At 35.4% G+C, this 288358-nt stretch overlaps 1 protein-coding gene across 1 annotated transcript; it reads left to right on the top strand.

Moving 5' to 3' along the window:
• Positions 1 to 129041: 129041 nt before the first annotated feature.
• Positions 129042 to 287932, top strand: HDX (highly divergent homeobox). Its single transcript, XM_059910977.1, has 10 exons — positions 129042 to 129091; positions 154017 to 154163; positions 159393 to 160511; positions 196720 to 196773; positions 231813 to 231959; positions 262089 to 262296; positions 274465 to 274544; positions 277400 to 277483; positions 282852 to 282974; positions 287664 to 287932. The coding sequence occupies exons 2-10, from the start codon at positions 154017 to 154019 to the stop codon at positions 287787 to 287789; spliced, it is 2088 nt and encodes a 695-aa protein (XP_059766960.1). The 5' UTR covers positions 129042 to 129091; the 3' UTR covers positions 287790 to 287932.
• The last annotated feature ends 426 nt before the right edge of the window (positions 287933 to 288358 follow it).

The raw sequence follows: 288358 nt of genomic DNA, 5'->3' as shown, positions 1-288358 counted from the left end.
ATGTCTGAATATTTAAGGTCAATAGATAATGTTATTTGTGTTGAGTTGAAGAGAGTCAGGATTAAACTATTTATATTTATTTATATATACATATAAAATCTAACTTTTGTTTTTAAAAATCATATATAACTATGTTTAAAATACACATAGTCAATGAAAAGTATGGAGGAATATAGTAAAAGTCAACAGCTATTTCTATCTCAACAGCTATTTCTATCTCTGGGTTGTGAGATATGACTCTTTTTCTTCGTGTGTTTACAAAATTTTAATAAGAAGGCTTTCCATTCGGAATCAGAGTCACCCATCCACAGGCATCAGGCATTAGTTTTAGACAAGCCAAATGCTATCCCTTTACAGCCACAAACACAGGCTCAACAGCCAGACCATTTTTAAGCTACTTAATTTTTCAAAGTTATCCTCTTTCAAATCTATTCAATTTTATTTTAATGAAAATTAATAGGATGAAACAAATTAATTAGAATGAGAAAAAGAAACTCCAAATGTACTTAACACATGAAATATAAAGAAATCAGCAGAATGGCAAAAAATGTTATATTGAAAAGCATATACAACTAACGTTCAGAAAGCTTGAGTTCTGGGCCATTAACTTCCTTTCTATAGACCTTATAGTCTTCAAAGGCTAAACAAGAGGACTGAATTAAACGGTCTGTAAGGTTCATCCCAACTCTACAATTGAATGAATCTAATGTAAAGTACTTCAAATATTTTTCTTTCTGTCAGTTTTCCCCCAACATCACTTACATATTTTCTAAAGGGGAAAATCAAAACTAGATTTTGCTTTTGAATCGTGACTATTTAAATAATAACATATTCTTACAACTCAGCCTAATAAAGAAAATTTTGTATGCCAAATTTCTTGTTATCCTGCAAAAATCTAAGTGCTATACTATGAAATTATGGTCAGTTTTATTGATTCTTTACCTAAAGACAGATTCAGTGATTCCACATCATTATCTAATTCTCCTTTAAGCCCCACTATAATCATGCTTTATTAGGAAAAAGAATTCTAATGCTGGATTTTAATGTAATCAATTGAATCTGACAAGTAAAAAAAAGGCATAATTAAGTAATCTGTAGGTTTTGAAATTCTCTAAATTGATACTGCAGTCTTCTCTCATAGTTTCTTCACACAAATTGAGATATTTTATATTTATTTCTTTACATTTATTTGATAAGTATTAATTTTGTGGGTATAATTGCCACGACAAGGACAAGTCTCAAAAAGAACCAGAAAAATAAAGAATAAATACATCATGAAACCTAACAAGAAAAGTATTATTTAAAATTCAAAGGGTCAACCTTTTAGCATAGCCTGAGATCAGGGTCTTATTTTAAAATTCTGACCTCAGAGAAAGCCAATATCTGGATTTAGACACAAATAGAAGCAATGCAAAGGCAAAAATTTAAGTCATTTTCTGTTGTCAACCACTCATCGCCAACACACCCCCTCCTTTCATTCCTTCAAATACTCATCCTATCTTCCAATCTAAATGGGTCTTATTCAGGAAAATGAATTTCCAGTAAACTCTCATTTGATAATGGTTTGCTTTAAGGTGTTCCCCTGACTCTTGGATATTTAAGATGTAGTAAGGGAGTCGAAGACACTAAATTTGTTCAAGGTTCAAAGGAAGTAGTCTTTCATGGATGAATTTTAGGCAGTTACCAGAGATATTTTGATAAGTCCTCCCCACCTCCAAATCACTCCATACTGTTTATTCCTAAAGCAGATCTGGTCACAATGCTAACACACAACATGAAAAATATTTCTCTGCAAAACCAAAAGTAGGTATATCAATGTTGTTACTTATATCAGTAAATTACCTACAGATTTGTTTAAACAAATGGTTGCTCAAAATTGAGGCACAATATTATAACCCATTTTAGAAATTACGTTTTGTGATATTTTCCAGTTAAACATGCCAAAAGATAGTTGGGTATTGGGTAAACTGTCTAATGAGCTCTGGTCTCAGAATCATTTGGGAAACAAGAAAGGTCAGGCTGTTTGTATTGACAGTATTAAAAGGAAAGTATTTTGTTCATTTAAATAGCAGCTATGGACATTTTAAGATTTCTCTATATACCTCTCCCCAAAATTATAAAGGACATTTAGAATTTCTTTCCATAATTATGAACTACCCAAAAGTAAATAGAAACTTTACAATAACTGAAAGAAATCATTAATATACAAGAGAGAAAATCGTATTACCAGAGAGATTTGAAGATCCATTACTGACATCTTATAGCAATGAAACATTAACAGAGATTTTTATTTGGATATCATTTTTAAAGAATAGAATTATTCTATTAATTCTTCACTTTAGTTGTTACACACCAAGCAAAATTCCCACATCATCAGTAAAAATAAACCTTCTCTTTTCAGATTTGTCATTTAAAAAATGAAACATTTAATTGTTTAATGTTTAATGAACTTTAAACTGTTCAATTATTAAAATATTTAATAAACAATTTCAGAAGATTCCTTGTCTATCCTTTCATAGCCCTCTGAAATTCTCCCTTAATTCTTTTTTCCTTTTTAGCTGTGTCTCTGAGGCACTCAGTTGCTGCATTTATAACCACATCAAGAATATAAATGGACAGAAGCTGCACTTTAGTTAACCTACAGTCACCAAGTAAGTTTACAGTCTTGGTGACTTCATTCCTTTTATGCATTACAAAAGAGACCCCCTGCTGTAGCAGAGAGCAATTGGGCTTTTATTATTTTATTATGTGTATATTAATTAGTTGGCAAAGTTTTAGGTTAATTACTGACATGACTGTGCCTGTCAGAATTGCAGTGCTTGACTGTTAAACGGAACTAAAGCATAAAATAACCAACAAAAATAAATAAATAGAATGATCAGAAATGGCCTCAGCCAGAATTGGTGAGTTCTCAGAAAGGCTAAACATGAAGAGTGGTGATGCAAATACAGTGAAATCCCTACTTGCACTAGCCGGACACAATCCCTGACTCTAAGAAAACAGGGATTTTACTCAAGATGGAGTCATGGACAAATACGTTCATAGATGGTGTCCAAAATATGTTTGGAGTGTAAGTCACACAGATAAACACCTTCATGAGTGGAGAGAAAATATATCTGTGTGTACCACCCCTCCTCCAACAATACCCCCTGCCCAACTACCACTCCTGCCTCCTTAAGGACTCCAGAATTTTCATGACTAACATGAATTCTGGCAAATTAATCCTGTTTTCTGTGACTGTAATGCATATTGATATATTCATAAAAACCTTACACCTTTAGAAACCTAGGTCATTTATGTTCTTTCAGTGTGTTAAAATTGTACCCTCTGGTGATATCTGCATAAGCTACAAATATAAAAGAAAGCAGCGTTTTCAATGATTATGCAACAGAACATCAAGCAAAATGTCAAAATAAACAGCTAAGTCTCAATTAACTGCATATGTATTATACATAGCATTTTTTATCCCAATCTGGTTTTCCCCTGCCTTTTATCCTCTTTCCCTTGCCCTTGTAAGCTTAATATAATATGCAATTAGGAAGTTAAATTCACCATGCCCCACTCCAAAAATAGTTTTGTAATATATAAAAAATTTTGTTTAAATATACACAATTTCCAAATATCCATACCACTGTAAACCCCCATTCATATAGAACATCAAGAAATGCCTATATTTTAAGAGTCATCCCTAGGATGTCATTCAGTAAAGTGAAGTTTGATTCATTTAAAAAGAGGAATCTCCCACCATCGGCAAAAATTTCATCCACATTGATGGTGTTTCTCAGGATCTGACTGTGATATTCTTGCTATTTTCTTTACCTACATGTTTCTTATATTTTTCATAATTTATTATCTTCTGTAAAATTGAATCCTCAGTAATGACCATATCTCAGCATCTGAAATTAGCAATTTATTTTTTCACTTTTGATATTTACATGTAGATTTAAAAAGGGGAGGGGAGATTCAAATCCACCTGCTGGTGGCAGTTCTGTATCATCTTATACATAGCCAAAACTGGTTTACAGTTCAGCAGAGTAAACACCATTGATAGTATCTGGAAACTTAGTTAATAATCTCTTCACTTATTACTAAGTGAATGTACTAGAGGCTCTGTCTTAAATGGTAATGTCTATTTTATTTGTGTTCTACTAACATTCCCCAGCTGCTAATTAATGTGTTTCAAATCCTTGTGTTAGTTGTAAAATTCAATAAGGGCTTTATATGGTAGCAAAATTCTCCATGCTATCTGCTTTTCTTTTTGATTCTGTGTTTATGAAAGGTCTACTCACTTTTGAAATTATAACTAAAATATTGATGCCTTCTTTGATGTAACTGGCATGCTTCAGTTATATTTTGATATTATATTCAGCTTCTACTTAGCCATGATACCAGTGTATAAAATAGAATGGATAATTGAAATCAATTCACAGATTATCTTAAACACCATATTCAACTTCTTCTCCCATTAAATCTTTTCCCATAGGAACTAATAAGTAGCAAAATGGAATGTATAATATAAAGTGTTACCTGTCCTGGCTTCATGGAGGGAAAAAAGGAGCAAAACACAGGATAAGAAAGAAGAAAAGTAATAATTTGTATAATTCAGAAACTGTACAATCAATCCCTAACCAAAGTTGACTGTTGTTAGCAACATTTTAAAAAATCCTGTAACTGCTTATTAAATGCATTTCTTTTATAATAGGTACTTTATAATTAGTATGTAAAAATTGCCTTGACCACACATAGCCAATGTTTCTTAGAGTAAATGCACCATCTAAATAGACTTAGCATTTAGCTGAAGCCTTTACTTAAACAATTAATTAACAGTTGAACAGAATATAGTACATGCAGCTTTATTCTACTTTTCCTACATGTACCCGGCACACAAAAAAATGCTTAATAAATACCTGGTGATGTGTTGAGTTGTCACTGAATTAGCAATGGAACATGATGTATTCTGCTAAAACCCTTTGGAACAGCCCTCTCTAAAGAAGTGTTCCCTCATCACTTTAGCTCTTTAGGATTGTCATTACACAGGGATGTATGTATTTGAGACTCTGATCAAATGTTCTTTAACTGCCTAAAATTTCTATATCCAAATTATAATTTTATTCACAGGAAATAAAGAACAGAAACCTCACTACCATCAGTGCTAGGACAACTTGATTATAATAATCAAATACCTGAATGCCAGACTTCACTAGTCTTAAATCCAGAATTGCATTTCTTGTTATACACCTATGTTATTCTGGAAATGGCTGACTTCTCATAGTTGCACTGTAGATCTTTAAAAAAAATAAATATTACATAATTAACCCAAAAAGTAGCCAGGATATGTCAGGAGACCGAACCAGGGTTTCTATTCAGTCTTTGACATTGCAATACATTTAAAAGGTAAATCCCAGCCAGGGGATGAGTCTGAGGCAATTCTTATGGAGTTGGTAAATATCACTTGAATATCAGTAATACTCTAGAATTTCATCTTGATTAGTAATGAAATATCCATCTGCCAAAAGCAGGCAGGAAAATGGCACTAATCAGGAAAATTACAGGAAAGTTACTTTGGAACGAATTGTCCTTCTGCTAAGTGAAAGACTAAAGCACCATTGTATTGCTTAAGCCTTTAAATGGCATTCTATGCAATGAAAATGCACAGTAAAGACTCAGTGACATAAAATGTAAATATTTTAAAGCATAGTTTTGTAATTTTTTTCAGAGTCAGAAAATATATCCTGAGCTTCATGTAGAGCCTGGAACCAGTACCTCTGAGATAGTTATGTCTCAAAAACAAAACATACACATTAAGTAACAAAATATTGTCGGTTTATGTATGCTTTCCCTTATATTTGCAAACCTACTGGGTACTATAGAAAGATAATCTCAAATTGTCTTATTTACCAAGAGACTTGCAGAGGGCATGTTAGAACATTGGAAAACCCAGGAGTCTTAAAGTGATAAATACTTTTGCTGTTATTTATATTAAAAAGAAAACCCTGAAGAATAGTTGGATAAAAAGTTTAATTACATATTAAGAAACAAAATTTATTATGTAGAGATGATTGCATACTAAACACAGAGAAATATATAGATAGTTCCCAATAACAGACAAATACCTTAGCCAAGATTAAATTTGCTTCAAAGGTGTCATTGCAGGTTTGAAAGGTAGCAACAAATGCTATTCAATTTGTCAACTGAATTTTATCATTCTAGGCTTTGACTCATCCTTTATTGTCATCATAAATTCTCTTTTTGCTCACTTCCCCTATACAATTTTGAAACTGACTTATATTGACGACATTTTTGGCATTTGACACATCTCATCTTTCAACAGAGGGCTTGTTTCTCTCTGCGTGTGCATGTGCAGGTATCCATCAACTATCTAGTCACACTTGAAATCAGTTTGGATGGAGCACTTGGTAATTAGCATTTCTACTAGTCTGAGTTGACAGCCACAGTACTCTGGAAGCAAACTCTTAACACTTTCATTTCGCTAGATAATCTGCGCATTGATATTAGTCATATATGGACTTTGCAAAGGAAAGTGTTAATAAACAAAACCAATCTCTTTCTGCACTCATATTTCATCACAATAAACAAGATCAACATTAAAATGACTGATTTTGTGATGCATCATGAACTCTGAGAAGCCACAGTCCCTATGAGTGAAAGTTGAATTATTTTCTTCCACACAGTGCAAATGCCTCTGACAAAATCTCCTTGTGTAACAGGTATGTAAGCAGTCTATTTGTGTCTTGTTCCAAAAATCAAACAACTCGAGTCTCCGCGGCAGAAATAATATATATGTGCTTAATTACATTAGAATAGTATAAAATCATGCAAAAGAAAATAGATCTTTCTCCAATGTCATTTTCTGCCTCTAATTTTTAAACACTGACTTCATTCATGTCCAGTAAGAGACTATAAACAATTTTACCCACCTTAAAAACCTTGCATCTAATGCAACTATCCATAAAAAGAAATATTTTCTATCTTTCTACCTACATATTATGAGCTACTGATATACAGCCAGATAACTGTTTCTAAGTTTTCCTAAGGAGTTTCCCTAGTGACTGTATACCCACAGAAAAGACAGCCTCTGTCATTTTCTATCACAGTCCCTACACTGAGGAGACTGTGCTTTCCACCGTACTAGTGATTGTCCTAAAACATAGGCATTTTCAAAACAAATACACACTAAAAATGAAGAAACTGGACAACTTCACCGGCACTAGCAAAATATTTTATTTGTCTCATCGACATTCCCGTGATCCTGCCTGAAAACTCTCCACAAGTGCTGCATACACGCATGACTTCCGACTACACGACGTCATCTAATTTTAAAGGAGAAAAAAAGCAACTAATATGAGAGATTAAAAGCCAAGCAAATATAAACCGATATATCAGCCAGCACATAAAGAAGTATATAGACTTGGCTGTGTTTTTCTACCGAAGCATTCGATTCCAACTGCACTTCTTGCTAAGCAGATTCTGACAGCATGCTTGCTGTGAAGCTCAATCAGCCCCATTTAATCGGGCTTAAGAGAAACTACTGCATGACATAGCATATGAATACACTCAAAGTGAACTCACAAGTGACTAAAACCAACAGGATGCACCATCCCAAACACAAAACCAGAGCAAAATATTACATTAGAAGCAGAGAATTCAAGCCAAATGTGTAGAAAACATTACCTTCTGTCCAAGATATGCTGAGGTATCTTGCTTGCCTAACAGTTCCGTTGATAATACTTTCTTACTGCTACTAAAGAATTAGGAGGGAACAGAAGAGGAGAGAAGAATAGAAGAGAGAAAAAGGGAGGAGAGGGGAGGGAAAGGGTGAGAAGGAAAATAATGTTTCCCTCTCAGAGTATTGCAGGGAAGGGAGTGCTCTATCAGTTTAAAATGTAGCCCCCAAATAAGCCATGATCAGATATGTGTGTGTGTGTTTGAATTATTTTTGCACTAAATCAATAATGAGCACAATTAGCCCTACTAGCCTATCACACTTCCCCCACTACATAACAGCCTCAACCAACTTAGAGCAGCAATATATTGGATCGGAAACAAGTCTAATTTATATGCCTTTACAATTTGTTTCTACCCCAAGATCTACTTATTAGACTCCTAGAAGTATCAAAGTATAGGTCCCTTGGAACAATTCAGGCTTATGGGTCTCTAGGTTCAAAGTTGTCTGAAGCTTTCTTATCTCAATGAATTTTAGAATATGAAAATAGCAGAACTATAACTTTCTAACTGACTATCTTATATTTGTTAGAAATAGGCTGTCATTCAAATTTAAAGAAATATATAAATGTAATCATTTAGTTAACATCAGCCGTAAAGCTCACAGTTCAACCTTTATAATTCAGAAAAGATGCATGAAGCTTAGGATACATGGTCCTAATTTGAATTTCAGAATATTATTTTCAGAATTTAGGGACAGAGAGAGCTAAAATACACCATTTGAAGAATCATAGTATTGCCAGTGTTGAATAAATGTCTTTCTCCCTCCCAAATACTTTATTGCACCTTGGTCCTGCATGGAAGATTCTGTGTCTCTCTCAAAGGTAATTATTAAGTATACTAAGGAATTTATTTAAAAAATACTGAATTTATATCTCTCTTCTACTCATCCTAGTATCATTTGTCACAGGTAGATAAGAGTACACACCCAGAATAACAGGAAGATGGATTAAAGCATTCTCAGCTACCTTGCTATGGGATGAAAGGATAAACAGGTTTTTGTAATATATTAGGGCATAAATGTTTGGAAAGAGGTCACATACTATAAAAACAAATCCCCTTTTCTATATCTACAAGATATACATACAATTTAGGCAGAAAACATTGCTTCTAGGAATATACTGGTGTCTTTTGCACCTTTGCTTTTGTGATCCAAAACATTCTCTTTTGCTCAGAGTGATTTGCAGCCAGCTCAGCATTTGGTATTTCATTGCCTAAAGTGATGTTACCATGCCCAGAAAGGAATTAATCTAGGGCAAATTTAGCAGATATTTCAGTGTAGGCAATTTTCTGTCTGTGATGGCCAAGTTAAGGAAAAATCACTCATGCTGACTAATTTGCTATATAACTGCAGTAAACTTCAGCTATGAAGAACCTTCAGGAATGAGTCATTCCAATCAGCACAGTTTTCCAAATAGCTGAGGTGTTTTTCTTAACCACTCTTCTTAAAGATAAAATAATCTTGCCCCCATCTTCATTTTGATTAAGGCTAATTTATACTGAAGTAAAAAGAAATAAAAAATAAAAATAAAACCTAATTAATAGGTGTCTTCCTTTATTTTCATGTTTCAGCCAAGTTAAAATTTAGCACTTGAGAACATTGTCCCTCCTTAGAATTCTTTTCCCTGTCTTTTTAAGCAGAGAACAAAATCTAACAAAATCTATAATTTTTATAACCTTTTATTTTTGGCTAATATTTTAATGAGTTAGGGACATCATTCAGAATCTGAATAGTGTACTATGTTATTATGCAACAATGCGCTCAGGGTCTGATTCCTCCCTCGGTAAATTAACCTAGATGGCGGTTCTTTGTGAGTTCTGGTTTCTGGGCTTTATTGCTTTTCTGTCTTTTCCCCATCTTTTGTCAGACTATCAGCTGTCAGTTTGACTGTCAGTGTGCCTGTCTCTTGTAGCCCCTGTTCTCACTTGTAATATGCTGAGGATTTAGACACCAGATAACCAGTGTCCTGAGAAGTGAGGGGAAGCATCAAAGGAATTCTGCTTTGAACAATGTGCCTTGGCTTTTAACAATCATTTTTATTGCTCAGATGATACATATTTTTACTACTTTCTTGGTTCCAAATGATATTCTAAAAAGATGAGGTTGCTGAATTGCTAAATCCAGTTAAATAGATAATAGTTATTGTAGATAATTCTAGACACACTCGTCTAGGAGGCACCTCCATTTAAAGGTCTCCGTCTCCTTAAATGACTTGCATAAATTTGGTAAGAGGAAGATATTTTCGCAGCATGGGTATTATGAAGTAACATTACTAAAATATTCACCCAGCCCTTGGGGGCTTATTATCCATTATAATGGTTACCAGATGATTCTTTTTGGTCTATGTGGTATATAAGAAGTTTTGTGCTCAGGAAAAAATAAAGAAAGTGACAGCTCTATTCTCTTAAAAATAATGAAGATAAATCACCTTAAAAAATAATGAAGTTACAGGTGATACGATTTTTTAAGTGGAGTTTCTTCCAGCACACAGCCATATTATAGTAACTCATCTTTCTGTGTGGTTACACTAGACTAGGAGTCAGGGGAACTGAGGTCTCATCCTGGTTTTATCACTAATATGTTGTATGGCCATAGGCAAGTCATTTAACCTCTATATGCTATGTTCAAGTTTCTTGGTCCTATATACTTTACAGGATAATTGAGAATATTGTGAGATTATGTGTGCAGAAAGTCTTTTATTTAAAAAAAAAGGCAAAATACCTTTGCAAATGTGAGGTATTATCACTGTCATATCAATTGAGTAGGAAAAAACAAACTCACTTCATAAAGAATCATAAATATTAAGACTGTAAATGATCCAAGAGATCCCCTCATTTCATAGCTGGAGAAACTGAGACCTGGAAATTAACAATGACATACCTACAGTAATCTAAAAACAAAACAAGCAGAAATGAAGCAAGCTACTCATTCTATGGCAGCCTTTGTGTCTCCTTCTCTATTCAGTCAGTGGACACCAGAACACAACTGTTGGCAGCTAAATAGTGTGCTATTAAAGCTCAAATTGAAGGGACTGGTTAAAGGCTGATATGCAGGCTCATTTACATCAAGTCACGAGGCATAGTTAATTGTTTCTCATAAAGGAAAATACACAAAGGACTGACTAGCTCAGAAGATCTTTCTTTCTTCCTTTCTTTCTTTCTTTCTTTCTTTCTTCTTTCTTTCTTTCTTTCTTTCTTTCTTTCTTTCTTTCTTTCTTTCTTTCCTTTTAAATTGTTTTAAAGTAATAGCCTATATCTTTCTTTTTTTTTAAATTTTGGCTGCTCTGGGTCTTAGTTGCAGCATGCAGGCTCTTGTTGCAGCATGCAGACTTCACAGTTGCAGCATGCGGACTTCTTAGTTGCAGCATACAGACTCTTAGTTGTGCCATGCATGCAGGATCTAGTTCCCCAACCAGTGATCAAACCCATATCCCCTGCATTGGGAGCATGGAGTCTTACCCACTGGACCACCAGGGAAGTCACTCAGAGGATTTATCTTTCATCACCAAGTCCCTATGTATGATGAAGCCCAGATCTGCAGTGAGTAAACATTTTAATTAGCCTCCGGTTCAGCAGTGGTCTGTGAAAAATCCCCTGAAAACTAAAATCTTGGGGGAGGCTTGTGGGTCTCACAGAACAGACACTGACTAGGAACCTAACACAGGGTGGAGGGAGATGTGGAGGATGAGCTATTGTCAACCTTCCTGAGCTGATTTATCCCAACTCTGCATTTGAGCACTTGGGCTATGAGGGGAGTTGGAGGAGAATGGGAGGAGGATAGGTGCAGGAAAGGAAGAAAGGAGAGAGTAGGTGGAGGAGGTCCAGCTGTATGCCTGTCAATTTACATGCATCATTGCATTCATACCTCCCAACCACCCTATGAGATACTTACTATATCCGTTTGAGAGATATAATAATAACACTATATGCCAGGCACTGCGGTAAGAACTTTACGTGCACCATACATTTGCCCTAGACTTGTTTTACCAATCTCATGTTATTATGCTATTATATATTATTATTATATATTTTTATACCATTATCTCATACTATATGATTATTCCCATTTTAAAGATGAAGAAACAAGCTAAGTAACATGCCCAAGCCCACACAGCTAGAAAATAATATCCTGGATTCAAAGCCGGGTTCAACTCCAAATTCCAGTAACTAACCACTATAATTTGCTGCATCTCGAGCTAACTTTAAAAGGGAATACTGGGGATGGGATAGCTTCAAGATGGCTGAGGAGTAAGACGTGGAGATCACCTTCCTCCCCACAAATACATCACAAATACATCTACATGTGGGAAAGCTCCTACAGAACACCTACTGAACACTGGCAGAAGACCTCAGACTTTCCCAAAGGCAAGAAACTCCCTACGTACTCGGGTAGGGCAAAAGAAAAAAGAAAAAAACAGAGACAAAAGAATAGGGATGGGACCTGCACCTCTGGAAGGGAGCTGTGAAGGAGGAAAAGTTTCCACACACAAGAAAGCCCCTTCACTGGTGGAGACAGCAGGTGGGTGGGTGGGAAGCTTCAGAGCCACAGAGGAGAGCAGAGCAACAGGGGTGCAGAGGGCAAAGCAGAGAGACTCCCGCACAGAGGATCAGTACCAACCAGCTCTCACCAGCTTAAGAGGCTTCTCTGCTCACCCGCTGGGGTTGGTGGGGGCTGGGAGCTGAGGCTCGGGCTTCGGAAGTCAGATCCCAGGGAGAGGACAGAGGTTGGCTGTGTGAACACAGCCTGAAGGGGGCTAGTGTGCCACAGCTACCCAGGAAGGAGTCTGGGAAAATGTGTGGACCTGCCTAAGAAACAAGAGACCATTGTTTCAAGGTGTATGAGGAGAGGGGATTCAGAGCACCACCTAAAAGAGGTTCAGAGACGGGGGCAAGCTGCGGCTATCAGGGCGGACACGAGAGATGGGCATGAGATGCTAAGGCTGCTGCTGCAGCCACCAAGAAGCCTGTGTGCAAGCACAGGCCACTATCCACACCTCCTATCCCGGGAGCCTGTGGAGCCCACCATTGCCAGGGTCCCATGATCCAGGGACAGCTTCCTCGGGAGAACACACGGCACGCCTCAGGCTGTTACAACATTATTTTGGCCTCTGCCATGGCGGGCTCACCCCACATTCCGTACCCCTCCCTCCCCCTGGCCTGAGTGAGCCAGAGTCCCCTAATCAGCTGCTACTTTAACCCTGCCCTGTCTGGGTGGGGAACAGGCACCCTCAGGCGACCTACACACAGAGACGGGGCCAAATCCAAAGCTGAACACCAGGAGCTGTGCAAACAAAGAAGAGAAAGGGAAATCTCTCCATGAACCCTCAGGAGTAGCAGATTAAATCTCCACAATCAAACTGATGCACCCTGAATCTGTGGAATACCTGAATAGACAGCAAAACATCCCAAAATTGAGGCGGTGGACTTTGAGATCAACTGTAGACTTGGGGTTGGCTTTCTGCATCTAATTTGTTTCTGGTTTTATGTTTAACTTAGTTAAGTATTCAGAGCTTATTATCATTGGTAGATTTGTTTATTGATTTGGTTGCTCTCTTCATATATATATATATATATATATATATATATATATATATATATATATATATATATTATTTTTTTCCTTTTTCTCCTCCTGTGAGTGGGTATGTGTATGCTCTTTGTGTGATTTTGTCTGTATAGCTTTGCTTTTACCATTTGTCCTAGGGTTCTGTCTGTCCATTTTTTTATTTTCTTTTTTTAGAATAGTTTTTAGCACTTGTTATCATTGGTGGATTTGTTTTCTGATTTGGTTTCTCTCTCTTTCTTTTTATTTTACTACTTTTTAATATTTTTAATATTTTTTATTGTTTATATTAATAACTTTATTTTACTTTTCTTTCTCTCTTTCTTTTATTTTTTCTCCCTTATCTTCTGAGACGTGTGGCTGACAGAGTCTTGGTGCTCCAGCCGGGTGTCAGACCTGAGCCTTGGAGGTGGGAGAGCTGAGTTCAGAACATTGTTCCACCAGAGACCTCCCGGCAGCATGTAATATCGAACGAAAAAAGCCTCTCAGAAATCTCCATTGCAAGGCTAAAAGACCCAGCTCCACTCAACAACAAGCAAGCTACAGTGTTGGACACCCTATGCCAAACAACTAGCAAGACAAGAACACAAACCTGCCAATTAGAAAAGAAGTTGCTTAAAATCATAAGAAGTTCACAGACACCCCAAAAGACACCACCAGACGTGGTCCTGCCAACTAGAAAGACAAGATCCATCATCATCCATCAGAACACAGGCACCAGTGTCCTCCACCAGGGAACCTACACAACCCACTGAACCAACCTTAGCCACTGGGGGGAGACATCACAAGCAATGGGAAATATGAACCTGCAGCCTGCAAAAAGGACACCCCAAACACAGTAAGTTAAGCAAAATGAGAAGACAGAAAAACACACAGCAGATGAAGGAACAAGGTAAAAATCCACCAGACCAAACAAATGAAGAGGAAATAGGCAGTCTACCTGAAAAAGAATTCAGAGTAATGATAGTAAAGATGATCCAAAATCGTGGAAATAGAATGGAGAAAATACTAGAAACGTTTTACAAAGACCTAGAAGAACTAAAGAGCAAACAACGATGAACAACACAATAAAGGAAATTAAAAATTTCCTAGAAGTAATCAGAGACAGAAGAACAGATAAGTGACCTGGAAGAAAAAATAATGGAAATAACTACTGCAGAGCAGAATAAAAAAAAAAAGATTGCAAAGAATTGAGGACAGTCTCAGAGACCTCTGGAAAAACATTAAACACACCAACATTCGAATTATAGGGGTCCCAGAAGAAGAAGAGAAAAAGAAAGGGACTGAGAAAATATTTGAAGAGATTATAGTTGAAAACTTCCTTAATAGGGGAAAGGAAATAGTTAATCAAGTCCAGGAAGCACAGAGAGTCCCATACAGGATAAATCCAAGGAGAAAAATGTCAAGACATATATTAATCAAACTATCAAAAATTAAATACCGAGGAAAAATATTAAAAGGTGCCAGGGAAAAGCAACAAATAACATATAAGAGAACCCCATAAGGTTAACAGCTGATCTTTCAGCAGAAACTCTGCAAGCCAGAAGGGAGTGGCAAGAAATATTTAATGTGATGAAAGAAAACAACCTACAACCAAGATTACCGTACCCAGCAAGGATCTCATTCAGATTCGATGGAGAAATTAAAAACGTTACAGACAAGCAAAAGCTAAGAGAATTCAGCACCACCAAACCAGCTTTACAACAAATCCTTAAGGAACCTCTCTAGGCAGGAAACACAAGAGAAGGAAAAGACCTACAATAACAAACCCAAAACAATTAAGAAAATGGTAAGAGGAACACACGTATCAATAACTACCTTAAATGTAAATGGATTAAATGCTCCAACCAAAAGACATAGACTGGCTGAATGGATACAAAAACAAAATCATATATATGCTGTCTTCAAGAGACCCACTTCAGACCTAGGGACACATACAGATTGAATGAGAGGGAATGCAAAAAGATATTCCATGCAAATGAAAATCAAAAGAAAGCTGGAGTAGAAATTCTCATATCAGACAAAATAGACTTTAAAATAAAGACTATTACAAGAGACAAAGAAGGACACTACATACTGATCAAGGGCTCAGTCCAAGAAGAAGATATAACAATTGTAAATATTTATGCCCACAACATAGGAGTACCTCAGTACTTAAGGCAAATGCTAACAGCCATAAAAAGTGAATTCAACAGTAACACAATCATAGTAGGGGACTTTAACACCCCACTTTCACCATAGGACAAATCATCCAAAATGAAAATAAATAAGGAAACACAAGCTTTAAATGACATTAAAAAAGGTGGATTTAATTGATATTTATAGGACATTCCATTTAAAAACAACAGAATACATTTTCTTCTCAAGTGCTATCCTGGAACATTCTCCAGGATAGATCATATCTTGGGTAGCAAATCAAGCCTTGGTAAATTTAAGAAAATTGAAATTGTACCAAGTAACTTTTCCAATCACAATGCTATGAGACTAGATATCAACTACAGGTAAACTCTGTAAAAAATATAAACACATGGAGCCTAAACGATATACTACTAAATAGCCAAGAGATCACTGAAGAAATCAAAGAGGAAATACCTAGAAACAAATGACAATGAAAACACGATGACCCAAAACCTATGGGAGGCAGCAAAAGCAGTTCTAAGAGGGAAGTTTATAGCAATACAACCCTACCTCAAGAAACAAGAAACAACTCAAATAAACAACCTAACCTTACACCTAAAGCAGTGAGAGAAAGGAGAACAAAAAATACAAACAGTTACCAGAAGGAAAGAAATCATAAAGATCAGATAAGAAATAAATGAAAAAGAAATGAAGGAAACAAGAGCAAAGATCAATAAAACCAAAAGCTGGTTCCTTGAGAAGATAAACAAAATTGATAAACCACTTGCCAGACTCATAAAGAAAAAAAGGGAGAAGACCCAAAACAATAGAATTAGAAATAAAAAAAGAGAGCTAACAAACTGACAATGTAGACATACAAACGATCATGAGAGATTACTACAAGCAACTCTATGCCAATAAAATGGACAACCTGGAAGAAATGGACAAATTCTTAGAAAAGCACAACCTTCTGAGACTGAACCAGGAAGAAATAGAAAATATGAACAGGTCAATCACAAGCACTGAAATTGAAACTGTGATTAAAAATCTTCCAGCAAACAAATGCTCAGGACCAGATGGCTTCACAGGCGAATTCTATCAAACATTTAGAGAAGAGTGAACACGTATCCTTCTCAAACTCTTCCAAAATATAGCAGAGGGAGGAACCCTCCTAAACTCATTCTATGACGCCACCATCACCCTGATACCAAAACCAGACAAAGATGTCACATAGAAAGAAAACTACAGGCCAATATCACTGATGAACATACATGCAAAAATACTCAACAAAATACTAGCAAACAGAATCCAACAGCACATTAAAAGGATCATACACCATGATCAAGTGGGATTTATCCCAGGAATGCCAGGATTCTACAATATACACAAATCAATCAATGTGATAAATTATATTAACAAATTGAAGGAGAAAATCCATATGATCATCTCAATAGATGCAGAAAAAGCTTTCGACAAAATTCAACACTCATTTATGATTAAAAAAAACCTCCAGAAAGTAGGCATAGAGGGAACTTACCTCAACATAATAAAGGCCATATATGACAAAACCAGAGCCAACATCATTCTTGATGGTGAAAAACTGAAAGCATTTCCTCTAAGATCAGGAACAAGACAAAGTTGTCCACTCTCACCACTATTATTAAACATAGATTTGAAAGTTTTAGTCACAGCAATCAGAGAAAAAAAAGAAATAAAAGGAATCCAAATCAGAAAAGAGGAAGTAAAACTGTCACTGTTTGCAGATGACATGATACTATTCCTAGAGAATCCCAAATATGCTACCAAAAAACTACTAGAGCTAATGAATGAATTTGTTAAATTAGCAAGGTATAAAATTAATGCACAGAAATCTCTAGCATTCCTATACACTAATGATGAAAAATCTGAAAGTGAAATTAAGAAAACACTCCCATTTACCAATGAAACAAAAAGAATAAAATATCTAGTTATAAACCTACCTAAGGAGACAAAAGACCTGTATGCAGAAAATTATAAGACACTGATGAAAGAAATTAAAGATGATACAAATAGATGGAAAGATATACCATGTTCCTGGATTGGAAGAATCAACATTGTGAAAATGACTCTACTACCCAAAGCAATCTACAGATTCAATGCAATCCCCATCAAACTACCACTGGCATTTTTCACAGAACTAGAACAAAAAATTTCACAATTTGTATGGAAACACAAAAGACCCCGAATAGCCAAAGCAATCTTGAGAACGAAAAATGGAGCTGGGGGAATCAGGCTCCCTGACTTCAGACTATATTACAAAGCTACAGTAATCAAGATAGTTTGGTACTGGCACAAAAACAGAAATATAGATCAATGGAACAGGATAGAAAGCCCAGAGATAAACCCACGTACATATGGTCTCCTTATCTTTGATAAAGGAGGCAAGCATATACAGTGGAGAAAAGACAGCCTCTTCAATAAGTGGTGTTGGGAAAATTGGACAGATACATGTAAAAGTATGAAATTAGAACACTCCCTGACACCATGCACAAAAATAAACTCAAAATGGATTAAAGACCTAAGTGTAAGACCAGACACTATCAAACTCTTAGAGGAAAACATAGGCAGAACACTCTATGACATACATCACAGCAAGATTCTTTTTGACCCAGCTCCCAGAGAAATGGAAATAAGAACACAAATAAACAAATGGGACCTAATGAAACTTAAAAGCTTTTGCACAGCAAAGGAAACCATAAACAAGACCAAAAGACAACCCTCAGAATGGGAGAAAATATTTGCAAATGAAGCAACTGACAAAGGATTAATCTCCAAGATTTACAAGCAGCTCATGCAGCTCAATAACAAAAAAACGAACAACCCAATCCAAAAATGGGCAGAAGACCTAAATAGACATTTCTCCAAAGAAGATATACAGATGGCCTACAGACACATGAAAGAATGCTCAACATCATTAATCATTAGAGAAATGCAAATCAAAACTACAATGAGATATCATCTCACACCAGTCAGAATGGCCATCATCAAAAAATCTAGAAACAATAAATGCTGGAGAGGGTGTGGAGGAAAGGGAACTCTCTTGCACTGTTGGTGGGAATGTAAATTGATACAGCCACTATGGAGAACAGTATGGAGGTTCCTTAAAAAACTACAAATAGAACTACCATACGATCCAGCAATCCCACTACTGGGCATATACCCTGAGAAAACCATAGTTCAAAAAGAGTCATGTACCAAAATGTTCATTGCAGCTCTATTTACAATAGCCAGGACATGGAAACAACCTAAATGTCCATCGACAGATGAATGGATAAAGAAGACGTGGCACATATATACAATGGAATATTACTCAGCCATAAAAAGAAATGAAATGGAGGTATTTGTAATGAGGTGGATGGAGTTAGAGTCTGTCATACAGAGTGAAGTAAGTCAGAAAGAGAAAAACAAATACAGTATGCTAACACATATATACGGAATCTAAGGGAAAAAAAAAAGGCCATGAAGAACCTAGTGGCAAGACGGGAATAAAGACACAGACCTACTAGAGAATGGACTTGAGGATATGGGGAGGGGGTGGGGTGAGATGTGACAGAGTGAGAGAGTGGCATGGACATATATACACTACCAAATGTAAAATAGATAGCTAGTGGGAAGCAGCCGCATAGCACAGGGAGATCAGCTCGGTGCTTTGTGACCACCTAGAGGGGTGGGATGGGGAGGGTGGGAGGGAGGGAGATGCAAGAGGGAAGAGATATGGGAACATATTGTATATGTATAACTGATTCACTTTGTTATAAAGCAGAAGCTAACACACCATTGTAAGGCAATTATACTTCAATAAAGATGTTTAAAAAAATAAAAAATAAAATAAAGTTATTAAAATAAAAAATTAATTATTAAATAAAATCTTTTTAAAAGTAATAAAAAATAAAACGAAAGAAAGAAAGAAGATAGCAACCAAACAAAAAAAGAAATCCACCAATGATAAGAAACGTTAAAAACTATACTAAAGAAAAAAACAAAAAACAAAAAATGGACAGACAGAGCCCTAGGACAAATGGTAAAAACAAAGCTGTACAGACAAAATCACACTCAGAAGCATATACATACACACTCACAAAAACAGAAAAAGGGAAAAAAATATATATATCGTTGCTCCCAAGTCCACCTCCTCAATTTGGGATGATTCCTTGTCTATTCAGGTATTCCACAGATGCAGGTACATCAAGTTGATTATGGAGATCTAATCCGCTGCTCCTGAGGCTGCTGGGAGAGGTTTCCCTTTCTCTTCTTTGTTCACACAGCTCCTGGGTTTCAGCTTTGGATTTGGCCCTGCCTCTTCGTGTAGGTCGCCTGAGGGTGTCTGTTCTTTGCTCAGACAGGACTGGGTTAAAGGAGCAGCTGATTAGGGGGCTCTGGCTCGCTCAGCCCAGGAGGAGGGTGGGGTATGGATTTCAGGGCAAGCCTGCAGTGGCAGAGGCTGGCGTGAAGTTGCAAGAGCCTGAGGCGCGCCATGTGTTCTGTCGGGGAAGTTGTCCCTGGATCACAAGACCCTGGCAGTGGCGGGCTGCACAGTATCCCAGGAGGGGAGGTGTGGATAGTGATCTGTGCTTGCACACAGGCTTCTTGGTGGCTGTAGCAGCAGTCTTAGCGTCTCACGCCCGTCTCTGGGGTCCCCGCTGATAGCTCTGGCTTTCTCCCATCTCTGGAGCTCCTTTAAGCAGCGCTGTTAATTCCCTCTCCTCGCGCACCAGGAAACAAAGAGGCAAGAAAGTCTCTTGCCTCTTCGGCAGCTCCAGACTTTTTCCCGGACTCCCTTCCGGCTAGCTGTGGTGCACTAGCCCCCTTCAGGCTGTGTTCACGCAGCCAACCCCGGTTCTTTCCCTGGGATCTGACCTCCGAAGCCCGAGCCTCAGCTCCCAGCCCACACCCATCCCGGCGGGTGAGCAGACAAGCCTCTCGGGTTGGTGAATGCTGGTTGGCACTGATCCACTGTGCAGGAATCTCTCTACTTTGCCCTCCGCACCCCTGTTGCTGCACTCTCCTCGGTGGCTCCGAAGCTTCCCCCCTCCGCCACCTGCAGTCTCTGCCCACGAAGGGGCTTCCTAGTGTGTGGAATCCTTTCCTCCTTCACAGCTCCCTCCCATTGGTGCAGGTCCCATCCCTATTCTTTTGTCTCTGTTTTTTCTATTTTCTTTTGGCCTATCCCGGTACGTGGGGAGGTTCTTGCCTTTTGGGAGATCTGAGGTCTTCTGCCAGCGTTCAGTAGGTGTTCTGTATGAGTTGTTCCACATGTAGATGTATTTCTGATGTATTTGTGGGGAGGAAGGTGATCTCCATGTCTTACTCTTCTGCCATATTGAAGCTCCTCCTCTTGGGATTTTTTAATTGACATTTTCTTTTAGCCTATGAGAGTTTAAGTTTTACAGGTTTGGTTATTAGGCTTCTTAATTGAACAACAATTCAACCAGGCTAAAGTCAAACTTGGAGAAGTTCCTACTTCAGCCTAACAGGAAACTTGGTTGAATACTACTGTCATCTTGGGTCAAAAACTGTCTTCTGGGCCATGTTAGAGCCTTGCCAGGAATACAGGTTATGTTCAAAATAGTATATTTTGTATTCCATTCGGTTCACATGGTGCAGTAGTTGGATATTAGATGAGCACTGGATTCTGTTATTCCTAGCTTTATTCAAGGACCCATTCAACTGATAAAACAAGGATGCCTACTCTTTTTATTTTCTGAGGACTAGCTTCCAGAAACCATCCCACCCAGAGGCTCTTGGCAAATCTGCTTGATGATAGTGAAACAGCGAAATCAATTCTACCAATCAGAGTGATGTTTCCCTAACAGTTTCTATCAGCAGGACTCTCTAGGGTGTCAGCCACAGATATTTCTATTTGGTAATGATTCTTTATATCTCTGACTCAAGTCAACTAATTGTGTTTCAATGCCAACTCTGAAGTTCCCAACAGGGTTCTTCTACCTAAACCTTCTAGGACTATATAGGTATTTCAAAGTATTTACTGAAAGATCATGGAAGTCTCATTCAAGAAAGAAATATGTGTGATATTGCCCAGTCTTATAATCTTAGCTGTCCCTATAACCCTCTAGATAATTCCCAGAAACATGGATGTCTACATATGCTCAGAAACCTTGATCTGATATGGCTCAGAAATAACTCTCATTCACTTTATTGATATTTTCCTCTAAAAATTTCAGTGAATTCCAGTTTCTCCTCATGTCTCCCTTTGAAAAACAGGAGTAAGTGTGTTCTCTAACTCCATACAAATTATGTATGAAAACAAGATTCAAGCAGTGGCCTTAGTTTGGGATTGTATGTGCATCTGAACTGTGAATGCCTGAGTTCTAGGGTAAGTTGAGGTCTTTTAGACCCAGCTTTAGTCTGCCTAATACATTTTTTGTTTTACTTAAAAAAGCATCACTTACAGTTATCAGTCATGATAGTAAGAGACCCATCTTTTAAGTTCTCAGAATGTATAATTGAAGTTTGACTATATTTTGTAGGATTTCCCTGCTACTCTACCTCATTAATTGGGCCTAAATCTCTCACAATAATAAATTGGCTCGTTTTGAATGCCAGACTTGTTTTGTTGGTGATAACAGTTGTTCTTTTTATCATATTTTAGTCATGTACAGATGCCAATACCTCAGCTGTTTCTTGATTCTGACCCAAGTTTTCCTCAGAATGTTTTATAGTATATGACTTTCTAATTAAAAATGCCATTGCATTCTTTTTTTTTTTTTTGGTGGAAAGGAAACTTTAATTTATTTTGGATGCCGGCAACTGGGTAGAGAGGGGGAGGGCGGGCGCCTGTCTAAAGGCTGAATCCCCCCACTGACAATCAGTGGGCAAGAGCTTTTATAGACAGAGGGAGGGGGCTACATGCAGAAACAGTACAGTCAGCTCTGGCAGTCATCAAAAAATGAGACGCCATTGCATCCTAATAAAGGACCACAATTTTAATGATTCGTGTAACCAAGTGACTTGAGCAAGCCACTAACTTCTGTGGGTCCCAGTTGCCTCATCTGTAAAAGGAAAGATAGTATCTTATCTGTTTAAAGGACCAGATGATTTAAAAAATCATTTCCTACCTTACCTATTTATATGACAGCAGAATAAAATCAATTTTACTCTACCCATTCCTTTAAAACCCAACAACATCAACCATAAGAATGAAAAATGAGGAAAATAACCTCTAGCTTCAATAAAATAAGTAAATGCCTACAGTCACAAATCACAAACCAAGAAGCACAACTGTTAGGCATCATGTAATTGAGATTAGACTGAGGGAGGTATCTGGGAGTCTCAACCTGCTTCTACAGTCCTTTCGTAGATTTTCACAATAAGTTGTCAGTGTTTCTGAGCTCTGCCGGCTTCCATTTCAACTCCGTTTTTTTACTTTACTTTCTCTTTCTAGAATATTTCATTAATCTGTCTTAAAAGGAGTTAACGTTGTCTATGGTTTGTTTGAGGAACTAGAGGACTATTTCTCTGAATTCTTCAACTGTGTTTTCCTTTTGGTGTTTGCTTATGTTCTTTTACTCCTTTTTATTTTGCAGTATCTATGTGAATGTCCAATGCAGGCCCTTTTCCAGTGATTCCTCATGTTTAAATGGGAATGATCTTTTTGCTGAATAATAAAATGAAAAAACAGGGAGAGACACAGGAATGTCTACAACTTATTTTGGGTGTTGTTATTTAGGAACCCCTCTCACCAGGTCTGTTATTTTACTTTTCCTTGAAAAAGTTAATTTTCTATGTTCTCAAGGTAGGTGGGGCTCACTGCAAGTCCACTTAATTCACAGGATTTCCATAGCCTTTCAGTGCTGTGATATGACAATTGCTCTTTTCCTCTCCCTTCTCCATCCCAGTCTTTCTCAGGAAGCCTCCTTTGGCTAAGAGGTTAGTGGTGAACAGTAAAATGAAAAATCATCATGATGGTTTTGACTTCAGCTCCATTTTCCTTGCAGTCTCTAAAAAGATGTTCTTATTATGGAAATGTTCAAACACACAAAAACATATAGATGATAGTATATCCATAATACCATTATCATATCCAACAAAATTAAAAATAATGCCTTAATGCCTTCTAACACTTGGTCTGTATTCCATTGTCGCAGATTGTCTTAAGAATGTTTTCTTTCTAAAATCATTTTGTTTGAATAAGGATCTAAACCAAATCCACACATTGCTTTTGGTTGATACATCTCCTAAATATCTTTAAATCTATGACAGATCACCTTTTCCTTTTCCCATGCCATTTGCTGTTTGAAGAAATTGAGTCCTTTGTCCTGTAGAATTTCCCACACTCTGGATTCAGCTGATTGTTCCTCATGTGTCTTTAATGTCTGTCTTTTCTTCTCTTATTTCTTTTATATTGGTAGTTAGATAAATAGACTTGATTAGGTTTGGTGTTCAATTATTTTCTCTGCAGTTCTGAGGTATCCCACTGGGTCTTTCCAAGGTAATTCCACATTATCCCTGTGTCTTATCCATACTCCACATTTCATAACTGTAATCAAACAATTTATTATGAAGTAAAGGCTGAAAAGATAAAGTTTCTCAGAAAGTAGAAAAGAAGATGAAGAATAGAAAATAAAGGAGAAAAGATAATAACATTTGACAATTAGTCCAGGGTGTCTTACATCTAACCAACAGGAGTTCCAAAAAGAGACCAGATAGAAAAATGGAGAGGAAATTATCAAGGAATTTATTCAGCACATTGAATTTAAAAAATCCCACACAATGGCTTATCACAGTGAAATTATAGACACAAAGGACTGCCAATGCCCTTCAACTAAAGACTACCAGGAACACTCCTGTAGTTGAACAGTTGGGTTTATTATTCATTGCAAGAAGGGAGAACAGACACCATAGGGAACTCTGCAAATATTATCTTTATACAGAGCAGCCTAATTTTTCCCATTTCTTTTTTTGCCTAATTGGGATTATCTCTGACAGCTAATGATAGCCTCTTTGAATTTCTCCAAGGCTTATTCTATGGCACATTATTCATATAACAATTTGTAGTAAATTATTTATCATGTACATTTATGCATACAGTATATGCAATTAGGCATAGACAAAAGTAAAAGTGTACAAAAAGTAATAATTGAAGATGTTCAATTATAGCTTGAAAATACAATTAACTTATTAGGATATTAAATAAAACAATATGTCTTGGTAAATTTACCAGTCTTTTTATCTGATCTAGATATTCCTAGAGTGTGCACATAACAACCGAATGATTTTTTGATCATTTAATCTTTGAAGTTTCTCAAAAGAAGGAAAAAGAGAGGAAGTGAAACAAAAAATGAGAGGGAGCCAACTTCAGGCAAATAGCTAGTTATTTCCTCTCTGTAAATAGAAAGAAGAAACTTTAAATATAGGATAAGAGATTTTGATATATGCACACACAAAGGAGAATGTCATACGCTAATTTGACATAACATGGGCCTTTGACAATTTTCTCAAGCTGAAAAGTAAAAAGCCAACACTTATTAATTCCTGAAATGTAGAAACAAAGGAGGTGATGTTTCCTACATTAAACAAAGTTATCTCTTCTAGACAAATTTCTCATGAGGTATTTCCTCATTTTTGGTATCAAAAAATCTCTTCAAAATGTTCAGCTAAATATTGCAGTTCATGATTTGCCAAACATTTTGTTGTTGTTGTTTACATGTCACAACTGTGACTTCAGGCTTTAAATAATCAACAGTAAAGTGGAAAGGACATTGGAAATATCAACATCAGGGTGTAATTCTGAATGCTGTCTAAAGGTGTGGATTAGGGAGAGAGTTTTTTAAGTTTCTCCCACTTTCCACTATCTTTAGCTAAATAATCTTTTTAGAAAGGCCATTTTTGAGTCAAGATTGCATTTACCAATTAAAGAAAGCAGATCATTGGTAAGTTGGAATTGGGGGAGAGAGGCTGGTGGTAAGGTACTTGTCAAATTAATGATTTTGCCTTTATTAAAACTTCCTCAAAGTTGCCACTGTAATTCCAAATTGTCCATGGTGAAATTGTGCTGGTTAGAAAGATAGGCACAAGGGTAAGCGTTCTAGTGAGAAAACACAAAGCAAGCAGGTGCTTGGCTCGGAAGAGCCACAGCTTGAGATTGAAAAGGCCTCATAAGGAGTGCAACATGTCTGCAGGGACAGTGCTTGTGTGATTTTTGTGTCTCTGGAGCTTGGCCAAAGACCAACTGTCACCAACAAGGGGTCACACAAAAACGTCTGATTCTGGGAAGAAAAAAACTAAAATAAAAACTCTTCAGTGATACAAAAATGAGACTGAGGAAGGTTTTGAAATGGTGACCCAGGGAAAAGTTTGTTCAAAGGGCAAACTGAAACTAAACCTAAACTTCTCAGTCCCCAGGCTGGCTTGAGGATAGTAAATAACTGAATAGACTGCGAGAAGATTTGAGAGTGAATGCCTTTGTGGAACAAGACTTGGTGGCGTGAAGGGGAGGCAGGGGACTGCTATTTTCATTATAAGCCTTTCAGTGTTTTTGTTTTTTTCTTTTCACTCTTATAACTGACTTTGATACAAATTTTCAAATAAAATTTTAAAAAATGAGAAAACTTTCTTGAAGTTAAGAGAGTCTTGAATTTGCAGAACAAAAAGGCACAAAATAGTCCTAGAAAAATTGACTGACCAATCAACACCAAGACATATCCTGATGAAGTTACAGATCTTCGAGAGGGGAAGTAACACTGCACTGGCCTCAAGTTTATCTGAAGCAATGCCTGATATCAGAGGTCATTGGAGCAAAATCTACAAACTCTAAGGGAAAGAAAATATGACCCAAAAACTTAACACAAGCTAAGTTATCTTTCAGGTTGAAAAACAAGAGTTAGTCATTTGCAAACATGCAGCAACTCAGAGAACACAACAACCATAAACCCTTTCTAAAAACATAACTACCTGATAATCACATCCAGAAAAGAAATTTAAAATAAAATATTAAAAAAGAGAATGGAGAAGCTGTTGTAAAAAGAATAGTAACAAGTATCAACTCATTTTACACATAGAACTAATATTAAATAATTATGGGAATTATGATTACAGAAGATAATATAAATGTCATATACCACTGATATGGTAAAATTAATAATGCAAAATCAGGAGGTGAAAGGACAGAAGGAAGCCAGTGTAAGAGTGAAGATTTCCTCATCTTTCATAGCAAGGAGTTAATACAGAGTGTCAAAAATTGAATGTAACTTACAAAAAACATGACTCCAACTTCAGTGTTTTTATAATCATTTTTATTAAAAATTTAAAGAGCATTTTTTTAAGAAAAAAATAGCAAATATATGCTGTGGTAGAAAAATATTTACTTGACATTAACCAATTCCTTTAGTTCAGTTTCTTTTTCTTCTGTCAAATTCAAGTAACATTTAATTTTATGCTTTCATTTAAAAAATAGAATTGTATAGTTAGATTATATTTTTGTATAGTTCTACCAGATGATCAGACTGTCTCCATCTTCCATTCATCCATATGTGATAGATTGAATTATTGTTTCCAATTATTCACTTTCGTATAAATAGAGTTATATATCCACACCTTTGCCTTGGCCTCAGGATAAGTAAAGTGTACTTCTCTGATCCTTGACTTTGGATTTAGCCATATGACTTGCTTTGCCCAATGAGATGTTAGTAGACAAGATATAAGCAAAGGCTTGAAATGTGTCTGCACAGTTTGGCTTGGCTCTTTTGTACTTCTGCCGTTACCATGAGAGAAACACACTTGTAGCCACTGCCCCTCCAGTCTTGGCACCAAAATAGAACATAAGAAGCAAAATCAACAGACATACCTGCAGGCTGTAGAAGGACTTCCCCAGACAACCCACAGAAGTGTGAATGAGAAATAAAAGCTTATTTTTGAATACTACTGATTTTTTGCGGCTATTTGTTATATGCCAATAGATGTCTGATACAGTGTCCATATATCCATCCCTTCATCCATTCTTTTATCAGTATATGCACACAGTAAGATATCTGGAGTGGTGTCTATCAAATGTTAACAAGGGTTGTTTCTAAGTGGTGTAATTCAATTTAAAAAAATTATTTTTTTCCTTTTTGCATTATTTGACTGTTTATAAAGGGAAAGTCTCATTGCTACAAAAATATAGTCATTATTCCTTTGAAAAATAAGAACAATGTTAGGAAAAATAAACAAGAATGATAGGAAATACTCTATTTCTGAGCAAAATTAAGTTATTATCTCTGGTTTATTGGTATGTGTATAAGAGCTTTGTGCACATACATAAACTTTCATTAGGTTAAATTATGTGGAGCAACTTTCACTTTGCTATCAAATTCTATATATGTAAGTACAATGCACATCAAGAGCCAGCACACTAGGATTAGCTGCTGAAATTGGTAATATGCTAATCTGTAAATTATTAAATATTTTATTTGATGCACCTTTTCAGTATGCTGTACTTGTTATTACAACTGCCCTAAAAAGGTGACACATTCCATTTCACATATATAATACAATAACTATTCAATGAAAGGAAAAAGTGAGGTGAATTTTAAACAATGAGGCAAATTTAATTTTCCCCCACTATCTTCCCATCTGGACAGCCTTTGTGAATTAAATAAAAGATTCACAAGTGGGAAGCATTGACCTGATTTTTATTCCATTGAAAACTAAGTTGCTTACCTCTTCATAATCACACCCTTAACAGTAACTGTCAAAAAGTTTATCCTATACTAACAACTACCTTTAAGTTGGAAAAAAGAAAGCTAAGGAGAAGAATGAGATCTGCCTTGAAGTATCTGAAGAGCTGTCTTGTGGAAAAGAAAGAATTGTTTTGTGTTTATCTTAAAGAGAGAACCAAAGCAACAGATGGAAATCATAAATTGATAGATTTTAGCTCAATATCAGAAAGAACTTTATAACTAAAACTGTCAAAAGTAATACATTCAACGTCATGAGGTAAAGAACTCTCATAATTGGAAATATTCAAGCAGAGCATGGATGATCATCTCTCAAGAAATTTATAGAAGGAAATTCTGGTTTTATGCCTGAGTTTGGTAAAGAGATGAATGCGTGGTTGGGCTATGAGAATTGAAGTGCATTCCAACTCTAAGATTTGAAGATTTTTTTTGCTTTGGAGGAAATTATGTTAGAAAGAACTACTACTAAGATACCTCTAAAAATTATCTGGCCTCAAATAAAGCTAAAAGGCAAAAGGTAAGCTTGGGGGGAAATGTCTGCAACATTTAAAGATGTGTAAAGAAATCACACAGGTCAATCAGAAGAAAATGTCCCTCAGGAAGAAAAATGAGCAATTCACAAAAGAGGAAATATAGATGGCCAATAAACATAATTAAATATGTTTTTTTCACATTAATAAATATAAATAGTAGCGACAAGGTGTCATTTTTTTCACCTATAAAGATGCAAAAAGATTGATAATCCCAGTGTTGGAAAGGGAGTGGGAAATAAGCACTCTAATTAACTGTTGTAAAAGCAGTTAACAACTGAACTACATTCTTTTATAATAATAGCATTTATTTAGCACTTGCCTTGTGCCAAGTAGTCTTTAAGAGTTTTTCATGAATTGTCTCATTCAGTTCATCTTATTTGAAAGGAAGTTAGTATATTTCGTTTACAGATGAAAAACCTGATATTTAGAAAGTTTGGCTCTCTGCGAAAAGTCACATATTTGCTGATTGAGAGAGTCAGCAATCAAACCAAAGTTAGCCTGACTCAAAGGATGAAGCTTCTAACCATTTTCTCTCTATTTCTCACCCCCAACACATTCCATCCCTCAGCCACTTCAAATGTCTTGCCATTTTCTGAACATACCTTGCAGATTTTAAAATGTTCTAACATTATTTTTTAAATATTCCACATTTTTTCAGATTTAGTGAAATGTCACACTAAGCTTATAGTATGTTCCCATGAGTATAATTCCTGGAGTTTATTCTCTGTCTTTGATCTATTTGTGTCTTCCTGATCTAGCACTAAAGTTTTAATCACTAAACTATAATTACTAGTAGAAATCTTCCACTGTAGCCTAGCTTCTTTTTAAAAAGTAATTAGGGACTTCCCTAGTGGCAAAGCAGTTAAGAATCCACCTGCCAATGCAGGGAACACGAGTTCGAGCCCTGGTCTGGGAAGATCCCACATGCCGCAGAGCAACTAAGCCCGTGCACCACAACTACTGAGCCTGCAGTCTAGAGCCCACAAGCCACAACTAGTGAAGCCTGCACACCTAGAGCCTGCACTCCACAATGAGAAGCCCACACACTGCAATGAAGAGTAGCCCCCGCTCGCCACAACTAGAGAAAGCCTGCACGCAGAAGTGAAGACCCAATGCAGCCAAAAAGAAAAAATAAAATAAAAACAAGTAATTAATACTTAAAAAATATTTTAGAATAGTTTTAGATTTAAAGAAAAGCTGAAAGTATATTACAGTTGCATAAACCCCACATTCAGTTTTCCTTATTGTTAACATTATTATAGTATATTCTTCACAACTAATGAACCAATATTGATACATTCTTATTATATAAAGACCATGCTTTATTCTTATTTGATTATCTGTACCTAATATTCTTTTTCTGATCCAGGATCCCATTTAGGATACCATGTTACATTTAGTTGTCATTGTTTCATGAGGATCCTCTGGGTTGTGATGGTTTCTTATGCTAATCTTGTTTTAATGACTTTGAGAATTTTGAGGCATACTGGTTGGGTATTTTGTAGAATGTCCTTCAATCTGAGTTTGTCTTAAGGCTTTCTCACGTTTAGACTGGGATTATGGCTTTTGGAGACGTAAAGTGCTATTCTCATCACATCATACCAAGTGTATATACTATCAACATGAGTTATCACTGAAGCAGTGTTTGTTGGGTTTCTCCACTGTAAAGTTACTGTTTTTCCTCTTTTTCACACTGCACTTTATTGAAGAAAGTAGCTATATGTAGGCCTCACATATAGTAGAGAGCTATACTCTACTTCCTTGAAGGTGGAATATCCACATAAATTATTTGGAATTCTTCTGAATGGAGCTTTTGTCTATTGTTCCATTTACTTATTTAATCATTTATTTAAAAATAATATGAACTCATGGGTATTCATTTTATACTTTGGGTTATAATCCAATACCACTTTATTTATTTTGTTGCTCAAATTGTAAGCTTTGTCCATTGGGAACTCTTTCATGTGGCTCTTATGATCCTTTGACCTGTCTTCATCTCTGTGTGTGTGTGTGTGTGTGTGTGTGTGTGTGTGTGTGTGTTTGAGCATTTATTTTCAGGCACTAAAAGATGTTCCACATTCATGTTTTATACTTGTATATTCCTTGGTCCAGCTCTCTAATCTGTCATATCTCCAAGGAGACCAGGTCCCTTTTATTGGATAATAGCATCAAAAGTCAAATGGGGGTCTTGGGGGTGCTAGTTGCTACTGCTGCTATTGTTTCTAGGCCCTCTCATCTGACAGAAAGAGGAAATATATGTGTGTATACTAACACATGTATACACACATATCTATAATATTTCTATATGTATCCATCTATATGTATATTAAGCTAAACATGAATTCATATTGATATCTCCAATACTAATCTATTAATGATCCACATGGATCATTCTAGCCTTCTCCCTTGCTTGACTTTAACTTCCCACTCCAACTTCCCACTAGGCTCCCACTATCTGCCATCATTTATTTAAGCATTCAATTTAAGTATACATTTATAGTGATTTCAGAATTGTTAAACCATACCCTGTGGGAAACAACTATCAACAAAGGTACAGTATTTATGTACAGTCTCTACTGTCTTTAGTCTCTCAGACTTTACTCACTTCCAAAGTTAATTATGTCAGTATCTTAACCCTCATCCCCTGCAGTGAGGTTCTTTCATATATTTGTATACAGTTAGAATATTTTGTCACAATTTGCATTCCATCCTGAGATTGTCTTACCTACTAATTAATTGGGTATGCTCTTTGTGCTATAAACTTTTATGGGTTTTGACAAATGCGTAGTATAATGTCCACCACTACAATATTATATAAAATAGTCATCACTCTAAAAAATCCTTGTGTGTCAACCTTCCCCAAATCCTTGGAAACTATTTACCTGTTTACTATTTACTGTTTCTATAGTTTTCCTTTTCCAGGATGTCATATAAATGGGAATTATACAGAATATAACCTTTTCAGAATGACTTCTTTCACTTAGATGTATACATTTAAGATTCATCCATGTTGTGGATTGATAATTCATTCATTTTTATCAGTGAGCAATACTACAATGTGTCACTGTACCAGTTTGTTTATCCATTCACTGATTGAAGGACATCTTGGTTGCTTCTGGTTTTTGACAATTATGAATAAAGTTGTTATAAACAATAGTGTGCAGGTTTTTGTGTGATCATAAGGTTTCAAATCAGTTGGAAAAACACATAGGAGTGTTACTGCTGGATTGTATTGTTAAAACTATGTTTAACATTATAAGAAACTGTTGAACTTGCTTCCAATGTAACTGGGCCATTTTATAGTCTCATCAGTAATGAATGATTGTTCCCATTGCTCCAGACATTCTCTCGAGTAATTGTTATTGCTTGTTATTTGCCAGGTTTGTTTGGATATTGGCATTACATGTAAGACTACAGTAGTATCTCATTGTTTTAATTTGCATCTTTCTAATGACAACTGATGTTGAGCATCTTTTAAATGCTTGACAACTGTGTATCTTCTTTGGTAAGGTGTCTGTTCAGCACTTTTCCCCATTTTTAATTGGGTTGGTTTATTATTGTTGAGTTTTAAGGATTCTTTGTATGTTTTGAATTTGAAAATATTCTCTCCTGTCTCTGGCTTATTTCCTTCTATTAGCAGTGTCTTTCACAAAGCAAAAGTTTATAATTTTAATGAAGTCCAATTTATCATCATTTTCTTTTTTTAATAAATTTATTTATCTATTTATTTTTATTTTTGGCTGCGTTGGGTCTTCGTTGCTGCGCTCAGGCTTTCTCTAGCTGCGGCAAGTGGGGGCTACTCTTCATTGCGGTGCGTGAGCATCTCATTGCGGTGGCTTCTCTTGTTGTGGAGCACGGGCTCTAGGCATGTGGGCTTCAGTAGTTGAGGCACGCGGGCTCAGTAGCTGTGGCTTATGGGCTCTAGAGTGCAGGCTCAGTAGTTGTGGCACACAGGCTTAGTTGCTCTGCAGCATGTGGGATCTTCCCGGACCAGGGCTCGAACCCATGTCCCCTGCATTGGCAGGAGGATTCTTAACCACTGTGCCACCAGGGAAGTCCTTATCGTCATTTTTTTTTCATGGGTTGTGCTTTTGATATTGTATCTAAAACTCATTACCAAACCAATAGGATTTTTTCCTATGTTTTCTTCTACAAGTCTTATTATACTTTCGCATTTTATATTCAGGGCTATGATCCATTTTCAGTTAAAGTTTTTGTAAAGTGTAAGATCTGTTACTATATTCATCTTTTTGCATATATATGTCCAATTTTTCAAACACCATTTGTTGAAAAGATTATAATTTCTTTATTGAATACTATCTGCGTTTCTGTTAAAAATCAATTGATCATATTTGTGTGAATCTATTTCTAGGTTCTTTACTCTGTTCCACTCATCAATATGTCTATTATTTCACCAATATAACACTGTTTTGATTATGGTAAATTTGAGTATGATAAGTCTTGAAATCAGGTAATAGAACCTTCCAACTTTTAGTTCTTATTTCTCAGAGTTGTGTTGGCTATTATAGGCTCTATGCCTTTCCATATAAACTTTAGAGTGCATTTCTCTATATTTACAAAAAGCTTGCTTGGATTTTGATGGGGATTATGTTGAATCTGGATATCAAGTTGGGGAGAATTGACATCTTAACAATATTAAGTCTTCCAATCCATCAAAACAGAATATTTATCCATTTATATCTTCTTTTATTTCATTCATCAGTGTTTTATAGAATTTTATGCAAGCATGCAGATCCTGTACAGATTTTGTTAGATTTATACTTAAATATTTCATTTTTTTTTAAACATCTTTATTGAAGTATAATTGCCTTACAATGGTGTGTTAGCTTCTGCTTTATAACAAAGTTAATCAGTTATACGTATACAATATGTTCCCATATCTCTTCCCTCTTGCATCTCCCTCCCTCCCACCCTCCCCATCCCACCCCTCTAGGTGGTCACAAAGCACCAAGCTGATCTCCCTGTGCTATGCGGCTGCTTCCCACTAGCTATCTATTTTACATTTGGTAGTGTATATATGTCCATGACACTCTTTCACTCTGTCACATCTCACCCCACCCCCTCCCCATATCCTCAAGTCCATTCTCTAGTAGGTCTGTGTCTTTATTCCCGTCTTGCCACTAGGTACTTCATGGCCTTTTTTTTTTTTCCCTTAGATTCCGTATATATGTGTTAGCATACTGTATTTGTTTTTCTCTTTTTGACTTACTTCACTCTGTATGACAGACTCTAACTCCATGCACCTCATTACAAATACCTCCATTTCATTTCTTTTTATGGCTGAGTAATATTCCATTGTATATATGTGCCACGTCTTCTTTATCCATTCATCTGTCGATGGACATTTAGGTTGCTTCCATGTCCTGGCTATTGTAAATAGAGCTGCAATGAACATTTTGGTACATGACTCTTTTTGAACTATGGTTTTCTCAGGGTATATGCCCAGTAGTGGGATTGCTGGATCATATGGTAGTTCTATTTGTAGTTTTTTAAGGAACCTCCATACTGTTCTCCATAGTGGCTGTATCAATTTACATTCCCACCAACAGTGCAAGAGTGTTCCCTTTCCTCCACACCCTCTCCAGTATTTACTGTTTCTAGATTTTTTGATGATGGCCATTCTGACTGGTGTGAGATGATATCTCATTGTAGTTTTGATTTCTCTAATAATTAAGGATGTTGAGCATTCTTTAATGTGTCTGTTGGCAATCTGTATATCTTCTTTGGAGAAATGTCTATTTAGGTCTTCTGCCCATTTTTGGATTGGGTTGTTCGTTTTTTTGTTATTGAGCTGCATGAACTGCTTGTAAATCTTGGAGATTAATCCTTTGTCAGTTGCTTCATTTGCAAATATTTTCTCCCATTCTGAGGGTTGTCTTTTGGTCTTGTTTATGGTTTCCTTTGCTGTGCAAAAGCTTTTAAGTTTCATTAGGTCCCATTTGTTTATTTGTGTTCTTATTTCCATTTCTCTGGGAGCTGGGTCAAAAAGAATCTTGCTGTGATGTATGTCATAGAGTGTTCTGCCTATGTTTTCCTCTAAGAGTTTGATAGTGTCTGGTCTTACACTTAGGTCTTTAATCCATTTTGAGTTTATTTTTGTGCATGGTGTCAGGGAGTGTTCTAATTTCATACTTTTACATGTATCTGTCCAATTTTCCCAACACCACTTATTGAAGAGGCTGTCTTTTCTCCACTGTATATGCTTGCCTCCTTTATCAAAGATAAGGTGACCATATGTGCGTGGGTTTATCTCTGGGCTTTCTATCCTGTTCCATTGATCTATATTTCTGTTTTTGTGCCAGTACCAAACTGTCTTGATTACTGTAGCTCTGTAATATAGTCTGAAGTCAGGGAGCCTGATTCCCCCAGCTCCATTTTTCGTTCTCAAGATTGCTTTGGCTATTCGGGGTCTTTTGTGTTTCCATACAAATTGTGAAATTTTATGTTCTAGATCTGTGAAAAATGCCAGTGGTAGTTTGATAGGGATTGCATTGCATCTGTAGATTGCTTTGGGTAGTAGAGTCATTTTCACAATGTTGATTCTTCCAATCCAGGAACATGGTATATCTTTCCATCTATTTGTATCATCTTTAATTTCTTTCATCAGTGTCTTATAATTTTCTGCATACAGGTCTTTTGTCTCCTTAGGTAGGTTTATTCCTAGATATTTTATTCTTTTTGTTGCAATGGTAAACGGGAGTGTTTTCTTAATTTCACTTTCAGATTTTTCGTCATTAGTGTATAGAAATGCAAGAGATTTCTCTGCATTAATTTTGTATCCTGCTACTTTACCAAATTCATTGATTAGCTCTAGGAGTTTTCTGGTAGCATCTTTAGGATTCTCTATGTATAGTATCATGTCATCTGCAAACAGTGACAGCTTTACTTCTTCTTTTCCGATTTGGATTCCTTTTATTTCTTTGTCTTCTCTGATTGCTGTGGCTAACACTTCCAAAACTATGTTGAATAATAGTGGTGAGAGTGGGCAACCTTGTCTTGTTCCTGATCTTAGTGGAAATGGTTTCAGTTTTTCACCATTGAGGACAATGTTGGCTGTGGGTTTGTCATATATGGCCTTTATTATGTTGAAGTAAGTTCCCTCTATGCCTACTTTCTGCAGGGCATTTATCATAAATGGGTGTTGAATTTTGTCGAAAGCTTTCTCTGCATCTATTGAGATGATCATATGGTTTTTCTCCTTCAATTTGTTAATATGGTGTATCACATTGATTGATTTGCGTATATTAAAGAATCCTTGCATTCCTGGGATAAACCCCACTTGATCATGGTGTATGATCCTTTTAATGTGCTGTTGGATTCTGTTTGCTAGTATTTTGTTGAGGATTTTTGCATCTATGTTCATCAGTGATATTGGCCTGTAGTTTTCTTTCTTTGTGACATCTTTGTCTGGTTTTGGTATCAGGGTGATGGTGGCCTCATAGAATGAGTTTGGGAGTGTTCCTCCCTCTGCAATATTTTGGAAGAGTTTGAGAAGGATAGGTGTTAGCTCTTCCCTAAATGTTTGATAGAATTCCCCTGTGAAGCCATCTGGTCCTGGGCTTTTGTTTGTTGGAAGGTTTTTAACCACAGTTTCAATTTCAGTGCTTGTGGTTGGTCTGCTCATATTTTCTATTTCTTCCTGGTTCAGTCTCGGCAGTTTGTGCATTTCTAAGAATCTGTCCATTTCTTCCAGGTTGTCCATTTTATTGGCATAGAGTTGCTTGTAGTAATCTCTCATGATCTTTTGTATTTCTGCAGTGTCAGTGGTTACTTCTCCTTTTTCATTTCTAATTCTATTGATTTGAGTCTTCTCCCTTTTTCTCTTGATGAGTCTGGCTAATGGTTTATCAAATTTTGTTTATCTTCTCAAAGAACCAGCTTTTAGTTTTATTGATTTTTGCTATTGTTTCCTTCATTTCTTTTTCATTTATTTCTGACCTGATCTTTATGATTTCTTTCCTTCTGCTAGCTTTGGGGTTTTTTGTTCTTCTTTCTCTAATTGCTTTAGGTGCAAGGTTAGGTTGTTTATTCGAGATGTTTCCTGTTTCTTGAGGTAGGCTTGTATTGCTATAAACTTCCCTCTTAGCACTGCTTTTGCTGCGTCCCATAGGTTTTGGGTCGTCGTATCTCCATTGTCATTTGTTTCTAGGTATTTTTTGATTTCCCCTTTGATTTCTTCAGTGATCACTTCGTTATGAAGTAGTGTATTATGTAACCTCCATGTGTTTGTATTTTTTACACATCTTTTCCTGTAATTGATATCTAGTCTCATAGCGTTGTGGTCGGAAAAGATACTTGATACGATTTCCATTTTCTTAAATTTACCAAAGCTTGATCTGTGACCCAAGATATGATCTATCCTGGAGAATGTTCCATGAGCACTTGAGAAAAATGTGTATTTTGTTGTTTTTGGGTAGAATGTCCTATAAATATCAATTAAGTCCATCTTGTTTAATGTATCATTTAAAGCTTGTGTTTCCTTATTTATTTTCATTTTGGATGATCTGTCCATTGGTGAAAGTGGGGTGTTAAAATCCCCTACTATGATTGTGTTGCTGTCGATTTCCCCTTTTATGGCTGTTAGTTTTTGCCTTATGTATTGACGCGCTCCTATGTTGGGTGCATAAATATTTACAATTGTTATACCTTCCTCTTGGATCGATCCCTTGATCATTATATAGTGTCCTTCTTTGTCTCTTATAATATTCTTTATTTTAAAGTCTATTTTGTCTGATATGAGAATTGCTACTCCAGCTTTCTTTTGATTTCCATTTGCATGGAATATCTTTTTCCATCCCCTCACTTTCAGTCTGTATGTGTCTCTAGGTCTGAAGTGGGTCTCTTGTAGACAGCATATATATGGGTCTTGTTTTTGTATCCATTCAGCCAGTCTGTGTCTTTTGGTGGGAGCATTTAATCCATTTACATTCAAGGTAATTATCGATATGTATGTTCCTATTCCCATTTTCTTAAATGTTTTGGGTTTGTTATTGTAGGTGTTTTCCTTCTCTTGTGTTTGTTGCCTAGAGAAATTCCTTTAGCATTTGTTGTAAAGCTGGTTTGGTGGTGCTGAACTCTCTCAGCTTTTGCTTGTCTGTAAAGGTTTTAATTTCTCCATCACATCTGAATGAGATCCTTGCTGGGTAGAGTAATCTTGGTTGTAGGTTTTTCTCCTTCATCACTTTAAGTATATCCTGCCACTCCCTTCTGGCTTGCAGAGTTTCTGCTGAAAGATCAGCTGTTACCCTTATGGGGATTCCCTTGTGTGTTATTTGTTGTTTTTCCCTTGCTGCTTTTAATATGTTTTCTTTATATTTAATTTTTGACATTTTGATTAATATGTGTCTTGGCGTGTTTCTCCTTGGATTCCTCCTGTATGGGACTCTCTGTGCTTCCAGGACTTGATTAACTATTTCCTTTCCCATATTAGGGAAGTTTTCAACTATAATCTCTTCAAATATTTTCTCAGTCCCTTTCTTTTTCTCTTCTTCTTCTGGGACCCCTATAATTCGAATGTTGGTGCGTTTAATGTTGTCCCAGAGGTCTCTGAGACTGTCCTCAGTTCTTTTCATTCTTTTTTCTTTATCCTGCTCTGCAGTAGTTATTTCCACCATTTTATCTTCCAGGTCACTTATCCTTTCTTCTGCCTCAGTTATTCTGCTATTGATCCCATCTAGAGTATTTTAATTTCATTTATTGTGTTTTTCATCGTTGCTTGGTTCCTCTTTAGTTCTTCTACGTCCTTGTTAAATGTTTCTTGCATTTTGTCTATTCCATTTCCAAGATTTTGGATCATCCTTACTATCATTATTCTGAATTCTTTTTCAGGTAGACTACCTATTTCCTCTTCATTTGTTAGGTCTGGTGTGTTTTGACCCTGCTCCTTCATCTGCTGTGTGTTTTTCTGTCTTCTCATTTTGCTTATCTTACTGTGTTTGGGGTCTCCTTTTCACAGGCTGCAGGTTCGTAGTTCCCGTTGTTTTTGGTATCTGTCCCCAGTGGGTAAGGTTGGTTCAGTGGGTTGTGTAGGCTTCCTGGTGGAGGGGACTATTGCCTGTGTTCTGTTGGATGAGGTTGGATCTTGTCTTTCTGGTGGGCACGTCCACGTCTGGTGGTGTGTTTTTGGGTGTCTGTGGCCTTATGATTTTAGGCAGCCTCCCTGCTAATGGATGGGGCTGTGTTCCTGTCTTGCTAGTTGTTTGGCATAGGGTGTCCAGCACTGTAGCTTGCTGGTCGTTGAGTGAAGCTGGGTCTTTATGTTGAGATGGAGACCTCTGAGAGATTTTCGCCGTTTGGTATTACGTGGAGCTGGTAGGTCTCTTGTGGACCAGTATCCTGAAGTTGGCTCTCCCACCTAAGAGGCACAGCCCTGATGCCTGGCTGGAGCACCAAGAGCCTTTCATCCACACCACTCAGAATATAAGGGAGAAAAAAATAGAAAGAAAGAAAGAGGATAAAATAAAATAAAATAAAGCTATTATAATAAAAAATAAGAAAAAATATTATTAAGAGTAAAGGTATTCAGAAAAATTTTTTTTTTAATTTTTAAAAATAGATTTATTAATTTTTTATAGTAAAAAATAAGAAAACAATTTTTAAGAAAGAAATTTATTTAAAAAAATTTTAATTTTTTTTAAAATAAAAAATATGAAAACACTTATTAAATTTTTTTTAATTTTTAAAAATAGAAAATACGGAAAAAATTATTAAGAAAACATATATTTGGAAAAAAAATTTTTTTTAAGTAAAAAAAAAAACAAAAAAACAAAAACGGATGGACCTCACCCTAGGACTAATGGTGAAAGCAAATCTATACAGACAAAATCTCACCCAGAAGCATACACATGTACACTCACAAAAAAAGGAAAAGGGGAAAAATTAATATATTCTGCTCCTAAAGTCCACCTCTTGAATTTGGGATGATTCGTTGTCTATTCAGGTATTCAATAGATGCAGGCACATCAAGTTGTTTGTGGAGCTTTAATCTGCTGCTTCTGAGGTTGCTAGGAGAGATTTCCCTTTCTCTTCTTTGTTCTACAGCTCCCAGGGTTCAGCTTTGGATTTGGACCCTCCTCTGCATGTGCGTCGCCTGAGGGCATCCGTTCCCCACCCAGACAGAACGGGGTTAAAGGAGCAGCTGCTTCGGGGGCTCTGGCTCACTCAGCCCGCGGGGAGGGAGGGGTATGGAGGAGGAGGGGCGAGCCTGCGGCGGCAGAGGCCAGCATGACGTTGCAGCAGTCTGAGGCCCGCCGTGCGTTTTCCCTGGGAAGTTGTCCCCGGATCACGGGAGACTGGCAGTGGCGAGCTGCAGCGGCTCTTGGGAGGGGCGGTGTGGAGAGTGACCTGTGCTCGCACACAGGCTTCTTGGTGGCAGCAGCAGCAGCCTTAGCGTCTCCTACCAGTCTCTGGGGTCCGTGCTGTTAGCCGCGGCTCGCGCCCGCCTCTGGGGTCCGCGCTGATAGCCATGGCTCGCGCCCGCCTCTGGAGTTCGTCTAGGTGGCGCTCTGAATCCCTTCTCCTTGTGCGCCGCGAAACAAAGAGGCAAGAAAAAGTCTCTTGCCTCTTCGGCGGCTGCAGACCTCCTCTCCGGCTCCTTCCCGGCTAGCCGCGGCGCGCCAACCCCTTCAGGCTGTGTTCTCGCCACCAGCCCCAGTCCTCTCCCTGCTATCTGACTGAAGCCCGCGCCTCAGCTCCCAGCCCCCGCCCGCCCCGGCGGGTGAGCAGACAAGCCTCTCGGGCTGGTGAGTGCTGCTCGGCGCCGAGCCTCCGTGCGGGAATCTGTCCGTTTTTCCCTCTGCGCCCCTGTTGCTGTGGGATCCGCGCTGATAGCCGCGGCTCGCGCCCGTCTCTGGAGTTCGTTTAGGCGGCGCTCTGAATCCCCTCTCCTTGCGCACCGCGAAACAAAGAGGCAAGAAAAAGTCTCTTGCCTCTATGGCAGCCGCAGACCTTTTCCCGGACTCCCTCCCGGCTAGCACCGAAGCCTGAGCCTCAGCTCCCAGCCCCGCCCGCCCCGGCGGCTGAGCAGACAAGCCTCTCGGGCTGGTGAGTGCTGCTCGGTGCCGAGCCTCTGTGCAGGAGTCTCTCCGCTTTGCCCTCCGCACCCCTGTGGCTGCGCTCTCCTCCGTGGCTCCGAAGCTCCCCCCTCTGCCACCGCAGTCTCTGCCCGCAAAGGGGCTTCCTAGTGCCTGGAAACCTTTTCTCCTTCATGGCTCCCTCCCACTGGCACAGGTCCCGTCCCTATTCTTTTGTCTCTGTTATTTCTTTTTTCTTTTACCCTACCCAAGTACGTGGGGATTTTCTTGCCTTTTGGGAGGTCTGACGTCTTCTGCCAGCGTTCAGTGGGTGTTCTGTAGGAGCAGTTCCACGTGTAGATGTATTTCTACTGTATCTGTGGGAAGGAAGGTGATCTCCGCGTCTTACTCTTCCGCCATCTTGCCCCTCTCAGTATTTCATTTTTTATGCTACTGTAATATTTTAAAATTCCAAACTCCAGTTGGTCATTGCTGGTATATAGGGAAGCAACTGACTATTGTATACTGATCTTGTATCCTATAAACTTGCTGATCTCAACTAGTAGTTTTTTGTTTTGCTTTGTTTGGTTTTAATTTTTATTTTATACTGGGCTATATTTGACTTACAATGTTGTGCTAATTTCAAGGGGAACAGCAAAGTGATTCAGTTATACATATACATATATCTCTTCTTTTTCAAATTCTTCTCCCATTTAGGTTATTACAGAATATTTAGCAGAGTTCCCTGTGCTATATAGGAGGTCTCTGTTGGTTATCTATTTTATATTTAGCAGTGTGTGTATGTTAATCCCAAACTCCCAGTTTATCCCTCCCCCCAACCTTTCCCCTTTGGTAACCATAAGTTTGTTTTCCGAGTCTGTGAGTCTGTTTCTATTTTGTAAATAAGTTCATTTGTATTATTTTTTTTAGATTACACATATAAGCAATATTATATGATATTTGTCTTTCTCTGTCTGACTTACTTTGCTTAGTATTATAATCTCCAGGTCCATCCATGTTGCTGCAAATGGCATTATTTCATACTTTTTTATGGCTGAGTAATTTCCCATTGTATATATGTACCACATCTTCTTTATCCATTCCTCTGTTGATGGACATTTAGGTTGCTCCCATGTCTTGGTGGTTGTAAACTTTGCTGCAATGAACATTTGGGTGCATGTATCCTTTTGAAGTATGGTTTTCTCCAGATATACGCCTAGGAGTGTGATTGCTGGATCATATGGTAGCTCTGTTTTTAGTTTTACTTTTAAGGAACATACATAATGTTCTCCATAGTGGCTATATCAACTTATATTCCCACCAACAGTGTAGGAGGGCTCCATTTTCTCCACAGCTTCTTCAGCATTTATTGTTTGTAGACTTTATGAAGATGGCCATTCTGACTGCTGTGAGGTGATATCTCATTGTAGTTTTGATTTGCACTTCCCTAAATAATTAGCGATATTGAGCATCTTTTCACGTGCCTCTTGGCCATCTGTATGTTTCCTTTGGAGAAATATCTATTTAGGTCTTCTGCTCATTTTTTGATTGGGTTGTTTGGTTTTTTGATACTGACCTGCATGAGCTGTTTGTAAATTTTGGAGATTAAACCCCTGTCAGTTGCATCGTTTGCAAATATTTTCTTCCATTCTGTGGGTTGCCTTTTCATTTGTTTATGGTTTCTTTTGCTGTGCAAAAGCTTTTAAGTTTAATTAGGTCCCATTTGTTTATGTTTGCTTTTATTTTCATTACTGCAGTGGATTGAAAAAGATCTTGCTGCGATTTATGTCAAAGAGTGTCCTGTGTATGTTTTCCTCTAAGAGTTTTATACTATCCGGTCTTATATGTAGGTCTTTAATCCATTTTGAATTTACATTTGTGTATGGTGTTAGAGAATGTTCTAATTTCATTCTTTCACATGTAGCTGTCCAGTTTTCCCAGCACTATTATTTGAAGAGACTGTCTTCTCTCCATTGTATAGTCTTGCCTCCTTTGTCATAGATTAATTGACCATAGTGCGTGGGTTTATCTCTGGACTTTCTAGTCTGTTCCATTGATCTATATTTCTATTTTTGTGCCAGTGCTGTACTGTTTAATTACCGTAGCTTTGTAGTATAATCTGAAGTCAGGGAACCTGATTCCTCAGCTCCATTTTTCTTTCTCAAGATTGCTATGGCTATTCGTGGTCTTTCATGTTTCTATACAAATTGTAAATTTTTTTGTTCTGATTCTGTGAAAAATACCATTGCTAATTTGATAGGGATTGCACTGAATCTGTACATTGCCCTGGGAAGTATAGTCATTTTGACAATATTGAGTCTTCCAATCCAAGGACATGGTCTGTCTTTCCATTTGTTTGTGTCATCTTTGATTTCTTTCATCAGTATCTTATAGTTTTCTGAGTACAGGTCTTCTGTCTCCTTAGGTAGGTTTATTCCTAGGTATTTTATTCTTTTTGATGTGATTGTAGATGGGATTGTTTCTTTAATTTCTCTTTCTGATCTTTCGTTGTTAGTGTATGGAAATGAAACAGATTTCTGTGTATTAATTTTGTATCCTGCAACTTTACCAAATTCATTGATGAGCTCTAGTAGTTTTCTGGTAGCATCTTTAGGATTTTCTATGTATACCGTCATGCCATATGCAAAGAGTGACTGTTTTACTTTTTCTTTTCCAATTTGGATTCCTTTTATTTCTTTTTCTCCTAGGATTTCCATGGCTAGGACTTCCAAAACTATGTTGAATAAAAGTGGCAAGAATGGACATCCTTTTCTTGTTCCTGATCTTAGAGAAAATGTTTTCAGCTTTTCATCATTAAGTATGCTGTTGCCTGTAGGTTTATCATATATGGCCTTCATTATGTTGAGGTGTTTTCCCTCTATGCCCACTTTCTGGAGAGTTTTCATCATAAATTGGTGTTGAATTTTGTCAAAAGCTTTGTCTACATCTATTGAGATGTTCATATGGTTTTTATTCTTCAGTTTGTTAATGTGGTATATCACACTGATTGATTTCTGGATGTTGAAAAATCCTGCATCCTTGGGACAAATCTCACTTGATAGTGGGGTATGATCCTTTTAACGTACTGTTGGATTGGTTTGCTAGTGTTTTGTTGAGGATCTTTGCGTCTATGTTCATTAGTGATATTGGCCTGTAATTTTCTTTCTTTGTGGTGTCTTCGTCTGGTTTTGGTATCAGGTTGATGGTGAGCTCATAAAATGAGTTTGGGAGTGTTCCTTCCTCTGCAATTTTTTGGAACAGTTTCAGAAGTATAGGTATTAACTCTTCTCTAAATGTTTGATAGAATTTGCTTGTGAAGCCATCTCATCTTAGACTTTAGTTTTTTGGGAGTTCTTTTTAACCACGATTTCTTCTTTTGTTTCTTTTTTTTTTAATGTTTAAATTTTATTTCAGTTATTTTTTATATGGCAGGTTCTTACTATTTATCTATTTTAAACATATAAGTGTATATATGTCAATCCCAATCTCCCAATTCATCCCACCACAACCACACCCCCTGGCACTTTCCCACCTTGGTGTCCATATGTTTGTTCTCTACATCTGTGTCTCTATTTCTAACCTGCAAACCAGTTCATCTGTTTCTAGGTTCCACATATATGCGCAAATATACGATATTTGTTTTTCTCTTTCTGACTTACTTCGCTCTGTATAACAGTCTCTAGATCCAACCACGTCCCTACAAATGACCCCATTTCGTTCTGTTTTAGGGCTAATATTCCATTGTATATATGGACCACATCTTCTTTATCTCTTCGTCTGTGGATGGGCGTTTAGGTTGCTTCCATGACCTCGCTATTGTAAATTATGCTGCAATGAACATTGGGGTGCATGTGTCTTTTTGAATTATAGTTTTCTCTGTGTATATGCCCAGTAGTGGGATTGCTGGGTCATATGGTATTTCTATTTTTTGTTTTTTAAGGAACCTCCACACTGTTCTCCATAGTGGCTTTATCAATTTACATTCCCACCAACAGTGCAAGAGGATTCCCTTTTCTCCACACCCTCTCCAGCATTTGTTGTTTATAGATTTTCTGATGAGATTATGCCCATTCTATCTGGTGTGAGGTGATACCTCATTGTAATTTTGATTTACATTTCTCTAATAATTAGTGATGTTGAGCACTTTTTCACATGCATCTTGGCCATCAGTATGTCTTCTTTGGAGAAATGTCTATTTAGGTCTTCTGCTCATTTTGTGATTGGGTTGTTTGTTTTTTTTAATATTGAGCTGCATGAGCTGTTTATATATTTTGGAGATTAATCCTTTTCTGTTGATTCGTTTACAAATATTTTCTCCCATTCTGAGGGTTGTCCTTTTGTCTTGTTTGTAATCTCCTTTGCTGTGCAAAAGCTTTTAAGTTTCATTAGTTCCCATTTGTTTATTTTTGTTTTTATTTCCATTACTTTAAGAGGTGGATCCAAAAAATCTTCTGGTGATTTATGTCAAAGAGTGTTCTACCTATGTTTTCCTCTAAGAGTTTTATAGTGTCCGGGCTTACATTTAGGTCTCTAATCCATTTTGAGTTTATTTTTGTGTATGGTGTTAGAGAGTGTTCTAATTTCATTCTTTTGCATGTAGCTGTCCAATTTCCCAGCACCACTTATTGAAGAGACTGTCTTTACTCCATTGTATATCCTTGCCTCCTTTGTCATAGATTTGTTGACCATAGGTGTGTGTGTTTATCTCTGGGCTTTCTATCCTGTTCCATTGATCTGTATATCTGTTTATGTGCCAGTACCATATTGTCTTGATTACTGTAGCTTTGTAGTATAGTCTTGTAGTAAGTCAGGGAGTCTGATTCCACCAGCTCCGTATTTTGCCCTCAAGAGTGCTTTGGCTATTCGGGGTCTTTTGTGCCTCCATACATATTTTAAGATTTTTGTTCTAGTTCTGTACAATATGCCACTGGTAATTTGATAGGGATTGCATTGAATCTGTAGATTGCTTTAGGTAGTATAGTCATTTTCACAAAATTGATTCTTCCAATCCAAGAACATGGTATATCTCCCCATCTATTTGGGTCATATTTGATTACTTTCATCAGTGTCTTATAGTTTTCTGAGTACAGCTCTTTTACCTCCTTAGGTAGATTTATTCCTAGGTATTTTATTCTTTTGGTTTCAGTGGTGACAGGGATTGTTTCCTTAATTCCTCTTTCTGAACTTTCATTGTTAGTGTATAAGAATGCAAGAGATTTCTGTGCATTAATTTTGTATCCTTCAACATTACCAAATTCATTGATTAGCTCTAGTAGTTTTCTGGTGTCATCTTTAGGATTCTCTATGTATAGTATCATGTCATCTGCAAACAGTGACAGTGTACTTCTTCTTTTCCAATTTGTATTACTTTTATTTTTTTCTTCTCCGATTGCCATTGCTAGGACTTCCAAAACTATGTTGAATAATAAACATGAGAGTGGACATCCTTGTCTTGTTCCTGATATTAGGGGAAATGCTTTCAGTCTTTCAACATTGAGAATGATGTTTGCTGTGGGTTTGTCATATATGGCCTTTATTATTGAGGTTGGTTCCCTCTATGCCCACTTTTTGGAGAGTTTTTATCATAAACGGATGTTGAATTTTGTCAGAAGTTTTTTCTGTGTCTACTGAGATGATCATATGTTTTTTTATTTTTCAGTTTGTTAATATGGTGTATCACACTGTTTGATTTCCTTATACTGAAGAATCCTTGCATCCCTGGGATAAATCCCACTTGATCATGGTGTACGATCCTTTTAATGTGTTGTTGGATTCTGTTTGCTAATATTTTGTTGAGGATATTTGCATCTATATTCATCAGTGATATTGGTCTGTAATTTTCTTTTTTTGTAGTATTTTTATCTGGTTTTGTTATCAGGGTGATGGTGGCCTCATAGAATTAGTTTGGGAGTGTTCCTGCCTCTGCAAATTTTTGGAAGAGTTTGAGAAGGTTAAGTGTTAGCTGTTTGATAGAATTCACCTGTGAGGCCATCTGGTTCTGGACATTTATTTGTTGGAAGATTTTAAATCACAGTTTCAATTTTACTACTTGTGATTTGTCTGTTCATATTTTCTATTTCTTCCTGGTTCAGTCTTGGAAGATTATACCTTTCTAAGAATTTGTCCATTTCTTCCAGGTTGTCCATTTTATTGGCATAGAGTTGCTTGTAGTAGTTTCTTATGATGCTTTGTATTTCTGCGCTGTCCGTTGTATGTTCTCCTTTTTCATTTCTAATTTTATTAATTTGAGTCCTCTCCCTCTTTTTCTTGATGAGTGTGGCTAAAGGTTTATCAATTTTTGTTTATCTTCTCGAAGAACAAGCTTTTGGTTTTATTGATCTTTGCTATTGTTTTCTTTTTTTCTATTTCATTTATTTCTCCTCTGGTCTTTATGATTTCTTTCCTTCTGCTAACTTTGGGTTTTGTTTGTTCTTGCTTCTCTAGTTCCTTTAGGTATAAGGTTAGATTGTTTATTTGAGATTTTTCTTGTTTCTTGAGGTAGGCTTTATTGCTATAAACTTCCCTCTTAGAACTGTGTTTGCTGCATCCCATAGGTTTTGGATCATTGTGTTTTCACTGTCATTTTTCTCTAGGTATGTTTTCACTTCCTCTTTGATTTCTTCAGTGATCTCTTGGTTTTTTAGTAACGTATATTTTAGCCTCCATGTGTTTGTTTTTTTTTTTCGGTTTTTTCCCTGTAATTATTTCTAATCTCATAGCGTTGTGGTCGGAAAAGATGCTTGATATTATTTCAATTTTCTTAAATTTATCAATGCTTGATTTGTGACCTAAGATGTGATCTATCCTGCAGAATGTTCCGTGTGCACTTGAGAAGAAAGTGTAGTCTGCTGTTTTGGGATGGAATGTCCTATAAATATCAATTAAATCTATCTGGTCTATTGTGTCATTTAAATCTTGTGTTTCCTTATTAACTTTCTTTCTGGATGATCTGTCCCTTGGTGTAAGTGAGGTGTTAAAGTCCCCCACTATTATTGTGTTACTGTCGATTTCCTCTTTTATAGCTGTTAGCAGTTGCCTTACGTATTGAGGTACTCCTATGTTGTGTGCATATATATTTATAATTGTTATATCTTCTTCTTGGATTGATCCCTTGATCATTATGTAGTGTCCTTCCTTGTCTCTTCTAACATTCTTCATGTTAAAGTCTATATTATCTGATATGAGTATTGCTACTCCAGCTATCTTTTGATTTCCATTTGCATGGAATATCTTTTTCCACCCACATATTTTCAGTCTGTATGTTTCCCCAGGTCCAAAGTGGGTCTCTTGTAGCCAGCATATATATATGGGTCTTGTTTTTGTATCCATTCAGCAAGCCTGTGTCTTTTGGTTGGAGCATTTAATCCATTCACGTTTAAGGTAATTATCGATATGTATGTTCCTATGACCATTTTCGTAATTGTTTTTGGTTTGTTTTTGTAGGTCCTTTTCTTCTCTTGTGTTTCCCACTTAGAGAAGTTCCTTTAGCATTTGTTGTAGAGTTGGTTTGGTGGTGCTGAATTCTCTTAGCTTTTGTTTGTCTGTAAAGCTTTTTATTTATCCATCGAATCTGAATGAGATCCATGCTGGGTAGAGTAATCTTGGTTGTAGTTTCTTCCCTTTCATCACTTTAAATATATTGTGCCACTCCCTTCTGGATTGTAGAGTTTCTGCTGAGAAATCAGTTGTTAACCTTATGGGAGTTCCCTTGTGTGTTATTTTTCGTTTTTCCCTTGCTGCTTTCAATAATTTTTCTTTGTCTTTAATTTTTACCAATTTGATTACTATGTGTCCCAGCGTGTTTCTCCTTGGGTTTATCCTGTATTGGACTCGCTGTGCTTCCTGGACTTGGGTGGCTATTTCCTTTCCCATGTTAGGGAAGTTTTAGACTATAATCTCTTCAAATATTTTCTCTGGTCCTTTCTCTCTCTCTTCTCCTCCTGGGACCCCTATAATGCGAATGTTGTTGCATTTAATGTTGTCCCAGAGGTCTCTTAGGCTGTCTTCATTTCTTTTCAATCTTTTTTCTTTATTCTGTTCTGCAGCAGTGAATTCCACCATTCTGTCTTCCAGGTCACTTATCCGTTCTTCTGCCTCAGTTATTCTGCTATTGATTCCTTCTAGTGTATTTTTCATTTCAGTTATTGTATTGTTCATCTCTGTTTGTTTGTTCTTTAATTCTTCTAGGTCTTTGTTAAATGTTTTGTGCATCTTCTCGATCTTTGCCTCCATTCTTTTTCCAAGGTCCTGGATCATCTTCACTATCATTATTCTGAAATCTTTTCCTGGAAGGTTATCTATGTCCACTTCTTTTAATTGTTTTTCTGGGTTTTATCCTGTTCCTTCATCTGGTACATAGCCCTCTGCCTTTTCATCTTGTCTGTCTTTCTGTGAATGTGGTTTTTGTTCCACAGGCTGCAGGATTGTAGTTATTCTTGCTTCTGCTCTCTCCCCTCTGGTGAATGAGGCTATCTAAGAGGCTTGATGGGAGCGACTGCTATTTCAACTCTTACTCTCTGGATTTTCCTGTCTCTACAGATTTCCTGGTGGAGGTTTGCCCTGTGACCTCAGTTCTCTCATGGGGACAAGAAAAATGGTTTTTTTCATTGTGTTCAGGTTTCATTGTCAAAAAGGCAGGAGTGACAACTCCCAAGTTTTTACACGTCTGAGAACTGGAAGTCAACATTAAAAAAAAAAACCACAAAAACCAGAAATTTATTAGCATGTATACTTCATGTATATGTGGAAGATACCCAGGGAGAATGAGTAACTCTTTAGATGGTCCATGCCACTACCTTAAATACCATCTTCTGCTAAAGACAGGGAGAGACCAGTTACGGGAACTTACCAGGAAAAGCATGGTAAACAAGGGTGAAATTTGTTATGTAGATTGTAGTCTGTGCATTCTCTATGAGTAAGATTCTCTCGTGATTTAATCAACCTGAGGTTCTTGGTAATGAGAGGCACAGAGATTTCCTTTGTAAATATATATGTCCCTTACAAAAGGTTAACTTCTCTGTTTTAGAGCTTTTGTTGTGTCTGCAGGCTCTCAAAATATTCAACTTAAGCATAATAATCCTTATGCCAAAGAGGCATATTTTAGGGTGGCATATATTGCTACCCTTCACAAGGGTGGAAGTCAACATTTTAAAAACTCACACTCTTTGACTAAGAAAGTTCTCATAGGAATTTACTTCAAGGAAAAATGGAGCAAGTGTACAAAGATGTTCATTGAAGTTTAGTTTAAATTACTGAAAAATTGGAAACAACTTGTGCCCATCAATGGAAGATTGGTTAAATAAATAGTGGAGCATCCATAAAATGGACTATTCTGCAGCCATTAAAATAAGTGTATAGATCTGTTTTTCAGTCTAGGAAAATGTTCATCATTATAGTATGAGGTGAACAAAGCAGGTTAAAAACAGTATACTAGACTATAAGGTTTAAGTCAAACAGATGTGTCCTCTTTCTTCATGGAGAAATGGGGAAAATAGATATAAAGTAACACATAAAACAGTGGTGTCATTTATGGCAAAGAAGAGCAGGCTGCTTCCAGATCATATAACACGGAAGCAAATGTTGAAGAAAATGATGCAGGTAGAAGGAATAACATGTGTGAAGACCTTGAAATAGAAAATAACATGGTGCATTCCAGGAACAGATAATTTCAATATGACCAAAACACACAGAATAATTGATAGAATGATGTAAGAAGAGGTTGACTAAATAGGCAGGTACTAGATCATGAAAGGTCTTTTAGACTTTGTGAAGTATCTACCAGGTGCCAAGGGTAGGTGACATTAAACCCCATTCACTAAGAATTTACAATCGAGTAGGGAAACATGAAAATCATATCATTATCTATAATACAAAGAAAAATACATAGTGATATATATCGTATGTAGATTCAGGAGAAAAATATATCATTCCTCCTGGCTGGGGGATGAAGGTGATGAAATATATCCTAGATATATTTGGCATTTGAGATAGAGTTGGCATTTGAGACAAATCTCAAGAACTGAGAAGAATTTGGCAGAGGTAAAAATTGAAGAAAGGATTTATCAGGGGAAGGGAGATTTATGAGTATAAACATAATTATAAAGAAGGAAAAAGGGGGTGCTTTTTTTCAGGAAATGATGAGATATATAGTTGGACTAGTATAGTGTATTTTTAATAACTCCCGTTTATTGGGTTTCAGGCATTGTTCTAAGTATCTTATATGTATTAATTAAATTAATCCTAACAAAGACCTTAAAAGGTAGGTACTATTATGCTCACTTTAGAAATGAGGAAACTGAGGACACTTCTACAACTCCCCACTCTTTTAAGTGGTGAAGATAGGATTCAAATCCAAGCCTATATAATTCCAGAGCTCTTTTCTTTAACCTATTATGTAACCTACCATCTTAGAGAATAAAGGTAGAAGATAAGGCAGGAAAAAGAGGTAGAGCTAGAAGACAGAGGAAAGCTTTAATGTCAGATTTATTTGTTAGGGAAAGGAGAGACACTGAAATTTTATAAACAAAGAAGGGACATAATCGAGCTCTGCTTTAAGAAGGTGGGCTTGACAACAATGAATAGGAAAAAGGATGGATTAGAGTGGGACTAATCAAAGTCTGATCCCAGAACAGGCAGCATTAACATTATTGATTTGCTAGTTACAAATAAATTCTTGTCCCCCTCCAGACCTACTTAATCAGAAACTCTGGACAGAAAACCAAAATCTGTGTTTTAATAAGTTTTCATGTCATTCTGATCCACACAAAAGTTTGTGAACCACTAGTTAAGAGAGAGGAAAGGCCAGCCTTGAGAAAACAATTTTGAGACAACTGTAATGAAATGAAGGGTATTGAAGGTTTGGGTTAAGATAATTGCAAGGAAAGGATGGAATTGAGACTTCCCATGGCTCTAGAATTTACAGAACTCAGTCACTTCTTGGATGTGGAAAGTAGGGAGATGGAGAAATAAAATAGAAATAGAAAAGTCAGGATTTGCAAGTTTGAGAGAAAGGATAATTTTGGTTTTGAATAGGTTCCCTGGTTAATGTCACCAAAAGGAATTTTTCAAAGCTGATAGCTTACTTCCCAAGCCTAATTTAAACAAACAAACAAACAGATAAAACATATTTCTGCTTGTGGCATGTGACAATTTGTTTGAAGGAAGTTTCTTTTAGCTATTATTTTGATTTTGTGCATTTCAAACACGTACAGAATTCATGTTAAATCTCCAATAATGATAGCTGTAATCACTCACATAAAACCACCAAGGAGCACAGAAACAGCTCATCAACTTTCATTGTATAGCTATTAAAAAAATGGACCCTATCCAACATTTAACTACTCTCTTACCCTATGTTCTCAGAAATGCCATTATTTATAGATCAGAAAGACACATTTATAGCCTTTACCTTAACCACCAGTGGTCTTATTCTACAAATAATTAAATTCTTCCTCTTCCCTTTCTGGGTCTCCTTGCTACTGAATTTCAAACTATTACAAAAATTCCAGAGAGAAACACCTTACATAGTGCCTTCCACATACTAAGCAAGTGCTATAAATGTTGATTTGATTTAAAAGTGTTTTCTAGCTACATTATTTCAAGACCACTCTCTCCAAGGAGAGAACTCTGTGCAATTAAGATCCCCTAGAATTATCTGTTAACAAATGACAATATACAAGTAACAAATAACAGTGGAGTCCTTACCATAGGATTGAACCTTACTAAACAGAGGCTATTCTATTACAACAAACAGACATTTGGAATAGGAATAAAATGCTGCAAAGTGTTGTTAGCAGCAGAATATGAAGCCTGCTCATCTTTCCTCATCTAAACTTTTTACATCAGTTTCTGATTTAGATGCATTTATGACATCTGTGGTGGCATTTCCAGACACTCTCTTACTGATTGATTATGATAAATCAGGTTTCTATTCCTCTTCCTTCAGTCAATTCAAAACTGAAGTAGAAAAAGCCTCTATATAGACCCTGAATTAATCATCCCCTCTTACATTTTGTTGTTGGTCTACCAAAATAGGTTTACCCTTCTCCCACTCTCTCTCCCTACTCCATAGCCTCCTTATAAACAAGTAACAATACCCTTGTGAATTTAGGAAGGATGACATACACATGAGTCTGGATAAGATATGGTCTAGAATGAGTTTCTGAGGTAATACTAGCATCTCAAGATACAGAAAACTTTTGCAGGTTTCAATGTATGACCAAATATTGCTTAGAGCCTGCATGTGAGTCCTAGCTCAACCACTAAATAACAATGACTTTACATATAACTCTTTTCCTCTTTGGCCTCAATCTCTTAGAAAAAGCAGATGATTGGACTAAACAATCTCTAAAGTCTCTTGCAGCTCTAAAGATCTATTATACAAAACTCACTTTTAGTAGTCTGTACATTCATTTAAATCAGCTGGTAACTATGCATTATTTATATTGTGTTAGAAAGCAAAGTATGTGGAAGCTATGTAATAGAGTAGTTAAAAAATGAGGTTTGAAATCATGCTACTGCTTCCAGACTTGATCCATTACTTACTAGTTGTGTAAACTTGAGCAAATTATTCAATCTCTCAGAGCCTCGGTTTCCTCATCTGTTGAACTGAGACAATAACTGAACCTGTCTGAAAGTGTTGTTGTGAAAATGAAAATGATGCTTAGTGATTCTCAATGCATGTTAGATATCATTGCTATTGTAAAACTTAATGTAATCTTAGAAAATATTCAATTTCCAGTTCTGTCTATTACTACTACCTTACTTAAACACTGTGTTAAAATTTTCTTAAAATTGAAGGTGCTAATAAAAATAGTGCCTACTATAGTAGACATTACTAATATTCCCCCTAAATTTAGCTCTCTTTCTACTTACAGATATGTGGAGGATTAAGCTTCCCCACCCTCTTTAACATAGACATGATCACAGGAGTAGTTCTGGCCAATGAAATCGGAGGAGAATTGTTTCAATTCCAAACTGAAACATTTAATCACCATGATTTAACTCTTGCTCTCTCTCCCTCTGACACAGTAAACTCTACAATCTCATACTGAGAACATGGCATAAGAAGATGCTAAAACCTTAGTCAGTCTGGATACCTGGGTGAATACAGTGAGAGCAAAAGCGTCTCCCTACCCTGCTGGCCCACAATAGACATGTTGCATGAGCAAGATATAAACCCTTGTTGTTATAAGCCATTGAGATCTGGCAGTTTTTTTTTTCCAATGTAACCTAACCTAATCTGACTGATGTCATCCACCTGTAACAGTGGTTCCCTGCAGATTAAGAAAGGTTATATTACAACAGTCAGCTCTACCCATCACCAGAGCCTCCCATCGAGCCTCTTAGATAGCCTCAAACACCAGAGGGTAGACAGCAGAAGCAAGAAAAACTACAATCCTGAAGCCTGTGGAACAAAAACGACATTCACAGAAAGATAGGCAAGATGAAAAGGCAGACGGCTATATACCAGATGAAGGAACAAGATAAAACCCCAGAAAAACAACTAAATGAAGTGGAGATAGGCAACCTTCCAGAAAAAGAATTCAGAATAATGATAGTGAAGATGATCCAGGACCTCGGAATAAGAATGGAGGCAAACATCAAGAAGATGCAAGAAATGTTTAACAAAGACCTAGAAGAATTAAAGAACAAACAAACAGAGATGAACAATACAATAACTGAAATGAAAACTACCCTAGAAGGAATCAATAGCAGAATAACTGAGGCAGAAGAACGGATAAGTGACCTGGAAGACAGAATGGTGGAATTCACTGCTGCAGAATAGAATAAAGAAAAAAGAATGAAAAGAAATGAAGACAGCCTAAGAGACCTCTGGGACAACATTAAATGCAACAACATTCGCATTATAGGGGTCCCAGGAGGAGAAGAGAGAGAGAAAGGACCAGAGAAAATATTTGAAGAGATTATAGTCTAAAACTTCCCTAACATGGGAAAGGAAATAGCCACCCAAGTCCAGGAAGCACAGAGAGTCCCATACAGGATAAACCCAAGGAGAAACACGCTGGGACACATAGTAATCAAATTGGCAAAAATTAAAGACAAAGAAAAATTATTGAAAGTGGCAAGGGAAAAACGACAAATAATATACAAGGGAACTCCCATAAGGTTAACAGCTGATTTCTCAGCAGAAACTCTACAAGCCAGAAGGGAGTAGCATGATATATTTAAAGTGATGAAAGGGAAGAACGTACAACCAAGATTACTCTACCCAGCAGGATCTCATTTAGATTTGATAGAGAAATCAAAAGCTTTACAGACAAGCAAAAGCTAAGAGAATTCAGCACCACCAAACCACCTTTACAACAAATGCTAAAGGAACTTCTCTAAGTGGGAAACACAAGAGAAGAAAAGGACCTACAAAAACAAACCAAAAACAATTACGAAAATGGTCATAGGAACATACATATCGATAATTACCTTAAACGTGAATGGATTAAATGCTCCAACCAAAAGACACAGGCTTGCTGAATGGATACAAAAACAAGACCCATATATATGCTGTGCACAAGAGACCCACTTCAGACCTAGGGACACATACAGACTGAAGGTGAGGGGATGGAAAAAGATATTCTATGCAAATGGAAATCATAAGAAAGCTGGAGTAGCTATACTCATATCAGATAAAATAGACTTTAAAATAAAGAATGTTACAAGAGACAAGGAAGGACACTATGTAATGATCAAGGGATCAATCCAAGAAGAAGATATAACAATTATAAATATATATGCACCCAACAATGGAGCACCTCAATATATAAGGCAACTGCTAACAGCTATAAAAGAGGAAATTGACAGTAACACAATAATAGTGGGAGACTTTAACACCTCACTTACACCAATGGACAGATCATCCAAAATGAAAATAAATAAGGAAACAGAAGCTTTAAATGACACAATAGACCAGATAGATTTAATTGACATTTATAGGACATTCCATCCAAAAACAGCAGATTGCACTTTCTTCTCAAGTGCGCATGGAACATTCTACAGGATAGATCACATCTTGGGTCACAAATCAAGCCTCAGTAAATTTAAGAAAGTTGAAATCATATCAAGCATCTTTTCGGACCACAACGCTATGAGATTAGAAATGAATTACAGGGAAAAAAACGTGAAAAGCACAAACACATGGAGGCTAAACAATATGTTACTACATAACCAAGAGATCACTGAAGAAGTCAAAGATGAAATCAAAAAATACCTAGAGACAAATGACAATGAAAACACGACAATCCCAAACCTATGGGATGCAGCAAAAGCAGTTCTAAGAGGGAAGTTTATAGCTATACAAGCCTACCTCAAGAAACAAGAAAAATCTCAAGTAAACAATCTAACCTTATACCAAAAGGAACTAGAGAAAGAAGAACAAACGAAACCCAAACTTAGCAGAAGGAAAGAAATCATAAAGGTCAGGGCGGAAATAAATGAAATAGAAACAAAGAAAACAATAGCAAAGATCAATAAAACTAAAAGCTGGTTCTTTGAGAAGATAAACAAAATTGATAAGCCATTAGCCAGACTCATCAAGAAAAAGAGGGAGGGGAATGAAATCAATAAAATTCGAAATGAAAAAGGAGAAGTTACAACAGACACCACAGAAATACAAGGCATCCTAAGAGACTACTACAAGCAACTCTATGCCAATAAAATGGACAACCTGGAAGAAATGGACAAATTCTTAGAAAGGTATAACCTTCCAAGACTGAACCAGGAAGAAACAGAAAATATGAACAGACCAATCACAAGTAATGAAATTGAAACTGTGATTAAAAATCTTCCAACAAACAAAAGTCCAGGACCAGATGGCTTCACAGGGGAATTCTATCAAACATTTAGATAAGAGCTAACACCCATCCTTCTCAAACTCTTCCCAAACATTGCAGAGGAAAGAACACTCCCAAACTCATTCTATGAGACCACCATCACCCTGATACCAAAACCAGATAAAGATACTACATAAAAGGAAAATTACAGACCAATATCACTGATGAATATAGATGCAAAAATTCTCAACAAAATACTAGCAAACAGAATCCAACAACACATTAAAAGGATCATACACCACAACCAAGTGGGATTTATCCTAGGGATGCAAGGATTCTTCAATATACGCAAATCAATGAATGTGATACACAATTTTAGCAAATTGAAGAATAAAAACCATATGATCATCTCAATAGATGAAGAAAAAGCTTTTGACAAAATTCAACACCCATTTATGATAAAAACTCTCCAGAATGTGGGCATAGAGGGAACCTACCTCCACATAATAAAGGCCATTTACGACAAACCCACAGCAAACATCATTCTCAATGGTGAAAAACTGAAAGCATTTCCTCTAAGACCAGGGATGAGACAAGGATGTCCACTCTCACCACTATTATTCAACATAGTTTTGGAAGTCCTAGCCACGGCAATCAGAGAAGAAAAAGAAATAAAAGGAGTACAAATTGGAAAAGAAGAAGTAAAACTGTCACTGTTTGCAGATGACATGATACTATACATAGAGAATCCTAAAAATGCCACCAGAAATCTACTAGAGCTAATCAATGAATTTGGTAAAGTAGCAGGATACAAAATTAATGCACAGAAATCTCTTGCATTCCTATACACTAATGATGAAAAATCTGAAAGAGAAATTATGGAAGCACTCCCATTTACCATTGCAACTAAAAGAATAAAATACCTAGGAATAAACCTACCTAGGGAGACAAAAGACCTGTATGCAGAAAACTATAAGACACTGATGAAAGAAATTAAAGATGACACAAACAGATGGAGAGATATACCATGTTCTTGGATTGGAAGAATCAATATTGTGAAAATGACTATACTACCGAAAGCAATCTACAGATTCAATGCAATCCCTATCAAATTACCAATGGCATTTTTTATGGAACTAGAACAAATCATCTTAAAATTTGTATGGAGACACGAAAGAGCCCGAATAGCCAAAGCAGTCTTGAGGAAAAAAAACGGAGCTGGAGGAATCAGACTCCCTGACTTCAGACTATACTACAAAGCTACAGTAATCAAGACAATATTGTACTGGCACAAAAACAGAAACATAGATCAATGGATCAAGACAGAAAGCCCAGAGATAAACCCACGCACCTATGGTCAACTAATCTATGACAAAGGAGGCAAAGATATACAATGGAGAAATGACAGTCTCTTCAATAAGTGGTGCTGGGAAAACTGGACAGCTACATGTAAAAGAATGAAATTAGAATACTCCCTAACACCATACACAAAAATAAACTCAAAATGGATTCGAGATCTAAATGTAAGACTGGACACTATAAAACTCTTAGAGGAAAACATAGGAAGAACACTCTTTAACATAAATCACAGCAAGATCTTTTTTGATCCACCTCTTAGAGTAATGGAAATAAAAACAAAAATAAACAAATGGGACCTAATGAAACTTCAAAGCTTTTGCACAGCAAAGGAAACCATAAAGAAGATGAAAAGACAACCCTCAGAATGGGAGAAAATATTTGCCAACGAATCAACGGACAAAGGATTAATCTCCGAAATATATAATCAGCTCATGTAGCTCAATATTAAAGAAACAAACAACCCAATCCAAAAATGGGCAGAGGACCTAAATAGACATTTCTCCAAAGAAGACATACAGATGGCCAAGAAGCAAATGAAAAGCTGCTCAACATCACTAATTATTAGAGAAATGCAAATCAAAACTACAATGAGGTATCACCTCACACCAGTTAGAATGGGCATCATCAGAAAATCTACAAACAACAAATGCTGGAGAGGGTGTGGAGAAAAAGCAACCCTCTTGTCCTGTTGGTGGGAATGTAAATTGATGCAGCCACTATGGAGAACAATATGGAGGTTCCTTAAAAAACTAAAAATATAATTACCATATGACCCAGCTATCCCACTACTGGGCATATACCCAGAGAAATCCATAATTCAAAAAGACACACGAACCCCAATGTTCATTGCAGCACTATTTACAATAGCCAGGTCATGGAAGCAACCTAAATGCCCATCGACAGATGAATGGATAAAGAAGATGTGGTACATATATACAATGGAATATTACTCAGCCATAAAAAGGAACGAAATTGAGTCATTTGTTGAGACGTGGATGGATCTAGAGACTGTCATACAGAGTGAAGTAAGTCAGAAAGAGAAAAACAAATATTGTATATTAACGCATGTATGAGGAACCTAGAAAAATGGTACAGATGAACTGGTTTGCAGGGCAGAAGTTGAGACACAGATGTAGAGAACAAACGTATGGACACCAAGGGGGGAAAACCACGGTGGGTTTGGGATGGTGGTGTGCTGAATTGGGCGATTGGGGTTGACATGTATACACTGATGTGTATAAAATTGATGACTGATTAAAAAAAAAAAAAAGAAAGGTTATATTAATCACTCAGTACAGTATCCAACCATTATGGATATTTGTAATTATTTGTATCTACCAAGCATCTTGAACATCTGCTTATGTTTTTGGCAATCCTTCACTTTATGAGGCATATACCACCTCCTACCACAGAAGCTGAAAATACCAGAGTCTCCCTTTTCTAATTTGCCTGGCAAGTAAGGTAAGAGAATATTAAACCTCTGAAAATTAGAATCACCCACCGCAGACTTTGAATGGAAGCTAAAAATTAGAGGACATTGGGGTCATCCAGAAATAATTCTGCTGGTGGGCAATAGCAGTAGCAGTAACTATGTCCAATTACTGAAGTGGTAGTAAAAGTTCTGGTGGTAGTTTCCAGCACAACCTGTGAAAACTTCAAGTTTGGTTCTCTGGTCCCATTCGACTGAGAGTATATAAACTACCCTTTTATGCTTAATTTAGCCAGAGTCAATTTTTGTTTCTTGCAACCAAGAACCCTAATATATATATATACTAAACCTTCAAGAGAGATTATCCATTATTTATATTTACTGCTGTTATTCTCCATTCGATAAGGTCAGACAACTTGGCTTATTTTTCTTCGTCTCCACAGAGCTTAGCACAGTGCCAATAATAGAGTAGGTGGCTAAAGTATCAATGTAAAGTTTAATAAGTCATAGCACAAATGTTTTCCAGGAATTCAATAGACTTCTCCTTACCCTCACCTCAATTATAAAGTTGTCTGCCTTTTATGATCTTCTATACTTCATTCTATACAAAATTTTTCACGATGGAGAATTGCTATCAAGACTGTTTTGAAAATATGTTATTTGTCTATATTCTGCACTTTAATATTTCCTTTTGCATTAAAGTATAATTTGGGGGATACCTTTTCATATTAGAAAATAGTAGTGAGATTAAAATATAGTTATAGTTATAGAGCAAACTTTGATGCTGATCACTACAAATTTTTATACTTTTAATCTATTCATCTAGATTCGTTTTTATTTGGAGACATGGCTTTGCTACATCCCCCAAATAGTATTTTATTGAATATCCCAGTCTCCAGCGATCAATTTTCTGGCAGTGCTTGAACGTAGGGCCTCTGTTTTTCTATTTATGACTTTGCACCAATCTCCCCCACCCCATTCATATGCAAATGCAGAATATTTATCACAATACCTGTTCAAAGTAGACACTTGTTATAGGCCTTTTGAAAGACCCTTGCCATTTTGACCCCACTATGTTTTCACTTATGTTGTATGTCCAGGGTACACCTCTGAAAATGCTCAGCTTTACTGATGGAAAATCAATTGGTGATTTTTCCATTCTCATTTGGGGATATCTGAGTTCAGGTGGAAGTTACTGGGTACTGTTCTGAATTTAATGAAAAATAAGTGTGTGCAACATCGATTTGACACACAAATAATAGCCAGATAGATATAAATGTATACTTAAGTGCAAATGGTTCATTATGTGAAAAAAAAATAATAGCTAGTATAAATATTTGAATATATGTGTAGCTGTTTCTTCATGTAAGAAAAAAACTGGTAGGTTCTCTTTCTACAACAATATAATATAAACATATAATGTAAACATGATAAGGTCAGCTATAGTTTGGCAACAAACTAAGTCTTAAAATATGCATGACCTTTCATCTAGCAATTCCTCTCCTAGGGATTTATTCTAAGGAGATTATCAAAGATACATGCAAAAATTAATACATAAGGATTTTCATCAAGATATTATTTATAATAGTGGAAAATTAGAAACAATCGAAATGTCCAGCAATGGAAAATTAAGTTAATTATAGAAAGTTCATACGGAGGTAAGGTGTACTGCCATTAAAAATCATGTTGTTGGAGAATATTTATTGATATGGGAAAATACAATCCAATGCTAAGATAAAATATAAGTTTCAAAAAAGTATTACAATATAATACCACTTTGAAATATACAAAGAAATGTAATAATAAATGTAACTAGAGATATATAGATATATGCAAAAACATTAACAATGATTATCTCTGGATGGTGGTATTACAAATGATATTTTGGTCATTGTATTCCTTTTTCTTACTTTTTGTACTTAATTTTCTGCATTTGGCATATACTTACTTTTGTAAATAGAAAAAAAATTGTGCTAAAAAGATCAGTTATGATAAGGTTGCAAAGGAGTTTACTGTTATAGCAATTCGTCTGCTCATACATTGTCTATTGAAAAATATGGTAGCCCTTTTGAAAGTGGTTGGTGAAATATAACTTCCATTTGTTTGGATATATGGAATCAGCCTGTAATATATTTGAGAATGAAGGGAGTGATATTGTGTTGTTTAAACTGTGATTGAAACTAATTCCTGGAAGTGGAATAAATAATTTAGAAACAGCATTGTTGATACTCAATCCCGATTAATTCTATTCTGTCTGAGTCTTTGAACTTATAGATTGTGAGCTGTTGTGAACCTACAGAGAGTTTCTGTGATGAATGGAGATTGTGTGCTTCCTTAGAAATTCTCTGAAAATCAGATAAGACTCAACAGTCAGCTGCATGCCTTACTTTTGTATGTCTCAGAGACTACTTAATAGGTGCCAAGGTCAGTGACTATGTGTAGCCCTGGCTGCAGAAAGAATCAGCTCAGGAGCTGATTAGAATTAGAGTCAGAAGCAGGATCCAGGACAGATTTATGAAAAAGCCTGTTTTCCCCAGTGCAATCAGACCAAACACACATGTTGCCTAGACACCTGAGAGGCTAAGGCTAATGGTGTCACATTATATGTAGATTAGAATATACAGATGATGAAGTTCATGCTCTCAGGAACTTACAGTCTTAATTAAATCCAAAGAAAATGATGGCTGTCAAAAATTCCCTCAACTATGCATACCAGATTGGTCCAGAAAACAAGTGAAGCAGATATGTGTTTATCTAATATAAACATATATATATATTTTTTCTGGTCCAAATGCATTCAGAAAATTTCCATCATTGAAAAGTCAAAAGAACTTGTTTAGAAGACACTAGTAACGATGTACAAACCATTTGCAGAGAAAAAAGAGGACATATTTATAAAATAACAGAGAATCAAAAGACTACCTGGAGTAAAGATGCAGACGTAGAGAGTGGACTTGAGGACACGAGGAGGGGGAAGAGTAAGCTGGGATGAAGTGAGAAAGTAGCATTGACATATATACACTAACAAATACAAAATAGATAGCTAGTGGGAAGCAGCTGCATTGCACGGGGAGATCAGCTTGGTGCTTTGTGACCACCTAGAGGGGTGGGATACAGAGGGTGGGAGGGAGATGCAAGAGGGAGGAGATATGGGGAGATATACATACATATATATATATAGCTGATTCACTTTGTTATACAGCAGAAACTAACACACCACTGTAAAGCAATTATACTCCAATAAAGATATTAATAAAAAAAGACTACCTGGAGCTTTGTACAGGCTTAGAATTTTCTACACAGTTTTACCTAAAACACCTCATTCTTATTCTCATTATTTTTCTGTTTGATGGTAAACTAAATTTATCACTTTCACTCTCCAGATGCCTTTAGTTTTTCTTCCTACTCCTCTCTTTCCCTAAGTTGCAACACAACTCCTATTCACTTGGAAAAGATGAAAAAAATCTTAAGAATGAGAAACTAAGTACACCTCACCTCTACTTGAGAGAAGATGCACAAACATGTGTAACTAGTCAAATAATTGATTCAGATATCTCAAAAGCACTCATTGTACTTTAAAGAAACATTGGCAGCTATGGTAACTTCCACTGTTGAGACAACCTCTTGTTACTTAAATTACAAATTCATTTTTTAAAAAGCCAAATAAAACAAAAATAGACCTAAAAACAGATGTTTAAGTGTATGGTGTAGAGAGAAAACACAGTTGTAATGGCGATATGAGTATGAATTACCTCAATGCTGGATGTTCTGTCTACAATGCCAGTCTTCTATATCTTTTTCAGTATGTAAAGTGGGTAGTTTGCATTTTATTAGCTGTTGGTTAGGTATTAATGAAAGGCTGCTTTTTAAAAAAATAAAGGCCAATCAACCAACACTTAACAAATATATCTGAGAAATCTCTTTTTTGTTAAGGCCATATTTAGAGAATATCCGTATATTCAATTCATTTCTTTGTATTTTTTTTTAAACATCTTTATTGGAGTATAATTTCTGTGCAATGGTGTGTTAGTTTCTGCTTTATAACAAAGTGAATCAGTTATACATATACATATGTTCGCATATCTCTTCCCTCTTGCATCTCCCTCCCTCCCACCCTCCCTTTCCCACCCCTCTAGGTGGTCACAAAGCACCGAGCTGATCTCCCTCTGCTATGCGGCTGCTTCCCACTAGCTACCTACTTTACATTTGGTAGTGTATATATGTCCATGACACTCTCTCACCCTGTCACATCTCACCCCTCCCCCTCCCCATATCCTCCAGTCCATTCTCTAGTAGGTCTGTGTCTTTATTCCCGTCTTGCCACTAGGTTCTTCATGACCGTTTTTTTTTTTTCCCTTAGATTCCATATATATGTGTTAGCATACGGTATTTGTTTTTCTCTTTCTGACTTACTTCACTCTGTATGAAAGACTCTGACTCCATCCACCTCATTACAAATACCTCCATTTCATTTATTTTTGTGGCTGAGTAATATTCCATTGTATATATGTGCCACATCTTCTTTATCCATTCATCCGATGATGGACACTTAGGTTGCTTCCATGTCCTGGCTATTGTAAATACAGCTGCAATGAACATTTTGGTACATGACTCTTTTTGAATTATGGTTTTCTCAGGGTATATGCCCAGTAGTGGGATTGCTGGGTCATATGGTAGTTCTACTTTTAGTTTTTTAAGGAACCTCCATACTGTTCTCCATAGTGGCTCTATCAATTTACATTCCCACCAACAGTGCAAGAGGGTTCCCTTTTCTCCACACCCTCTCCAGAAATTACTGTTTGTAGATTTTTTGATGATGGCCATTCTGACCAGTGTGAGGTGATACCTCATTGTAGTTTTGATTTGCATTTCTCTAATAATTAAGGATGTTGAGCATTCTTTCATGTGTCTGTTGGCAATCTGTATATCTTCTTTGGAGAAATGTCTATTTAGGTCTTCTGCCCATTTTTGGATTGGGTTGTTCGTTTTTTTGTTATTGAGCTGCATGAGCTGCTTGTAAATCTTGGAGATTAATCCTTTGTCAATTGCTTCATTTGCAAATATTTTCTCCCATTCTGAGGGTTGTCTTTTGGTCTTGTTTATGGTTTCCTTTGCTGTGCAAAAGCTTTTAAGTTTCATTAGGTCCCATTTGTTTATTTTTGTTTTTATTTCCATTTCTCTAGGAGCTGAGTCAAAAAGGATCTTGCTGTGATTTATGTCATAGAGTGTTCTGCTAATGTTTTCCTCTAAGAGTTAGATAGTGTCTGGCCTTACACTTAGGTCTTTAATCCATTTTGAGTTTATTTTTGTGTATGGTGTCAGAGAGTGTTCTAATTTCATACTTTTACATGTACCTGTCCAATTTTCCCAGCACCACTTATTGAAGAGGCTGTCTTTTCTCCACTGCATATGCTTGCCTCCTTTATCAAAGATAAGGTGACCATATGTGCGTGGGTTTATCTATGGGCTTTCTATCCTGTTCCATTGATCTGTACTTCTGTTTATGTGCCAGTACCAAGCTGTTTTGATTACTGTAGCTTTGTAATATAGTCTGAAGTCAGGGAGCCTGATTCTTCCAGCTCCATTTTGTGTTCTCAAGATTGCTTTGGCTATTCGGGGTCTTTTGTGTTTCCATACAAATTGTGAAATTTTTTGTTCTAGTTCTGTGAAAAATGCCAGTGGTAGTTTGATAGGGATTGCATTGCATCTGTAGATTGCTTTGGGTAGTAGAGTCATTTTCACAATGTTGATTCTTCCAATCCAAGAACATGGTATATCTCTCCATCTATTTGTATCATCTTTGATTTCTTTCATCAGTGTCTTATAATTTTCTGCCTACAGGTCTTTTGTCTCCTTAGGTAGGTTTATTCCTAGATATTTTATTCTTTTTGTTGCAATGGTAAACGGGAGTGTTTTCTTAATTTCACTTTCAGATTTTTCATCATTAGTGTATAGGAATGCAAGAGATTTCTGTGCATTAATTTTGTATCCTGCTACTTTACCAAATTCATTGATTAGCTCTAGTAGTTTTCTGGTGGCATTTTTAGGATTCTCTATGTATAGTATCATGTCATCTGCAATGAGTGACAGCTTTACTACTTCTTTTCCTATTTAGATTCCTTTTATTTCTTTTTCTTCTCTGATTGCTGTGTCTAACACTTCCAAAACTATGTTGAATAATAGTGGTGAGAGTGGGCAACCTTGTCTTGTTCCTGATCTTAGTGGAAATGGTTTCAGTTTTTCACCATTGAGGAGAATGTTGGCTGTGGGTTTGTCATATATGGCCTTTATTATGTTGAGGAAAGTTCCCTCTATGCCTACATTCTGCAGGGCTTTTATCATAAATGGGTGTTGAATTTTGTCGAAAGCTTTCTCTGCATCTATTGAGATGATCATATGGTTTTTCTATTTCAATTTGTTAATATGGTGTATCACGTTGATTGATTTGCGTATATTGAAGAATCCTTGCATTCCTGGGATAAACCCCACTTGATCATGGTGTATGATCCTTTTAATGTGCTGTTGGATTCTGTTTACTAGTATTTTGTTGAGGATTTTTGCATCTATGTTCATCAGTGATACTGGCCTGTAGTTTTCTTTCTTTGTGAAATCTTTGTTTGGTTTTGGTATCAGGGTGATGGTGGCCTCGTAGAATGAGTTGGGGAGTGTTCCTCCCTCTGCAATATTTTGGAAGAGTTTGAGAAGGATAGGTGTTAGCTCTTCTCTAAATGTTTGATAGAATTCGCCTGTGAAGCCATCTGGTCCTGGGCTTTTGTTTGTTGGAAGATTTTTAATCGCAGTTTCAAATTCAGTGCTTGTGATTAGTCTGCTCATATTTTCTATTTCTTCCTGGTTCAGTCTCGGCAGGTTGTGCATTTCTAAGAATCTGTCCATTTCTTCCAGGTTGTCCATTTTATTGGCGTAGAGTTGCTTGTAGTAATCTCTCATGATCTTTTGTATTTCTGCAGTGTCAGTGGTTACTTCTCCTTTTTCATTTCTAATTCTATTGATTTGAGTCTTCTCCCTTTTTCTCTTGATGAGTCTGGCTGATGGTTTATCAATTTTGTTTATCTTCTCAAAGAACCAGCTTTTAGTTTCATTGATTTTTGCTATTGTTTCCTTCATTTCTTTTTCATTTATTTCTGATCTGATCTTTATGATTTCTTTCCTTCTGCTAGCTTTGGGGTATTTTTTTTCTTCTTTCTCTAATTGCTTTAGGTGCAAGGTTAGGTTGTTTATTCGAGATGTTTCCTGTTTCTTGAGGTAGGCTTGCATTGCTATAAACTTCCCTCTTAGAACTGCTTTTGCTGCATCCCATAGGTTTTGGGTCGTCGTGTTTTCATTGTCATTTTTTTCTAGGTATTTTTTGATTTCTTCAGTCAGCATTTCGTTATTAAGTAGTGTATTGTGTAGCCTCCATGTGTTTGTATTTTTTACAGATCTTTTCCTGTAATTGATATCTAGTCTCATAGCGTTGTGGTCCGAAAAGATACTTGATACGATTTCCATTTTCTTAAATTTACCAAGGCTTGATTTGTGACCCAAGATATGATCTATCCTGGAGAATGTTCCATGAGCACTTGAGAAAAATGTGTATTCTGTTGTTTTTGGGTGGAATGTCCTATAAATATCAATTAAGTCAATCTTGTTTAATGTATCATTTAAAGCTTGTGTTTCCTTATTTATTTTCATTTTGGATGATCTGTCCATTGGTGAAAGTGGGGTGTTAAAGTCCCCTACTATGATTGTGTTGCTGTCGATTTCCCCTTTTATGGCTGTTAGTATTTGCCTTATGTATTGAGGTGCTCCTATGTTGGGTGCATAAATATTTACAACTGTTATACCTTCCTCTTGGATCGATCCCTTGATCATTATATGGTGTCCTTCTTTGTCTCTTGTAATAGTCTTTATTTTAAAGTCTATTTTGTCTGATATGAGAATTGCTACTCCAGCTTTCTTTTGATTTCCATTTGCATGGAATATCTTTTTCCATCCCCTCACTTTCAGTCTGTATGTGTCTCTAGGTCTGAAGTGGGTCTCTTGTAGACAGCATATATATTGGTCTTGTTTTGTATCCGTTCAGCCAGTCTGTGTCTTTTGGTGGGAGCATTTAATCCATTTACAGTTAAGGTAATTATTGATATGTATGTTCCTATTCCCATTTTCTTAAATGTTTTCGGGTTGTTATTGTAGGTGTTTTCCTTCTCTTGTGTTTCTTGCCTAGAGAAGTTCCTTTAGCATTTGTTGTAAAGCTGGTTTGGTGGTGCTGAACTCTCTCAGCTTTTGCTTGTCTGTAAAGGTTTTAATTTCTCCATCAAATCTGAATGAGACCCTTGCTGGGTAGAGTAATCTTGGTTGTAGGTTTTTCTCCTTCATCACTTTAAGTATATCCTGCCACTCCCTTCTGGCTTGCAGAGTTTCTGCTGAAAGATCAGCTGTTACCCTTATGGGGATTCCCTTGTGTGTTATTTGTTGTTTTTCCCTTGCTGCTTTTAATATGTTTTCTTTATATTTAATTTTGGATAGTTTGATTAATATGTGTCTTGGCGTGTTTCTCCTTGGATTCCTCCTGTATGGGACTCTCTGTGCTTCCAGGACTTGATTAACTATTTCCTTTCCCATATTAGGGAACTTTTCAACTATAATCTCTTCAAATATTTTCTCAGTCCCTTTCTTTTTCTCTTCTTCTTCTGGGACCCCTATAATTCGAATGTTGGTGCGTTTAATGTTGTCCCAGAGGTCTCTGAGACTGTCCTCAGTTCTTTTCATTCTTTTTTCTTTATCCTGCTCTGCAGTAGTTATTTCCACCATTTTATCTTCCAGGTCACTTATCCTTTCTTCTGCCTCAGTTATTCTGCTATTGATCCCATCTAGAGTATTTTTAATTTCATTTATTGTGTTTTTCATCGTTGCTTGGTTCCTCTTTAGTTCTTCTACGTCCTTGTTAAATGTTTCTTTCATTTTGTCTATTCTATTTCCAAGATTTTGGATCATCCTTACTATCATTATTCTGAATTCTTTTTCAGGTAGACTACCTATTTCCTCTTCATTTGTTAGGTCTGGTGTGTTTTGACCCTGCTCCTTCATCTGCTGTTTGTTTTTCTGTCTTCGCATTTTGCTTATCTTACTGTGTTTGGGGTGTCCTTTTCACAGGCTGCAGGTTCGTAGTTCCTGTTGTTTTTGGTATCTGTTCCCAGTGGCTAAGGTTGGTTCAGTGGGTTGTGTAGGCTTCCTGGTGGAGGGAACTAGTGCCTGTGTTCTGATGGATGAGGCTGGATCTTGTCTTTCTGGTGGGCACGTCCACGTCTTGTGGTGTGTTTTGGGGTGTCTGTGGCATTATTATGATTTTAGGCAGCCTCTCTGCTAATGGATGGGGCTGTGTTCCTGTCTTGCTAGTTGTTTGGCATAGCGTGTCCAGCACTGTAGCTTGCTGGTCGTTGAGTGAAGCTGGGTCTTTATGTTGAGATGGAGATCTCTGAAAGATTTTCGCCGTTTGGTATTACATGGAGCTGGGAGGTCTCTTGTGGACCAGTGTCCTGAAGTTGGCTCTCCCACCTCAGAGGCACAGCCCTGATGCCTGGCTGGAGCACCAAGAGCCTTTCGTCCACACGGCTCAGAGTAAAAGGGAGAAAAAATAGAAAGAAAAAAAGAAAGAGGATAAAATAAAATGAAATAAAATAAAGCTATTATAAAGCAAAGCTATACAGACAAAATTTCACCCAGAAGCATACACATATACACTCACAAAAAAAAGGAAAAGGGGGAAAATTAATATATCCTGCTCCCAAAGCCCACCTCCTGAGTTTGGGATGATTCTTTGTCTATTCATGTATTCAACAGATGCAGGCACGTCAAGTTGTTTGTGGAGTTTTAATCCGCTGCTTCTGAGGCTGCTGGGAGAGATTTCCCTTTCTCTTCTTTGTTCGCCCAGCTCCTGGGGTTCAGCTTTGGATTTGGACCTGCCTCTGCATGTACGTCGCCTGAGGGCATCTATTCCCCACCCAGACAGAACAGGGTTAAAGGATCAGCTGCTTCGGGGGCTCTGGCTCACTCAGGCTGGGGGGAGGGAAGGATACAGATGCGGGGCGAGCCTGCAGCAGCAGAGGCCGGCGTGATGTTGCAGCAGCCTGAGGCGCGCCATGCGTTCTCCTGGGGAAGTTGTCCTGGGATCACGGGAGCCTGGCCTTGGTGGGCTGCACCGGCTCCCGGGAGGGGTGGTGTGGAGAGTGACCTGTGCCCACACACAGGCTTTTTGGTGGAGGCAGCAGCAGCCTTAGCGTCTCATGCCCATATCTGGGGTCTGCGCTGATAGCCGCGGCTCGTGCCCGTCTCTGGAGTTCGTTTAGGCAGCGCTCTGAATCCCCTCTCCTTGCGTGCCGCGAAACAAAGAGGGAAGAAAAAGTCTCTTGCCTCTTGGGCAGCTGCAGACTTTTTCCCGGACTCCCTCCCGGCTAGCTGTGGTGCTCTAACCCCTTCAGGCTGTGTTCACGCCACCAACCAACCCCAGTCCTCTCCCTGGGATCCGACCGAAGCCCGAGCCTCAGCTCCCAGCCCCCACCCGCCCTGGCGGGTGAGCAGACAAGCCTCTCGGGCTGGTGAGTGCTGGTCGGCACTGATTCTCTGTGCTGGTATCTCTCCGCTTTTCCCTCTGCGCCCCTGTTGCTGTGGGGTCCGCGCTGATAGCCGCGGCTCGCGCCCGTCTCTGGAGTTCGTTTAGGTGGTGCTCTGAATACCCTCTCCTCGCGCGCAAGGAAACAAAGAGGCAAGAAAAAGTCTCTTGCCTCTTCGGCAGCTGCAGACTTTTTCCTGGACCCCCTCCCGGCTAGCTGTGGTGCGCTAACCCCTTCAGGCTGTGTTCATGCCGCCAACCCCAGTCCTCTCCCTTCGATCCGACCGAAGCCCGAGCCTCAGCTCCCAGCCCCCGCCCGCCACAGCGGGTGAGCTGACAGGCGTCTCAGACTGGTGAGTGCTGCTGGGCGCTGATCCTCTGTGCGGGAATCTCTCCACTTTGCCCTCCGCACTCCTATGGCTGTGCTCTCCTCCGTGGCTCCGAAGCTTCCCCCCTCTGCCACCCGCAGTCTCTGCCCGCGAAGGGGCTTCCTAGTGTGTGGAAACCTTTCCTCCTTCATGGCTCTCTCCCACTGGTGCAGGTCCTGTCCCTATTCTTTTGTCTCTGTTATTTCTTTTTTCTTTTGCCCTACCCAAGTACGTGGGTAGTTTCTTGCCTTTTGGGAGGTCTGACGTCTTCTGCCAGCATTCAGTGGGTGTTCTGTAGGAGCAGTTCCACGTGTAGATGTATTTCTAATGTATCTGTGGGAAGGAAGGTGATCTCCGCGTCTTACTCTTCTGCCATCTTGCCCTCCTCCTCCCATTTCTTTGTATTTTTAATGATGGCAGTTCTCATGTGTAGCTCTGAACACCTGGTGCTCTTTAAAAAGCAAACAGATTTTCAAATGTATTAGGCAACTTTTCAATACGTTACAAGTTGTTCAGAAAGGTACACAAAACATCCTCTTGCAGTTTTGCAAAAAACTCTTTTCTTGTGAGAGAAACGAGCAGTGGTTGCAATTCAGATAAAGTGGTGACCACTTTATCTGAATTGGGTAAAGTACAAACAAACAACAGATGAGTAAACAAAAACTCATATTAAAATAAATGAATTATTTAAAATTTTGAGAAAGGTATTTCATTCTTGTGGTATTGTCGTTGAGAGGTGTCCTAGAATGAGCAATTCTGCCAGGACAAATTATCTGTTAGCATACTCTCAAGACACTGCTGGAGAAATGGGGCCAAATTTGCCTGCACTGGGTAGACATGACCTAAAGTTTCAAAAGCAACAATAGCATACAGGTCTAGTATAAATTCAAGCCTACTTTTCTTTTCTTTTTTTTTAAACTTAATTTTATTATTATTATTATTTTTAACATCTTTATTGGAGTATAATTGTTTTACAATGGTGTGTTAGTTTCTGCTTTATAACAAAGTGAATCAGTTATACATATACATATGTCCCAATAGCAAAGATCAATAAAACTAAAAGCTGATTCTTTGAGAAGATAAACGAAATTGATAAACCATTAGCCAGACTCATCAAGAAAAAAAGGGAGGAGACTCAAATCAATGGAATTGGAAATGAAAAAGGAGAAGTAACAACTGACACTGCAGAGATACAAACGATCATGAGAGATTACTACAAGCAACTATATGTCAATAAAGTGGACAACCTGGAAGAAATGGACAAATTCTTAGAAATGCACAACCTTCTGAGACTGAAACAGGAAGAAATAGAAAATATGAACAGACCAATCACAAGCACTGACATTGAAACTGTGATTAAAAATCTTCCAACAAACAAAAGCCCAGGACCAGATGGCTTCACAGGCGAATTCTGTCAAACATTTAGAGAAGAGCTAACACCTATCCTTCTCAAACTCTTCCAAAATATAGCAGAGAGAGGAACACTTCTAAACTCATTCTATGAGGCCACCATCACTCTGATACCAAAACCAGACAAAGATTTCACAAAGAAAGAAAACTACAGGCCAATATCACTGATGAACATAGATGCAAAAATCCTCAACAAAATACTAGTAAACAGAATCCAACAGCACATTAAAAGGATCATGCACTATGATCAAGTGGGGTTTATCCCAGGAATGCAAGGATTCTTCAATATACACAAATCAATCAACGTGATACACCATATTAACTAATTGAAGGAGAAAAACCATATGATCATCTCAATAGATGCAGAGAAAGCTTTCAACAAAATTCAACACCTATTTATGATAAAAACCCTCCAGAAAGTAGCCATAGAGGGAACTTTCCTCAACATAATAAAGCCTACTTTTCTTATCTGGATACAGTAAAAACCTAGATTTGTCATCTTCTCTTTCTACCATACCGTATTCTCTATACACTACCAATAAAAGAATCTTGAAAACAGATTTATACAGTCTCAGCTTGTACAAGGCTCATATCTGAATTATGTTCATTGTTCCTCTGTGTTCCCATGACACATATATCTTATTATTAGCACTTCTTATATGGTTTTGTTATTAGATTATGCGTTCCTGTCTCATAAGGTTGCTGTGAAAATTAGATGAAATAATATGCATACCGTGCATGGCATAAAGTAGGCATTCAGTAACTGGTATCTCCTATTATATTGATGAAGGAGGCTTCTGTCTATATGAATAATTTGAGTGATCTCAAAAAAGTCCCCTTATTCTCCAAAATATCTCCACCATGTCCTTTTCACTGATTAATGCCACCATTAGATTTTAAAATATTTCCTTTGTCTTTCCTTTCTCTCTTTCCTCCCTTCCTCCCTCCCTCCCTCCCTCCCACCCTTCCTTCCTTCCTTCCTTTCTTTTTCTTCCTTCCTTATTTCTCATATACTGTTAAAATACCCATTGTGGCAGATATTTCTTGTTGCTTACTTATTGCATGCCCACTACATGTCTTTCTTTTTCCTTAATAACAAAAAGCTTACTTTGTTCATGGTAGTAGTGCCAGCTAAAAACAACTCTATTTCCCAATTTCCCAGTAGCTGTGTTAAATAGTTAGGAGTAGCCATGAGACATAACTCTGATCAGTGAGATGTATGAGGAAGTCTCTGGAAAGGGCATCTCTTTCTGATTTTAAAGGTGAAACCTTGCTAAAAGAAAGTCTTTCACCTTTTTTGCCCCTTTTTGCACTCCTCTCTTTTTCCTGCCAGGATCTCAGGTGTTAGGCTCAGAGATACAACAGTTATTTCACAATCATGAGGCAACAAGTATGAAAGCAAAAGTTTATACTGCTAAATATGGTAAAGGATGATATTAGAAAGAATATAGGTCTTTGATAGTATCATTAAGCTACAGTAGTAGCCTTAGATTGCTTACCCCCAAATTTATCTCTTTAAGCACTTATAGTAAGATTTTTTGTTATTTGCAGCAGAATGCATTCTTAACTGCTACATCAATCTTTTTAGATGGAGTAACATATTATTAGTCATCTACTCTATCCAATCAATTTCAATATGAAATATCCGCAGAGAATTTTATAATACAGTGAAGGGAAAAGCTCAGAACATTGTTTAGGCAGAACAGCCCTATAAGAATGCTAGGAGATGGTATGAGAATATTCGGTCCTTTCTGAAGGAAGGAGATATTTCATTTCAGATAGAAGGCATATAAGACAGGCATAGGCCACCTAGCAATTTGTTCAGGGGCCACAAGGTTAAGAGTTTCAGAACTATTCAAAATTTTTGTTAGCACATTTTGCTATGACTCCAGGTCTGATTTTATAATAACTTTCATAGCATATTCAATGGAATAAAACCAGCAAGAGTTACAATTTTATACAGTAGCCAAAGGGTTAGTTGACACAATTATCTTCCTGGGATTATTATCAGTTCTGATTTTTTTTTTTCTTTCACCGTGGACCAATATCTGCTTCTTTATTTTTTCTAATAAATACTAAAAGTAAGGTGGTCCCAATTTCACCTCCAGATAGTTCTGAGTTTTATAACGCACTTGTCACTTAACCTTGCACCAAGTAGACAACTTATTTAGAAATGGGATAATCTACTAGAAGTAAGAGACATAAGTCATCCTTAAAATAAAAAGAGCTTTTCTGTTTAATCAGGGATGACTACATTAGAAAGAGCTATCTTGGACTGATCTCCTATGATCAACAAATTGTTTTACTTGGCTGAGTGAATTAATCCACTTTCTATTATTATTATTACTATTATTTCAAAATTTTAGTGAACTGACAGCTTATGGTCAAATTAATTTAGAAAATTTATGTTGAAATGCTTTGAAAAACTGAGAAGTACTCTATAAATGTAAGTCCTCTATTACGTACTGTAGTATAGCATATTTTCTATCAATGATGCACCAATGGAGTAAAAACGTGTATACACAGGCTGAATAAAGTTTGATTTTTATACTTTTGTTCATAGGTAGGGAAAGACAAAAAATTAAAAATTTCATCAAGTCCTTAGATTTCTGAGAGATAGCATGCTATAGTGGGATCAAACACACTTAGATACACTACTTATTAGCTAAATGACCTTGAACAAGTGAGTCAACCTTACTGATCTTCCAATCTCTCTTCTGTAAAATGGGAAAAATACTTCGTGTTAGGATTGAATGATTGACATAATGAATATAAAACAGCAAACACCGGCCTGGTAATTAATAACACTAATGAAATATTTGAGGCATGTGGGTGTTTTGTGTTGAATTGTGTTCCTTCCCTCCCCTCAGAAAAAGAGATATGTTGAAGTTCTAACCCCTAGTGCCTTAGAATTTATTAGTATCTTATTTGGAAATAAGGTCACTGCAGGTGTTATTAGTTAAGATGTTGTCATACTGGGGTAGAGTGAGCTCCTAGTCCAATATGACTGCTATACTAATAAGAAGACAACCATGTAGAGACACATAGGGAGAATGCCATGTGATATCAAAGGCAGAGAGTAGAGTTATGCAGCTGCAAGCCAAAAATACCAAAGATTGCCAGCAAACCATCAGAAGCTAAGAAGAGGCTAGGAAGTATTCCCTTATAGATTTAAGAGGGAGCATGGTCCTACAATACCTTTGTTTCAGAATTATAGCTTCCAGAACTGTGAGACAATAAATTTTGGTTGATACAAGCTACCCAGGTTGTAGTACTTCATTACAGCAGCCATAGAAAACTAATACAATGTGTTTCTTTTTAAAATAGTAGACCATATATCAATGCAATTTTGGACAAATTATGCACTTATAAAATAAACATAGTGCTTACTATGTACCAGGGACTGTACTAGTTGTTGGGAATATACTGGTGAACAAAAATAAGAGCAGTCTCTATTCCCATGAAGATATTAATCTTGTGCAGTAAATATCAAATAATTACACACAAAATAATGGATAATGTGTATTCAGTGTGTACAGAGTACAGATTTCAATCTCAAAACACAAGAAATAAAACTTCTTTTATTTTTTAATAACTGAGCTTAATTTCTACTCTGAACCCTCTTTCTACCAAGTGTTTCCTCATCTTCCCCCAGGACTGAGTCTGAGGTTGGGTTGGGGGCTATGTGGTATGTAGGCGTCAATGATAGAGGAGGATTTCTGGGTGGGTCCTCATTTATCCAGGCTGGAATCTGCTAAGACATAGTTCATTTCTAAGTCATTTTTTTTTCGCAACCCCAAATATCCATCAGATCCAGTTTTATCTCATCTATCCATGACCCTCTGAGGTACACAGACCCCCTACAGGGCTCCCTCAAGTCTAAATCTTTGCCTAAACTATTAATCAGCTTTTGCTACATTAGAATTTTGCCGTCTTCCTGGATTCTACCAGGGAAGGGGGACACCAGTTTCCTTTTCAATGAGACACCCCCAACCAATATTCCAGGCAAAGGAAACAATATATGCAAAGGTCCCATGAAGGAAGTAACAGCAAATAGGGAATTGAAAGAAAGCCAACCTGTCTGAAGCACCCTGGAGAGTGAGAAGAAGACTTGATTAAAATAAAGTTCTAGAGGTAGACTCTAATAGACAATGCAATGATTTGGAGGCTATAATAAGGATTAACTTTTAATCCTAAATGCAGTAGAAAGGTATGAAATGATTTTAAGAGGGACACAACTGATTAACAATTTAAAACTATGACTTCAGCTGCTGAATGGAGAGAAAATGGTCTAGGGAAGAGGGGAGAGAAGAAACAAGGAGATAGATTAGGAGGCTATCTTGCCTATTCCAGGTAAGATATAGTGGTAGCTTTGGATAGTGTGTTAGGAATAGAACTGGTTACACATGAATATATTCCAATAAATTTAGGAGGTAAACCTAAGGATTTGGTGATGGATAGGATAAGAGAAATAGGGGTGGGGAAGGTGTCAAGGATGACACTTAGGTGGCTTGCTTGCAAAACTGGATAGAAAACATTAAATAATGGAATGCTTCCCTCCAGGTGTGTTTGTTTGTTTGGTGGTAAAGGTAGTAGAGAGATGATCATTATTTCAGCCTTAGACGTCTTGAGTTTCAGGTACAATTGAGATCTGGATTAAGTACATGGAATATGAGTCTGACACTCAGATGTGTGCTCTCTGTCTTTCTAAATATTATGTAGATGAAAGTAAATCTCATTTTACAAGGAAAAAACTGAAAAATTCACAAATATGGGGAGAATAAAAATCCTGCTACTGAGCAACCAATGGGTCAATAAAAAAAATTAAAAGAGAAATTAAAAATACCTTGAGACAAATGAAAATGAAAATGGAAATACAATATACCAAAATTTATGGGATGCAGCAAAAACAGTTCTTAGAGGGAAGTTCATAGTGATAAATGCTTTCTCAAGAAATAAGACAAATCTCAAATAAAAAAACCTAACTTTAAACCTCAAGGAACAAGAAAAATAAGAACGAACAAAGCCCAAAATGAGTACAAGGGAGGAAATAAAGATCAGAGAAGAAATAAATGAAATAGAGCCTAAAAACAAAATATAAAAAATCAATAAAACTAAGAGCAGTTTTTTAAAAGAGAAATAAATTAGACAAACTTTTATCTAGATTCACCAAGAAAAAAAGAGGGCTCAAATAAATAAAATCAGAAATGAAACAAGAGATATTACTACTGATACCATAGAAATATAAAGGATCATAAGAGACTACTATGAACAATTATATGCCAACAAATTGAACAACCTAGTAGAAACTGGTCAATTCCTAGAAACATACAATCTTCCAAGGCCAAATCATGAAGAAATAAAATCTGAATAGGCTAATTACTAGTAATGAGATTGAATCAGTAATCAAAAAAGTACAAACAAACAAAAGTCCAGGACCAGATAAATTCTAATAAACATTAAAATTCTAATAATTCTTATGTTTATTAGAATTCTAATGTTATTAATAATTCTAATATTTATTAGAATTCTGGTGAATTTTAATAAACATTCAAAGAAAAATTAATACCTACCCTTCTCAAACCCTTCCAAAAAATGGAAGAGAGAACACTTCCAAACTCATTTTATGAGACCATCATTACTCTGATACTGAAACTAGACAAGGACACCACAAGAAAAGAAAATTACAGGCCTATGTCACTGATGAAGATAGATACAAAAATCTTCAACAAATTATTAGCAAACTGTATTCAACAATACATTAAAACACTTATGCACCATGATCAAGTGGGATTTATTCCAGGGAAACACAGATGGTTCAACATCCACAAATCAATCAACATGTACATTAATCTAGCAAAATAAAGGATAGAAATCTTATGATCATTCCAATAGATGCAGAAAAAAACATGTGACAAAAATTCAACAGCCATTTATGATAAAAACTCTATACAAAATGGGTATAGAGGGAAACAACCTCAACATAATGAAGGCCATATATGACAAGCCCACAGCTAACATCATACTCAGTGGTGAAAGGCTAAGAGCTTTTCCTCTAAGATCAGGAACAAGACAAGGATGCCCACTCTCGCTGTTTTTATTCAACATATTATTGCAATTAGGCAACAGGTAATTGCAGTTTGTCAACTAGGCAAGAAAGGAAATAAAAGGTATTCAAATTGTAAAAGAAGAAGTAAAACCATCCCTATTTGGAAATGACATAATATTATATATAGAAAACCCTGAAGACTCTACCAAAAAACTGTTAGAACTAATCAACCAATTCAATAAAGTTGTAGGAAAAAAATCAATATACAAAACTCTGTTACATTTCTATGTAATAATAACAAACTATCAGAAAGACAAATTAAGAAAGTGATTGCTTTACAATTACATCAAAATAATGAGATACCTAGGAATAAATTTAATCAAGAAGGTGAATGACCTGTACACTGAAAACTATAAGACACTGATGAAAGAAATTGAAGACACAAATAAATGGAAAGATATTCCATGCTCTTGGATTGCAATAATTAAAACTGTTAAACTGTCCATATTACCCAAAGTAATGTACAGATTCCACGAAATCTTTATCAAAATTACAATGGCATTTTTCACAGAACTAGAACAAATGAACCACAAAGGACCCCAAAGAGCCAAAACAATCTTGAGAAAGAAGAACAAAGCTGGAGGCACCATGCTCCTTGATTTCAAACTATTTTACAAAGCAATAGTGATCAAAACAGTATGGTATTGGCATAAAAAACAGGTATATAGATCAATGGAACAGAATCAAGAGCCCACAAATAAACCCACGCATATATAAACACTTTAATTTATGACAAAGAAGCCAAGAATATACATTGGAGAAAGGACAGTCTCTTCAGTAAATTGTGTTGGGAAAAATGGACAGCCACATGCAGAATTAAACTGTACTACTATCTTACAACATACATAAAAATTAACTTGAAATGGATTAAAGACTTGAGTGTAAGACCTGAAACCATAAAACTTATAGAACCATAATATATATATATATATATATATATATATGGATAAGGATATAATGTTCAGCATGATAACTATAGTTAATTTAAAAATAAGGTAAATCTGAGTTCTTTGCCTCTTGGAAGAATTACTTAACTTATGAGTAAGCAACTATTGGATGCTGGTTTGGGAAGTATCAGGGCCCGACAGATTTGGCTTTGAATCACTTCCACTTACTGAGTGAGTGGTCTTGGTTTAAGTCCTTGAACATTCTGAGGTTAAATTTTTTCATATTTAAAGTGGGGTTGATAAAATCTGCCTAACTCTGGGTTTTTATGAGCATCAAATAAGATAAGGTTTAAGAATGTGTGAAACATTACGCTGAGATTTAGTAACAGGAAAGTTCTGGTGCCTGTTGACTTTTAAATTAAAACTATAGATTGTGAGAATTTTAAGGGATGCAAGAAATTATATAGTTCAATATCCAGGTTTAACTTATAAATGACTGAGGCACAGAGAAATCATATGATTTGTCCGAGGTCACAAAACTGGTTTGTGGCAAAGTTGGGATTTTAATGTTTCCAACTCGCAACAAACTATTCAGTTTGTTGCATGGACTTGTTTACCACTTTGTGCAGCTGAATCCTAGTGCACAAAGAGTATCTGGAAATTATATGCCTATTAATGACATTTCATGGAGGAATATTTCATGTCAGAGAGAGAGAGAGAGAATAATAGAAAAAATGGGGTGATTAAGTATTTTAAGAAGTCAAGGAGAATAGTAAAACTTTCAATCTTGCCAAGCACATGTTCCCTCACAAATATTTGCCTTATGTAACTAACACATTTATAACCCAAATTTCTAGACTAAAATTTGATTTACTCCCAAGTGAGTTAATGGGAATTGAATACAACGACGAGGTTTTTCTCTTTCCTGCACCTAACATTTCCTTTGAAAATATTTTTTTTAGGTTAAGGTTTTTTGTCTCCTTTGTGGACCCTTATGAAAAATGTCAAGAAGCTTTAGAATAAATTTCTTCAAATCACTGCCATCTGGATTTTTTCTTACTTTATATTTATCTGATATGTTGAAATATTGAGATGAGCCTTTAGTATCAGAAAAGAGGGGTCAGAATTTGCAGAGAATATTTGAAGACATTGCTCAAAGTTCAGAGAAAACTATTATGCTGTGGGTCTTTTACCTGAAATAAAGTAGCTAAGTAATTGTAATTGATAGTATCATCTACTGGGTCTAAAGTATAAATAAGGGTGACATTTTCCTACTATTTGCTTTCCCGTTCTTTATAAAAGTTGTTTTAAATTCTAAAGGGATCTTTAATGTGTTTTCTTCTCAACATATTGAAAGTATTTTGAGGTTGGAAGAAACTTGTTTATTTTGTCCTTGAACAACCTCCCCACCCCCATGTTCCTTCCTTCCACACATACAAGTACACAATGTCAGTACATTGCTTAGTACATTTAAAATATTTGATACAAAATAGTTGAGTTTGTTTCCACAAGGTATCTAATACAGAATTCTCTGTTCTGAGAATAACAATTGCTATAAGGGTGGGTCAACAAAGCAGAATCCATTTCCAAAATAATTTAATGGGTTGGGCTAAAGCTGCTATTTAAGCAATCATCTGTACAGCTTAGAAGAGCTGCTCTCAACTAGAAGAGACTGGGACAGCTGGGACTTCATGATTTCAGGTCAGTATAGGAAGGGAAATTATTACAAAGTGAAAGCGGAAAAGAGGGAGGGCAAATGTGGAATTAAGAAGGAGCTATGTCTTGGGGATTATATATTTACAAACTGGTTTCATATGTATGATTTCAGGTGGAGTTTTCTAGGACCCAAGATACTTTCTTTTCCTCTTCTAGGTTTATCCCTATCTCTAAAACAATTTCTGACACTAGTAAAGAAAATTGCGTCAGGTCAAGGCAAAGTAAAGGGTATGTATAATTATTTCAATTTGCCAAACTCAGGATATGGGTCTTGTTTGGAGGTTTTACCGTGTGTGTGTGTGTGAGAGAGTGAGAGAGAGAGAGAGAGAGAGACAGAAAGACAGACAGACAGGCAGAGACAGAGGTGGAACTACTCCTTTTTCCCCTAAACAACTCCAGCCCCTGCATAAGCAGACAGACCCATCCTTACTTGGACATGCGTTGATCAGTCATTGTGAAGGTGTATGTAGGAAAAGGAACTTGGCCGCTGGCCTGGGTCTTGGAGTGAGATGCCTAGTGTTAAAAGGTGAACACTCTAGTTAATAACTTGGACTTAGATTTGGCAAGGGATAAATCCATAAAGTGCCTTTGACTATTTTTGTTAAGCCTCGCTGGAGAAATCCTCCCTCTGCCAGAGATTATAATTTGATACATGTGCCCCATGGGAGGAAGTGAGTATATCCCTCCACCCACTCCCTCTGCCTTGCTCCTTCTTTGGCACAGGAAAAGCACTGTTTCTGGCAACACATGAGCTGCATTTCAGCAACTGCTACCATTTTTGTTCTCTGGGTAAACTTAGGTTCACAACATTTCAAATTTTGCCTATGGTCTTTGCCCTCAAGCATTTATCCCTGCCCATCTAAATATGGGGAATTTTTTACAACCAAGTGGTTCTATTATGATGTTACATGTAAAAAACATGGGAAAAACATCTTTTCCCATTTCTTTTAAAGCTAAGGTCCTGAAGTTCAAATGTGACTTTGAGAGTGCTATTTAATTGCAGGGGGGAGTGTATTAGGTTAAAACTGGGACTATGGAACCAGAGGACTTTAAATTTTATGTCTAAGTTTCTCACAGGAGTGCTAGTACATTTTGATTAACATTAGCAAATATGTCAGTGCTTGACTATGCTTATGAGAAGGGATATACCAGGTTAACAGATGAGGTTTTTCTTGTTTTTTTTTTTTTTACATCTTTATTGGAGTATAATTGCTTTAAAATGTTGTGTTAGTTTCTGCTGTACAACAAAGTGAATCAGCTATATGTATACATATATGCCCATATCCCCTCCCTCTTGAGCCTCCCTATTCCACCCCTCTAGGTCATCACAAAGCATGGAGCTGATCTCCCTGTGCTATGAAGCAGCTTCCCACTAGCCATCCATTTTATATTTGGTAGTGTATATATGTCAATGCTCCTCTCTCACTTCGTCCCAGCTTCCCCTTCCCACTGTGACCTCAAGTCCATTCTCTACGTCTGCGTGTTTATTCCTGTCCTGCCACTAGGTTCATCAGTACTGTTTTTTTAGATTCCATATATATGAGTTAACATACGGTATTTCTTTTTCTCTTTCTGACTTACTTCACTCTGTATGACAGACTCTAGGTCCATCCATCAGATGAGGTTTTTTTTCAAGGGTAGAGACAGGGGCAATAAAAATGGTTGGCAAAGACAAAATTGTGCAATTATGTCAGGAGTCTACATAGTGTAGCAGAAAAGTGTTGTGAAATTCCAGTTCATGTGTCCAACACACAGTGAGGCCAAAGAAACCTGAATGTTGGAGTTTAGAGCAGAGAAAAGTTTATTGCAGGGCCAAGCAAGGAGAGCAGGTGGCTCATGCTCAAAAGACCTGAACTCCCTGATGATTTTTGGGGAAGAGTTTTTATAGGCAAAATTTGGGAGGAGGTCTGCAGGGTGTGCGACCCTCCTCTGATTGGTTGGTAGTGAGGTAACAGGATGATGTTCCAGGAATCTCAATCATCAGCCTTCTGGTTCCAACCAGTCTGGGGTTCATGTGCTTGTGCTCCTCCTAAAGTTACCATCCTCCTCCTGGGTGGAGGACTTAGTTCCTGTAGAACTCAGAGATATGTATCAAATTATTATGCACATGCTCGGAGGAAGAACCAGGACAAAACCCCATGTTTCACTATTGTTTCTTTCTGCATTCCTTCACTCCCCTAATTAGTAACTGTTTGAATCTGCCCTTCAGAACTCAGGGAAGATTTAGGACACTTAAATCTTTTTCCAACAAACGAGAAATGGGGAACATGGAAAGGCTTTTGTACTTTGGAGGGCCACACAGTTTCCTGCTGGGTTTCAAAAGGACTAAGACTGGGAATCAGAGCTCTTATTCAACTTCAGACTCTGACCTTTGCTTATTGGCTAATGCAGATCTAGTTGCTTAACTTCTGTAGACTTCAAATTCCTTATTGATAAAGTAAGATAATGGGACTAGGTAATCACCATGGTCCCCTTCAGCTCTAACATTAAACAATTATCTAAATACAGTGAAGATTTTCTCTCATCAGATTACTGCACCCTAAACCTATTGGATAATGCTCCCTCAGAGCTCTGTTCTCAGGGTTTCATAACTCAAAAACAGGTCAAGTGAATAAAGGCTCTTTTTTTTCTTTGTTTGGCATTTAAAGAGAACAAATTTTGCTTGTTTTTAAACAATTTACAATATACAGGCCAAATGTTCAAAAAGAACCAATCCTTAAATATGGCAAATCATGTCATCATATGTCTGAAAGAGCTAAATGCCCTAATACAGAAAGCCTGTCCTCTAATCAAAGAATAAACACCTCATCTATTAAGAGAGAATAAGGAGAATAGTTTTTTTAAACATTCAATTTTTTAAAAAAATTCATTCACTATTCCTAACCCTCATTCAATACAAGTTTCGTAGCCATCACTGCAGTTCAGAACCTCATCAAATTATATCTGTATTACTCCACCAGCCTTCTAGCTATTCTCTCTTTTTTTTTAACATCTTTATTGGAGTATAATTGCTTTACAATGGTGTGTTAATTTCTGCTTTATAACAAAGTGTATCAGCTATACATATACATATATCCCCATATCTCCTCCCTCTTGTGTCTCCCTTCCACCCTCCCTATCACACCCCTCTAGGTGGTCACAAAGCACCCAGCTGATCTCCCTGTGCTATGCGGCTGCTTCCCACTAGCTATCTATTTTACATTTGGTAGTATATATAAGTCCATGCCACTCTCTCACTTTGTCCCAGCTTACCCTTCCCACTCCCCATGTCCTCAAGTCCATTCTCTATGTCTGCGTCTTTATTCCTGTCCTGCCCCTAGGTTCTTCAGAACATTTTTTTTTAGATTCCATACATATGTGTTTAGCTATTCTCTTTTATTCCAGTCTTTTTCTTTTCTCCCCAGCCTGCATAACATGCTTCGTTTAGCTTGATTTGCATAATTCCTTCCACCCCTGGTCAAGGAAATCCATTGATTGACTAGAATCAAATCAAAACACCTCAGCTTGATAAACAAGACCTTTCATTGATATGTTTCCATTAACCTCATCACATTCCTCCCTAACATAACTCTGTGCTCTGGCTAGATTTGCTTCATTAACCCCCTGATCATATTTTGTTTACTCTTGTCTCCATGTTCCCTTAACAGAGTTTGTACTCCATTTTGGAATATTTTCTTGGTTAGTCCACTGGCATCACATGTTTCAAAGCTCATGGATTAGGTTGAATTTTCTTAAATAGCTTTAATAAGTATTTTCCTTACGTATTGCATATGCACTGAAGACACTGTAGAAAATGCAAATACACAAAGAGCCAAATGTAAAACTAGCCCACACCCTAGAACAGAAATTCTCAAAAAAGTGCATAGAAGAATCATCTGCTGTGCTTGTTAAAACTCGAGAGTCCCAGGCCCCACCCCCACATATTTTTGCTCAAAAAGTTTATGATGGAGCCTGAGAATCTGAATTTTTCAAGTGCCTATGTGGTTCTGATACAAGCAATCTCCATACCACACTTTAAGAAATACTTCTTGAATAGTTCAGATGTTCTTGTTATACTTCTTCAAGGAAACTATCAGTATGTTAAGGTCCTTGAGAGCAAGAGCCATATCTGTCTTGTTCACCGCTGTATCCTACAGAGATTTGCATGTACTAAGTGCTTGATAAATAGTTCTTGAATGAATGGATGCATTTTTTAATTTAGTTTCTTTATTTTTTTTTCAAATTACAACAGCAACTCATGCTTGTGGTTATGAAAAAATAGAGTACAAAGATACATAAAAGCAAAGTCTACCCTCTGCTTCACACCTCTCAACTTCCCTCCCATGCTTCTGAAGTAATTTGTGAGAGGCTTGTTTGTGTCGTAGCCCACATTATCCTTACTATATGAATTTGTTGAATTATGGAATAATGGAAGTATGTTATTATACCACCATAAATAGGAAGTATTAACATTTCCATGTATTTCTTTGAATCCTTGAGTGTTTGCGCTAGTAGAGAATTCAAAAAAGCTAAGTTTAACCCCCACTCTCATTTCATAAATGAAAAACTTGAATTCCATGAGGACAAATGGTGACTTTGATATATATGTGGAAGAAGACTCATCAGATTAGATATGGCAGACAGGAGCAGTGAAAGACAGGAATAAAAAAATAATTTTAAGGCTGTCATTCTAGACGAATAGGTGAATGATGGTGTCAATGGTGGTAAAAGCCAAAGTGGTGTCTGGGGGATGAACTGAATTTCTTTTTGACAGATTAAATCTCAAATGTCAGGAATTCATAAAAAGGGATTTATTAAGAATTTAACTGAAGTTAGTATTGTAAGGTGGAGAACAGGGACTGGTCTGGGGTTATAAATCAAACATTTTAGTTCCGACTCTGTCAGTAACTGTGTGATCTTGGAAGGTCATAATTTCTGTGAGCCTCAAGTTTCGCCATTTGCAAAATCTGAATAAGTCCATTCTGCTAATTTATAAAATGTTGTAAGGAACACAAAATGTACATAAAAGCACCTATGATGTAATAGGTTTTCTTAATTGAATTATGGGCTCAGCTGAATCTGAACATATGTGAAAGTGCTTTGTAAATTATAAAGAACTCTGTAAATATAAATGATGATTATGGTGATGGTTACCATCATTATTGAATGTTCATACTGTGCTATGCTAATAGCCATATGAAATGACCCAAAGAGACATAATTAGAGCCTGTCAAGATATTTACAAGTAGTCATCCTCCAAGTCTAAGTACATAGGCAATTGCCAAGAAATGTCTACAATTAACACCTGGGAATACTTTGACAATTCCTGTGAATATATGTGTATGTGTGTTTTCTAATACCTGAGCAAATGGAAATTCAACTTAATTAATCCTCATTGCTGTACATGACAACCTCCCTCTTCCTGTTTCCTTACTCCTCTCCCAACACCACCTTGCACTGTAATATTTCAGAAGAGTATCCTCAGTTTCTTCTTTCTTCTTTGCCCTCCTCCCTTCTATCAAACATGTCCACAATTACACCCATCTACCACCACCAACACTACAACTAACAATATTAAGGAAATGTTTTGTGTGTGGTTTTGTGTTCAGTTCACTCAGAACTTTCTGAGTACCTAATATGTGCAAGGCCCTATGCTAGACTCTATAAGCGACACACAAAAAATTGGACTAGCATTTGTGAGCATCTATTATGTGCTAGACACTCTGCTATGAATTTTCCTAACAACAACTCTTGTGATTTAAGTACAATTAACTTCATTTTATTGATGAGTAAACTGAGACTCATAGAAGACAAGAAACCTGTCCAAGGTTCCTGTCCTCAAGACATCAGTTGAGGTTGGCAGACAAAGCTTATAACCATAAAACAGTTTACATACATGACATGTTGATAGGAGCCCCTTATGAACTTCAGTAATTGGGAAAGGCTCCAAGGAGGAGTTAAGACCTGAGCTGAGTGTTGAAGAAGGTGTGGAATTTGGATAGACATAATTGCAAGCGAAGATACTACAAAAGAGGAGAAAAGAACTGTGGGAGGTGATGTGTGTTTAATGAGAAAACCAACGTAACTATAACAGAAATAGTCTTCTTGGTGAGAAATTGAAAGGGGTCACACTTCATAGTGCTTTAAAATTATGCTGGCAATGGGGAGGGCAAAAAATGTAGGGTTTTAATCAGGTATAATAAGTACTTATTATTCAATAATTATTCCTTTAGAGCCACCTATATGTAAGGCACCGTGACATAATAATGAAAGCAGGCAGATAAATCTGATAGAAGTGTGTTGGATAAAGAGGTAATAAAGAGACCAGTTAGAAAACCATTGCCGTAATCCAGTCATTAATTGATTTAAAATAGGACTGGGTCATTTTATATGCTGCAGGAAGGATTGTGGCAGGAAAGGAATAAGGTTGTGTCAAAAGCATCTCCCAGTTTTCACATTTGAGTGACTAGAAAATGTCATTGATAAAAATAGATAACTTTAGAATAGGTACTACTTTAAAGGTAAGGTATAAGGGGGTGAAAAATTGAATTCCAGATATATTGTTTGAGTTGACAGTGGATCCTCTCAGTGGTGATGTCTGGTAGGTAGATTATGCAGAGTGCTAGAATAGATTGGGGCATTATGCCTAGCTCAGGCTATGGACTCCTAAAGAACAAAGTCACTAATCATCTGAAAAAATGTGATTACCACATAACACTACAATGCTTCCAGGTGAGAATGTCTCCAGTGACTTTTAAGTATAGGTTTCTTGCCTTAACTTTGTGATCAGGATTCTTTTGCAACTACAGCATCATTCTGCAATTCATACTCATTTGTCCCTGATCCTTACCTCCCTTCTCTCTACTTTGTGCACTACTAGTTCAAGAGCACACAAAGCATTACACTCATATTCATGCATCATGTTTCTTTTTTAATGGCACCTACACTATGTCTCAATGCATAACTGACAACTTAGATTACCACCCACTATACCTTTTGCATGTATTTTGATAAGTAGAGTACATTATACACTCTATGAGGCAAAATGCCATCTGTTGAACAATCATTGTTAGTAAGAATTGAGCATTTGTTTTCTATAACTAAGAAATTAAATTTTCTAGTGTTTGCAAGAATAAAGTCCTGCAAGCTCATCATGAAGAGTAATTTTCTTAGTTTGTTTCTTAGAGGAGAGGCAGCATTGTGTAGTAGAAAGAGCATGGTATAGAGTCCAGAGATCTGAAATATATACCCTGATCTGCTATTAAAAAGGTATATGACCTTGGAGAAGACTTTCTTACCCAGGGGACTAGTTCCGTGATCCCTTCCAGCTCTAACACTAAAATTTAATAAAAGTTATTTCTGAAGAATACTGTCAGTTCACTGTGGTATGTTTGTATACTTGAGAAGAAAAGAACTTTCTGTGGAACTCCCATTAGTGTAGATTTCAATAATTTTGACTATGGTTGCTTCAAAATTTTTGTTCATACATGCACATATAATGCTCCTAGCTTAATTTTACTAAATGGGTCAACTACTCTGATGATTTACTATTCTATTTAATAAGACAGAATTAGGGTTGGAATAGGACCCAGTAGTTCTTACATACCTATCTTCTACTCAAACATGAGAGTACAATGTTACGTATCAGCCTGACAACCGTTATCAATGAAATATTTTTTGCACTTGGGATTCTTTTTTTCCTTGATATTATGTAGCTCAGCTAATGGGCTTGAAATGACCACCTCTAAGTTGCCTGATAAGATGTGTCATTGGGAAGGAAAAGATAAAAAGCATTGTTATATGGCAATTTTGTACTTTTGTGGATATGGTATAGCCTCAGTAATATGGAAAACTGATGGATGGTAATGTGGGTGGCAGCCTACATTCACAGTGCACATTGGAAGTTTATTGTCCATCTGAATATTTAATTCATATTATATGAACCAAATCAGAAGGTATTCATAAAAGATGAAGCTTTGGGATGATTTTTTAAAAGTTCCCAGTAATTATCAAACATAATTAAAATAATGCTATTGCTCTGAGGCAAGTCCAGCAATCAAGAGACTTGGTAGAAAGTGTGACCACCTGTTGCCGTAGCCTTGTGTTTCATTTATTCATGTTTTCATTCAGTAAATATTTCTTGAAAGTCTATTGGGGATAAGGCAGTGGAGTAAAAAAAAAAAAAAAAAGTGTAACCCGATGGTGTGTACATGTTTAACAGGGGGAGACAGACAATAATGAACAACATAAACAAAATAAACAAGTAGGTCATATAATATATTCATGATTTAGATAAAAATCACACAGGAAAGGAGGACAGGACAAAGAATGCTGGAGCTAGAAGTTTGTAGTTTTGAATAAGGTATTCAGGAAATGCCTCACCAAAAATGTGAGTTTGAGCAAATACTTGTAAAAATCTGAGGAAAGAAACTTCTTGGTGGAAGAAATAGTAAGTTTAAAACCTCTGAGGCAGTATTATTCTGGCTGTTATGACCTCTTTGTTCTTCCTCAGCATACTAGGCATTCTCCTGTCCTAAGGGCTTTTGAATTTACTTTTCCACAGGAGTAGTAGATGAGGTCAGAGAAGCAACAAGAAGCCAAACCCTACACAACAGAGCAGTGGAAGTGATGAGAAGGCTCTAAATTCTGGAAAAATTTTAAGGAGAGCCAATAGTATTTGCTGACTGATTGGATGTAGGGTGTGAGAGAAAGAGTGGAGTGAAGGATGCCTCTAAGGTTTCTGGCCTAGCAACTGGAAGGTTGGAGTCGCCTTTAACTGAAATAAGGAAGCCTATGGGTGAAGGAAGTTAAGAAGTCATTGGGTAATCTGCATTTCAGTTTGGGACACATATGTTTCATTTAATCTATTAGACAGCATCTTTTACATTTAGATATCTATAAAAGAGGCAGTTTACAATCATAACTGCCATTTCTCTACCCTCCCTGAAGCCAACCCAACTCATTACAGAAAATAAAACAGGGCTAATACCAGTAATTGTGTTCTTTAATTGCACTTTCAAACTTTTAGTTCTGTAGCTCAATGCTGTAAGTAGAGTGAATCTCTATGCATGTTGATGTTGGAAGTACATATCACTCTAGGAACTATTCTGATTTCCTTAGCCCTTCATTGTTTTTATTATTATTTTTTCTATCATAAGTTTGTCTAAGTCTAAGCAAGCAAATTATCCAGCAATTCAATTATCAACACTGGTGCTTTTAAAGAGAGAAAGCATGAGTGGAAAAGGTGAATTTGTTCAGATGTGAGCATGATGTAGAGGAAAGTGTGCTGGACTTGGAGCCAGATAACATGGAAATTAGTAGAGTTAAGTAATTTGCCCATGTAAACAGAGCTAATCTCAGTTTCTTTATCTATAAAATATAGCTTCATTCTGCCAATCACATTAAAGATGAAATATTGGAAAGCATTTTATCTGGAAATAATATATATATATATATATATACAGTATAATATGTAAGATGACATTATTTGTGTTACTTTTGGACAATGAGGAAATACTATCAAACAAAATGATAAATCATTAGTTATGATACCTTTCTTTTCCTTACAGAGAATTTTAAGTCCTGGCACTTTTAAATCTTTCCTGTTTGGCCATGCATTTCTGGCCATACATTTTATATTCTTATAAACAAGCTCAAAGCATAGTCCAACCTAGTAATAATTATTGTATACTGCCAAAATCATCACTTCCAGTGGAAAAGTAGATTAAATTTTAAATTTCTGTTTTGTTTTGTTATGTTTACTTTGACCTTTCCACCACAATAATTACGATAAAAATTGATGTTAATGTAGCAATGAGGAAAGCACAACAATGAATGACATCAGGCAATTCAGTTTGGTACCAGACCACTGGGCAGATTTGTCAGGAGGCCAGGCCCCTAGAGTTTAAGAAAAGCTTCATTTCAAATAAGCCTGACATAAAGACTATCATTTCCCTGATGGCTAAGGGAGTAAAGTCGAGGACTCTCTATGACATTTCTGGAAGAGATGGAGGAGGTGACCTTCAATTTCCTGAAACACCCTGGAGTCAGCACATGCTTTTTAACTTCGTATTACCTTTTTTGCTATGTGAATTGGAAATCCTATTGTAGAGCTTATGCAGCTCATTCTAAATGCGAAAGAGGTGGTTGGGAGCAGGGAAACCATTTGTAGAAAGCATCTGAGTTAGCCCACAACTTAGTGCTTCACTAGGTAGTTCTGTCTGAGTCAGGATTCACGGTAGTAGTCCAAGCTCAGTGGGGAAATTTGGGAGAGGTAACTTTGGTGTCAGAGTGTCAGGCAGTGGAATTCTGACATGGGTGAGCCAGAAACAGGAGGTTGGAAATCTTGTGAAAAGTAGGGCAGTAACAACTAAAGTGTTAGAATAAAATTAGACCTTTCTAGGTCATCACATACAGTCCCATGGCTTTAAATATCATTTGTACCCTGATGATTACCAAGTTAATATATCCAGTCTCTATCTCTCCTCTGGTCTTCAAACTCATATATTCAACTGTCTGATTTATATTTCCAAACTTAACATGGGCAAAATGGAACTCTTGATTTCCACCCCTCTATCCTGTCCCTTCCTCAGTCTTCTCCATCTCAATAAATGGTACCACCACTCACCCAGTTCTTCAAACAAAAATCTAGAAAACATTCCTTATTCCTCTTTTTTTTCATCACCAGTATCTATCCCCTCCCCATACTGAGCCCATTAGCAAGTCCTATGAGTTATATTTTCAAAATATGTCCTAACTCTGTCTTTCTCTCTGTATCTCCACTACCAGCAGCTAGTCAAATCCAGTATCAACTCTCATCAGGAGTACAGGAATTATCTCCTATCTGATTTCCTTGATTCTATTTGTCCCTTCCCTTTCTCCAGTTCTCTACACAGCAGCCATAGTGATCTTAAAGTGTAAATTGGATCAAGCCATTGCCCAACTTAAAACCCTCCAATTGACTTTCCATTACACTTAGAATAAAATCCATATCAATGCAAATAAAACCTACCATGAGATACCACTTCATACACACTAGGATGGCTGTAATAAAAAAGAGAGTTAATAAAAAGTATCAACAAAGAGTAGAGGAATTGGAGTCCTCATTGTGGAGTGGTGCAGCTGCTTTGTTGGATGGTCTGGTAGTTTCTCAGACAGTTATACGTGGAGTTGCCATATTATCTAAGAGAAGTAAAACATGTCTTCACAAAGATCTGTATATGAATATTCATGGTAACGTTATTCAGAATATCCCAGAAGTGAAAATAACCCAAATGCCCATAAACTGGTGAGTGGATAAATAAAATATCATATATTCATATAAGGGAATATTATTCTCCAATAAAAAGAAATAAAATACTGATACCAGCTGCAATGTGGATGATTCTCAAAAACATATGCTAAGTGAAAGAATCCAGTTCCAAAAGACCACAGATTATATGATTCCATTTATATAAAATGTCCAGAATAGGCAAATCTATAGAGACATAAAGTAGATTGGTGGTTGCCTGGAACTTGAGGGGATGGGAAGATTATGAGATGATGGTTAAGGGGTGGGAGGTTTCTTTTGGGGATAATGAATGTGTTCTAAAATTGATTATGGTCATTGATGCATGACTCTGAGTATTCTAAAAGCCATTGAAGTTTACACTTTAAATGGGTGAGTTGTACGGTATGTGAATTATATCTCAAGTAAACTGTTTTAAAAATAAATAAAATAAAATCCATATCCCTTACCATAGCCTAAAAAAAATCTGATCCCTATTTCCTCTGTGACCTACTTACTTATCACTTTCCTTTGCTCATTATACTCTACTCAAACTGGCCTTTTTTCTATCCTTTGAACCTATCGACCTTGCTATTTCTACTCCATGAAATTATCTGCCCCCAGATTCTCATATGACTCGCACCTTCTGGACATTCTTTTCTTAGCTGAAATGAAACCTCCTCAGAGAGGTCTTCCCTGCCCACACGTTCTAAAGTAGTCCCCCTCCAACCCCCCAGTCAGTATCTATCATTTTTTTCTCTATTTTACAATTCCCATTATAGTACTTAATCATATATCAAAATTATTTTATTCATGTGTTCTCTTGCTCACTTTTTTTCTGCCTCTACTTGAATGTAATCTCCATAAGAGCAGGAATGTTGTCTGTCATGTATATCACTATATCTTTAGCACCCAGAACAATGCCTGTCACATAATAGAAGCTCAATACAATAATTATTGACTGATCAATGAAAGAATAAATTTATGAACCAGGGAAATTTTCTGTCTCAGCTCTAGCTGCCCCTATTCCTTCTTGTTCCAATGAGAAAAAATGCTCTGCAGGTACCAGATTAGAGGGCTGAGATACTATCATTTTTCTAATAAGGGAATAATAAAGATACTACAGTTATTATTATCTATTCAGAAGCTTAGTTAGAGGGATTTTCAGGACCACTGTGTAAATGTAAAAAATCTTTAAAATCCAACAAGCAGCTATGCTAGGTTTCTGCCCAGACATCAATCCCAGAATATGAGTAGTTGTGTGATATTTGTAATCACATGAGGAATGACATTCTAAAATAATTAGGCTAAAAGTTGGTACCTTTCTCTGATGAGGTTAGGGTAGTGGAATGCCTAGAAATCAGTGAGCATTGTTCCAGAAATCTAGATTTTTTCCCAGATTTCTATATGCAGCTATGTCTTAGCTGGCTAACCTCAGTTGGAATAGATGTAGAAATGGCAGTTTACTAATTGGCTTTCCTAAGGCTCTAGGGGTGAATTAGAGGAGGAACCTGCTGTCCTAAAAGCTATGATGAGGAACTTCACTCAGATCACAGAAAATCACCATTCTTGTTAAACTCCCATGAGATTCAAACATCTTTGAAAATGTACAAGAAAATGGATCATGATACTGTGATGTTAGGGCAGGAATTTATGTTCAGGGCTTTTAAGCAATTTTGAGGTTATCATGCTTTTTTGGTAAAACAAAAAATGGGGACATCAATTCTGTGCCTAACTATTTAAATATGTGCTAAAACAGCTCCTATATCTCTATGGTTTTCAAATATAGCCACACTTCTTTTTCTAATTTCTTATTCTTCACACAAATATTTTAATGTCTATTTTATTCTTTCTAATTATGGTTAGTTCTACCACTACATATATGGCATTACAAAGTAAAAATTAAATGGACAAGTTTGAGGCTTTTTAAGATGTTGAAAAACCTTTTGACTTCTGTGAGATTGATATAAAACTCAAATAATTCAAATTTTGACAGGTTTAGACTCGCCAATTATTTTCTTGCTTGGTTTCAATTATTTTATTCTAATTTCCAAGTGGTTTTATAGTTGACACCTCAGTCTTTAACCACTTCCAAAGCACTAATATAATTTATGACTTCTTGCTTTCTCTCATATTGGTAAAAGAGCAGTGGGCAATCAAAAGGTTTGATCATTTGGAAATTCTTGAGATTCAGAGAAACTAGTTAATATGAAAGTTCTGGCCAAAGACTAAAGATAATTTTATTGATTATGCTGAAATATCCTTTCACAGTGGCCAATTCTTTCTTAGTAATTGATTAGCATTTTTATCTCTGGGTACAGGATGACAGCAATATTACCTCTGATTTATTTTATTACCTCAGGATTGTTTCCAAAAATTATTTTTTTCATGGTGTCTAGAGAGAACCATTTCTTGTGGTATGGAGGGGAAATGAGAAATGTGTTTTTCTCTTTAAAAATGGCTATAATGTTTACCTCACTTATTAACAAAGTCCATCATGATACAATCCATCAGTGGCCTAATCCTGTGGAGAAGAGTTAAAACTTTGAAAAGGAAAATAATGTCTCAGATAAATCATTTTAATGACTCTACCTTTGGGAAATTCTGAATCTACACTTTACACAACCCATTTACTTAAAAATAGCTAAATTTGGAATGAACATAACTGTAGTGTGGCACTTAGAGGTGTATATGTTGTAGACCTTTTTCCATCTCCATTTAAGTATGCAAAATACCAAAACTGCAGTCCCCTAGAAACAAATTGTTGTATGAACCTTATTAACATCAAATGAAAAAATAGATACTACTAAATTTCAAGACAGTGTACCCCGCAAATTTATTTTCAACATCCATGCAACCTGCTTTATAAGAATGATATACCTAATTTCATACTCATTAGTAATGGAAACTACAAACACATCTATCACACTATGCTTTCCTGGTAATTCATATGTTCACTAACTAAGCCAGAGGTTAGGGCTAATTGTGCCAAACCCCTCTAGTGTCATCAATATTTCAAAGGCATATTTCAAAGTTTTCCCTCCGACTTCCCCTTGTGTTCCTTGAATTTCAATACTAAGGTTATTTTAGCATCATTGAAAGTCCCCACGAATTTGCAGAGATGTTATTTGCATTGATTTTTATACTTAGGGAGCCTAAACTAGCCACTTCACATTTGTCCATAGTCAAAGGATCTAAGTAGACCAATGGCTATTACAGTTCTCCTAAACATTACTGACACATTAATTAGCTGTTGGTATGGGTCCTTGATAAAAGATTTAGAAAAGCATCAGTCCTGGAATAAGTATTTACTGTGCATTTATTCAAAATATGACTGACACTGCACTGGGAGCTATACTTTCAAAGAAATACATATATTCTTACCTTCAAGGATATTATGGTCTATTTATATAGAGACAGACACTAGTGAAAAGTTAAAATACAAAATAACCATATAAATGATATCATTAAGCAATAAATGAACAGTATACATAATGAGGGCTGCAGCAGCTCATTGGAGGAAGTGATCACCATTGCTTGAAGTCAGAGAAGGCTTTTGGAGGAGGTAGGACGTGCACTGGATAGGTGACCAATAGGACATATTTTTCCATCACCATTAAACAATTGTGAATATGAATTCAGAATTACTATACTATTTTTCTCAGCTGCCTTAAAAATAAATCTTACAATTTTTTCAAACTATGTGTAAACCTATGAATCTTCAAGAATTATGCATTCAATATTACATTGTTTTCTACTTCTTGATATATCACTTCACAGATGTTTCCAAGTTTCATTATATGTGGTTTGTTACCCAGGCTCACCATCACCCTGAGCCAAGACTGTGAAGGTTTCAGTAGCAAACACTGGCAATAGTATACTCTATTCTTTCTTCTCCTTTCCCTCAACAGCCAGGTAAGATTTATAAAATAGTTAATAATATCATAAAAAGTCACATTTTAATTGTAGCAGGTAAATTACACAAAATATGACTTAGAGTGCGATTTTCTTATCCATATGTGAATCTAAGTTAATAATACTCGTTTCATGCCTCAGTATAATGTAATCTCCTTGAGAACTGGGACCACGTTTAATTCATGTTTGCATAATCTCTTTTCCACTATACACATTTTGCATGATGGCCACTCAATAAATGTTTATTGAACTGAATCACTTTGCTGTACACTTAAAAATTTTAAAAAAAGACCTGACACCAATGTTGAAGGTATGGATGTGGGAAAGAGCAATGGAAAAATTCAAGAGAAATTAACAAGTAAGAAATTTAAATTCAATATCCTATTTGGAAATAATTTTATATACTGAACGTATTTGGACAATACATATTCAATTTACTGATCACACTTTCTATTACATCCCCATTTGTCTTCTTCTTTTCCAGCCAGAAGGTGTGGTATTTTAAATAGTTTATTAAAAATACATGTCTACATTTGAGTTTTGATTTGCATTTCTCTAATAATTAGTGATGTCGAGTATCTTTTTATGTGTTTCTTGGCCATCTTTATGTCTTCTTTGGAAAAATGTTTATTTAGATCTTCTTCCCATTTTTTGATTGGGTTGTTTGTTTTTTTGATATTCAGCTGCATGGGCTGTTTGTATATTTCAGAGATTAATTCCTTGTCCATTGTTTCATTTGCAAATATTTTCTCCCATTCTGAGGGTTGTTTTTTCGTTTTGTTTATGGTTTCCTCTGCTGTGAAAAAACTTTCAAGTTTAATTAGGTCCCATTTGTTTATTTTGATTTTATGTACATTACTCTAAGAGATGGATCAAAAAAGATATTGCTGTAATTTAGGTCAAACCAGCTTGATGACAAATCCTTAAGGAACTTCTCTAGGCAGGAAACACAACAGAAGGAAAAGACATACAATAACAAACCCCCCAAAATAAAGAAAATGGTAATAGGAACATACCTATCAATAATCACGTTAAATGTAAATAGATTAAATGCTCCAACCAAAAGACATAGACTGGCGGAATGGATAAAAAAACAAGAACCGTATATATGCTGTCTAGAAGAGACCCACTTCAGACGTAGGGACACATACAGACTAAAAGTGAGGGGATGGAAAAAGATATTCCATGCAAATGGAAATCAAAAGAAATCTGGAGTAGCAATTCTCATATCAGAAAAAATAGACTTTAAAATAAAGACTATTACAAGAGACAAAGAAAGACACTACATAATGATCAAGGGATCAATCCAAGAAGAAGACATAACAATTATAAATATTTATGCACCCAACATAGGAGCACCTCAATATATAAGGCAAATGCTAACAGCCATAAAAGGAGAAATCGACAATAACACGATCAGAGTAGGGGACTTTAACACCGCACTTTCACCAATGGACAAATCACCCAAAATGAAAATAAATAAGGAAACACAAGCTTTAAAAGACACATTGGGCCAGATAGACTTCATTGATATTTATAGGACATTCCATCCAAGAGCAACAGAATACAGTGTGTTCTCAAGTGCTCATGGAACATTCTCCAAGATAGATCATATCTTGGGTCACAAATCAAGCCTTGGTAAATTTAAGAAAGTTGAAATTGTATCAAGTATGTTTTCTAACCACAACACTATGAGACTAGATTTCAATTACAGGGAAAAAGCTATAAAAAATACAAACATATGGAGGCTAAACCATATGCTACTAAATAAACAAGAGATCACTGAAGAAATCAGAGGAAGTCAAAAAACACATAAAAACAAATGACAATGAAAACAAGATGGACCAAAACCTATGGGATACAACAAAAGAAGTTCTGAGAGGGAAGTTTATAGCAATACAATCCTACCTCAAGGAACAAGAAAAATCTCAAATAAACAACCTAAACTTACACCCAAAGCAATTAGAGAAAGAAGAACAAAAAAACCCCAAAGTTAGCATAAGGAAATAAATTGGAAAGATCAGAAATAAATGAAAAAGAAATGAAGGAAACAAGAGCAAAGATCAATAAAACTAAAAGCTGGTTCTTTGAGAAGATAAACAAAATTGATAAACCATTAGCCAGACTCATCAAGAAAAAAAGGGAGAAGTCTCAAATCAACAGAATTAAAAATGAAAAAGGAGAAGTAACAACTGACACTGCAGAACTGCAAGGGATCATGATAGATTACTAAAAGGGAGTATATGCCAATAAAATGGACAACCTGGAAGAAATGGACAAATTCTTAGAAAAGCACAGCATTCTGAGACTTAACCAGGAAGAAATAGAAAATATAACAGACCAATCACAAGCACTGAAATTGAAACTGTGATTAAAACTCTTCCAACAAACAAAAGTTCATGACTAGATGGCTTCACATGCAAATTCTAAAAATTATTTAGAGAAGAGCTAACACCTATCCTTCTCAAACTCTTCCAAAATACAGCAGAGGGAGGAACACTCCCAAACTCATTCTACAAGGCCACAATCACCCTGATACCAAAACCAGACAAAGATGTCACAAAGAAAGAAAACTACAGGCCAATGTCACTGACGAACATAGATGCAAAAACCCTCAACAAAATACTAGCAAACAGAATCCAACAGCACATTAAAAGGATCATACAGAATGATCAAGTGGGGTTTATCCCAGTAATGCAAGGATTCTTCAATATACACAAATCAATCAATGTGATACACCATATTAACAAATTGAAGGAGAAAAACCATATGATCATCTCAATAGATGCAGAGAAAGCTTTCGACAAAATTCAACACCCATTTATGATAAAAGCCCTGCAGAAAGTAGGCATAGAGGGAACTTTCCTCAACATAATAAAGGCCATATATGACAAACCCACAGCCTACATCATTCTCAATGGTGAAAAACTAAAACCATTTCCACTAAGATCAGGAACAAGACAGGGTTGCCCACTCTCACCAGTATTATTCAATATAGTTTTGGAAGTTTTAGCCATAGCAATCAGAGTAGAAAAAGAAAAAAAAAAGAATGCAAATCGGAAAAGCAGAAGTAAAACTGTCACTGTTTGCTGATGACATGATACTATACGTAAAGAATCCTGAAGATCCTACCAGAGAACTACTAGAGCTAATCAATGAATTTGGTAAAGTAGCAGGATACAAAATTAATGTACAGAAGTCTCTTGCATTCCTATACACTAATGATGAAAAATCTGAAAGAGAAATTAAGGAAACACTCCCATTTACCATTGCAACAAATAGAACAAAATACCTAGGAATAAACCTACCTAAGGGACAAAAGACCTGTATGCAGAAAATTATAAGACACTGATGAAAGAAATTAAAGATGTTACAAACAGATGGAAAGATATACCATGTTCTTGGATTGGAAGAATCACTATTGTGAAAATGACTCTACTACCCTAAGCAATCTACAGATTCAATGCAATCCCTATCAAACTACCACTGGCATTTTTCACAGAACTAGAATCAAAAATCTCAGAATTTGTATGGAAACACAAAAGACCCCGAATAACTAAAGCAATCTTGAGAAAGAAAGACCGAGCTGGTGGAATCAGGCTCCATGTCTTCAGACTATATTACAAACATACAGTAATCAAGGCAGTATGGTACTGGCACAAAAACAGAAATATAGATCAATGGAACAGGATAGCCCAGAGGTAAACCCACACACATATGGTCACCTTACCATCTTTGATAAATGAGGCAAGAATATACAATGGAGAAAAGACAGCCTCTTCAATAAGAGATGCTGGGAAAACTGGACAGCTCCATGTAAAAGAATGTAATTAGAGCCCTCCCAACACCATACACAAAAATAAACTCAAAATGGATTAAAGACCTAAATGTAAGGGCAAACACTATAAAACACTTAGAGGAAATCATAGGCAGAACACTCTATGACATAAATCACAGCAAGATCCTTTTTGACCCACCTCCTAGAGAAATGGAAATAAAAACAAAAATAAACAAATGGGACCTAATGAAACTTAAAAGCTTTTGCACAGCAAAGGAAACCATAAACAAGACCAAAAAACAACTCTCAGAGTGGGAGAAAATATTTGCAAATGAAGCAACTGGCAAAGGATTAATCCCCAAAGTATATAAGCAGCTCATGCAGCTCAATAAAAAAAAAACAAAAACAGCCCAATCCAAAAATGGGCAGAAGACCTAAATAGACATTTCTCCAAAGAAGATATACAGATTGCCAACAAACACATGAGGTGATGCTCAACATCATTAATCATTAGAGAAATACAAATCAAAACTACAATGAGACATCACCTCACACCGGTCAGAATGGGCATCATCAAAAATCTACAAACTGTAGGTGCTGGAGAGGGTGTGGACAGTGGGGGTGGCCCTCTTGCACTGTTGGTGGAAATGTAGATTGATATAGCCACTATGGAAAACAATATGTAGGTTCCTTAAAAAACTAGAAATAGAACTACCATATGACCCAGCAATCCCACTACCTGGCATATACCCTGAGAAAACCATAATTCAATAAGAGTCATGTACCACGGTGTTCATTGCAGCACTATTTACAATAGCCAAGACATGGAAGCAACGTAAGTGTCCATCGACAGATGGATGGATAAAGAAGATGTGGCACATATATACAATGGAATATTACTCAGCCATAAAAAGAAATGAAATTGAGTTATTTGTAGTGAGGTGGATGGACCTAGAGTGTGTCATACAGATTGAAGTAAGTCAGAAAGAGAAAAACAAATACCGTATGTTAACACATATATATGGAATCTTAATAAAAAATATTTCTGATGAAACTAGTGGCAAGACAGGAATAAAGACATAGGTGTAGAGAATGGACTTGAGGACACGGGGAGCGGAAGGTTAAACTAGGACGAAGTGAGAGAGTGGCATGGACATATATACACTACCAAACGTAAAATAGATAGCTAGTGGGAAACAGCCGCATAGCACAGGGAGATCAGCTCGGTACTTTGTGACCACCTAGAGGGTTGGGACAAGGAGGGTGGGAGGGAGACGCAGGAGGGATGGGATATGGGGATATATGTATACGTATAGCTAATTCACTTTGTTATACAGCAGAAACTAACACAACATTGTACAGCAATTATACTACAATAAAGATGTTAAAAAAAAAAAGAAACTAAAAATAGAGGTAAGATATGATCCAGCAATCCCACCCCTGGGCATATATCCAGAGAAAGCCATAAGTCGAAAGGATGCATGCACCCCAATATTCATTGCAGCACTATTTACAATAGCCAGGACATGGAAGTAACCAAAATGTCCATCGACAGTGGAATGGATCAAGAAGATGTGGTACATATATACAATGGAATAATACTCAGCCATAAAAAGGAATGAAATATTGCCATTTGCTGTGCAATGGACGGACCTAGATATTGGCATGCAGAGTGAAGTAAGTCAGACAGAGAAAGACAAATATCGTATAATATTGCTTATATATGTGGAATCTAGAAAAATGATACAGATGAACTTATTTGCAAAGCAGAAATAGAGCTATAGATATAGAAAACAAACTTATGGTTACCAAGCGGGGGAGGAGGGGATGGGATGAATTGGGAGACTGGGATTGACATATATACCCTACTATGTATAGAATAGATAACTAATGAGAACCTACTGTATAGCACAGGGAACTCTACTCAGCCCTATATGGTGACCTAGATGGGAAGGGAATCTATGTTTTTTTTGAGTGGATATATATATATATGTATAACTGATTCACTTTGTTGTACAGGAGAAACTAACACAACATTGTAAAGCAACTATAATCCAGTAAAAATTAATAAAAATACATGTCTATACACGTACATACAATAATGGGACTTTCTTGGGAGAAGAGACCTGGTCTTCTAATGTTTGCTTATTAGTAATTAAAAGGCTAACTTAAATCAGTTCTAGTTCTCACCATCTTTACTACATCACTTTAGTAAGATGATGCACAAAGAAACTTTTAGATACTTTTAGAACTTATCAATACCTCTTTGCACTAAGATTTCCAATACTTTAGATTTAATTTATTCATTTTATGTGTCAATATTATCAGAGTAAGTAATGCCTTTGTTTTTTGTAGATAATTGCATGAAAAATTTTTTACCAAGTCTCTTCAGTCTGGGAATAACAATCTTTTGAAAGAACAAAAGTGAGGGCAGACCTCAAAATGAATTTTGGTGGCACTCTAATTACCTTTACCTTACAACATAAAGCTTTAAAAGTGATATTATTATTTTGTATAATCCTCAAGTTAATAAGGAAGCAATTTGGACCCTTAAAATATGTTTCAGGATATAATTAGAGCCACATCTCCTATGCCACCTAGCTGGGTCACATAAATGTTACATTTTTACAAATAGGTTTCATGTTTCACAACTCTAATGATGCAAATCTGCTCAAATTCATTTTGGAAACTAGCTTATCAATTTTAATATTGATATTATAAATCTGTACTTATTTCATTATCTTATCCTCAATTCTAGGTATAACTAATGAGCCAGAATTATGTAGAAGGGAGAATGTTCCTTCAAGTTGACTTGGGACAAGCCCACTAATTACAAGACATATTTTTCCAAGTAGTGAAAAAGAAACTTGCTCATCTCCATATTTAAAGTGTTTATAGTTTATAAAAGAGAAAACACATGTATTTGTTTTGTTTTTTTAACTTTTTATTTTATATTGTAGTATAGTTGATTAACAATGTTGTGATAGTTTCGGATGTATTGCAAAGTGATTCATTTATATATATACATGTATCTATTCTTTTTCAAATTCTTTCCCATTTAGATTGTTACATAATGTTGAACAGAGTTCCCTATGCTATACAGGAGGTCCTTGTTGGTTATCTATTTTAAATACAGCTGTGTGTACATGTCAATCCCAAACTCCCTAACTATCCCTTCCCCCCACCATTCCCCTCCCCACCCCTGTAACCATAAGTTTGTTCTCTAAGTCTGTGAGGCTGTTTCTGTTTTGTAAATAAGTTCATTTGTATCATTTCTTTTTAGATTCTGCATATAAGCAATAACATACTATATTTCTCTTTCTCTGTCTGACTTATTTCACTCTGCATGACAATCTCTAGGTCCATCCATGTTGCTGCAACTGGAATTATTTCATTCTTTTTAATTGCTGAGTAATATTCCATTGTATATAGGTACCACATCTTCTTTATCCATTCCTCTGTTGATGGACATTTAAGTAGCTTCCGTGTCTTGGCTATTGTAAACAGTGCTGCAATGAACATTTGGGTGCATGTATCCTTTTGGACCATGTTTTTCTCCGGATATATGCCCAGGAGTGAGATTGCAGGGTCATATGGTAGCTCCATTTTCAGGTTTTTAAGGAACCTCTGTACTGTTCTCCACAGTGGCTGTATCAATTTACATTCCCACCAACAGAGTAGGAGGGTTCCCTTCTTTCCACACCCTCTCCAGCATTTATTGTTTGTGGATTTTTTGATGATAGCCATTTTGTCAGGTGTGAGGTGATATCTCATTGTAGTTTTGATTTGCATTTCTCTAATAATTAGCGATGTTGAATATCTTTTCATGTGCCTCCTGGCCATCTTATGTCTTCTTTGGGGAAATATCTATTTAGGTCTTCTGCCCATTTTTTTATTAGGTTGTTTGTTTTGATGACATTAAGCTGCATGAGCAGTTTGTAAATTTTGGATATCAATCCCACATCGTTTGCAAATATTTTCTCCCAATCTGTGGGTTGTCTTTTCGTTTTGTTTATGGTTTCCTTTGCTGTGCAAAAGCTTTTGAGTTTAATGAAAGCACATGTATTTGGAATGTGATTCTTGACCAATAGCATTCTTCCAAAAATTTGATTAAGCGTTTAAAAGTATATAACATTGTAAAGGTTTTATAAGTACCTTTATTGTCATTTAATTATTTCAATACTTTGAAGCTTTAGATTTCTTTTTGGAGCCAACTAATGTAAAATGGATCTGATGTTATTTTTTAAAGTATTATTTAATGTCATATGATGGTTGCCAGTAACTCTATTATGTCAGATTTAAATACAGTACTCTGGTCTGGAAATGTATATTTGAAGCATTCTTCCAAATTACTGGAAACACTACCAATTGTCCCATCTTTGCTCTAGAGTCCTATTCAGGGCAAGGTAAAACACTGAGTATAATCTGCACGTTCTATCACATCTGGAGTAACTTTTTTTTGATGATAGGGAACAGTCCTTAGTTTCTTGGGATACAGACCTAGGAAACAGTAAAATAATTATTTAAACTCATTCAATCAATCAAGAACTTTAGGGCTTCCCTGGTGGCGCAGTGGTTGAGAATCTGCCTGCCAATGCAGGGGACACGGGTTCGAGCCCTGGTCTGGGAAGATCCCACATGCCGCGGAGCAACTAGGCCCGTGAGCCACAATTACTGAGCCTGCGCATCTGGAGCCTGTGCTCCGCAACAAGAGAGGCCGCGATAGTGAGAGGCCCGCGCACCGCGATGAAGAGTGGCCCCCGCTTGCCGCAACTAGAGAAAGCCCTCGCACAGAAACGAAGACCCAACACAGCCATAAATAAATAAATAAATAAACCAAAAAGTTAAAAAAAAAAAAAAAAAAGAGTTCTGTGCACACAGTCTATGTGTGAGGATCGTTTAAAAAAAAAAAAAAAGAACTTTATTGCCCAGTCTATATCTTCTTGAAAGGCCATTTCACCTCTTCTCCACCTTATACTTTTCTACTCACCATTCAGGACTCAATTCAAATCTCACAACATTCATTCATCCAGTCATTCAATAAATATTTCTTAGGTTTCTACTATGTGTCAGGTATTGTGTTATGTACATAGTGAGCAAAATTAGAAATAGTTTCTATAGTCATAGAGTTTAAAGTTTATCAGAGGGAACTGAGGAGACAATCACATAACTACCCATAAAATACAAAATAACTGTGACTAGTGCTATTTAAAAAAGTAACATGGTACTCTGAGAGCTTAGAAATGAGTTATTTGACTTGAGAATTATGCCTCATTTCTTTTTAAGCAGTGTGAGTCACTACTTTCTCTGTGCTCTACTCACTTTTCTCTGCTCCCACAGTATTTGGTATATATATTTCTATTATAGCACTTAATCACATTACATTGCAAGCATTTCTTCATATTGCTATATCTCTTATAAGACTGTAAGCTCAGGATTTGAAGATAGACAGACATGGGTTCAAATTCTGTTTCTGCCATTTGGAAGCTATGACCTTGGGAAAATTACTTAACTTCTCTGAACTGCAGTTTACACAACTGTAAAATGAGGATGATGATACGTTCTTTGAAGTGTAAGAATAAGTCATATTATGCAAACCAGCTAGCACAGAACTGGGAATAAATTCTCTTCCTTAATGGTCAGAGGCCTTTCACATTTATTTTTATTCCTTAAACAGTACCTAATCCATCATAGCTGTCCAATACATGCTGCTGAATGAATTTTCAATACAGAACAGAACATCCCCACTTTTAGATAGAAAGTATTTCTGGAGACCATACGTAAAGTATATTGTAACATTGAAAATGCATGTGAAATGTATCTTGATGTTTCAGAGCTGCTAACTCTATTTTAACACTAGAGGATATTGTTGAATACATTGATAAAAATTTTTACAGGAAGCTGACCTTTCTTGAGCAGCCCCAAATGAGAGGAGTGGAAAGGTTCAAAAGGGAGAAAATTGCTGGCTACTTTTATTAACAAACAATTATCCAATTTTGTGCCAGGCAAGAGAAATGTAAGACATGACTTCTTCAGTTAAGAAACTTACAATCTACTTGAGAAGACTGACTCATGAAACTATTATAACAATTAAGAACAAAATTGTGTGGTGCTGGTTCTCAGTGCAGTAGGAGTCTGGGAAAGAGAGAAATCACTGTGAGCTGCAGAATGTCAGGAAAAGCTATTAAGTTAAAGCTTTAAATGAAAAGGTGATATTTTCAGACCTAAAAATACAAGTGAAGAAAAAAAGAGATTATTTTTAAGATCTTGATTGTACCATTGTTCTTTTCTTTAGAATTCCATACTTGAAAAAAGAAATAGACTTAATACCTCACACATTTAAAACAAAATATTCCCTCTCATAGTTGACACAATATGTTTCTTCAATGAGGCCTGTTATAAAACATTTCTAATTCATAATGTGAAAAGAGAAAAATAATATTATTTGTAGCATATAATAATAATAATAATCCCCATGTAAATACTTCACTATTACATTATATTATAAAACATGATATTAGTTAAAAATTAAAACCTTACTTGCAGCTACATACCTCTTTGATTATGAGAAAAACCTAATTTCAATAACAGAACTATTTGTGTTAAAATGGATGCACATTAAAAATATTAACTTGTACTACCAAGTTTTAGGTTTTATTTTAAAGACAAATGTTTGATCTTTATTGTAAATCAAACTTTTATTTATTTTTAATTTCTAACATCTTTTCACTTTTTTTGTTTCTTACGAATTTTCTACTTTTCACCAGTGTATTTTGATGGAAGCAATGAGCACAGCATGGTATAAGGAAAAATAAGTTTCATAAAATTGGCACTCCCCTTGTATGGCTGAGTATGCATTTGTGCAGACAAGATTGAGGTAAACTTAGAGTATGATAGTTTCAATCTTTGGCAGAAACTAGTATAATATTACCTATAAACATATCCTGCAAGACTATGAATATGCATCATCTTTCCCATGTTATGTATCATCAGTCTTGTTATGAGGCTCTCCATAATATAAAAAGAACAAACCAAACCCCCCAAAACATACAGTATTCTAGAACAGATAAGCAAAATGTTGACACATTTTAGAAAACAGCCATGGAATAAAGAAATAAGTGATTCAATTAAGAAAATATTTGTTAATTATTCTTGAGGAATAGAGTATGAATTCCTCCTGAATTTAAATTGTGGATGGATAGAGTTACTTTATACGACAATAACAGGATGCAACTATATATAAGAGCTCCAAATCCTTTGTTTTATCTTAACATTTAATGGAAGGGAATGGATGACTGGGCAATCCAAAGCACCAAGCAATCTAACCACCATTCGAATATTTTTTTTATTATGTTAGGGTTTTTTAATTACTGAAGTATAGTAAATTTATAATATTTTATTAGTTTCAGGTGCACAGTGTAGTGAGTCAGTATTTTTACAGATTTTACTCTATTAAAAGTTATTACACGATAATGGCTATAATTCCTTGTGCTATATAATACATCCTTGTTGCTTATCTATTTTATACATAATAGTTTGTATCTCTTAATCCTATACCCCTAACTTCCCCCTCTCCCTTTCCTCTCCCCTCTGGTAACCATTAGTTTGTTTTCCATATCTATGAGTCTGTTTCTGTTTTGCATATACATTCATTTGTATTATATTTAGACTCTGCATATGTCATAGTATTTATCTTTCTGTACCTGACTTATTTTTATACATAATATTCTCTAGGTACATCCACATTGCTGTAAAATACATAATCAGCTCATACAACTCAATATCAAAAAAATGAACAATCAAAAAATGGCCAGAGCACCTGAATAGACATTTTTCCAAAGAAGACATACAAATGGCTAACAGGCACATGAAAAGATGCTCAACATCGCTAATTATTAGGGAACTACAAATCAAAACCAAAATGAGATATCACCTCACACCTGACAAAATGGCTCTCATCAAAAAGTCTACAAGTTACAAATGTTGGAGAGGATGTGGAGAAAAGGGAACCTGTACACTGCTGGTAGAAATGTAAAATGGTGCAGCCACTATGGAAAGCAGTATGGAATTTCCTCAAAAAACTAAAAATAGAATTACCATATGATACAGCAATTCCACCGCTGGGTATGTATCTGGAAAAAACAAAAACACTAATTCAAAAAGATAAATACACCCCAATGTTCATAGCAACATTATTTACATTAGCCAACATATGGAAGCAACCTAAGTGTCCATCAACAGATGAGTGGATAAAGATGTGATATATATATATATATACATACATACATACTATATATATAGTGGATATATAATATTCCATTATATATATATAGTGGAATATTACTCAGCCTTAAAAAAGAATGAAATTCTGCCTTCATTCCAATTTGCATTAACACTATTTCATATGTACATTTCTTTTCTGAGTAGATGGGTTCCTTCAGCATTGGAAGTGAATACGTGCTTATGTGAGAAATCATATTTGATATGCTTTAAGGTTAATCATTAATAAATAATTTATTTTATAAACTAAAAATTATTTTCTTTTATAATTCAAGGAGACACAGTTATATAAAACCTTTCTATATGAAGAGCAATGTTGTATGTGAGGAGATGAAGAAGATATAGTCCCTGTCCACCAGTTTACAAGATAGTGAAAAAGAAATGCATACAAACTATCATAATACCAAGCAGATGGTGACAAGTGCTATAGTTATGAATTCAAAAACATTCTTCATAATACTTTCTTATATAGGACCCACAATAAAATATTCAAATGTAGTTCTATAAAGACGTTTATGAAGAATTTAACTATGTTGGTCTGGATAAGTAGATTCCTGGGGCTCTAACTTAGTATAAGGATATAGCTTATAAATCCTAAATGACAGTCTTTAATACGTCCCTTACACTATCTCAAATATCAAAAGCTTCAAGTAGGATTTGGAAGAAACTAGACTGTTATTAATTTCACTCTGTTTATGACTGAAAGGAACTTCTTAAACTACCAAGCACATTATCAGAGGTACACAGTACTGTGAGAACATAAATAGGAAAGAAACAAAATATAAGACAGAGCTTCTGTGGTGAAAGATTTGGGAACACTTCAGAATGGATGTGCTGTTATTTAAATTTGCTGTATAGTGTGATAAAACTTGAGTGTAAGATATGTGGGAGTTCAGAGAAAAGATTATAGAGAGGGGAAGCTAGAAGGTAGGTTAGGAACAGATTATGGAGGACTTTCAATACTGCTCTTCTATTAGAAGTTTGGGGGTTATGCTGTAGGTAATAAAGAAAGTTAAGTATCAGCACAATAAAAATGGAGCCAGATTTTTTAGATTTTGGGTTTTTTTCTGCAGGCAATGTGAACACTATCCTGAAGTGGAAATATATTAATGGTGTGGAAAACATTTGTGACCACTGTAACAGTTCAGGTGAGAAATTATGAGGTCTGAGACTATAATAATGTTAGCACACGTTTAAGGAAAGAGACAGATATGAAAAAGATTGCAAAGGCAAAATCAAAAGTACTTAACTATTTAGATGTGAGGAGGTGAACACAGAGTATATGGTGACCCTATGAAAGATATAAATAGACATTTCTCAAAAGAAGACATACAGATGGCCAAAAAGCACATGAAAATATGCTCAACATCACTAATTATTAGAGAAATGCAAATCAAAACTACAATGAGGCATCACCTCACACCAGTCAGAATGGCCATCATCAAAAAATCTACAAACAATAAATGCTGGAGAAGGTGTGGAGTAAAGGGAACCCTCCTACACTGTTGGTGGGAATGTAAATTGGTACAGCCACTATGGAGAACAGTATGGAGGTTCCTTAAGAAACTAAAAATAGAACTGCCATATGACCCATCAATCCCACTCCTGGGCATATACCCTGAGAAAACCATAATTCCAAAAGATACATGAACCCCATTGTTCATTGCAGCACTATTCACAATAACCAGGACATGGAAGCAACCTAAATGTCTATCAACAGAGGAATGGATAAAAAAGATGTGGTACATATATACAATGGAATATTACTCAGCCATAAAAAGGAATGAAATTGTGTCATTTACAGCAACATGGATGGACCTAGAGATTGTCATACTGAGTGAAGTAAGTCAGACAGAGAAAGACAAATATCATATGATATCACTTATATGTGGAATCTAATGAAAGGGTACAAATGAACTTTTCTACAAAACAGAAATAGAGTTACAGATGTAGAAAACAAACTTATGGTTACCAGGGTGTAAGGTGGGGAGGGACAAATTGGGAGATTGGGACTGACATAATCACACTACTATATGTAAAATAGATAACTAATAAGGACCTGCTGTATAGCACAGGGAACTGTACTCAATACTCTGTAATGGTCTATATGGGAAAAGAATCTAAAAAAGAGTGGATATATGTATATGTACAACTGATTCACTTTGCTGTACACCTGAAACTAACACAACATTGTAAATCAACTATACTCCAATAAAGATGTTAAAAAATAAGTAAATGAATAAATAAATATAATGTGACAGCAAAAAACATAAAAGAAAAAAGAGTATATGGTAACCCTAGATTCTTGTGAAGATGGCAGTGCCATTAATAGAGTTGAGGATACAAAAAGATAAATAAATATAAAGATAAATTCTATTTTTTAAAAAAAAATTTATTGAAGCATAGTTGATTTACATTGTTGTGTTAATTACTACTGTAAAGCAAAGTGATTCAGTTATACATATATATACATTCTTTTTTTAAATATTGTTTTCCATTATGGTTTATCATAGGATGTTGAATATGGTTCTCTGAGCTATACAGTAGGACCTTGTTGTTTATCCATTCTATATATAAAAGCTTACATCTACTAATCCCAATTCCATTTCTGATGGGTTAATTTTAGCATAGCAGTAGATAAATAGAAGGAATTTGGAAATATGAATCTGTAGATCAAAATAAGAAGTTACAGGGTAAGAGAAGGAACACATGATTATTACCAACAATAATGGTAGTAAGTGTTTTTTTGGAAAAATGTAATACTACTCTCAGTGGACTTTTTCTTTAGGATAATTTTAGTAGACTGGAGGAGGGTAGAGATAATTTTTTTTAGTAACATGATTGCTTCTATGATGCCAAAGTAAAGAATGTTATTTCTAAGATGTATGCAGGGCTTCATACTTTTCATCCAAATATCAATCATTTACAAATAAAAATATTTGTAATGCTATAGAAAATCTAGTTCTAGTCTTAATTTGTGGTGTTTGTTCTTTGAGGAAGAAGAAAGAGTAAGAATATATATTTGTATAATAATTTAATATCCTTTTGTCACACGGATCACAAGAAACAATAGTCACCATCTCTAACAGGCATCCATCAGTAATATTTGGAGCAGGGGATGACTAAAAATTTCTTACCCGAGAAAAAGAAATCTGAAGTCTTTACAGTAAGTCAATGTTTCTTAATATTGAATTAGATACTAGATTAAAAGGTTAAAAGCATATCCTGTGTAATAAAAAGTGGATATGTAACTCTTTCATGGAAGATATTTCTAGGACAGTTCATTGAACTGCATTTTTTATTATATGTCTCAGGTGTACACATTATAATTTATCTGTACACACTACAAAGTGATCAGCATTGCAAGTCTAGTTGCCATCCATCACCATACACTTGACCCCCTTCACCCATTTTGCCACCAACCAACTCCCTTCCCCTCTGGTAACCACTAATCTGTTCACTGTATCTATGCGTTTGTTTTTGTTTTATTTTGTTTGTTCCTTTCTTTCTTTTTTTTTTTTTAGATTTCACATATAAGTGAAATCATACAGTAATTTGTCTTTATCCATGTGACTTATTTCACTTAGCATAATATCTTCAATGTCTATCCATGTTGTTGCAAATGGCTGGAGTTCATTATTTTTTATGGATGAGTAATATTTCATTTTATATATACATGCCACATTTTCTTTATGCATTCATCCATCGATGGATACTTATGTTGTTTCCATATCTTGGCTATAAATTAATGCTGTAATGAACATAGGGGTGCATATATCTTTTGAAATTACTGCTTCTATGTTCTTCAAATAAATACCCAGAAGTGGAAAACCTGGGTCATATGCAAGAGTTCCGTTTTCTTCACATCCTCTCCAACATTTTTTTTATTTCTTGTCTTTTCAATAATAGTCATTCTAACAAGTGTGAAGTGATATCTCATTTCGGTTTTGATTTGCATTTCCCTAATAATTAGTGATGTTAAACATCTTTTCATGTACCTGTTGGCCATCTGTAGGTCTCTTTGGAAAAGTGTCTATTCAGATCCTCTGCCCATTTTTTAATCAGGTTGTTTGGTTTTCTTTTTTGTTGAGTTTTATGAGGTTTTTTTTGTATTTTGAATATTAACCCTTTATCAGATATTTGATTTGCAAATATCTACTCCCATTCAGTAGGTTGCCTTTTCATTTTGATGATGGTTTCCTTTGTTGTGAAGAAGCTTTTTAGTTTGATGTAGTTCCATTTGTTTATTTTTGCTTATGCTTCCCTTGCCTTTGGTCAGATCCATAAAAGCATTGCTAAGACTAATGCCAATGAACTTACTGCCTTTGTTTTCTTCTAGGAATTTTATGGTTTCATGTCTTACACTCAAGTCTTTGATCCATTTTGAGTTAATTTTTGTATATGGCATAAGATAGTGGTCTGGGTTCATTCCTTTGCATGTGGCTGTCCAGTTTTCCCAGCACCATTTATTGAAGAGACTGTCCTTTCTCCGTTGTATGTTCTTCGCTCCTTTGTGATAAATTGATTGTCCATATATGTGTAGGCTTATTTCTGGACTCTTACTTCTCTTCCATTGATCTCCATGTCTATTTTTGTGCCAGTACCATACTGTTTTGATTGCTATGGCTTCATAGTATCGGTTGAAATCAGGGAGTGTGATACCTCCAGCTTTGTTCTTCTTTCTCAAGGTTGTTTTGACTATTTGGCTGAAATGCCTTTTAATTGATCTCACCTGAATCACATAATTGAATGCTTAACTCCAAATTGTTTTTACATGTAAATTTCTCTTTTACTTAAAAGTAGATTTTCCTCTTACTTCTGAGTCTATCCTCTGAACTGAATTTGCAGAAGCGTCCAGGGATTAAGTGTAAACCTCTAGAGTGTTTAAGTTAAATAAAATTGCTGGCAGGATTTTGCTGGTTGTTGTAGGTGTAATGAAACACTTCTTTGGCTTTTTAGGGGGCAGGGAGAAAATTAGTAAAGAAAGGTGTTAGTAACTTAGAAAAGCCTCACTGTCTTTTATATAGGAAGTTAAGTCTGGATCTGTTGCCTCCATGTGCAAGTGAGAACATAAGAAAAAGTGTCATGCTGCTCTGAAGGCAGGGGAGAATTGGAAACTGAATTTTCTTCTGCAGGCCTTTGCTCTGCAATACCACTGCAGTAAGTTCTGTGATGATAGCAATCTTATTGTGAGCCAGCCCAGAAAAATCATCATAGTGAAGTTGGGGCTATATGATTCTCCGACCCTAGCTCTAGGCATCTTAGGCAAAAAAGCGTCATTACGCAGAATGAAAATTTCTTATTTGAAGACCCAATTTCTTATGAACTCTGTGATTACATATCAAACTACAAAACTACAAAATGGCCAAGAGAAATTTCAGGTGTCATTGGGCTACATAACACATGAATTAATACATTTTTCTAACATTATCTCCTCAAAAACAGAGGCTTTTTAAATGTGTACATATGAGATATTGGAAAGCTTGCTGGTAGATGGCATATCATTTCATTACATATACAGTAAAATATCACTTCTCTACAAAGGTGAAATCAGCAAAAAAATCTGAAGTCAAAAATATACCTTTAAAATTGAGAGCTCTATGTTAAGATTGATTGTGTGAGGTATGTTTTGAAGATGTGTTTACTGAATCCACTAAAAATTTTAAAATGCAATTTTGGTAATTTAAGTTATCAAATTAAAGTATGGAAACTATACCTGCAACTATAAACCTATAAATGGCCTGAAACTTGGTCTCCTACAAATACTTGTTTGAAATGTCTTGCCTTTCTGGTACTGATGAGGCAAAAATAAATGAATCTGAGTCAAACCACTTGGTTTCCAGCCTGGACTATGTCACTTATTAGCTACCTGACCTTAAGCAAGTCAGTTAACATCTCTGAAAATCACTTTTGCCCTATGTAAAATAGGAATGTAATACTCACTTCACAGAGCTATTGGAAGACAAAAAGAAAACTATAATACCAAAAGAAAATTCTAAATCTAAACAGTAGATTTTAAAGAGTGTTTTCTTAACAATGTATGGAGAAAAGATGGCAAATTATTCAAGAAATGGTGTTGACAATTATTTGAAAAAATGGTTTTAATTCTTATATCATACACCAAAAATAAATTTTAAATAAATTTAAGAGCTAAATATAAACTTTGAAACTATAAAATATCAAAAATAAATGAATAGCATATTATCTGAGCTATAACAATAAAGATATTTCTATGTATTTAGGCAAAAAAATGGGAAGTGATTAATGGCTTTGGTAACACCATAAACAAAAGCAAATAATAGACTAGAAAAAAGTATTTGCAACATGTATTATAGGCAAAGAGTTAATGTCCATAAGGCAGAGTTCTTATAAGCCAATTAAGTAGAGATTAACATTTGATTTTGTTTCCATTTCCTTAGCTTTATTTTTTCTATTAATATCTTTTTTTGTTTGTTTTTCTTCTAGTTTTATTGAGATATAGTTGACATACAGCACTGTGTAAGTTTAAGTTTAAGGTGTACAGCATAATGATTTGACTTACATCATGAAATGACTACCACAATAAGTTTACTGAACACCCACCATCTCATATAGATACAAAATTAAAGAAATAGAAAAAAAAATATTTTTCCTTGTGATGAGAACTCTTAGAATTTACTATCTTAAAATCGTTCATTTATAACATACAGCAATGTTAATTATATTTATTATGTTTTACATTGTATCACTAGTACTTATTTATCTTATAACTGGAAGTTTGTAACTTTTGACTATCTTCACCCAATTTTCCCTCCCCACCCCCCAACTCTGATAACCACAAATATGATCTCTTTTTCTATGTGTTTGTTTGTTTGCTTGTTTCTTTTTGAAGTATAATTGGCCTACAACACTGTGTTAGTTCCTGGTACACGACATAGTGATTCGATATTTCTATACATTTCAAAATGAGCACCACAATAAGTCTAGTTACGATCTGTCACTATACAAGATATTACATAATTATTGACTATCTTCCCCACACTGTACATTTCATACCCGTGACTCATTTGTTTTACAACTGGAATTTTATACCTCTTAATCTCCCTCAACTATTTCTCTCCTACTCCCACCCAACTAACACTTGACTTTGAAAAATGAGCTAAGATCATAAATAAGCAATTCACAAAAGAATATTTTTTAAATTACAGTAATCTAAGAAATGCAAGATAAAATGAAATTTCATTTTTTCCTTATAGGTTTGGCAATTTCTAATAATAATATTCAGAGTCAGAAAAGGTAAAATGAAAGGTCTGCTTCTGCTGATACTGTAAACTGGTAAAATTTTTTGAAGCAAAATTTGGCAGTATGTATGCAGAGTTTTTAAAATGTGCATAATCCTTGACCCAGCAGTTGAAATAATTTATGCATAAAGGTATTCATTTCAGAATTATAATATCACAAAACTGAAGATAACCAACATGTCCAGCAATGGGGATTGATTAAATCATGGTAGGCTATACAATTTAATGATATGCAGTCATTAAAATTCATGTTAAGGAAAATTTCACTTCATGTTGAGCGATAAATTATAAAATAGGATTTCAATATTATTTGAACTTGGTTTATACAAATACGAATTCACATACACACACACATACTTGAAAGATATACACCAAAACTTTACCAAATTTTTGCTTTGTGTTATTTTTTATTTTGTAAGTTTTCTAAAATGAAGATGTGTTAACCCAAAAAAGTATATATATATATTTTTTTTTAAATAAATTTATTTATTTATTTATTTATTTATTTATTTTAGCTATGTTGGGTCTTCGTTTCTGTGCGAGGGCTTTCTCTAGTTGCAGCGAGCGGGGACCACTCTTCATCGCGGTGCGCGGGCCTCTCACTATCGCGGCTTCTCTTCTTGCGGAGCACAGGCTCCAGACGCGCAGGCTCAGTAGTTGTGGCTCACGGGCCCAGTTGCTCCGTGGCATGTGGGATCTTCCCAGACCAGGGCTCGAACCCGTGTCCCCTGCATTGGCAGGCAGATTCTCAACCACTGCATCACCAGGGAAGCCCAAAAGTATATATTTTTAAAGCCCTGTAATTTTGAATCAAAATATACATATTTAAATGAAAATATTATATAAGAACCCCTAGAATAATCCATATGAAACATTTAGCACATAGTAAGTACAGTGTAAATATTCTTTTTTACTGTTGTTGCTATTATTATCATTGATACTCAGCAGAAATATTTAAAGTTCCTTTTCTGTACTTGCAACATGTCAGTTCAATGATTTAAACAGTTTGTGCTGAAAGGGTAGTTAAAGATATTCTAGCTCAACTCCCTTATTTTATCAGTGAGATGTGAAGCATTGATATGACTTGTTTAAAGGAGTACGGTTTACGGAAACCTAGGATCCAAATCCAACATTCTTCATATGATCCACATACGTGTTGCTATATTGGAATGGCATTGGTTTTAGGTCTCACTGAGGAAACTGTTAAAACAGGACATGACCCTAATTACTTAGCAAATTCTGGGATCCTGAAAACCCTCCATGCTCCAAGGGCATACAAGTTGTCAATTTTTTAAATGTCCAGAAACTTGGCCTCAAATCACATGATGAAACACTGTGGTCTGAGCCTCATTGGGACATCAATATGAAGCTGAAGGTTTTGAATCTTTGAGCACCAGGGCTTTTTTCATAATAACTCTAAACAATGAAAAATGAACTAATGAAGTAGTTAGCATCAGAGAAATACTGATTTATTCATTCAACAAATTTTTATTAAGTGGCTATTGTACGCTAAGCAATGTATGAGGCACTGGGGAAATGAATGGTGAACACAATTCCTCTGGTGTCTGTGCTTATGTAGATTTCAGTCCAAGATACAAAAAAAGCCTTCAGTTTAATCTAGAACACAATTTAGGAAACAATCAAACTTCTGTTTCTGCTAAACCTTTCAAACAATGTACTTAGTTGTGATGTCATCACCCAACTCTACTGAGTTTGATATCTCTATAAATTTGATTTTGGCTGGAGTTTAGCCCCTGAATTATGGACAGATATTTTTCTATTCCTGCTTCCTTGTCCTGGTGGTAGGGGATGTAGCCCCTACCTCCTAGTGGTAGAGCATGTAACCCTAGACATGACTTTCTGCCCCAGAACAGAGCTTTATAACAGGGATCTGTATTTGTAAATTTGGCACTCCTGACTCTTTATTAGGTATTCAAGCTATTGAGCTTGAGTGAACAAACTTTGAAAAAGTTTTCAAATTCATTCTCTGCCTACAAATCAGTATATTGAAGGTAAATAACTAAGTATCTTTTACTGTATCATATAATAATTCTATTTTTAATTTTTTGAGGAACTTCCATACTGTTTTCCACAGTAGCTGCACACCAACTTACATCCCCACCAACAGTGTATAAGGTTCCAATTTCTCCTAATCTTGCCATCACTTGTTATCTTTAGGTTATTTATTTTTTTATAAGAGCCATTCTAACAGATGTGAGGTGATAGCTCATTGTGGTTTCGACTTGCATTTCCCTGATGATAATTATATTGAACATATTTTTATTTATCTGTTGGCCATTTGCATGTCTTCTTTAGAGAAATGTCTATTCAAATCTTTTACCCATTTTTTTAATTGGGTAATTTGAAGTTTTCTCCTTTCTTTTTTTTTCTTTTTTGCTATTGAGTTGTAGGGGTTCCTTATATATTTTAGATGTTAACCCCTTATCAGATATATGCTACACATGTTTTCTTCAATTCCAGAGGTTGCCTTTTCATTCTGCTGATTATTTCCTTGGCCATGCAGAAGTTTTTTAGTTTGGTTTAGTCCCACTTGTCTATTTTTGCTGTTGTTGCTTGTACTCTTATTGTCATATCCAAGAAATCATTGCCTAGAACCATATCATGAAGATTTTCCCTTATGTTTTTTTCTAGGAGTTTCACAATTTCATGTCTTAGTTTAACTCTTTAATCCATTTTTAGATAATTTTTATGTTTGGTTTTCCCAAAATATGATACAGCAGTTCCACTTCTGGACATACATCCAAAAGTATTGAAATCAGGATCTCAAGAGATATTTGCACTCTCATGTTCATTGCAGCATTATTCACAATAACCAAGCTATGGACGCAACCTAAATGTCCATTGAAGGATGAATTGATAAAGAAAATGTGGTATACACATACAATGGAATATTATTAAAAGGAGGTAAATCCTGCCATATGTGACCTGGATGAACGTGGAGGACATTATACTAAATAAAATAAGCCAGGCCGCAGGACAAATACTGCATGAATCCATTATATGAGAACGATTATAAAATAGTTCAAATCAGAAATAGACAGTAGAATGGTAGTTGCCAGGGACTGAGGGGAGGGGAAAATGGGAGTTCCAGTTCTATGGGTATAAGATTCAGTTATACAAGGTGAACAAATTCTAGAAATCTGTTGTACAACATTGTGCCTATAGTTAGTGTTACTGTATTGTGCACTTCCAAATATAGATATGTTAAGTGCTCTTATCACAATAAAAATTTAATTAGTTGCCTAGAACGTTTTTTATTTGGCAAGTTGTTAATTATAAACAAAGGACAGAACGAGCCCTGAGGCCTCATCTCTTATTGTTAAGGTTGGGATCCGAGTGGTTTACAGATGAGTTTGAAAGGTCAAGGGCCAGGAGAACTTAGCCAGAAATTAAGGTTCAAGACCCTGAAGAGTTTAAATCAAGTAACTGCTGTGCTAGCAGATTGAAAAATAGTTTTTTGGACTAAAATATTTGAATTTGGATGTAGCAAGTGATTAAACCTTTAGGACCTGCAGAATCTGTAAACAGTAACTGCCTATACATCCCAAGGATTTAGAGCTCTAAAGGGAGTGGCATATTTCTTGATTTCTTTAAATGGGGTTCATGACAGATACCTCCCATCAGGTTTAACATATTGTTAATGGTCCAGGTGCTGGTATGAAACTGTCAAGGAAGTAGAAAATCAATTATCATGAAAACTTATTAGAGATATTTCCAGGATCCAGAAACTGGTTCTGGCTTTACTTCTAATGACTGAATTTGCTATGAGAGCCGTGAGAGTTGGAAGGATTTTGATACATATAGATATAGATATAGAGATATAGATATAGATTATTTTTCCTGTCAGAGTAATTATATTTGAGTATCTGAAGACTAGTCACATTAGAGAAGGTATTTCCAGAACCCAAATCTTCATATACCACTTTTTCAACAATTCATTTTTTATTTCTTTAAATAGTAAAATACTTCAGACTCATAAAATGTATAGATAATAATAACCTTGTTCAGACTCTTAAATCTATCATTTATACAATTGAAATTTCTTACCCCTATGTCATTATCCTCATCCCCTCATTGTTACATATTGCCAAATATTAAATATTTCTATTATTTTGCACTCCTACAGTTGTATGAGTTCTTGTTGCCTCACCTTCTTCCCATCATTTGTTATTATCAGACTTCTAATTTTGCCAATATTATGGGTGTGACCTTGTGTTTCACTGTCAGTTTAGTGTGCATTTCCTTAATCTTTAGAGAGATTGCAATATGTTTATTGGACATTCATGTTTACCCTTCTATGAAAAGTCTATTAATGTCTTCCTATTGTTTGTATTGGGTTTTATTCCTCATTGAGTTGTAGGACTTTTATGTAAAACAAGTATCTGTAAGTAATAGAGAATTACATATATGTTCTCTCAGCCTACATTTTTCCCAGTCATTTATGATATCTTTCTATGCAGTTAAGATTTTTTGAGGAAAAAATGGAGGTAATATATTAAAGTTCTTAGTATAGTAAATGACAGGGCATATACTCAGTGATTACTAATTACAACTATCATGATTTATTTTTCATGGCGGCAAATATACAGAACATAAAATTAATCATTTTAGTCATTTTTAGATTTTACATGTACACTTCAGTGGCATTGAGTACATTCACAAAGTTGTGCAACCATCACAACTATCCAGAACTTCTTCCTCATCCCAAAAATAAACTCTGTACTCATTAAACAATAACTTCCTATTCTTGCTCACCCCTAAGTCCCTGGTAACTTTTATTATAATTTCTGTCTCTATGAATTTACCTACTCTAGGAACCACATATAAAAACATCATATAATATTTTTCATAGCATAATATCCTCAAGGTTCATCCATGTTTTAGCATGTGTCAGAATTTCCTTCATTTTTAAGGCTGAGTAATATTCCCTGGTGCATGTATATACACACAAATATATGTATATACATGTATATGAATATATATATACTATATATATATATATATATATAGTATATATATTACATTTTTTATTCATTCATCCTTCGATGGACATTGGGTTGGCTTTTGGCTGGACTTTTGGCTATCATGAATAATGCTGCTGTGAACATTGGTGTGCAATGATCTGCCTGAGTCCTGCTTTCAATTTTTTTTCGGTATATATCTTGAAGTGGAATTACTGGAACTTATGTTAATTCTATTTTTAACTTTTTGAGAAACCACCATACTGATTTCCACAGCTGGTACATCATTTTACATTCCCACCAGCAATGCACAAAAGTTCCAATTTCTTCATATCCTCACAAACACTTATTTCTCTAATGGGTTTGAAATGGTATCTCATTGTGGGTTTTCAATTGTATTTCCCTAATGACTAATGATGCTTAGCATCTTTTCATTTGCTTATTGGCCATTTGTGTATCTTCTCTGGAGAAATGTTTATTCAAGTCCAATGTTTTCTTTAGTTCTTATGTTTAGATCTTTGATCCACTTTGAGTTAACTTTTGTACATGTTGTAAGAGTCAAAATTCATTCTTTTGCATGTGGATATCCAATTTTCCCAGAACCATTTGTTGAAAAGACTGTCCTTTCCCCATTGAATGGTCTTGGCACACTTGTCAAAAATTATATAACCATATATGCAAGGGATTCTATCTGGGGTCTCTATTCTATTCCATTGGTTTGCATGTCTGTTTTTATATGAGAACCACACTGTTCTGACTACTGTAGCCTTGCAGTTATTTTTGAAATCAGGAAGTGTGAAGCCACCAACTTCGTTATTCTGTTTCAAGATTGTTTGGCTATTCTGGGTCTATTGAGATTCCATCAGCCTGTTAGGATAGGTTTTTCTATTTCTGCAAAAATATGTCATTAGAGTTTTGATAGGGATTGCATTGAACCTGTAGATCACTTTGGGTAGTACAGTCTTCTTAACTAAGTCTTCCAATCCATGAAAATAGGATTCTTTCCATTTATTTATATCTTCCTTATTTCAGTAGTGTCTTAAAATCTTTAGTATTCAAGGCTTTTGCCTTCTTGGTTAAATTTTTTGCTAAGTATTTATTCTTTTTGAAGCTATTGTAAATTGAATTATTTTCTTATTTTCCTTTATGAACTGTTCATTGTTAGTGTATAGAAATACAATAGATTTTTCTGTTGATTTTGTATCCTGCAACTGTACTGAATTCACTTATTAGCTCTAAAAATTCTTTGTGAAATCTTTAGGATTTTCTACATATAAGATCACATCATCTATAAACAAAAATAATTTTACTTCTTTCAAATTTGGATGACTTTTATGCATTTTTCTTGCCTTAATTCTCTAGATAAAACTTCTAATACTGTATTGAATAGAAGTGGCATAAGCTGGCAGCCTTGTCTTGTTCCTGATCTTGTGGGAAAGCTTTCAGTCTTTTACCACTGCCTATGATATTAGCTGTGGATTTTTCATATATAGCCTGTATTATCTTGAAGAATTTTCTTACTATTCCTAGTCTATTATTTTTATCAATAAATGGTGCTGCATTTAGTCAAATAATTTTTCTGCATCAATTAAGATGACCACTTGTTTTTCATTCCTTCATGTTATTAATGTGGTATATTCCACTGATTGATTGTTATATGTTTAACCATCCTTGCATTCCAAGAATAAATCTCACCTGGTCATGGTGTATAATAATTTTAATATGCTGCCGAATTTGGTTTGCCAGTATTTCGTTGAGACATTTTGCATCAGTATTCATAAGGGATATTGGTCTGTAGTTTTCTTTTCTTGTGGTGTCTTTGTCTGGCTTTGTTAGCAGACTTTACAGAATGAGTTAGGAAGCGTTCCCTTCTCTCCAATATGATGGAAGAATTTGAGAAGGACTAGTGGTAATTCTTAAATATTTGGCAGATTTCACCAATTATGCCATCTGGTCCTGAGCTTTCCTTTATTGGGAAGTGTTTGATTACCGATTCAACCTCCTTAGTAGTTATAGGTTTATTCGGATTTTTTTCTTCATGAATCAGTTTTGACAGATTGTTTGTTTCTAGGAATTTGTCCATGTCATCTAAATTATCCAATTTGTTGGTGTAGAAATGTTCATAATAATCTCTTATAATCCTTTTTTACTTCTGTAAAATAAGCAGTAATGTCCTCACTTTCATTTTTGATTTCATAATTTGAGTCATCTCTCCCTCTCTCTCTTTCCCTCTCTCTCTGTCTCTCCCCCTTTCTCTTTTGGCTAGCCAATGTAGCTAAATGTTTGTCAGTTTTGTTGATCTTTTCTAGTTCCTGACGGTGTAGAGTTAGGTTATTCATTGGAGATCTTTCTTCTCTTTCACTATATGCATTTAGACGTATAAATTTTCCTTTAAGCCCTGTTTTCACTGCATCCTATAAGTTTTGTTTTTTATTTAAGAAGTTCCTCCCTACCTTGACATCATGAAGAGCTTGTACTGTCTTTGAAAAGCTTGATGCTTTTGCCATTCATAGTTGGATTTATTGGTATGATATGAGGCAGAGTTTGAGTTACTTTTTTCAACATGGATACCTTGAATCTCAGACCATTTATTGAAAAGTTATTAATTTCCCACTAATCTTTAATGCCACCTCTGTCATATATGCAATGTCTATATATTCATGAAACTTTTTCTGGTCTGTTTTCTGTTCCACTGGCTTATGTGTCCCTTCCAGAATCAGTACCATACTATCTTAATTACTGTAAATTTTAACATAATTCTTGATAACTGGTAGAACAATTTCTCCCACATTCTTCTTCAAGAGTGTCTTGGCTGTTCTTGGCCATTTCTACGTACATGTACATATCAGAATCAGCTTTTCAAGTTCTTTTTAAAAATTGCATTTTTTTACACTGTAATTACATTGCATCTGTAGATCAATTTGGGGAGAACTGACATCTTTACAATACTGAGTCTTCCAATCTTTAAACGTGCTATATCTCTTAAAATGTTAGGTATGCTTTAATGTCTCTAAATAATGTATAAAAAGTTTCTATGTGGAAGGATCTTGCATATATTAACTTATATTTATTCCTAGATATGTAGATATAGAAATAGATATTTTAATCTTATTTTAACTGCTTGGTGTTGGTACATTAAAGAACTATTGATTTTTATATGCAGGAACATGTTGAGCTCATTTATTATTAAAAGAATTGACAAATACTTTTAACTTTCTACATAGACAATTACATTATTTGTGAAAAATGACACTTTATTTTCTTCCTTCCCACTCCTTATACCTTTATTTCACAGTCTTGCTTTACTGTGCTAAGACTTCTAGCAAACTGTTGAGTAGAAATGGTGATAGCAGTTATCCTTATTTTGTGTCCTGATATCAAAAGGCAAGTTCTTAATGTTTCATAATGAAATATGAAACATTATATAGCTTTTGCTTTTTGATTTTGGGGGCTACATACCTAGAAACAGATTAAATTTATTTCTATTTTTCCGCTACTACGAGTTTTGTTTGTATTTTAGTCATAAAAAGATGTTGAATTTTATCAAACATTTTTAATCTACCAAGATAATTTCATAAGTTTTCTCTTTCAATCTATTAAAGTGATGAATTATATTATTTGATTTCCTAATGTTAAATATATGTTGCTTTTCAAGAAAAAGTTCAATGGTCATAGCATATTATCCTTTTTACACATTGTTGTACTCTATTAATATTTTGTTTAGAATCTTTATATCTGTGTTCATTAGTAATATTGCCTTTAATTATTTTTACTTGTACATTCCTTGATGGATTTTGGTGTCATGGATACTCTGTTTTCATAAAATGAGTTGGGGAGCTTTCATTCTTTTACTTGTTCTCTTGAAGAGTTTGCATACCAAAAATTACTTTTTAAGAATATTTTTCATTGGAGTAGGTTGCTTTACAATGTTGTGTTAGTTTCTACTGTATAGCAAAATGAATCAGCAATACATATACACATAGCTCTTCCCTTTTGGACTTCCTTCCCATTCAGGTCACTACAATGCATTAAATAGAGTTCCCTGTGCTATAGTATGTTCTCATTAGTTATCTATTTTATACATAGTATCAATAGTGTATATGTGTCAATCCCCATCTCCCAATTCCTCCCACCCCCCCTTTCCCCCTTGGTATCCATATATTTGTTCTCTATGCCTGTTTCTCTGTTTCTGCTTTGCAAATAGAATCATCTATACCATTTTTCTAGATTCCACTTATATGTGTTAATATACGATATTTGTTTTTCTCTTTCTGACTTAGTTCTCTCTGTATGATAGTCTCTAGGTCCATCCACGTCTCTACAAATGACCCAATTTTGTTCTTTTTTATGACTGAGTAATATTCCATTGTATATATGTACCATATCTTCTATCCATTCATCTGTTGATGGACATTTAGGTTGCTTCGATATCCTGGCTATTGTAAATAGTGCTGCTATGAACATTGGGGTGCATGTGTCTCTTTGAATTATGGTTTTCTCTGGGTATATGCCCAGTAATGGGATTGCTGGGTCATATGGTAGTTCTATTTTTAGTTTTTTAAGTAACCTCCATACTGTTTTCCATAGTGGCTGTATCAATTTACACTCCCACCAACAGTTCATGAGGGTTCCTTTTCTCCACACCGTCTCCAGTTTATTGTTTGTAGATTTTTTGATGATAGCCATAGTGACCAGTGTGAGGTGCTACCTCATTGTAGTTTTGATTTGCATTTCTCTAATGATTAATGATGTTGAGCATCCTTTCATGTGTTTGTTGGCCATCTGTATGTCTTCTTTGGAGAAATGTCTATTTAGGTCTTCTGCTTATTTTTGGATTGGGTTGTTTGTTTTTTCGGTATTGATTGAGCTGCATGAGGTGCTTGAAATTTTGGAGATTAATCATTTGTCAGTTGTTTCATTTGCAAATATTTTCTCCCATTCTGAGGGTTGTCTTTTCATCTCGTTTATGGTTTCCTTTGCTGTGCAAAAGCTTTTAAGTTTCATTAGGTGCCATTTGTTGATTTTTGTTTTTATTTCCATTTTCCTAGGAGGTGGGTCAAAAAGGATCTTGCTGTGAGTTATGTCATAGAGGGGATGCTATTTTAAATAGATTTGTCCCTGAAGACACATCTGAGGAGGTAAATTTTAGCAGACAATCTGAGTGGAGAAGTGTGCTATGTGGAGATCTGAGGAAAGAGTTTTCAAAGAAGGCACAAGTGTAACATCTATAAAGAGGGAACAGGCTTTCCAGAAAGAGGGGAGTGGGGTGGAGGCAAAGACCAGTGTAACATAGTGAACTAGGGCAGAAAAAAGTAGTGGAAAATAAGCCATAACAAGGATTTAGAATTTTATCATTAATCTAGTGGGAAGCATTTGGAGGGCTTTAAGCTGGGGAATGATATGATCTGATTCAACTTTGTAAAGAATATTTTAACTGATGTTAAGAATAAGTATCAATATTAAAGAAGGACAATAGAAGACGATAGGAAATCATGTAAGATGCTTTTGTATTGGTTTGAGCTAGAAGTGACTGGTGTAGTAGTAATGGTGGAAGTGAGGAGTGCTCATCTTTGGAGCATATTTTTGAAGGTACAGCGTACTGGTGGCTTGAATATGGAGTGTGAGGGGAAAGAAGAATGATCAATAGATGAATTTAATTACCTCTTTTTGTACTCTGGTTTCATATATGTCTTCTCTTGTCATTTGGGCTATAAATTTTTCAACGGTAGGGAAGCTGCCCTTCTTTTTCTCTCAGATCACCTCAGTTCAAGGTATGCAATAGGTACTTAATGAATATGTTAATCCATCATAGGTTGGTCATCTCTGAATTCTCCACTTTCACCCTTATCATTCCTTCTTTGAAACATCTCAACTTCAATTATTTATCTTTATTTATGTTCTTAACATCCTGATCTCAACCCAAGTCATCTAGAACCTGGATTACTACTACAATTATCTAACAGACCTCTCTCACTACAGCCTATCCCCAATCTGTTTCAAACTGCAAATTGATGACTGACCAACCACTTGAAAAATTTTCTTTCAGTCATTCATTCAAAAAGTGCTTACTGATTTGTCTACTTTGTGTCCAGGACTCTTCTAGATGCCAGGGATATAATAATAAAACAGACAGAAGAGCCCACCTTCATGGACCTTATATTTTCAATAACTAAAAATATAGAGTATGTTAGTAACAAGTGCTATAAGGAAATATTAAAAAGTGAAGGGGTATAGGTAGGTATAGGGAGTGTTGAGAGGATCACAATTTGAAATATGGTTACTGTGTAACCTCTTTAAATTTTAAAGAAGTTACTTTTTAATCTGCAAACCATAAATGCTGGAGAGGGTGTGGAGAAGAGGGAACCCTCTTTCACTGTTGGGAATGTAAGTTGATACAGCCACTATGGAGAACAGTATAGAGTTTCCTTAAAAAACTAAAAATAGAACTACCATACGACCCAGCAATCCCACTACTGGGCATATACCCTGAGAAAACCATAATTGAAAAAGAGTCATGTACCACAATGTTCATTGCAGCTCTATTTACAGTTGCCAGGACATGGAAGCAACCTACGTGTCCATCGACAGATGAATGGGTAAAGAAGATGTGGCACATACATACAATGGAATATTACTCGCCATAAAAAGAAATGAAATTGAGTTATTTGTAGTGAGGTGGATGGACCTAGAGTCTGTCATACAGAGTGAAGTAAGTCAGAAAGAGAAAAACAAATATCGTATGCTAACACATATATATATGGAATCTAAAAAAAAAAGAAAAAGAAAAAGGTTCTGAAGAACCTAGGGGCAGAACAGGAATAAAGACGCAGACGTAGAGAATGGACTTGAGGACACGGGGAGGGGGAAGGGTAAGCTGGGATGAAGTGAGAGAGTGGCATGGACTTATATATACACTACCAAATGTAAAATAGATAGCTAGTGGGAAGCAGTTGCATAGCACAGGGAGATCAGCTCGGTGCTTTGTGACCACCTGGAGGGGTGGGATAGGGAGGGAGGGAGGGAGGGAGAGGCAAGCGGGAAGAGATATGGGGATATATGTATGTGTAGAGCTGATTCACTTTGTTATAAAGCAGAAACTAACACAGCATTGTAAAGCAATTATACTCCAATAAAGATGTTTAAAGAAAAATTTTTTTAAAGATATAAGTGGTCTGCAAAAAGATCAGCTGTGCTGTTCTTTGGAATGGCATTCTTTCCTTCAGATGAATTCAGGAAAAGAATAAAAATTAGCTGGTCAGTGAATTAAATCCATAGGATTGATTACATAAACATGGGGTTTGTATGAAAATATATCCAAGAGGTTGTCTCTTGTAGCCATTTGACACTACAAACAGTTAGTTAAGACAAAAAAAATCAGCTAGAATATTTTTTTCTCATGTGGGAAAAACGTATCTGTTACTTGTTATTTAAGATATTTCCAATGGGTTGTATTTTCCTATTTGTCCTCTGGGGCATCAACAAGCCTATTTCCTCAGTATGTTAAGACTCTGTCAAAATAAAGGAGCAATTCTGGAAACATTAAAAAAAAAGTAAAGAAGTTACTTTTTAAAGAAGTTACGTAAAATTGATATATTTTAAAGAGGTTACATTTGAGGAGAGATGTGAATCAAGAGAGGAACTGAGTCCTACAAAGATCAGAGGGAACAATAGTGCAAGGGCCCTGATGTGGTCATGAATTTAATTTGTTTGAGAAATGGAGAAAAGGCTGGTGTGATTGGAAAGTGAGTTAGTGGCAGAGTGGCAGGAAATGAGGAGAGAGAGATGGGAAAAGCCATATCATTTAAGACCTCGGGGCTAATTTGTATTTTGTAGTATATGTGAATGGAAGCCGTTGAATAATCTGGAGCTGGGCATGATCTGACTTTTGTTTAAAAAAAAAAAACACTCAAGCTGCTCTAAAAATAATCGACTAGAGAGGTCTGATGTACCCTGCCCTAAGGCCTTTGGTGGCTTTTAATAAAATCAAAGTTCTCTGCCTACTTTCAAAGGCTTTTAGTATCAGTCTATCCTATCTCCCACTAGTCCTCAACATACACCCTGTATTCGTTAGGCTGATTTCATCATGGACCTCCTCACAGTTTATATATATATATATATATATATATATATATATATATATATATATATATATATATACTTTCCTACTTTTGCCCATTTCTTCCCCTTTAAGACAGTGTTTTCCATCCTCTCTTATCCACCATTCAAGAAACAGCTCAAATTTCAATTACAACATAGAATGTTTCCCAACTATCCTCACCTCACTGATGTTTTCAGTCATTAACGATGTAACTCTTATCTGTAGTTCATGACTACATGACTGAGCACATAATCATGTACTTTATTATATTGTGAAAGTTTAATGTGTGCTAGTCACATCTTCCGAATGATATTATAAGTTCTATAATAGCAGAGGACCAATGAATTCTACATCTCTCATGGCATCCAGCATATTTTGGAAGTGTATCAAGTGTGTTAACTGATGTAACATATGGCTTGAGGTTTTTTTTTCCTGTAATGGTGTAATGGTGATTACTCAAGTAACTTCCAGCAGAACAGATATTAAGGTTAGGTGAACAGAAGCAATAATTTAAATTTCTTCAGTGGCCAGAGTCAACTGGAGACATAAAACAGTACACTCACTCTTATCGACAAATTCTAAAGGCTCAATGGACACCTTCTTGATTTCAGTAACACTGAATATACATTTGTCAATTGACCACTGACCACAAAAAAACTATATTTCTGTATGTGATCATTTGATTTTGGCAGCGTGCAACGATTCTGCTGCACGCGAATCTCAAGTCGGAAGACCAGGCAGCACCTGCTCAAATGGCTGGCATATAACTACTATAGTCACAGGGATGCTGGGCGTTCACTTCTACTCAGGAAGGGAGAGGTACAGAGAGGCCTGGCTTTGGATGCAGCTGATATGTGCGGGGAAGAGGCAGCTCCACTGCAGGCAGCTATTTCTCCTTCCCCCTCCCCACTCTTGGGTTCTGGGCTGAGGCCAGGGACTGTCCGGAGCTGATCTCGGCTCCCATTGGCCGCTGTCTTTTGTGACGTCACGATCATGATGAGAATTGATGATCGGACACGCTGATTTCATTGTCTGAGGAGGCAGTGGAGACCCAGGAAAAATCTCGCTGAATACGCCTGCCCCAACCCTGGCTTGATCTGGGATCCTCTGATCCCTCCCGTCACTGCACCACGCCCGAGGTAAGCACCCAGCATGGGTAGGTGTGAAGGGCGAAGGAGGGCGAGCAAGGCACCGAGCTAATGCTCTGCCCAGTGGGGGGCACGGAGGTTCAGAGGCCTAAAGAGGCTGCCAACAAACTGGTGCGGCTTTGGGGGAGCCAACTGCCTCTACCCTCCGAGTGAAGCCTGGCGGCAGCGTGAGATTAAAAACGAGATGAGGATAGGGATACAGTAGACACTGGCAGAGAGCGAAGGACCTTGCTCGGAGAGAGTGCGACGTTTGGGACGCGCTTCTGGCCCCTGAGTAGGAGGAAGTGGCGCCTCTGCCTCCGAAGAAAGGAGGGGGAGTGAATTCTAACACTTCTAGATTTCACTGGACTGTGGATTTCTCACAGCCCTACTCAAACGCGCTGGAGGTGCTGCGCCTGCGCAATAACAACCTCTGCGGGGAGGTGGGGGTGGTAGGGCGGAGTTCGTGGCGAGGAGTATAGGCGTGGAGTTTGCGTTTGCGCATGCGCCTTTTCCGTTTCGCTGGAGGGGGTTGGGCTGAGGTCTGTCTGGGCAGAATATGCGAAGGGTTGGTAAGTTGGCCTTGTGATGTTTCAAGCGCTAGTTGATGGAAAGAATCTGCCAGTTACTTTGAATCTGGCCTAATGAGCATATGCAGCCCCAGAGTGGGCCTGAAAAATTTAAGAAGGCAAATTCTTAATCTACAGTTATCAGGTTTAGAATAATGGAAAGAACTCAGATAGGAGTTTGGAATAGAAATTACTGAGATGAGAAACCATTTGGAGAATAGAAACACTATTCAAGTGAGTCCAACTTTTAGTCTTCAAGGAACTCTGATTTGGCGTGCCGCTCAGTGATTTTTGAAACAAACTCTTTGGAGAGACTCAGAGTAAAAAATTTTCCTTTCTTGTCTTTTTTTTTTCCTTCTTGGAAAGGTTTCTTTTAAAGCTTTGGTCTCGGTTTCAGGTTTGGCGCTAAGTCCTTCCTTCTTCCTCTGTGTCTCTGTTAGAACCACCAAGGTCAAATCCTATTTTGAGAGATCCTGTACGACTCCCCTTTATTGGGAGGGGCTATATCACTCGGCAACCATGAGGAACATCCTGCCTGTCTGTCCTTGGTGGAGAAATTGTATAGTAGTGTTAATACTTCTGCTCCACTGTCTGATCATGAACTCCTATTTTACAGAGGAATCTGGATTTTTCTCCATTTCTCATAGTTAAGGGATTATCACGTCCTGGTGAGTTTTCCTTTGAAAGCCTCTCCTACCATTTTTCCCTTATTTTACAGTCTGAACTTTCATTACCACCCATCCAGTCATTCCAGGAGCCTCCTAGCCAGCCTTCTAATTCATCCTGTCAGACTAACGGCTTGATGACTTCCTTCATCAAGTCATTTTTCTTCACCAAAATATTATTGGCTTCTTATTTTCTATTGTTCCAAGCCCAGTTACACTTGGATTGCAAAGAGCTTTGTAATCTGACTTTATTATACCACAGGAACCTTATCTTAGTTTATTTCTCAGTGCACAACTCTCCCTAATGTCGCCACAAGAATCTACCTCCAGAACTTTGCTCCTTGTACCACTACCACTCCCTTCGCCTAAGATGCTCTCTCTTTGCCTATTCACGTCTTACTCACTTTGGAAGCTCAACTTAAGTTGCACCTCTCTGTAAGTACCTTCCAAGTCTAATCCAACCATTATTAAGCTCACCTTTTCTAGAACTCCTACATCAGTTCTTATATTTGTCACTTTCTTATAGCCTGCCTTATACTGTCTTCTTATTTTTTAATTTTATTGTGTGTGTGTATGTATGTGTGTGTTAGACTAGACTCCTCAACTGGATTTTAAACCTGTTCTTAAGAGTTGGGACCATGCCATCTACCATATACTTCTTTATCCAAAGCATCTGGATGACTATTTGAAATATCTACAGCTGTATATGGTCTTTGTTTTCCAATTTCTTGGGAAACAAAGTAATACAGTTATCAAAAGAACTGTATATATGTGAAAACTTATTCATCATTAGTCAAGCAAGGGACCCTCCAGTGACTGAATAAACCTCAATATGATTCAAAGAAAATGCAATACAGAAAAACAGACATCTCTATATATTGGGTAGCCTGCAAATATGTTCTGTCCTCATTAATAAGACCAAGGGAACTTTATCCCAGAAGTGGTTCTGTCTGTAATTTTCTCAGTTTGAAAAATACTAAGACATTTTCCATTGTCTATATTTCTCTTTGATAACATTTCATTATGCATCTTCTCTTAAATCCAGTAATTATTCACTCTTTTTATTGCAGGATGTCTTGCATTTGCTGCTTTACATTGACTGTCACTGATAGTTTTCATCTTGAATCAGAGCTAATCATTGTGATGGCTGCCATAATTGCTATTTTATAATATATCAGTTGTCACTTCCCTACCCCTTGGGCTTCAAACTGCATTGTTGCATGGAGCTCAGTTTTATTTGAAAGAAAGTGATTGTGGTTTAATACAGAGGCTTTCTACAGATTTCACTTGGACTGCTGCTTCACTCTGAGGCACCATCCCAATATTACATCAAGGTTTGAGGTTTAGGAAAATGGATGAAAAGCAGTCCAAAGGGGTTTTACATTCTGTAAATTTGAAAACTATTGTCATAGACTATTGTAAGTATACTATGAATATTTTAAAAATATATATTTAATTAATTCTGCTTTTAAAATTGTATTCCCAGAGGGAATTATATTTTTATGTAGTGTAATCCCCAACAAGGTAAAAATATTTGAATTGTTGATTTTGATTTTACAGTGGAATCAGTTAGCTAAACATGAAATTGGTGGTGTCTTATACTTGCACTGAGTACACTATATCTAGGCATAGTGATTTGGAAGTAAACAGTGAAAATTCTAGAGAGATATATTCTGCATACAAAGGGGACTGGAGAGGTTGGTATATTCAGAAACTGTCACTGACACCCTGAGACCTTTCTAGCCTGCATAAAATTTCACGACAATAAACTGAAACTTGTCTGTGCCAATGGAATCATCCTTGTGCCAACTAGTAGCAAAATTGCCTGGATTAACCAGAAATCTAGGTACATGGGAACTGAACAACTGACATCATTATATTGTCAATCAAATGCTATACTTTACATCTGACATCTGTAAAGAAATCTACAACAGCAGAGCTGTCTTACCCTCTTGATCTCCTGTTGTTTTACATGAGACTTATGTCCAATTGGGTTGATCCTTAGAATCTTTAAATGTGTTATTTGTTAGAGTGGCAAAAATTGAGGAAAACATTTTCTTAGCTTTTCTTCCCTTGGGGCTGGGGGAAGTTTATTTTATGGTTCTTAAAACAGCCATGGACACATGTGACTTACATGCCCTGGGTAGGCACTTTTCTCAGGTAAACAAGCATGGTGCTTGTCCAGGGTCATACAAGTAGTAAGTGGCAGAGCCAGTACTTCAAAGCAAGTGTCATTCTAGAGGTTTCATTCTTAACTACTAGGTTATAGGTTGGAGAGCTAGAGTGAGGCCCTTCTTCATTTGTTTTCAAAAATTGTGTTTGTGTGTGTGTAAAATTTCTCCCTGACTTACTCTCTTTATGAGTCTGTAATGCCTGTGACATTTTCCTTTCTCTCTCAGTGGAAATGAAAATTTTTAACAGATAGGATGACTTTTAAGAGAAAGGGATCCTTGTTTTGACTCCAGTGGCTTCGGTGGCAGAAGGCATGTAGACCCATACACTATTTTTTCTATTGTCAAGTACCAAGCAATGGTGAAAGCGTTTCTTCATTGGGTTTTGTGAAAGGATAGATCATAAGTTTTCTCCAACACTAATATATTGCTTTAATATATTTCTTTATATATTATACTTTCTTACTTGGTTAGCTTGGTCTACCTGCAGTGTGCTTCATGGATGAAATGGCTATGCCATTTAGGAAAGTAATTATCCCAGACCCATTCTCCAAATAGCTTTGCCCTTTCATAGACCAATCGTTTATTGTGTTGAAATCTCCTCAACAGAGAAACAACCGGAAGAGATCTGAGGAATTGTGAGATGTGGAAGAAGAAATATATTCTACATTAATGGGAAGTATTACATTAGGTATAGAATGCTCAGCCTTTACTCATCCCCACTATTCTAAGACAACATGAAGTTATTTTTGAATATGTATGTAAGTTATTAAAATAATCAGTCAAGCATTTTAATTAGAACCTAGAGGCTCACTTTTATCACCAATGAATGCTTAAGAGATGCTAAAGGTGGTGTTTTTTTTTTTTCCTTTTCCCAACTAGTACTTAATGTAGAGAGAGACTACTTTTGAACTCAGTATTGGTTGTGATTTGGAGCCAGTTTACTTATCTGGTAGGGTTTGGTGCATCTGTGTCTATTAAATCCTTGCAATTCAAAGTGTGTTCCATGGAGTAGCAGTATGGGCATCACTTGGGGACGTCTTAGAAACTGCAGAATCTCTGGCTCCACCCAAGACCTACTGAATCAGAATCTGCATTTTAATGAGATCCCTGGGTGATTCATATGCACATAAGTGTCTGAGAAACACTGATACAAAGTGAAATATGAATTCCTGTACAACTTAAACATTTTAAGAGCTGGTAGTTATAGAAAGCTCTGAATTTCCTTTTGTCCATTTTCACATGTGTAAAGTAATATGTAATCAAAGTATTATCTGGCTAATATACATCAGTTTTGCTCCATTCTGGAGTCAACATTGTCTCTTTGAGAAGATAGCTACGCCTGTGTGATGGGTAAAATTGTTAAGAGTGACTGAACCTACTTATTTTGTTGATAATAATGACCTTACCATTAAAATGATATTTATCCTAATTACTTGACATGTCAACAGTGTTACAGAAGAGTATAGATTTACTGGGGTCACTGTTGCTAATACCTTCAAGAGGAACTGTATTAGTTTTCTATATGCTACTGTAATAAATTACCACAAACACATGGCTTTAAACAACACATGTATTATCTTACAGTTCTTGTGGTTAGAGGTCTGAAACAGGTCTCACAGGGTGAAAATCAAAGTGTCGTCAGGGCTTTCCTTTCTGGAAGCTCTAGGGAAGAATCTGTTTCCTTATCTTTTCTAGCTTCTAGAGGCTATCCACATTCCTTGGCATGTGGCCCTCTTTCATCTTCAAAGTCAGCAATGTTTAATCACATCTTTCATATTGCATCACTGTGACACTTACTCTTTGCCTCCATCTTCCACATTTAAAGATAATTGTGATTACACTGGGCCCACTAAAATAATCTAGGATAATCTCTTTATTTTAAGGTCAACTGATTAGCAACCTTAATTCCTCCTGCAACCTTCATTCACTTTTCCCATGGAGTCTAACATATTCACAGGTTCCAGGAATGAGGATATAGATACCTCGGGGTGTAGCGGGGTAAGGGTCGGCACAGGAATTGATGGCCTTTTTGACTGATAAAGGAAGCCAGCCTCTAATCTTGTTATTGGGATAAGTAATCGGTCAGTGTTCAGGGAGAATGCCATCTAAATATGAAGATGGCCATTTACAAGAGAGGCCTACAACCCATCCTTCCCTCATTGTCCTCAGAAGGAACCAACCCTACCAACACCTTGATCTCAGACTTCTAGTCTTTAGAACTGCAAGACAATAAATTTCTGTTTAAGCCACCATGTTTTTGGTACTTTGTTATAGCAGCTCTAGCAAACTAATATAGTCAGGGTAGTCCTTTAGTTGATATTTAAGTTAATCCTCAAAAGCACTTATTTATTAAGTTTGTGTTCTTTAATATTCTAGGTGTTGGATAAAGTGAATTAGGCATCAAAGAGTTTATAATACACATTAGACATTTTTCGTAAAACAAGTTTGAAATACATCACATCTCTGGCCCTCAGTTTATTCAACCGTGAAATGAGGGCATGATCTTCATAATACCTAAGGATATCTCTAGCTTTAAAATTCTATGATTCTATTTATTAATTAAATTTTAAGAAGTTATTAAATCCATATATTAATAAAAAGTATTAAGTGCAGACAAAATTGTGTTAATGTTCTCTTCAGGAAACAGTATTTTAATAACTACCATCCCTGCCATTCATCACCCACTTCCTAACCTTCAACTTTAAAGAGAAGTAATAAAGATATTATTGAGAAACACCTTTGTTCTTTTGACTCTCTAGACTCCTTTGAAATTGGTTTAAGACTTAGGTTCAGAACACAGTAAATTATTAGCTCTCTATATGCAAATATATGCTTAATAAATAAAATTTTAAGTGACTAAATTAAAATATCTGTGGTAATTCACTTATATATTGGCTGCTTTTGAGAGCAGTGACTTGGAGAGGAGAGGGTTATTTTGCAAAAAGTTTTGCTCCGACTTCTCACTACTGCAAAGTATATTGAAGCAATATGTGTTCTGACAATTCACAAGTGAAGCTATAGTTTCTAAATAGCCTTGAGAATATTTTTGCAAATGGTTATCTGGTTACCTGAATTAAATATTAGTGGTAAAATAACAATTGCTGAATATGGTCATGATTAAACCTTGGATAGTATAGTCCATGTGTTCAGATCTAGTCTGATTAACACCAATGAATAGCATTGTGATGAAATACACAGAAGCACATTTGTTATGTAACAATCTCTCCTTTTGTGCCTCATATCCAAGTGAAAAACATGACTAGGCAGGAGAAATGCAGTGCTGACAAAAACATTAGGGGGTCACTGTTTATCCCACTCTTCAAACATATACACGTCTCTGATTTGGTAATAACGTATGTTTTCTATCTTAATGTCATAGGCTTAACATAGGGCGGTGTCTCTAAAAATTGAGGTCTGCAGACCCCTAGGGGTCCAAGGACGTGTTCTCAGAGGTCTGCAAGTTTTATGAAAATTTTTAAATTTGAGGGTTTTATTTCACTGATAATCTTGAAAAGAAAACCCCACAATCTGCATGTGTTCACTTACACACAGAGACTTTCCACCAGGTATAATGATAAAACTTCTCTTTTATAGTCATAAGGCACAATTAAAATACATTTGATGGAATGAATTGAGTACCTTAAGGCAGAGTTCCTCAGACAGAGACCCAAAGGTGGATTTGGACAATATAGGAAAGATTTTGTTTGTGATTTTGTTTTCCTCTTTTAAAGGAAGAAGAAAGAAAAGACTTTACCTGTGACTATCAGATTTTAGTTGCACTCCATGAGGCTTTTAAACCATTAAGCAGTACTTAGTCTATTAAAATTATTTGTAGGGATAAATTTATGCTTCCACTATTTGATGAATTAGATATGTGTGTGTGTTGGTTCAACACTATACATGTGTGTAATTATATACTGTTACCTACTTACCACCAGATGGGGTGCTTTGAGAAATCTTCCTCCAACTCCCAAAGAACAGATGTATACTATTTCCCCCAAAGTTTTTGCAATAAAATCAGGAATGGAAAGTGTGAGAGTCAAACAGTCCATCTCTTTGCTTCTAGGTAAAACTACCCTTAAATATTAACATATAGTATGTAAATCTGACTCATAAAACACCAAAAGAATATCTAGTTTAGGTGAATAAATATGGCTTTAACATTTTAAAAACAAATTTTAGTTACCAATGGAAATTCTTGCTGGGAGTGAGAGAAGAGGTAGGATAGAGTAGGAGAGAGTTGTGTGGATGATAGAAAAAAGTTAAGAGAGAACTAATAAGGATAAATTCACAGTATGGTGAAGTTAAAGAGACATATATATTATTTTGATATAATGAGTAATTTATTAACAATCACTTTTGCAATGTGCAGCTATGAGAAATTTTATAGAGCTACCCTCAATAGTAAATTAAAATGCAACCTATATTTAAAGGTATTAGAATGTTAATTGCAAGATGTTAGGGGTCAGTGCTTATGGCAGTGGAATCACTATCATGAACTAGTGAAAGATAGAAATTATTTACTTGCACGATTTGCTTGAGGCTAGAAATGTAAAAAGAAATAGAATTTAGTCACAAATATATATGGATCAAGGTAGTATTTAACTCATCAGGAGATGCTATATATCACTGGTCATTAATTGTCATTTTTTCTGTTTGAGTGTATGCATGTGGGATTGTATGAAAGCAGAGCTAAAGACAACAGGAAATCAATTATCCGATTGAGGTCCTGTTTATGCTTCTGTTGTCCAACTGATTATCTGTTTGAAATTGATCTTTCTTATTTTGTTATGAGTTTTGACATCTGAGTGTATGATAAGGTATTTGTAGTTTAAATGTATTTTATTATTTTAACATTGCCACTTTGTGATAAAAGCAAGTGTCACTAAAAGCTAACAAATTATTATAATTGATGAAAAAATCTGAGATTAGTATATCTACTTGCCAGTGATTGTTTTTGAACAAACATTCATCATCTTTGAATTTAGACATTAGACATGTGGCTATAGAGATATATGTCACTGTAGATATATCTTTTCATCTATTTATATGGAAAATTTATACATAATATTATCTTGGAATTTATGCCCATGTCATTATGAATATATATTTAGCTTTTGTGTAGCTGGAAAATATGAACATTGATTATATAGAATTCTTAAGTGTTTTTTAAAGTGAGGTCAGTGTACAATTTCTTTGTGCCCTGAGAAAGTTTTCTGGGTTGTAGTTAAAATTTCCTGTTTCATATTTCCACCTAAGTGATAGAGGCCAATTATACCTCTAAAATGGAAGATAAGAGATGTGTGCAATGCATTTCAGTAGTTATAGCCCAATAAACAAATAATGAATATCCTTTCATAGTATTTGAATAGATGCAATGCCTGTTACTTGACTTTATGCTTAGAAAATGTTGAAATTTATTTTTTTGCAATATCTGCAAATTCTGGCTAGTTAATTATAAAATAACTAAATAGAACTGCTGTTTGTAAAGATGAGGATCATTAAATGTAAATGACACATTAAAGTGACAGCTTCTGAAAACAGATTTACCATAAATTCTTTTTTTTTTAAATAAAGTTATTTATTTATTTATTTATTGGCTGTGTTGGGTCTTCGTTGCTGTGTGCAGGCTTTCTCTACTTGCAGCAATCAGAGGCTACTCTTTGTTGCACTGCACAGGCTTCTCATTGCTGTGGCTTCTCTTGTTGTGGAGCATGGGCTTTAGGTGCACGGGCTTCAGTAGTTGTGGCACGTGGGCTCAGTAGTTGTGGTTTGAGGGCTCTAGAGCACAGGCTCAGTATTTGTGGCACACAGGCTTACTTGCTCCGCGGCATGTAGGATCTTCCCAGACCAGGGCTCGAACCCGTGTCCCCTGCATTGGCAGGCAGATTCTTAACCACTGCACCACCAGGGAAGTGCACCATAACAATTCTTTTGAACGTATTCAAATTTCATTAAGTTCAAAGTGTCAGTTCATTATTGTATATTTAATCAAGCTTTTGCTAAATATTACATTAAAAAAATATGCAGAGGCACCTACATACATGGACACCATGCCCATTGGTGTTGTGCTTAATTTTTTCATTCTCCAAAACTTTAAAAGTTCAAACTCTCATTACATAGAAGAGGGTCAGGATCTGTCTTCCTTTTGCCATGAGAATATATTAATGTATGTTTCCTTTATTTGAGGTTTATTACACATTATGTGGGAGTGGTTTGGTATATGTTAAATTAATTATTACTAGTAGGAATGACAAGTTGGTTACATAAATGTTTACAATTAACAAAAATAACTTTTGCATAGCACATTATAGTTTACCAAGTATTTTAATTAACATAATTCATCATGTGAAGAAGAGTAGGACAGATTTTATAACTTTATTTTCCAGATGAAACTGAGGCCCAAGAGGTCAATTATCTTTGCTAAGGTCACAAAAATAGCAAGTAGTGAAGCTTAATAGGAACAGAGATGTCCTGACTCCTAACATAGTGTTCCCACTCCACCACTCCAAAAGGCCACCTGAACTTCTGCTTACAGCTATGATGAAGTAACAAGAACAGGATTTACCCTCTCATCTTAAATATCTAAAAACAAACAAACAAAAAACAGCAAAAATATGTATGAAACAGTGGATTTTGGACATTTGACAAAAAGTAGCATAGGACCACGATTTTTTGAGAGAAGGGAAACAAATAAGATAAACCCTGTGAATGTCCCAACTCACTGCCTGGAGAAAGTATCCAGACCACAACCAAGGGAAAGGGAACCAAACAGCCTGGAAGTCTCTCTAAGTTGAGGAGACAGAATTCAGAGTTCACAGAGGACAGGGTGACTAGAATTTGAGTACTGGAGGGGAGAATGCTCACAGGAGAAAATTGCACATAGATAGAGCTCTGGAGATTTGTAGAGGGGCCCCTTGAATCTTTGGCTGAATACTGATCAACTCCAGTGTGTGAGAAAACTATTGCAGATGGGGAAAGAACCACTAGAAAGGATCAGGCAAACAATCCTCAGAGCTCACATAAGACCAGGAATAGTTTAGGTTTTCAACCACCAGGCTGGAAAACTATATTTCATGGAATATCTAGGAAGGTCCTCAGAAAGGTATTACTTTAGTAATGAGACAAATTAGCCCTAGACTAAAGGCAATTTTGGATTTGCCTAACAAAGCAAACCTCAGATGAATCAATTTCCAAGTAATTTAAATATATCCCAGAACAAAGTTCCAAAATATTTAAAGAATATAAAAACATCCAGTATCGAAGAGCATCATTAGCAATATCTGCCATTAAATGAAAAACTACAAAAAGCAGGCAAAGAAACAAGAAAATACAGCTCATAGTGTGGTGAAGAAACAATTAAAAAAACAGAATGAAAAATAATAGATTTTAGAATTAGTAGAGAATGTAAAAGCAGCTATTAAAGCTGTATTCTCTATGTTCAAGATGGTAGAGGAAAGCACAAGCCTGATGAGGAAAGAAATGGAAGATTTATTAAAAGATCCAAATTGAAATTCTAGAGACAAAAGTAAAACTATGGGGAAAAAAATGAATGGACCAACAATGAGCTGTGGGACAATATCACTCAATGTAATATACATGTTTTTGAGTCCCAGAAGGTGAAGAAAAATATTTTTAATTAATAGTTGAAAACTTTCTAAATTTGATGAAAACTATGAACCCACATAGTCAAGAAGCTTAACAAATTCTGAGAAGAAGAAAGCTAAAGGAAATGGCTCCAAGGCATCTCCTAATCTAACTGCTGAAATCCAGAGAAAAAAGAAAACTTAAAAGTATCCAGGGGAAAAAAAGTTACCTTTATGTACAGGGGAACAAACATTAGAATGACAGGAGGCATCTTGTTGAAAACAATGCAAGCCAGAAGACAATGGAACGACATGTTTAAAGCACTGAAAGATTAAAAAAACAATCTGTTAACCTAGAATTCTATATCAAAATATCAAAGCAAAACAAAGGTTTTCTTACTCATTCTAAAGAAAAAAAAATGCACTGACAGCAGAAACACACTACCAAAAATGTTCAAGGAAATCTTTCAGGCAGAAGGAAAATGATGCCAAATTGAAATTAATTTTTCTTCATTATTATGTTTTTGTTTTGTATGTAGCCTGTAAAGAATTAAGGAAAATGAAGGGCATTACTACAGTAAAGCTCCTTGCATTTGCACCTAAAAAAAGAACTTTGGACCTACACAATGGAAGTAAAAAATATGTAGGTAAATATGTATGATTTTTAATTTTTGAAAATCACTTTCAATGATAACTGTTTAATTTTTTTTAAATAACCATTTATTGGAGGTTTTATAACATATGTAAAAGCAAAATGTATGACAACAATAGCACAAAAGACAGTAGAACAGAAATACAGATATACTATTGTAAGATTCTTCTATTATATGTGAAGTAGTATATATAATATTATGATAAATTATCTTGATAATAAATTAAAGGTGTATACCATGGTCACTAAAACAACTATTAAAATAACATGACAAAGAGTGATGAGCTAACCAAGAAGATAAAATAGAATTATAAATAATGTTTAATTAAAATCAAAATAGGAAAAAGGAAAAAAAGGAACAAAAACATATGAGGCAAATAGAAAACAAATAGATTGTATCTAAGCCCAACCATATCAATAATTATATTAATTGCAAAATGGTCTAAACATACCAGTTAAAAGGCAGGTATTGTCACATTAGACTTTAACTCATCTATAAATGTCTACAACTAACCCACCTAAGTATAAAGAAATAGATAGGTTAAACATAAATAAATGAAAAAATATATACCATGAATCTAAATAAAGTTGACTATATCCATATCAGATAAAGAAGATTTCAGAGAAAAAAATATCAGCGGTAAAGAACATCATTCATATTGATAAGGGGATCAATTAATTAAGAGAACATAAAAATCCTAAATATTTATGTACCTAATAACAGAGCTCCAAAATATATGAATCAAAAACTGTTAAAAGAGACATGAGAAACAGACTAGTATACAATTAGAAATGTTAACAGCTTCTCTCAGTAATTGCTAAAATAAGTAGAGAGAAAATTAATAACTGTTTAAGACTTGAACAACACTTTCAACAAACTCAACCTAATTGACTCCACCCAAAGAGAGCAGAGTACACATTATTCCCAGAAGCACATAGAAAATTGATCAACATGGACCATATTTTGGGCCATAAAACAAACCATCAAAAGTTAAAAAGTTGAAGTCATATGAGGGATGTTCTCTGATCATAAAGGAATTAAACTAAAATCAATAAATGAAAGATATCTGGGAAATCCCCAAATAGTTGGAAAGTAAACAACACAGTTGTAAGTAACCAATGGGTCAAAGGAGAGCCCACAAGGGAAATTAGAAAGCACTATGTAATCAGTGAAAATGAAATTGCAACATATCAAAATATGTGGAATACAGTTAAATCAGCACTTAGAGTTCATTTAGAGCATTAAACACTTGTAGAAAAGTAGAAAGCTTGAAAATCTGTTACTTGAGCTTCACTTTAACAAACTATAACTAGAAGAGCAAATTAAGCCCAAAGCAAGCAGAAAGAAGTAAATAATAAGAGCAGAAATAAATGAAATAGGAAACAGTAACAGATACAAACTACTATATATAAAACAGACAAGCAGCAAGGATATACTGTATAGCACAGGGAATTAGACCCAGTATCTTGTAATAACTTATAATGGAATATAAGCTGCAAAAATTCCTGAATCACTATGCTGTACACCTGAAACTAACACAATATAGTAAATCAACTATACTTCAATTTAAAAAAATAGACAAATGCAATGAAACCAACATCTGGATATTTGAGAAAAGGCTGTACACAAAAAAGAGAGAAGACACAAATTACCAATATCAGGAATGAGAGAAAGGATATCACTACAGACTGTACAGACATTTAAAAATATACTAATGGACTATTAACTTTACACCTATAAAGTAAACAACTTAAAGTAAATGTATATATTCTTTGAAAGACAGAAATCATCAAAGCTTGTTTGAGAAGAAATACAATAACTGAACACTTTATTAAAGAACTTGAATTTGTGATTAAAAATCTTTCTTTTCAGAAATCTCCAAGCCCAAATTACTACACTAGTGAATTCTACAAAACACTTAAGAAAGATAAAAATTTACAGATTCGAGATCCCTTGAAACAAGTTAAACTCAAAGGAAATCATGCCCAGACACATTATAATCAAATTGCTAAAAATCAAAGATATAGTGTTGAAAAAAGCTGGAGAAAATCAAAATACATGGGGAAACAAAGATTTGGAAATGACCATGGATTTTTCATGACAAAACATGGAAAACAAAGTCAGTGGAAAAACCACTTCAAAAATATGGAAAGAAATGTAGCCCAAAAGCCAATGAATTAAAACATTACAAAGACATATTAAAATAATAAAAAAGAAGTTGGAGAAAGGGGAACAGCAAAATGAACAATCAGAAGGACAAACAGAAAACAACTAATAAAATGGTGCACCCAAATCCATCCATGTTAGTAATTACGTTAAATGTAAGTGATCTAAACACACTGTCATACTGTCATACACATACCATCATATTGGGTTTTTAAAGCCCAACTGTATCCTACTTATAGGAAACCTACTTTATATATAAAGACATAAATTAAAATGAAACAAAATTATATACTATGACAGGTTATTCTAGACAAAGCTGAAGTATATTCATTAGTGTCAGACAAATTAAAATACAGAACAAGGAATAGTATGAGGAATAAAGAGGGGGTATTACATAATGAATAAAGGATCAATTCACCAAAATTATGTAACAATATTAGTTGCATATGCGTCTAACAACAGATCTTCAAAATACATAAAGCAAAACCGATACAATTAAAAGTAGAAATAGACAAGTTCACAATTATACTTGGGGACTTCACATTTCCTCTTTCGGTAATTGATAGAACAAGTAGTCAGGAAATCACTAAAGACACAGAAGATCTGAACGACACTATTAAGCAACGTGACCTAATTGACATTATTAGAACTATCTACCTAACAATAGCCAAAGATACATTCCTTTCAGATGTTCATGGAGCATTCTTTTTTTTGTTTTTAAAGAGACTCCTCTTTTTCTTTTTAAATTTTATTTATTTATTTATTTATTTATTTATTTATTTATTTATTGGCTGTGTTGGGTCTTCGTTTCTGTGCGAGGGCTTCCTCTAGTTGTGGCAAGTGGAGGCCTCTCTTCATCGCGGTGCACGGGCCTCTCACTGTCACAGCCTCTCTTCTTGCAGAGCACAGGCTCCAGACGCGCAGGCTCAGTAGTTGTGGCTCACGTGTGGCTCTGTGGCATGTGGGATCTTCCCAGACCAGGGCTCGAGCCTGTGTCCCCTGCATTGGCAGGCAGATTCTCAACCACTGCGCCACCAGGGAAGCCCCATGGAGCATTCTTTAAAAGAAACCATATTCTGCCTGGGCCATAAACTTTAAAAAATTTAAAACAGTTGAAATAATATAAAGTATGTTCTCTATTCATAACCACACTAAACTAGAAATTGATAACAAAGATATCTGGAAAATACTTAAATATTTTAAACAATAAACAGGAAAATTAATATTTTGAACTGAATGACAATTAAAACACACCCTGTGTCAAGATAGTTTTTATTTGCATTTCCCTGATAATTAATGATGTTGAACATCTTTCAAATACCTGTTGACCATTTGTTTGTCTTCTTCAGAGAAATGTCTGTTCAAGCCCTTTGCCCATTTTTAATTGGATAATTAGTTATTTTGCTATTGAGTTTTAGGAGTTTCTTATATATTTTGGAAATTAACCCTAATCAGATATATGGCTTCAAATATTTTCTTTCATTCTGTAGGTTGCCTTTTTTTTTCTTTTACTGTAGTTGATTGTTGACTGTCCTTTGCTTTGCAGAATATTTTTAATATGATGTAGTCCCACTTGTCCATTTTTGCTTTTGTTGCCTGTGCTTTTGGTGACGTATCCAAGAAATCGTTGCCAAGACCAAAGTCCAGAAGCTTTTTCTGTATGCTTTCTTCTAGGAGTTTTACAGTTTTGGGTCTTATGTTTAAGTCTTTATTTTGAGTTGTTTTTTTGTGTATGGTGTTCACACCTGTTGGGATGCCTATTATTAAAAAACCAAAACATAAAAAGTTTTGGCAAAGCTGTGGAGAAATTGGAACCCCTGTACATTGTTGGTGGGAATGTAAATTAATGTTCAGCAGCTATTGCAAACAACATGGAGATTCCTCAAAAAGGTTAAAAATAGAACTACCATATGATCCAGCAATCCCACATCTGGGTATATAGTCATCCCTTTGTTTCCATGGATGTGGAACCCATGGATAGGTGGATACAGAAGGCCAACTGTAATGGACTTGAGCATCCTTGGATTTTGGTATCTGTGGGGGGTCCTGGAGCTAATCTCCCACAGATAGCAAGGGACAACTATCCAAAAGTATTGGAATCAGGATCTTGAAGAAATATCTGCATGCCCATGTTTATTGCTGCACTATTCACAATAACCACAATATGGAAATAGCCAAGTGTCCATCGACAGATAAAGAAAATGTAATATATACATACCATGGGATGTTATTCAGTCTTTAAAGAGAAGGAAATTCTGCCATTTGCAACAACATGGATGAAACTGGAGGACACTATTCTAAGTGAAATAAGCTAGTCACAGGACAAATACCACATGATTCCACTTATGTGTGCTATCTAAAATAGTCAGAAGCAGAGAATGCAATGGTGGTTGCCAGGATGGAGGGTGAGGGAAATGGGAAGTTGTTATTCAGTGGGTAGATAGTTTCAGTTATGCCAAATGAATAAATTCTAGAGATCTGTTGTAGAACATAATACCTATAGTTAACAATACAGTATTGTGTACTTCAAAATTTGTTAACAGGGTTGATCTCATGTTGTGTTCTTATTACAGAACAAATAAACAATGGGACACAAGGAAACTCTGGGAGGTGTTGGATATGCTGATTATTTTGATTATGGTGATGGTTTCACTAGTTTTTGCATAAGGCCAAACTCATCAAATTGTAGACATTAAATATTGTGCAGCTGTATGCCCCTCAGATATACCTCAATAAGGCTGTTAAAAAATCCAACCTATCAAAATTTGTAGAATGCAGCCAAAGCAGTACTTAGAAGTAAATTTTCAGCATTAATTGCTTATATTTAGAAAAGAAGAAAGGTCAAAGGTCAATAATCTAAGTTCCCACCTTAAGAAACTAGAAAAAAGAAGAGCAAATTAAGTACAAATAAGCAGAATGAAGGGAATAATAATGATAAGAGCAGGAGTCAATGTAAATGAAGACAGAAAAACAATAGACAAAAGTCAATGAAACCAAAAGCTAATTATTTCAGAAGATCAATAAAAGTGATAAGCCTCTTGTCAACTGACCAAGACAAAAGAAACAAATTGCCAATATCAAGAAGGAAAAATACATCACAATAGACCCTATGAATATTAAATGGATGATAAAGGAATAGTATATAAGAAACTTTACACCTTTAAATTCAGCAACTTTGATAAAATGGACCAATTCTTTGAAAGACACGAACTGCCCAAACTCACTCAAGAAGAAACAGATTATCTGAATAATATAGAAATGTAATGCATAGCTTAAAACTTTCCAACAAAGAAAATTCCATGCTCAGATGGCTTCATTGGTGATTTCTAACAAAGATTTAATGAAAAAATAATAATTCTATGTAAACTCTTCTAGAGTATACAAGTAGAAGGAACACTTCCTAACTCATTGCCTGTACCAAACCAAATACAATACAAGAAAAAATCACAAACATCCTCATGAATGCAGACTCAAAAATTTTCAACAATATATTTCCAAATGAAATAAATATATAAAAAAATAATACATCACCACCAACTGGGGTTTATTCCAGGAACAGAATACTCATTCAACACTTGAAAATCAACCAACATAATTTACCATATCAAAAGGTTAAAGAAAAAAATCTGTACAATTATCTCAATACATGCAGCAAAAAGCATTTTACAAAATTCAATATCCATTCATTATAATGATGATAGTAATAGTAATAATAAAAACTCTCAGTTTAATAGAAATAAAAGGAAACTTCCTTAAACTTGTAAAGCATGTGAAAAACCTACAGCTGACATAACACTCAATGGTGAAAGACTGAACGCTTTTCTTCTAAAATTGAGAACAAGGAACAAATGTCCACTCTCACAGCTCTGATTAAAACATTATACTATAGGTCTTAGTGCAATAAAGAAATAAAAGACCAGTACCTACAGAAATATAGATTAATGGGACAGGATAGAAAGCCCAGAGATAAACCCATGCAAATATGGTCACCTTATTTTTGATAAAGGAGGCAAGAATATAAAACAGAGAAAAGACAGCCTCTTCAATAAGTGGTGCTGGGAAAACTGGACAGCTGCATGTCAAAGAATGAAAGTAGAACACTCCCTAACACCATACACAAAAATAAACTCAAAATGGATTAAAGATGTAAATGTAAGGCCAGACACAGATCCTTTTTGACCCACCTCCTAGAGAAATGGAAATAAAAACAAAAATAAACAAATGGGATGTAATGAAACTTAAAAGCTTTTGCACAGCAAAGGAAAACATAAACAAGCCGAAAAGACAACCCTCAGAATGGGAGAAAATTTTTGCAAATGAAGCAGCTGACAGAGGATTAATCTCCAAAATTTACAAGCAGCTCATGCAGCTCAATATCAAAAAGCAAACAACCCAATCCAAAAATGGGCAGAAGACCTAAATAGACATTTCTCCAAAGAAGATGTACAGATTGCCAACAAACACATGAAAGGATGCTCAACATCACTAATCATTAGAGAAATGTAACTCAAAACTACAATGAGGTATCACCTCACACCAGTCAGAATGGCCATCATCAAAAAATCTAGAAACAGTAACTTCTGGAGAGGGTGTGGAGAAAAGGGAACCCTCTTGCACTGTTGGTGGGAATGTAAATTGATACAGCCACTATGGAGAACAGTATGGAGGTTCCTTAAAAAACTAAAAATAGAACTACCATACGACCCAGCAATCCCACTACTGGGCATATACCCTGAGAAAACCATAATTCAAAGAGTCATGCACCACAATGTTCATTGCAGTTCTATTTACAATAGCCAGCACATGGAAGCAACCTAAGTGTCCATCAACAGATGAATGGATAAAGAAGATGTGGCACATATATACAATGGAATATTAGTCAGCCATATAAAGAAACGAAATTGAGTTATTTGTAGTGAGGTGGTTGGACCTAGAGTCTGTCATACAGAGTGAAGTAAGTCAGAAAGAGAAAAACAAATACCGTATGCTAACACATATATATGGAATCTAAAAAAAAAAAACAAAAGTGGTTCTGAAGAACCTAGGGACAGGACAGGAATAAAGACGCAGATGTAGAGAATGGACTTGAGGACATGGGGATGGGGAAGGGTAAGCTGGGACGAAGTGAGAGAGTGGCATGGACATATATACACTACCAAATGTAAAATAGATCGCTAGTGGGAAGCAGCCACATAGCAGAGGGAGATCAGCTCGGTGCTTTGTCACCACCTAGAGGGGTGGGATAGGGAGGGTGGGAGGGAGATGCAAGAGGGAGGAGATATGGGGATATATGTATATGTATAGCTGATTCACTTTGTTATACAGCAGAAACTAACACACCATTGTAAAGCAATTACACTCCAATAATGATGTTTAAAAAAAAAGAAAGAAAGAAAAGGCAAATGTATTGGAAAAGAAGAAACAAGCCTTTCTCTGTGGATGACATAATTGTTTAGAAAATACCAGACAATCAACAAAAAAGCTGCTGGAACCAATAAATGAATTTAGCAAAGTTAATATACCAAAATAAATTGTATGTTGATATCCTAGCAACGAACAATTGGAATTTTTTAAAATTTCTAGCTCTATTGAGGTATAATTTACAAATGAAAATTGTATATATTTAAGGTGTACAATGTGATGGTTTGATATATATATATATGTATTATGAAATGATTAGTACAATCAAGGTAAGGCATATGTGATATCCATCACCTCACATAGTTCTATTTCTTTTTGGTGTAGTGAGAACACTTAAGATCTACTCTCTTAGCAAATTTCAAATATACACTACATTATTTTAAACTATAGTAACCATGATTTTAAAAATACCATTTACAATAGCCCCCTCCCCCTTCAAAAAAACCATACACATATAAGAAATACACAGGTATAAATTTAACAGACTAGGTACTGAATCTGTATACTGAAAACTATAAAACTCTGAGGAAAGAAATCAAACAAGATCTAAATAATTAGAGAGAAGTATATCATATTCATGATTTGGAAGACACAGCAATTGTCCCTAAACTGATCTATAGATTCAATCCAATCCCAGCAGAATTTTTTGTTGGTACCAACAATCTGATTCTAAAATTCATATGAGAATGTAAAGGATGTAGGATAGCTAAATTCATTTTTAAAAGTACAGTATTAGAAGACTCACACTTCCTGATTCAACAGTCATGATAAAGCTCCAGTAGTTAAGACAGTGTGGTTTTAATGAAAGAATTGACACATAGGTCAATGGAACAGAAAAGAGTGTCCAGAAAAAGAGCCACACATATATGGTCAAGTGATTCTTAACAAAGATGAAAAAGCAATTCAATAAAAAGTTTTTTTCAATTAATGGTACTGGAACAGTTGGATATCCATATGCAAAAAACCCCACAAAACTTCGACCTGTACTTCACACCTTACACAAAAATCAACTCCAAATGTATCCTAAACTAAAATGTGAAATGCAAAAATATAAAGCTACTAAAAGAAAACATAGGAAAAAAGTTTCTGTGACCTTGTGCTAGACAAAGATTTCTAAGGTATGGCACTAAAATCACAATCCATAAAACTAGAGAGCAGTGATAAATTGGGCTTCATCAAAATTAAAAACTGCTCTGTGAAATACACTGTTAATAAAATAAAAACAAGACACAAGCGAGGAGAAAATATTTGAAAATCATATTTCTCTTAAAGGACTTGTATCCAGAATGTGTAATGAACCCTAAAAGTTAAATAATAAGAAACAAACAATCCAATTTAAAAACTTGCAAAATATTTGGACACTTCTACAGAGAAGATGTATGAATGACAAATAAGAATAGCAAAAGATGCTCAATATCATTATCACTAGGGAAATACAAATTAAAACCACAATGATAATACACAATTTACACAACTATTAAAATGACTAATTTTTTAGAAATATATGATAATAATTCTGGTAAGGAAGTGAAAGAACTGAAACTTTCATAGAATGTTGGTGCAAAAGCAAATTTGTACAGCCACTTTTTTTTTTCAAAACTGATCAATTTCATTTCACAATTACCCCCTCATCACCCCTGTTCAGTGGGAAGTAGCCAGAAAGATCATTGCCCCTTTTTCCCACAAGATTGTATAAAAGCAGCCTGAATTGGGACTAGGATAAGATGGGGGTTTTTTTGTTTTGTTTTGTTTTTTAATTTTATTTATTTATTTATTTATTTTTGGCTGTGTTGGGTCTTCCTCTAGTTGCGTCAAGCGGGAGCCACTCTTCATCGCGGTGCGCGGGCCTCTCACAATCGCGGCCTCTCTTGTTGCGGAGCACAGGCTCCAGACGCGCAGGCTCAGTAGTTGTGGCTCACGTGCCTAGTTGCTCTGCGGCATGTGGGATCTTCCCAGACCAGGGCTCGAACCCGTGTCCCCTGCATTAGCAGGCAGAGTCTCAACCACTGCGCCACCAGGGAAGGCCCTGTACAGCCACTTTTGAAAAGGGTTTATATTTAACTTATAAAGTTAAGTATACATTTACCATAGGACCCAGCAGTCCAACTCCTAGGTATTTACTCAAGAGAAATGGAAACTTATTTGCAGACAGAAACCTGCACACAAATGTTTTTAACAGTTTTATTCATAATAGCTAAGAACTTAAAACAGCCCACATGTCCTTCAATGGATGAATGGATAAACTGTGGTATATTCTTACAATGGAATGCTATTCTGCAAGAAAAGGGAGCAAATTACTGATACAGACAACACAGATTAATCTCAAATACATTATGCTAAATGAAAGAAGCTAGTCTCAGAAAAAATACATACTGTATTATTCTGTTTATATGGCATTCTATAAAAGCAAAATAATAGGAACAGAATAGGGATTGTCAGGGGCTGAGTGGCTAGAGAGATTGATTATAAATAAGCAGCATAAAGGTTTTTTTCAGAATGATAGAACTGTTCTGTACCTTAATTGTGATGGTGGTTTCATGACTATATACGTTTGTTTTAACGCATAAAACCATACATGAAAAATAGTGATTTTTACTGTATGTAAATTTAAAAGCGAATAATAATAATGGATTAAAAGGACAATGTTAATAGAGACATGTTGGCCAAGATAAAGATATCCAAGGTATTATATTAACCTAAACTCAACTCTTTGTAAACAAACGAACAAAAAAGTTGATGGCTTACCCAAAATTCAAATTTTTAGTGTTGGCAAGAATGTATTCTATTTGAATTGGTGATGATTTTATGGACTCATTCCATTTTTAAAACCAGGTTTTCCAAGAATAAGTCCTTAATGAGTAAAATTTTTTGGTACTTTTCAAATGATTTAGCCATTTAAAACATTATTAGGGCATTATTAGAGCTGGTTTTAAGTACGATATCAGATATATAAGGACAGTGTTACATAGGAATTTATCTGAAATATTCCAATGTAAAAATAGAGCCTTAGCTATATTTTAGCTATTTCATTCCTCAAAGCTGTATTTTTCAAGTGTTTCCAAAGCAATACATCTAAAATATTTCACTCATTGCTCTGCTTGTTTGAATAGAACATACTGAGCATAATTTAATCTTTTGCCAATGGCTCAGGGTCTTCATTAAAACACCAAATCCTAAAGCTGAGAGCAACCTAAGAAATTCCATATCTGAATATGATAGATAAACTGAAGGGCCTAGTTATCCTCAAAAATATAAATATGTTACAGCTATAACATGCTTTAAAATTTTAGAAAAATGAGAATTCCCTGGCAGTCCAGTGGTTAGGACCCCATGCTTCCACTGCAGGGGGCACAGGTTCCATCCCTGGTTGGGGAACTAAGATCCCACAAGCCGCGGGGTGCGGCTGAAAAAAAAATTAAGAAAAATGAGTTTACATATCTTAAATTATTTTTAACAATCCAGACTGGTAAGTAAAACAAGTCATATAATCCAGAATTTTACAAACTAGGAAATGAATGCTCATAGAAATTAAGTGATTTACCAAATAGTCTCCAGTGGAGTTGAGAGTAGGACACAGGTTGTCTTATTCCTTGTGGGCTGGCATGTGCTCAGTGGGTAGTACAATGCAAAGAGAATTAGACTAGGAAATCATGAGGTAAAGCTAAATGACTTGTTATTTCAATATTTAATCTCCTAGTTCAGTTAGTTACCTTCCCTACCCCAATACAGTAGACCTCAATTTCTGTGAATCCAATGGATTGTCATTTTATCTTCCACATAAATAACAACCCAACTTTTAAAATGAAAGTTTTTACAACTTTTTTTTCCTGATTTTTGTGCAAACGATTAAGAACTTTGGCTGTGCAGTCATTCAATAACTTGCCACTCCATAGACCAAGATAACTAATCTGCCATGCTTTTTAAGATTCATATCATACTGGAGCAACAGTTGTAGCCAGCCAATAGGAAACCATTCCTACATAAAGCAGATATAGTGATACACTTGGGGATCAGCCATATCTTGTACTCTAGGCTTTTTTATGGTAGTTACAGCCCTACAGAGAAGAATCAGAGCCATTACCCCTATTATGCATTAGTGAATTGAAATTTACCACACTCCTCAGATCTCATTCCAAAGTACTGGAATACCAATACCTTGCTGCTTAATCCACAACAGATGAGGTATTTCAGGTATTTGACCTTCATCTTCTGGCTCCTCTCCTGACTGTAGCTGAACCACTTAGGATAATGAACCCCAAATTGCTCTGAAAACTGGAAAACATGATAGTAATATTGCTTTGATGAATATCGTCCCTACCCTCTGGCCCAAACATCCTTGAAAATTTATTCAGTTTGCAGATAAGAGGTTTACATTTCCACATTGTTGTACTTGAATGCAAGAAAATGCTTCATAAAGTGGAGGTATTTGTTTCTGAAAGTTCCTGCCCTCTCTCACATGTGATTTTCTCTCATCAGATCTCTTAACATTATATAGGAAAACGTTTGCATGGTCAAGAAAACAAGTCGTGTACAGATTTCACTGGGTGCCTATGTGACTGTCTTTAATTTCTTCATGAAACTGCTTTATTGTTCAAAATATTCAAAAAGTGGAAATTATTTTTTATTTCCATGTCAATGTACTTAGCTGTTTCCATACCCAGTATACTAGAATGATTTCTGTTTGGTTTGGCTTATATTGTTTTAGTTGTCACTGTTTTCCTAATTTTGAAGAGATTCATTCCTTGAAAAGGGTTTTCTTTCTGTCAGCTTTTAGGAATAACAATTTTAGTGCGACAGCTTTTAAGAGGAACCTGAAATTGCCCTTATCTAATTATGTGTTCTTCTTTATAAAATGCACTACTAGAATCCATCTCCTTTATGAAGAGTTTGACCTGCTTCTTATTTGTGAGATTCACAGAGTTGTTTTCCCTTAATATTAAACATCTTGCCTATTGGCAAGAAGAGCAATGTGTTTTAAAAAATTTCTCTTGTCTAATTATGATGTTGTCGATTAAAAGTACTTGGTATATTTTTAGTAAACTATACATGATTTTTAATTTTGATTTATATACTACAGCTATTAAAAATAATTATTTTGGTTAGTGTTGCCTAAAGCAAATACATTTTCAGTCACTAAAACTTCCTGTTTATTTTAAAGCTTTAAAGAGAGATTTTGACTTAATATATAAAATGAACCCCTTTATCCCAGAAAAAGAAAAAAATAAACGCACCCTTTTGTTTCAGAGCACATCTTTTGGCTGTAAGACATATGCCAGATGCCTTGCTTGACAAAGAACAGTGAGTGTCCCTGTTGATAATTGACCACCTATGGCTACTACCATACCACAATCTCTGGCTTTACTAGCCATAAATATTTATTTCGGTGAAAGAAGCTTTTTTTCTCCAAGCACTGACACTAACCAGACAAGGGCTTTCCGCTTTTTTTTTTTTTTTTTTTTTTTTTTGTCTTTAAAGTTGATACTTTTTCTGAACAAATTCAATAAGGGTTCGCATTATGCATAATATTCATTGAGAACCTGTCTCCCTTTAGCACACAAATTATTGCCCATTACTGGGATTATTTCACTTAAAGAAATCTTGCAGCTTGAAAGCATTGAAATTGTATCAAAAAACAAAAACGTGCAAATTCTACACAAACCCAATTTTTATTCAAATTTTCAGAGTATCTTCTTTTATTTTTAGATGAATCTACGTTCTGTATTTACTGTAGAACAACAAAGGATTTTACAGCGTTATTATGAAAATGGAATGACAAATCAAAGTAAAAATTGCTTTCAGCTCATATTACAGTGTGCACAGGAGACTAAGCTGGACTTCAGTGTAGTCAGGGTAAGTATTGAGGTCTTAAACTCTTGAATTTATAGCTTTGTATTACAAGTCATAATTGATTAATGTGAGAAAAACTATCAGGGTGTGAAGTCACTAACTATAAACAGCTTCATTTCCCTGGTATAAAATTACTATTTTTTAATAAATAGCTAATCATTTAGTATGTACTTTTTTCTATAAGTACCTTGAAAGCACTAAAACTTTTGCATTTTAAGTATATCTTTTAAAAATCCCAGTCCTTTGAACTAATAAGTACCTTTAGGATTCGTTGCTGATCTCATGCTTGGTTTACACCTAGAATTTATCTAGATATAACCCTCCAAACTGATATTAGTAAAACAGGCATTTACCAAGGGAGTTAGCATATTTTCTTGTTGTGTTTAAATTTTTTTCAGCAGGCATTTATGAATTTAGTATTTTTGTCTTTTTAGGAAAACCTATCCTTTTTATGAATATCTCTTCCTCCTTCTAAGTAAAATGTTTGCATTTTAATGGGTTAGCAAGTAAGGGACAAGAAATCCCTAGGGAGGAAAATTTCCTTTATCACAACCATTGTTATTCAGCTGTAAAAATCAGAGCTGCTACACATTTGGGAAAGGCAGTGAGAAGGTGATAGAGAGGAGGCAAGAGATAAACCTAACAGAAGTAGTCACAGATTTCATAGTGAGTGCATAGGTCCTTTCATGATTGCTTGAACGTGTTACAAATCCCCCTGGAGCGAAACCTTAGGGATTCAAAGATTAACAGCTTTCCCATCCTTGTCATTCATTAGGCTAATTTGTTAAGAGAAAGGACTTCTGTTTAAGTTTATTTTTCTGTTGGAAGAACTTTTAAAGACCCCAAAGATAAAAATCTCTTGATAAGAAGAATTCTTTGGAAAATCTATTTTTTAAAGACTGAAAGATATATTCACCTTCAAATAGGGAATTATGCCACCAGTTCTAGGAGGGAAATATCCAGGATATCTGTTTTTTGTTTGCTGAGATCAACCATCATACTCAGATTTTTGTAAGAACTAGAAATATCTCCTGTTGATAGCTCTAAATTCCCTATTTGCAATACCTTTAGTAAAACCTCGAGAAAAAAATTAATTGCCTTAGAAAAATTATTTTAAAATGTGTAATATTTCAAGTTGATGAGCTTTCCATTTTATAAGTACAAACTCATTTTTTTTCTGCAATAACTTCTTTCTTTTCTTCTCTCTTATTTTACCATTACTTTAAAATGAAAAGTCTTCTTAGGCAGCTGCTTTGTGGACTGTGACCTTTCATATTTACAATTTGCTATTGCAATCTTCCCCCTAATAATTTACTTGATTGTACTTGAATATTGAGAGTGTTGAAATACAAAGGTTTATATCTTGATCCAAATGGTGTGAAATCTGTAACAAGTAATGGAAATGAAAGAAATAAACTTTCTAGAACGTAAGCTTACAAGTAAAATGTTATGTAAGTTATAAGGAATGGTGTAAAACAGATTCATTCTCTCTGTTCTAGGAGAGTGTAAATTCTGCAGAAATTCAGTCTTTCTAATCTAAATTTCAACACAATTTTGGCGGCTTTTCCAGCCAGAGGAGATGGGAGTTGTTTATAGACCCATTATTCCACAACCTCCCCTGCCCCTGATATTCTGCTAGGTCTATATGTTCTACTTGAAAGAGACCTTCCTTTATTATTTTTAATATAGTATTTGAGCCTAATATTTTGCTAGGTCTACATGTTCTACTTCAAAGAGATCTTCCTTTATTATTTTAATATAGTATTTATTGTGTTTTTTTTTTCTCAAAAGAACTAAAATCCCACTGTACTAAGAACTTGATCCCAATGTAAAAAGAACTTAAAAGGTTAAAACATCCATGCAATATATATATATAGTGGAGTAAAGGAACAGGAAAACAAAAAGGAGGTATAGAAAAAGGAAAAGTTTGGAGACATTGACTTTCTAAAAAAGGACTGAAAAAGAATTTAATGGACACCAAGGATTGGTGACCCAAATTTATTGCCTTTCTTTATTAGTTCCAAACCCCAAATGCTCATCATATCAATTTGATTGACCCATTTTTTCTCTCTCACCAATGAAACACTTGGAATGAGAAATTTATATCCTATAGGCATTGGTAAATTTTGGATTCTGTAACTGAATGACTTTTAGTAAAATTTAATTCAGTTACTGGTATCCCTTAGGTAATGAATTTTCTTTATTTTCAACATTTTAATAAAAAATATTTCTTAACTGTATACTTTCCTACTTTACTTCAATAGAGACTATTGAAAATAACTGAACCTTTACTTTTTGACTCAGAGTTTTACTATGGAAATCAATTATTGTACTGTGCTATAAAATAATAATGCTTACAACATGGTAAGGTATATGGAGTGACTTTCTCCTTTACTAAAGAACCCCAGACCATTTAATGATTTCTCACAACAATTCTCTTTTATTTTTCCTTTCTTCTCCTTTTCAGTGAGTAATATTTAATGAACATTCTTAGTTTTGGTGCTATCAAGGTGCTTTCAACAGCAATCACTATTACCAAAGCCCCCTCCTGTTTTGTTATTTCTAATTTACTGTAGATTAAGATACCAGGTTTGGTAAAATTATGTGTAAAATAAGATAAAGTGTGTTTTAAGATCAAGTGTTGTCTTTTCAGTAAAGTACATGGGACTTGTGACATCTATATTGGCTGCATTCTGTACAAGTGAAGTTGTTAGATAGCTGAGTTTCATATTCATGTGATATTCTATTGCATTTTACTTTTTTATGAGTACATGATATAGATATCTAGTCAACTATGTAAGTAACTATATATATGAACTATAAAACTATGAAAGTAAGCCATAAATTTGCAGTGCACTAAGATCACTTAAAATTCCTGTGTTAAGGTAGGTATTGTGATGCGAACATGGTAGGTTGTTTCTTTTCTTAGAAATCTTGCCCAGAGTTGCCCTCCAGATGTAGTAGATCTTGAGTTTAAATTTTACCAATTCACTATGCCTTCTCATTGAAAGTTTTAAAATGTTGAAATTACAAACAAATGCATCATGCTTCCTTTGCATATTGTTATTTGAAAAGCCATAACACAGTGACTTATTTTGAATATCTGTAATATTCACCTTTTTGAACCATAAATTGAAATTATATATATCCCCAAACATTTCTTTTTTTTTTAAACATCTTTATTGGAGTACAATTGCTTTACATTGGTGTGTTAGCTTCTGCTTTATAACAAAGTGAATCAGCTACACATATACATATATCCAGCTAGTGGGAAGCAGCCACATAACATTTCTTTTTAAATATTTCTCTCGAGTATATACTTTAGAACCTTTTAGTTTTTCTCCCCTGCCTCCTTCTCTTGTGACATTTATATTCATTTGTCTCTCTGCTTATAATTCTCACCTCTGCTGTTTAGTAAAGCTAAATAAGAGTGAGTTTTAAATTCCCACAGCCTCATGTGAAGCAAAATGGAGCATCTCAGTTTCTGGAACATTTTATTAGATAAGTACTAATTATAAAAGTAAAATGGCCAACAGAAATGGCCAACTCCATTTCAGGAGTTTCTCACCATAGTGGAAGGAGAATGTTCTTTGAGGTCAAGTTAAATTGATTTTGATTCCTTGCTCTGCCAGTAGCTGACAGGATATCTTTCCACAAGCAAGTTAATATTTCTGAATCTCAGTTTCTTCATTTATACAATTAGAAAATAATACCTAGCAAAGGAGCTAATATATATGAAAACACATAATGGGGATCCAATACATGTTAGCTTTTATTTATAGTATTACAACATTTAATGTTGTATATAATATAAATATACATTGAAAATTGGATAATTTATGTGGTTTTCAAAATCACATCACACAAAATTAACCAAATACACTCTGCACCGTGTTTGTGCAAGGCTAGTTCATTTAATGTTTTCACTTATTTATTTTTTGAAATTCTTAATAGATTAATAACACATTAATGGTAGTTTATAATATGGTATGTATTTTGAAATAATTATAAAGTTTACTAATCATTTTATGGAACATAATATTTCTTATTGTATATTTTAAGAAGAATCATGATTCAGTGTAATAATACTAAGATTATTATAATAAATTACTTATATAAAAGTACATATTTTGTAATCAAATTCTAAATGCCTACCACTGGTATTATTTTTATTAATTTTTGGTTTATAAAAGTAATACATATTCACTGTATAAGATTTGGTAAATCGAGAAAAACATAAAGAAGAAAATAACTACCACAAATTAATGACAAACTGGGAAAAATATTTGCAACTTGTGACAAAGTGCTGCTACCTCTAGTAGGAAATTGCTCTTATAAATCAATTAAAAATGACAAATACCCTAATATAAAAATTAGTAGAGGTAATCAGTAAGCAACTCTATCAAAGTAATATAGTAACCATAGAAACTCAAATCAAAACAGCAATTATATACCTTTTCTTAACTCCTGGGCTAGTAGAGACTACAAAAAGATAAAGCAAAGTGTTGTTGAGGGTGTGGGAAAACCAGAACTCTTATACATTGGAGGGTAGTTTGAAAATATCAAAAAGCCCAGCAATTTTCCTTCTAAAGATGGCATTCTAATGGACCAATAGTACAAAGATGCATGCACAATGAAGTGTATTGCTATATGGTTTATAATAGTGAATATTTCTAAAAGTAATCTAAATATCTAGCAATATTAAATTAACCAAGTTATGATATATTCATAGAAGTTGTTAAATCTGAAGATTCCTAGTGTATATTTCTTTAACAATACTATGAGCATTTTCCAATGTCATTAAACATCCTACCTCTAGTATGTTTCCAATTTTTCACTATTATACATAAATATGATGAACATCTTTGCATATAAACTTTGTATACATCTAGGATTACTTTTAGGATAAATTCCCAGAAATGAATATACTAGGTCAAGGGATATAAACATTTTAGGGTTCTTGCTACATATTAATTGGATGGGTTTTGAGGAGAAGAAGAACAATAATATAATTCTTCTATCAAAGTTCCTAGATATTTCTTATGTGTTGGTCCCTGATTATCTCTGACCTTATACTTTAGTTACTTTTTCTTTTATTGTATATTTTTTCTTTTAAATTTGTATAGGCCTTGAGTTTATGACAAATGAGAATATAATTTATCACATAGAAATTGTTTTTTCTTGTTTTTTGGTTAAGAACTTTTCCATAATATCATTTTTTTATCCTTCCAGACGTGGGTTGGCAATAAGAGAAGAAAAATGAGTAGTAAGAATTCTGAATCAGGAGCAGCAACAACAGGAACTGTTTCTGGTACTCCTTTGGCAGCTCCAGACGTTACAGTCAGAAATGTGGTTAATATTGCTCCACCCGCAAGCCAACAGTCTTCTTGGACATTGCCCAATAATGATGTCATTGTAACTGGTATATACAGTCCAGCCAGTTCATCAAGTAGGCAAGGGACAACCAAACATACAAATACACAAATTACAGAAGCACATAAAATCCCTAGTCAGAAAACAGCCAGTAAAAATGATACTGAGTTTCAGCTGCACATTCCTGTTCAAAGACAAGTAGCACACTGTAAAAATGCCTCTCTGCTCTTAGGTGAAAAAACAATTATTTTGTCAAGACAGACAAGTGTGCTAAATGCTGGAAACTCTGTATACAATCACACAAAGAAACACTATGGAAGCTCTTCAATGCAAGCCTCTGAGTTGACGGTACCACAAAAGCCATCTGTGTGCCACCAACCTTGCAAAATTGAACCAGTCGGAATTCAAAGATCATATAAGCCTGAACACACGGGTCTAGCATCACAAAACTTATGCGGGCAAAAGCCACCTATTAGAGACCCTTACTGCAGAACACAAAACTTGGAAATCCGTGAAGTATTTTCATTGGCAGTTAGTGATTACCCCCAAAGAATTCTGGGAGGAAATGCCCCACAGAAGCCTCCTAGTTCAACAGAAGGAATTTGTTTGTCCATTGCAATGGAGACTGGAGATGCTGATGATGAGTATGCCAGAGAGGAAGAGTTGGCATTGATGGGAGCACAGATACCAAGCTACTCAAGATTTTATGAAAGTGGCAGTTCCCTTCGAGCTGAGAACCAAAGTACAGTTTTGCCCGGACCAGGAAGAAATATGCCAAATTCACAAATGGTGAATATTAGAGACTTGTCAGACAATGTACTGTATCAAAACAGAGAATACCATTTGACACCACGGACCTCATTACATACAGCATCTACTACAATGTACAGTAATACAAATCCATCACGGAGTAATTTTTCTTCACATTTTGCATCATCAAACCAATTGAGGTTATCACAAAACCAAAACAATTACCAGGTAATGTGTATGTTTATTTTATAAAGGTTTTATAAAAGTTTGTTTGGTGTAAAAAATTGTGTTGGAAATCAATTAGACTTGAGATCTGGGTCACTTAACTCATATTTTGAAGTACTTTGATTTGTTTGCTTCTAAATAGTGGTTTGGGGTCAACTCTTTAAAGAATCTTGTGCTTTCTTTGTCACGTTTAAAAATGGTGAGTCCTTTTTTTCATGGAATATAATAATTTTTATAACATGGCAACTGTCTCCTGACATTTCAAATGATTTTGTTCAGGAAATAATAGCCTTATGGGAAGCATGGCATTTCCCATCACTAAAATAGGACTGAATTGGCTAGACTCATCCTCTTGAACATAGATTATTCTTGTTATGACTTTTACTTGCAGTTTGGGAAGATGTCACTAGATGAGTGGTGCTTTCCCCGGGTACATAGTCAGGCAAGTCAATCATTTCTCTAGGTGACAGTGGTTGAGAAGTCAGAGCCTGCAGTAACTCAGCCAGCTGTTTTTTTCTAAAAGTAAATGCTTTATTAAAACATTAAGTGCAACATTAATCAAATTGTCTTTTAAAAAATGTTTAGAGGGAAGAGACACATTCAAAGTAAGAATTAAAGCAATTTTAAACCTGTGCAAAAAATAAGCATTATTTCTTTACTGTTTCACATATTCAGTTGTTTAGATATGCTTCAAATAATCTCAACAGTGAGGTATAAACCTACCTCAGAATATCTCTTAAGGCCATAGATCTTCTTTCTGAAAAAGTCTGCTTTAGAGAATTTGAATAGCAAAGCAGGAATGTTTGCCATTTTTTCTTGCTGCTAGCTAGACCCTTTAATTTGTTCAACCACAGTATTTTTTATCTGTATTTAAAATGCTTCCAGGCTATTATCAACCAATATAAGGAACCAACTTCTCTTGACTCCTTTCATCTTATAGCTCCCTGCTACAAAATGAAAAGCAATAACAGAGTATAGGAAGTATCCCTCTGGCACCTATCTCTAACAGAAGAGTACTCCATCATCATCATTAGTAGACATTTCTTATTAGGGATCTTTTCATTTTTCTGTGTTTGCTCTTTCTTAAATCATGCTTAAAGTAACATTGAACCATACCTTTAAGATCCTCCCCAATGCCCCTTTTCATTCACCTCTTTTGTACTTTTTACCCCTTCAGTGGTGTTGTTCCTAATAATTGTAATAATAATAACATTTATGATTTGTTGAGGGTCTTGCATGTACTAGGCACCATCAGTAAATTTATATACCTGATCTCATTTAATCTTCATGGCAATCTGGTCATATAAGCATTTTATCCATGTTTTAATATCTTGTCTAGAATCATACAGCCGATACATGACAAAACCAGGATTACAACTCAGAAATATATCATGTGGGTTTTTTTTCTGCTTTACCATGCAGCCTAACAATTTCAACTTTATTGGAATATTTGGAGGCTTGAGAGTGCAAAGTTTAAGTTTTAATTTTTCATAAACCGATTGCTCCCTAAAGGATAATTTAGCCTAAAAAAAAGACCTTTTTACAGTCTTTATCTTTTTTCCTGACAGAACTTTTAAAGAAATTAAATTTATTTTATATAAAAGAACCTTTTAAATGGAATAAAACTTAGCAATATTTTTTGGAAAAGTAATCTCTTTAAAGAAAGACAATCTGACATAATTTAGAACATGGGCTCAGAGCCAGACAGACCTGGATTCAAATCTAGGCTCTGCTACTTTCTACTTGTGTGACCTCAGGCAAGTGTCATAACCTCTCTGGGTAACAGTTTCCTAATTTGTATAATGCACTTAATAATATATACTTCACAGGAATGCTATACATGAATGACACAATCTGTGCAAGCCTCCTTATACATTCCCTGGCACATAAACTTTCTTGTACTTATGACATCATAGTTGGAAAGTTAATGAAACTCTGCTAGTCCAGGTCTTCTTTACATTCCATTTCAAGTAAAATATTCCATAGCCCACAGTTATCACAGTGTGATTGAGGAAGAAATAGCTGTAGTGCTGGCTGAAAGAAAATTGGTGATCAGCTTTCAACCTCACCATAATCTATGTATTAAAAGCCCATATATTTCTATACTATAACAGACCTCCTCCAACTTGACCTGACACAGTATGGTAGAGAGTCTTTGCATAGAACTCTTGGGCATCACTTTGCCCCACCTTTCTTTTTTGTTTGTTTTTATTTATATATTTTTTAATTGAAGTATAGTTGACACAATATTATATTAGTTTCATGCCCCACCCTTATTTTAATTAGTAGAGATTTTAGGGAACCAAGGTAGCCTGGGGAAGTGTAGTCCATGAAGACTAATGTTTTAGTCCATTTGGGCTTCTATTACAAAAATATCATAGACTGGGTGACTTAAAACCCAACAAACATTTATTTCTCACAGTTCTAGAGTCTGGGAAGCCCAAGATCAAGGTGCTGGCCGATTTAGTATCTGGTGAGTGCCTGCTTCCTAATTCATAGACGGCTATCTTCTCACTGAGTCATCATGTGTCAGAAGTAGTAAGGGAGCCCTCTGGGGTCTCTTTTGTAAGGACACTAATCCCATTCATGAGGGCTCCATTCTCACAACCTAATCACCTCCCAAAAGCCCCACCTCCAATTGCCATTACATTGGGGATTAGGTTTCAACATATGAATTCAGCTGTGACCCAAACTTTCAGTCCATGGTAGTTATCCTCCAAGATTTTGATGACACTCTATTACCAAGCTATATTATTAGTAGATCTGGACTTAGAAAAATAAAACCTATGACCATCTTGTCAACTTTCTAGCTATGAAACTATAAGCAAGCAAGCAATTCTCTTTAGTTTCTGACCCTAGGACTATAATATAACAGAGATATCTGCCTCTTCTCTCTGTTGTACCAGGTATCTTCAAGCCGAGGTCCTATTCCTAGAGTATAGTCTAGTTCCAAGCTATATAGGTGACTGAGTACAAACTGAGGAAATCCATGAGGATGCTAAAGAGTTGAAATCGGCTCTGTTTTGGAGTCACTTTGCGATACCATATTAAGAGTTGAAGTGATGATAAGGAAACTGTCAGGAGGTAACTATACCAGGGTACTATAGCCCAGTTCTATTTCAAAAACTCTATGGGCTGACCTCACTCTTTTGGAGCTAGATTGCAACTGTATTGGTCTCCAAAGTGCCTTTCACTTTTCATATTATGTCTATGTCAGTCCATCTTGAGTGCTGTGTTGATTACAGATTAATAATTGATGATAATCTATGTGAAGATATTGGGGTATTTTGGAAAACAAGTGCTATACATTCAGGATTTTGTTGTAATTATTATTGTTACTTAAAAATTAACTGCATTCCCAACTCTTGTGAGCTTCTTAAGAACTTAGAAGTTAATAGACGTAGAGCACTTTGAGCTTTCTTTAAAAGCTACTAAATAAGTACAATGTATCCCCCACCAGTGGAAGTACTTTGGTAGTACCCTCCAAATTTATTCAATATTTGTGTGCTTGAGTTCATTTTTTAAATAAACATGGATATTTAATAGTTGTAAAAACTTTAAACATCATGACATTCTAAACCAATAAAAATGGTATTTTGACCTGAGGAAAGTGAGGGCCAGTAAGATTGACTTTGCTAAAATAACTCTCAGGTAAATAGTCAACTTTAAAAAAGCAATAGTAATCTGTGTTGAATAGGTGTAGTTAGCATGGATCATTTTTAAATGACTTTATTAAGATATAATTCACATAATACAGCAGTCACACATCAGAAGTGTACAATTAAATATTTTTTAATATAGTCACAGCTCTGTTCAAGCAGTACCACAATCGAATTTTAGAACATTTTGCTACTTCAAAAATAAACTACATACTGATTAGCACAACAAATCCCCCATCGCAATACTAGACAACCGTTAATCTTTCTCTATGGATTTACCTATTCTGAATATTATTATAAGTGGAATAATATGATATAATGGTTTTTTTTTTAAGAGTAGTTATTCGTTATTTCATTTTTTTTTAAAGCTTGATGGTATTCACATTGCTTAATTTGTGTCATGCTTTATTTATTTATTTTATTTATTTATTTATGGCTGTGTTGGGTCTTCGTTTCTGCGCGAGGACCCTCTCCAGCTGTGGCAAGTGGGGGCCACTCTTCATCGCGGTGCGTGGGCCTCTCACTACCGCGGCCTCTCCTGCTGCGGAGCACAGGCTCCAGACACGCAGGCTCAGCAATTGTGGCTCACGGGCCCAGCCGCTCTGCGGCATGTGGGATCCTCCCAGACCAGGGCCTGAACCCGTGTTCCCTGCATTGGCAGGCAGACTCTCAACCACTGCACCACCAGGGAAGCCCCGATATAATGGTTTTTTATGACTGGCTTCTTTCAGTTAGCATAATGTTTTTAAGGTCCATGCTATGGTATATATCAACACTTCATTCTTTTACATTGCTCTATGATATTCCATTGTGTATATATAGCATAAATTGTTTATCCATTCATTAGTTGATGGACATTTGAGTCGTTTACATTTTGTCTATTATGAATAGTGCTACTATGAACATTCATATACAAATTTCTGTGTGGAAATATATTTTCATATCTCTTGGTTATATATCTAGGAGTGCATTTCTAGTTCATATTGTAATTCTATGCTTAAAGTTTTGAGGAAATGCCAAAATTTTTTCCAAAGTGGTTGTGTCACTTTACAATCCAACCATCAATGTAAAAGAATTCTAATTTCTCCACATCCTGACCAACACTTTTCATGTCAGTCATTTGATTATAGCCAGTATCATGGGTGGGAAATATCTCAGGGAGATCTTAATTTGCATTTCCCTAACAGCTAACAATGTTAACTCCCTTTTCATGTGCTTATTGGCCATTCAAATATCTTATTTGGAGAAATGTCTATTCAGAGAATTTGGCCATTTTGTAAATTGTTCTTTGAGTTGTGTTTAGATCTTCATATTCTCTATACTAGTCCTTATCAGATATATAACTAGCAAATATTTTTCTCTCACTCCACATGCTTCCTTTTCACTTTCTTGAGGGTATTGTTTAAACACAATTTTTAAAATTTTGATGAAGTCCAATTTATCTATTTTTTTCTGTCATTACTTGTGCTTTTGGTGTTGTATCTAAGAACCTATTATCTAAGCCAAGATAACAAAGACTGACTCATATGTTTTCTTCTAAGAATTTTATACTTGTATCTCTTATATGTAGGCGTTTCAGCTGTTTTGAGCTTGTTTTTGTGTATGATATGAGGTAGGAGTTCACCTTGATTATTTTGCATATAAATATCCAGCTGTCCCATCATCATTTGTTTAAAAGATTATACTTACCCCATTGAATGGTCTTGTCATCCTTCTCTAACTCAATTAATCATATGGAAGAGTTTATTTCTGGACTCTCAGTTCTATTGTATTGATATATATGTTTCTTCTTATGCTGATACAACACTGTTTGTATTACTGTACCTTTGTAGTAAGTTTTGAAATTGTGAAGTGTGAGTCCTCCAAATGTCTACTATTTTATCTAAATTATTTTAACTATTCTAGGTCCCTTAAATTTGCATATGAATTTTAAGATCAGCTTATCAATTTCTGCAAAAACAACAGATAGAATTTTGATAGAGATCATATTCGATCTGTAGATCAATTTGGGGGGTATTGCCATATCAATAATACTGTGTCTTCTGATCCATGAACATGGTATGCCTTTCCACTTATTAGATCTTCTTTAATTTCTTTTAACAATGTGTTGTACTTTTCAGTTGTCTTGCACTTATTTTGTTAAATTTATATATAAGTATATAACTTTTAACGTTATTTTAAATGGAATTTCTTTCTTAATTTAATTGTTGGATTGTTCATTGATTTTTGTACATTGATCTTGTATCTTGAAAAAGTACTGAACTAATCTATTAGCTATATTAGACACTAGTGGATTTCTTAGGGTTTTATTTATGTAAAGTCATGCCATCTACAAGCACAAATAGTTTTACTTGTGTAAAAACTTACTGCATTTTCTTTTTCTTAACTAATTGCTAGAACCTCCAATCCAATGCTAAGTAGAAGTGGTAAGACATCTTTCTCTTCTTCTTAATCTTAAATGGAAAAAATTCAGTGTCTCACAATTAAATATGGTGTTACCTGTGGTGTTTTTGTAGATGGTCTTTATCAGGATGATAAAGAATAAAAGACCCCTTTTATTCCTGGTTTAGAATGCTTTCATCATGAAAATGTGTTGGATTTTTGTCAAATGCTATTTCTGCATCTAAAGAGGTATACTCATGTGCATTTTTCCATTTATTTTTATATTAATATGGAATATTACATTAATTTTTTTCTTTTCATTTTCTTTTTTTGGTATCTATTTTGCATATCTTTTTTCAGTTTTGCTAAGATATAATTGACATACAGTACTATGTAAATTTAAAGTGTTCAGCATAATGATTTCATTTACATGTATTGTGAAATTATTACTAAGCAATAAGTTTAGTTAACATCCATTATCTAATGTATATTTTTAAAAAAGAAAAAGAAAATAATCTTTCTTTCCTTGTGATGAGAACTCTTAGGAACTACTTTCTCAACAACTTTCAAATATACCATACAGCAGCAGTGTTAACTATAGTCATGACACTGTACATTATATCCTTAGTACTTATTTATCTTATAAGTGGAACTTTGTACCTTTTGATCACCTTCATCCAATTCCCACTCCCCCACTCCCTGCCTCTGGGAACTGCAAATCAGATCTCCTTTTCTATGAGGCTGATTTATTTTGTCTGTTCGTTTGTTTTAGATCCCACATATGAGATCATACAACTAATTGTCCTCCTCTGTCTGACTTATTTCATGTAGCATAAGGCCCTTGAGGTCCATTCATGTTACTGCCAATGGCAGGATTTCATTCTTTTTATGGCTGAATAATATTCAATTCTATATATATTTCACAACTTCTTTATCCATTAATCTGTTGATGGGCACTTAGGTTGTTTCCATGTCTTGGCTATTGTAAATAATGCTATGAATATGAGGGTGCAAATATCTTTTCAAGTTAGTGTTTTCATTTCCATTAGATATATTCCCAGAAGTGAAATTGCTTGATTATATGGTAGTTTTATTTTTAAATTACTGAGGATCCTTAATACTGTTTTGCTTAGTGCCAGTACCAATTTACAATCCCACCAACAGTGTGCAAGTTTTCACTTTTATCCACATCTTTGACAGCATTTTTAATCTCTTGTCTTTTTGATGATAGGCATTATAACAAGCATGAAGTGATATCTCATTGTGAAATTAATTTGCATTTACCTTTTGATTAGTGATGCTGAGCGCATTCCATATACCTGCTGGCTATTCATTTATCTTCTTTGGAAAATATCTATTGATATTTTAATTGGATTATTAAATTGGATTATTTGTTTTTTGCTATTGAGTTGCATGAATTTTTTATATATTTTGGATATTAACCCCTAACCAGATACATGGTTTGCAAATATTTTTTTCTAATTCCATAGATTGTCCTTACATTTTATCGATCATTTCTTTGGCTGTGCAGAAGCTTTTTAGTCTGATGTAGTTCCACTTGTCTATTTTTGATTTTGCTGCTTGTGCTTTAGGTGTCATATACAAAAAAATCATTGCCAAGATCCATGTTAAGGAGATTGTTCTTCTGTTTTCTTCTAGGGGTCTTATGGTTTCTAGTCTTATATTTAAGTCCTTAATCCATTCTCACTTAATTTTTATGAGTGATGTAAGATAGTGGTCTAGTTTCATTCTTTTGCATGTGAATATCCAGTTTTCCCAGCACCATTTATTGAAGAGATTGTCTTTTCTCCACTGAGTGATCTTGGCTTCATAGTTAAATATTAGTTGAACATATATGGATTGGTTCATTTCTGAGCTTTTGATTCTGCTCCATTGGTCTATGCATCTGTTTTTATGCCAGTGCCACACTGTTTTGATTACTGTAGCTTTTTTTCCTTCCAGTTTTTTTGAGATACAATTGACATACATATAAGTTTTAATGTGTACAGCTTAATACATACATACATATAAGTTTTAATGTGTACAGCTTAATGTTTTGACTTACATACATCATGAAATGATTACCATCATATCATATAGCCACAGATTTAAAAAAATAAAAGAACAAAGTGTTTTTCCTTGTGATGAGAACTCAGGATTTATTCTCTTAACAACTTTCATATATAGCATACAGCAGTATTAATTATATTAATCATGTTGTACATTATATCCATAGTTCTTATTTATCTTATAACTGGAAGTTGGCACCTTTTTGACCACCTTCATCCAATTCTCCTTCTCCCCTTCCCTGACTCTGGTAACCACAAATTTGATCTCTTTCTATGAGCTTGTTTATTTGTTTGTTGAAGTATAATTGACCTACAACACTATGTGAGTTCCAAGTATAAAACATAGTGAGTTGATATTTCCATACATTACAAAATGATCACCATGATAAGTCTAGTTACCATGTCACCATACAAAGATATTACATTATTATTGACTATATTCCCCAAGCTGAACATTTCTTCCCCATGACTCATTTATTTTGCAACTGGAAGTTTGTACCTCTTAACTCTCACCTATTTCACTCATTCCCCACCCCCCCCAGCAACCACCTGTTTGTTCTCTGTCTCTATGGCTCTGTTTCTGTTTTGTTATGTTTGTTCATTTGTTTTGTTTTTTAGGTTCCACATATAAGTGAAATCATGTGATATTTGTCTTTCTCTGTCTGACTTATTTCACTTAGCATAATGTTCTCTAGGTCCATCCATGTCACAGATGGCAAGATTTCATTCTTTTTTATGGCTGAGTAATATTCCAGTGTGTGTGTGTGTGTGTGTGTGTGTGTATCAGATTTCTTTTTATACAATCATCTATTGATGGGCACTTAGGTAGCTTCCATACCTTGGCTATTGTGGATAATGCTGCAATGAACATCGGGGTGCATATATATTTTTGAAATAATGTTTTTGTTTTATTCAGCAAAATACCCAGAAATGGAATTGCTAGATCATATGGTAGTTCTATTTTTAATTTTTTGAGGATCCTCCATCTTGTTTTCCATAGTGATTACTGTAGCTTTTTAATATAGCTTGAAATCAGGGAGTGTGATACCTCCTGCCTTGCTTTTTCTCTGAATTGTTTTGGCTATTTGGAGTCTTTTGTGGTTCCACATGAATTTTGGGATTATTTTCTACTTCTATAAAAAATGCCATTGGAATCTTGATAGGGATTGCATTGAATCTATAGATGGCTTTAGGTAGTACTGACATTTTAACAATATTAATTTTTCCAATCCATGAACACAGGATACTGTCTCGCTTATTTGTGTCTTCTATTTCTTTCATTAATGTCCTGTAGTTTTCAGAGTAGACATCTTTCACCTCCTTGGTTTAATATATTCTGAAGTATTTTATTGTTTTGATGCTATCGTAAGTGGGATTATTTTCTTTTTCAGATAATTCAATTGTTAGTGTATAGAAATGTTACTGATTTTTATATGTTAATGTTGTCTCAGTCTACTTTACTGAATTCATGGATTAGCTCAAACAGTTTTTTGGTGGACTCTAGGATTTTCTATACATAAAATTTTGTCATGTGAAAATAGAGCCAATTTTATTTCCTCCTTTCCATTTGTGATGTCTTTTATTTCTTTTTCTTGCCCTATTACTCTGGCTAGGACTTCCAGTACTAGCTTGAATAAGAGTGATGAGAGTCAACACCCTTGTCTTATTCCTGATCTGAAAAGTAAGACTTTCAACCTTTCACCATTGAGTATAATGTTAGCTATGGGCTTTTCATATATGGCCTCTTTATGTTTAAGCATGTTCCTTCTATATCTAATTTGTTAAAAGTTTTTATCATGAGGATTCTGATGTCACCCATATGGCAACATAGATTGTTCCTGACTTCCCTTCCCCTCACAACAAAAACAGCTAACAAGAATTGACAACTAACAACAGCTAGCAACTCAAGAATAAGACACTACTGAGAGAATCCTTGGACATGGGGATAAGAATGAAGCATCCTGCTGCACATATTATGCTTATGCTGCACATAAGCATATTGACTGCATTGTCTCTCACCCAGGCCAGCACAGCACCATGTGGACAGGTCTCAGCTGAGCCTTTGGTTCCTCCAGTGGGAAGAGAGAAAATAGGGGGACAACCAGCCCACCCCAGCATTGTTCAGCACTTTGCAGTAGCACCTACTCTGCAACATGGACGTTATCAGGGGAATCTGTGAGGCTCGACCACTGGGAATCTGACTGTGATGGGGGGAGGGGCTTGCAGAAACCAACACACAGATCTTGGAAGACTGCATTCATATTTGCAAATATGATGGTATATTTGCTATATAGTAATCCCAACCAGCAGCTTTGCTTATATGAAGGGCCAAATAGTAATCCCACCCAGCAGCTCTGCTCATCTGTGGAACCAAGTTGGGGCTGCATTCTCACCATGGAACATGGTGGGGTAAAGATCTGCCTGATTTGGATTCTCAAAGAGGAGTTTTGCTGACCCACCTGCTGTGGAGAGTGCCTTCTGGCCCCATCTGACCAGAAGGGCTGGTGACAACTCTTGGAAGCTGTGAGGCTCAGCAACACTTGAGCTAAGAGGTGGGCAGATAGAGCCAATAGTTGGCAGAACAACATCAGTGGTCCTGTTCAGTAAGGGAACTTGGGGTATGGGTTGGCTTTGGTTAAGACGACAAACCAAGAGGCTTTCTGACCTTGGAGATGATTCTTTTGCTTAGCCTAGGCAGGGAAAATAATTCACAGCCCCACTCATTTCTGAATATAACCTTCAGTCCAACTGAAGAGGGAACCTAACCCAGTGCACATGAGAAGGTATACAGCCCATCCAACAGCCTGCTTACAGTGGAACGTAAATAGAGAGCACAGCCATGGCTTTCTCCATCTGCAGAAGAAAGTCTGGAGCCTTGTATGGCCACAGAAATCAGAACATAGTCTTGCCTGATTTTGGTCCTTAAGCAAGGTGATATGCAAATCATGGGGCCTTTTCTACTGCCCTGACAAGGCAGGGAATCAAATTCATAGCCATGCTTACACTGGAATATAAATCCCAGTCCTAAACACTTAGTTAACCTGAACAAAGAGTCCAAGCAACTGCAGAGCACTTTATATAGCCTCACATAGGCAGGAAACCAAGCCAGCAGTTCTATCCAACTATTCTGAACCAGTGGCACACACCCCTATCTCTGTCCTCAGAGCTCTCGGACAGTGACCTTGCCCAAAAATAGACCCTGATAAAAGTCCCACTTGCCCAAGGACATTACCAGCAGGCATGCCCAGAAATCCAACCTGAGTTGATGGGTGAAGAACTATCTCTGCCAAAGAGAAACTTTAAAGTCTGAGAGAGGAAACCACTTACTCAAATGCACAGATACCATCTTAAAGAATCAAGGATCACTAAAAAATTAGGTAAATGTGACATCACCAAAGGAAAATAATATAGCTCCAATAACTGACCCTAAAGAAATAAAGACCTATGAACTGTCAGAAATAATTCAGTGATCATCTTAAGGAAGTTTAGTGTACTACGCAAAACCACAGAGAAACAACTTAATGAAATAAGGGAAACAATGTATAAACAAAACAAGTTCAATGAGGAAATAACAACCATCAACAAACAAACAAAGAAACAAATCCTAGAGTTGAAAAATAAAATAACTGAACTGAAAAATTCAGTAGAGGTTAAAAAAATAGATTTGAAGATGAAGAAGAAACATTCAATGACCTGGAGGACGGACAATGGAAATTACCCAGAGGAGCAAAAAGAAAAAAGAATAAAAAAAGAGTGAAGAAAGCTGATGGGAATTATGGGACATGATGAAAAGCGAAATACTCACATCATGAGAATTCCAGAAGGATAAGGGAAAGAGAAAGGGACAGAAAATATATTCATAGCAATAATCGTTCAAAATTTCCCTAACCTGAGGGGAGGAAAGGACAACCAGAGGCATGAGGCCCAAAGAATCTCAAACAGGTTGAACCTGAATAGGACCATGGTAAGAGACATTATGATTCAATTCACGGAAGTCGAAGGCAAAGATAGAATTTTAGAGCACAAAAAATAGAGAGTAGTTACATAAAAAAGAATACTCATACAACTATTGGTGGATTTTTCAACAAAAACTGTTCAGGCCTGGAGAGACTGGGATGGCATATTCAAAATATTGAAATAAAATAAGTCAACCAAGAATTCTATACCAGCAAAGATGTCCATCTGAAACAAAGGGGGGATAAAGACTTTCCAGAACAAATGAAAGCCAGTGGAGTTCATTACCACCACACCTGCCTTACAAGAAATGCTAGAGTTCTTTGAGTGGAAGTAAAAAGACACTAATTAAAAACATACATAGAAAGGTAGCATAAATCTCACTGGCAATATTAAATAAATAGTCATAGTTATAGCCTGCAATATGATAATAGCAGTGCATAATTTACTTACAACTAGTTTAAAAGTTAAAAAAATAGCCAAAGTAAACATAACTGCAATAATATGTTATTAGTTACACAATATTAAAAAACTTGTAAATTGTAACAACAACAACCATATGAAATGTAAAGGGAAAGAGAATTAAAAGTGTAAAATTAAGAAATTCTATTAAAGTTAAGTTTATCAGTTTAAAATAAGGTATTATATATTTAAGATATTTTATGTAAGCCTCATGTTCAACACAAGGGTAAATCCTGTAGTAATTACACAAAAGAACATGATAAAGAATTCAAAGCATGCTGATATCAAAAGAGACAAAAACACAAAAAAGACAGCAGGATAAAATACAAGGTACAACAATATCAAAAGAGACAAAAGTACAAAAAAGACAGCAGGATAAAATACAAGGTACAATGGATCTACAAAATATTCAGAAAACAACTTTGAAAATGGTAATAGTAAGTGCTTACCTATTAATAATTATTTTGAATATAAACAGAATAAATTATTCAATTAAAAGACATGGAATGTCTGAATGAATGAAAGAACAAGATCCAATGATATGCTGCCTACAAGAGGCTCACTTTAGGCTTAAAGACACACATAGATTAACAGAGAATGGATGGAGAAAAGACATTTCAAGCAAATGGTAACCAAAAGAAAGCGTGGGTAGCAATACTTATATCAAACAAAATAGACTTTAAAATGAAAATGGTAAAAGGAGACAAAGGAGGTCATATAATGATAAAAGGGTCAATCCATCAAGAAGATAGAACAGTTGTAAATATGTATGAACCCAACATTAGAGCATCTAAATATATAAAGGAAAAACTAACAGAGCTAAAGAAGAAATAAACAGTAATAAAATAATAGTTAGGGACTTTATACCTCACTCTCAACAATGGATATAGCATCCAGAGAGAGAAACAATAAGGAAACAGTGCACATGAACAATACTATACCAAATAAACCTAGCAGACATATACAGAACATTCTAACAACAGCAGAGTACACATTCTTCTCAAGCACACATAGAACATTTTCTAGGATAGACCATATGTTAGGCTACAAAACAAGTCTTAGCACATTCAAGAAGATTTACATCATACCAAGTATTCTCTGACCACATTGGCATGAAACTAGAAATCAATAACAAGAGGAAAACTGGAAAACTTAAGAACAAAATGAAATTAAACAACTCTCCTGGATAACCAAAGAATCAGAGAAGTAATTAAAAGGGAAATAAGTTTCTCCAGACAAACTAAAATGGAAACACAACATACTAGCACTTGTGGGATTCAGCAAAAGCAGTTCTAAAAGGGAAATTCATAGCAATAAATGTCTACATATTAAGAAGCAAGTAAGATTGCAAGTAAACAATCTAATTCTATGCCTCAAGGAACTAGAAAAAGAAAAACAAACTGAGCCAAAAGGTAGTAGATGGAAAAAAATAATCAATATAAGATCAGAAATAAATGAAATAGAGAACAGGAAAAAATAAGAAATATTTAAAAAATCAAGAGATAGTTCTTTGAAAAGTCAAACAAATTTGAGAAACCTTTAGCTAGACTACACAAGGATAAAAGAGAGAGGAACCAAATCAACAAAATTATAAATGAAAAAGGAAACATTACTATTGACACTACAGAAATACAAAGGATCATGAGACTACTATGAACAAGTATACACAAAAAATTGCACAACCTAGAAGAAATGGAAAAATCCTTACAAACATACAACTTGCCAAGACTGAATCAGGAAGAAATAGAAATCTGAAAAGATCAATTACTAATAAAATGATTGAATCAGTAATCAAAAATCTCCCAATGAATAAAGGCCCAGGACCATTTGGCTTCTCCAGTGAATTTTACCTAAAATTAAAAGAAGCATTAACTCCAATCTGTCTCAAACTCTTCCAAAAAAATCATAGAGTAGAGAACACCCCCAAACTCATTTTAAGAAACCAGTGTTGTCCTGATACTAAAACCAGAAGAAGGATACTGCTGGAAAAGAAAACTGCAGGCCAATATCCCAGATGAATATAAATGCAAAAATTATCAATAAAATAATAGAAAACTGAATTCAGCAGTATATTAAAATTATGATTCACCATGATCAAGTGGGAATTATCCCTGGGATGCAAGGATACTTCAACATATCCTTGTTCAACATATTCAACAATTATATTCAACATATCCTATGTTCAACATATTCAACGTATTTAACATCAATATGTTGGTGTTAATCAACATATTGTTACCACACATTAATAAAATGAAAAAAAGAATCATGTGAACATCTCAATAGACACAGAAAAAAACATTTAATAAAACTGAACACCCATTTATGATAAAAACATTTGTTAATTTAAAATGAAGCAAGTTAAATTATTTAATTTTTTAAGGGACACACATCACTGTATAACTTTAAGGCTTAGAACATGATGGTTTGATTTACATATATTGTGAAATGATTATCATAATGGGTTCAGCTAACATCCATATTCTCATATAAATAGAATAAAAATATTTCTTATGATGGCAACTCTTACAACTATTTAACAACTTACATCTTTATAATACATCAATGTTAGCTATCATCATGACGTTGTACATTACATCCCTAGTATTTATTTATCTTATAACTGGAAGTTTGTAACTTTTGACCACCTTCCTCCATTTCTCCCTCCTCCCACATTCCAACTTTGGTAAACACAAGTCTGATCTCTTTTTCTATGAATTTGGTGATTTTTTTTTGTAGTTTCCACATATAAGTGAGATTATACAGTATTTCATTCTCTGACTTATTTCACTTAGCATAATGCCTTCAAGGTACCTACATGGTGTTACAAATTATATGGTTTCCTTGTTTTTTTATGGCTGAATAATAGTCTATGGTACATATATACCACACCTGCTTTACCCATCCATCCATCAGTGGAGAGTTAGGTTATTTTTTTTTTTGAAACGAATCTGTAATTTATTTATTTTTTTAACATCTGTTTTAGAGTATAATTGCTTTACAATGTTGTGTTAGTTTCTGCTAACAAATTAACAAAGTGATTCATCTATGTATATACATATATCCCAATATCCCCTCCCTCTTGTGTCTCCCTCCAACCCTCCCTATTCCAACCCTCTAGGTGGTCAAAAGCACTGAGCTGATCTCCCTGTGCTATGCAGCTGCTTCCCACTAGCTAGCTATTTTATATTTGGTAGTGTATATCTGTCCATGCTACTTTCTTACTTCATCCCAACTTACCCTTCCCCCACCCCATGCCATGTCTTCAGGTACATTTTCTAAGCCTGCATCTTTATTCTTGTCCTGCCCCTAGCTGAATCAGAATCATTTTTTTTTAGATTCCATATATATATATTACCATACAATATTTGTTTTTCTCTTTCTGACTCACTTCACTCTGTATGACAGACTCTAGGTGCATCTACCTCACTGCAAATAACTCAATTTCATTTCGTTTTATGGCTGAGTAATATTCCATTGTATATAAGTGCCACAACTTCTTTATCCATTCATCTGTCAGTGGACACTTAGGTTGCTTCCATGTCCTGGCTAATGTAAATAGTGCTGCAATGAACATTGTGGTACATGTCTCTTTTTGAATTATGGTTTTCTCAGGGTATATGCCCAGTAGTAAGATTGCTGGGTCATATGGTAGTTCTATTTGTAGTTTTTTAAGGAACCTCCATACTGTTCTCCATAGTGGCTGTATCAATTTACATTCCCACCAACAGTGCAAGAGGGTTCCCTTTTCTCCACACCCTCTCCAGCATTTATTGTTTCTAGATTTTTTTGATGACTGGTGTGAGGTGATACCTCATTGTAGTTTTGATTTGCATTTCTCAAATGATTAGTGATGTTGAGCATTCTTTCATGTGCTTGCTGGCAATCATATATCTTCTTTGGAGAAATGTCTATTTAGGTCTTCTGCTCACTTTTGGATTGGGTCATTTGTTTTTTTGATATTGAGCTTCATGAGTTGCCTGTATATTTTGGAGATTGATCCTTTGTCACTTGCTTCATTTGCAAATATTTCCTCTCATTCTGAGTGTTGTCTTTTTGTCTTGTTTAAGGTTTCCTTTGCTGTGCAAAAGCTTTTACATTTCATGAGGTCCCATTTGTTTATTTTTGATTTTATTTCCACTTCTCTAGGAGGTGGGTCAAAAAGGATATTGCTGTGATTTATGTCATAGAGTGTTCTGCCTATGTTTCCCTCTAAGAGATTAATAGGGTTTGGCCTTACATTTAGGTCTTTAATCCATTTAGAGTTTATTTTTGTGTATGGTGTTAGGAAGTGTTCTAATTTCATTCTTTTACATGTAGTTGTCCAGTTTTCCCAGCACCACTTATTGAAGAGGCTGTCTTTTCCCCATTGTATATTATTTCCTCCTTTATCAAAAATAGGGTGACCATATGTGCCTGGATTTACCTCTGGGCTTTCTATCCTGCTCCACTGATCTATATTTCTGTTTTTGTGCCAGTACCATATTGTCTTGAATACTTAGCTTTGCAGTATTGTAAGAAGTCATGGAGACTGATTCCTCCACCTCCAGTTGTTTTTCTCAAGATTGCTTTGGCTATTCGGGGACTTTTGTTTTTCCATACAAATTGTGAAATTTTTTGTTCTAGTTCTGCGAAAAATGCCATTGGTAGTTTGATAAAGATTGCATTGAATCTGGAGATTGCTTTGGGTAGTATAATCATTTTCACAATGTTGATTCTTCCAGTCCAAGAACATGGTATATCTCTCCATCTGTTTGTATTATCTTTAATTTCTTTCATCAGTGTCTTATAGTGTTCTGCATACAGGTCTTTTGTCTCCTTAGGTAGATTTATTCCTAGGTATTTTATTCTTTTAATTTCAATGGTAAATGGGAGTGATTCCTTAACTTCTCTTTCAGATTTTTCATCATTACTGTACAGGAATGCAAGAGATTTCAGTACATTAATTGTGTATCCAGCTACTTTACCAAATTCATTGATCAGCTCTAGTAGTTTTCTGGTAGCATCTTTAGGATTCTCTATGTATAGTATCATGTCATCTACAAAGAGTGACAGCTTTACTTCTTCTTTACCAATTTGGATTCCTTTTATTTCTTTTTCTTCTCTGATTGCTGTGGCTAAAACTTCGAAAACTATGTTGAATAATAGCGGTGAGAGTGGGCAACCTTGTCTTGTTCCAGATCTCAGAGGAAATGGCTTCAGTTTTTCACCATTGAGAATGATGCTGGCTGAAGGTTTGTCATATATAGGCTTTATTATGTTGAGGTAGGTTCCCTCTATGCCTACTTTCTAAAGAGTTTTTTAACATAAATGGGTGTTGAATTTTGTCAAAAGCTTTTGCTGCATCTATTGAGATTATCAAATGGTTTTATCCTTCTGTTTTTTAATATGGTTTATCACATTGATTGATTTGCATATATTGAAGAATCCTTGCATTCCTGGGATAAACCCCACTTGATCATGGTGTATGATCTTTTTAATGTGCTGGTGGATTCTGTTTGCTAGTATTTTGTTGAGGAGTTTTCCATCTATATTCCTCAGTGATATTGTCCTGTAGTTTTCTTTTTTTGTGACATCTTTGATTGGCTTTGGTATCAGGGTGATGGTGGCCGCATAGAATGAGTTTGGGAGTCTTCCTCCCTCTGCTGTATTTTGGAAGACTTTGAGAAGGACAGGTGTTAGTTCTTCTCTAAATGTTTGGTAGAAGTTGACTGTGAAGCCATCTGGTCCTGGACTTTTGTTTGTTGGAAGATTTTTAATCACAGTTTCAGTTTCGGTGCTTGTTATTCATCTGTTTATATTTTCTATTTTTTCCTGGTTCAGTCTTGGGAGGTTGTGGTTTTCTAAGAATGTGTCCATTTCTTCCAGATTGTCCATTTTATTGGCATATGGTTGCTTGTAGTAATCTCTCATGATCCTTTGTGTTTCTGCAGTGTCAGTTGTTACTTCTTTTTCACTACTAATTCTGTGATATGAGTCTTCTCCCTTTTTTTCTTGATGCGTGTGGCTAATGGTTTGTCAATTTAGTTTATCTCCTCAAAGAACCAGCTTTTATTTTTATTGATCTTTGCTATTTTTTCCTTCATTTCTTTTTCATTTATTTCTGGTCTGATCTTTATGATTTCTTTCCTTCTGCTAACTTTGGGGTTTTTTTGCTCTTCTTTTTCTAATTGCTTTAGGTGTAAGGTTAGATTGTTTATCTGAGATTTTTCTTGTTTCTTCAGGTAGGATTTTATTGCTATAAACTTCCCTCTTAGAACTCCTTTTGCTGCATCCCAAAGGTTTTGGGTTGTCATGTTTTCATTGTCATTTATTTCTAGGTAGTTTTTTGATTTCCTCTTTGATTTCTTCAGTGATCTCTTGGTTATTTAGTAGCATATTTTTTCGCCTCCATGTGTTTGTGTTTTTTAGTTTTTTTCCTGTACTTGGTATCCAGTCTCATAGCATTGTGATCAGAAAAGATACTCGATGTGATTTCAATTTTCTTAAATTTACCAAGGCTTGATTTGTCACCTAATATGTGACCTATCCTGGAGAATGTTCCATGAGCACTTGAGAAGAAAGTGTATTCTGTTGTTTTTGGATGGAATGTCCTATAAATATCAATTAACTCTGCCTTGTTTAATGTATCATTTAAAGCTAGTGTTTCCTTATTGATTTTCATTTTGGATGATCTGTCCACTGGTGAAATTGGGGTGTTAAAGTTCCCTACTATTATTGTGTTACTGTCAATTTCCCTTTTATGGCTGTTAGCATTTGCCTTATGTGTTTAGGTGCTCCTATGTTGGGTGCATAAATATTTACAATTGTTATATCTTCTTTTTGGATTGATCCCTTGATCATTATGTAGTGTCCTTCTTTGTGTCTTGTGATAGTCTTTATTTTAAAGTTTATTTTGTCTGATATGAGAATTGCTACTCCAGATTTCTTTTGATTTCTATTTGCACAGAATATCTTTTTCCATCCCCTCACTTTCAGTTTGTATTTGTCCCTAGGTCTAAACTGGGTCTCTTGTAGACAGCATATATACAGGTCTTGTTTTTGTATTCATTCAGCCAGTCTATGTCTTTTGGTTGGAGCATTTAATCCATTTACATTTAAGGTAATTATCAATATGTATGTTTTCTTAACTGTTTTGGGTTTGTTATTGTAGGTCTGTTCCTTCTCTTGTGTTTCCTGCCTAAAGAATTTCCTTTAGCATTTTTTGTAAAGCTGGTTTGGTGCTGCTGAATTCTCTTAACTTTTGCTTGTCTGTAAAGGTTTTAATTTCTCCATCAAATCTGAATGAGATCCTTGCTAGGTAGAGTAGTCTTGGTTGTAGGTTTTTCCCTTCCATCACTTTAAATATGTCTTGCCACTCCCTTATGGCTTGCAGAGCTTTTGCTGAAAAATCAGGTCTTAAATTTATGGGGCTTCCCTTGTATGTTATTTGTTATTTTCCCTTGCTGCTTTTAATATTTTTTCTTTGTATTTAATTTTTGATAGCTTTATTAGTATGTGTCTTGCCGTGTTTATCCTGGGATTTATCCTGTATGGGAGTCTCTGTGCTTCCTGGACTTGACTATTTCCTTTCCCACGTTAGGGAAGTTTTTATCTATAATCTCTTCAAATATTTTCTCAGTTCCTTTCTTTTTCCCTTCTTCTGGGGCCCCTATAATTCGAATGTTGGTGCATTTAATGTTGCCCCAGAGGTCTCTGAGACTGTCCTCAATTCTTCTCATTCTTTTATTTTATTCTGCTCTGCAATATTTATATCCACTATTTTTTCTTCCATGTCACTTATCCGTTCTTCTGCATCTGTTTATCTGCTCTTGATTCCTTCTAGAGAATTTTTTTATTTCACTTATTGTGTTGTTCATCATTGTTTGCTGTTTAGTTCTTCTAGGTCCTTGTTAAATGTTTCTTGTATTTTCTCCATTCTTTTTCCAAGATTTTGGATCATCTTTACTGTCATTACTCTGAATTCTTTTTCAGGTAGACTGCCTACTTCCTCTTCATTTATTTGGTCTGGTGGGTTTTTCTCCTTGCTCCTTCATCTGCTATGTATTTCTCTGTCTTCTCATTTTGTTTATCTTACTGTGTTTGGGGGTCTCCTTTCTGCAGGCTGCATGTTCGTATTTCCTGTTGTTTTTGGTGTCTGCCCCCAGTGGGTGAGGTTGGTTCAGTGGGTTGTGTAGGCTTCCTGGCGGAGGGGAATAGTGCCTGTGTTCTGGTGTGTGGGGCTGGATCTTGTCTTTCTGTTGGCAGGACCGCGTCTGGTGGTGTGTTTTGGTATGTCTATGAACTTAATATGATTTTAGGCAGCCTCTCTGCTAATGGATGGGGCTGTGTTCCTGTCTTGCTAGTTGTTTGGCATGGTGTGTCCAGCACTGGAGATTGCTGACTGTTGTGTGGAGCTGCGTCTTAGCTTTGAGACAGAGATCTCTGGGAGAGCTTTTGCTGAATAATATTATGTGGGGCCGGGAGGTCTCTCATTGTTCAGTGTACTGAACTCAGCTCTCCCACCTCAGAGGCTCTGGCCTGACACCAGGCCGTAGCACCAAGACCCTGTCAGCCACACGGAATTATCAAGATAGTGGTCACTGGCAAGTGAAACCACAAGAGAAGGGGCCCTTGCTATGCCTGGTCTTGCTGAGCAATTTTCAGACTTCACCTCATTCTGTCAACTGGGCGACTGGGTCAGCGACACAAGGCAGGATGAGGTCCAGGAGGCATGTGACACTAAGCTAGTGCATGGCCTGAGGGGTCCAGTCGAAGGCCTCGGGTAAGGCCTACAGCAGCCAGGACTCGGCCTCCTGTGTCTGCGGCCACTTTGGGGTCTCCCTCCTGGCATCAAGTCACTCTCACTCCTCCTTTGGTGGCCGTGCAGTGTGCGAGGTGGCTCTGGCTGAGGCGGGGGGGGAGGGGACTGGTGACGGGGGTGCTGCGGCTGAGGCTGGGGCTCCAGCCAGCGGCTCCAGGGCAAAGTGACCTTACAGAGGCTGCTGCGGTCTCTGCCTTCAATGCACAGAGATTGTGGCATGTGGTGAAGAGGGGGCTTCGACTGTACTGTTTAAAGTTTTTAAAAATCACAACACAAATATCGGTATGTTCCTGGGCAGTCCTTAGTAGAGTCATCCTTTGGCCACATTTCCACATCTGGTATGCCTGCAGCAATTGCACCCTATGCAAACGCCACCATCTTAGGTCTTAGATGAGCCAGTAATTTTCATATCTTCGCTACTGTAAATACTACTGCTATGAACATGGGGTAAAGGTGTCTTTTCATTTTAGTGTTTTCATTTCCTTTGGACATTTTCCCATAAGTGGAATTGCTGGATCATATGGTAGTTCTATTCTTAATTTTTTGAGGAAACTCCATACTGTTTGCTATAGAGGCTGTATCCATTTACAATCTCTCCAGCACTGCACAAGTGTTCCCTTTTTTCCACATCCACCCCAGCATTTGGTTATCTCTTGCTTTTTGATGATGGCCATTCTTATAGACTTGAGGTGATATCTTGCTGCGGTTTTAATTTGCATTTCCCTAATGACTAGTGAAGTTGAGCATTTTTTTATGTACCTGGTGGCCTTTTATATACCTTCTTTGGAGAAATGTCTACTCAGGTCCTTTGCCCACTTCTTAATTGGGTTATTTGGGTTTTGGCTATTAAGTTGTATGTGTTCTTTATACACTTGGGATATTAACCCCTTCTCAGCATATGGTTTACAAACATTTTTTCCCATTCCATAGTTTGCCTTTTCACTTTGTGGATAATTCTTTTGCTGTGCAGCAGCTTTTTAGTTTATGTAGTCCCACTTGTTTATTTTTTATTTTGTTGCTTGTGCTTTAGGTGTCATATATAAAAAATCATTGCCAAGATCCATGTCGGGAGAATTTTTCCTATTTTCTTGTAGGGGTCTTATGGCTTCTGGTTTTACATTTAAGACCATTTTCAACTAATTCTTGTCAGTGTGTTATATAGGGGTCCAGTTTCATTCTTTTGCATGTGAAATCCAATTTTCCCAGCACCATTTATTAGACTGTCTTTTCTCCATTGCATACTCTTGGCTCCCTTGCCAAATATTAGTTGACCATAAATGCTTTGACTTATTTCTGTTATCAAATGAAATATTCTATATATGTCTGTTAAAACCATTTTGTCTACAGTATTGGTTAAATCCTCTGCTTCTTTATTGATATTCTTCCTAAATGACCTATTCCTTTTTGAAAGTGGGGTATTAAACTCCCCAACTATTCTTGCATTGCTGTTTATCTCTTCTTTTACTTCTGTTAGTGTTTGCTTTATATATTTAGGTGCTCCAAAGTTGGGTTCATACATATTTATAATCATTATAGTTTCTTGATAGAGTGAACCCTTTATCATTATATAATGACTTTCATTTTCCCTTTTACCAATTTCATTTTAAAGTCTACTTTTCCTATTATAAGTATAGCTACCCCTGCTCTCTTTTTTTTTTACCATTTGCTTGAAATGTCTTTTCCCATCCCTTCACTGTAAGTCTATGTGTGTATCTAAGGCTAAACTGAGGGTCTTGTAAGCTATCAGTGGATCTTGTTCTTTCATCCTTTCAGCCATTCTGTTTCTTTTGGTTGGAAATTTAATCCATTTACATTTAAATTCATTACTGATAAGTAAGGACTTACTATTGCCAATTGCTAATTATTTTCTGGCTGTTTTGTAGATCCATTGTTCCTTGTTTCTTATCCTGATTTTTTTTTTTTAATGTCTATTTTGATGTCTTTTGGTATCAGTATGCCTTGATTTATTATGTTCTTTTTTGTGATTACTACATGATTTTTCCATTCTGGTTACTGTAAGACTTACATAAAACATCTTAAAATTATAACACCCTATTTTTAATTGATAACAACTTAACTTCAATAGCATTCCTAAACTTTATACTTTTTATTGAAGTATATAGATCATTTACAGTATTATATTAGTTTCAGGTGTACAACATCATGATTCAATATTTCTATAGATTATACTCCATTTAAAGTTATTACAAAATAATGGCTATATTTCTCTGTGCTGTACAATATATCCTTGTTCCTTATCTGTTTTATACATAGTAGTTTGTATCTCTTAATCTCATACCCTTATTTTGCCTGTACCTCCTTTCCTCTCCCCACTGGTAACCACTAGTTTGCTTTTTTATCTATGAATCTGTTTCTGTTTTGTTATATATATTCATTTGTTTTATTTTTTTATATTCCACATATAAGTGATGACATAGATTATTTGTCTTTCTCTTTCTGACATTTCATTAAACATAATACTCTCTAGGTCCATCCATGCTGTTACAATTGCAGAATTTTATTCTTCTTTATGGCTGAGTAATATTCCATTTTAATATTCCATTCCATCCACATCTTCTTTTTCCATTCATCTGTTGATGGACACTTAGGTTGTTTCCATAACTTGGCTAATGTAAATAATGCTGCTATGAACATTGGGGTGCATGTATCTTTTCAAATTAATGTTTTCATTTTCTTTGGATATATACACAAGAGTGTTAGTTCTATTTTTAGTTTTTTAGGAACCTCCATACTGTTTTCCATAATGGCTGCACTTTACACTTTTAATTCTCCTCCAACTGACATTTTAGACTATAGACATTATACTTTACATAGTTTTATATTACACAACCAATAACAAATTTTTATAGTTATGGTTAATTTTTACTGTCTCTATTTTTTAACTTTTAAACTACAGTTGTATGTGAATTATGCACTATCATTACCATATTACAGAATCTAACTTTGACTATATCTTTACCACTTGCAGTGAGTTTTATGCTACCTTCGTACATTTTTATGATGTTAATTAGTGTCTTTTAACTTCCACTCAAAGAACTCCCCCTAGCATTTTTTTCTAAGGCAGGTCTAGTGAAATTCCTTAGCTTTCGTTTATTCAAGAAAATATTTTTTCTTCATTTCTGAAGGGTAGCATTGTCAGATATAGAATTCTTGGCTGACAGCTTATTTCTTTCAATATTTTGAATATATCATCCCATTCTTTTCTAGGCTGAAGTTTCTGTTGAGAAATCTGCCTTTAGTCTTATGGGGGTTTCCTTGTATATAACTTCTCTCTTCTCTTTTGCTACTTTCAAAATCTTCTCCTTCTGGAATTCCCATAATATATTCTTTTTTATTGTGTCCTATAAATTCTTTGGGCTTTCTTCATTCTTTTTAATTCTTTTTTGTTTTTGCTTCTCTGACTGGATAATTTAAAATGTCTTCCTGGTCTTCTAGGTCACTGAATCTTTCTTTTGTGTGATCAAGTCTTCCTTTGAAGCTCTCTATTGAATTCTTCAGTCACTGTAATTTGCATCTCTAAGGTTTATTGTTGCTGTTGTTTTCTTATTGTTTCTGTTTCTTTGTAACTCATTTTGTTTATGTTCTGTTTTCCTAATTTCATTTGTACATGTGTTTCTGTAATTCACTAAACTTCTCTAAGAACATTATTCTGAATTCTTTGTATGAAAAGTCAAAGATGTCCATTTCTTTAACACAGTTATTGGAGTTTTATTAGTTTCCTTTGGAGGTATCGTGTTTACCTGGTATTTTATGACCCTTGATTCTTTGGTATCTGCACATTTGAGTAAGTTGTGTCTTTCAGACTTTACAGGTTCTCTCTGGCAGAGACAGTTCTTCACCAGTCAGCTCAGGTTGGGTTTCTGGATGTGTCTGCTGGTTATGTCCTTGGACAAGTGGTGGGGCTTGCTATCAGGGTCTATTTTTAGGTGAGGACACTGACCAAGCTTTTTGTTTGGGTGGGATGCAGCTGGCCGAGAATGGTTGTATAGTACTGCTGGCTTGTTTTCCTACCCAAGTGAGGCTGTAGGATATAATGGCTCTGCAGTTGTCTGTATTCTCTGGACAGGCTTACTAGATAGTCAGATCTAGGTACTATACTCAGTAGTTGGTGAGGCTATGAATTTGATTCTCTGCCCTGGCAGGGCAGCAGGACAGCACCAAGGGCCTATACAGCTCATTCTTTGGGGAACAGAATCATGCTAGAGTGTGCACTGAATCCCCTGGTCAGATGAGGCCTGTGGTTTTGCTTTGCAGATGGGGAAGCCATGGGTTGTGCTCTCTTTGAGTGCCACTGTGCACAGGGCTGTTGAATTAGCTGTGTAGCTTTCTGTGTACTCTCATTAAGTTCCTTGACTGGGCAGACTGAGAGCTGTATTCAGACATGAACAGGACTATGAGTTCGTTTCCCTACCTGTGGGTAGCTGGAGAAACAGCTCCAAAGCTGGTAAAGCTCTTTGATTTTGGTCTTGACTCAAGGTAACCCACTCTGTCAAGTTCCCTGGCTGAATGGGGCCATTGGTTTTGCTCTGTGGTTGATCAACTCTGCCTGCTGGACTCTCCAGTCGAGCATTGTTGGGCTCTCCAGGTGTTTTGGCCAGGCTTTCTTGTTGGGCAGGACAGAGAGGTACACTCAGCAGTGAGCAGGATTGCTAACTAGCTCCCCTGCCTGGGCAGAACAGGAGGGCCAGCCCCAAGAAGGCTTTCAGGTATTCTGGGTCAGGGTCTCTTGTCTTGAGGGGCCTGGAGCTATATTCAGCAAAGGGTGGAGCTAGAATTAGCTCCCCTGCCTGGGCAGAACGGGTAAACTGACTCCAAGCTGGGCAAGGCTCTTTATTTGTCATCTTGAATCAGCTGACCCCCTCCCCAAGTCTTCTGGCTGAACGGTGCCCCTAGGTTTTCCCTGTGGATGATCAGTTCTGCCTGCCATACTCTGCTTGAGTGTTGTTGGGCTGTGTAGCTTTCAGGTCTTCTGACCAGCCTTTCTGATCAGATGGGGCTGGGAGCTACGCTCAACAGTGGATTGGGCTATGACTCAGCTACCCTGCCTGAGTCAGGGAAGACCATGCTCCAGGACTGGAATGCTCTTCCTTTGAGGACCAAAATCAGGCAGACCTGCACCCTGTCAAGTTCCCTGGTCAGTCTGTGCCATCGACTTGGCTTTGCAAATGAGCAAAGCCACTGTTTGGGACCACTACTTGGGTGCTCCAGGTAGGAACTTGGTCTACAAAGATGCAAGTTCTGGTTGTTGCTAGCCTCTCCCCTTTCCTCCATCACAATCAGATTCATAGTGGTCAATCCCCACAAATTCCCCCATAATCCCTGTGGGATAGACCAGAGTGGGAAATCCCAAGAAGTGACCCACAATGCAGGGGGTGCTGGATGTCTACCCTGAGTGCTCTCTTTCCACTGGAAGAACTGTAGACTCAGAGGAAACCTCTTGGTGTGGTGCTGTGTCCGCTTGGGGGAGGGGCAATGTGGTCAGCATGTAGCTGCTCCTCTTACCATTCTAGTATGGTCTGTCTTGGTCTCTGTGGTGCAAGGGGCTGCTTCATCCTCACAACACTGTTCTAAGATTTTCTCTGCGGTGTCTTGTCCAGTAATAGTTGTTATTTGTTCTTGTGAGAGGGAGCAAAGTTAGGAAAGACCTATGTCCCATCTTAGTGGCTTCACTCCTGATTAGTTTTTATATGTTGAACCAACCATAAACTCTTGGGATAAGCCCCACTGGGTCATTGTGAATAATCTTTTTAAAATGTTTTTTTCTATGCCCATTGAGGTTATCATGTGATTTTTGTCCATTATTCTAGGAATATGATATATTATGTTAATTGATTTTTAGATGTTCAGTCAACCTTGCATACCTGTGATAAATTTCACTTAAACATGGTGTAAATCCTTTTTACATGTTGCTGGCTTTTGTTTGCTACTATTTTGTTGAAGATTTCTGGGGGTATATTCATAAGAGATATTGGCTTATAGCTTTCTTTATTATAATACTTTGGTTTGATATCAGGGCAATACTGGCCTCATAGAATGAGTTGTGAAGTGTTCTCTCCTGATTTTTGTATTAGTTTGTAAAGAATTGTTATTAATTCTTTAAATGCTTGGTAGAATTCACCAATGAAGCCATCTTGGCTGGGACTTTTTTGTTGGAGATTTTGGTATTACAAATTTTTTACTTGTTTAAGCCCATTCAGATTTTCTATTTATTCTTGGATCACTTTGTGGATTTTAGGTCTTTCTAGATATCTATTTTGGATAAGTTATCTAGTTTGTTGGCATAAGGTTTTTCATAGTATTCCCTTTTCATGTTTTAAATGTTTGTAAGTTTGGTAGAGAGTGCCTTCTTTCATTCCTAATTTTAGTAATTTTTGTTCCTCATTTCTCTTTCCTTTTCCTTTGGTTAGTGTATTAATTTCCTAGGGTTTCTATAGCAAATAACCACAAATTGAGTGGCTTACATCAGTAGAAACTTATTCTCTCACCATTCTGGAGTCTAGAAATCTGCAATCAAGGTGTCCTCAGGGTCGTACTCCCTCTGATGGCTCAAGGGGGGAATACTTCCTTGCCTCTTTCAATTTCTTGTGGCTCCAGGTATTCTTTCACTTGTAACTGCATAATTCCAATCTATGCCTCCATCTTCACATGACCTCTTCTCATCTCTTCTCTTCTTTCTTTTGTAAGGATACTAGTCCTTGGATTTCGAGTCCACCTGAATAATCTGGGATGATCACATCTCAAGATCCTTAACTTAATTACATCTTCAAAGGCCCCTATTCCAAATAAAGTCACATTCACAGATTCCAGTGGTTAAGACATGGACATATCTTTTTGACAGTCACCAGTCAACACACTACAGTCAATCTGCCTGAAGTTTTTTAAATGTATTGCTCTTTTAAAAAATTTGTTTTCATTGATTTTTCTATTGTTTTTCTTCCATTCTCTTTCATATTTTTTTCTCTTCTAATACTTTCATTTCCTCCCTACTCCATTCTTTCCTTTAATTTGATCTTCCTTTGCCTTTTTAAAATCAGATTGCTTCTATATTGTAGATTGTAAGGGTTCTTTATATATTCTGTATATTAACTCCTTATTGGATATATGGTTTACAAATATTTTCTGCCATTTCATTGGTTGCCTTTTCATTCTACTGATAGTATCCTTTTGATTCACAAAAGTGTTTAATTTTGATCTAGTTCAATTTATCTAGTTTTTATTTTGTTCTTATGCTTTTAGTGTCATATCTAAGAAATCATTGCCAAATCCAATATCAGGAAGCTGTTCTATTTTCTTCTAAAAAGTTTATAGTTTTAGCTTTTATGTTTAAACCTTTGTCCCATTTGAGCTAATTCTGTATATGGTGTAAGGTAAGGTTCCTTAGATCTATAGCGAGTCTGTTGTAGACAGCCTATGGTTGGATCCTGTTTTTTTAATCCATTCTTCTAATCTGTCTTTTAATTGGGAAAGTCAATCCAATTACATTTAAAGTAATTACTGATAGTGAAGGACTTACTATTACCATTATGTTACTTATTTTCTGAATGCTTTAAATATTTTGTCCCTCGTTTCCTCCATTACTACCTTCCTTCCTGTTTAACTGTCTTTTTTATAGTAACTCTTTTTGATTCCTTTCTCATTTCCTTTTGTATATATTCTATATATATTTTCTTTGTGTTTACCATGGGGGTTACATATAATGTCTTAAAGTTATAACAATCTATTTTAAATTGATAGTAACAACTTCAATTACATGCAAAAACTTTAATCCTTTACAGTTCTGTCCTACCATTTTACTGATATCACAACTTACATTTTTATATATTGTGTACCTATTAACATAGATTTATAATTATTTTATGACTTCATCTTTAAATTCCTGTAGAAAAATGAAAAATGGAGTTACAAACCAAACGTTACATTAATACTTGTTTTTATATTTGTCCATGTATTTACCTTTACTGGAGAAATTTATAATTTCATATGGCTTCAATTTAATGTATAGTGTCTTTTCATTTCAACTTGAAGGACTCCCATTAACATTTCTTGCAGAGCAGATTTAGTGGTAATAAACTCACTCAACTTATATTTATCTAGAAATGTCGTAATTTCTCCTTCATTTTTGAAGGACAGTTTCCTAGATATATAATTCTCAGCTGATAATTTTTTCTTTTACCACTTTAAATATATCATCCAACTTCCTTCTTACCTGCAAGCTTTCTGCTATGAAATCCTCTGATAATCTTACAGAGAATCCCCTGTATGTGATGAGTCACTTTTGCTGCTTCCTGTATTCTTTCACTGTCTTTGTCTTTTGACAGTTTAATTATAATGTGTCTCTGTGTGGAATTCTTTGTATTTATCCTACTTGGAGTTTTTTAAACTGCTTGGATTTGTATATCAATGACTTTTCTCAAATTTGGGAAGTTTTCAGGTATTTATTCAAATCATCTTTCTGTCTCTTTGCCTTTCTCTCTTCCTTCTGGGACTTCTATAATGCATGTATTGGTCTGCTTTTGATGTCCCATTAGTCTCTTAGGCCCTGTTCACATTTTTATTGATAAGAATTATTTTTCCTTTTTTGCTCCTCAAGCTTCATAATATGAAATGACCTCTTTTCAAGTTCACTGATCCTTTCTTCCACCTCTTTTGTCTTCTGTTGAACTCCTTCAGTGAATTTTTCCATTCAGTTATAGTATTTTCAGCTCTAAAATTTCTGTTTGGTTCCTTTTATAATCTCTATTTCTGCTGATATTCTCATTTTGTACATATATTGTCACCCTTATTTCTTTTATTTCTTTATGTTTTTCTTTAGTTCTTTGAGCAGATTTAATGTAATTGTTTTAAAGTATTTGTGTAGTAAATCCAATGTTCATTTTCTTCAGGGACATTTTCTGGACATTTATTTTGTTCTTTTGAATGGCTGATGTTTTCCTATTTCTCTGTATATTTTGTGATTTTTTTTTAATTGGGCATTTGAATAAAACAACACCTCTCCCAGTCTTTGCAGTCTGGGTCTGCATAGTTGAAGACCTTCACTAATTAGACTGGTGTAAAGGCTTAAGGTCTTTGTAGGCCTTTGCTGGGCATGTGTCTCCCCTGGTCTTGTGTGCATGTTTTGTACTGATCCCCCTCTGTACACAGCTACTTTTAAATATCTTTATTTCCTGAAGATTCTCATTCTTGCTTATCCTAGACCCTTAGATGGTCTAGTATATTCATCAATCAGTAATCTCTTTCTCCAGGTGTATGAGGGTCTATAGTCTTCTTGCCATTTTCTTGAGTCTTGCCTGATGCTTCCTGCTACTTCTCCTAGCCTGAGATCTGAGTCATGCCACTTTTGGCTATGTGAGCTCCAAGTTAGGAGCTAAAGAGATGAATCTCTCAAGCAGCCCAAAGCCAGGTTAGAATGTTGTAAGTTCTGTCTACTCTGTTCTCTTTGGTTCACATAAGGGGACTGGTGACAAAGCCAACACTTTCCCTGATCCATGTCATGCTACACAAGGAAGAGAGTGTGACACTTTTTAAAATGCTGTGAAATTTCCTACATTTTTAGTATGGCTTTTTCTTGGTTGTTTATTTGCTTGGTTGCTGTAAAATCTTTGACTAATTTCTACCATGATGTTATTCTTGTCAGTCTCTAGTTTTTAACTTGATGTTTCCAGGGAAGAGGGATGAGACTCTAGGTCTGCTTAGTCTTTCATCTTGCTGCTGTCTCTGCTGTTTGTTGTTTAAATTACAGAGTAAGTGTATCAGTACATATAGTGTTAGTGCAACAAACAACCAGGGTGTTTGATTTCTTTTAAATGCCTATGTTTTGGTTCAACAAGGATCCATGTGCAAAAATAAAGACATGAAACCGTGATTCATGTTAAGAATGCTAGTCCATCCCAGCAAGGACTGTAGCCTGATAAGAGCTATAAATCTTTTGCTGTTTTTTAAGGAACTGATCTCTGAGTATACATGTAATAAAACATTTAATTTCAGTTGTAAAAATATATGTAGAACTTAAAGCTAACATTTGACACTTTATTTTCTAAAGTTAGTAAAGAATTTTTATATTTTCTCAATTTTTTTTACATGAGTAGCATTGAGATAATATCTTAAAATATTTTTGAGAGTATAATTTCAGGGGATCCAGATTTGTACTTGTAAACTCCCCAGGTCCTTGGCATCAGAACTTAATCATTCCACATAATAATTTATATTATTTTACTTATATCCTTCCATTATTTTTAACAGCCAGTATCTCTAGAATCAGTATGGTGAAATCAGGCTTGTTATGCCATGTATGTGTACTTTTTATAATTCCATTGAAATGTCCTAGAATTCCAGTTTCCCTGATCTTAATCTCTTAAGGTTTATGAATTTTTAACTAGTAAAATTATATAGAAAAAAACAAATAGCATCTTGGTTGTCAATTGCAAGAATTTGTCGGGCTAGTAAACTTTTCTAATTTCATGTGACTTAATAGAAGAACAATCCATATGCTTAAAAAAGGGTGTTAGTCCCTTAGCCAAAAGTTGTAATATTAAAATTTCAGTTGTAAGCTTATTTAGTTTCTGAAAGCTTTTCTAGACTTGGTAGAGAGAAGAGGGGGAAATATTTTTAAATAAGCCAGTACTTTTCTTCTTTGCTCCAGAACACATTGTTCTCAACCAGAAACAACTTACTCCCTTCCTCCCAACTGCCTACCCTATATAATGGTCTCTTGTATATTTCCACTCTTGACCTTTGTTGAATTATGGCAAGTGAAGCTAGTTAATAATAAAGGCACAAGTTAATTCAATCATTCAATCAGCATATATTTATTGATTGCCTACCACACGCCCAGCAGTGTCCTCTATGCTCTATAACTCATAATTGAAAGACATCTAGGAAGCCCTGCTGATTAAAGCAGAATGCTTGATAGGTTTGATAGGTTTTAATGCTCAACTGATATCGAAACAACTGATGGAAAGCTAAAACATTAATTTATGAATTACTTACTGATGAACTTTGCTGAGAGACATGGTTATTGTCTGAGTGTTTCAGATAATCAAATTCTCTTTAAGCGTATGCTAATTAATAATATACTTAATTTTCCTGGCTTATATAAAATATAGTATATTTCAGATAGGAGCTTTGTTAGACCCATGAACTGCTCTGAAGTTTTAAAAAATATAATACCTATGATATGTGTAGAATTGTCTTTCTAACAGAAAGATTTATGAAATCAAACAAATGCTTTTTTGTGTATATTCTCTGTGTTACTATATAAAAATAATTAGACTAAATTGTTTTAAACATGATACTTTGCCCTTAAGAATCTCATAGTCTAGAAAAAATATTACAACAGAGTCATATGTAGGGTCTAAATCGTATAAAATATAGTAAAATTTGTTTTAAAAATTCCTTAAATCATCCACAAAAGTAACTATATGCATGCTTTACTGTGAATGTATAACCATGTATAATAATGTGTGTATAAAATGTATAATTAATATTCTGATATACGGTATCTATTTTAAGTATAATTTTCCATGAGAAAGGTAAGTGTTATAGCTGGATTCACAAATCTTAACTATCCATATGATGTGACTCCAGTTTACATCCAAATTAGTGTGTTACATACTTTAGTGTATCCACTCTTAGCCAAGAGAAGCAGATTTCCAACATTAGGCACTTCCTTGCATTCACATTCAAAGTTGTGACTCTGCAACTCTCCATTAGTTTGAGCAGGACAGCCATTTGTGGAGGCAGTTTTATGATGGCCATAAAAAGACTATTCCAGTAATCTCCTGACTGTCTAGTTATCTTCTATCTCATGCACAAGACCTTTCTTTAGAAATATGTTTTATATTTCTCTTCTCAACTCCTACCTCCTCTAACCTAGTTCCAAGCCTAGATTACCTCTTGCCTAAATTATTGTGAAAGTTTCCATACTTATTCAATTCACTATACACATTTAGTCACATTAATCATCCTAATGTATAAAAGTACAATTCTGACCATATAACTCATCTGCTTAAAAACTTTCAATGACTCCCCATTTTCTACAGAATTAGATATAAATGTACCTTGGCATTCATGGCCTCCACAAAGACCCTAACTCCCTTTCTAGTTCTAGCTGAATTCACCATTCCCAAACACACCCTATCCTTTTATTCCACAGTATTCATGCCATTCTTTACCCCTGGAATGCTCTTTTATTTCTATCAAGATTCTGCTCATCTTTTAAGGTTCAGCTGAGATATAAATCCTCAAGTTGATGTAACTTTGCCGTGTCTTTAACTCCTATTGTACCTCCCTTGTGGCACTTATCATATTTATCTTTGTATTACAGCCATTCATGTACCTGTCTTATCTTTCCCTCTAAGATCATAGTTCTTGCCCTCCAGGAAATTATGTTTTACCCACCTTTTTATTTCCTGTAGCACCTAAAACAGCACCTAGTACAGAGATGCCTGATAAATATTTGAAGAGAATTCAAATTAGTTACCTTGGAAAGTTATCTATACTTATTTCAATAATGTTCAATTTGTCAAAAAGTTTCTGAAGTTCTTTTACAATTGCTTTAAGGACCTGTGGGATTCTTTTAAATGCTTTCAGTGGTGACAAATCTTCATCATTTCAGGGAAAATTTGATTTTGGAAAATAGAATTCATTCTGAGACACGTTTAGTGAATAATATGGATGTTCAATCTGAGCTGTTATATTTTCAGTTAAAACAAAGAGAATATGAATGAGACAGAATATCTGGGTGAGTCATGAACTAACAGCTCCAAAAGAAAAGTTCCCAAAGTGCTTTCAACAATAGCAACATCATTGTAATGACTTTATAACTTCCAAAGATTTTTATTTTGAAACACAAAGTACTCATTTGGATATGTAAATTCTAATATATTTGTTAAATTAGTCTTTTATTGTAGATTCATTTTGCAATTTTCCAAACCAGGGTGTTGAAAAGTGTGTTTGGAACTTAAATATCACTTAAATGAGAAGTATATTTTCCGACTCATTTGAAATACTGTATTTTATAGCTTCTGGTGAGGGAGAAACCTTGTCATCACTCTTGCATGGAAGAAAACGTTCCAAATTTGAGGGAAACATTTGTACAGTACTATGATTCAAAAAAGCCTACAAATTTAGCTACTATGCTTGGCCATTCTTAAGTTTTAGCAGAAACATAAGGAACTGAAAGATAGATTTAAAGTAAATAATAGAGGGTAGTTGAATATAGCATTTGAGTATCATGTAACTGGTGCCACAGAATTATAAAACAAAAAAATGAAACTTCATCTCTTCCCAAATCACATGGAATTTATAATATTTGTATGTTAAGGTGCTTATAGGAGTTTTCCATTTTCTTGGTTACATACAACTGACTTAATCAAGAAACCACATTTTATAGTCTTAAAATGTATAAGGTCCATGTTTAAAGAAATTCAGTTACCATGTTTATTATGTGTATCATTTTTATGGTTTCATATTAACTTTTTATTAGTAGTTTATAGGGGGGGTTGCAATTTATTTGGTTTAACATGTTTTCTCTAGCAACTTTACATAATCAGTTTTAAAATATCCTCACTAATAGATGGAAGTATGTGCACAAATATTCCAAAATAGTTGGATATCTCTATTCTTTCAAGAGTATATTATGTGATTATTTTAGCAGATTTACCTCCTTCATTGCGACTAGCAATCAATTTACTCTGCAAACATTGTATCATATACCAAGTATTAGTGGGAGGACAAGAAAGTATACTTTTTAAAGAATTTTTCTGTAGAAATTTTCTTTTCACTCTTGTTCACCATTTAAAAAAATCAATTATTCAAACCTTCTCATGACCCTCAAGGATTCTAGTTAATTGTCATTTTACCGTAATGGGATTTTAACTTTAGTAAAATTTTTCCTTACAACTATTATTTGGAGTTTATATAATTTTTAGCCTGTCCCTAGCATATTGATGCATTTTGAACTCAAAGTAAAATGGCAGGTCTGGTGGCCAGGGACAGTATTCTTTTACCTGAAATTTGAATAATTGAGGATATTACTCTACTATTTACTTTGACTGTTTGATCATCACTTCTTATCAGTAAGCATAATACAAATTAATTGGCCATCACTGAATATAATTTATCAAAACCAATAAATGTTTGATTGCATACCACATTCCCACCACCACTACCACTTAGCAAGGTTGATTTGACTTGTCGGTCTCTCAGGAAACACATATTTGGAAGGGAAGGAGAGGGCAAGGGGAGAGTTTGGAGTACTCCCTAATTCTTGTGTGTCCCAGGAAAAGGTATGGTTAAGTCCAGACTAACCTGAACCATAGCTCACAGAAACACCTTGGTCTCTTTAAACACCCCCCAGAATCCTATGAGAGTAGCATCTATCTCCTTGAGCGGCAATGCTGATGTAATAAGGTGTTACTAGCTATTCACCTTAGTAGTTTCTACCTAAAAAGGGATTTGCAGTTATGTAAGATGAATAAACCTAGAGAGCTAATATACAGTATGATGACTATAGTTAATTATTTAATTATTGTAACATTTATTCCACAGAACACTGCATTTTTATTATAATAATTTTCTTGTCCATAGATTTCCAAACCTTCCAAACCGGGTACTTCCAGGCCCAAAAAATGTCTTCAAAATTTTCTTGAATTTTCAGAGGAACTGCACTACTTCTTGAATTTTCCCACAAAGGAAAGCTTTTTAAATCTCTTGCTTTCAATAAGGTAACAGCATTGTCCACATGGGAGATATGCTCTGAATGCAGACCTATCTTGACATCTTGTATGAATTCTTTGGTGTTGATCAGCATTCCAATAGTGTCAATGCATACCTTACTGAGATTCCATTTGTTGTTTCCACAGATTTCAGGAAACCTTACTGTGCCTTGGATTACAGGGTGTTCTAGAAAAAGAGCAGTAAGTAATCTTTCATTTAAAGCAGCAAATGGGTTTCCCCCTGTCTCGTTAGTAAGAATGCCATTGAGAAAGTTGTTATGATATTTGTAAAGTTGGCAAAACTGAACTTCAATAAGTTAATTAATCTCAAAGGACATATTTTGAGATTATAATATTTATATATACTAAAAAGGTAACCTTAAATAAAATGCAGTAATCAGCACATTGTATAATCTTTGAGCAGGTTTTTGTAGTTTAAAAAAAAAAAAAATTTAAAGGTATTTCATAAAATATCATAATTTTTCTACATCTAATAAGCCCAGTTAATTTGATCATAGAATTGATTGATATAAACATCTCAATCAAAGTTAAATAATTTACATTACTATTTATTATTTGTGTATTTCAGTATTTAGAAATGATAAGTAACTAATATTTTAACAATACTATTTTCTGGCTTTCTGCTACAACTGTTATGGTTCTTAAAATATTAATATAACAGAACTTCATTAAAATTGTGTTTTCTCAAAGAAGCTCATTCTGTTGGTCTGCATTTTAACATGCAGGAGATTTTGATGTAACTTTTCCTTAGAAGGGAAACTATTAAAGGATTTCAAAAGTAAAAAAAAGACATGAGTAGACTTTTAGAAAGATAGCTCAAGTTATTGTATGGTAGATAGCTTTGGAACAATGGAACAGAATTGAGAGTGCAGAAATAAGTTGTTATATTTATAGTCAATTGATTTTATACAAAGATGTTATGACAGTTCATTGCAGAGGAGAAAGATAGTCTGTTCAACAAAGTATAGTGCATAAAATTTAAAAATGGATAAATTGGATCTCAACAAAATTCAAAACTTTAGCACTTCAAAAGACCATGAAGAAAATGAAAAGGCAAGCAACAGCCTAGAAGGAAATACTTACAAATCACTTATCCATTAAAAGACTTGTAACCAGAATATACAAAAAACTCTTACAAAGAAAAACAATCTGATCATAAAATGGACAAAAGATATGAACAGATATTTCAACAAAGCAGATACATGAATTTTTAATAAATACATGAGCAGATGCTCAAAATCATACATCATTCAGGAAATGCCTATTAAACCCAAAATAAGGTATTTCACAGTCTCTACAATAACAAATATTGGCAAAGATATGAAGATAAAGGAACAATCATACATTGATGGTGAGAACGTAAAATGGCACAGCCACTTTGGAAAACAGTTTGGTAGTTTCTGAAAATGTCAAACATAAACTACCATACAACCCAGCAATTCCACTCATCAGTATCCGCCAAAGAGAAACAAAAACACTTCTACATGTAGGATTGCATGCATATGTTCAGCAGTTGATGTAACATCCTTAATAATAACCAAAAATTGGAAGCAACCTAAAAGCCCATCAACTTGTAAATGGATAGACAAAGTACAGTATATCCATACAATGTAATACAATTCAGTAATAAAAAGGAATTAACTAGTGAGACATGGTGCATCATAGATGAACCTCAAAAAGATTATGCACTGTGACAGAAGCTAGACACAAGAGACCACATATTATATGTTTCTATTTATATGAAATGTCCAAAGACAAATACAAATTCATAGAGACAGGAAATAGATCAGTAGTTGCCTGAGGTTGGGGATAGGAATGTGGAACATCTGGAAATAGATATGAGAGATATATTACAGAGATTACAATGTTCTAAAACTGATATATGATGATGTTTTCACCACTAAGTGAAGTTACTAAAAATCATTGAACTGTATACTTTAACTCAACATATTCAAAATTTTATTTAAACATGTAATTAGTATAAAAATTGAGATTTTTACATATTATTTTTACTTTACAAAATCTTTGAAATCATGTGTATTTTACATTTATAGTACATGTCAGTTTGAATGTTAAATTTTCATCATACAAACTTGATCTATATGTAAATTTCATAAGATTTACAGTTGAAAATCTGTTTATATTATGTAAACATAATACTGTAGTAAAGTTGTTTTTATAAAGAGATACCATTAAGAGAATGAAAGACAAACCACAGATAGGGAGAAAATAATTACAAATGGTACAGCTGATAAAGGACCTTTGTCCAGGATACAGAAAGAATTCTCAAAATTCAATAATAAGGGAACACAACCCAATAAAAAATGGGCAAAATATTTGAAAGACACTTCACCAAAGAAGATATGGAGATAGCCAATAAGAGCATGTAAAGGTGCTCAACACCATTAGTCATAAGATAAATGTAAATTTAAACCACAATATGACCACCCATTATAATAGCTAAATTTTTTTAATCATACCAAGTTTTGGTAAGGATGTGAAGGAATCGAAAATATAATACTATAAAACTGACAACAAATATTGGCAAAGATATGGAGATAAAGGAACAATCAAACGTTGATGGTGGGAATGTGAAATGGTACAACCACTCTGGAAAACAGTTTGGCAGTTTCTTAAAAAGCTAAACATACACCTACCCTATGACCCAGCTATTCTAAGTATTTACCCAAGAGGAGTGATAGCACATATCCATACAAAGATTTGTACATGAATGTTTATAGCAGCTTTATTTATAATAGCCTAAAATTAGAAACAAACTAAATGTTCATTAACAGGTGAATGGATAAACAAATTTTTTGTTCGTATAGGGAAATAGTACTCAACATTAAAAATATGAACTATTGATGCACACATCAACATGAATGAATCTCAAAATAATCAGCCTGAGTGAAAGAAACCAGATGAAAAAAAAGAGTACATACTGTATGCTTCCATCTGTATAAAATTATTGAAAATGCAAACAAGAAGCAGATCAGTGGTTGCATGGTAAGGCAGGAGGGCAAAAGGTAGGGCAAACTGATTGAAAGGGAGCATTAGGAAACTTTTAGGGATGATGGGTATGTTTGTCCAAGATTGTTTCTTGAGCATATACATATATCAAAACATCAAATTGTATAATTTAATTATGTGTAGTTTAGTTTTTGTTAATTATACCTCAATAAAGCTTTAAAAATATAACAATTCAGTTATTAGAAAACCTAGGTATTTGAATCTTCTTTTTCAACTATAAATCTTATGAAATTTACATATAGATCAAGTTTGTATGATGAAAATTTAACATTCAAACTGACATGTACTATAAATGTAAAATACACATGATTTCAAAGATTTTGTACAGTAAAAATAATATGTAAAAATCTCAATTTTTATACTAATTACATGTTTAAATAAAATTTTGAATATATTATGTTAAAGTATACTATTAAAATTAATTTTACCATCTGTTTTTCATTTTTTTAATGTTGCTACTAGAAAATGTAAGCCTACGTATGTGTCTCATATTGTATTTCTATTGTACTACACAGGTCCACAATGTGCCAGATATTGTGCTTGGTCTTAGGGATACAATGGTGAGAAAAAACAGATGTTTTCCCTGCTCTCATGGAGCTAATGACCTAGATTTAATAAGAAGAGAGGTATTCATGAAATAATTACATAATCAGATATAAAATGCCATTGTGACAAACGCCCATGTTGGTCACTTTCTAGCTTCTTCTGGAAGCACACTTTATACACACAATGGAATATAACCATTGCCTCTGAAAATTCTCTCACCCACTTCCAAGGAAAATTTTACCAGTGTCAATGTCCCTCAGTCAAACCCACTAAGAAAAAACCAGTAGTTAAATAAGTTGTGTTTATTACTTGTTGCAGCAAAGGAGAACACATACCATGTAGAACCATGACACATCACAGTAAGAAGATGTTAGAAATAACTTACTGGAGGATTTGGGCTTTGGTTGGGTGATTTAAGGGAGGGTATAAGGAAGTGAGGATTTGTTCTGGATTGGATGCTGTGAGAAAGTGGGAGCAATTCTGTGATAGGGTATTTTGCGTGTGGCATTGCAAACTTGGTTTTGTCTGTTGAGGCAAAATTATGAAGAAGCCTTGTTTTGTTTCATCTTATGATAGTCTCTGAGTAATCTTGTTTTAGATGGTAGTCTGTGAAATTAAACAATGTGTTCAACAAGAGAACAAAATAGCCTGACTGTGAGTGTCAGGCCAGCATGTAATAATATTGTAGTCTAGCTCTGAACATCAGTTAAATTTTGGATGACGGTGGCTGCTTTTTTTTTTTCTATCTCACTAGTATATATCTTGACATCATTATGCACACTGTGTTTAACATTCTATTCATATTACAGTTACTGTCCATGCACACCATCCTGAAAAGTCATCTTTGTGAAACTGATTGTTAAATGGATAGTTAGTATCAGTAAGTGTCCAAGCAGGAAAACAGAAAACTCGCCAGAAGAATTTAATATGATAAATTATTTAGACAGGTTTTAGAGGATTTTAAAAAGCAAAAAGGAAACTGTGAAGCAACAAGAGTGTTAAATTCAGGAAGGTAACTATTACCCCTTGGGCTAGGAAAACAAAGAGAAGTTTGTATTTTCAGAAACTACAAAATTAGAGGAGAGGTTTGCTGAGATGGGACTCATTTCTGAGTTTGGTACACTGCCAGCTAATGCTGGTACCTCTAGGGGGCACAATGAGGTTGATTCTGGTAGTGTAGAAAATCAGGAACCAACTGTGACTATTACCAACAACCAATGTCAGGATGAAGGGTTGTCCCTTGGGTGATACTGATAGGAATAGGAAACAAAACAGGAAGGACCATCTTCTCTTCTTCAGCCTTCCAGTCTCCTTCTACTGCTCTCTATTGTCAGAATCTCATTCAAAGACATTTGGTAAGCAGAAATATACTTTGCAGAGTCCCATCAAAAACATGCTATAGAAGAGTGCATTTGGAACTGAGAAAATGTAGTGTAATTACCAATACAGAAGAAATTAGGAATTTTCATTTGTTTTAGTTTTTTGTATAACCAGACCGTATGAGTGTATGCTGCCACTTGTGGAATCAAAATAAGTCTATATAAATTAGGGACTTACTATAGAATTTTTAAAATCTGGTTAGTGTCTTTTTGACTTTTGAAGACTACAAATGGTTCTGATTGTTCTTATTATAACAAACTATTTATATATGTTAATACTACTCACATTAGGTTGTGGCTTTTCAATAGTAAAAGTAATATTAGCATATGTATAGTATTTTATCGTTCAAAGTCATATTACTTAGATTATCTCATTCTAATCCTTGTAAAAATGTAGAGAGGTAGATAGGGCAGGCGTTTCTATTTAGACTTAATAGATGAAAAAGCTAAATTCAAGATGGTTAAGTTACTTGAAAAGACTGCATATCTAGTAAATGATTGAATTTGGATTAGAACTCAAGTCTTTTATGACTTGTAGTTCCACTATCTTTAGTATTTTGCCTCATAGTAGCATCAGGAAAGGGGAAAAGCTACTGTTTGTTTACAGCAGAAGTCCTCAGCTTTTTGTTTTTCATTTTGTTTGGTTTTTGAGTAAGAACGCCTTTTTTTTTTTTAGATTTCTTTGGAGTCTCAACGTGCCTGCAACAGGGTCTGACTAAAAGGAAAGTGGAAGGATGAATGTAGTTAATTATCTGTTTCAGTCAGTTTTGGAAAGAAATGGAAGTATAACCTTTTGAGTAAGTCATTGTAAGTGGATTCTAATGGCAACTCTATTCTCTTCAGCCCCTGGAATGAAGGGAAAGCCTGGAGAAAGCAGTCAGTAACGTGAAGATCCGTCCAGTCAGTATGTGTTTCCCAACCTTGCCTGATCATAAGAATCATTGGAGTTTGTACGTTGGGGGTAATGGTGACCTGTTAAAAATAAATGTCTGGATACTACCCAAGATATACTGAATCAGAAGCTCTAGAGGAAAACCTGGAAATAGTATTCTTAATAAATGGCCCAGTGATTCTTATGATGAGCCAAGGTTGTGAAACACTGTCCTGGTTCTAGTGGTTAGTGGTACACTGATCAGACTCCATTGTCTAGCAGTAACTGAGCCATATTGTGAAAATTAATTCCACCAAACTTTTTAAATGACTTTTTTCCCAAAAGGCTACAGGTCGATGGAAGCTACATGATTTATTTACAATTTCAATTAAATCCTCTCTAATTTTCTGTCACTTCTATCTATACACTAAGATTTCTTAAAATATTTTCTCATATTGTGACTTTCAGAAGAAAGGAGAACTTAAAAAATACAGATTGGTACTTAGTGATCTACTCACTTAGGTTAATTGCAATATATTTTCAATTCTGCTAATAACGTAATTTCAGGATTTCTAAGAAATCCAGTGAAAGCATGAGAGCACCATGTTTTAAACATGTAATACAATTTAAAACCACCAAAAATACAATGCATTCCCCTCAGAAAAAAAGAGCCTTAATAAGAGTCACATAAAATAATATTAAACTAAACCTTTGAAACTCTAGTTTTACTCTCTTTAAAAAAATAATGGGAATGGTGTCAGCAAGATTCTCCTTCGCTACATGACATCCCAATTCAACAGCAATATACAGTTCAGTTCCTTTTGTGAGAAATCAAGACACAAGTTAGAGGCTCCTGCACTCAGGGCAAATATGAAACTAGCCACGTTAAACTGGTAAGAAAATTGGAGATACCTTCTCATCATAGTCCCCACCCCTGGCACAGAACCATACAATTGGGAGGAAACCCTCAGCGCACAGCTTCTTCCTGAGTAGGGAAAGACATGTACCAAACATCCAATATCCTAACTTTTCCAGGTGCTATCTGAAGAACTGGCTTCTATCTCACTTGTCTCAGAGTCCTGATGAGACACAGCATATACTAAACCTCTGGGAGCTACAGAAACAAAGGAGATAACACACCCAAACTCATTTTTAGGGGCTAGCATTACCATGATACCAAAGCCAGAAACACTATAAAAGGGACTTCCCTGGTGGTACAGTGGTTAGGAATCCGCCTGCCAATGCAGGGGACACGGGTTCAAGCCCTGGTCTGGGAAGATCCTACATGCTGTAGAGCAACTAAGCCTATTCACCAAAACTACTGAGCCTGCAATCTAGAGCCTGCAAGCCACAACTACTGAGCCCACATACCACAACTACTGAAGCCTGCATGCCACAACTACTGAAGCCTGCATGCCTAGAGCCTGTGCTCTGGAACAAGAGAAAACATCACAATGAGAAGCCCGTGCACCGCAACGAAGAGTAGCCCCCACTCGCTGCAACTAGAGAAAGTCCACACGCAGCAAGGAAGACCCAATATGGCCAAAAATAAATTAATTAATTTATTAATTAAATTTTAAAAACTTAAAAAAAAAACACTATAAGAAAACTACAAACCAATATTCCTGATGAATGTAGATGCAAAAATCCTTGAACATATACTAGAAAACTGAATTCAACAACATGTTAAAAAGATCATACATCATGACCAAGTTGGATGTATCCCAGGGATGCAAGGATGTTTCAACATGTGAAAATCAATTAATTTAATGCAATATATTAAAATAACATAGGATACTCACATGATCATCTCAATAGATGCAGAAAAAGCATTTGATAAAATTCAACTCCATTTCATGATAAAAACCCTCAGCAAACTAGGAACAGAAGGATAGGACCTCAATATGATAAAGCTCATATATGAAGAGCCAAAAACTAACACCATACTCAAGGGGGAAAAATAGAAAGCTTTCCTCTAAGATCAGGAACAAGGCAAGGATGCTCACTCTTACCACTTCTATTCAACATAGTACTGGAAGTCCTAGCCAGAGCAGTTAGGCAAGATGAAATAAAAGGCATCCAAATTGGAAAGGAAAAAGTAAAATGATCTCCCTTTGCAGATGACATGATCTTATACACAGAAAACCATAAATAACTCTACAAAAGACCCCGTTAAGACTAATGACTGAATTCAGTAAGGTTGCAGGATACAAAAATCTGCTGTGTTTCTATACGCTAACAATGAACTATCTGAAAAAGAAATTGGGGAAATAATCCCATTTGCAATAGCATCAAAAAGAATAAAATACTTAGGAATAAACCTAACTAAGGAGGTAAAAGATGTACAGGCATGCCTCAGAAATATTTTGGGTTCGGTTCCAGAATACCACAATAAAGCAAATATTGCAATAAAGTGAGGCACACAAATTTTTGGTTTCCCAGTGCATATAAAAGTTATGTTTATGCTATGCTGTAGTCTATTAACTGTGCACTAGCATTATGTCTAAAAAAAAATGGACATACCTTAATTAAAAACACTTTATTGCTAAAAATAGCTAACCATCATCTGAGCCTTCAGCGAGTTGTAATCTTTTCACAATAGTAACATCAAGGATTACTTATCACACTATAATAAATATAATAATAATGAAGGAGTTTAAAATATTGTGAGAATTACTGAAATGTGACACAGAGACTTGAAATGGGCAAATGCTGTTGGAAAAATGGCACCAATAGACTTGCTCGATGCAGGGTTTCTACAAACCGTCTATTTGTAAAACAAACAAACAAACAAAAAAAAAAAACAGTATCCACAAAGTGCAATAAAGTGAAGTGCAGTGAAACGAGATATGCCTGTACACTGAAAACTACAAAACATTAATGAAGAAATTAAAGACACAAACAAATGAAAAAACATCCCATGTTCATGGATTGGAAGACTTAATGTTAAAATGTTCCTACTACCCAAAATAATCTACAGATTCAGTGCAATCCCTGTCAAAATGTCAATGGCACTTTTTACAGAAGTAGGAAAAAATATTCTAAAATTCATGTGGAACCACAAAAGACTCAGCCAAAACAGTGTTAAAAAGGACAGACTTGAAGGCCTTACACTTCCACTTTTCAAAATATATTACAAAACTACATTTAGATCTCATCTTAAGTGTCCTTACAACAATAAAATAAAAATAATTGTAAAAAATAATGATAGAAACACTGTTGAGAAATGACCCATTACATGCCTCTAAAATTTTTAATTTGAGTGTTTTTTTCTTACTTAGTTTCAAATGAAATAAATTTGTAAATCAATAGTTTAGTTTGATAAGTAGGAAGGAAACCTTCTGAGTTAAAACCATAAATCTAAACACTAAACTAAACTTGTAAAATGCTCATGAATGCATGATAGCAGTAAGAGAGTATTATTTAATGGCCATTTGTTTAGCCTACTTTGTTATTAATTTTGGTGTAATTGTCTCATATCTTGAACATGTAAAAGTGAAGCTCTGTGAACTTTTTAATAACACCTATGTCTAGAGATATAACTGTATATAGATATTTTATATAGATATGTATTTATGTATGTAGTATATGTATCTCACTATTCAGGGCACAGCTCAAATGTCACCTCTTTTGGGAGAGGTTTTCTTTTATCACTCTATCTAAAAACTCCTCTCTAGCCCAAGTTGCTCTTTATCCTACTACTCTATTTAATTTTCTTCTTGCACAAAACATTAACCCAAAGTAGCACATTTATCTGTTTGCTTGTGGTTTTTTTCCACAACCAGATTTTAAACTCCATGAGAATATGAACCTTGTTTATCTTGGCCACAGTCTGTAGCTTAGTAATTATTTTTGTATGAGTCATATTTGTTGCAATAAGCCATCTGTCATATGCTGGACCTACACTGCTGACCAGATAGAATCTGAAATTTTTTAAAAGTTAGTCACCTAGGCAGGGGTCATTTAAATATTAAATTTACAAAGGTCACTTGAACATGGGATTCATGGATCCATGTATGCATGTAGTCTGTGGTTAATACTGTAGGCTTTTTAGATTTAAAACCATGTCCCACAGCTTACTATTTGTGTAACCTTAAGCAAATTATTTAACCGCTCTAGACATCAATTCCCAAATCTGTAAAAATCTAGATAATAATATATACCACTCACGGTTATTTTGAGGTTTAAATGAAATAAATTTGAAAGTGCTCAATAATGGTGTATGTTGTAGTTGAATGTATTTTTTAGGTTTACTATGGTTCTGGGATTAGAGTCCAGCTTATTAAAAAGGATTATAGTTTATGCTTCAAACTAAGTTGGCACCAAGAGAAGAAAAAATATATTTTCCAAATAGATTAATAGCATTCTCTAATACTTTTGTAAAAACATAAAGCCTGTCAGACCCTCAATCCATAGTTCCAAAATAAGAAAGCAATAGGACAATATCACAAATCAATCAGCCACTGCAGTCATCAGACAGTCTCTGAAAAAGTCATAGTACATGTGCAACAACTAACTATGGAATACAAATAAAAATATAGTGGAAAGACATTTTTAATTCACATAATGTTACTCTTAAGAAGCATTTCTTCTTTTTTCCATATCTGTTTAGGTGGACCTTTTTAAAGTTACTAACTTGTATGTAGACACATACTTAAAATGTGAAAACTATGTCAAAAAAGAAGATACTGGTCTGGTCTATCAGAGTTTGAAATTTTTCTCATGTAAAATATTTAGAACTTTAAGGAAAATAAGTTGGACTCGTTGTGAATATTTATATTTTTAAAAGTTGAATGACCTTGGTCATCTAAATTTCTGGATAGGAATTAAGTTTTTCTAAAAAGAATAGATCATTGGTAGATGGAGTTTGATATAAAATCTTATAATTCTTGTTGTTTTGTAGCTCTTTTTCTTTTTAGAATATTGCCTATAAACAAAATTTTTAAACTAAATTTTTTCCCTTCATATTTATGTAAAATCAGTACAAGTAAAATCTCAATTCAATGATTATTATTCCATTAAAATTTTCATATAATATGTATGCAAAGATGGATTTTTTTTACAACACAAAACACAGTGGAACAAGTGTACGCTTCATTCTCTGCCTATTTAATTACCCTTCTATATTGAGAACATAAGTGATATGCCCTTTCAATGAAGGAAAAAATCTCCTGTCAAGTTATAGTTAATTCTCCTTATTCTTTCTACTTCACACACCTCATCTTTCAACTTCTCACTCAAATCAAAGTAATTATTCAAGAAACTTAGAAGATAAAGGTAAACATATAAATATTTACACGATACCTCCTGCTTTCTCCTTTTCACCTATTTATAAACAACTCTTTACATCTTGCTTCTTTAAACTGAGAATGCAATAGATTATAATTCATTTTAATAAAATTCCCATATTCATCCATTTATTCAATTATTCATTTAACAAATTTTTATTTGAAGTTCCTACTCTGTTCCAGGAATTGATGTAAGCGTTTGACATATATTAGGAACCATACAGACAAAAATCCTTGCCTTTGTGGAGCTCACTTTGTAGTCAGGGGACATATACGGTAAACAAATAAAATAAGCAAATAAATTGTATGTCAGAAGGTTTTAAGTACTATGTAGAAAAAAGGAAGCAGAGTAGGGATAATTGCAAGGGTTTAGGGGTGGGAGGGACAGACTGCAGTAGTAAATAGTCCTCATTGCAGTGAAAGAATATTTACTGCAGTGTGTGTGCATGTTTATACTTGACTGTTCCATTACTCAAAAGGTATTTTGCTTTTGCAGTCTCAGCAACACTATTGTGGAATTTCTTTAGATTTAATTGTTATGAAATGTAGCGGTTTAAAAAATATAGTGTATTACTTATATATGAATTATTTGTCCATTATTTAATAATTATATACCAGTCTTTGCTTTGATTTGGAATTCATAGTTATATTCCTTTCCCTTGTGATATTTGAAATATGTTACCCCAGTTTGGTTTCTATAATCCTGTTTAGCATTTATATAGTTTCTTTCATGTCCCTCTTCTGTTGATGCAGCTACTGTGTCTCCTCATTGCTTGTGGAATCTACTAAAACTTATTCTAGCATTAAAGCTCGCTATTTTCTGGTTCTACCTTGCCTGTTTAAATATATTTTTCAGTAGAGGTTGTTGTCTCCTTTTGTCACTTGAGCAAATCTATTGTGTTCGCTGGTATCCTCACCTACACTTTCACTTTCTCACTTCCTCTATTATCTCTCTCTAGTCAACTGTTACTCATGCCTCAAGCCTCAACTCACAATCCTCCCCAGTGACCACCTACTAGCTCTCTTTCGTCTGAAATTCCATAGCACTTACTGTTTGTGCCACACATTTCAGTCTTTAATTCCACTTAGCCTTCAATTTCTGTTTGTTTATCCAGCCTTCCCAGCAAGCCTCTCTTCTATCACCTATAATACTTAAAAAAGTTCTGAGCCTTTACCTGTAAGCATGTTGAAATGAATGGGTAATGTATTACATTACAGTATTCTCTATCTGAGGACCTTAGATCTGCTATTTTGACTTAATCAATCAGTCAGTTACTGGACAATAATCAATTTGATGATTTTTCAAAAACTGTGCTGATTGTTTCTAAATTTGTTGACTCATACCATTGCTTAAATATACTATAGTGTGACACAACTCTGGTATTTGGAAAATAGTAGGAATTGTATGTAATAAGAATCACAGGAGCTATGTATATTTTTAACAACACAAAGGTGCATATCTTAAAAAGTATTTTTATAATTCAGATAATTTTCATGGTGTAAGAAACAACTAGATTAATCCATTTTTTTTGTTCAGGAATTAGGTGGTTAGAACAGTTACTTGCCAGTTAATTAAGATAGGCTCTCTTTATACAGGGTTAACCAAAAAATAAGAATTATGAATTTTTAAAAATAAGATTAACAGTCTGATTTATTCAGAGATACTTTAGTTTTTTTATAAAACTCTTTTTATTTATTTATGGCTGTGTTGAGTCTTCGTTGCTGCCCACGAGGGCTCACTAGTTGTGGCTCACGAGATCTAGAGCGCAGGCTCAGTAGTTGTGGCACATGGGCTTAGTTGCTCCGCTGCATGTGGGATTTTCCAGGACCAGGGCTCGAACACGAGTCCCCAGCATTGGCAGGCGGATTCTTAACCACTGCACCACCAGGGAAGTCCCCAGAGATACTTTAAAGTATCGCAGCGTCTTTTCCTTTCTGTCTTTTCCCTATTCTAAATTAATGTGTACTCTTTTTTTTTCTGACAGTATTAAGTGTAAACCTAGTAAAACACATCCATCTTCTGTTGAGTGGGTGTCATATAAAACTTCTGTGAGACTTTAATATATCATGTTTTCATGATAAACATTTTAAACTACCTATCTACATATATATTGGTTTGTTTTTTAATTGTAATGAAGTTTAAATTTAAAGAGCTTAATTTACAGACATTGTGTATGTCTATTGAAGGACATTCGCTATCTGGCTGTATATACCAAAAAAGTGTTACTTAAGAAGTTGGTTACTAAGCCTATACTTTGTGGTTTACTGTTGAGCTATTAGATAACTCAAATTTCTGTACCTGGTGTCAAGTCTGTTGCAATATATCCAAATTAGTTAAAACTAAGATCCTTACTAAATCTGATTTTGGACTTACTTTGAACTTGAAATCTCTTTCGGGCACTGATTCCTCTTTGTTGTTTGTTAATATGGAGTAGGGACCTGGATTTTCTTCTGGTGGTGCTATAGCTCCCAAATGATAATTCTGCAATATATTCTTCTGGAATTTTTAGTTTTATTTTTGTTTATTTTTCAGTTTTGTTTTCGAATTGGCTGTCTCAATGTCAGCAAAGAAGTTTCAGCTTTTTAGTTTTACTGAGATATAATTGTCATACATCACTGTTATAAGTTTAAAGTGTGCAGCATGATTTGACTTATATATATTGTGAAATGATTACCACAGTAAGTTTAGTCAATATCCATCATCTTATATAGATACAAAAAAAACAAGAAAAAAAATTTTTTCTTGTGATGACAACTGTTAGGATCTACTCTCTTAACAACTTTCAAATATACTATCTAGCAGTGTTAACTATAGTCATCAGGTTGTACATTACTTTCCAATACTTATTTATCTTATATCTGGAAGTTTGTACCTTTTGACAACATTCGTCCATGTCCCCCACCCCTTTTTTAGTGTTACATAAAGTACAAAGGACATTCTATTTAACCCTTATTTTATCTATCAGTGTTTCTTAATTTGCTTATTTAGATTACAATCGCTTGATGTTTCAGAGTCAAATTTACTGGAGAGCTTGACCAGAGTCTAGCATTTTCTGTATGCAAGTAGCAAATAGTTCATTCTAAGGTGATTGATAAAATGAGTTAGTTACTTTGATTTTTCCCGAAGTCATATTGGAGCAAATAGTTCCAGACTTTTTAGAATATTTTCTAAGCAAGCATAAATTTTATCATAAACACATGTTTAAGCTCAAATATAAAATTATAATTTTAAAGGTTATTTGGGGAAGAAATTCACACAAAGATGACTTTGCAAAGTACCAGTGTCTTTAGTGTGAAAATTCCATGTGATTTTCAATTGTATATGTTTTAGGTTAAAGGCTATACATCCATTAGAATGGCTAAATTCAAAATGCTAAGATAGCAATTTCTGATGAGGAGCAACAGGAACTCTCATTTATTGATGGTGGGAATGTAAAATAGTACAACCACTTTGGAAGACAGTCTGGCAGTTTCTTTCAAAGCTAAACATAGTCTTACCATATGATCCATCAGTCACGCTCCTAGGTATTTACCCAACTGATTTGAAATTTTATTTCTACCCAAATCCTTAATGCAAATGCTTATAGCAGCTTTATTCATACTCACCAAAAACTGGAAGCAACAAAGATGTCCTTCAATAAGCAAAGGGATAAACAAACTGGTACACTGAATAGAATTGGAATACTATTCAGTGATAATAAGGAATGATCTATGAAGTCATGCAAAGACATTGATGAATCTTAAACATATATTGCTAAGAGAAGCAGCCAATTTGAAAAGGCTTTACACTGTATGATTCCATTTCCGATTCCTCAGAAGACTGTAGAGATATGCATAATGCCTGCATTGTATTGCACAATATTTCAGCCTTTCAAGTTAAATTCATTGAAGAGTATTTCTCAAGTTCTACATTTAACTGCTTTAATCAGTAACACTTATCCACATTATAGATTTAAGTCTTGTTATGAGACAGGTCTCCATTTGAATACTTTATTGTTAAGCATGATAAAGTTATGAATTTCTTCTGACTACCTCTCTAAACTATTTTCCTATGCAAGAAGATGTTTGTATGAAAAATAATTAAGCCAATCCTTTTATTCTTTTTTTTTAACATCTTTATTGAAGTATAATTGCTTTACAATGGTGTGTTAATTTCTGCTTTAAAACAAAGTGAATCAGTTATACATATTCTTTTACTTAGAATTTAATTACAATGGATTGCAAAAGTTGCCACAAATTAAAATCTCCTGGTTACTTGCATAGATCCTCCTTTTGTACACTGGATAACAATAGATGAATACTAATACTTATTTATCTTGGATAATTTTGAAATTGTCCAGCCTGGACTGGGGAATTGCTAGAGATCTCTTTCTCTGCAGTTCTATGAGCCACATGCCCCTGAATTATGCTCTTAAATCTATGCTAAGCATTATACAAAGAAAAGCTAAGTCTTTCAATCTGTGCCCTCTAGTAGCTTATAATTAAAAGCTAAGCAAATTTTTGGAATATGATAAAAAATTTATACCATTACAAGTGCAGCACAACAGAGGATACTAAACTACAATATTGGAAACAGGAATTAACTTTTTAAAATTTTTTCTGTAAAAGTTTATTTAACATAAGACAGAGTAAAACTGGATATGAATTATTGCCTTAATGACATTTATATTTTATTTTATTTTTCCCAGTTTTATTGAGACATAATTGGCATATAACATTGCATTCATCCAAGCATAATACATACATGTTGAAGCATATGTACAGCATAATGATTTGATATGTATATAGCATGAAATTTTAACCACAATAAGTTTAGTTAACATCAATCACAGGTTAACAATTTACTGGAAAAAATAGAATTTTTTATTACACTTATCAACAGCAGATTATTTTAAGACTCCCTAGGACTATATGCTTTAGAACTAGATGCATGTGTGAATAGAGATTGGGATGGTTGATGCTTCTAGGTACACAATGTAATATTAACAAAATAATAACAACAGTAGCATAATAACAACAGTAGCAGGTAAATGTAGCCAAACATATGGTCTTGATGACTTTTAACACTTTTAGTACTTATTACTGAAGTTAACAGTGAAAACTGCATATAATGCATATTAATATAAAATTACAGTAGACTTGAAATAAGTTTTTTTCAATTTTACCACAAAAAGCAATAAACTAATGTACATTATTTTGGAAGTTGTTTTTAGATCTGGATTGGGTGCAGATTTCTCTATTTATGGTTTATGTTATCATGTATGAAATCAGGTTTCAAAATTCATGTGCGATATTATAAAATCATCTAAGAAAAGTCTCTTCTCCCTTTGGGTGACTTAATTTCAGTCATCTGTAAACATTCATGTTAATTCTAAACATTTGCTAGTGTAAGTCTGCATTCCCAAAAGCTTTTCTTCCTGTATTGGTGATGCCATCATTCTACAGGTAGATTAAGACGGACCAAAATTGAGAAGAAAGCTATCTTTTTATCTTATATATACCACTTTTGAAATTTATATAATTGTTCATATTTTCAAAATGGTCACAACCTAATTTGGTTATCAAAACTATTTTAAGAATTATTTTTCTTTTTTTAAGGTAAAGTTTCTAAGTGATTCAAATGCACTTTGTAATTTGGATTTTTAATATACATGCTATTTAGCTATCATGTTCAAAGTGTCAAGATTCAGAAACTAAATCTTTTTGCTTAGCCACATTACCTACTAGATTCTGGTGTTTCTAAACATGGATCGAAGCCCATTTAAAAGCAAGGTTTTCCAAACATGTGGTTATTAAAGGGGATCGCAGGGGGCAGTGGGAGGGTATGGGGAGAGAAATAAATTAGGAGTTTTGAATTAATATATACACACTACCATATATAAAATAGAAAATCAACAATGACCTACTGTAACTCTACTCAGGGAACTCTACTCAACATTCTGTAATAACCTAAATGGGAAAAGAATTTGAAAAAGAATAGATATATGTATATGTATAACTGAATCACTTTGCTGTACACCTGAAGCTAACAAAAAATTGTAAATGAAATATACTCCAATATAAAATAAAAATTTAAAAATAATAAAGATAAAAATAAAAAATAGATAAAAACAATGACCTACTATATAGCACAGGGAACTATATTTAATATCTTGTAATAACCTATAATGGAAAAGAATCTGAAAAATAATATATATATATATGTATAACTGAATCACTTTGCTGTACACCTGAAACTAACACAATATTGTAAAGTAACTATACTTCAATTTCAAAACATGGTTAAAAATATATGTCGTCTTTAACTTGCTATCAATTGATTTCAACTCCATGTAAAAATTAGATAAATAATTTAAAAAAACAGTAAGTGTTTTCAATAAAAAATGCACCAGTCAAATGAATTTGGATTTTTAATCTATTGTGCAAGTCTTCAGAATAGCTCTGTTCTTCATTCTTTCACACTTGAGTAGGTTAGGGACATCCTGGCTGGTAAGACATAGTTTTCCCCTAAATTAGGCCTTATTCTTTAGATAATGTTTATGGACTTGTTTTTGTTTTGTTTTAATCTGTTTTCAAAACATCAGCCTTTATGAATAAGTTATTTTTAAATAGCATACTTTAAGGCAAGAAGTATGTCCTGTCGCTCACATGCTGCAAATGAAACATCTTAATTTTTATGATTATATTTGTTTTATACTCATTGCAAAAGCTTTCCCATTCTCAGGTAAGAACCCTGACTGAAAAGTCATACCTTCTGATAAACCTTTTGGAGTTTAATTACATTTTACAAGAATAATTCTCATTTTTAGGTCTGTGTTATACCTTAGTTCAGTAAGATAAAAATATTTTTTAAAAAATGTAAGAACAAAAAAGAACCTGTACAATGCAGTGAAATTAAAGAAAAGAAGAATTTAAGTGGCAAAAGTCTGCTGGGGTTCAAATGTATATTACAGAATCCTCAGCGACACATGAGTTTTAGTGACAGCAAATGTAAACTTATAAACAGTAAACCTGTATGCTTATGTATCATGCAGTAGACACCCAATAATGTTAATTGACTGTCTGACAAAATTTCCCATCTAGTGGAAGGTTTATCACTGATTTTTCTTCTCACTTAAGGTTATGCAAAAAGTTACTGTCATTCGATGTCTTAAAATTGCATATTAAGTATGGATGTGCATAACTTAATATCCATATATGATGCCAAAAATGTACTTAACACTGAAAAATTTAACAGCACTTTCTGCTACTGGATTAAGATTGTGAGACATATGTAAGGAAAAATTATGTAAGTTTTCCTCAGTGCTGAACTACCTGATTTACTACTATGCTTACCCCCTTTGTGTCTAATTCTATGATCCTGTATTCTCCTTTCTGTCCTAGTGGCTGCTGTTTTATTAGATCTGAACATTCCAAGATGTCTACAGGTTTATTCTATTGTATCAATAAGAGATCCTCTCAAATTACATTTTTAAAAATTTTTATTGGAGTATAGTTGACTTACAATGTTGTGTTTGTTTCAGGTGTACAGCAAAGTGAATCAGTTATACATATACATATATCCACTCTTTTTTAGATTCTTTTCCCATTAGGCCATTACAGAGTATTGAGTAGAGTTCCCTGTGCTATACAGTAGGTCCCTATTAGTTATCTATTTTATATATAGTAATGTGTATATGTCAATCCCAATCTTCCAATTTATCTTCCCCACCCCCACGCTTACACCCTGGTAACCATAAGTTTGTTTTCTACATCTGTAACTCTGTTTCTGTTTTGTACATAAGTTCATTTGTATCCTTTGATGTGGACTTCCTATTTTGATTTATTTTTTAACTTTTTCCTAATTTTATTAATTACTAAATTAATAATGGAGAAATACAACCAATGTATAAGAACTATAGGAAGTAAGCAGCAGAAGTAGTGGCAATGAGCAGATGACCAAGTGCCATATTGCAGAAGGATCCTGCAGCAGTTTGCCTTTTAGGTCCAGAACTTTGCTTCAGGACTCCCAAATATTGGACTCCCAATATTTAATTTAGTCAACAAAGAAAGTTCCTCAGACAGCACATAATAGCTGGCAGTACCAAATGTGAACCTGAGCAGCCATCACAGGGGGATCTCTAGAAGACCTTCTGAATGGTGATGTGATACTGGCAAGACAGGAAATCAGACCTTCTTCACATGCTAGCTATCATCCAAGTGACATCTGTGTTCCCTGGGAACTGTGACTAAAATAGAAATATTAAAAAAAAAAAAAGCTACATCCTCTGTCTTGAATATATGCAAAGGTATAATTTCTAAAAGAAGAAATAAGTAGGCAGGATGAGATGCCCTTCACAAAGAAGCTGGGGCAAACTCCAAGCATGCCCAGCTACAGCTGTTTTTTGCTTTGTTTTTTTTTTTTCTAAAATAGCAGGTTATTCCCTCAGGTATATGTGATTCTTCTTTTAAATTAGTCTCCCCCTAATAGCACCTTGTACTTTCTTCCTGTTTAGGATAGAGGTAGGGGTGTGGGGGGGCGGAGTAGGTGCCAGGGGGAGACTAACGTTTATTGGGTCCCTCTATGAGCATGTTTTGTTTTATATGGGTGTTCTCTTTTAATCTTTTTAGCAATCCTATGAGGTAGGTAGTATTATTCCCATTTCCAGATAAGGAAACTAAGCCTCAGAGATTAAGTCACTTGCCCACAACTAGGAAGAGACAAAGTTAAGATTAAAATCTAGGACTTTCTTGATTCCCACTATTTTGCATTAAGGAGTAAAATTACAGCTTACTACTTGTTACCAGGTCTAATCCCCTACTATATGCACATCAATGTCAGAATCTCTGCTGCCTCTGGCTTTTAATTTTTGTTGCTAGAGAAGTTTTGTATACATGTTGAAATGATGTGAGATTTTGTTGTGTTGTGTTTTGTTTTCAGCAAATTTGCTCTTGTATGTAGAGGGTTACCAGCGATTCCTTTATTTTGTATTGAGACTACTGCCTGCTAAGTTTAGAGAAAAAACCCTTATTTGATTCTTTCCAAAGAGGATGAGTCAGTTTCTCCAGGGAATTCTTTAGAAGCCTAGTTATCTGCATTCAATGTTTTTAAACTTACCTATGATAATAGGGTTTTTGCTTTACATCTGCTCATCAGTATAAAGAAGTTTTCTGTTTCTGCCTGATACATTTTGTATGGTGTTCCTGTAGCAGAAGATTGTGATTGAAACTGTACATGAGACAAGAAAAATGTCAGCTGGACACTGTCAGTTTAAATTCTAGAGTTGGCTGTTGATCTTTTTAAAAGAATGAAACCAAAAATGACAGTAAGTTCTTATATGTGGTGGCTTTTGAAGGACATTGAGTCAAGGATTTGGATGACAGTATTCCTAGGACTAAAGATTCAAGATACCCTATGCCCAGACACCTATAGTGTAAAGTTGAAGGATGTTCTTCTCAAGATTAAAGTACAAGTGGCCTTAGGTTTATAAAGAGATTAGTCAGAGTTCTCCAGAGAAACAGAACCAATAAGATGTATGTATGTATATATGTGTATGTATATTTATATGAGGGGAGATAGAAAGTATATATATGTGTGTGTATATATATATATATATAGATAGATAGATAGATAGATAGATATAGAGAGAGAGATTATAAGGGATTGGCTCACACAGTTATGGAGGCTTAAGATGTCCCAAGATCTGCAGTCAGCAAGCTAGGGACCTAGGAAAGCCAGAGTGTAGTTCCAGTCGAAGTCCAAAGACTTGAGAATCAGGACAGCTGATAGGGCAAGGTCCAGTCTGTAAGCCAGCAGGCTCCAGTCCCAAGAACAGCTACTGTTTCAATCTGAGTCCAAAGGCTAGAAAAGACCAATGTTGGAGCTCAAGCAATCAGGCAGAAGGAGTACCCTCTTACTCAGTGTTTTTATTCTGTTCATGTCTTCATTTGATTGGACGAGGCACACCCGAAGTAGGGAGGGTGATCTGCTTAATTCAATCTACTGATTGAAAAGTTAATCTTATCTTGAAACACCATCACAGATACACTCAGAATAATGTTTGACCAAATGTCCCGGCACCCTATGGCCCAGTCAAGTTGACACATGAAATTAATCATCACAGGAATATATCTCAGAAATTCAAGGACTAAAAATTATGAGAACTTAAAAGATAAATCTCTTATCTGATAAGGTGTTAATATTAGGAATATATAAAGAACTCCTACAACTCAACAACAGAAAAACAAATAACATGATTAAAAAATGGGCAAGGGGAAGACCTTCAAGATGGCAGAAGAGTAATACGCAGAAATCACCTTCCTCCCCACAAATACATCAGAAATACATCTACATGTGGAACAACTCCTACAGAACACTTACTGAACGCTGGCAGAAGACCTCAGACCTCCCAAAAGTCAAGAAACTCCCCACGTACCTGGGTAGGGCAAAAGAAAAAAGAGAAAACAGAGACAAAACAATAGGGATGGGGCCTGCACCAGTGGGAGGGAGCTGTGAAGGAGGAAAGGTTTCCACACACTAGAAGCCCCTTTGTGGGTGGAAACTGCAGGTGGTGGAGGGGGGAAACTTCAGAGCCACGGAGGAGAGTGCAGCAACAGGGGTGTGGAGGGCAAAGCAGAGAGATTCCTACACAGAGGATCGGTGCCAACCAGCATTCACCAGACCGAGAGGCTTGTCTGCTCACCCGCCGGGGTGGGTGGGGGATGGGAGCTGAGGCTCGGGCTTCGGAGGTCAGATCCCAGGGAGAGGACTGGGGTTGGCTGCGTGAACACAGCCTGAAGGGGGCTAGTGTGCCACAGCTAGCCAGGAGGGAGTCCGGGAAAAAGTCTGGAGCTGCCAAAGAGGCAAAGGACTTTTTCTTGCCTCTTTGTTTCCTGGTGCGGTACGAGAGGGGATTAAGAGCGCCACTTAAAGGAACTCCAGAGATGGGCGCAAGCCGCGCCTATCAGCGCAGACCTCAGAGATGGGCATGAGACTCTAAGGCTGCTGCTGCAGCCACCAAGAAGCCTGTGTGCAAGCACAGGTCACTATCCACACCGCCCCTCCCGGGAGCCTGAGCAGCCTGCCACTGCCAGCGTCCCGTGATCCAGAGACAACTTCCCCAGGAGAACACACAGCGCGCCTCACGCTGGTGCAAAGTCACGCTGGCCTCTGCCGCTACAGACTCGCCCTGCATTCCATACCCCTCCCTGACCCCGGCCTAAGTGAGCCAGAGCACCTAAAGCAGCTGCTCCTTTAACCCCATCCTGTCTAAGCAAAGAACAGATGCCCTCAGGTGACCTACACACAGAGGTGGGTCCAAATCAAAGCTGAACCCCAGGAGCTGTGCGAACAGAGAAGAGAAAGAGAAATTTCTCCCAGCAGCATCATGAGCAGTGGATTAAATCTCCACAATCAACTTGATGTACCCTGCATCTGTGGAATACCTGAATAGACAACGAATCATCCCAAATTGAGGAGGTGGATTTTGGGAGCAACAATATATTTTTTTTTTTCACTTTTTCTTTTTGTGAGTGTGTATGTGTATGCTACTGTGTGTTATTTTGTCTGTATAGCTTTGCTTTTACCATTTGTCCTAGGGTTCTGTCTGTCTGTGTTTTTTTTTTTCTTTTTAGTATAGTTTTAAGCACTTGTTACCATTGGTGGATTTGTTTTTATGTTTGGTTGCTCTCTTCATTCTCTCTTTTTTTTTATTACTTAAAAACAATTTTTTAAATAATTATTTTTTATTTTTTATTTTAATAACATTATTTTATTTTATTTTACTTTATTTTATATTATTTTATCTTCTTCGTTCTTTCTTTCTTTCTTTTCTCCCTTTTATTCTGACCTGTGTGGATGACACACTCTTGGTGCTCCAGCCAGGCGTCAGGGCTGTGCCTCTGAAGTGGGAGAGCCAGGTTAAGGACACTGGTCCACAAAAGACCTCCCAGCTCCATGTAATATCAAATGGAAAAAATCTCCCAGAGATCTCCATCTCAATGACAAGACCCAGCCCCACTCAACGACCAGCAAGCTACAGTGCTGGACACCCTATTCCAAACAACAAGCAAGACAGGAACACAACCCCACCCATTAACAGAGAGGCTGCCTAAAATCATAATAAGGCCACAGACACCCCAAAACACACCACCAGACGTGGACATGCCCACCAGAAAGACAAGATCCAACCTCATCCACCAGAGCACAGACACTACTCCCCTCCACCAGGAAGCCTACACAACCCACTGAACCAACCTTAGCCACTGGGGACAGACACCAAGAACAACAGGAACTACAAAACTGCAGCCTGTGAAAAGGAGACCCCAAACACAGTAAGTTAAGCAAAATGAGAAGACAGAAAACACACAGCAGATGAAGGAGCAAGGCAAAAACCCACCAGACCTAACAAATGAAGAGGAAATAGGCAGTCCACCTGAAAAATAATTGAGAATAATGATAGTAAAGATGATCCAAAATCTTGGAAACAGAATGGAGAAAATACAAGAAACGCTTAACAAGGACCTAGAAGAACTAAAGAGCAAACAAACAGTGATGAACAACACAATAAATGAAATTAAAAATTCTCTAGAACAGATCAATAGCAGAATAACTGAGGCAGAAGAACGGGTAAGTGACCTGGAAGATAAAAGAGTGGCAATAACTACTGCAAAGCAGAATAAAGATAAAAGAATGAAAAGATTGAGGACAGTCTCAGAGACCTCGGGGACAACATTAAACGCACCAACATTTAAATTATAGGGGTCCCAGAAGAAGAAGAGAAAAAGAAAGGGGCTGAGAAACTATTCAAAGAGATTATAGTTGAAAACTTCCCTAATATGGGAAAGGAAATAGTTAATCAAGGCCAGGAAGAACAGAGAGTCCCACACAAGATAAATCTAAGGATAAACACGCCAAGACACATATTAATCAAACTATCCAAAATTAAATACAAAAAAAAATATTAAAAGCAGCAAGGGAAAAACAACAAATAACATACAAGGGAATTCCCATATGGTTAACAGCTGATATTTCAGCAGAAACTCTGCAAGCCAGAAGGGAGTGGCAGGACATATTTAAAGTGAGGAAGGGCAAAAACCGACAATCAAGTTTATTCTACCCAGCAAGGATCTCATTAAGATTTCACGGAGAAATTAAAACCTTTATAGACAAGCAAAAGCTAAGAGAATTCAGCACCACCAAACCAGCTTTACAACAAATGCTAAAGGCACTTCTCTAGGCAGGAAACACAAGAGAAGGAAAAGACCTACAAAAACAAACACAAAACAGTTAAGAAAATGGTAATAGGAACATACATATTGATAATTACCTTAAATGTAAATGTATTAAATGCTTCAGCAAAACACATAGACTGGCTGAATGGATACAAAAACAAGACCCATATATATGCTGTCTACAAGAGACCCACTTCATACCTAGGGACACATACAGACTGAAAGTGAGCAGATGGAAAAATGTATTCCATGCAAATGGAAATCAAAAGAAAGCTGGAGTAGCAATTCTCATACCAGACAAAATAGACTTCAAAACAAAGACTATTACAAGGTACAAAGAAGGACACTACATAATGATGAAGGGATCAATCCAAGCAGAAGACATAACAATTGTAAACATTTATGCACCCAACATAGGAGCATCTCAATACATAAGGCAAATGATAACAGCCATAAAAGTGGAAATCGACAGTAACACAGTCATAGTAGGGGACATTAACACCCCACTTTCACCAATGGACAGGTCATCCAAAATGAAAATAAATAAGGAAACACAAGCTTTAAATGATACATTAAACAAGATGGACTTAATTGATATTTATAGGATATTCTGTCCAAAAACAACAGAATACATATTTTTCTCAAGTGCTCATGGAACATTCTCCAGGATAGATCATATCTTGGGTCACAAATCAAGCCTTGGTAAATATAAGAAAATTGAAATCATATCAAGTATATTTTCCAACCACAACGCTATGAGACTAGATATCAGTTACAGAAAAAAAATCTGTAAAAAATACAAACACATGGAGGCTAAACAATACACTACTAAATAAGCACGAGATCACTGAAGAAATCAAAGAGGAAATCAAAACATACCCAGAAACGATTGACAATGAAAACACAATGACTCAAACCTATAGGATGCAGCAAAAGCAGTTCTAAGAGGGAAGTTTATAGCAATACAATCCTACCTCAAGAAACAAGAAACATATCAAATAAACAACCTAACCTTACACCTAAAGCAATGAGAGAAAGAAGAACAAAAAACCCCCAAAGTTAGCAGAAGGTAAGAAATCATAAAGATCAGATCAGAAATAAATGAAAAAGAAATGAAGGAAACGATACTAAAGATCAATAAAACTAAAAGCTGGTCCTTTGAGAAGATAAACAAAATTGATAAACCATTAGCCAGACTCATCAAGAAAAAAAGGGAGAAGACTCAAATCAGTAGAATTAGAAATGAAAATGGAGAAGTAACAACTGACACTGCAGAAATACAAAGAATCATGAGAGATTACTACAAGCAAGTATATGCCAATAAAATGGACAAACTTGAAGAAATGGACAACCTTGAAGAAATGGACAAATTCTTAGAAATACACAACCTTCTGAGACTGATCCAGGAAGAAATAGAAAATATGAACAAACCAATCACAAGCACTGAAATTGAAACTGTGATTAAAAATCTTCCAACAAACAAAAGCCCAGGACCAGATGGCTTCACAGGCAAATTCTATCAAATATTTAGAGAAACCTAACACCTATCCTTCTCAAACTCTTCCAAAACTGTTCCTTCCCCTTCCAGATGGAGGAACACTCCCAAGCTCATTCTACCAGGCCACCATCACCGTGATACGAAAACCAGAGAAAGTTGTCACAAAACAGAAAACTACAGACCAATATCACTGATGAACATAGATGCAAAAATTCTCAACAAAATACTAGCAAACAGAATCCAACAGCACATTAAAAGGATCATACACCAAAATCAAGTGTGGTTTATCCGAGGAATGCAAGGAATCTTCAATATATGCAAATCAATCAATGTGATACACCATATTAACTAATTGAAGGGGAAAACCATATGATCATCTCAATAGATGCACAGAAAGCTTTTGACAAAATTTAACACCCATTTATGGTAAAAACCCTATTGAAAGTCGGCATAGAGCAAAGTTAATAACTTCGCTCAACATAAAAAAGGCCATATATGACAAACCCACAGCCAACATCGTCCTCAGTGGTGAAAACTGAAACCATTTCCACTAAGATCAGGAACAAGACAAGGTTGCCCACTCTCACCACTATTATTCAACATACCTTTGGAAGTTTTAGCCACAGCAATCACTGAAGAAAAATAAATAAAACGAATCCAAATCGGAAAAGAAGAAGTAAAGCTGTCACTGTTTGCAGATAACATGATACTATGACTAGAGAATCCTAAATATGCTATCAGAAAATTACTAGAACTAATCAATGAATTTGGTAAAGTAGCAGGATACAAAATTAATGCACAGAAATCTCTTGCATTCCTATGCACTAATAATGAAAATTCTGAAAGTGAATTTAAGAAAACACTCCCATTTACCACTGCAACAAAAAGAATAAAATATCTAGGAATAAACCTACCTAAGGAGACAAAAGTCCTATATGCAGAAAATTATAAGACACTAATGAAAGAAATTGAAAATGATACAAATAGATGGAGAGATGTACCATGTTCTTGGATTGGAAGAATCAACATTGTGAAAATGAATATACTACTCAAAGCAATGTACAGATTCAATGCAATCCCTATCAAACTACCATTGGTATTTTTCACAGAACTAGCACAAAAAAATTTCACAATTTGTTTGGAAACACAAAAGACTAAGAATTTCCAAAGCAATCTTGAGAAAGAAAAACGGAGCTGGAGAAATCAGGCTCCCTGACTTCAGACTATACTACAAAGCTACAGTAATCAAGACAGTATGGTACTGGCACAAAAACAGAAATATAGATCATTGGAACAGGATAGAAAGCCCAGAGATAAACCCACGCACATATGGTCACCTTATCTTTGATAAAGGAGGCAAGCATATACAGTGGAGAAAAGACAGTCTCTTCAATAAGTGGTGCTGGGAAAACTGGACAGGTACATGTAAAAGTATGAAATTAGAACACTCCTTAACACCATACACAAAAATAAACTCAAAATGGATTAAAGATCTAAATGTAAGGCCAGACACTATCAAACTCTTAGAGGAAAACATAGGCAGAACACTCTATGACATAAAGCACAGCAAGATCCTTTTTGACCCAACCCTGAGAGAAATGGAAATAAAAACAAAAATAAACAAATTGGACCTAACGAAACTTAAAAGCTTTTGCACAGCAAAGGAAACCATAAACAAGACCAAAAGACAACCCTCAGAATGGGAAAAATTATTTGCAAATGAAGCAACTGACAAAGGATTAATCTCCAAAATTTACAAGCAGCTCATGCAGCTCAATAACAAAAAAACAAACAACCCAATCCAAAAATGGGCAGAAGACCTAAATAGACATTTCTCCAAAGAAGATATACAGATTGCCAACAAACACATGAAAGAATGCTCAACATCATTAATCATTAGAGAAATGCAAATCAAAACTACAATAAGATATCATCTCACACTAGTCAGAATGCCCATCATCAAAAAATCTACAAACAATAAATGCTGTAGAGGGTGTGGAGAAAAGGGAACCTTCTTGCACTGTTGGTGGGAATGTAAATTGATAGAGCCACTATGGAGAACAGTATGGAGGTTCCTTAAAAAACTAAAAATAGAACTACCCTATGACCCAGCAATCCCACTACTAGGCATTTACCCTGAGAAAACCATAATTCAAAAAGAGCCATGAAAAAAAAAAAAAAAAAAAAAAGAGCCATGTACCACAATGTTCATTGCAGCTCTATTTACAATAGCCAGGACATGGAAGCAACCTAAGTATTCATTGATAGATGAATGGATAAAGAAGATGTGGCACATATATACAATGGAATATTCCTCAGCCAGAAAAAGAAATGAAATTGAGTTATTTGTAGTGAGGTGGATGGGCCTAGAATCTTTCACAGAGAGTGAAGTAAGTCAGAAAGAGAAAAACAAATACCGTATGCTAACACATATATATGGAATTTAAAAAAAAAAAAAAGGGGCTTCCCTGGTGGTGCAGTGGTTGGGAGTCTGCCTGCCAATGCAGGGGACACGGGTTCGAGCCCTGGTCTGGGAGGATCCCATATGCCGCGGAGCGGCTGGGCCCATGAGCCACAATTGCTGAGCCTGCGCGTCTGGAGCCTGCGCTCCGTAGCAAGAGAGGCCGCGATGGTGAGAGGCCCACGCACCGCGATGAGGAGTGGCCCCCACTTGCCGCCACTGGGGAAAACCCTCACACAGAAACAAAGACCCAACCCAGCCATAAATAAATAAATAAATAAATAAAATTTAAAAAAAAGAAAGGTCATGAAGAACCTATTGGCAAGACGGGAATAAAGACATAAAGATGGAGACCTACTAGAGAATGGACTTGAGGATACGGGGAGGGGGAAGGGTAAGCTGGGACAAAGCGAGAGAGTGTCATGGACATATATACACTACCAAATGTAAAATAGATAGCTAGTGGGAAGGAGGTGCATAATGCAGGGAGATCAGCTAAGGTTTTAACTTATTAGAAATCACTAAGCCGCATAGCACAGGGAGATCAGCTCTGTGCTTTGTGCCCACCTAGTGGGGTGGGATAGGGAGGGTGGGAGGGAGGGTGACACAAAAGAGAATATATATGGGGATATATGTATATGTATAACTGATTCACTTTGTTATAAAACAGAAACTAACACACCATTGTAAAGCAATTATACTCCAATAAAGATGTTTTAAAAAAAATGGGCAAAAGACTTCAATAGATATTTGTCAAATAAAATATACAAATGGGTAACAAGTATATAAAAAATGCCCAACATCACAGGAAAATGCAAATAAAAACCACAATGAAATATCACCTCATACCCATTAGCATGGTAACTATTAAAAAATTAAGCTAACAAGTGTTCATGAGCATATGGAGAAAGTAGAACACTTGTGCACTGTTGATGGGAATGTAAAATGGTACAGTCACTATGGAAAGCGCTATGATGGTTCCTCCAAAAATTAAAAATACGATTACCATATGATCCAGACATTCAATTTCTGGGTGTATACCCCAAAGAGTTGAAAGGAGGGACTCAGATACCTGTACACCAACATTTGTAGTAGCTTTTTTCACAGTAGCCAAAATGTGGAAGCAACCCAAATGTCCATCAGCAGATACATTGATGAACAAATGTGGTATATACATGAAAGGGAATATTATTCATTCTTAAAAAGGGAGGAAATTCTGACACATGCTACAACGTGGGTGGACCTTGAAGAAATTAGGCTAAGTGTAATAAATCAGCTACAAAAAGACCAATACTGTATTGTTCCACTTTGATAAGCTATCTGGAGTATTCAAACTCATAGAAACAGAAAGTAGAATGCTGGTTGCCAGTGGCTGGAGAGATGAGGAAATGGGAGTTTTTGTTTAATGGCTATGAAAAATTTTGGAGATTGGTTGCACAGCAATGTGAATGTATTTACCACTACTGAATTGTACACTTAAAAATAGTTAAAATGGTACATCTTATATTAGTGTGTTTGATCACAATTTGGAAAAAATTAGTTAAATTAAATTTCCACCCAGAAGTCACAAAAGAGTATTCTTTATGAGGACCCCATATTCAATCTCTTATAGATAAGAAGACATTTTCACTGGGGGTAGGTACTGTATCAGTAAGTAAATTGAATGGAATAATATATCTGTAAAGCATACATTTTTTAAAATCATACAGTTTAAAAGGGTAATGCATTGCTAATCATAGAAAATGTATTTCATATGATTAAAAATATCATTGTTTACAAAAAAGATATCTAACATATGTTTAGCACAGTTCTGGTCACTAAGGGTATACAATTTTAAAAAAAATAGTAAATAAGAAAGAAAAGCATTTCTGTGAAATATAAGGCCAATAAGCATATAAAAACGCTTGGTCTTTCTTAAAGAAATATAAATCAAAACAGCACAATACCATTTTTCACTAAACTAGCAAAAATTATAAAGTTGGATAATACCTAGCATTGATAAAGATATAGGAAAATAAGGACTATCATACATTTCAGTCTTTGTCCAGGCAATTTGTCTATATTTACAAAAAAGAAAATTAAATGCACATACTCTTTGGACAACCAATTCCATTTTGTGGTATAAGATCTAAAATTAAGTCCCCATATTATATGTGTCTTGATATCTGGGGAAAGCCGAGAGGGTCTTGAATGATGGCCCAATCACAAGTTCCCCTTACCATCGTGTTCCTGAAGATAAAGTACCATATTCAAACAACTCTCCTTAGCATGGGGACCAGGCACAATGCCTGCTTATCCCTGAATAGCAAGCTTCAGTTCCCTGCTAGCCCACAGAATGATTCAAACAAGTCAATCACATTCTCCTGTGGGAAACAGAGATTTCACCATGCCTAGGGGTTACACCACAGCCTCTGCTTGTTCATTCTGTTTCCAAGTAGAATTACTCTATGGCCCTGCATGTCATACAATGTTCTCCTCTTATAGGCTGTAAGTATATGTGACTAATACACTACTGTTGATTTCATCTGTCTAGTGTTGGGAATCAGTTGTTTATCAATCCTCATAACCCTAAGCAGGAATCCCTTCCTTATCAACTGGAAGAAGTGGAGGTGATCAAAACATATGGCTTGGAATTTCCCATCATATATAATTGCAAATATAAAGCAAGATATAGGTACCAGAATGTCCATTTCAGCATTGATTTTAATAGCAATAACCTGAAAACCACCTAAATGTTCACCATTAGATAACTAAATTAGATAATATAATTAGAAAATATTAGATAACAATTACATAAGTAAATTGTATAGTGTCCATATGATGGAGCACAAAGTAGCAGTTAAAAAGACTGAAGTATATCTGTATGTGATGATATAGAAAGATCTTCAAGATACACTAAGTGAAAAAAATTAAATTATAGTATCATCAATTTTTTTTCTAAATGTATATGCATTTTTACCCTGGAAAGTTACCCAGGAAACTACTGACAGTGGTTGCCTTTGGTGTCAGGATTGGAAGTTTGTAACTAAGGAAGGAGAGAGACTGTAGCTCATTTTATACCTTTCTAATTGTTTGACTTTTTTTTAATCAAGTGCATAATTACTTTTATTTTTACAATGAAAATAAAAGTAAAAAGGCATGATACCTGCTATTAAACAGCCCATTGTCTAGTGAAAAAATGAACAAGATTTCACAAAACAAGTTTGAAATCTCAACAGCATGGGTTAATATCTGGACTAATGATTGGGATAAGGCAGAGTAGTGCACAGCATATGGAAAACTGAGGGAGTAAGGTGAAGGAAGTGCTAACTGAGCTAGAAATTTTTTAATAGTTCTCACTTCAAAAGGGTTACTTCTAAGTACAAATATGTAATTCAGTTCCACATTTAACTAAGATACATACTTAAAACAGGAAACTCTGCTCCCCAATATCAGAGTTTTGTCACTTAGTTTTATTTTCAAGAGAAAAATAAAAGAACTAAATTCCTAGAAGTGTCCTTGAGGCTGCTGAAGAGGCCAGAAGGTTTTTTTCTATTGTGTTACAATATAATCCAGGTGAAATCAAAACAATTGTCTTGTCACATGGGCCAAACCTCAGCTTTCACCTAGATTTCCAGGGTTACTGGAATGTTACTCTTCACAAAATCAGCAAGATAATTGACTAATATGTCTCCCTCACTTAAGTCAGCAGTTAAGGCTGAGGGATGTCTTGTAATGTGAAAGTGGCTTTAGATTTCAATAGGGAGACAAAACTGATTTCAACTTCAAGCTCCTCGGGGAAGAATTCACCTTCTCTTTTAAGTGTCCACATTTTTTTTTCTTCAGTAAATGAGTATTCAGTTTTAATGTTAATTGATTTTTATTACCTTATTTATTTTCTTAGTTAAAATATGCTCTTAGGAGCTTTAATAATAACTGCCCTTTCCCCCATAAGCTTCTACTTATCAGGCGTTGTCATAATAAGTTGCCTTCAGCATTGCTAATGCAGGAAATTTCTAACAAATCAAATCAGCTTTTATTTAGTTCAATTTAAGGGATGAATCAGCTTTGGATGTCCTCTAAATGAATTACAAATTAATTGGCTCAGTGTGTTCAGTGTTCTGTTCATTATTCCTTCCAGTTTGACAATAATGTAGGCTAGCTTATAGTGGAGAATTTGGTTCAACGGAAAAATATGGGAATATTTATGCTGGCTGTTATGAATTATTTGAATCTACCTAGAACCTTACTACCATTTATTTTGCTCTTTGTTTTGCTTTGAGAATTTTAGCTCCACAACTATTGTACAATAAATATAGGAGGGACATATAATGAGATTTTTATGTTATAAATATTATAACTTGAGGGTTATTTCACTTGATTAAAAAAAAACTTGGATGACGTGTTTTGATTCTTTTATTGGAAACATGTAATTTAGTATCAGTACTTGTAATAAATGTTACTCATCAGGGTTTTTTTTTAACTGGGGGGAGATATAGCTGATAAGGAAATTGATTGACACACTCAAAGAAAAACTGTACTATATGTCTTATGAAAAGACACATACTAATTGTACAATCTAACTTCACTTTCTTGGTGGTTAACTGAGAATTCATATATTGTTTTTCCTCCTGATAGCTAAAATTTCTTTTCAAAAGATTGTAGCTTTAAAACAAATTTGCACCTGTTGTTTAGTATTGTATCAGCTTTAGTTATGATAACTCTTTTATTTAAGTCATGGTTTATATGTTGTGTACATTATTTCCTGTTGTTACCTGTATCTAATTTAGGAGAGGGTTCCATTTTAAATTTCAGTTAGGAAGGAAACATTGAAAGCATTTTATGTCTAGGAAGGCTTTGAAGTCTAACCTCTCTGTGGGACCAGATCATTTATTCTTAGGTAGAAGGTAGCAACAGAACCTCACATCTCATGCCATCATGATTTGCCACTTTTGTCCTCAATTCATTCAGTCTCACAGGCTTTCTCTGTCTCTCACTCTCGCTCTCACCACATTCTTTCATCACAAACACACACATACACATACAGGGTTTTGCAGCATATAGATAGATAGATAGATAGATAGATAGATAGATAGATAGATAGATAGAGATATTTAGTTTTCAAATTTTATTTTTATTTAAAATTTTGGTCATAAAAGTTCCTAATAAATTTTTTAAACAATATTTAACCTAGGAAGTAAAAAGTCTTCTGTTTTCCCTATATATAGTTGGTTATTATATATTCTTGCAGAACTTCTTCCACGTGTCAGCATTTTTCTTTTGTTTTCCTTTTTGTTTTTTAACATCTTTATTGCAGTATAATTGCTTTACAATGGTGTGTTAGTTTCTGCTGTATAGCAAAGTGAATCAGCTATATGTATACATATATCCCCATATCCCCTCAACAGCATATATATATATATTTTTAAATAAATTTATTTATTTATTGACTGCATTGGGTCTTCATTGCTGTGCACAGGCTTTCTCTAGTTGTGGCGAGCGGGGGCTACTCTTTGTTGCTGTTGAGGTGTGCGGGCTTCTCATTACAGTGGCTTCTCTTTGTTGCGGAGCACAGGCTCTAGGCACGTGGGCTGCAGTAGTTGTGGCATGCAGGCTCAGTAGTTGTGGCTCACAGGCTTAGTTGCTCCACGGCATGTGAGATCCTCCCGGACCAGGGCCCGAACCCATGTCCCTTGCATTGGCAGGCAGATTCTTAACCACTGCACCATCAGGGAAGCCCCTATATTTTTAATTAAAGTTAATTTTCAGATTTTTTTTACCACCCCTTGAGATAATTGGAGACACCATAGGGATAAAGCTACTAGAAAAAAATCAGATATATTTCTACATCTAGCCCTGCTATGGTCTCTCTGTGCCCTGTTGAATAAGTCCTTTAACCTTCCTTTTCATGACTCCTTATTCACAAATAGAGGTCATTATTCTATCATGCTTCTAATTTATTTCCTAGGGATGCCTCCAGGATTCGTTGAATTCAAACAGTATATAAAGTCCATAGTTTATTGGTTTAAAAAAACCCTAAGAATAAAAAGGATGGGCTTATTCTGAAACTTTCAGAAGCCATAAATATGATTCTTTTAAAACAACATTATCTTTGGGGCTTCCCTGGTGGCGCAGTGGTTGAGAATCTGCCTGCTAATGCCGGGGACACGGGTTCGAGCCCTGGTCTGGGAAGATCCCACATGCCCTGGAGCATCTGGGCCCGTGAGCCACAACTACTGAGCCTGCACGTCTGGAGCCTGTGCTCCACAACAAGAGAGGCCATGATAGTGAGAGGCCAGCACACCGCGATGAAGAGTGGCGCCCGCTCGCCGCAACTAGAGAAAGCCCTCGCACAGAAACAAAGACCCAATACAGCCAAAAATTAATTAATTAATTAATTAATTAATTTAAAAAACCAACATTATCTTATTACATTTCTCTTATTTAGTCTTTTAATTAATTATAACATTAGTAGGAGCCTATCTATGGTAAGTCTAGATTAATTTATCAAAAGACAACACCGTGACATGATCCTGACTCTGGTATTTTTTAAATATATGTAGTGTGAATGTGAATACATGTATTATAGAAAAACGTTTGAAAAAACATATATTAGAATTAACAAGTGTAATTTCAGGATTGTTAGTCATTTAAATTTTCTTCTTTTTAAATATATCTGTATTTTCTACAATTAATACGTATTATTTGTGTGACTACAACCATTTTAAGTCAACATTGCTTAATTGTTATCAGGTAAATTTTTTTACTCATTTTATTCTAGCACACTTTCATGTCAGAGTAATAAATACCATGATAATGCCCATTTCAGCAAGGGGGAACACAGAGTAAGAATTGTGAAATTAATTTATGTGTTGAAAGTAACCTAGCACATATCACTCTGATGATTTAATATTCTTCCTTTGAGTATTCTAATTTTTAAAAATGTTTTTTACAGCTACAAGACCGCACTCAGTTCAGTGACCAAGACTTAGCCACCCTTAAGAAGTACTGGGACAATGGCATGACCAGCCTTGGCTCTGTTTGTAGAGAGAAAATTGAAGCAGTTGCAACTGAATTGAATGTTGACTGTGAAATAGTTCGGGTAAGGCATTTTCAATAATTTTCATGTTTTGGTTGATGAGTGTCATAAATGAAAGCCCTAAAAAGTTGTATGGTTTGCGTTTCTCTAATTAGTGCTGTGGAGCATCTTTTCATGTGCTTTTTGGCCATCTGTATGTCTTCTTTGGAGAAATGTCTATTTAGAGATTCTGCCCATTTTTTGGTTGGGTTGTTTGTTTTTTTCATATTGAGCTGCATGAGCTGTTTATATATTTTGGAGATTAATCCCATGTCAGTCGCTTCATTTGCAAATATTTTCTCCCATTTTGAGGGTTGTGTTTTCATTTTGTTTATGGTTTCCTTTGCTGTGAAAAACCTTTTAAGTTTCATTAGGTCCCATTTGTTTACTTTTGTTTTTATTTCCATTTCTCTAGGAGGTAGGTCAAAAAAGATCTTGCTGTGATTTATGTCAAAGTGTGTTCTGCCTTTGTTTTCCTCTAAGAGTTTTATAGTGTCTGGCCTTACATTTAGGTCTTTAATCCATTTAGAGTTTATTTTTGTGTATGGTGTTAGGGAGTGTTCTATTTTCATTCTTTTACATGTAGCTGTCCAGTTTTCCCAGCACTACTTACTGAAGAGATTGTCTTTTCTCCATTGTATATTCTTGCCTCCTTAGTCATAGATTAGTTGACCATAGGTGAATGGATTTATCTCTGGACTTTCTGTCCTGTTCCATTGATTTATATATCTGTTTTTGTGTCAGTACCATACTTTTTTGATTACTGTTTTGATTACTGTAGCTTTGTAGTATAGTCTGAAGTCAGCCTGATTCCTTCAGCTCCATTCTTCTTTCTCAAGATCACTTTGGCTAGTTGGGGTCTTCTGTGTTTCCATACAAATTCTAAAATTTTTTGCTCTAGTTCTCTGAAAAATGCCTCACACTGGTCAGAATGGCCATCATCAAAAAATCTACAAACAATAAATACTGGAGAGAGTGTGGAGAAAAGGGGACCCTCTTACACTGTTAGTGGGAATGTAAATTGGTACAACCATTATGGAGAACAGTATGGAGGTTTCTTAAAAAACTAAATATAGAGCTACCATATGATCCAGCAATCCCATTCCTGGGCATATATCCAGAGAAAACCAAAATTCAAAAAGATACATACATCCCAATGTTCACTGCAGCACTATTTACAGTAACCAAGACATGGAAGCAACCTAAATGTCCATCAACAGAGGAATGGATAAAGAAGATGTGGTACATATATGCAATGGAATATTACTCAGCCATAAAAAGAGAATGAAATAATGCTATTTGCAGCAACATGAATGGACCTAGAGATTATCATACTAAGTGAAGTAAGTCAGACAGAGAAAGACAACTAGCATATGATATCACTTATATGTGGAATCTAATTTTAAAAATGATACAAATGGACTTATATACAAAAGAGAAGCAGACTCACAGATCTTGAAATCAAACTTATGGTTACCAAAGGGAAAAGGTGGCAGGAAGTGATAAATTAGGAGATTGAGATTAACATATACATACTTCTATATATAAAATTGATAACTAAAAAGGACCTACACTGTAACACAGGGAACTTTACTCAATATTCTCTAATAACCTCTATGGGAAAAGAATCTGAAAAAGAATGGATATATGTATAACTGATTCACTTTGCTGTATACCTGAAACTAACACAACATTGTAAATCAACTATACTCCAATAAAAATTAATTTAAAATATTGTATGAGGTGCTTTAAACAACGCCATCAATAAAGTGAAAAAGATAACCCACAGAATGGGAGGAAATATGTTCAAATCATATATCTGATAAGGATCTTATCCAGAATATGTAAAGAACTCTTACATATCAATAATAAAAAGGCAAATAATGCAATTTAAAAATGGGCAATAGATTAGAATAGTCATTTTTCCAAAGAAGATGTACAAGTGGCCAATAAATACACTAAAATATGTTCAACATCATTTGTCATTATGGAAATCAAAACCACAATGAGATACCTCTTAACACCCACTATAATGGCTATAATAAGAAAGACAGGTAATAATTGTTGGCCAGGATGTGGAGCAATTGGAACCATTATACACTTCTGGTGAAAATATAAAATGTTTTAACTACTTTGGAAAACAGTCCTCAAAAATTTTAACATAGAGTTATCATATGACAGCAATTCCATTCTTAGGTATACACTCAAAAGAAATGAAAAGTATGTCCACTCAAAAACTTATACATGGAGATGCAGAATCTCTCGTATGGAGGGCCAACTATGGGACTTGAGTGTCTTGGATTTTGGTATCCCCGATGAGTCTTGGAACCAATCCCCCCAAGGCTACTTCCCGACTGTAGAGTCACATAACTAAGTTGTTGCAAGCATACTTAAAATGTTTCCAATAATTGCATCAAGTAAAAAAAAAAAAAAAAGGGTATTTCCTTTAGTGTTTACATCTACATTGATAACATCAATTCATTATGTTTTTTTTTGTTATTCAGACCAGAGCAGCTTGTTTCTTTATTGCAGATAATACAGTTCATTCAGAGCTTTCAAAATGTGCTTGAAGAGAGAGGTGTAGAATTATGCAACATCATTTCAACATATATGACTACAGAACACTTTTTTCAAAAGACTGACATTACACAGGGACATCAGTTAAGGGGTCATTGCTTTAAGTGTCTTCACACTTGTGATATTTTATTTTTTCTTTGAAATAGTCCTATGAGGTATAGAAGAACAAGGTCACACCTTTCAGATAAAAATGTTGCTAATAAATAATTAAAACTAACTGATATATCAAGTATTAATCAAATATATAGGATATCATTTACTATTCTAGTCACCATAGGGCTAGAATGAAAATGTAAATCTTAGTTCTTGCTCTACTTGAAGAGATAAGTCATACAAGAGGAAAACAACCATGAAATGGTACTTTCTTTTTATCCAACAATATTTTTATACAAGTTTTAGTACATAATGGTATCTGATGTTGCCTGATTACTGAAAATAAGACACATGGATGGTAAATTATTCACTGAAGTTATAAGCAGGTCAGTTCTAGACCTTACATTACCACTTGAGCTTTGTGAATTCCAAAAGAAAATCACTAACTGGTATAATGTCTATCATATAAAGAAAAGAAAGGATAACTAGATCCCCCAATAATTAGTCAGCAATATCAATGCACCAGCACTGGGGTATTGTTGAATCCAACCTCGTGATCTTCTAAAAATGACCATTCAAAAGTCCCTGGGAAATCACCAGACTCCTTTAGAAGGATCTAGCTAGAACTCTCTGTGTTTCTATAATAATATTTTATTGATCAAGATTGACAAAGTAGAACATTACCCTTCGTTTCCAAAGAGAGACACAAGGTCCTTGGTTTTGTTATTTAAGAAGTGTGTCCTCACCAAATGAACCTACCTATGAAACAGAAACAGACTCACAGACATAGAGAACAGACCTGTGGTTGCCAAGGGTGGGGGGTGGGGGAGAGATGGAGTGAGAGTTTGGGGTTAGCAGATGCAAACTATTATATACAGAAGAGATAAACAGCAAGGTCTTACTGTATTGCACAGGGAACTGTATTCAATATCCTGTGATAAACCATAGTGGAAAAGAATATAAAAAAGAATGTGCATATATATATATATATATATAACTGAATCACTTTGCTGTACAGCAGAAATTAACACAACATTGTAAATCAACTATACTTCAATTAAAAAAAAAAGAAGTGTGTCCTGTAAAATTAACATTATCTTTAGTCTTAATGAAAGATTATTACAAGGGCTTCTAACAATGGGGAACTTACACTACAAGACTTGGCCAGCATGTAATAATGAGAGATATTTTTCTGTCATATAATTTTTAAAAGACAGTATATTTGCTTTGGTTGGAGGTTTTGGCATTCTCCACTAATGACCTCTCTAATACCTGTTACATTATTAACATTAACTTGTTTTGAGAATTGGCAAAAATTTGCTATATCATATTACTTCAAGTGGTTCTATGGTACTACAAACATAAACTAGGGACCAAAGAAACAATAAAAATATTCATCTATGTTAAGAGACTTATTATTCATAATGGTCAGAAATTCTGAATTCTACATATAATACAAGGTGGAATTTCAATTAACGCTTTAATATTATGGTGACAGCATTCACAGCTCAACCAGTAACTAATGGGATAACTTTGGGTGTCACTCTCTAAAATTCAGTGTTCACAGCTGTTTTAAAAGAGAGAGAGAGAGAGAGAGAGAGAACAAATTACCTGCTTCACTGAGGTGAAAGAAATGAGAACTGAATATGTTCTAAGGATCACTGGTCCCTTCAGGGAGCCAGTTCCAAATTACTTAGGAAAACACTTAATACTATACCTTTCCCATGCCCCCAGGAGATTAGTATAAGTATCAACATACTCCAAGGCTCTGTGAAGTTCTGCTGTATTGAAATTTATTAACTTTCCATAACCAAGTATTTCTCCAGTCTACTTGTTCCCAAAACAATTCTGCTTTTTCCTGTTAACACCTATTTGTACCCCCAGGAATCAGTGCTCCCCAGAACACACTTGAGGGTGATGCCTCATGAAAACAAAAAGATGAATTTTAATGACCTCCAGGAATAAAAGTTTTGAACTTGATGATGCTATTCTTTCTGATTATAAGCAACACACACAATAAGACACCCTTGCCACCCTTGCTGGAGGTAGCTGCAGAGTTCAAGTACCGATAATGTAACAGTGATGAGTTTGTACGGAGAGCAAACTGGATGCATCTCGTGATGCTACCTATACAGAATGAGGTAAAGCTCTTTTGAGTGTGAACATCGATTCATCTTTTTTAAGAAAAATTGATTTGACTTTGAAGCAAAAGTTTATCAATTTCAAAATTATATCGGGCTTCCCTGGTGGCGCAGTGGTTGGGAGTCTGCCTGCCAGTGCAGGGGACATGGGTTCGAGCCCTGGTCCGGGAAGATCCCACATGCCGCAGAGCAACTGGGCCCGTGAGCCACAACTACTGAGCCTGCGCGTCTGGAGCCTGTGCTCCGCAACGGGAGGGGCCGTGATGGTGAGAGGCCCGCGCACCGCGATGAAGAGTGGCCCCCGCTTGCCGCAGCTGGGGAGAGCCCTCGCACAGAAACGAAGACCCAACACAGCCATAAATAAATTTTAAAAAAAATTATATCTATTCAAATTAAATAAGACTACCAATTTTTGTGTCAGCTTACCATCATTAACATGAAAATCAAAAAGACATACTATAAATTGAAAAGAAACTCTAAGCTTATGAATATCAACAAAGTATCCTTCAAATTTTTCTTGTAATTTTTGAAATCCTTGTATATAGAACTGGTGATTACTGCTACAATCTGCACATTGATTCATATTAGAAAAGTGTATAAAATAATCATTTTTATTGATTTGAAAAGTTTTAATCTTAGCAAAAATTATCACACTTGTCTGGGTAGTTCACAAATAAGCTCTTCCTTTCATTGAATCTTCAAATTTAACTTGATCTTATGCAGTGTGATCTCAGTGAAAAAAGTAGAAATCACATTGCCAGTTTTGTCTTTTATTAGTGAATATTCGGTAAACATTACTACTGTGGACTTATTGTGTCACTTCCAAATTCAGATGTTGAAACCCTAATCCACAATATGATGATATTTAGAGGTGGGGCCTTTGTAAGGTAATTAGGTTAAATTAGTTCCTGAGAGTGAGGACCTCAAGATAGGATTAATGCCATAATGAAAAGACCCACATCTCTCTTTCTCTCTCTTGGCCCTGTGAGGACACATGGAGAAGTTGGCTGTCTACAAGCCAGGAAGTGGACTCTCACCAGACACTAGGTCTGGTGGTGCCTTGATCTAGACAAATATTTGTTGTTTAAAGAAAACTTCTACATGTATATTCATAACAGCATTATTCATAACAGCAAAAAAGTGGGAAAAAATGCTCATCAAGTGAATGAATAGACAAAATGTGATATATGTATATAGTGGAATATTATAGAACCATATAAAGGAATAAAATACTGAAACATGCTACAAAATAGATGAATCTTGAAAACATTATGCCAAGTGAAAGAAGCCAGTCACAAAAGACTGCATATTTTATAGTTCCATTTATATGAAATGTCCAGAATAGGCACATCTATAGAGACAGAGGGTATATTAGTGGTTGTCAGGGGCTGGGGGGAGAGAGGAATGGGGAGTGACTGCTAATGGGTATAGGGTTTGTTTTTGGCATGATGAAAATGTTCTGGAATTAGCTAGTGGTAATTGTTGCACAACTCTGTGAATATGTTAAAAATCTTTTCACTGTACACATTAAATGAATGAGTTGTATGGCATGTTAAATATATCGATAACACTGTTTTTAAAATTGCATGAGATATCTGCCCTCTTAGCGCAGCTGGCAGCACATCAGTCTCATAAAATTGCATGAAGTGATCTGAAATACAGTACTCCCCCCTTATCTGTGGTTTTGCTTTCTGCAATTTCAGTTACCTGTGCTCAACTGCAGTCTGAAAATATTAAATGGAAAATTCCAGAAATAATTCATAAGTTTTCATTTGTGCTCTGTTTGGAGTAGCATGATGGATCTTGTGTCCTCCTGCTCCATCCTAGGATGTGAATCATCCCTTTCTCCAGCGTATTCATGCTGTATATGCTACCCACCCATTAGTCACTTAGTAGCCATCTAAGTTATTAGATTGACTGTCATGGTATCTCAGTGCTTGTGTTCAAGTAACCCTTATTTTACTTAATAATTGCCCCAAATCTCAAGAGTAGTTATGCTGGCAACTCGAATATTCTCTTACTGTGCCTAGTTTATAAATTAAACTTTATTGTAGGTGTGTGTATAGAAAAAAAAAGTATATATAACGTTCGATACTATCCCTGGTTTCAGGCATTCACTCAGATAATGGGGGAGTACTGTACATCTCACATATTATATAATTAATGATAGATTGAAAAATTATATTGATCAGTCGTGGGAATTGTAGTTTACATTCCATTTAAAAGATACTTGTATAAGATTTAGACAGTGGCAGAAGTGTGCTGGTATTTAACAACCAGCTTTTTTTTTTTTTTTTTTTTTTATTTATTTATCTTTGGCTGTGTTGGGTCTTCGTTTCTGTGCGAGGGCTTCCTCTAGCTGCGGCAAGTGGGGGCCACTCTTCATCGCGGTGCGCAGGCCTCACTATCGTGGCCTTTCGCTGCGGAGCACAGGCTCCAGACGCGCAGGCTCAGTAGTTGTGGCTCACGGGCCTAGCTGCACTGCGGCATGTGGGATCTTCCCAGACCAGGGCTCGAACCCGTGTTCCCTGCATTAGCAGGCAGATTCTCAACCACTGCGCCACCGGGGAAGCCCCTAACAACCAGCTTTTTAAGGAAAAAAAAAAAGCCCTGATTTATAACATTTGTTGATTTCTATGATATAAAGATTCCTGCCATGGCTGATTCCATGGGTCATTCAATGCAGAGTTCAAAAGAGATGCTAACAATTGGCTCTTGCGAGCAAGTATAAGTAGACTTCAGCTCACACTGGAGGATCATTACAGAAAATCAAGAGTTAAGTACTATTAAAGAAAAAGGACAAAACGCAGAACTCTTCCAGAGGAAGAAATAAAGTATTTTCTCATACATACATGAAGAAAGAGGGAGAAATATAGGGAGAAATCATAGAGCACATTCCTCAAAATAAATAGTATTCTCAAAATAAATACTGCCCTGTCCAGAGCTGTGCTTTTAATTTTTTTTAGGATTCAGATGAGAAATCAAATAAAATCCTGTATTTCCTGAGCATGCTATGTGTTATATATACGAACAGGGAACTAGAAATGCATTAGACACTTGTCCTATTTCTAAGGAGCTTAAAGTCTAGCAAAAGGGGTGACAAAAGAATATAAATGACTGAAGAGGAATTGGAGTGGCATCATGGTATGAGGAGCCTAAACAAAAGCCACAATTAGGGAAATACAGAGCATGTGTTTTTGTTGTCATTGTTGTTTTTAATGTTTCTTTAAGTCAAAGTTATACATGCACATAGCTTAAGGAGTTAAGTTCTGTAGAACTTGCTACAAAACCAACATTTTTTTTTAAATCCACAAGCATTTATTTATTTATTTATTTTTTAATGGATGAAAATATTTGAATACTTTATTTTATTTTATTTTATTTTTTAAACATCTTTATTGGAGTATAATTGCTTTACAATGGTGTGTTAGTTTCTGCAAAACCAACATTCTTTACTCCTCTCCTCCTACCATTTCCCGATAGCCAGAGTCAACTACTTTCTACTCTTTTAGATGATCCCTTTGGTATTTACCACCATCTGAATAATGTGGTATATTAATTAGAATTAGGTTTTGCTGTGAATAACAAAAAGACTCAAAATAACAGTGGCTTAAACAAGATATTTCAATTCCATGTACAAGTCCAGAGCTGGCATGGCCGTTCTGCCTTGTGAAGTCCTCAAGAGACTCTAATGCCTTCCATCTTCCATTCTGCCATCCCTATGATGTAGCCCTGGTCCTCAAGGTCCAAAATTATGGCATTTATGGTCCAGGCAGCATGACAGAGATGGGGAGAAAAAAGGGACAAAAAGTGTGTACTAGCTATCTTTTAAAAGGGATTCCCAGAAACTGCCGCAAAACACATTCACTTAAATCCCATTGGCTAAATATTAGTCACATGGTCATACCTAACTAAAAGGGAAGCTGCAAATGTAGTTATATTGTAGGGAGTCATGTGCCCAGCTAAACTTTCAGTTATTATTGGAAGACGGAGAAAGATATTGGGGAACACCTAGCTGTCTCATCTATCTGTTTATATCACTACTTCCTGATTTTTCAGTGTTAGGCATTGTTGATTGATTTTTGACTATGAAATGCAAGGCATTTTTTCTAACTCTTTCAAGATCTCTTTATTGATCCTTTCACCTACATGCATACTTCTTCTCTTCTTATCCTCACAGTATAATTATTCCATAATTTTGGTTAGTTTGATATTCAGTGTTAACATTATTATGACTATGTAAATGCTTTACACATTTGACTTGTGTGGTATAATATTATTTTTTGTCCTTTTCTGCATACTATTATTTTGTTTCCTTGGAGTTCTTTATTTACTTAGGTTTTGGTTTTTGTATGTTTGCTTGCTTAATTTTCTAGGTACTACTACTAATTTATCCTCAAAACCTTCCCCAGTTGTACATACCTCCTTTCAATACATTCATACACATTTGGTAGTGCAGCAATTTTATCATCTTAAAGAAACTTTCCTGGAACTTCTGAGCTGCTCCAACATGAATTGGTTATTCTGCACCTGGAGCACAACTGTTACCCTGAGATTTCCATATTCAATCTGTTTGTTTTTTTGCTATACTTTCAGTAAGATATCCTCAAATTTATCTTCCAACTTTTCTACTGAGTTTTTTTCATTTTTGTTCTTATTCAATCTGCCACTGATACTAATAAACTCCACGTGCCATGACAGCAGCATTCAGGCTCCATGGACTGTCGTAAGGGTTCCTGGAGACCCCATACTGCAGGAGAGAGGACACAGAGACAGAGTATTACTAAAAACATACTCTTCCAAAATGAAAGATAAGATAACCACAGGGTTCCTCACTAGGATTCTATTTGATATAAAGGAGTTTTAGGCATAACTGAGGTTAAAAATGGTCAAAGCCATGGATACTGTGCAGAAATCTTTATCCCTACAGAAAATACTAACATACAGAAAAAGAAAGAAGTATTACCATTTTCTTCTTGCTTATGGCTTGTTAAAGCTTCTACTAGAGGAAAGAATAGTGAACTGCTTACTATCTTTTTATTTTTAGTGGTTTTCCAAAATGCATCATGCCCACAGCAGAAAGAAACTTTGAAAAGGTTATGTGTTGTAATAGGACCTCTTTTGTAATATTAGATAAACTGCAAATAAGAATATGTTTGCCACATAAATATATTCCTGAGATTGTGGTAGAAACTATGTAGATGTTTTAAAGTCTAATAGACCTTCTAGTTATTGATCACCAAAATGAACTTTGCCTCAGGATGTCTAGTTAGCCATTACTTGTGGAATAATGTGGAAATTTTAGATTCATGTTTCCTTGTTATATCTTATACTTCTAAAAGAGCCTAGGAAGCAAATTTGGTATATTTTCCCTTTAACTTCATTGAATATTATGTACATACATTTCTTTAATGTGGAATGTTTTCCCAGGTTCGTGCCTATTATTTAGTGACTTATTTATTCATGAAAGATAAACCGAACACCTATTATGTGCCAGAACTCTTCTAGATGCCATGAGAAAAACGCAGCTCTCCTTCAGAATTTGCAATTTAGCATGGTCAAATTTTTTAAAGTCTCTGCGCTTCAGTAAACAGTAAATGGACATAATATAACAGAGGGTTGTTTTGAGATAATGTATGTGGATAATAAGTGTAAAGCACTATAAGTCACCCATAAAAGTTTGTTCCCTCCCCTATCTCTCTGCAATTCAGTTTAATGCCTACCCTTTCCATCTGTGTTTTCACTGTAGTGGACATATGTAAAAACAAACTCTTGTATGGTCAAATATTTATATAAACAACACATGTTTGAATGTTTAAAATACATTTTGAAAGACAAGTAAATTTCATGGAAAACAGATGTATGTTTTTACATTTTAGATTATGTTTATTTTCCAAGGATCATGGCTAAATTTGAAATGCCTTTAAATAGAAGAATGCTTTTCACTTATATTGTTTTTAGCTTGTTTTTGCATTAAATATAACCCTCCACCACCACTGTGTATGAAAAACAAATTGTAAACTCTCTATTATATAACATGGAGATTGACTTAAAGCTGGTGGGCATCTTGAGATTGAATACCATACTCTTATTTTATATAAGAAAAGTGTAGATAGATGGGGGTATGGCTCACCGAAGGTCACACAGCTGGTCAGTGATTAGAGTCCAGATCTCTTTATTACCAGTCTACCATTATTTTCATTTCCATTTCACCAGTCTATTCCTTGCCATAAGAATTACTTTGCATATTTCTTAAAAGTACAGAATCTTGTTAAAGCTAAAGCCTCTGGCAAGTACTGAAATTGGAATTGATCATTTCCTAAGGTGCAGCATTAATCTCTCTTACGTAATGTATCACCATGTACATATTTTTCTACATGAGCTTCTCTGAGGACAACAGTTATAAACGCTTGATGGGGCATATGCCAGAGTGTAAAAAAGAAAAATATACTGATTAACAAGACTCGGAAAGAAAGGTGGGGGGAGACCTTCCAGATAGCGGAGGAGTAAGATGCGGAGATCACCTTCCTCCCCACAAATACATCAAAAATACATCTACATGTGGAACAACTCCTACATAACACCTACTGAATGCTGGCAGAAGACCTCAGACTTCCCAAAAGGCAAGAAATTCCCCACGTACCTAGGTAGGGCAAAAGAAAAAAGGAAAAACAGAGACAAAAGAATAGGAATGGGATCTGCACATCTGAGAGGGAGCTGTGAAGGAGGAAATGTTTCCATACACTAGGAAGCCCCTTCAGTGGCAGAGACAGGCGGTGGGCAGGGGGGAAGCTTTGGAGCCATGGAGGAGAGTACAGCAACAGGGGTGTAGAGGGCAAAACAGAGAGATTCTCGTACAGAGGATCAGTGCTGACCAGCACTTACCAGCCTGAGAGGCTTGTCTGCTCACCCACCAGGGCAGGTGGGGGCTGGGAGCTGAGGCTCTGGCTTCGGAGGTAAGATCCCAGGCAGAGGACTGGGGTTGGCTGTGTGAACACAGACTGATGGGGGCTAGTGCACCACAGCTAGCTGGGAGGGAGTCTGGGAAAAAATCTGGACCTGCCTAAGAGGCAAGAGACAATTGTTTCCGGGTGCTCGAGGAGAGGAGATTTAGAGCACTGCCTAAACAACCTCCAGAGATGGGCATGAGCAGGCTATCAGCACAGACACCAAAGACAGCCATGAAATGCTAAGGCTGCTGCTGCAGCCACCAAGAATCCTGTGTGCAAGCACAGGTCACTATCCACACCTCCCCTCCCAGGAGCCTGTGCAGCCCACCACTACCAGGGTCCCATGATCCAGGGACAACTTCCCCAGAAGAACACACGGTGCACCTCAAGCTCTTGCAACATCATGCCGGCCTCTGCCACCACAGGCTCAACCTGCATTCCATACCCCTGCCACCCCCTGGGCTGAGTGAGCCAGAGACCCCTAAACAACTGCTACTTTAACCCCGTCCTGTCTGGGCAAAGAACAGACACCCTCAGGCGACCTACACGCAGAGGCAGGGCAAAACCCAAAGCCAAACCCCAGGAGCTGTGCAAACAAAGAAGAGAAAGGGGAATTTCTCCCAGCAGCCTCAGGAGCAGTGGATTAAATGTCCACAATCAATTTGATGCAGCCTGCATCTGTGAAATACCTGACTAGATAACAAATGATCCCAAAATTGAGGTGCTGAATTTTGGGAGCAACTCTAGACTTGGGGTTGGCCTTCTGCATCTAATTTGTTTCTGATTTTAAGTTTATTTTAGTTTACTATTTAGAGTTTATTATCATTGGTAGATTTGTTTATCGATTTAGTTGTCCTCTTCTTCCTTTTTTTTCTCTTATATGTAGATATATATTTTTTCCTTATTCTCTTTTTGTGATGGTGTATGTGTATGCTTCTTTGTGTGATTTGTCTGCATAGCCTTGCTTTTACCATTTGTCCTAGGGTTCTGTCTGTCCATTTTTTTTGTTTGTTTGTTTGATTTTTAGTATAGTTTTTAGCGCTTGTTATAATTGGTGGTTTGCTTTTTGGATTGGCTGCTTTCTTCTTGCTATCTTTCTTTGTTTTTCCTTTTTTTATTACCTTATAATTTTTTTAAATTTTTAATACTTATTTTTTATTTTAATTACATTTTAATTTAATTTTATTTTATTTTTTTCCTCCTTTCTTTTTTTCTCCCTTTTTTTCTGAGCCGTGTGGTGGACATGGTCTTGGTGCTCCAGCCAGGTGTAAGGCCTGTGCCACTGAGGTGGGAGAGCCGAGTTCAGGACATTGATCTAACAGAGACCTCCAAGATCCACATAATATGAAGCAACAAAAGTTCTCCCAGAGATCACGATCTCAACACTAAGAGCCAGCTCCACTCGACAACCAGCAAGGTACAGTGTTGGACACCCTATGTAAAACAACTAGCAAAACAGGAATACAACCCCACCCATTAACAGAGAGGCTGCCTAAAATCATAAAAAGATCACAGACACCCCAAACCAAACCACTGGATGTGGTCCTGCCACAAGAAAGAAAAGATCCAGCCTCATCCACAAGAACACAGGCACCAATCACCTCCAGAGGAAGCCTACACAAACCACTGAACCAACCTCAACCACTGGGGGCAGACACCAAAAACAACAGGAACTATGAAGCTGCAACCTGCAAAAAGGAGACCCCAACACAGTAAGTTAAGCAAAAGGAGAATACAGAGAAACACACAGCAGATGAAGGAGCAAGGTAAAAAACCACCAGCCCAAACAAATGAAGAGGAAATAGGTAGTCTACCTGAAGTAGAATTCAGAGAAATTATAATAAAGATGATACAAAATCTTGGAAACAGAATGGAGAAAATACAAGAAATGTTTAACAAGGACCTAGAAGAACTAAAGAGCAAACAAACAATGATGAAGAACACAATAAATGGAATTAAAAATTCTCGAGAAGGAATCAATAGCAGAATAACTGAGGCAGAAGAACGGATAAGTGACCTGGAAGATGAAATAGTGGAAATAACTATTGCAGAGTAGAATAAAGAAAGAAAGAATGAAGGGAATTGAGGACAGTCTTAGAGACCTCTGGGACAACATTAAACACACCAACATTTGAATTATAGGGGTCCCAGAAGAAAAAGAGAAAAAGAAAGGGACTGAGAAAATATTTGAAGAGATTATAGTTGAAAACTTCCTTAATATGGCAAAGGAAATAGGCAATCAAGTCCAAGAAGCGAAGAGAGTCCCATACAGGATAAATCCAAGGAGAAACACGCCAAGACACATATTAATCAAACTATCAAAAGTTAAATACAAAGAAAAAATATTAAAAGTAACAAGGGAAAAACAACAAATAATATACAAGGGAACTCCCATAAGGTTAACAGCTGATCTTTCAGCAGAAATTCTGCAAGCCACAAGGGAGTGGCAGGATATATTTAAAGTGAAGAAAGGGAAAAACCTACAGCCAAGATTACTCTACCTATGAAGGATCTCATTCAGATTCAATGAAGAAATTAAAATCTTGACAAAAAAGCAAAAGTTAAGAGAATTCAGCAGCACCAAACCAGCTTTACAACAAATGCTAAAGGAATTTCTCTAGGCAGGAAACACAAGAGAAGGAAAATACCTACAATAACAACCCAAAACAATTAAGAAAAAAGGTAATAGGGATTGCATATCGAAAACTACCTTAAATGTAAATGGATTAAATGCTCCAACCAAAAGGCATAGACTGGCTGAATGGATACAAAAGCAAGACCCATATATATGCTGTCTACAAGAGACCCATTTCAGACCCAGGGACACATACAGACTGAACGTGAGGGGATGGAAAAAGATATTCCACGCAAATGGAAATCAAAAGAAAGCTGGAATAGCAATTCTCATATCAGACAAAATAGACTGTAAAATAAAGACTATTACATGAGACAAAGAAGGAAACTACATAATGATGAAGGGATCAATCCAAGAAGAAGATATAACAATTGTAAATATTTATGCACCCAATGTAGGGGCACCTCAATACCTAGGGCAAATAATAGCAACCATAAAACGGGAAATCGACAGTAACACAATCATAGTAGGGGACTTTAACACCCCATTTTAGCCAATGGACAGATCATACAAAATGAAAATATATAAGGAAACACAAGCTTTAAATGATACATTAAACAAGATGGACTTAATTGATATTTATAGGACATTCCAATGTACTTAATTGATATTTATAGGACATTCCATCCAAAAACAACAGAATGCACTTTCTTCTCAAATGCTCATGGAACATTCTCCAGGGTAGATCATATCTTGGGTCATAAATCAATCCTTGGTAAATTTAAGAAAATTGAATTCATACCAAGTATGTTTTCTGACCACAACACATTGACACCAGATATCAATTACAGGGAAAAATCTGTAAAAAATACAAACACATAGAGGCTAAACAATACACTATTAAACAACCAAGAGATCACTGAAGAAATCAAAGAGGAAATCAAAAAATCCCTAGAAACAAATGACAATGAAAACACAATGACCCAAAATCTATGGGATGCAGCAAAAGTAGTGATAAGAGGGAAGTTTATAGCAACACATCTTACTTCCAGAAACAAGAAACATCTCAAATAAACAACCTACACTTACACCTAAAGCAATTAGAGGAAGAAGAACAAAAAAATCCGAAAGTTAGCAGAAGGAAAGAAATCATAAAGAACAGGTCAGAAACAAATGAAAAAGAAATGAAGGAAATGAGAGCAAAGATCAATAAAACTGAAAGCTGGTTCCTTGATAAGATAAACAAGATTGATAAACCATTACCCAGACTCATCAAGAAAAAAAGGGAGAAGACCCAAATCAGTAGAATTAGAAATGAAAAAGGATAAGAAACAACTGACTCTCCAGAAACACAAAGAGACCTCTGGGACAACATTAAATGCAGCAACTTTCGCATCATAGGGGTCCCAGAAGGAGAAGAGAGAGAGAAAGGACTCGAAAAAATACTTGAGGAGATTACAGTCAAAAACTTGCTTAACATGGGAAAGAAAATAGCCATCAAACTACAGGAAGCTCAGAGAGTCCCACACAGGATAAACCCAAGGAGAAACATACTGAGACAAATAGTAATCAAATTGGCAAAAATTAAAGACAAAGAAAAATTACTGAAAGCAGCAAGGGAAAAATGACAAATAATATACAAGGGAACTCCCATAAGGTTAACAGCTGCTTTCTCAGCAGAAATTCTACAAGCCAGAAGGGAGTGGCATGATATACTTAAAGTGATGAAAGGGAAGAAACTACAACCAAGATTACTCTACCCAGCAAGGATCTCATTCAGATTCGATGGAGAAATCAAAAGCTTTACAGACAAGAAAAAGCTAAGAGAATTCAGCACAACCAAACCAGATCTACAACAAATGCTGAAGGAACTTCTCTGAGTGGGGAACACAAGAGAAGAAAAAGACCTACAAAAACAAACCCAAAACAAATAAGAAAATGACCATAGGAACATACATATCGATAATTACTGTAAATGTGAATGGATAAAATGCTCCAACCAAAAGACACAGACTTGCTGAATGGATAGAAAAACAAGAACCATCTATATGCTGTCTACAAGAGAGCCACTTCAGACCTAAGGACACATACAGACAGAAAGTGAGGGGATGGAAAAAGATATTCAATGCAAATGGAAATCAAAAGAAAGCTGGAGTAGCAATACTCATATCAGATACAAAAGACTTTAAAATAAAGAATGTTACAAGAGACAAGGAAGGACACTACATAATGACCAAGGGATCAATCCAAGAAGAAGATATAACAATTGTAAATATATATGCACCCAACATAGGAGCACCTCAATACATGAGGCAACTGATAACAGCTATAAAAGAGGAAATCGACAGTAACACAATAATAGTGGGAGACTTTAACACCTCACTTACACCAATGGACAGATCATCCAAAACGAAAATAAATAAGGAAACAGAAGCTTTAAAAGACACAATAGACCAGATAGATTTAATTGACATTTATAGGACATTTCATCCAAAAACAGCAGATTACACTTCCTTCTCAAGTGCGCATGGAACATTCTCCAGGATAGATCACAGCTTGGGTCACAAATCAAGCCTCAGTAAATTTAAGAAAATTGAAATCATATCAAGCGTCTTTTCTGACCACAATGCTATGAGATTAGAAATGAATTACAGGGAAAAAACGTAAAAGAAAACAAACATGTGGAGGCTAAACAGTACGTTACTAAATAACCAAGAGATCACTGAAGAAATCAAAAAATACCTAGAGACAAAAGGCAATGAAAAAAAGACGATCCAAAACCTATGGGATGCAGCAAAAGCAGTTCTAAGAGGGAAGTTTATAGCTATACAAGCCTACCTCAAGAAACAAGAAAAATCTCAAGTAAACATTCTAACCTTACACCTAAAGGAACTAGAGAAAGAAGAACAAAGAATTCCCAAAGTTAGCAGAAGGAAACAAATCGTAAAGATTAGAGCAGAAATAAATGAAACGGAAACAAAGAAAACAATAGCAGAGACCAATAAAACTAAAAGCTGGTTCTTTGGGAAGACAAACCAAATTGATAAAACATTAGCCAGACTAATCAATAAAAAGAGGGAGAGGACGCAAATCAATAAAATTAAAAATGAGAAAGGAGAAGTTATAACAGACACCACAGAAATACAAAGCATCCTAAGAGACTACTACAAGCAACTCTATGCCAATAAGATGGACCACCTGGAAGAAATGGACAAATTCTTAGAAAGGTATAAACTTCCAAGATTGAACCAGGAAGAAATAGAAAATATGAACAGAGAAACCACAAGTAATGAAATTGAAGCTGTGATTAAAAATCTTCCAACAAACAAAAGTCCAGGATCAGATGGCTTCACAGGTGAATTCTGTCAAATATTTAGAGATGAGCTAACATCCATCCTTCTCAAACTCTTCCAAAAATTGCAGAGGAAGGAACACTCCCAAACTCATTTTATGAGGCCACCATCGCCCTGATACCAAAACAAGACAAAGATAATTTTTTAAAAATTATAGACCAATATCACTGATGAATATAGATGCAAAAATCCTCAGCAAAATACTAGCAAACAGAATCCAACAACACATTAAAAGGATCATACACCATGATCAAGTGAGATTTATCCCAGCGATGCAATGATTCTTCAATATACGCAAGTCAATCAATGTGATACACTGTATTAACAAATTGAAGAATAAAAACAATATGATCTTCTCAATAGATGCAGAAAAAGCTTTTGACAAAATTCAACACCCATTTATGATAAAAACTCTCCAGAAAGTGGGCATAGAGGGAACCTACTTCATCATAATAAAGGCCATATATGACAAACCCACAGCAAACATCATTCTTAATGATGAAAAACTGAAAGCATTTCCTCTAAGATCAGGAACAAGACAAGGATGTCCACTCTCACCACTATTATTCAACATAGTTTTATAAGTGCTAGCCATGGCGATCAGAGAAGGACAAGAAATACAAGGAATACAAATTGGAAAAGAAGAAGTAAAGCTGTCACTGTTTGCAGATGACATGATACTATACATAGAGCATCCTAAAGATGCCACCAGAAATCTACTAGAGCTAATCAAGGAATTTGGTAATGTTGCAGGATACAAAATTAATGCACAGAAATCTCTTGCATTCCTATACACTAATGATGAACAATCTGAAAGAGAAATTAAGGAAAAACTCCCATTTACCATTGCAACAAAAAGAATAAAATACCTAGGTATAAACCTACCTAGGGAGACAAAAACCTGTATGCAGGAAACTATAAGACACTGATGAAAGAAATTAAAGATGATACCAACAGATGGAGAGATATACTATGTTCTTGGATTGGAAGAATCAATATTGTGAAAATGACTATACTACCCAAAGCAATCGATAATGCAATCCCTGTCAAATAACCAAAGGCATTTTTTACAGAACTAGAACAAAAAATCTGAAAATTTGTGTGGAGACACAAAAGACCCCGAATAGCCAAAGCAGTCTTGAGGGAAAAAAGCAGAGCTGGATGAATCAGATTCCCTGACTTCAGACTATACTACAAAGGTACAATATGTAAACAAGAAATATGGTACTGGCACAAAAACAGAAATATATATCAATGGAACAAAAAAGAAAGCCCTGAGATAAACCCACGCAGCTATGGCCAACTAATCTATGACAAAGGAGGCAAGGATATACAATGGAGAAAAGACAGTCTCTTCAATAAATGGTGCTTGGAAAACTGGACAGCTACATGTAAAAGAATGAAATTAGAACACTCCCTAACACCTTACACAAAAATAAACTCAAAATGAATTAGAGACCTAACTGTAAGAACGAACACTATAAAACAGAGTAAAACATTGGAAGAACACTCTTTGATATAAATCACAGCAAGACCTTTTTTGATCCACCTCCTAGAGTAATGGAAATAAAAACAAAAATAAACAAATGGGACCTAATGAAACTTCAAAACTTTTGCACAGCAAAGGAAACCATAAACAACATTAAAAGACAACCCTCAGAGTGGGAGAACATATTTGCAAACGAATCAATGGACAAAGGATTAATCTCCAAAATATATAAATAGCTTATGCAGCTCAATATTAAAAAGTAAACATCCCAATCCAAAAATGTGCAGAAGACCTAAATAGACATTTCTCCAAAGAAGACATACAGATGGCCAAGAAGCACATGAATAGATGCTCAACATCACTAATTACTAGAAAAATGCAAATCAAAACTACAGTGAGGTATCACCTCACACCAGTTAGAATGGGCATCATCAGAAAGTTTATGAACAACAAATTTTGTGGAGGGTGTGGAGAAAAGGGGACCCTCTTGCCCTGTTGGTGGGAATGTAAATTGATACAGCCACTATGGAGAATGGTATGGAGGTTCCTTAAAAAACTAAAAATAGAATTACCATATGATCCAGCAATCCCAATACTGGGCATATACCCAGAAAAAACCATAATTCAAAAACACACATGCACCCCAATGTTCATTGCAGCACTATTTACAATAGCCAGGTCATGGAAACAACCTAAATGCCCATCAACAGACGAATGGATAAAGAATATGTGGTACATATATACAATGGAATATTACTCAGCCATAAAAAGGAATGAAATTAGGTCATTTGTTGAGACATGGATGGATCTAGAGACTGTCATACAGAGTGAAGTAATTCAGCAAGAGAAAAAAATATCGTATATTAACGCATATATGTGGAACCTAGAAAAATGGTACGGACGAACCGCTTTGCAGGGCAGAAATTGAGACACAGATGTAGAGAAGAAACGTATGGATACCAATGGGGTAAAGCAGCGTGGGGGGGTGCGGGGTGTGTGTGATGAATTGGGCGACTGGGTTTGACATGTACACCTTGATGTGTATAAAATTGATGACTAATAAGAACCTGCTATATAAAAAAATAAATAAAATAAAAGTCAAAAGTTCAAAAAAAAACAAAAAAGAAATACAAAGGATCATGAGAGATTGCTACAAGCAACTATATGCCAATAAAATGGACAACCTGAAAGAAATGGACAAATTCTTAGTAAAGCACAACATTCCAAGACTGAACCAGGAAGAAATAGAAAATATATACAGGCCAATCACAAGCACTGAAATTAAAAATGTGATTAAAAATCTTCCAACAAACAAAAGCCCAGAACCAGATGGCTTCACAGATGAATTCTATCAAACATTTAGAGAAGAGCTAACACCTATCCTTCTCAAACTCTTCCAAAATATAGCAGAGGGAGAAACACTCCCAAACACATTCTACAAGGCCACCATCACCCTGATACCAAAACCAGGCAAAGATGTCACAAAAAAAGAAAACTACAGGCCAATATCACTGATGAACACAGATGGACAAATCCTCAACTAATTACTATCAAACAGAATCCAACAGCACATTAAAGGGAGCGTACTCCATGATCAAGTGGGGTTTATCCCAGGGATTCAAGGACTCTTCAATATACATAAATCAATCAATGTGATACACCACATTAATAAACTGATGAATAAAAACCATATGATCATCTCAATAGATGCAGAGAAAGCTTTTGACAAAATTCAACACCCATTTATGATAAAAGCCCTGCAGAAAGTAGGCATAGAGGGAACTTACCTCAACATAATAAAGGCCATATATGACAAACCCACAGCCAGCATCGTTCTAAATGGTGAAAATCTGAAACCATTTCCACTAAGAGCAGGAAGAAGACACTCTCACTACTATTATTCAACATAGATTTGGGAGTTTTAGCCACTGCAATCAGAGAAGAAAAAGAAATAAAAGTAATCCAAATCGGAAAAGAAGAAGTAAAGTGTCAATGTTTTCAGATTACATGATACTATACATAGCGAATCCTAAAGATGCTACCAGAAAAGTACTACAGCTAATCAATGAATTTGGTAAAGTAGCAGAATACAAAATTAATGCACAGAAATCTCTTGCATTCCTATATACTAATGATGAAAAATCTGAAAGAGAAGTTAAAGAAACACTCCCATTTATCATTACAACGGAAAGAATAAAATACCTAGGAATAAACCAAAAGAAGGAGACAAAAGACCTGTATGCAAAAAATATGACACTGATGAAAGAAATTAAAGATTATTCAAACAGATGGAGAGATATACCATGTTCTTGGATTCGAAGAATCAATATTGTGAAAATGACTCTACTACCCAAAGCAATCTACAGATTCAGTGCAATCCCTTTCAAACTACCAATGGCATTTGTCACAGAACTAGAACAAAAAATTTCACAATTTGTATGGAAACACAAAAGACCCCAAATAGCCAAAGAAATCTTGAGAAAGAAAAATGGAGCTGGAGGAATCAGGCTCCTGGACTTCAGACTATATTACAAAGCTGCAGTAATCAAGACAGTATCGTACTGGCACAAAAACAAAAATATAGATCAATGGAACAGGATAGAAAGCCCAGATATAAACCTGCATACATGTGGTCACCTTATGTTTGATAAAGGAGGCAAGAATATTCAATGGGGAAAAGACAGACTCTTCAATAACTGGTGCTGGGAAAACTCGACAGCTACATGTAAAAAAATGAAATTAGAACACTCCCTAACACCATACACAAAAATAAACTCAAAATGGATTAAAGACCTAAATGTAAGGCCAGACACTATCAAACTCTTAGAGGAAAACATAGGCAGAACACTCTATGACATAAATCACAGCAAAATCCTTTTTGTTCCACCTCCTAGAGAAATGGAAATAAAAAGAAAAATAACCAAATGGGACCTAATGAAACTTAAAAGCTTTTGCACAGCAAAGGAAACCATAAACAAGAATAAAGACAACCCTCAGAATGGGAGAAAATATTTGCAAATGAAGCAACTGACAAAGGATTAATCTCCAAAATATACAAGCAGCTCATGCAGCTCAATATCAAAAACACAAACAACCCAATCCAAAAATGGGCAGAAGACATAAATAGACATTTCTCCAAGGAAGATATAGAGATTGCCAACAAACACATGAAAGGATGCTCAACATCACTAATCATTAGAGAAATGCAAATCAAAGCTACAATGATATATCACCTCACAGCAGTCAGAATGGCCATAGTTAAAATATCTACAAACAATAAATGCTGGAGAGGGTGTGGAGAAAAGCGAACCCTCTTGCATTGTTGGTGGGGATATAAATTGATACAGCCACTATGGAGAACAGTATGGAGGTTCCTTAAAAAACTAAAAATAGAACTACAGTATGGCCCAGCAATCCCACTGCTGGTCATATATCCTGAAAAACCATAATTCAAAAAGAGTCATTTACCACAATGTTCATTGCAGCACTATTTACAATAGCCAGGACATGGAAGCAACCTAAGTGTCCATTGATAGATGAATGGATAAAGAAGATGTGGCACATATATACAATGGAATATTACTCAGCCATATAAAGAAAGGAAATTGAGTTATTTGCAGTGAGGTGGATGGACCTAGAGTCTGTCATACAGAGTGAAGTAAGTCAGAAAGAGAAAAACAAATACCGTATGCTAACACATATATATGGAATCTAAAAAAAAAATTAAAAAGGTCTGAAGAACCTAGGTTCAGACAGGAATAAAGACACAGATGTAGAGAATGGACTTGAGGACACGGGGAGGGGGAAATGTAAGTTGGGACGAAGTGAGAGAGTGGCTTGGACATATATACACTACCAAATGTAAAATAGATAGCTAGTGGGAAGCAGCCACATGGCACAGGGAGATCAGCTCAGTGCTTTGTGTCCACCAAGAGGGGTGAGATAGGGAGGGTGGGAGGGAGACACAAGAGGGAGGAGAATTGGGGATATATGTATATGTATAGCTGATTCACTTTGTTATACAGCAGAAACTAACCCACCATTGTAAAGCAATTATACTCCAATAAATATGTTAAAAAATATACAGATCACCCCATCCCAGACCTACTAATCAGGATTTTCAGGGAAGGACCTTGGAATCTATATATTTCCTTTCCCCCAGTAATTCTGATGATAGGCAAATTTGGAAAGGATTTCACTTCACTACACTATGTCATTGTGGCTAAATATTCTAGTTGGTGCTTTCCCTCCATAATAATTGGTCAAATTTTGTGATTTGTATTTTTCTTGTCTATTTGTTTATTGTGTATACATCTTCTGGATTGTAAATTCTAGCTCCACAAGGGTATATATCAGGCCTGCTTGTTCACTACTCTATCCCCAGCACTAGAACAGTGCTTGGTATGTACTTGATGTTCAGTAATATTTGTGGAATGAAAGAATGAATTTTTTGTACTATTTTAAAGGTTACACTCCATTTACAGTTATTACAAAACATTGGCTATATTCCCTGTGTTATACAGTACATCCTTGTAGCCTTTCACCCAACTGTTTGTACCTCCCACTGCCCCATCTCTATATTGCCCTTCCCCTCCCCACGACTGGTAATCATTAGTTTGTTCTTTGTATCTGTGAGTCTGCTTCTTTTTTGTTATATTCACTAATTTGTTGTAGTTGTTATATTCCATATATAAGTGATATCATATATATTTGTCTTTCTCAGTCTGACTTATTTCACTTAGCATAATGCCCTCCAAGTCCATCCATGTTGCTACAAATGGCAAAATTTTTGTTCTTTTTATGGCTGAGTAGTATTGCAGTGTGTGTGTGTGTGTACCACATCTTCTTTATCCATCCATCTGTTGATGGACACTTGGCTTGCTTCCTTATCTTGGCAATTGTAAATAATGCTGCTAAGAATATTGGAGTGCATGTATTTTTTGAATTAGTGTTTTTATTTTTTGATATGTACAGTAGTGGAATTGCTGGATCATATGGTAGTTCTATTTTTAGTTTGTGGAGAAACCTCTATACTGTTTTTCATAGTGACTGCATCAATTTACATTCCCACCAACACTGTAAGAGGGTTTCCTTTGAACGAATGAACGTTTAACAGAAAGGTGTGCCCTCTATTTATAGCACACAGAATACAAATATATAATAATATACATTTAAACTAATGGCAGTTTGGAATATTGGTTTCTTTTTATTATTTTAATAGAAATGTACTTAGAAGCTAATAGGGCCTGAGGGTCCTCATTTTAAATAGCTAATATATTTGAGCTGTCAATACATAGGAGTTATGGTTATAGAAGATACTTATTCTATAAATAGTTATAGAAGATACTTATTCTATAAATTTATGAGCAACTCTGGAGGGATAAAGTTTATCCAGGAGACTAAAGATTTGGAAACCAATTATCTCAATTTCCAGTTTCCTCAGTTAAGTAATATGAGTCCCAGAGTGATAAAATAACTTGACCATGGGTCATATAAAATGGTTGAAAAACTGTATTATACTACATTTGGGGCATTTATTTTGAAACAAAGAAATAAATACTTGAATTCCCTAGTGGCCTAGTGATTAGAATTTGGCGCTTTCACTGCCGTGGCCTGGGTTCAATCCCTGGTCAGGGAACTGAGATTCTGCAAGCCACATGGCACAGCCAAAAATAGGAATAAATACTCTTTACATAATTGATACCTGGAATGTAGAAGAGGCTATTTGGAGTAAGGTGGTTCCATAGTGAAAAACTGGAACCAAGGCCTAGAATTAATAAGACAATAGATACTGTTTCAGTTTTAGGAAGAACATTTTTGGAAAAAAAAAAAAAAACTCTCCAAAAACTGGACTGAGGAACCTTGCAAAGTAGTATGTTCCATATTCCTGAAATTTTCATGCAAAGACTGAATAGCCATCCACCTATAATGCTGAAGAAGGAACTTTTACCTTAAATGGAAGGTTAGACTAGTTGGCTTCTAAGATCCCTTCCATCTTCTATGATTCTTTGAAAATGTAATAAACCCATTAAGATTATGTTTGTATACTGAATTATTTTCCTGGTGCCTTCCAGTTTTGAGAAATATCCAGAGAGGAACTATGTCAGCCGTAGTATGTAATAAATTCCCATATATTTCCAATGTTCACATATTATTTTACCTTTATCATTATACAGTATATAATCACTCATTTCTCCCAAGAAGGGTGAAAAAAGAAGTTGAAAATAAATGGACATTGGTTTCTGTTTTCTGTTTTCTTCTCTCTTCCCAAGCCTTTATGACCCAAAGGAAGCCAAAAGCATCCTAAGAAAACTGGTATCGTTCTTCTTCTGCCCACACCATCATTTTCCCAAGCATCTGTGGCTAAGATTATTGTGAAAAAGAAGCATCAGTATTTGATAAGCATCAGTATTCAAGGACAGGAAATAGAGAAAGTACATGACAATTTAATGGAACTTTAGTAAGAAGTTGAAATTCTTTACTTTTTCTGAAGTCTAGTAGCTTATTCTCAGTGAGACCATATACTGGGAAATTGAAATGGAACTATATTCTTTTAAATAGTGTTTCTTCTATGGGAGAATTTAGCAAAGCTAGGAAAATTAATATCCATAAATATTTTCCTTTTCTACCAGGTAATTTTCACTTGGGAGCCTACAAAGCAATCCATGTGTTTCAGGTTTCACATTTAGCAATGAATGCTAAATACATCAAAGGTACTACATATTCTGAATTTGAAGAGAAAATGCCCCCCCCACCAAAATTATAAAGAAGAATTAATCTTCTTGGACTAACTGAATAGTTCTTCTGTTTTGCCCTGCATTTTTTTTTTTTTTTTGCAAAATCTTACCACGTAAAAGTTAACTTTATTCATGTTTTTTATTTACATTAGAGAATATCTAAGGTGGCTTTGTATTGATGTGGACCTTGTTGTATAGAAGCAATTCTACTTTTTATACAAAGAAAGGGTACCATAATCAAATTTAGATCTGAAATTATGAAATGCTATTGAATGACTTTCTACACTAAAAGAGAATACACAGGTTTTAAGAATTCTTCTTCCACTTTGTAGATTGGCATGGCAATTCTACTTTGTAGAGTCACATGTCAAAACTATAAAGGTTACAAACTCTAATCATATAAAATGAGCTTTTTGAAAATTGCATGAGAAACTTGAGAATAAAATTGGTTTTAGACTGTGGCTTCCAAAAAATGTTGGAGTAGACATAATTTTCCCTATCCTTCCCACTAAGTACAACTAAAATCCCTGGACATTATATATAAAACAAATATAAGAAGACTGTGAAGGGTGGAAAGAACTCACATCTGCTAGGGACCACAGGACATAAGGAATAACATAAAAAATATATACATTCATTTATTTATTGTTAACCGTTTTTTAATTGAAGTATAGTTAGTTTACAATGTTGTGTTAGTTTCAGGTGTACAGCAAAGTGATTCAGTTACATGTATATACACATATATGTATATATATATATTCTTTTTCAGATTCTTTTCCATTATAGGTTATTACAAGACATTGAATATAGTACCCTGTGCTATACAGTAGATCCTTGTTGGTTATCTATTTTATATATAATAGTGTATATATGTTAATCCCAAACTCCTAATTTATCTCTTCCCCCACCCCACTATCCCCTTTGGTAATAAGTTTGTTTTCTATGTCTGTAAGTCTTATTTCTGTTTTGTAAATAAGTTCATTTGTATCATTTTTTTAGATTCCACATATAAGTGATATCATATGATATTTGTCTTTCTCTGTCTGACTTCACTTAATACGATAATCTCTAGGCCCATCTGTGTTGCTGAAAATGGCATTATTTCATTCTTTTTTATGGCTGAGTAATATTCCATTGTATATATATACCACATGTTTATCCATTCATCTGTCAATGGACATTTAGGCTGTCCTATAACTATTAAGGAAATTGAATTCAAAAAAATCTCCCCAAAAAAGAATCTACAAGCACCTAAAACCTACAGCTAACATCATACTTTAATGGTGAAAAATAGAATGCTTTCCCTCTGAGACCAGAAACAAGATGTCCACTCTAACCACCTATATTCAATTTGGTAGTAGAAGTTCTAGCCAGCACAATAAATCGAGAAAAGGAAATAAAAGATACACATGATTAGCTGTGTAGAAAATCCTAAAGAATCTACAAAACACTCTTACAACTAATAAGTGAATTCATCAAAGTCTCTGGATACAAGATCATCATATAAAAATCAATTGCATGTCTATATAGTAAAAATGAATGCAATGAAATTGAAATTTGAGATATTAATAAGTTATTTGCAATCACTCAAAAAATCAAATACTTACATGTAACTCTAAGAAAACATGTACAGGACTTGTATGCTGAAAACTACAAAACACTGATGAAAGAAATAAAAGAAATTCTAAATAAATGGAGAGACATTCTGTGTTCATGTACTGGAAGACTCGACATAGTAAAAATGTAAATTCCCCCCAAATTGATATTCAGGTTTAACGTAATTCCTATAAAATTCCAGCAAGATTGTTTGTTGATGTAGACAAGATAATTCTAAAATTCACATGGAAAGGAAATATGCTAGTATAGCTAAAACAGTTCTTGACAAAAAGAATAAAGTGGAAGAAATCCATCTACCCAACTTCGAGACTTATTATATAACTACAGTAACCAAGACTGTGGTATTGGCAGGGTGATAAGACGTATAGATCATTGGAACAGAATGGAGAGCCCAGAAATAGTCCTGCACAACCATGGCCAACTTAGTTGATTTTTGACAAACATGCAAAAGCAATTCAATGGAGGGAGTCTTTTCAAGAAATGGTGCTGGAACAATTGGATATCTATAGGAAAACATAAATTAACCTTGATGTAAGTCTCACACCTTATACAAAGTGAATTCATAATGGATCAGAGATTTAAATGTAAAAAATAAAACTATAAAAATGTTAGATAACATAGGAGAAAATCTTTGTGGCCTAGGGCTTGGTGAAGAATTCTTAGGAATAGGACTAAAAGCATAATCCATAAAAGAAAAAAGCAGTAGCTTGGACTTCATCAAAATTAAAAAAAACTTTTGTGCTGCAAAAGACCAGGATGATGAAAATACAAGCTACAGATGAGGAGAAAATATTTGCAAACCACATATCTGACAAAGAACTCATATCTACTAGAGAATGGGAGAAAATTTTGCAAAACCACATATCTGACAAAAATTCATATCTAGAATATATAAAGTACTTTCAAAACTTAATATTAGAGGCTTCCCTGGTGGCGCAGTGGTTGAGAATCTGCCTGCTAATGCAGAGGACACGGGTTCGAGCCCTGGTCTGGGAAGATCCCACATGCCGCGGAGCAACTAGGTCCGTGAGCCACAACTACTGAGCCTGTGCGTCTGGAGCCTGTGCTCCGCAACAAGAGAGGCCACGATAGTGAGAGGCCCGTGCACCGCGATGAAGAGTGGCCCCCGTTTGCCACAACTAGAGAAAGCCGTCGCACAGAAACAAAGACCCAACACAGCCAAAAATAAATAAATTAATTAATTAATTTTAAAAAAACTTAATATTAAAGAAAAAACAACAATTATAAAATGAACAAGAGACATTTCACTGATATATGGATGGCACAAAGCACATGAAAAGATTTTCAACATCACTAGCCATTGGGGAAATTAAATTAAGAACTTGATGACCTATTGCTACATGCACCAATGAGAACAGCTAAAAAAAAAATTACTTATAATACGAAGTCCTGGCAAGAATGCCAAGAAACTGGATCTCTCATACATTGCTGGTAGGAATATAAAATGGCACAACTTTTATGGAAACAATTTGGCAGTTTCTTTTAAAATTAAACATATAATTACCATTTGACCCAGCAGTTGCATTCTTGGGCATTTATCTTAGAGAAATGAAAACTTACATCAGCACAAAAACCTGTACATGACTGTTCATAGAAGCTTTTTAGCTGTATATAATAGCCAAAAATTAGAAACAACCCAAGTGTCCTCCAACAAGTGAAGGGTTAAAAAAACATTGCAAAGAAACAGAAACAAAATGGTACATAAGTATCATGGAAGACTATTTAGCAATAAAAAGGAATGGACTATTGATATATGTGAATTTAATAAATTTCCAGGGAATTAAGCTGAATGAGAAAAGCCAATTTTTTGAAATTTTTGAAGTCACATGCTGTATGACTCCGTTTATATAACATTCTCAAAATGACACAATTATAGAGGTGGAAAACAGATTGGTGGTTGCCAGGGGTTGAGGATGGTGGGAGGGAGGAGAAGAATGGTGTGATAAAGGAACATAGAATTGTACACATATATTGTACAATATCAATTTCCTTTTTCTGTTATGGTGCTATAATTATGTAAAATGTAAATTGGAGAAAACTGAGTGAAGAAGACCAATTTTTGCAACTTCCTGTAACTCGAAATTTATTTTACTATAAAAAGTTTAAAAAATTGGTTCTAAATCTAATAAAATGCAATTTTAGAATACTTTAAATACCCAGGTAGTCATTATGGAGCCAAACAAAGTTACTAGAAGGCACATTTTCACGTACGAAGAGCAAGATTGGAAATGGGATATGAACTATAGTTAGAGCTGCATGCCTGGTTCCTTTCAGAAAAGAACCAATTCATGTTTCTTTTGAAATATTTGGTGGATAATTTTCACCAGAAAAAAAACAAAAACAAAAAAGTGTTCTGCGACGGGCTGCATGTTGCTTGAAAGTCTGAGTATTTAGATAAATATTTCTTCTAATAAGGTATTTTAAAATAAAAGCAATTACTTTTATTTTAGGTTATTGAGTAATAATAAAACTGCATTATTCTAGGTACCTACTTATTCTTTTTAATCATATTTTATGTAGTATCCATTCATTATTTTAATGGCTAGAACTGCTAAGGTTTCTATTTTTACAAAACTTTCTCTTCTATTTCTCTTACAAAGACTTGGATTGGGAATCGAAGAAGGAAATATCGTTTAATGGGGATTGAAGTTCCACCTCCAAGAGGAGGCCCTGCTGATTTTTCTGAGCAACCCGAATCTGGTTCTTTATCTGCACTCACACCAGGAGAGGAAGCTGGGCCTGAAGTAGGAGAGGATAATGACAGAAATGATGAAGTATCCATCTGTTTGTCTGAAGGAAGCTCGCAAGGTATTTTATATGCTCCACCTCCTAATGATATCTTTTGTGAATTTGATGCTTTTTTACTTGCTTTTCAGCTTACTGTACTTCAAATCTAAAGTCCTCAAAACATTTGGTTAAACATTTGAAAAGAATAGACATATTTTTATTCTCTTTTAAAATAATAGTTGTATATATTTGAAGTGTGCAACATATTTAGATATACATATACATAGTGAAATGATTACTACAGTCAAGCTAATTAACATATCCATCTCCTCACATAGTTACCTTTTTGTGTGTGTGTGGTGAGAGCACCTGAAATCTACTCCCAAAGCCAATTTCCAGCATACTATATAGTACAGTTGACCCTTAAACAACATGGGTTTGAACTGCACTGGTCCACTTTCAATAAATACATTGGAAAAATTTTTGGAGATTTGCAACAATTTGGAAAAACTTGCAGACAAACCGTGTAGCCTAGAAATATCGAAAAAGTTAAGAAAAAGGTATGTCGTGAATGCATAAAATATATGTAATATACATATAACATACAAAATATGTGTTAATCAACTGTTTATGTTATTGGTAAGGCTTCTGGTCAACAGTAGGCTATTAGTAGTTAAGTTTTGGAGGAGTCAAAATTTATACTTGGATTTTTAACTGTGCAGGGGGGTTGGTGCCCATAACCCCCACGTTGTTCAAGGGTCAACTGTATTGTTACCTTTAGTCATCATGCTCTACATTAGTTATCTAGACTTATTCATCCTATGTAATTGCAATTTTGTACCCTTTGACCAATATTTCCCCATTTTCCCCACCTCCTCACCCTGGTACCTACCATTCTACTCTCTGCTTGTATGTATTTGACTTTTTTTGATTCCATATGTGGGATCATGCAATGCTTTTCTTTCTGTGTTTGGCTTATTTCAGTTAGCATAATGTCCTCTAGGTTCATCCAAGCAGTTGCAAATGGCAGGATTTTTTTTAAAGACTAATATTCCATTGTATATGTATACCACGGTTTCTTTATCCATTCATCTGTTAATGGACACTTAGGTTGTTTCCATACCTTGACTACTGTGATGAATGCTGCAATGAACATGGAAGCATAGATATCTCTTTGAGGTACTGATTTCATTTCCTTTGGATATATACCCAGAAGAAGAATCGCTGAATCATATGGTAGTTTCATTTTTAATTTTTTTGAGGAACTTTCATACTGTTTTTCATAATGGCTCTACCCCTTTTTTCCATATCTTCATCAACACTTGTATTTTACCTTTTTGATTTTTAATGCTTCCACCTAAGCAGTCTCCCACATCGTCATAACAAAAAGTGACACTCATCTACCACAATAATGATCTCCATGATTCAAAATATTGGTTATTACAACAATCCATAAACTATAGTATATGATCGTTTTAATTTTATTGGAATTCTAGTCAATTTGGGTTAGAGCAATTTAAATGCATTGTAATCAAAGAGATTATGGTATAATGTGACAAATACCAGACTAGTAGTTGGGTAACCTGGGTACAAGTCCTAGATCTTCCACTAGCTGATTATATGACTTCAGGCAAAGTATTTAATTCATCATGCTTTAGTTTTCTCATCTGCAAAATAAGGGAATTAGGCCGGATCATCTTTATAATACTTCTCAGTGCTTCCCTAAATGAGAATTCAAATAATAACATGTAATTATACCATTTGTCCGTGAGAAGTATTTTTCATTTGACTTCAAGCATAGAAAGAGTCCTCTCCTGACACCTTTTTTATGAACACTTTTATTGAGGTTTAATTTACATAGAATAAAATTCATCCATTGCAAAAGTAGAATTCAATGATTTTTAGTAAATTTATAGAGTTGTACAACCATCACCATCACTAAAATCAAATTTTAGAATAATCTCTTCAAATCACTAAAATCCAATTATAGAATATTTTCACCACTTCAAAAAATTTCCTTGAGCCCATTTTCAGCCAGTACCCACTCCCACCTCCAAACCTAGGCAACCACAGATCTGATTTCTGACTATATAAATTTGTCTTTTCTGGGCATTTCATATAAATGAATCATATAATATATAGTGGGGGGGGTTGCATCTGTAATAGAGAGAAAGAATTTTGCATTGGCCCATTTTGTTTGTTTTTATTTTATCGATCAGGGTAATTATACTATATTTTCCAGTTTATTTTTGCCTTCTAAATTTGCTTATGGGGTTTTCAAATGTCAGAACTTTTGTTTGTAATTTTTGTATTATTAAATATACCAATTCTTTCCTTTATGGTTTGTGACTTTGGTGCCAGGATTACAAAATCCTTCCTTGTACTACAATTATGTAAACATACCCCATGTTTGCTTCATGTATCCTTATGGTTTCATTTTTACAACATGATACTTATCCCACCTAGAAATTGTTTTGCTTTAAGATACGTGAAGACAATACCTAATTTTGTTTTTCCAAATGATTAACCAAATGCCGCTACATTATTTGTTGAATAAGTCAGCATTTTTCCAGTGAGTTTGTGTAGCTTTTTTTAATCAAAGATAGATAGATAGATAGATAGATAGATGATAGATGACAGAGAAATAGAGAGATAGATAGACACAAATTCATGTATGTATACATACACACATGGATTAAACTCTGGATTTCCTATTATGTTAGATTGATCTGATTGTTTATAATTGTGGTTTTTGTAAGATATCTGAAGATCTGGCAAGGCTCTCATTCTTAGCTCTTGTAGCACACTGATTCTTCTGGATGAACTTAGTTCATACCTTTACCCAATACCCTTCCCCAAATTCATTTAAGATTTTTATTGTTACTGCACTAAATGGATAGGATAATGTGGGAAGATGAATGCAGTTTTGCATGTGCTGAGTTTTAAATGAGGGCAGGACATCCATGTGGAGCTGTGCAGCAGACCCTTGGATAATATGGGTCTGGAGCTCAGAAGAAGGGGTAAGATATGAGAAGAAATATTGGAGTCACCCACATCGAGGCCAAAAAAAAATGTCTAGCCATAGAAATAGATGATTTAGTTAGGTGAGAAAATGGAAAACAAGAAAGGAAGATGGACAAGGACAGTGTGTTGAGAAATATCCAGATTTCTGGAGGAGAAAAAGGAGCCATTGAAAGAACAGTCAAATATAAGAGAATCAAGATAGTATGCTATTACCAAAACCAAGGAAAGAAAAAGATTTCAGAAGGAAGAGGCATCATTATCTCAATGGTCTCATAGAGGTTGAGTAGAAATTCCTCTCATATAAGGCATCTAAAGTGGTTAAAGTTATATAAGTGGACGATAGAACAGTGGTATGAGGGAGTGGAGGGAGAGGGATATGGGGAGATGTTGTTCAATGGATATAAAGTTACAGTTACAGAAGAGGAGAACTGCTGAACAACTCAGTGCCTGTAGTTAGTAATAAGTGATTGTATACTTAAAAACTTAAGAGGGTAAATCATGTTAAGCATTTGTAACACAAAAAAAGGGACACAAGGAAACTTTTGGAGGTGATGGATACGTTTATTACCTGGATTGTGGTGATGGCAACAAAAGTATATACAAGTTCAAATTCACCAAATTGTATACATTAATTATGTGCAGCTTTTGTGTACAAATATTTTCAGTGATTCTAAATAGATCCTTAGAGAATGATGTCTGACAGCTATTTGAGGGATAGTGGGGAAGTAGGGATTTGTGTGTTTCTATGGGTGGGTCAGAGAGCTGTGAGGAAATATTCTGATAAAAGGAAATTACATAAGCCCTTAAGGGGAGTTTGATTCCCCAACTCCATCTTCCCCACCTAAAAGGGAATTTTAAAAAATAAAGTAGTTAATGGGAAAGAAGTGAGTTAATTTTAAGGTTGCTAATGGACCACTGCTCCTACACTAGCATCCTTTGTCATTTAATAGCGTGCTCTCTAGACAGCTGACATAGTAATCAAGATCTAATGAGAAAAAGGAGAGAGCATTTAATGCATGAATCAAAAAATACTTGATGGGAAGTGAGATTGCCTAGGATTCCTCTCGGTGGCTTATTTTTCAGAGCTGCATGGTAACCTTTTCATTCTCATCATAAATTGCAAAATAAAAGCATAAAAGAATTTTCAAATACTGAAAAGAGTCTTTTTCTGTATGGTTTCCTACTAGTGCTGTCCTGTTATCATCCTCATTTTACTGATGGAAAATACTAATCTGATTTAACTGTGTGATTCTTTTGTGACAATTAAGTGAATTGTATCATCCAGCCTAGATTAATATAATACCTTTAAAATATGCTGACCATATTATCTTCCAGTTATGAAAATGTAGTCGAATGTATGTTTACTTTGAGCTTCCATTAATTACATCTTAGAGATATGGAGGCAAGATAATCAGAGTAGCTTCCCATACTATTTCAAAAAACTAACAACTTGAAACTCAGGGTCCTTTATAATACAGCTGTTGATTCAATAGGGTTAGAGTCTTTTAAATGTCTAAGAAGAAAAAAATGTCTTTAAATCAGGGCTCACATTTTATATGTCAAAAAACAATTAAAATCACTTTAAATATTCTAGAAAAAAACTCTACAAGCAAAAACAAGGATTATTTTTTAAAACACAGTAAAAGGCAGGGTTAGCCAAAGTCACGAAAAAGTGCTGTTGATCTTTTAGTGGTTTCAAGTCCATTCTTTTGCTTCTGGGAGAGTAGGTACTTCCCTGATACATAGCTTCTGACTTACCTCTAATTTCCTCCTTCTACTTCCCACCTTCGCTTCTCCCATTTTCTTTGCCTTTCCATGTGTGGAGGTGAAGTGAAAGGAGATGTGGTTGGGATTGATAAAGAAAAGGCTACCTGGATTCACCCCCCACACCCAACTGCAAACTTTAGCAAATGTAATAGATGACTCAGCTCCTTAATTTCAAGTTTTGTGTCTACCAAAATATATTTATGGTTGAGCAACTTTAAAAATTTATACTATCCTGAGAAGTGAACTGTCTAAAGTATAGAAACAATTAACATCTATAACGTTAAATTCATTAAATTTTATAACAAAGCCTCTTTTCAGCTGTACCTATTATGTATGTGGATAGGCACATGAAAGATAATTCTGCGTACAGTTACTTAGTGTGAGCATGCGGCCACCACATATAGTGCCCTCTAGAGTTTTCACTGATTAGTAATTCTACTTATTTGTTTATTTTCCAATTAAGAGAGCTGCTTTTGTTGAGTAATAACCAGACAAATTGACAGTATTTAGCTTTCAAACTTTTACAAATGTGGAAGCTATCTGTAAGCAAAAGAAAACATGCCTTATTCAGCTGTATCATTTCATACCTTTTTATTTTAGAAATCCTCAAAACAGTTTTTATATGCATCTTATAAAAGAATCAAATGATGGATGAATCTGTTGCTGGTAAAGCAGAACTGTGTACCAAGGTATGAGCAAGTGAGAACAGAAATGTAAGGCAAACCTCTAAGGAATGATATCAGTAAAGATCTGTTGATGAGCAATATAACTCCTATTCTGAGGGCACCAGTACTAATACGAGCTCTGCAGCTAAATCTGATGACAATTTTCCCTTCCTTCATTTCATTTCGTTGCTAATTACACAGGACTTGAAATGCAGTGATTTGAAATGTCCTAATAATTAATAAAATTTCCTCTATCTAGGAACCACTTTTTTATTAACTTTTTATTTTATATTGGAGTATAGCCGATTAACAATGTTGTGATAGTTTCAGTTGCACAGCAAAGCAACTCAGCCATACATATACATGTATCTATTCTCCCCCAGACTCCCCTCCCATCCAGGCTGCCACATAACATTGAGCAGAGATCCCTGTGCTATATAGTAGGTCCTTGTCGGTTATGCTTTTTAAATATAGCAGTGTGTACATGATATAAATCCCCCAAACTCCCTAACTATCCCTTCCCTCCACCCTTCTCCCACTGGTAACCGTAAGTTCATTCTCTAAGTCTGTTTCTGTTTTGTGAGTATGTTCATTTTTATCGTTTCTTTTTAGTTTCCACATATAAGCGATATCATATGATATTTCTCTTTCTCTGTCTGACTTACTTCACTCAGTATGAAAATCTCTAGGTGCATCCATGTTACTGCAAATGGCATTATTTCATTCTCTTTTTATGGCTGAGTAATATTCCATTGTATATATGTACCACATCTTCTTTATCCATTCTTCTGTCAATGGACATTAAGGCTGCTTCCATGTCTTGGCTATTGTAAACAGTGCTGCAATGAACATTGGGGTGCATGTATCCTTTTGGACCATGTTTTTCTCCCGATACATGCCCAGGAGTGTGATTGCAGGGTCATATGGTAGCTCTATTTTTAGTTTTTTAAGGAACCTCCATACTGTTCTCCATAGTGTCTGTACCAATTTACATTCCCACCCACAGTGTAGGAGGGTTAGGAACCACTCTTTTATAGAAAAAAATCAATTGAATTTTTAGTGGACTTTGCGTTAAAACTCTGGTAAAACTTCCCTGAATATATTTTTTTAAAGCCCTTTTTTTAAAAATTTATTTATTTATTTATGGCTGTGTTGGGTCTTCGTTTCTGTGCGAGGGCTTTCTCTAGTTGCGGCAAGCGGGGGCCACTCTTCATCGCGGTGCGCGGGCCTCTCACTGTCATGGCCTCTCTTGTTGCGGAGCACAGACTCCAGATGCGCAGGCTCAGTAGTTGTGGCTCAAGGGCCTAGTTGCTCCGTGGCATGTGGGATCCTCCCAGACCAGGGTTCGAACCAGTGTCCCCTGCATTGGCAGGCAGATTCTCAACCACTGAGCCACCAGGGAAACCCCTTCCCTGAATATCTTTAATTCTCAATGCACTCATATGTGAGTTCCTGGATGAGCAATGTTTTCCTCCTAGTCATTTCCCATGTTCATACACGGCACCCTTATATATCTTTCCATGGGAAGGAATGGACTCAAAAATCTTAGGAGAACTGATAACTATTTTTGTTCTGCTTTCTATGGTGAAATAAATTGTTCATTACCGAGGGGCTGAGAACTTCCACTAGTATTTATCCAAATAATCTATGACATGGCTGTGCAGAAAGAAAAGAGAGAAACATTAGCCCTATTTTTCTAAGGGATAGAGGTAGGGGAAATCTTAAGACAGAGGATTATCTTGTAGACACACCATGCTGTGAATTAGCCACTTCCCCTAGCTCAGCACAGAGAATTTTTTAGTACACTGATTTTTCTGAGTTAATTTTTCTTTTATTTTTTCTTTTCTCATTTTTAAACTATCGAGGTTTTTAAAAAATTTCATTGCTGTTTTATTAGTATGACAGCCAGGGATTGACTACTCATTCATACTTACAGCATGCAAACTTCTTTTTCCAGTTTTTTGAGATATATTGACCTACAGCACAGTATAAGTTTAAGGGGTACAGCATAATAATTCGACTTACATACATCATCAAATGATTACCACAAAAGTTTTAGTAAAAATCCCTCACCTCATATAGAAACATTAAATAAATAGAAAAAAATTTTTTTTTCCTTGTGATGAGAGCTCTTAGGATTTACTCTCTTAAAAATTTTCATTTATAACATACAGCAGTGCTAATTATCTTTATCATGTTGTGCATTACATCCCTAGTATTTATTTATCTTATAACTGGAAGTTTGTACCTTTTGACCACCTTCATCCAATCTCCCATCCACCCACCCCCTGCCTCTGGTAGCCACAAATCTGATCTCTTTTTGTATGAGTTTGTTTGCTTCTGAAGTATAATTGGCCTACAATGCTTTGTTAATTCCTGATATAAAAAAATAGTGATTCAATATTTCTATACACTTCAAAACGTTCACCATGACAAGTATAGTTGTCATCTGTCACTACAAAGATATTACATAATTATTGACTGTAATTCCCCACACTGTACATTTCATACCTGTAACTAATTTATTTTGTAATTGAAAGTTTCTACCAATTAATCTTCCTCAACTATTTCTCTCCTGCCCCCACCCCACCCCGTCTGACAACCACCTGTTTGTTCTCTGTATCTATGACTCTATTTCTTTTTGATTAGTTTGTTCATCTGTTTTGTTTTTTAGATTCCACATATAAGTGAAATCACACAGTATTTGTCATTCACTGTTTGACTTATTTCATTTAGCATAATACCCTCTAGGCCCATCCATGTTTTTGCAAATGGCAAGATTTCATTCTTTTTATGGCTGAGTAATATTCCACTGTGTGTGTGTGTGTGTGTGTGTGTGTGTGTGTGTGTGTGTATACCAGATTTTTCTTTATCCATTCATCTATCAATGGTCACTTAAGTTGCTTCCATTTCTTGGCTATTGTAAGCAATGCTGCAATGAACATAGGGGTGCATATATCTTTTTGAATTAGTGTTCTCATTTTCTTTGGTGAATACCCAGAAGTGGAATTACTAGATCATATGGTAGTTTTATTTTTAATTTTTGAGGAGTCTCCATGCTGTTTTCCATAGTATCTGCCAGCACCAATGTACATTCCCACTAATGGTACACGAGGGTTCCCTTTTCTCCCCATCCTCACCAACAGTTGTTATTTCTTGCCTTTTTGATAATAGGCATTCTGGCAGATGTGAAGTGATATCTCACCATGGTTTTGATTTGCATTTCTCTGATGATTAGTGATGTTGAGCATCTTTTCCTGTTGGTCATCTGTATGTCTTCTTCGAAAAAAATGTCTATTCAGGTCCTCTACTCATTTTTTACTTGGGTTGTTTGTATTTTTGATATTGAGTTGTATGAGATCTTTGTATATTTTGGATCTTAACCCCTTATCGGATACATCCTTTGCAAATATTTTCTCCCATTCAGTAGGTGGCCTTTTAGTTTTGTTGACAGTTTCCTTTACTGTGCAAAAGCTTTTTAGTTTGATGTAGTCTCGTTTGTTCATTTTTGCTTTTGTTTTCCTTGACTGAGGATATATATCCAAAAAAATACTGCTAAGACTGATGTCAAAGGACTTATTGCCTATGTTTTCTTCTAGAAGTTTTATAATATCAGGTCTTACAGTTAAACCTTTAATCTGTTTTGAGTTTTTGTATATGGTGTGAGAAAGTAGTCTATTTTGATTCTTTTCTATGTAGCTGACTAGTTTTTTAAACACTATTTATTGAAGAAGCTGTACTTTCCCTATTGTATATTCTTGCCTCCCTGGTCATAGATTAACTGCCCTTATAAGTGTGGGTTCATTTCTGGGCTCTCTGTTTGGTTCTGTTGATCTATGTATCTGTTTTTGTGCTAGAATCTTACTGTTGATTACTGTAGCTTTGTAGTATAGTATGAAATCAAGGAGCGTGCTACCTCTTGTTTTGTTCTTCTTTCTTAAGATTATTTCAGCTATTCGGGGTCTTTTGTGTTTCCATACAAATTTTAGAATTATTTTTTCTAGTTCTTTGAAAAATGCCATTGGTATTTTGGTAGGGAATGCATTGAATCTGTAAATTGCTTTGGGTAGTATGGTTCTTTTAACAATATTAATTCTTCCAACCCATGAACGCAGAATTTCTTTCCATCTGTTTTGTCACCTTCAATTTCTTTCCTCAGTATCTTATAATTTTCAGAGTACAGATCTTTTACCTCCTTAGTTAGATGTATTCCCTGGTAATTTATTCTTTTTGATGCAATTGTGAATGGGATTGTTTTCATAAATTCTCTTTCTGGTAGTTCACTGTTAGTGTATAGAAACACAACAGACTTCTGCATATTAATTTGCTATCTTGCAACTTTACCAAATTCATTGACGAGTTCTAGTAGTTTTTAGTGGTATCTTTAGTATTTTCTATGTATAGTGTCATATCATCTGCAAACAGTAACAGTTTTCCTTGTTCCTTTCCAATTTAGTTGTCTTTTATTTCTTTTTCTTATCTGATTGCTATGTCTAGGACTTCCAATACTATGTTGAATAAAAGTGGTGACAGTGCCACTCACTGATGGGCAGAGTTGTGTCCCACAGTTTCTGGTTATAGGGCCCTGGGAGTCCTGGGGTTAGCACAGGTGCACTGGTGACCTGGGCCAGGTCCTGGGCACTCTGGTGGATGTGGTCATGTCCTGGAGCAGCTGGGAGCTTAGGAGATCCTAAGGCAGTCAGCCTGCTCATGGGTGAGGCTGTGTCCCTTCCTGGCTAGCTGTTTGGCCTGGGGCATCCCAGAACTGGTGCCCACGGGTTGGTGGGCAGGGTGGGTCCTGGCACTAATAAGCTAGAGGGGGGATTCCAAAGTAGTGCTTACCAGCACCAGTGTCCTTATGGTGAAATGAACTCCCCCAAATGGCTACTGCCGGCGTCTGTGTCTCCAAGATGAGTTTTAATTGCCTCCTGCTTCTCCAGGAGGCTCTCCAAGATCAGCAAGTACATCTGACCCAGGCTCCTTTCAAATTACTGCTTCTTCCCTGGATCTTGGAGGGTGTGAGATTTTGTGTGTGACCTTTAAGAGTGGAGTCTTTTTCCCATAGCCCTCTGGCTCTCCTGAAAGTAAGCCCTGCTGCCCTTCAAAGCCAAACTTTCCAGGTGGCTCGTCTTCCCAGTGCAGGACCCCTGGGCTGAGGAGCCTGATGTGGGGCTTCAATCCCTTGCTCCTTGGGGAGAACCTCTGCAATTATAATTATCCTCCTGTTTGTGGGTCACCTTCCCCAGGTGTATGGGTCTTCACTATACTGTGTCTTTGCCCCTCCTACCCCTCTTCTTGTGGCTCCTTCATTATATGTCTAGCAGTAAAGATTCTTTTCTGCTAGTCTTCATGTTGCTCTCATGGATAGTTGCTCTGAAATAGTTGCAGTTTTGGTGTGCCCATGGGAGGAGGTGAACTCAGGGTCTTCCTACTCTGCCATCTTGGCCACTCCCCCTACAGTATCAGAATATTAAATTTTGATCATAAAAGGAATACATGTTCATTATATAAAATATTGGAACATACAATGAAAAAGTTAGAAATAATCCTACTCCTCAGTGATATCCTCTCTTGAAATGGGGGTGAGAGAATACTTATGCCAGTGTTTTCTCTGCATATATACAGGTTTGTTTGTGTGTGTGTGTACACTCACATACACATCTCTTTTTACAAAATTGAAAATGTACTATATTTATAGCTTTTTATCATGTATTTGAACATTATTTGTATCACTTTTTTCTAATTAAAATGAGCAATACATGTTTATTGTAGAAGATATTTAAATATAAATAAGCAAATGAAAGAAAATAAGAAATATTAAATCAAGTAAATTAGACAAAATGAAGAGTAATAAAAGTTGCCTGTAATTTCAATCAGACATAATAATGGCAATGTTTTGGTGTAAATAACATCAGTCTTTCTTTTCTCCATGAAAATGTATACTTTTTTCCTTTTACAAAATTAAGATCATAGTGTACCTATAGAGTAGATTTTGTCACCTTCAGTTTTTCTCCTTCCAATAGATCATGAATATTCTCTTTATTTATTTTTTTATTTTTATTTTTTTCACACACACACACACACTGTATTTTATTTTTACAAGAGATAAATAGACTGACATCAAGCATTGTACATGGATGACCACAACAAAAGCAACAATGATTGCAATTACCAAACATGAAACACACTCATACTATGTCATAATATTGACATTCAGTCCAGTAATCCTCCACTGTAACAGCTCCTTTACTTTGCAGTGAAAATTGATTTGTATATTCTTTGCCTCTGAGTCCTTGTGGGATTTTTTTTTTTAATTCAGACAGAAAGTCACAAAAATTATACTCATCCTCATCAGTTCACTCAGTCCCATGTAATTAATTTTTTTTTCATCTTGATCTTTTGTTAGCACTTTTATGAGTTCATCAGTTTTTCATTAGAGTTCTGAAAATGCTTATTCATTCAGAATATTCTCTTTATTATCAACTATTCTTCTACTTCATTTTTAGTGGCTTTCTAGTATTTATTGTAAGGATAAGCCCTACATGATTTATCCAAGCCTTCATTGTTAAGCATATAGGTTACTTCATTTTTTAAAATTATAAACAGCACAGTGATGACCATCCTTAAATTCAAATCCATCCACACTTATTTCCTTAGAATACATTGTTAGAAGTAGAATTGCCATTTGTGTCTTTTTACAATAGAGAAATTATTTAAGTGATTTTGAAAAAAGCATTCTCAATAAAGTTTTAAGGAATGAAAAATGAAATCATGGCCTTCTTTGTTTCTGTAGAGGAATCCAGTGAAGTTGTTCCAAATGAGGCAAGGGCTCATAAGGAGGAGAACCACCATACAGTATCCACAGATAATGTGGTATGTACGTTTTGAAATTCTTTCCTCATTACACGATGGATTCCAAGGATTTGTTTCCAGTTGGTGACAATATCAGCGTTGTCAGAATAAAGTCTTGCTTCACTTCACAAACAAAAATGGATCTGTTACCAATGCAATGATATATCTTATAGGGTTTAATAAATGAAATTTAAAGCGATGTCATTTGTACCATTTTTTAATTTAAGAGATTTGCAAATATAAAAACCTAATGCTTACTACACATGTGACATTTTATACATAACAAGTTATTTTGCTTCAACACATTTAGCAAAGAGCAGATTTCTTCTCATTTGACAGATGGCAGAGTTAAAAAAGTTTAGCCTGAGACCATGGAGGAAGGCTTTCTTAGTTCTGGGACTTGTATCCAAGGATTCCTGATTCTTGTGTTCTTTGTTCAGACCATACCTATCTATACTGTTTTTGGAAACTTTTCTTCTTTTTAATTAAATTGGACTCTGCTAGTCATCTTAAAAATTGCAGCAATGGAAGAAAGGCAGTATTAAGAAACTGAATAGCAAGCAGACACAGCCTACATGTGGATTAAACTGCGTTTTGTGAAAATGTAAACATTGATATATAGAGATCTTCTCTAAGCAGCTGTATTTGCAGCATCTGTTTATATTCTGACTCCATCAAATAATACAGAAATCAAGATGGTATTAACCTAAAGTCAGACATAAAGGCAAATGTCATTGTCCTTTTGCTTTTGCTTTTGAATCAGTGCTTTGTGCTTGTGCTTGATTGCAGACTTTACAAATGGTCCCTATAATGGATTTTTCTGTTAAAAAATGGCTGTAACTTCAAGATTTACCCTAGCTTCCATTACAAATATTATTTATCTGACACTATAATTCTGTCACATCTCCTTAATAAAAGTTGAGCACATAAAATACAGTTTTGTTCTTTTTTTGTTAGATTTCGACAATATATAACAGTGTTTTCCATGTACAGAGTGTAGTTTAGGATTGCATTCTACTGATTTCAGTCCTGATTTAAGTTTATATTTGACCCTTCTAACAGTAAATTGAATGGGCATATAGGAAAACATACTTTTATTCTGAGGCAAAGTTGTGTTTTCATTAGATATCTAGTAATAATTGTTTTCCGCAATTATTAATTGTGCTAATATTCTTAATTCCACCAAGTAATAGTCTCCTTTGCTCCAGATTTGAGTAATACTATTACAAATTATATACAATTATTTACAAATTGGAACTCTTTTCCCCTAAAGACATGCTCATTTTTAGTCTGAATTTCTCAACATTGGATCTCCCCTGTGGCAGACATTTGAAGATAATGAATGAAGTCATGGCATGGGATGACTCACAGTCACTTAGGCACCTAATTTTTCAAGAGCAATTGATTTTCAGAGACAAAACTCCAAACTTTCAAAAGTTGATCTCCTCTGCCTATAACTTTTGAATGTCCCCAATTATTCATGGATGACAAATCACAAAGACATACAAGACCTATTTATATGTGCAAATCTATACAGTGGCCCTTGGGGCCTTCCTCCCTGGATTACTTAGCTCTTTTTTCCCAGAACCAATCCAAATAGAAAAATCTAAAAAACAACATCGAAAAAGATATCAAATCTGCATTCTGGTGAGAGATGACATGATTAAGCCCCAAGTTTATAGTGATTATAATAGAAAACAAAACATTAGATTCATCTCCAGGCAGCAGTAGAAAGCAACTTCATTGCAGCTGTCCTCCTGACTCAGAAGTCTCCAGGTCACAAACACTGTTATGGCATCATATCTTCATAGGCAATATATCAAATATGATCATTCCCAGTTCATTTGTGATTTTTAATCACCATATCTATTGCTGGGTAGGAAACTTGATTTCAAATTCTGCCTACGACATGTTGCTATTAATGTGATTGTTCTTAAAAGACTGCCTAGTGACTAACTCTAGCTTAGCTTTTCTCTTTTTTAAATTTTCTTTTGGGTTGGCAGGATTTAAATGTTTAAAAGTGTTTTTTCTTAACTGTGTTTTTCATATGCAAAAGAAAAATTAAAGCCGATTTTGTTTTTTCGTTTTGCTTTTGCTTTTTTTAAAAAAAAGTTCTATGATTAGAGAACTTGCCTTGCCTCCATGGTTGGAGCTTAATGGTCACTTTTTTTTCCATCAGTGCTAAGCTGTTTTGTTCATTCTTTTGACAAATATTTAATTAGTACCTACTGTGTGCGAGATACTGTACGAATTATGCTGTACCTTAATTCTAAAGCTAAGGGCAGTTTAGTGTGTCTCTTGTTCTTGTTCTCTTCTCCTTCTTACTGTCTAGTGAAGGAAACAAATCATCCTGCTCTTTTCGCCATTACATTATAAATGTCTGCTTTCAATTGTATAACTAATGGAGTGCTGTAAATAAGTGAATTTTTTAAAAACTGTATTTGATTTTGCAATACATGTCACATGTTGATATTTTACATTACAAGTTGCAAAGAGATATATGGAAACTTATAAAAGACAGCCCTTCCAACCAATTAAATTTGGTTATCATTAAATAGACTACCCTTATAGGAAGCAAGCTCCCTTCCTGGAGGGCACTATTTAAGCAGAGTTCGAATGCCTACTTTTTCAGGGATATTGTGAAAGTGTTTTTTTCTGTTTTAAATAGTATTACAATAATTTTCTGTTACTAAGGGAGGTGGCTCAGACACATACTGGGTGTAAAGCTGAGGAGCCAGTCAGAGTTATTCTGGATAACCTAGACTAGATAACCCCATCACTAAAACTGAATATTGAATGTATATATGCTCTATACATTATTGAGTATAGTGATGATTAGATATATATTTAGGAAAACTTCTTTACTTGTGTTACAGAAAATAGAAATTATTGATGATGAAGAAAGTGACATGATAAGTAATTCTGAAGTAGAACAAGTGAATTCTCTCTTGGATTATAAGGTAAAAGTATTTTCAGATTCTGAATTTTTTAAGAGAAGGTATTAAAGGAGGCAGACTTTTACAGTACCTATGCACCGGTTTATTTCACTTCCATTTGATAAATTAGGTATACTGGGACTCTGCATTGACTCTCTCAGGCACTTGGATATCAGTCAGAGTGCCGAACATTTTAATTAATGCTGGCTGGTTTAGTGGTTATGGTTTTAAGCACAGTTTGCTGAGCAGGAGTAATTATTGATGGTGTATGGCAAGATGAGGCATAGTGGTGGTTAATGTGAAATGTATGACAATGTTTTTTTTAAAGCCCATGTTCATTTTTAAATGATGGTAAAGGGGATATTTTTTCCAGTGTCCCTTGCTAATTTTATCTTGAATTTCAATTTCTTTTTAATATACTTTTTTTATATATAATAATATACCTGTTTTAGAAGTTTAAAAACAATCCCCAAAGCAAATACTGAATGAATATGAATAGAAATGACCTTTTCTTAATGTCACTTGTTACTGAACTGAAAGACTTTCTTTGACAGTGTGCCATACATAATTTTGTTTTCATTAAATTTTGACATAAGCTATCAGTCTATATGTCAATATGTTTTCTGCATAGATGTGTAATTGTTTTCCCTTTGTTAATCAATATCCTGTCTTACTAGGTAATTTGGGGCCTTCTGAAATTTGGCAACAGATTCATTCCTTTCATGCACAAAAGTTATTTTCTTGAATATCATACATCTTCAAAGCAGAGACTAGTAATCTTAAGATGTTAACAAAAAATAACATTTAATCAGAAAAGACAACAGCTGTCATTTTCTCAAAAATCTTTTCAGTTTTACTATAATTGAAAGTTATGTCATTCGACAGATTCTGTTTTCCAAATGTTCGTAACATGTCAGACTTTAAAATATTGAACATTGTAAACACAGAAGGAAATTAGTTTTTGAAATTTATTTGCTAAGTGGTCAAAGAGCACAATATAACCCTATATTTAAAGTGTATTTTCAACTAATAAAATTATAAAGTTGTTGGTTCTGAAGTACAGGAGATCCTTCTAATCTCTCCTACATGGTCATATAATATTTCTAAATGCCCAGTTCAGAATTAAAATGGCTCTGCAAGCCACCACTTGGCACAGGCTATGGAAACTACAGACGAGAGGACTGGATTGCACAGCTGTTAAGTGTGCTCCACTTAGTACACTCAAACAGTTCAGATAGGGCTGGGCCCAGAACTCAGAGGATTATTTCCAGGACCTTTCCCCTCTGGGGCACCAGCCCACTTGAGAAGGTTTCAAGCTGAAGACCTGGGCAGGCCAGAGTATCCAGCCCAGAAATTTCAATTATCATTTTCACTGACTTCTAAAGGACATTTAATGATCCAGTGTTTTCCATTTTGGTAAATGCTGTGGGAACAAGGGGTCTTTCGCTACCTTATTAAGGATATCTTTTATAAAACTTCACCATCCTAGATGAACTTTTATTTAACTCTCAAAAATTAGCACTTATATAGAAAATATGTCTCTTTATAATCATTATTTAAGATATTTCGCTTCACTTCATCAGTGAATTTTGTTACCTTAATTCTGAAGTAAGTGCAAGTGAAACCTCATATAGCAGTTCTCATTGCCGATTTCAGTAAGTTGATTTAAAATAGCCTTACCAGGGACTTCACTGGTGGTCCAGTGGTTAAGATTCTGCACTCCCAGTGCAGGAGGCACAAGGTTCAATCCCTGGCCAGGGAATGAAGATCCTGCATGCCGTGTAGTGCAGCCAGAAAAATAAATAAATAAATAAATAAAATAGCCTTACCAGTTTGGAAATTTAATCTTCCTTGAGAGAACATTGTTTTATTCTATTTTCATACACATGCTAGTGTTCTTTGTTTTGGGATCAAAATCACCTTGCTGGTTTCTTGAATATATTCATCATATGCTTCTTGTATATACTTATCTTATTCACGTATATGTTATCTGGTCTAGTGCCTAGGATATAGGTGTCCAGTAACTAGTTCCTGAGTGAGTGAAAAAATTAATTAATTTATCCTTGGAAATACTTTTAATATTATTATGCAAGTGCTCACTTATATAAAATCAATTAAGATCCACAGCTGGATTATTATAACTTTTTCCCCCCACACTAAATTGAACAATTTCTCGTTGTTCTTGGGATTCACTGTAGCAAAATGAAAGAATGTTTTTTATGTGTGTTTGGTAATTACTACTATGCAAACATCAATATTCAGTGTGGGCATAGTGGAGTTTCTGACTGAGATATTTGCTAGAAATCCATATTGCTAGGAGTTCTAACTCACCCCAAATGCTTATAAAACAACTTGATGAGCTGAGTTTCTGAGGCATGAGTAGCTATATCATAAAATAACACCTCAAGTTTGGCATCCATCAGTAGCCTGCTCAGAGATCAAAGCCCCGGTCCATATGAAGCCTTGAGTGCTCCCTACAGTTATCTTGGAGAATTGACAAAGCTTAGTGGGAATGTAGGGAAGATTTTAAAAAGAAAAATGAGCTAGGTCTTTTTTCGTGAAATGCAGTGACTGATGTTATCTTACTAGTTCCTCTCGCAAACCATTTGCTTAGGAAAATCTTGAAAGTACACATAAATTACTGCCTGTAATCTAGGAAGTGTTTAATAGGCTTGCAAAAAGCAGCTCCAAGAAGAAAATGTCTGAAATATTAAATTATCTTAAAGCTGTTTATGTTTTAAAAACATTGCATAAATACTGAGGAGGAGGAATATTTGCATGAGAAATTAGAGATCTGCATACCAAAAGATGCTTCCTGACTTTTGCAAATGTGAATTACTGTTTTTAAAATGTTTTCTAATGGACTGTGAGTGTAGCTCAAAAGGACTGTGCTTTCAAACGACACTGTGATAATGATGATAGATATCTCCTGTATTCAAAAAGACTCCCTGGTCAGCACTTTACTAATACTGCTGTTCTGACAATGAATACTAAAAATACAAAAAGTTTAGAATTAGTCAAGTGTATTATAGCAGAAGCATGTGGAATTTTATTATAATGCTTACTTATAACTTAGATTACTGTAGAGTGCCTTTGAACAAGGAATTTAGCTTGAATCATCATTTGCAGATCATTCACTTGATATTAAATGGTCTGAAAAGGAAGCAGTTTTATTAGGTAAAATAAGTTCTAAACTGAGCTGATAAAATAATTGATGCAGTAAACATATTCATAGATAGAATATGATTAATACAACTGTATCCTCTCAACTGAAACAAGAATGCCCATAGAATTAACTAATTTTCATGTATTTTATGCAGCTTTTTGATCAAATGTTGTTAAAGGTCCTGCTATGCTCTTTGAGACAGATTCTCTGGTTGCAGAGAATATGCACAGCTTATTTTCACGTTTTTGGCAAGAGGGCTGGGTAATAAATTTTTTAATCAGGTTTTTTGATATATAAGTTACATACAAGAAAATTCACCTTTTCATACATTTAGTTTTGACAATTGGACACAGTTGTGTAACCATGAACACAATTTGTTATTCATCTGCTGATGAACACTTGTGTTACTTCTAGTTTGGGGCTATTATGAATAAAGCTGCTATGAATATTCATGTCTGTCTTTTTGTGGACATGTGTTTTCATTTCCCTTGGGTAAATACTTAAGAGTAGGATTGCTGAGTCAGATGGTAAAAAAGAGTATGTTTAATTTTATAAGAAACTGCCAAAACATTTTCCAAAGTTGCTGTACTGCTTTACACTCCCACCAGCAAAGTATGAGACTTCTAATTGCTCCACATTCTCATCAGCACTTGCTATTGTCAGTCTCTTTAACATTAGCCACTGTAGTATGTTGGTGGTAGTATCTCTTTGTGATTTTAATTTGCATTTCCTTAATGATAAACGATATTAAGCATTTTTCACATATTTATTGGCCATTCACATTTCTTCTTTGATAAAGTGTATGTTCAAATATTTTGCCTGCTTTTTATTCTGTTGCTGGTCCTATATTTGTGCTACAGGAGCTCTTTATGTATTCTGTGTGCAAGTCCTTTATCAGATATGTGATTTACAAATTTTTTCTCCTAATATGTAGCATGCATTTTTATTTTCTTAAGTGTCTTTTGAAAAGCAAAGGTTGTGTTTTGTTTTGTTTTGTTTTTTAATGAAATCCTTCTTTTAAGTTTCATGCTTTTTGTGTCCTATTGAAAAATCTTTGCCTAACCCAAGGACATAAAGTTTTTTTCCTCTGTTTTCCTCTAGAAGTTTTATAGTTTTAGGTTCTACATTTAGGCCTACAATCCATTTCTTATTAAATTTTGTACATGATGTGAGGTAAGAGTTAATAATCATTTTTGGAGGGGGTATGGATTTACAATTGTTCAACCACTGTTTTTTGAAAGACTGTTCTTTCTTTGTCCATTGAATTACCTCAGCATCTTCATCAAAAATCAACCAAATATGTATGTGTATGTATATATATATATTTATGTATGTATTATATATGTATAAAGTAATATATAATAAATATTTCTGGACTCTGTTCTGTCCATTGATCTATATGTCCACCCTTTTGACAATACCACACTTTCTTGACTATTGTAGCTTAAATAGTAAATCTATTCAGAGCAATTTCATGGCCATTATCTTATTTGAGCCTTATAACCCTCAAGCTAGAATTCCCAAAGACTGCTAGTATTATATCCATTTTATTGATGAGTAAATAGAATCACAGGTTAATTGGCCTGCCCAAGTTTACACAATTATCAGTAGACCTGGCACTAAAATCCTCCCAAAACCTAGTCTATTGTTCTTTTCCTACACAACTAGGAAAAATAGTGGAGACTGGGTTTCAAATTAGTGGTAAATTTGGAGATATTTTCTAAATAACAAACTCTTACGTAAAGGTGGGGGCCTCAGCAAACTACTTAAGACAGTCTTATTAAAAATTTGAGTCCTTTCTTGGTACAAAATGATAACCTCAGTATTTGGCTTTGTGAATGGTACATTCAGCATCACTGCATCTGCTATTGCTCTTTACTTGGGGTTAATTGAGCTCTATTATTAATCCTAATCCAAATGCTAATTAGGTTTAATGTAGGAGGAGTCTTTCCAAGAGGGGAACTGTTTCTTGACTTTTCTCTTACTGGAATTTATTTGATTCGATTTTTGACCTTGCAGATTATTTTCTGTTGGTGATTTGCTTAAAAGGCAGCCTTTGAATAACAGGATAATTTACTTCTGTGCTCTATATTCCTTTATGCTAAAATGTTATCTTCTTTATTGTCCCTCTAAGTTGATTGCTTTTTAAAAATTTATTGTACATCAAACATGTACAGTCCTAGGTTTGCACAGAGTAATTGTATTATTCGATGTTTTCTCCTTCAGAATGAAGAAGTCAGATTCATTGAAAATGAGCTAGAGATTCAAAAGCAAAAATATTTTAAACTTCAGACATTTGTAAGAAGCTTGATACTAGCTATAAAAGCTGACGATAAGGAACAACAGCAGGTAAGTGACAGAAGAGAATAGTAAGCTGTAATGTATCATGTTGAAAAGTAGCATGTCACACTTGGGTTCTACATATTTTTTTTGTTTTTATACCTCATTCTTACTTGGCATCAAGGAAGGATTTGTTACTTTGTGACTTTTTTTAAAGCACAGTTTTATTGAGAAAAAATACTCAGATTTTGTGTGCTACTTTAGTGGAAAATCAAAATAACTGATTAACATACTTTGTTAATTCCAAGCCACCATTAAATAGGGAAAACATTTAAAATATTATCTACATAATTATTGACTGTATTCCCCATCTTGTTCATATCATTTCATTTAATTAGTTTTAAAGAAATTCTCAAAATGTTTGTAGAGATGGGGCTACACTAACTGGAGAGGCACATATTTTGGGACCTTTTGTGAATGAAAGAAGTGAGGCATTGGCCTCTCTTCTGGATTTCAGTTACATTCCAGCCCCTACTAGAGTTCACAGGTGTTTGAATACCTTTTATTTCATGATATGTTGTTCATCACTAAAAAAAAGGTGAGATTACTTTGTGAAATTCTTTGTGACCACAGTGCAGCATTCACTTTTCCCAATTTAACGATAGTGTTTGGTTCCTCTACCCCAGCGGTCCCCAATCTTTTTGGCACCAAGGATTGGTTTCACGGAAGACAATTTTTACACGGACCAGGTGGGGGGGTGATGGTTCAGGTGGTAATGAGAGCGATGGGGAGCGATGGTGAGATGAGCGGCAGATGAAGCTTCCCTCTCGCACCCGCTGCTCACCTCCTGCTGTGTGGTCCGGTTCCTAATATGTCGAGGACCAGTACCAGTCCGCAGCCTAGGGGTTGAGGACCCCTGCTCTACCCCAAAGATGAAATGCAACATCTTTTGTTTGTCACTGTGGAATTTTGTTTACAAATTTCTCCCAAAGCACATTTTCTGTCTCATTTTTTCAGTTAAAATTTGTGAAATAATGTATTAATCTTGCTAAAAAGGAATATAGAATTATGTTAAATATTCCATTTAATGCTAAAAGATACTAAATGTGCCTCTGAGTTGTATACTACTATGTTGATTCTTTATCAGAGAAATTCAGTGTAAGTAGTATGTCACACAGGTAACCATTAATTAAGCAGTCTCAGAGTTTTTTATTCAGCCGGAGTACAAACATTTATCCCTTATATTCAAGCAAGACTGCACATACACAGCCTAACCGAGTTATCTCTAGGGAAAAAGATTAGTGTCTTAGCATCCAACAATTCTCCCTTTTTTATAAGAAAAAAGTCGTTATATATTTCACCAAAGTACTGAACCACAAAATTTAAACTATAAAAGAATTTACTCATGAGGCGTAAACCAGCATGTACATTATGTGTCCAGTTTCATGAATTGTGCTCCCCCCATGCTGTACATACACAGACATCCCAAGACAGCAGTTTTCAGTTACCTTTGCCAGTTTTATTTAAGCATTTTGCTTTACTATGTGAGTTATGCATATTCCATGGCATATTGAAAATGTATTTGTTTTTTAGAACCGAAACTACAGATTTTTAAATAAATTAGGTGGTAGTTTTTTGGGTTTTTTTTTAACATCTTTATTGGAGTATAACTGCTTTACAATGGTGTGTTAGTTTCTGCTTTATAACAAAGTGAATCAGCTATACATATACATATATCCCCATATCTCTTCCTTCTTGCATCTCCCTCCCTCCCACCCTCCCTATCCCACTCCTCTAGATGGTCACAAAGCACCGAGCTGATCTCCCTGTGCTATGCGACTGCTTCCCACTAGCTATCGGTTTTATATTTAGTAGTGTATATATGTACATGCCACTTGAACGTGGTCCCAAAGGAACTGTAAATTTTAATTAAATAAATGTTAAAAAGAAAAAAAGCAGAATTAGGTCCAACTATGGGAGTAACTTGGAGTGTGGTCCTGGTCCCAAAAGTCGTAGCATGGTTTGGAATGGTCAGCTTCTTAGCAGTTGTTTATGTCTCTTGATATCAAGGCGTGGCACACAAACTGCACTTTATTTTCTAATTCTAACCTGGCTTTATTCTTTCCCCAAAACCACTAACAAGTAAGAAAAGTACCTATGGTACATTTTATTTTTCTCTTTTTCTTGTACTTTTCCTCTGGTAAAAGGCTGATGAACTAAGATATGAACAAAACATTGGCTGGGGGGAAAGAGAGACAGTTATACAAAAATTATACTGAAAATCATGGCCTATATAATCAGCCCCCAAATAGAAACTACTGATTTTCATAGTTGAGATTGGGTATAATGGATCTCAAAATATGGTCTAAAAATATAGAAGACACCTATAGTAGTCCACAAAAGTTATCCAGGTCATCTCTTAAACTACTGATCTTTATACTATGAAATACTTAGAGGTTTATTTCTGGAAGGAATTAATTTTTATTCTGCCTAATAAAAGAGAACCATATTGCCACTGGTTTCTCATTTTAAAAGCCTGTTTTTCTATTAATCTTGATTTTGGTAAGTTGAGTGAGATGAGTGGTCCACAGAATACTTTGCTCCAATGAAGCAGTCCAGGATTTAAAAATATATGAAAATGTCTGACTGAAATATTAGATTATCCAAATTTTTTTTAATCAATAGCCATTTTAAAATAAAAATAATGTTCCCAGAACTGTGCTAAGTCATTAGTTATGGTCTTTCTTCCCCTGATAATTCACTATGTGATTCTAGCCAGGTCAATTGCCTTTCTTGAACTTCGATTTCTCCACTTTGCAAGGAGGATAAGAATGATTAACATTATGGAACTTGGCATTCACACCCTAGGGCCTAGAATAAGTGTTATAGAGACTGATGATATATTTGGGAAATGCCTTAATCTCTTAGGAAGAGCGACACTAGGTCAGGCTCTGACTGATGAAGAACCTGGAGTGAAGAAAGCTCATTATGTTCACTTTGGTCTATGAAAAAGACAGTTCTAGCAACTGACATAATCTGAAGATTTGTTCAGTGTGCCAATGTTGCAATCCAGAAAGATACTGAAAAGGAGAATTTTAAAGTGGACTTCATGCATTAGTTGTGCCTTATACTGCCTCAGATATTAAAGTTTTCCTATTTAATACTACACTCATTTTAGTCAACTACATTAAGTGCAATGAGAAAGAAATAAATAGTAGTGCTTCTTTGATTTGAAGGTCTCCCCACTAGAATTTAGAATGTCATTAACTCTGCTCATCTACTTTGACTTTACAGTACTCTAAGCTATGTTAATTGGAACACTTTGCCCTCTTTAATGGGGCTTCTTCACACTTGCAAAGTGAAATAAATCCAGTGATGTATTTCTCATAAACTATGATCAACCAATATCAGCAAAGTCTTTGTTTCACCTAGACTGGGTTAGTGGTAAACAACTGATCCAGAAGAAAATGGCTCTGCGTCCTATGACTGCAATCTAGAAACCTTAGAGAGTATGTAGTACCTTTAGGTGACTGCTTTGTAAACAGTACTCTCAGTTTCACCAAGAAGTTCATGGACTATTTAATAGCATAAAATAAATAATAAATTTTTGTTCAGAAGGAGTTAGTCTTTCCTTTTGCAGCCTGACAGAAAGGTCTAATCTTTCCTCTTTGCTCTAAGACAAAAACTATAGGATTTATAGCTGTCACTTCTTTTAATAAAGATAATAGGAGAGTAATGTTTTATTTCAACAGTGGATTTCTTGTGTTCTCTAACATGCCCTGTTTTTTCCGTTCCATATTTGGGTAGTGGCAAGCTTACATTTGTTCCTGTTCCCTTAATCTTTGTTCACTACTGCACCCAAAGCCCACACTACAAGTAACGTTGTCTAAAAATTGCCGAGATATGCTACATTCTTTTTGGTATTAGGAGCAGCGAATTAACCATTTAATTTGCAATTTCCGATGGTCAAATGGGCATCAGCACAACCAACCAGATAAAACTTGATTAATTATTTATTTCTCTAGTATGAAGGCATGTTCTGCAACTCCAGATGAAACAATTACACCATGGCACAGTTTAGTTCATGGCTCTTGGCTTATCCTAATTACTCCCGTGGAAAAATGAGCAGCCCTCTAGATGCATCATTACACAGCCAAATTCACTGGTTCAGCAGTGTCTTGGTAAATGCTTGGCCATCTGTAGATACGGGCATGGCCTAAGAAAAGAAAAAAAATCACTTGGACTTTTAAATTGTTAAAGTTTAATCTAAAGTAGAATAGCTGAACTTTTTCCCTAACTGCTAAGTTCTTTCTCCCACTGAAGTACAAAATAGTCTTTTGTGAAATGTGTTTTAGTCTGAAGGACACAGCATAACTGAGCAGGACTATTTTAATAAGGAATATAATTTTAAAGCCCTTTAGCAGTGATCATTGAACACTCAAAACTAGTATGAAAATCACTTATCTCAAACACTTCAAAGCATTTGGTTCAGAATAGTTGCTCATTTCTCTCCTTATTTCCCTTTTGTCCACGGTTCCACACTATATAATCCACACTCTCAAGATCTAGTATTTTGTTACCTCCTTAATAGTGTATGAAGAATTTTTCTCTTAGGTAAGATATTGTATAAGGACCTGAAAGAGAAATGCTCCTTTATTTAAATCTGTAAGAATAAATCAATGTGAAAGGACCACAACTATAAAATTGGAAAAAATATGTCCACATACTAATTCAAAACAATTGATTTTTCTGACTCAGGCACTGCTGTCAGATTTACCTCCTGAATTAGAAGAGATGGATTTCAATCATGCCTCACCGGAGCCTGATGATACCTCATTCAGTGTGTCTTCTTTATCAGAGAAAAATGCCTCAGACAGTTTGTGATTGGGTGGGGGGAGGATATATGATACAGCCTTTTGGCTACCTAACAGGTATGCATTTCAACATAGTTGCATTCTGTTGCCCCGAAATTCTTTAGTTGGAAAAAGATATTGTCGAACAATGTATACTGAAGGATTAACAAGATACAATGGCTGTGGTGCAAAAAGATGTATGTAAAATTTAAAAGCATTGTTTGAGAGTTTTTTCCAAATTGATGGAACTCTGGGAAAAAAATGTATTTAATTTTGAGCAGTTTAGCTGTGAAATGCATAATGTCTAATTTCTGAAAGGTCTTTTTGGTTTTATAGAAGAATCTTAGTTTTAGTAATAGTTTTGACCAGAGACACAAAAACAAAGATATTTCAACATAGCTTATCAAGTTACTGAAGCTTGATTAGTCTTGTTTATGTAGCCATTACATCTTCTTTCTTCCTCTCTCCTTTTCCTGTCATCCACATACACCTTTATTCAGGAAAGTGGACTGAAAATTGAAAACAAAACCTTAAAAATATTTTAACCTGGATGAGTCTTGGGATTTATTTTTAAACCCCTATGAGAATTTGACTTAAGTT

Source organism: Balaenoptera ricei, chromosome X (genome assembly GCF_028023285.1).
Source record: "Balaenoptera ricei isolate mBalRic1 chromosome X, mBalRic1.hap2, whole genome shotgun sequence".
NCBI lineage: Eukaryota > Metazoa > Chordata > Mammalia > Artiodactyla > Balaenopteridae > Balaenoptera > Balaenoptera ricei.
This window is presented reverse-complemented; position numbering and strand designations above follow the sequence as displayed.

Excerpts from the sequence above, each read along its gene's own strand:
- HDX (XM_059910977.1), top strand. The coding sequence starts at position 154,017 with ATGAATCTACGTTCTGTATTTACTGTAGAACAACAAAGGATTTTACAG. Across the intron at positions 196,774-231,812 it reads GGTGTTCTAGAAAAAGAGCA|CTACAAGACCGCACTCAGTT; the intron begins GTAAGTAATCTT and ends TGTTTTTTACAG. Across the intron at positions 262,297-274,464 it reads GTCTGAAGGAAGCTCGCAAG|AGGAATCCAGTGAAGTTGTT; the intron begins GTATTTTATATG and ends TTGTTTCTGTAG.